Source organism: Centruroides vittatus, unplaced genomic scaffold (assembly GCF_030686945.1).
Source record: "Centruroides vittatus isolate TY-2023 unplaced genomic scaffold, ASM3068694v2 contig_717, whole genome shotgun sequence".
NCBI classification, from domain to species: domain Eukaryota; kingdom Metazoa; phylum Arthropoda; class Arachnida; order Scorpiones; family Buthidae; genus Centruroides; species Centruroides vittatus.
Window position 1 is genome coordinate 4,848,147 of NW_027122456.1, and position 245,397 is coordinate 5,093,543.

A 245,397-nucleotide genomic window follows, 5' to 3' on the forward strand; every position below is an offset into this window, starting at 1 on the left:
CAACAATGTGGGCCCACAGTTTTGGTACTTGAACTGGGCTGTAATCTTTATCAATTGTAATATAATTATGATAAATAAAGGAAAATATAAACAATAAGGTATTAATTTAGTGTAATAAAAGTTAAAATGTATTTAAAAACTTCAAATTTGAAAGATTAATGGAAGTCCAAATATCATTTTGAAATATCAAATAATAAGGTGATACAGGTTAACTATTAATAAACTGGGATTCAGTTATCCAGTTCTGCGTAAAAAACTCACTGCGTTACAAATTGGAATAACAAAATGATGTAAATGTAAATCGGAACATTTTACGCGCCAAAAGTCACGTGGCTTGCACTTTGGCACTTAAAACGTTATGGCTTGCACATAAATTCATCTTCAAAATATAGCCACTTAGAGCGCCACAATCGCCACAATATTTTCTTGTAGGAAAAAACATTGCATTTAAAATTAATTTCTTCAATAAAACATATTTTGAGATAAATGGCATTTACAACCTTATGGCATTGCACGCTTCATATTAACCTGTCCGATGTTCAAATTTTTCTCCGTTGCGTGTCGCTTCGTGTTGAATTTTCGTCGATTTTAAGCCTAACGAAAATTTTTATAATAATAATCGAGGCTATCGTATCGTTAAAAATTATTTCTGCATTTTGTACAAACAAAATAAATATATTGAAGAATATAAAAACATGAAAATTATACTTTAGAAGTAAATTTAGTATCAAAAACGTTCCATTCAGCACGACACAGTCCGACTGAAAATCGTGCCGATTTACGATTCTCTACTGTATATATTATTGTGAAATCTCGGGTAATTAAAAAAATTGTTGAGTCGGCTACTTTTGGGCTACTTTTTAGAAAATTTTTGGCTACAAAAGCTAAAAACATCTGGCCCACTGTCATACTAGATACAAAAAATTGGCACTTAAGCAGTTTGAGTTTGACACCCCTGCTCTAGACCAATGTTTCTCAACCACAAGCCAAAAATCAACATGTTTTGTGGTTGGCTTGTGACCTAGTTGGACTGCAATTTGAAAAATTGTAGATCTATAAATTCCCACTGTCATTCGTCTGCCTTTCTTTAATCACGAGAACGTTGTTAAATAAATCCGAGACCAGATATGGAAAGCTTAGGGGCAGGATGCTCCAATTAACTATATATGAACTTCCGATGCAAACTGGAAGTTGCATTATTTCAATTCAAAAATATCCCCTGAAAGGAGTTAGACGACCGGCACGACTCCGTTGCTAACGGAAAAGAATGATGTACAGACGCAAGACACTACAGTACTAATTCGAAAATGCAGAGCATATATTTTAAATGAAATAAATTAAAAATTACAGCCCGGCATTGTGACGAAGTCACAAATTGCTTGTTTTCATATTAAAATTATATGAAAATGATTAAACTTCAATAAGTAAATTATGAAAACATTACGTTTAAATAAAATATAAAAGAAATTGTGAATCTAAAATGTTTTATTTGTTATCACACAATATACATATATCTAAGTTAAAAAAAAAGAAACATGGCCGACGTTATTTACATTTAATAAATACAAATATTTGCGGAGGCAGTAGCCTAAAAAGGAAGGTCGTCTCCGTAACTTTGTGAATTTTAAGGATTGCCGATGGTGAAACGGTGAAAAAGAAGGACTAAAGCAAGGTGTGTAAAAAAAGGTCTTATTTTTATTTAATACATATATCTGTTTTTTTTTTTTTTTTGTAAGCAAGCACATGTCAAATCTTGCACGTGTACACAAAGCATGTCATTTTCATTTTTTTCCGGAAGGATGTTTACTATTAAAATATAGGCCTATTGCATATAGTGCATATAATGTGAAACTTCAGTTTATCATCACCTTTTGGAAAATAATATTGGATGTCATGAATTAATACGCAATTGCCATCATCGGCCTCTTCCCACCACAGTACACTATGATACTTTTGTGTGTAGTGAGCATCTGAAAAAGCTTAAGGATATGCAAGTTCGATTCAGTGATATAATTAGCCCAGATTGAGTGATAAATCCATTTGGTGTAAACGCAGTTGATGCTGAATTTGAATCACAGAAAATCTCAGAGCTACAAAATGATACAAGCGCTCAAATTAGATATAAACAAAATAAAATTTCTAGATAAGAAGTGAAATGGCAAGAAAATTTCTACAGCTTTGGAAGAAGGCCAATTTATTTTATTGCATTTCCCTTATCTTGACGAATCTGCATTTAGTCGAGTTAAACTTGTAATTAATTAATATAAACAGTTTTTATTTATTTTTTACTATTGAAATTGTTTAAATAAACTTCATTATTATTCTAAATTTTATTAAAATTATTAGATAATACTATAAAATAATTATAATAATTAAAAGAATTTATAAAATAATTACATTTATGCATGACATTTATCAAGTGAACGTCAGTCTCATGATACTTCACCCCTGCTGTTACACTTCGTACACTTATTATTTCGTATTGTTTTGGTTTTCTGGAGAGCGAGTGATAGATGTGCGAAGGAAAGTGCAACACCATTGCAATACGCGGTAATTAACGTCTTGTCAGGGCCAGTTTGTCTAAGAAAATTTATCTTTATACTTCCACCAGTCCGCGAAATATTCCTACTTCTGCCGGTCTACAGAACGCTGATCTAAAGCAGTGATTCTTAAAGGGGGGTCCGTAAGAAGTTTGCCGGGGGCCGCCAAATTAGACAAAATTTCCTTCAGAATATAATAAAAAGAAAATTGATGTATAACCGAATATCGTATTGAAAAATGAAATAAGAAAGATAAAGTTTTCCTATTTAGTTTTTTTTATTTTTTATTTCTTCCTACATTCAACTCTTAGTACAGAAGAAATAAATGCAAATATGCTACTTACACCGCAGTATTTACTTCTTTTATTCCGAAGCAATTCTAAGAAACTATCAATGCTTGGAATTTTAAAAATAATTAGGAAAAATAGTAGGCTTAGTAATAGGCTTTGAAAATTTAAATATTTTTGCAAAAGATACACAAAATCTTTACGACAAGTTGTGGGTGTTTTAGTTTTAGTTTTAGCATCGACTTTGGATCGATTTATCCATATGTTTCTTATTTTATTTTTTGTTAAAAATTAATGAGTTTTCGTGCTTAATTGTGAAGTTTGAATGTTATTTAAATAGATAATGAAATAATAGTTATGATTTACATTTATTATATAAAAAATAAAGCAATAATAAAACAATCAATTTATTATAGATAATTTAACAAATATAAATTATTATTAAAAATATGGGGGTCACAAAAAAATTATGAACTATTTGGTAGGCCGGGAATATAAGAAGGTTAAGAACTAGTGATGTAACGAATAGTATATTCGACCTGAGCCGAATACCGAATATTCGGCTAGGAGAGTGGCCGAATACCGAATATTCGGCCAGGAGCGTGGCCGAATGGCCGAATATTCGGCCAAACTATTCGGCTTGATTAACGCACGTACAAACAAATTATGGCAAAGATCGCGCACCCTGCTCTCTATTGGCCCGCTGTCACTACGATTTTTTCTCTCAGTAGGTCTAAATTATTTAAATTAATTAAATTATAATTATTAAAGTTAATATGAGATAGAGCCTAATGTCTACCTCTAGTGCCAAATTGGTTTATAATTTATGTAATAGCCGTAAATAGCCCGATACGATTCGGCAGTTGTTGGTATTTAGATGTAAGTTATAACTTATAAGTTATTTTATTTGCAATCGATCTTTTTAACTCTTTAATTAAGCACTAAAATTTTGTTTTTACTACGTATTTGTAGACTGAATAGTACCCTAAGGATATACTTTAATAGGGAGATTTATAGTCTAGTTTCTCCCCAGTTGTGGAACAGTTCAAATATATTATTGGGATGTTTCTATTTGTGAAGCTTTGTGATATTTTGTTATTGTTTTTGTCAATATTTTTAAAATTAACATGATTTCAAATGTTATCTTTTGCATATAATGAAAAATGCTCATTCTTTGCTTTATATATAAAATAAATTATAAATTAGTTACTCATCTTCTGGAAATAGATAAATAATTCTTTCTTTAAATACGATAAGTTTCAATAAAACGTTTCGTAAATCATTTTAAAATATCGTAAAAAATATTAAAATATACGCGAATACGAATATAACATAATTAACAAAACAATAACATTGATGCCCGATACATTCTAACCTACACGCCATCAATGCCATAAGATATCGGGCTAGATAAACGCTATAATATTATTTAATTACGAAATAATTTAATACTAGAGTTAGATGCTATTTCTTATTAACTTTAATAATTATAGTTTAATTTTCAGCATTAATAAAAGTTACCAAAATGATTAATTTACTGTGTTTTTATTTCTTACTCCTGTTTTTAGGTATTCGGTATTCGGCCGAATAGTGAAAAATAGGCCGAATACCGGGTAGTAACCGAATATTCGTTACATCACTATTAAGAACCACTGATCTAAAGCATGTTGAACTGAAAATGACTGATACGAGAACTGTTATTTGAAGTTACGAACAATGACAACATAGAAGTTGCACGGCGATGATGAATGATTTATCTTCAGAGTATGTAAGGATTTAATTATAATTCATATAAATTAAAAATTACGTGAAAAATATAATTCCACGTTATGATTTTTATGATTTCAAAGTTCATTTTCAGATCTATTTTCGATTTTGCAGTTCTACAGAAACGTTGATTTGCTTATTTCCGTCTAAATATTTTAACACGACTATTTCATTACTGGGCACAGTCATCTTGGAAGTACTTTGGATCGTCTTTTCTGACCGATTTAAAGCTTGCGGAACCGGTCTGCCACCAATCGCTTGCCTCGTGTAGTTCAGTGAAGAAGATCCAGAAACTTTATGGATCAGATCGTACACTGAACGCAACCAATATTACATGGAGACAGCATGACAGCCGTCCACCATGGAACAAGGTCAACATCATAGATGGCCGGCCATTCACTAATGTAACTGCTCTTATATTATAATACAATTATAAGCAAATTACGAAGTAATTTACAAGATATTTATTTCTGCAGTTTCTTTGTACGTCTTCATTACGAGTTTTCTAGCATTTGAGTACAAGGTGTATTTCGCATATTTAATATTAATCTATATTATATTGCTTTCTAGAAAACTTACGTCTACAAGTCGGCTTATTTGGTTGACAGTGGGCCGTGCGAATAGAAATTGTTTTTCATTGCTTACAATTTGCTTAATGTTGCTTATTTTACAGGTTTGTGTTAATCTTTCAATAATAAATTTTGTTCCTATATTTTGCATTATTTTGACATTTGAGGTTCGTTTCTTGCATGGCCTATAAGTTTTGTAATATAGGTAAACTTTATTTAACTTTTAGGCGTGTTGTCTAATATATTGAAGGCCGAACGCCTTATTCTTAAATTCAATACTGTATTTATCTATAAAATGTTCTTTTAATTAAAAATAGATACAGTTCTGTACCTATATTATTAAATAATTTTTAGTTTTCTAAAATCATAATTCAACTCGAAATTTATCTTTCCTATTGTTACCTACTTTTCGTTTTTCTTTGTCCTCTAGATCAGGGGTGGGCTACCTGCGGCCCGCATCGCACAAAATATTAATTAATCTATAAATTTCCCAACTGAAGGAAGTATGTGGCAAAAATTCTATCGTTATTTTCTACGAAGAAAAAGGTGGTTCATCCCTGCTCTAGACGATCGCGGTTTTTTTCCCCTTAATCGTAGTGTGTACTGTACATTTATGCGTAAAATCTCTTTTGTATTATGGTTTATATCTTACAAATCTAAGCGTGAAAACTTGATACAGTTCGTTTTCTGTTAGCTTTATTTGGTTCTGTATACTTTTTGTGAGGGACGGTGAGCTTATGCTGTACGACACTACCAGTTGAATGTATAAATAAATGAATTATCCGAAAGTACTTTATTGAAATCGACATCTTGCTTGTTCGTGATAGGCCATAAAACTATTTAATATAATCAGTGGTGGATTAATCATTAGGACTTACAGACCTGGGATTGTTGAGAGCGTTGCTAAAGTCGTTTCTTGAAGCGCTGCGCGCAGCGGGCTCACTGGTTCCAGGTTAAATCTGCAGCGCTTGTTTCAGTTGCTTTTCTCGCTGCAACAAGATGGTTGCCTCTACGGGAAAATGTGCGAAGTTGCTTTCTTATGTGATGTGATAATAAGAGTGTAAGATTTTGATCACCTTGATTCGATATTCTGTTTATATTAATTTTCTTTTAAAATACTCATTAGTAAAATAAAATATTTGATAAAATTTTTATATTTAAAATGTTTTACTATTTACTTTACGCAGCAGAAAGAAGCTGCTTGCATTAAATTTAAATCGTTAATTTTACCTCTCAAAGTCTTGTGTCGCAAAAATGAATTACTTTTAAAATGTTTCGAATTAAATAATTCGCAAAACAATTTAAAAGCTGCATCGAGATCCGCCATTTTAAAAATTGCATGGCTGCTCCGTGCGCGTTGTTAAAATACCTTCAGCAGTGATTGCAGCGAAAGCAGCATCGCTGAATTTAACAGCACGTCGATTATGATTAATCTGAGTGAGGCCCAACAGCAAGAAAAATAAATTCGCTTGAAAAAATATTAAAATAGTTAAAATTCAATTAAACCATGTTTTGTACATTCGTACACTTTAGTACGTATATATTGTTTTCACATATGGAATATTACAAGCATTTTGTTTTCTAAATTTTAATGGAATTTCAAGTATTTTTCAGTCATCAATTTACTTCATAATACAATAGTTTTCATGGTAATTCTATATTCAACTGACAGTCACGTGATAGCCTGTAGATTTTCCTGTGTCTCGGAGAATAAATATGATAAATTTGGTGCAGATTAACCAAAAAGCTAAGAACAGAGACAAACGTTCTATCATATATCTATACAATGGTAGACAAAAGGTCTTAAAAGGCGGATGGTCAAAGTTGACAAGATTCCGGTATTTTCCCTTATTATATATGCATAACAGCCAGAAAGGTAAAATGGGACATTATTTTATAAATATTCTATTTTTAAATCATTAGGATTGTATTAATTAAGAGATTAAAAGTAATCGCAAAACGCCATGTGACATGATAGATAATTGACCAATGATAGTCCATTTTTAAAATTTTAACATAGGTAATATTATAAATACGTAATATTTTTAATTAAAACATTCAAAAGGGCCAGAAAGGTGGTCAGCTCTTGAAAGAGCTATTAATTAAGCATATGTAAACTCATTCTAGATTCTTCAGTAGCTTGGTGTCAGATTGTCTCGTAAATCCACTCCAAAAAAGCGACAAAATTCCTATTGCGTAAGTCAAAACTATCCAATGAATTTATTCAAAATTTAAGATGTCCACAGTACTTGTTGTAGACACTAAAGATTTTAAATTTCATCCAAATCGGTTTATCGGTCTTGGAGATATTAACGATTAAAGTTAGCGCTTTAATTAACGTATGTTCTGAGCTCTACTATATACGATAAACAATAATGTAATCAGTAATCATTATTGTTTGTTAGCTGGTATGTAGAATCTTACCTGATATAGATTTAATTGACTAACTTTCGGAGGAAAGACTCGAGAAATTCAAAAAGCTCTCATCTTGTGGATAATAAAAGACAATCGCAGGGTCGGATTTACATAAGGGTATTTGGGGCCTGTGCCCAGGGCCCCCACAAAACTAAAAAAAATTATGTTTAAACATAATTTTTTTTCTATTACCGCGACAGCCTAGTGTGGTCTAATCATGAGGGCAACAGGCAGAGAAAACCAAACTCGGGAAAAAACCAATGAAACATCGGGAAATTTCGGGAAAAAATTTCACATAGGTATTTTTCAGTTAAATTAAAATACATATATTTTATTGTGTAAACTAATTATGTCTACAATAACCTTATTTTTAAATGAAATTTACAACTTCCTAGTTCAAATCTAATTGAAAGTACAGTATTTTGTGTAAATTTTCTAAATCATCAAATTTGCCTACTCTTAAAGGGGTGGCCCCCACCGAATTTGAGCCCAGGGCCCCTGGATTGGTAAATCCGGCCCTGGACAATCGACCAACAGATACAGGAAATGGAGAAAGCTTCAGAAAATTTATGGAAACAGTTTTGCCTGTATTTCGAATTCCTCGCCGCAAAGATAAGTTGAAAAATGTTCCCAAATAGCAGTTGAATAGTGTCAATTGCTACGCTCTTACGTGTGATAAATGGATTGACACACCATGAACTACCGCACATATGAAGGAACTGTTCATTTTATAAAAGAATTTGAACACCGTTTATATGTATTGGTTATGTTACAAATTTCTGAAGCACAAGTGATGAGTACTGTACTTGGAGGGAAGACAAGTATTCCACACGAAGTGTTCCTAAACATTACAAATGAAGCTTATTTCCGTCTATTGCGTTTTAAACAATATTGAGTTTGGGAACGCGCACATACAATATTCTGGTTACCGCAAAAAAGAACATTTCTGCCAATAGATATATTTTCTTTAAGTTCAGATTAATCAATATTTAATTATTCGTTAATGGCTGAGAAGATAAGTGGCGCATTTTTTAATTTATTCTTTTATTTTATTATATTTTCATATTCAGCTTTTACAGCAGCCACTTTTGACGCAAAGCTTTTAATATTCTGTAGGGTTGAAACATGGTTTGGATTCCATCTAAAAATGCGTATGCTCATCCTGATATATATGCCAATGTTCAAAATCGTATAAATTAATTAAGAAACAAAATTACATTAGAATGATTTTTACAGGTACATGTGCTAATCCGTATGCTATCTTGTATGCGTACTGTTGTGTGTGTACCATTGTACAGAGATGTGTCTGTATCTTTTGATCTTTGCGTGATAGAAAAGTTTCAAAGTGATTAATATAAAGCTAAAATTAGTAATATTTGTCGGATATAATTACCTAATTTGGTTATCACTAAAAAGAGGTTTAAAGACGAATAAACAAATTTGTTATGTCCTTCTAATCCGACATTTACCAGAGGTTAAGAACCATCCAAATTCCCAAATTGTCTTCAGAGTAGTTCTTGACCTCTGATGAATGTCGAATTAGCGGGACATAACAAATTTGTTTATTCGTCTTTAAACCCCTTTTAGTGGTTACCAAAATAATTTAAAGTAATTTTTGAAATGAGAAGGATTTTTCCACGAGAATAATCCACTTTAATGCCACAGGTAATTTTCTGAGTAGGCTACCGTTATTTTTAAGAGCATCATGCAAAATTCATGATATGTAATAACCAAGCTGCCTTTATGTTTAAAATATAATAGTTATACAGTAGTACCTCGTGCTTTGAACACTAAATTCTCTTTAGAGCACGCGAAGTGAAAAATGCGCTCAAAGCATAAACGTTATCTATTGTACACCCAAATCGTCTTTCGCTCTCGTCGAAATTTCTATATTAAGAAAAGATGCAAAAAGCTATTATCATTCTCCAATTTGATGTCTAACGATTACGTGCATTTGTACACTTTTAAACGTGTAAAGATAATGGCATTGAAATACCAGATAAATTTCAGTTTGAAGTGTTAATAATGGAACTGTTCGAAGTATTTAATTGCAATTCTAACAGTTTCATAGATAGTTCCCGTAATAAAATTAAAACGAATTCTTTCATTATTTATTCTTTATTTTATAACTCGAAGATGAGAATCGATCTTTTCGGTTATCGATATTTTTGAGAAATAACTCTGCTTCCTCCGGGCATATTCGTACTGTTTTATATTTTGTTATTCTATGGCTGTAGTCAATGACACTCCAATTGCTTCCGTATCAATATATCATGGAAGTTACATCATTCGTTTCGTAGATATGCCTTGTATTTTGCTGCTGTAAGCTAGAAGTAATATTGCTTCTTCACTCATAAAAAAAATAATAAAAGTTGAGAAAAGAGCTTTTGTATTTCATATTTTTCCACGTGTATTTGTATATGTAACGTATAAACATGTTAACAAGACAGAATTCAACGAAATTTTTGTTAAAGAATTTCATAAAATGTTTTTTTTCTTTCATATATTAATAACTGATAACTATTTTTAAAATTGATACAACACGTATTTTTAGAGTAAAATATCTATCACAAAAAACATCATATCAACCCAAAACATATTGTCCACAATATTAACATCTCGAATTTATACAAATACTTCAAGTAAATGATTTAATTGATTTTAATTTGACATATTTATAGAAAAAATCACGAAGAAAAATCGTCTAGAGAAGTTTTCGTAATGATGGATCGCGAACTGATATTGGTCTTCCAGTATAAAAGATAGTCTTCCAGTACGCCGTAAGAACCAATTAAAAAACGATTACACAGTTTACAGCTTTTAAAAGATAAATATGGCGGATGCTCCCTCCATCTTGGTACAGATGGATGGGTTTGATGGCAAGTGGAAAGAGAAAGACTTCTGCCTGAAAAAACATAGGTAAGTATTGTCTTTCTTTCAAAAAACAATGGTCATCTTTTAACGAAATGTTACCTAATTTTGTTTTCTTTCAGAACTTTTTTACGGTCACGTTTATAGTTTTCATTGAAAGAATTTGAGGGTGTAATATTTTAAAATTATTACTTAAATTTAGCAAAAACGATGTATTTATAATATATAAATTCCAGTTTTAAAAAGGCATGATTATTAGCACCCTTAATGGATTATTGACGCGTTTTCTGTTCGGTTAGTCATGGTTTTAGTTCATTTTCTTCATCGTTAAAATCGACCGCATGTACTGACGTAATATCTGATAATAGTGAATGGGAGAATAAACTGAAATTTCGTTAAGTGGAGTTAAGGAACTTATCTTGTGAAAATCACAAATATGTTAACGAGTATCAGTCAACAATAGAATACATAAAAGAAACATTAGTAACATAATATATCTACAAAGCTATTTTATCCCTTTGTCGGTCCATTATATTCTGAGTTATGTTGTTAAGAGCCCACTGGAGAACGTACAAAGAAGTTAAAGATGAGGGAATAATAGGAAGGAAACAGAAGCGAGTATAAGAAATTCCATTTGGCGTTTTTTACGAGTTGACATTTAGTCGACGACGAAGGTGTTGGAATTCTTTCGAATAATGATAGAATTTTTATAGGCTATAACAGTACTTGCAATTGGAAGATTTAATCGTGAAATTTCTTCGTTATTTCGGATTGTAAGACATTATGCGTCGAGAGAGTGATCGATTACACAGCTACGAATGAATCGCCATTAATTCTTCTAATCTCAATTGCGGATCTATTTTCGGATATGGCGAGATTACCGGATAACCGTTCTACGCTCTCTCGGTTAAGCGTATCTCTTTCCTCTCACCGATTTAAAAAGCTGCAGTCTAGATTTTTCTCATTCGAATCGACCGGAGTCTGCTATTTACTTTATCGATGATGATCCATACGTCAAGTATTGACGTCAGCGGAATGCCTGCGGCCATTACTGCACCATATCTTCGTTCTTCCGTACGTTTATTGTCATTACTTAACTTTTCAGTTTGTTTGATTTTGCCGGAACTTATCAAACGCCAAGATAACTCCGAGGAGAAGAATCATAAAAAATCTTTAAAATATCGATTTTTATAATGAAACGATCCAATAGTTTAATTAAAATAGGCAATGATTACCGAAACCGTTCGATTAAACTGAGAAGCATTGGGCCGATGCCTATGTGGTTGGCATCGTCGATGGTTTTTTTTTTTTTTTTTTTTTTTTTTGTCTTATCCGAGTTCGCGTAATTATTGATGTTAGAAATGAAACTAAAGACATCGGAAGACGATGGAGCGGTTGAAAATGAGGTAAAAAAAATCGCCAAAAATGTGAAAATCGGAACGTCTGCAGGGAAATTGGGAAACGCACACACGTGCCTAACGCGTTAGATTAATTGATTAATCGACGTAGCATGGACGCGATTTCGAGAAGAAACGGTCTTTCTGATCTGTAAGGTGTAGAAGAGTAAAGAGAGCGAGAGTAATCACGGTTCGGCACTGTTTAATAAACACGCACGAGACGACACAGACGAAACGCCGGTGCACGGAACGTCGAAGAGAGGATCGAGGCGGAGCGGCGGCGGTAGAAAACCGGGAGGGCTTTTGGCACGAGACTAGAGAGACGGTCAGAGAGAGGGCCTGTGTCAAGAGTGCGAGACGTCGGAGTCTCCCGACGAGGGCAGAGAGTAGTTGGCGGAGTCCCTACGACGGTGGCCCTGGTCCGACGTGGGGTTGACGACCGGGCCCGCCCGAGCCTTGTTTGTTTCCTTGGTTCTGTCGGGCGAGGGCGGCGAAGCTTTGGGACCGTCGGACCGGTCGGTGAACGACGTCATTTTCATGTTGGTGGCTCTACCGAAGGGTTCGTCGCCTGCCGCCGCCCGATCGGCTTTGGCACCGTGGAACTTGCGGTGGATGACCAGGGTGGTCCGCGGATCGCCGTAGTAGACTTCTCCGTGTCCGGCAGAGGGCGCGTTGCGTTGCAGAGACATGCTCTTCCACACGGGTTTGGCCGACTCGCACGTTGCCAGATTCTCCATGCTGGAAGCCCTTTTGCCCGCTGCGCTGCTCGGCGAGTGGATGCCGCTGGACGAATCGCTCCCCGAGTGCGGCGAAGGGGGCGCGGGACCCGCCTCGTCGCCTCCCCTCCCGTGCACCGTCACGGACGCTCTTTCGGTCCCGACGGAACCCTCTTCCGTCGGACTCTTCTCCTTCTCTTCCCGGTTCTCCTGAAAAAATCAAAAGACTGCAATCAGCATCCCGGTCTCCGCTTCACGCCTGCCAATGCCTCGTTCACACTTAAATTTCGAGCTCTGCTGTAATTTTCTTATGGCTAAGAAACCGTCACAGTGTTCGAATTTCCTTTCGCTACGCGAGAACACGAGAAATCGTCTCTCCTCCGGCTTCGGATAGAATTTATCGGCTGTGAAGAAAGACGTTCGTTTATTCTACCGAGACATCTTTAAAGATTCTAATTCATTAAAGTATACGATCTTGCCGTTTACAAACGTCTTTCTCCCAGGACTGCGACATTTGTTTTTCCAGAGTCGAAATAAAAATCGTATTTGTACTTCTCGCGTGTGAAACAGTTTTATATTAGCTTTTTCGGTCGAAGATTTTTTCTCGCTTGGAACCGTCAGAATTCGAAATTTTCCGACGGCAAAGCTTTTCGCTATTAGAAATTTTTCGTTCGCATTGATTTCGCTTTTCGGCCACAGTCGAATTTGTATTCTCTGGTGAATAACCGGTTGTTACGCTTCTTATCGAATAAAATATTTCGATTTATTTAAGCAATTCTAAGTTTTTTCAATCGATGGAGGACTAATTTATTTTTAATGACGTTTTTGTTTCGGAGATTCGCTCCATTGGCAACAGTTTTTCGAACGGTGGGCGGAACGTCCGAAAGTCAACCTAATCTAACGCATGTGCCGGCCGTTTTGCCGCTTTCCCCGCAGTCATCTGTTGCTATGGTGACCAAGGTTGGAGAAAGACGTGCCGCGAATGTAAATTCGCCTTCTTCCACCGCGCCAGTTGTCATAGCAACAAACAGATTGCCGAATCGGTAGCGAAACAATCCGTTCTACACTTTGGTTCCATAGTCTAGGCGGGCATTCCCCCATTGTAGGCCGTAAAAAAACCACTCGATTAGCTTGAATACTGTAATTAATTTATTTTTAATCGAGTTACCTCGGATGATTTTTGCCAAATCTTACTCCGAGTTTCATCGAGTGTAAAATTTAATGCGCCGACAGCAAATAAAGTGGGCCTAATGCCATCTTCGGAACGATTTAGAATGACGAGGAACGTCCGTCGGTTCTTCCGTCTTAAAGAAAAATCGAATGAGGTGTCACCGACTGGAACATACGTTGCTAATGGACGATTGGAAACGGGAGGAGTTGTTCGCAAACTTCTTCTGCTTCCCCCTTCTGTTAATTAACAAAAATCATCTGAAATTCCAATTTAAATTTCTCTTCCATGCTCATTTTTGGTTATACCCTATTTAATAATTAGATATATTAAGAAAGCGTGGAGCCGAACGATCGTACCTACGTCATCCTTTTTCGTTAATATACTAACTTAAATTTTTGTTATAAAATGAAAAGGCGAACAAAACACATATATACGTATATATTTTAAGGTTCGGCTATCGCTATCCCGACAAAGTAAAGCCTACAGTTAGTATCTATTCCCTCGACCGAGAAAAATGCATCTGTTCTCGCTTTCGTTATTCCCGATATCCCTTACGTCATTTAACTTTTTTAAAATAAATTAACTTAGGATGCGTGGATAAAAGTAGAGGAGATAAAAGCCATTGGCATTTCTCGGAAACAAAAGAGATCGGCAACGCTTCCTGAAAGATGCTGGCGAATCTGGTAAAAAGAAAAAGGAGAGCGAAGCCTTCGCTTTCCAGTTGGACGAATTTTTCTCCTTAAAAGGTATTTCGCGTGCAGAGTGCGCTTTCTTTTTTTAAAATAGAGACTCGATAGTAATTTTTTTTCTGCGCTTACCCAATTACTTAATGTTAAAGGAACCGATTTCTGAAGTTCTCTTACCTGTTCTTCGTTTTCGGTCACGAGATCTCTCAAAATGGCGTAGTCTCCGTCGTCGCTGGTGTCCGACAGACTCTCGAATTTAACATTCTGCTTTTTGAATTTAGCGCTCAATTTCGGGGAAGGACCAGAAGCGTTAGCATTATCGAATCGCAACTTGTTCTTGTTGGCCGAATGTTTTCGGAACAGTGCCCCTCCCTCTCTGATATCTTCCGTGGACAAGGTCTTGGGTCGAAGCCAATAAACGTCGTCGTTATCCGGAGAAGTGCACCGTTCCCTCTCGTGAGATTTTTGGATGATGTGCAGGATGGCTTTTTTTGAGGCCCTTTCTCTCACCTGATACGTTTGCCCTCCCTTGATGACGAAGAGCGGAGTCTCTTTTCCCGGTTTGTAGCCGCAGGGTTGAGTTTCGTTGGGAGAATAGCCCATTGGAATTTCTCTCCCGTTACGTTTCCCGCAGGTAATCTTCAAGGTGAGGAAAATCCACAGTAGAATCCACAGCGTTAAATGTATTGCGGTGCCTAAGACGGCAGTCAACATCAGGCCGTCCAGGCTGCCACAATAAACCGACATATAATCGTACATCAAGGGCACGACGGGCAGGGCAATCAGAGCCACGAACAACAAAGAGTACAGGAGTAATAGACCGGCCGAGTGTTTACCCTGCCAGCCATGGTGTTTTTGAATGCCATAACTATAAACCACCGAACCAGACGTGACCAGGAGACAGGTGTAAGCCAAGAATAGCACCACAGAGAAAGGAATGTTCAACAGCAGTTGAGTGCAATCCACTAAGACGGTTTGAGCACCGAAAACTTGAACTTTGTATAGAATGCAGAACCCCGCGTAGACTACCAGCAAGTGGAAGGTGTTAATAACCATCTGGAACGAGAAGAGTAGACCGAACCATCGACTGGTTCTCCAGAAGACAGAAGGATAACGAACAGCATAGACCAAAAGAGAGAACGTGTAATTAAGGAATTCTACCGTCAAAGTAGAGTCTTCTTGTATTTGATGAGTGGTACCCACCTGTACCACAGTATGGTTGTCTTGGTGACGGTGCAATATATCGGTAACATTTAAACGAGAAAGAAAACTAATAGCCACCATCCTTTCTTGCGGAGGAAGAAGAAAATCCAAATCCGTTCTCCATAAGAAAGCTGGAGGAAAACGTGTTAAGATTTAGTTCGAAAGATTGATGAAGGTAAAGGATTTTTTTAAGTTTCAACTTACCTCTGTTAAGAAATCCTTGCTTGATCAGTTGCGCCTGGATGAAGAGACGAGGAAAGAGCAACGAAAAAGCGATAGTCATATGCAGAAAAGCAGCAGTGGGTCCACTGTGTCTCCATACTACCTTTAAGCCGTGATAAAATCTTCTTTTGCGTAGATTTTGATAAACGACGGTGTCGGCTTCCGCCTCTCCCAGCTTGGTGCCGTCGTTAGGATAGTTACCAACTTTCAATAGGGCAGCCAACACGAAACAGGGCAACAGAACTACGGCCAGGCCCATAGACGCTACGTACATACTTAATTCTCGATAGGGCTGAGTGCCAACCGGCCAGGGCAGGACGGTATACGAGGAGAAGAGGCGGATATTACTGATGACCAGATAGATTTGCAGAGAGAAGGTGACTGTGCAATACCAGACGGACCACAAACTGTTCAGCTGCGGTAATCGACAGGCCATGTTCATTCCGTACGTGCGTTTGGCAACGGCCGGTCCCACTGCGGGAACGGCAGGATTGGCCATTTTAGCTTCTCCCTGGAGCTGGAAGGGAGACGGCGCTCCTGTAATCCATCCGAAATACCTGAAAAATCTCAAAAAATTCAGATGTCGACTGGCATTCTGCACGAGAAAAGAAAGAATGCACTTGTTTCGGGGTTAGACACGCCACTGGAATTCGGTCATCGATCGATGCTCCGAAGATTTCGGAGATTTCCGGGTCAGAATCGCGTTCCGGCTTCTGCTAAATTGTCTCGTCTTTATATGTCATCGTTCACCTACTCGGATTTTGCACTATTGTTATTCTGCATAGATCCTTCGCGGAAGTTTTCGAAAGAGGAAAATGGCTGCAGTTGCTTTTTCAGCCCTTTTTATCTCTCGGTTTTTTCCCGGGAAGCAAGGATCCTTTCAATAAGTAATTATACTTTGCTTTTATTCTGCAATGTCGGGAATGATGAAATAATCGATTTAAGGAAAGAAGAGCGTGGACGTTCTTCACGAATCGTTACTACACATCTGTTTAGCAATTAGTCGAGTGTCCGGATGAATACAGTTTTTCGATCCCTAATAAGAAAATCCCTACATGCATATCGAGAAAAAAGATAAGGAAGATTAAAGAAAAGATTTAGGAAAGAAATTTTCTCGATTTTTATAATTACGTAACACGAAATTTACTTCTATTTTCGAGGCTTCTTGCGTCTTATTAACCGAAGGTTTTAGTCTTCCAAGCATTCTTTTATAAGTTTTTCCTAGCAACAGTTAGAAAAACTCGCTTTAATATTCACCTTCATTGATTAGATCCCTGCCTTTTGTAACGGAAAGAAGAAAAGAGCAGCAACAGCAAAGGGCGGCTGTCCTTTGAGGAAATGGAAGATGCATCAAAAAGGGAAGGTAGAAAGGTACAGTTCATCGAACATAAACAATTATATCGAAAAATAAGATACGATTTGCACGTCTTTAAAGCGATCGTCCTTTGTCTAAATATAGTTTAACTGTGTCTTAATCATCGCAAGTAACGAAAGGCATGCATCGCATTTGTATTGTTAACGTTAATTTCCGTGACTTCTTGTAATAAACGCTCTCCGAATTTAACTTTCTCTCAAATTTTCGAACGTCTAAGACGATTTCCCGCGTGATTAGAAGCGTCTAATACTTAGAAAATACGAATCTCGCGCTTCTGTTGGTTACTGTCCAAGCGATGGCGTGGCGAATTTTGCGGTTGACCTTTGCGATGATCGCTTGACCGCCGTTAACTCGCGATCGTCGGATGATATTCACCTAGCGAGATGCGGTTAGCGACCGTCGACCAGCGGATGTGCAGTGCCCTCTACATCTTCATCCGCGAATTCGATAAAGCGACGTCCTCACTGACGTCATCGGACGTACGGAAGCCATTTTACCCGAGGCGCTAGCCGGGCCGCGGGCCCGATGGTAAAGAGAAGATGGCGAGGGAACCCGCTCGTTGCTTAATCGTTACCGCGTGTAAAAGTCAAAAGGCGCGCGGATTCGACCGGCGGCGGGCCCAAACCGAACCAAAACGGAAGAAAATCTTTACCTCGATCGGGAGACGTGAAGGAGGCAGACGGCTTGTCGCCGCTTCTCCGGGATGGAGCGAAACCACTCTGAGATGGGGAGGAGCGCCTCGGATCGATGAGCACCTTCGATCGAATGGTTGTTTACCTCGGATCCGTCTCCCTTACGGTCTTTGCATCCCGCTTGCTTGGTCCGATCGCGCCGAATTCGAGAGAAAAAAAAATGAGACATACGACTATACGGTAAAGTTTTTATTGACTAAGGAGCGTAGGGGGGGTCGCGATGATAGCAGCGACCGTACAGACTGACACTCAGGATCGGTCGGTCGATCGAACCTTTTGATTGTACGATATTTGTCTGTCCTTTAATGTCGAATTTCCATTCGTCGACGGGTAACAGTTCCGAATAAGAAACCAAGACATTGGGGTAGACGTATTGGCTACTGAAGTTGCCTTCTAGGTGGAAGGAGTGGAAGACTGTTTGGGTGAGAATGGGGAAGGTTGAACAATTTCTGTTGTTTTTGTCGTTGCATCTGATTAAGATGCAACTCTCCTCGCACCAGAAGTATCTCTTACGTCCTCCGCTTCTGATTTCGTTAACCGCCGCCAAATAGTAACCTTCGAGAGGGGAGGAAGTTTGATAAGTGAGTTTGCAGCACAGACCACCTAAGCAAGTTTCCACCTGACCAGATGGTTCTTCTAATTTAATCAAAGAGGAGTTTTCTAAGTTGAATTCATAAAATCGGTATTTGAGAGGTTCTTCCTCGGAGTGAGTGACTATTTGGAGAGGTTGCGAAGAGGAACTTCCGACTCTCGCAATCAGTAATCTTGACTTGTTATCGTCTACGTGAGTGTAAGTGGAGGCACCCTTTTCTCCTAAATAAATTCCGCTACCCATTGAGCCAGAGAAGGGAAAGTGAACGTTAGAGGCCAATAAAGTGATATTGTGTCGAATAGCCCACGATTCTTGCACCTGGATAGATGATAGAAAGGGGCGTTCGTCGAACCACCAAACGGGATAGATGATGCCGGTCAAGTTAAAATCGCGTACGAATTCTACTGCCTCGTAATATATGATGTCGAAGCAAGTAAAAGTACCGAAGGTTCCAAACTCGGTAGTGAAAGCAATCAGTTTAGGATGCGGAGGAACGTTATACGCGTCCTCTAAGTACAAGTGATGCTTGTCGTAACGCGCTATAAGAGTGCCTTCCCTATCGAACACCACGTTGGTATTGAAGTGATAATATCCATCGTGAGGGCATCCTGCATCCCCTTCGCATTTCTCTTTTCGGCCCAAGTTACCCACCACGTACATGTTGTTTTTCCGGGCCGAGCAACTTAAGTTACGAGTTATTACGTTTTCTTTCTCGTCACCTTCTAGACAAGGATTCCACGCGACCTTTTCCGGATCCGGAACCTCTTCTAACAACGGAAAGATCTGTTGTCTGCTCTGACTGGGTGGTAGAATGGCCATTTCCGGAAATACGAGAATGTCGACATCCTGTAAAGAACGACCAAAACCATTATCGATCTTCCGTAATTATAGTTCTTCGTAATTATGCTATGCCAGTAATGAATCGAAAGACCGATTAAAGTGTAAAGCGCTCTTTTGTAGTTATGGTGCAATGTAAAGTTTTCATTTCGTCTCGACTCTCGTGTCAGTTCAACAGTTCGTACATTCGACAATAATACCGGAATGTTCCGTCAGCTAGTGATTTTCTCGCTATTATTGGGCTACAATTTGAAAAAAAATTTAGACCTATAAAGTCCTACTGTCTGTCTGTCTTTCCTTAATCTCGAGAACGGTGTTAGATAAATGAAATCCAAGACCAGACATGGAAAGCTTAGGGGCAGGAGGCCCTAAGCTTCTAATATATGAATTTCTGATGCAAACCGGAAGTTACGCTATTTCAATTCAAAAATTCTCCCCTGAAAGGAGTTAGATAAATGGCCGGCACGACTTCATTGCTAACAGGAAAAGTGTGATGTACAGGGACAAGACACTACAGTACTAATTTGAGATGGAAAGCATATATTTTAAATTAAATATATTAAAAATTGCAGAGATATCATAATAAATAATTGGTCGTTATTGTCATTTTTTAAAACTCTCCACCTTGGACTACTTCGTAGTGTCCTAGGAAATACAGTGTAAATGGTCGGGTACTAAGGAAGGGGCTCAATATATTCGGATGTACCCACCCACGGATTATCTGAGATGACTCGGACTCGAAACTTAGGGCTCCCTTATCGTAAACGACCGTATAAATGTCAGATGGAGCGCTTTTGACGTTTTCTTTGTTCGATCGGAGAGGCTAATCCCGATAAATTAATGCTCCTACGAATACAGTTGTATAGAAATTAATTAGATGACATCGCAATTATTTATATACTAAATTTCTAAGGAATTATACGGCTCGTCACGACGATGTCGACATTAAATTTCTCTCCTTCCGAAATTAATGTGGTGTGTCCGAAGATTTAGAACGTAAATATTAATGTGGATTTACGCCACCGACAAGCAAGCTTCAATCGTTTCGGCACAATTTACATTTCTTCTATTTATAATTCGGGATTATTTTTCTTTATAAATGTAAATGAGAGTTACGCGTTACTTAACACAGATATGTTGGTGTGCATCTTAAGTGGAGATGTGGCAAATAACGACCAAATAGCTCCAGAAAAAACGGAAAAAGTTTAAAAATTTGGATGAAAAAACACAAAAAAATCATAATTATTTTTTAGAAACATATTTAATCAATTTTTAAAGTAATAAACTGATTAAAAAGTCGTGACTTCGTGACGATTGTTACGCTTTAACTCTTATAAACCGAATAGGTCTTTCCATATATTTTACTTATAGATTCCTTTCGGTCAGAAAAGATATCTTACAGATTCAATATTAGATCTATCTAGACTAAAGGTCGTATTGTAGAATAATCCATTTATTGTATCTACAGGGGAAAGCCCATCTATCCAGCTACTTCATTGAAAAGTTTTTTTTTCATTTCAAAATCCGGGATTGGAATAAAAAGTAACCAATTTTGTGTTTACGATTGATTGATTGCTTATAACTCTAGCCGATGTTATCGAATATACAGAGGTAGAAGAAGAATCTCCTCTTTATATTCATCGCTATATAGACGTTGCGCCTAGGGTAATGTCGACGAACTTTATCGATTTTGAAGGAGTGAGCGATGGAGAAACCAAAGGATTGCAGAACTTACACGGGGGACAGGTAGTAACGTACTGTACAGGAGCGAAAAAATGATGAAAAACAACTCGAAACAGAACACATGTAGCACGGAAGTAGGGCTACTTCGCTTTCTTTTTTTTTTTTTTCAATTTTCTACTAAATTAATTATTTTAGAACTTTTATTTTTCGAATTTAGTAAAATATTTCTATCGGATTACCGAAATAAATCGTCGAAATTAATGTATTTTAAATGTTCTAATCCCGTTTAATTCGTTCCAAATGCGGGCTGCTTAGTATCGAGGTAACGTTAATATATCGATTTTCTCCATAAACGTTTATCGATTTACTTTGTAAGATCATACAATATATAATTTTCCTCGAGATTAAAGTAGTCAGATGTTACAAAGGCGTAGTTAAGTGCCGAGATAGAATGTTTTTGCAATACTTCTTTATCTTCTAATGGAAAAACTTTACGTGTTCAACTAGCAGACAGATTAGATACGCCTGGTTATTAAATTTATATTGGTAGATATTGCTATCGGTTAGCGTAATAGATGTGATGATCGCAGTGTGATAAGCGATAATGAGTAAATATATATATATATATTTGTTATATACTCTATCACAATACTGTCTGTAACGCACAGTTAAATTTACGTAAATCGCATTATTACGGTTTTTAAAGCTTATGCATAAAGTGGTTCTCTAAGGTAAACTTGTTAAGGAAAAAAAAACCATGTCGCTAATTAACTTTTAAATTAACCTTCGAAAAAGTAACTTTCGCTTTTTACCCTATCTCGACGATGTTAATTATGATAAACAACATTCTTTTCATAACTTCGCCTTACAAATATTAAAATTATATAAAAATAAAGCTGTCAAGGTTCACTTTTTTAATGTTGGCTTTCACTTAGAAGGTCATATAACTTGAAATAGAATTTGTAATTCTGATAACGAATTGACAAAAGGTCAATTATGCCCACTACTCCGACTAGCCAGGCAATTAGACGTGTTTAGGACGAGTGTTTTCCCCGTAAAAAATATTTTTTTCTCGATATAAAATCCCCCCAATGGGTGGAGTAAATAAAAAAAAAACTATTAAATTCCACTCGAAAGTGATATATTTTAATAAACACGAAACTTTTACGAAGAAAAGAGTGAGTTTTTCTTGTGGAATGTGGCTAAAACACGTCGAGACTACTCGTAAACTAGAGGTCTAGATAACAGAGGGGTCATTTGGGATTGCTGGATTTTTTATTATTTAACCTTCGGGATTAAAACTAACGCACAAACAACAAAAAGTAGCGGTACACGGCGGAACTTTTCTTGAAAGTCTCATAAAAAAATCACTACTTAATAAAATTATCGAATGAAATTGCATCTTATAAATTCAGTTTCAACAATAATACAGTTATACTGTGCATACCTGTCCGTGCCAAAAAATCGTTTATGATGATGACAAAAAAGTAAAATACAATCAAGTAGGGGAAGGTTGCTGACGTTCGTATTATTACGAATACAAAGGAAATGTGAGGTTAGGAACGTGGGTTATTAAGCAACATTTATTACGACCAATTTTGTTATTCGGGCCTAATAGAAAAATAGACTTTTGTCGTCGTAAATAAGTCTAATTGCCGTACGTGCGACGTGTCAAAGTAAAATAAATCGAACGAGAGGAGGAAACAAAATGAGAAGAAAAACGAAGTACTTACGTGTTGTGCCGCTACGTCAGCTGCCTGGCTAAAGGCTCCTAGATTGTCGAGAACTGCGGACACGTTGAAAGGACCGACCATGCTCCGATGAATATGTTCGAAAACGGCAGCAACGTACCAATTCCTCTTCGGAATTTCTGCATCGATAGACGAAGAAAGCACTAAAAACTATTAAATATAAAATAAATTCAATTAGTATAGATTACTTTCCGTTACGGTCGATGGCGAGATAGGAAACTAATAAATTTACTTGACAGAGAAGATAGATAAAGCCACCGGACAACATGGCTCTCGGAGATTGTTAATGGGAGTTAACGTTAAGCTAAAAATCTGGTTAATGGCAACTTTCGTTTAAGCTCTGTTCGAAGTTAAAAGAATTCGACTCGATTCGCCAGAAATCACCGTCAATTGGTCGCTTTATCCAAGAAAATTGTGCAAGGTCGTAATTCCAAGCAAGAGAAATTCAAACCGGATTTTGTATTCTAAGCGAAAATGTGGCATAGAAATTTTCCGATCCGTAATCGAATTGAAACGTTTAAATACGTCACTTGTCAATAAATGATATTACGGAGCGATAATAGTTTGTTTAATGTAGTAGAAGTCACGAATACAAACAAATCCGCAATATGTTTACAAGAATAAACGATAAATCCCAGATCTGGTGTCGGTTTCGACCGACTCCTGCAGATTACTATTTTACCAAACGTAGGCCTACAGAGACGATTTAAAAAACGGGAAATCCCCAAAATGCAAAGATAAATTCGATTTCTCACTATTCAATTTTCATTTTTCCTAGGGAGTCAATTTAGGATACATGTACGTCCTTCCTGCGATGTAACGTTCTACGTCCTTCCGGCATCGATATAGTAGATTTGCCGATTCATCCTCTATAGTTACGATTTAAAAAAAATTGTAGACCTATAGATCCCACTGTCGTCCGTCCGGATGTCTGTTGCCTTTCTTTGATCTCCAGAACGATGTTAGATAGATGAAATTCAAGACCAGATATGTAAAGCTTAGGGCAGGAGGCTCAAATTAACATTATTTCAATTCAAAAATTCTCCCCCGAAAGGGGTTGCACGACTCCATTGCTAACAGAAAAGTATGATGTACAGGGGCAAGACACTACTAATTTGAGGTGGAGAGCATGTATTTTAAATGAAATAAATTAAAAATTGCAACTCGGCATTGTGATGATGTCAATAATTGCTCCGTTTTCAAATTTTGTCGAATTTTAGAGCATATTAATGTTCATAAAGTGAGAAAAATCTGTTCTAATCACGAATTGATCAAAGTGTGTAGTGAATTGTATTACGAGTCGAGAATCGAATAGAAGTTTTCACAAGTGTTCAACGTTTGGCTTTCGAAGAATATTATTAAACAGATTAATACGATATGTTTTCATCAATGTATATACAAATACTGAACATGTTAAAATATTCCAGTTGACGATTCCGCAATATATTTTTAATGCAAATCACTCCAATTAAGTGATGAAGTAAATGTATAGAGATAGGCGTCGACGTTAAAAGAACGTTGCATAATCTTGTATTTCTTGAAATAAATCTATTTATTTAACAATAAAATAAAATAAATATGTCCCGTATATCAAGACCATAGAAATTCTCTCTTAAGCAATAAAATGTAAAACACGAAAATGTTCTATCGAGCACAAAAGCATTTTCCTGTATATATAAAAATGTATATTAAAAATATTATAGTTATCGATCATTTCACATTCATTAGCTAACTGCAAATTGGACTAAACTCGTCGAATTTGCAATTTCGACAAGCTTATCCAATCCAATTCTTCGTTATTTATTTATTATAATAATTCTTTCCGAACATGAACGAGAAATTGGGGAATTGTATATTTGTATAAATGTCGAAACATTGAAATTTCTCATTATGCTTCTCACTTTATGATGTTCGATCCAATTACACTCGAAATAATAAAAACTCTACAGCAAATTTCGAAGCATTTTGTATTCTTAAAACACAAACTACATCAAAAATTAAAAAGTCAATAAAAATTTCATAAACAATTCTTTACATTTTAATATAATTCCAAGACTGTATGAAATTATTCTATAAATTCTTTTTCTTTTTTTCTAACTGAAGGCTTATTGAATATTAATACAAAGATAAATAGTGAATATTCATAGTTTATATTCAGAAATAAAATAATATATGGCAGGCTTAGCTAACCTTAAGTGAGTTGTAATCGACTTTTAACGAGTCAAAAGTACTCGTATCATTACATTATTATTATTATTATTATTTTAACATAAAGTTTATTAACCTGCTCTTTATAAAATTATATTACAAAACGTAATTATATTTATTTATTACACGGTAATTGAAGTTTCGGATTACCTCTTTCTGGCAAAGACACTGAGACATAAATTAAACAGCAGCATTTATCATTCATCGTAACAAAAATGAGTTTTATTTCCATTATTACACAAATCATAAGCTTCTCTTTGATACAGCCATTTTGCACGAAACTGAAATTGTTTAGATCTAAAACAAAGCAATTTCTATAACCTGGAAAGGCTACGATCAAAGTGCACTTCTATTTCCTCGTGTTTCTCGTTTATTGTCTGCACGTGTTCTTTTCACTGTGTCTCAATTAGAAACAAAGACGACCACACGTTATCTCACACAGAACATCAACAACCCACAGCGGTTGTTAAAAGATTTTATGGTGAAAAGTGTGGAATTTTTATTCTCGTTGTTTATATATACCGCGACCGATTTATTATCCATGCCCGATATTAAAAAATCTATTCCATTTTCAAAATATATTTAATGAAAGGAATTAAGAGAATCTAGCAAAATGTCAATTTTTCCAAATTCTAATAAACTGTTAGGAATTTAAAAATGTATCTAGGCCGGTATGGCTTTCAGCATCCTTTATTCCGATTTATATTGAAATCTCTATGAGTAGTGATTACTACGGATGAACGGATGGATGATTTAACCTCATCCTAATAACTCTTTTCTATATCGATGCTAGAACGTCTTTAAAAATAGGATATTGTATCTAGAACACTCGACAGAATTAAAATACCGAAATGTTTTAAAATATAAATTCTCTATATTAATTTCTATGATAAAAATGATGAAACTATTTTTACAAATCTTTAAATTAATTTATCTTACTAAATAAACTCTCTGATATTTTAATATTGAAGTTATCCAAAATAAACAACTTAATTGATAATTATAGCTTAATAATACGGTCGAATTTTAAATTATGGAAATTAAACGACTGGAATTAATATTATACTCGCTCGTTATTCAATTTTGTTGCGCGAAAATCAATAAAACCTGTCTTTATTGGGTTATTACCCTTTAACTTTTAATATAAGCTATAATTATAAAATTGTTTGTTATAAGACGTTCCGAATATATACACTTAAAGATTACATTCTCGTATCACATCAGGAAACATAATTTTACCTGTTTTAAGGGGAGGGAGGGATCGATTTTCATGACTGGAAGCTAAAAAACCAAATAGTAAATACTTAATTTAGTGGCATAAAGCCATTTAATAAATATATCTGTCAGTATAAACGTTTGTAAATGATTTAAAACTATAAAATGCGCGTTAAAAATTAAATCGTTTTGCTTTATTTTAAGGGGGTAATTGTCCTTTCCGCTCCTAGATCCGTCCTTGAATCACGCAAGGACGTACGAATGTAAATACGTGTAAAATTTAAAAATAGAAGTTTATATCGCGTGTAAAATTGACGATAAAAACTTCTATATTAAAAAAAAAAAAAAAAAAGGCATCAGTTCGGTGATTGAGAACGTCAAAGTCCAAATGTACTGAGACTGAAAAAGAAATGGTAACTATTAATCGAAATTTGTTTGATAAGCTTGTATAAAACTAAATTAACGTAGTGTTACATACGTTTATCAAATCGTTAACGTAATTTTATACACACTTATGGTTCGTCTGGTAAAATGAATCGTGTATACAACGAATCTTCGATTAACGGACAAAAATTCCTGTCCTAAAAGAAAAAACTCCAGCAACGAGTTTCTTAACTTTCCCGGCAACATTTAAAACTGCGTGTGTGGCACCATCTGTTATGATATTTAATTAAAAAAATCCTTTTTACATTTTTAATTATTTTAAAATGGCAAAGAGCTTAATTTTGACGGTCGAGATGAGTTTTATAAAAAAAAAAAAAAATTATAAATGCTAATAACGAGTAAAATCATTAAGTTCGACTCCACTGGAGATGTGACACATATCCCCTTCTATCTCCCCATCCCGTCGACCTTTAATCACCAAAATTTAATAATATCAATTCCCCTAATACACAAATTTCTCTGTAAAATCTATTAAGCTTCAAAGAAGGTGAACAAAATTGTGTCCCTCACACACACACATACTACACACATACTAACATTCATACATACAGAACCCCTACTTTTTTAAATTTCTCGACGTTTCAAGGTCCCCTAAGCCCAAAAATGTAAAAATCTTGGTAGGGGTCCTTTTTTGACCGATTGTCATATTTTCCCTCTGTTATATATAACAGCTGGGAAGGTAAAATTTATAACTTTTTGCGACTTATTCGCGAATAGAGCAGGCTAAAAGACGGGTCGATGAGTCTATAAGTATAAAAAATATATTATTTATACTTATACGAATAAAATATTAGCATAAATATAATATTAATATAAATGTTATTTTATCCTATAATAACACCGTTACGTTGTAAATTATTTATTGAGATATGTTTTTAAAACATAGACTATTCGATTTTCGACAATAAGCGAGTATTCCTTCCCCAATTAGTCCGTTAAATCGAGGGCCTAGTGTACTCTCATCTTATTTATTCATATAGAATAGGCTACTGATTACACGATAAACTAATTTCATATAAATCGATATTAAATTATTTTATAATAATTTTATTAGCGACTTCCTATTTCTTTTCGTGGATATTTTATGTAGATACTTTGTTACGTATTTTTTACTCTTCTTGCCTTCCCAATTGTATATACGAGATACGCTTATGGCCCATAGGCGTAGCCAGGGTTTTGTTATGGGGGGCCTAGCAGAGGCTGTAATTTTTTGCGGAGGGGCACCAGGTTAACTGGGGGGAGGCCGTGTCCACCCATGCCCCTTCCTGGCTACGCCCATGCCTGTGGGCAAAATTGATACGTAGCGTATATTTGTGAATGATTCACGTTATAGATCCTTCGAAATATCAATAGAAAGTATTGACACACATACACATAACATTTATATTTTATTAGATTATCATTTATATAATTCTGTAATTTGACAATATTAAAATTTATCTTGTCATTTTGTATTGAAAGAAAGGAAAGTGGAAAATATTCCCAGACTCCATTCAATATATTTACATTAATAAATATATTTTTTATATTTATTAATATTTTATGTATTGCATGTTAAAATACTTTGAACGTATATGATATAAAGGATCTGTGTATGCAGTAGCTGTCAACTTAGGTGTAGATGGTACGGTCTGAATCTATATGTATGTATGTATTATGTGGTGGGTGTGTGTGTGTGTGTGTGTGTGCATAAGTTAACGAAAGCATAAAAAGCATAAACTTATAAGTCCTATAAATAATTTTGCACCGAAGCCTTTGACATTTTGCACTGTTACGGTGAAAGTGCGTATACGATTCAATGCAAATTTCAAATTGGGAAATTAAGTATTGGGCACACGCACACATACAGATATTAAATCTCCTCTCTATTTTAATCTCTGTTTTCTATTTTATTGTAATCCAAATAAATATATATATTATTTGTTTTATAATCTACATGTTTAATTTTTATTCAATTAATTGAAGGTGTCACTTTACGCCAAAAATGATTTGCCTTTCTGATATGAAAAAATAATTATAACTGATATTTTTATAAATAAACTGATTTCAAAAATGATATCTTTTTTTTATAATTTATATTTAAAGAAATTAAATTGTTCAATTAACATTAATTTATTATTTTTAATTTAAAATTTAACAGTTTCCTCTTTAACATTCAGTTACTAGTAGAGAGGAAATTGTATCAGTTTATTTCAATTTTTGCAATTAATACTTTTTCCTATTTTTTTCAATTAAATTTACATGTCTTTATCTCATCATTTTTGTGTAATATATTTATTCAAAATATTACAAATAACCTGTAAATTTTCTGCATTACGTATAAAATAAAGGTATGCTCAGCATCCGTTCATCTGGAATAAAAGTACTAACTAATGATCAAGTAATAAATAATCTTACGTATGAAATTTATTAAAAATTCTAACAACGAGAGGTCAGTAGTTCTCAACTTTTTAAGTTAGTGTACTCAAGTTTCGGTGGCACATTTCGAGCCAAGATCGCATAAAAAATGCTGTATAAATGAAAGTTTACATTTTTAATATAAAAATATACAAGCAAATAATAATAATAAGTAGAGAAACGATTAGAATTTTGTAGCAAGCACTCCTTTGAGAGTTCGCGGCACAACAGTTTAGAACTGATATACAGGACACTCAAGTCGTTGCATTTATCAATTATCATCAGAATCGCTCCCAGAAAAAAACCTTTCAGCAATTATGAAAGACTTTTTTTTATGAGTAAACGATAAACACTTCTTCCTATTTCTATAAACAATAGAAAAAAAAATACTGTTGTGAGAAGAAATAAACAAGTGTGTTTGATCTCGATACAAACCGAATTCATTAAAGCTAAAATTAAAATCAAAATAGCTGTTGGTAGGTTTTTTTTAAATCTTTGAATCTTTTTATATTAAAAGACGAGATTCTATGTTATCAATGCTATCAGTTAAATCAAGCACTAGAGCTGGTAAATATAGGCTACTGTAGATATATCTATCGTATTTTTCTAGAAAATTTATAAAATATCTATTGCTATAACTAACTTTTTCTAACAATAAATATTCTTTTTTGCCAATAAATAAAAAAATAAAAGGATGAAAGAATGCCTAGTGGTCGATTAATTGCACTTTATAGTGCTTAAACAACAATAAATATTCTGTATATAAATAAATACTAAATATAAGTACAGTCTGTTTGAAAGTTTATTTTATTTTTTTAATATAAAATTAAAGAAAAATGTTCGACTTCTCAGCAATATTCATAAATTCAGAACATTAAACGTGTCGCGAGATTGCTAAAAGCATTAACTTATATTAGTAAATAGAAAATTTATACGGTAGTGCTTAATTTAACGTGCAGCTTTGATTTATTGGCGCAGTTCTAACATCCAAACGTGCAGCTGTAATATTAGATTTGTATAGTAAAATTTTATTACAATTAATAATATCATAAACAATAAAAAACCATTATACGTACACAAAAGAAAGACTGTTAGCAACGTCACAATATTTTAAAATTTATTTACAGTGTAAATTATTTTAAAAACAGTCACAAAAATAATTGAAAAAGCTTAAAAGAAAAATGAAGAACTTTTGAGTTTCTTTAATTATTTTTGTGAATTTTTTAAAAGCATAACTGTTGCCTTGTCGCTTGGTTATTTTTTTAATATTAAAAAATTTTATTAAAATTATTTCATCAATTTATTAATAAAATTACATTATATTTCTTTTGGAAAACATGTCTTGTAGATACCAGAGACGAAGAAGAAACTTTTGTAATAGTAAAACCATATCTTATTTTTTACAGGAATTTTATAAGGCCTCATGTTGTACAGCGGATTTGCCTAAGTGTAATTTATAAGCCTTACACCATGGATTTCTAGATAATACAATTCGAATATTTCAGGCAGCATATCTCTGCGTATGGAAGACAGATATGCATTTTTAAATATATGTATGAAGACGTCGTTTGTCGAATTCTAAATTTTCCGTGTCTACCAGTGACCGAGTGGATAAAACCACTGTACACTGGTAGTAAGTTCGCGCCTGGCCAACGGTCTGGCCACGTGTAGTTTTCCAGGTTTTCTTCACTTTAGTAACACCTAAATAGGGGCCAGTTTCCCTATTTGGTGCCTAACTGCTTCCTTGAAAATCGATAAGCAGAAAATTAACCCAGTATAAAAATTTATAGTAGATTAAATGTTATATATTCCCCATTAGTTATTATTATTTTTGACTCTTTCCACCCCATGGGCACTAAGAGAACCTTTTTAGCAACACCATTATGGATTCGGCCAGGAACACAGTGTGGAGAACGAGTGGTGAAAGACAAGGCACGACACATCTGGCCTGATCACCTCCAGAAAATCCCTGGAATTTTTAGATTCCATTCCGGGTCCTCCACAGCGGCAGGTTAGTGCTTTATTTACTCGACCACCGGACGTCAATTATTATTATAAATATGTTATTTAATTAGAATTATTTGGACTTTTGACACGAGATATCAATTCATTACTTGGCCTCGATTTTTGATGCGAGGTTCTATTTGGAAATCGAATCGGCATTTGTATCAACAATTGGAAAGTATCTTACCCAGGGGCGGACTAAGGCCTAGGCAACCTAGGCACGTGCCTAGGGCCCGTAATTTTTGGGGCCCGAAAATTAGGTTTTTAATTTTTTAATTTTTATAATTAATTTTTTTTTATTTAACAGAAAAACGTGATATTCATAATTATTGCTGAAACGTATCCAAATTATGCCGAATCGTTGATTGATAAAGTCGACAAGTGTGGACGAGCGTTCCCGTGCTTATGCATCCACGCCCGCGAGTGTCGATGTGTGTAAATACGATCGAGCCTCGCGCCTATCGAGCCTTTACTATGCACGTGTTTAAAAAGCCAAACGTAGCTATTTAAAATCAGTGTTTCCTGAACGTATTGCATCTTATGTGAGTTGTGATTGAAAATTGTGCAATTAAGACTTAAGTACCTAGACTTGATTGCAAATAGATTGTTTTAGATTTACAGTTAATACTTTCTGGAATTCCTAAAATAAAAATGTAAGTTTTTATAAAAGTATTACATTATTTAATTAAAATAATATATAATATAAAATACCACAAATTGTGATTTTGTTTGTGATTGTGATATTGAGTAAAAATAAATTTAATTGAAGATCATTTTCTTCTTTCTTTTAGTACGTGGTCTTTAAAATGAGTTCCTATAAACATTTAAGTGGAAGTGAAAAAAGAAAACGAAAAGCAGATCGAGATAAAGTGGCAAAACAAATGAAAAGATCGTTGGACAAATTTTTAACTGTAGATGGAGAACAATTACAACAATCGTCATCATTTTCACAAATTTCACCTGCTCAAACTCCAGAAACATCATTTGTGTCCGAAACTATTCTGCAAAAAGACCAGCAGGAAAAACCAAGCAATTCCGTTTGTGAAGATGAAACAAAAGGAGAAAATATAACTTTAAAATCATCTCAAAGTAATGATGAAACTAAGAGTTTTGTAAACGATATTGCATTATGGCCAGAATACTTAACAGACGCCATGCGTGAGTATTATATAAAAAAATCCATCAAAATCAATAAATGGATCTTCGGAATCATCTTCTATTCGATGCAACGAAGGGTCAAAACAAATCACAAGAAAATTAACTATTGCCTCCTTCTTCAGAACTATTAATAGCGGGAAAAAAGTTAAAAGAGATTGGTTGGCTTATACTGAAACCAACAACTTATTGTACTGTTATGTCTGTAAATTATTTTCCAAGCAAACAACGCTAATGACAAAAGGGACGAATGATTGGAAAAATGTACATAAAAAATTGTCAGAGCATGAAAACTCCAGTGACCACATTAACTCCATTTTAATTTTTATAACAAGATCTAAAATTACCGGACGCATTGACACTGAACTGGAAAAACAAATTATAAATGAAAAAAATAATTCGAGGGAAGTACTTAAACGTGTGGTAGCGACAATCAAATTTCTTTCTTCATACTCTGTAGCGTTTCGTGGTAAAAATGAAGTGTTTTTTAGTGAAAATAATGGTAATTATATAGGTGCTTTGGAATATTTATCCGAATTCGATCCATTTTTGCGGGAACACATGAAAAAAGTGCAAACTGCGGCACCGGTACTATAAACTATTTGTCGTCTACAATATGTGATGAATTTATTTCTATTATATCGAAAGATTTACAACTCACAATAGTGAACGAAATAAAGGAAGCCAAATTTTACTCTCTAATTATTGATTCAACACCTGATATATCTCACGTAGATCAGCTGACCGTCATTATTCGCTATGTTCTTCCAAGTGGTATAAAAGAAAGATTTTTGGGATTTCTACCTATATTTTCTCATACGGGTGAAAAGTTGGAGAAAGTTATTTTAGAATTTTTAAATAATATAGATTTAGACATCATTAACTGTCGGGGACAAAGTTATGATAATGCGTTTAATATGTCAGGTAAACATAAGGGACTCCAATCCAGAATAAAACAACATATTTTTTCTGCCCATTTTATACCATGCGGAAATCATTCATTAAATTTAATTGGAAACGCTGTTGCCGAAAGTTGCATGGAAATGACCACTTTTTTCAATATCGTTCAGGAATTGTACGTATTTTTTTCAAGTTCTACACATAGGTGGAATGCATTACAAAAATTTTGTAAGAGCAAACACTTGAGTATTAAACCTATTTGTGACACCAGGTGGTCTGCTCGTTCCGATGCTGTGAAATCCTTAAAGGAAAATAATTAAAGTTAATATTTTTTTTGTTGTATGCGATTCTTTAATTAGCAACATTAAAAAAAGATCTGAGGGATATAAAACTATTAACAATAAATTCAAAACAATTTTTCATGATAGTGATGTTATTGACTCTTCAATAGAGGAATTAAAATGTTCTGAACAAGATTTAAACCTAGCAGAACTGAAAAATGAAGTATTACAATTTAAGACTTTTATAAGTAAAGAAAATATTATTTCGCCTGTATCCATGTGGTCATTTATTCAGGAAAATATTATTATTTCAACATTCCCTAATTTAAACATAATTCTGAGAATTTATTTAACCCTTCCAATATGCAATGCAAGCGGTGAAAGATCATTCTCAGTAATGGCCAGAATAAAAAATTTTTTAACATCCACATTAGGCCAACAAAAATTAAATAGTTTATCATTACTTTACATAGAAAAAGAGTTATTAAATAACTCTATTAATTATGATAAACTAATTGACGAGTTTGCAGAATTAAAAGTGAGAAAAAAGGCAATATAACTAATCAATCCGGGTATATTTGTTTAAGTATTATTGTTTGTTTTAATAAATTATGTATATGTTTGTTTGTTTTAATAAATTATGTTTATTTAATTTTTGTACATGTATATTATTTTTTTCCTTTTTTTTCTTGGAATCCGATAATTAAACAGAACTACATACTATATGCTTTAAAACCAAACTACCAAACGCAAAGTACGTGTCATGACTGAAAAATAGGCCCGGAATTACAATGTTGCCTAGGGCCCACTTTAGCCTTAGTCCGCCACTGATCTTACCCCGCGGATATCCTGCCAATTTTAAAAGAGAATGGATTCATTTCACTTGAAACATGAATAAATACTGTTATCTATAAAAAATTAACTAATTTACAATAGATAAAATAGAGTGGCAATGAGAATACTTTTACCATGAATAATAGAACAATTTATAAGATTTTCACATATTTTCACACTGAAAGATGAATTAACAAAACACATGCAGCTTAGAAGTGGAAATGAATCATCAAATTGACTGCCTCTCTCGCTCTTTCCCCCTCTCCCGAAGAAGCATTTAATTGCATTACTTGTATATACTACATATCCGACATAAAAACTGATTTATGCATATTTATTATGATCTCAAATATGTGTAGGCCATCATTAATTTAAGATTGTTAATCGTCATATTGTGATCCAGTCTCAGAAAAACATTCTACTAGCTTCGCCCGGCCATTTGTATATCGACTTTATATAATACAATCACGTGCTTCTTCTAGGGGAAAAGGAAGGAGTGTCGTCAAAATCACGTGACAGCTGCAGCCAATTACAGTGATGATTCATTTCCTACTTCTAAGCGCAAGTAATGATTGACTTGTTCTACTTGTTATGGTCTAGAGCTGTGTCAATCATTCATTTGTTCCAATTCCAAATCGAAATTTTGATTTTAAGTAGTAATTGAAATGTCTTTTACTCCTGCCAAAGCTGAAAAATGATCTACAAAACACAAGTATTATGCAGTTCAAATTTTTGTGTCATCTTGTCATATTTATGTTTAAATTATATTTTGTGTTACAATATGTAATAAATTGTTGTACCGGACAATCGAAATTTTGATATTGTTTGGATGCTGATAAATTATATTGCATAAAATGCATCGAAATAAAAGTTTGTTATAAATTAGAAAATTTTAATCAATTGGCATTTCATAATATGCAGTCATTTTCTAATTGACACATTTTAAATAATTTATGAATATTATACTATGTGTTGATCCGACTCAATTATGATATTCAATGTAGGTAATACACGATTCTTCATATTTTCCTCGATTAAACCCCGGGAATAAATATGCTGTAGTTTAAACCCCTAGTTGAAAAGCATACTTTCCTTGCTGAAGTACTGCAAACTATAGGTTAATTTAGTTTATAGTGACAGGTAAGAAATTTAACAAATTCTATCTCTTCAAATTGTCTAGAGTCCAGCAGTGAAGTTCACTGGAACATTTTTGGAAATAAAATTATAAATATTGTTAAATGTTAATTAATTAATTTATGGATAACTATTGACTACTTTGGATAAGTTAAATAAATAAGCCGTGTTTAATAAGCCTGTTCGTTAGTCATAAGTAACTAAACTATTTTGTAATTAAATAATACAGGCAGGAAGCTTTTCAACATTTTTTTTTGTAATGTTTAGATTACTTTTGCTGTTGACTATAGTCACTACTTACTAATAATTTAGATAGAGGATGATGATGTACAGTACCTTAAAAAAAGGAAAAATCAGAACAAATTCTAATAAATCACAAACAATACTTTTTATCATTGTTTTTACTAGAATATCCTTACATAATACACCTAATAACTTATATTTACTGTATTTTTTAATATATATGCGGATATTTTTGTTTTTATTTTAAAAATATGTTCCGAGAACAACTTGGTCGTGTATCTTGAAACACTATAGTTTATACAACAAACGTAGTAGAGAATAATGCATAAATTCCAAACATAATAAATGATACCATTTGCCATTTGCAACAGCATTGTCGTGAAACGCCCGGATGGCCGAGCGGTCAAGGTGGCAACTTACCGCTCTGGGGGACCCGGGCTCGAATCCCAATGGATCGAAAAATCCCCAGGAATTTTTCGGGGGTAATGCGTCCGGACATGTTGGGCCCACCCCTCACCACCCAGCCACCCTATTGTGGGCCTGGCTGAACCTATAATGGGCTTGCTTAAAAAGGTCCTTTTAGTGCCGACAGGCTGAAAATAGTTTTTTAAAAAAGCATTGTAATGAGGGAATAAGGAAAAAAGTAAATTTCTTTCTCTAATTAACGTTGGAAACTTGAGAATACCATTGTATCTTACTAACCTCATCTAATATCGCCAAAGGAAAATACTATCTGTTATTCTGAAGAAACTTACAAATATTGACATCAGAATTTTACTAACAGGCAACAAAAATCTTTTGACCACAATGGCGACTACAAAATTTTGGCTAAAAATTTGATTACACAATCGCCTATGACTATGTTACTAGATACTTTTGATTGTTTTCCGATAGATGCCACAAAAAACATTAATCCTAAAAATGTTCCAAAGTTCACTAGCTTAAGGTGCAATAAGTTTTCCCTATTTACAAAGGAGTAAGCATCGAAATAAAAGCAAATCTCAGATCCATATACCCAATCAGAATCGAACTTCATCTTTTGATCTATAATCTGTCAATCATACGAGTACGATACATCGAACACCAGAGAACTGCCTCCATTATAACGTTATCAAGATTTAAAATACAGCACATTTTTGAGCTTAAAGTCCGTCGTAATCTGCGTATGTTTTGGGAGTGGTTCATATTTATTACATAATTACTTTCACATTTATAGTTGATTCATAAGAAAATGGTTTCTATTCGGGATGATAATAATGGCGACATATTTGGTTTCGTTACAGTACAGTTCCCTTTTGTTTTTCAAAATTTACTTTAATTTTTGAAATTTTGACATTCCATATTTTTTTTAATCACAAATGTCCATCTCGCGCATAGCCAATCAACGCAATTAATTTTAAATTGTTTTATAAACATAAGAGATGTCCATAAATGACGTAATGCGGGATGCTGTTGAGCAGCCATCGATGTTGGTGACTTTTTGTTTGAGGTATTACTAATACTATTCTATTGTTAACTATAAATTTTTTTTTTACTTAATTTGTCACGTTTTGCTGCTCTTTTGTGTCGTTTTGTGTTACTACAAGCTTTATCTTCTTGGATATGTTTTCACGTATCCCCGCTGAAGGGCTAAAGCGCAGCCAAGATGAAGGGAAGGGAATTAAGCATTATCGCTCACCAAGCGACCCGGGAACTAAATATCCAAAGTTTGAACATTATTTTAAGAGACAATCTCCTTCAGATACTGATATAGAAGAAATGTCATCCTTACGGCAGTATTTGGAAACAACTTTGAGCCCAGTAGTGATGCAGTTGAAGTGTATCGAAGAAAAGCTCGCTAATTTGGAATTGGCGGTTAATGTTACCTAGGTATACAAAATGGCGGGTCGTCTCCGATCCCAGCAATCAGAAGACAGGGAACAGTGGGGACGCACGTTCTAATCTAACCTAACCTATTTTAATAAATTACCATAATTATTAGCAACCAAATTATTAGAATAGTTTAGGTTAGGTTAGAACGTGCGTCCCACTGTTCCCTGTCTTCTGATTGCTGGGATAGACGACCCGCCATTTTGTATACCTAGGGTAACATTCAGGGCCGGATTTACCAATCCAGGGGCTCTGGGCACAAATTCGGTGGGGCCCCCTTTAAGAGTAGGCAAATTTGATGATTTAGAAAATTTACACAAAATACTGCACTTTCAACTAGATTTCAACTAGGAAGTTGTAAATTTCGGATAGACGGAGATTTTTTTGCTAAGTCTCTACCAGATAACTAGAAGTATTTTATGATCCCAGCTAAAAAGCCATTGGGGCCGGGTGGGCCTCATGGCGGAGTTTTGTTCTTTTTTGACGAATCTAGAGGGTACTTCGAGTTATTGGAAACTTACCCTGATTTAATGGTGATTGGTTTAACAGATTTCTCGGCTTCTGATCCTAGGAGTATCTTGGTGCTGGTGATATAAGCCTATGCTAGTCGTTAAGACAGCAAGGCTTACGATTTGTTCTCTTCTATTTTCAGTTCTCGGTCCTCGTATTATGATGGAGTTGTGATAATCGGTGATTTTAATGTTCATATTGGCGAAGAAATTAATTCATATTTGAATGTAGCTTCACCCAACATTTTTGATGTCAGACAGTCAAAGGACTTGAAGGTTGATACGGCCGGTTAACAGTTTTTGCGTGGTTGGTTGAATATGATTTTATTCTCCTTAATGGTCGTACTTTGGGAGATTTTCCCAGTGAACTAACTTTTTTTTTGTCGAAAATGGGCAGTTCAGTCATAGATTTTATGGTCATTTTTCAAAATTTGGTTCACATAGTTGAATCCTTTCGTGTTGGATCTCTTCCATTTTCTGACCATTTTCCAGTGGAATTACATTTTTCTACCGGAAATATATTTTCTTTGGTTTTCTCGTTTTATCAAGACCCGTTTTGTTTGGAGAAGCAGTAACTCGGAGTGTTCAGAATAAAAATTTTGATTTCGAGCTCGTTGACGATTTTTATAACTCAGTTATATCCGAATTATGTTTTATAGCTGGAAGGTTAAATGTGTTCATTGAAAGCGCTGAACTTCATAGGAGGACGCGTTCCCCTTGGTTTGATAGGTCTTGTTACATATTGAAGAGAGCGAGGAATACCGCCCTCAGTCAATTTCGTAGATCTAATAACCAGGTCGATTTAGTTTCTTCTTAAAATTTGGAAAAAGAATATAATTCACTTATTAGGGCGAAAAAGAGAAAGTACTTTTGTAATTTTGCCTTACAGTTGGCAGGGGTTAGAGATTCTAGGACCTTTTGGTATCGGGTTGGCCGATTTCTTGAGGTTAAAGGCATATCAGACCACGAGATTTCTTTGACCCGGTGGTGTAGCTACGGTTCTCCGGGCCCGGAGCGGAACCAGATTTGTGGGCTCCCGAAAAAAATTTTTCGGCAGAGGTGTCCTTTTTCCGTAATGGTAATCGGGAACTTCCAAACGAAAACAAGTAATTTTTCTATAAATTTTGGCTTTTTGAATTTATTTATTCCGTTAAAAACATTGCGTTTAGACGTTCAATTTCTTTCGTTTGATGAATGATGCGTTAGGTATTTTTTTGTTTTGTTTACGTAAACGGACTAAAATATTTTTTGTGTAGTGGTTTATATAGTGTATAACTAGATTACAGTTGAGTTGCTAGTTTTCCTGTGTAATAGGGGCCCCAGCTCGAGCATCCAAATGCCAAATTTTGCTTTGTTCTGATTGCCGTGAAAAATTTTTTGGGTCTTTTTTCTTGTGATTTTGGGACCCCCATGGGCCTATGCGCTTTCCAGGGGCCCGGTGCGGACCGCACTTACCCCACCCCCTAGCTACGCCACTGCTTTGACCGACTGGTTTAATTATTATCAACAGTTATTTTGTTTAAATACATTGAATTTATCTCCGATTCCGTCACTACCGACGGCTAGTGGTTGATCCCTTTTTTGATCTTCCTATCTCAGATTTAGAGGTGAACATTGCAATTCAAAAGATGCGAATTCGTTCTGATCCTGGGGTAGACAATGTTTCACTGTCTTTAATCACTTATCTTAGGATTACATTAATTCCTTACTTGGTCAAACTATTTAATCGAGTTTATAATACTGCTAAAATTCCGAAATCGTGGTTAAAGTTATTCATAAAAATGGTCCTATTGACGAGCCCGCTAACTTCGTTGTTACCTGTAGAACGGAAAATCTTTACATCTATTTTAGCGAAAAGGTTGGGTATATGGCTTAGGGAGAGGAATCTTATTCAACCAGTGCAATTTGCTTCCGAACCTCGGAAGAGCACTTTCAGCAATATTTTAATTAGCGGCCGGATGGCCGAGCGGTCAAGGTTAGCAGCCTGTCGCCCTGGGGACCCGGGATCGAATCCGGACGGGTCGAAAAATCCCCAGGAATTTTTCGGGGAGTGGTCCGTTCGGATATGTCGGTCCCCGTCCCTCACCACTCGGCCGCCCCATTGTGGGCTTGGCCGAACCCATAATGGGCTTGCTATAAGAGGCCCTCTTAGTGCCCACAAGGCGGAAAGAGTTACAAAAAAAAAAAAAAAAAAAAAAAAATTAATTTTCACTACTTGATTTGTAGACAACTTTCAAAGAAAAGACAACGTTTACTGTCTGCCTTTATAGATTCCGAAAAAGCCTTCGACAGTGTTGTTTTGGAGGTTTTGCTATTTAAATTAAGAATGCTTGGAATTCCTGACAAATTTGTAAATATTATTCAATGTCTATTTTCAGGACTGAAAACAAGGATTTCTAGTGCTAGATTTACTGATGCTTTTTCGTTAGATAAGGGAATCACCTTGTGGTAAACCCTAAGTCCGGCATTGTTTATCTGTTACTTGACTATTGGGTGTAAGTACAATTTATTAATTAAAATAAATATTACCCCTCCTCCTAAAAATTAATTTATGTGTGGAGTTTTAAAATAATAAATAAATAAATTACGCAATGCAGCTATGAATGGGTATGCAGAGCCAAGCTGAACAGTTTTAGCACCCGAGGCAAACCTCATACCTGGCACTTCTGGTTCAACATTAATTACATAAAAACATTATACGGGTCCATTTTACCGTTCTTAAGATTGGCACCCAAAACGTATGCCCATTTTCGACCACCTTAGTTATGCCCCTATGGATGCGTTGCAGATAATCGTTATGGTGCGTTACAAGGTCGTTTATAAAAACGTTACGTAATGCTAAGATCTCAAACCTTGGGTAACAGAATGATTCATTTTTGTTTCTGAAGAGTTGCATAGTGAACCCTACTGATTACGCTACTTTGTACGATATTAATAAAATAATGCATCGTTCAATACCCCATGGTGTGTATAATTCCGTAGTACAATTAAAGGGGTACACGATTCGAAGATGAGTTACCAACCCCAACATTACATGTGTAACGGCGTTACGTTAATTTATGAATGATTCCACATAGGCTACTAAACGCGTTTCCCAGTAAAACCGCTTTGTTAAAAGACAGTTGAGCTATTTCTGCTTAAAGTTAGCCGATGTAGCGCTAGTGCAGAGGTTCACAAGCGCTGAAGACAGAAGTCAAGATGGCTGCCACCATAAATTATACACACATTATGACTTATTGTACCTCAAATAAAATTATGACATACGAAAATCTACTTTTTCCGAGTAACCAATTACCAGTTTAAATTAGAAACGCAATTTTCCCCATAATATATTCCGACAAATATTTTCAGATTAGTAATAGCAGATGCACACGTTGTATTGTTGTTTACCATATATAGGTAATTGCATTTTTACACAATATCGAATTTTCTTGATCGGCTGAATCCAATATTTTATATTCTCGGTGACAATTCTGCGTCGTTTCTGATTATTTTTACACATACAAAACAACGTACAGTACATGTAGAATAGCTTAGGTGTAGATGTGTTTCCTACGAAAGCGCCCTCCAGCAGCTTTATTAGGAAATGCTGCCACTGATTCTTAAGATCTTTATACGTATTTAACCATAGCGAAAACAAATACAGTAGAGCGTCGATAAGTGGAACGTCGGTAAGTGGAACGACCGGAAAGTGGAACGATTTTCAGTCGGACTGTGTCGTGCTGAATAGAATGTTTTGATACCAAATTTACTTCTAAAGTATAATTTTCATGTTTTTTATATTCTTTAATATATTTATTTTGTTTGTACAAAATGCAGAAATAATTTTTAACGATACGATAGCCTTGATGATTATTAAAAAAATTTTCGTTAGGCTTAAAATCGACGAAAATTCAACACGAAGCGACACGCAACGGAGAAAAATTCAACAGGAAGCGATACGCAACGGAGAAAAATTTGAACATCAGACAGGTTAATGTATTTTTTCGTACAAAGTCGGAAACTGGAACAAATCATTAACTGGAAGGACCCCAGTCCCCAATTGGTTCCACTTTTCGACGCTCTACTGTACAATCAACTTGAAACATAAAGGAATTTAATACAGAATACATCACGTATATATTAGCAGCATGATCATGCTATACGCCTGCTAGTATTTATATATAGCATTGTTAATTTATACTGTATATAAAAACAGTCCAATAATGAGTGTAACATATGGCACAGATTTAAATCAGTTTTTAATCTTTTCAGCAAAGGATGAATTCTATCCATAGGAACTGTGGTTTCACATTATCGGCAAAATATTCCTATAATTAGTGAATATCAACACAAATTTGGAATAATACAATTTATCTTCTGTCATTTAAGTTTATAACCAACTCTAAACATCGAAAAAAACATAACCAATGATCGCCTGAAAGATCGGGATATTATTCTATTCCGATCTTTCAGGCGATCATTGGTTATTTCATTATATACTCATCCGGCTTTAAGATGTTTATTATATATGAATACAATACTTCTAAATTCTTTTAAACTTAAGTTTCTTTCCATAAATATCCATATCAATATGCAGTATTTTAACAAAGCTTTCAGAAAACTGATTTTCGTATTCTATATAGTTTTTGTAAATACTTTTGATTCTTGCACCATTTGGGTTCATACCATGTCAATATAGCAGTTCCTTATGAATCCTTCAGTATATGACATCCAGCAGGTATATGACACATGGGTATCCTGGCAAGAGACTCACTCCACCAAGATTTGTTATCAATTGAAAATAAATACAAATTTTCTGTTTATAAACATTGTTTCTTCCAAGTCCATTTAATAAAACAGTTGTATAGCAAAATACTTGGTCATTTTGTTAAGATCAATTCATGTGACAGGAAGATTTTCATTCTTTTCATGATTCTGAACAATTTTAATTATAATAGCTTCTAATAAAGGTTATTAGACTAAACACATGATTTAATTATGATTCCTTCTAATAAAATAAATATATTTTAGATATATAACATTGTAAAATTAGTAGTATTTTTCCTTATTTCCTAGTAGGTGTCTATTTTATATTATTGTTTAAATATTTTTGCTCTTTATATTATAAATTAAAAATATTGCAGTACATTATTTTGTATTACTTTGATTTCGTTAAGTGGCATCTTGTATAATTCATTTTAATTTATTACTTAATTGATGAATGATTTTGCACAAATCGGGAAACGAGTCTCTGGATTTGGCTGAATCTGATATTTTGTTCTAGTGATCCTGATCAAAGTCTCCGTAGGCACAAAGACAAAAAATGAATAGTTTTTGAGCATCAAAGATGCATAAACAGCATAATTCATAAATGTGTTTGAAGCCCTAAATCTTTTTTATTTAAAAATATAAAATGTTTTGTTTTGAAATGTTACTGATGTACAAATTCCATTAAATTTGATACCATAAATATTGCAACACTTATGAATACACTTATGAGCAACTGCTGAAAATCTAGGGGATAAAGCTTGGAGAAAAACAATATATAAATAAAAATTTATTGATGTAATTTAGTTTTTTTTGGAGGAATTTTTTTTACAAGTAGATTATAATATAAACGATTGAGATATGTAACCTTAGACCCTCAATTTTGGGATGCTTTGTCTCTCATTTTATATGATGCAATATTGTATTTTATAATCTGTGGAATTTTTATTTGATCCTGTAAGGGGCAAATGGGCATGCTGAATGATTTTTCCAAAAGGAAATCTAGCTATTATGTAATACACACAAGTTTGATTTTCACTGGGTTCATACTATGTCAGTAGTGTGTTCTGATGTGAAGTTTCTTCTGGTAAGAGACTCTGCTGCCAAGGCTTGATAACAATTGAAATAGAACTCTATTGGGTCGTTTTCAGGCAATATACTTATTATTGAATAAATAAATACTGTATTTGTTTTCTGAAATTTTATTCATGTTGGCAATGTCCATTTTTTTGTTTTTTATATCAACACAAAATACTTATAAAAAATTCTTTACATTGTCTAATATTATCTCATCTATTTGAGATAAATTAAAGGAGAAAAGAACTGATATTTCTTCCTTATTAACATTAAAGTATTAATTTCATTAGCCTGAAGTAGTTTGATATAACTTTTAGAAATCATTTGCACTGTTATGTTTGTGATAAAGCATTTCTTCTAATGATGTGTTCATCCATCTATTTAAGCCATTTGCCATAGAGGCAAATGGCTTAAATAGATGGATGAACACATCATTATTCAAAAAGATGCAAGGGATTTTTTTTAGATCACCTCTTGTGATAACAAATCTAATAAGAATTTGTATAACTGCAATCTTTCTATTGTCAAACATCAATAATGTTTAGAAAACATTTTTTTATTTTTAAACAAAAAATATTTAGGGCTTCGAACACATTTGCGAACTATGCTGTTTTTGAATCTTGGGTACCTGCTAATTCAAAAATTATCCATTTTTTGATTTTATGTCTGAGACTTTTGATTAGGACCACCAGAACTACAAAATATCAAAGATTCAGTCAAATCCATCAAGACACATTTCCCATAAGATCTGTGCAGTCCTTTCTACTAAATAAAAAAAAATAGAATTAAGCATTTTAACCATAATATAAATGCATTCAACAGATTTTGTTTTAATATATATAAATAAGTAATTCACACAAAAATTCTGCATAAAAAACTTCCAGTCATACTACTTTTTACATACTCCTGATTTACTTTTTTACATAACTATTTTTTCTACTTGATAAAATAAATATTATACATTAAATTGATTACAGTTGAGCTAGTATTGCTCTGGTAAAATCTGTAGTGCTGGCATATCCTCCAAGATCTCGTGTTCTGACCTGAAATTTTAGCAGAACAAATTAGTATGAAATTGCATGTTATGATCAGTTCATATACTAGTTTCATTTAAATAAAAATATTTCTATAATTAATTGTTTTTAGAATAAAATAATTAACACAATAGAAAAGAACTTATAAATGACATAGCTAGAAGGCAAAAACAAAAAAAAAAAACTGAAAAATAATTCCTTAATGATTTTATATAACCTTTTTTCCTCCAACAGTGATAAAAATTCAGACTTTTATGAAAATCATATAGGTGATGCAATTTCCATAACTTATATGTCTTGTGGTATATACCAAAAAGCATTCAATATTCTATTTTGCACATCTTTTGAAACTCTGATTATTACACATTATCATTACAAATGGCATAGAGATAAAATTGATCAAAAGAAAATCAATTTCTAACATGAAATGTTATATTGAACTTATTATTAATAGTATTGGTGAGGCTGTGGCATAAAATGAGTATTGTTGCAATAACTTTGTCTTTTACAGTTATGGAAGTAAACAAAGATTCACAGCATAAGTAGGTTTGAAAAATATAACAAACAATTATTTCTTGTTGAATGAAATTCTAATACTTTGTACAACCATCTTGAGTGTTAGTAACTTTACAGTGCTCTGACACAGAATGGATGAGATTCTTGTATCATGCTTATGATACCAAATTTTTATAATACATTTGCAGTTATTTTCAGACTCTTCTTTGTGTTCATTACATGCCAACAATTCTCAATATGGTTGAGATCACACAACTGTTACTTGACCAGTCTAGGCATCTGGTCTGGGATACTTGTAGGAACATATTTTACCTAAACTACAATGTGTGTCAATAAGTGACAATAATGCTAATGAACTATAGAAATCATCACACTTAACTCACCATCTTGGTGCAGTAACATGACACAGAATTTTCCTAGAAGATAAAGTACTTTGTAATGAAACTGTTCCTTGATTGATGGAATTAGCTTGACAAAGAAAATAATTTTTTTAGCATTCTGCATTTGTAGATCTGTTTATAAACAATAGTCTGTGAACACACTAGATATGTAGCTTCACACAATTTGACTCACCAGAAACTTTACTATCTGCATCAAGTAATCCCTGTTATGGGCCTTGCTTTTTGACGAGATTATGTCTTGTCTCTAAAATTACACTGCTGTCAATGGCTGCACACCTTAGAGCAGGGGTCCCCAACCCTATGCCTGTGGACACCATAGCGCTCGCCGATCGTTTTACGTGTGTCCGCTGCTGTGCGACCACGATAATAATAAAAATATTTCAGTTTTCAATAAAATGCTATGTAAAAGTTTTCTCATTTTAAATGATTAACCACACGAAAAGTAGTAATTGCATCCAACACAGATAAAAGCACAATGCAAAATGCGATCGATCTCTTTTTCCTCTCGCGCCAAATCTTCGCCAACCAAATTTCCCATAGCTAAAATGAAATGAATCGGTCCGTTTCTATGGTTACCGTGACAATGCAGACATTTGTCTGGAATTCATCCAGCGTTGCCATATTTGGCCACTTTTTTTTTAGTTTTGCATAAAAAATATCATTTGGCACATTGGCTACTTTTTGGGCAACATAAATTTGACGTGGCTACATTTTTGACTACATATTATTTGAATAAAAATGCACTTTAAAATGGTGTTTCGTCGTTTTTAATTAATTACAGACCCAAATCTAGACATGTTAATCTTTAAATAATAAAAGTAGAACAAAAATAATAATAATTTTCCTATTCCAAAGAACTTCTCAAACCACAGTTGTTTAATTTGAAAGTTGACTGACATTTCTTTATTAAACTAATATGTGCATTTTGCATATATCATGACCCTTCGTCAATTTGGTTTTAGGTTTTTCTGTTTTAAAAGATATTTTAAGCAATTTTAACTTTTCCTTTTTTAAACTTTTTCCGTCCTGTGTGGCACTAAGGCCTTTTTAAGCAAGCCCATTATGGGTTCGGCCACCATACAATTGGGCGGCCAGGTGATGAGGGATGGGGCCCAACATATCCGCTTGGACCATCCCGAAAAATTCCTGGGGAGTTATCGACTCGATCGGATTCGATCCAAGGTCTCTTCAGAGGGGTAGGCTGGAGGGGTAGAGATAGAAATTTTGGATCTTCAGAACGACATTATCCTAAAATCCATTGTATCAGATGAGAATTTCTGGAATATAGTTGTAGAAACAAATTTCCATTCTTGAAAAAAGCAGCATATAATATAAAATCGTTTTTCGGTACCACATACTTGTGTGAATCATTGTTTTCAACAATGAACATCATAAAATCAAAGTACAGATCACGACTTACAGATGAACACCTTGACGATTGCTTACGAGCAGGAATAACATCACTCTCTTCTAATTACGAAGCAATGGCCAATGAAATGCAATGCCAAAAATCACATTTACTTTCAAATTTATATTTTTTTATAAAGAATTTTTATACTTTGTAGATTTTGTATGCATTGTTTAGTAATTACTTGTTTTATAAAAATTGTTACTATTCTAGTGTATGTTAAATTACATTTTTGGAATTAAATGTTTTTTGTACATTATGTGTATGTATTATTAACTATGTCCAACTCTAAATTCACCTTGAAAAAACAAATGGTGCCCGCCGTCCGACTGGTAATCTAGAATGTGCTCTTAGGTACAAAAAAGTTGGGGACCCCTGCCTTAGAGGTATGAAGGAGTACATGTTAGGAGTTGCAATTTGACACAGAATATTTGGTGCTGAAATCTTGCACACAAAAAATAAACCTGACTTATAGTAGTCAGAGGACCAAAAACTAGGTAAAAATAAAATACAAAATGTGGAGACTGTTTCTACAAACAGGCGTGAGTGCAAGATTTTCATATGCATTGCTCACACTCTCCGATACAGTCTCATTCTGAGAATGGCTTCACTGTTTTACTTGTTCTATATCTAACATAACCTGTGCAGATCTGATGGAAAGCATTAAGTTTGGATTCATAGTAGAAGTCAATGTGTCAAATCTTCAGTCTGCATGTAGTCTGTCCAGCTAAGTCTCTGCTCAATTCTCTCAACAGTAATGGCTTCTTATGCAGATGACAGGCTTTTAACCCATGTTGCACAGTTTATGCACCTGTTTCCTCTTCCCACTTTACAGTTCAGAACTAGCAGTATGTTTTGCAAACTGTAATGCTTCTAGATCCATCCTAGCATGGTATACTGATGTGTTTACCTCCTGATCCAGCTTTCTTTTCAATATTATCTTGTTCATATCATTATAACAAATGCACAATTTTTGTTGATTGATGATAACACACCCTGAGCTATTTCATAAAAGGATAAACCTTCAGCATTCAAACTGTGACAGATGTATTATATGTTTGAACTATATATTAGGCTTTTTACATGGTGTTAACTGTTGAAAACTTTCTATTTGACTATAGAAGTGGACATTTGTATTCTCCACTAGTATAAAAATTTATGTAATCAATTGAGAACATTGCTACAGTAACTATAAGTCTGCTGCAGCATGTTTTCAGCCAATGAAAGTGTTGTCATGGATGATATCATATTTAGTTTTTTGCAAGTCTGCAGAAAAACAATAATGTTAATTTTTTAAAATTGAGTTACGTCACTCTCAAGTTACGTCGTTCCCGATTATACATCGTTTGTCAAAAAAGTATTTGGAAAAATAAAAATCAAGTTTAAGTCAGTTTATTCGACTTTAAATCCGTCCGTCACAAACATTGAAGTCGTAATATCACTAGAAAAGCGTTGAAAGCACATAAAATCATATTAAAATATGTATATTTACAGTAAATGTTAATATAATTATCATAAATCCTAGAGAATGAAACATGAAAACATCTGTGTTTCTGTGTTGTCGTCTTATTTAGTGGTCTTTCCGTGCTCATTATTGGAGTTTTCCACCGAAGTTTCGACTTGCGTCGTAACTACACAAGTAAATTCGACTTAAGTCATTTTTTGACTTCTGTTGCCTCTTCTGGAACCAATTACCGGCGTAAGACGAGGTATACCTGTACTTAATAAAAATACTAAAAATAAAGATTATTCTCAGTTTTAAAACAAGTAAAAATTACTTTGACTTAATCGAAGTTGGATTAAGTCAAAGTAGTTTTTACTTGTTTTAAAACTGAGAATAATCTTTATTTTTAGTATTTTATTTTGTTTAGTAATTTGTAAAAAACAACTGTTTTCTGAAAAGTAAATTCTGTTCCACATTCTCTTACAATGAATACTAGAGCATTAAAGTGATTTTACCATATGCTGAGTGAGCCAATTACACTATCCCACTTACAATAGACTTCACTCAGGATTTAAGCTTTCAGAAATTTACATAAATTTAAAAACTCTTGTGTACATATTAAATCAAGTGCTATAAATAATTTCTTTTGTAAATAACAAGTTCATTTCAATAAATTACTACCTTTGATTTCATTAGTTAGGAATACATAGCTATGCAAATCTTGCAACCAGCTAGTATTTATACATATATATATATATAGCAAAATATGTGACTGTTAATTTACTAATTAACAATGTATTGGATGATCAAATGAAAGTAGAATTTGCAGGAAATAGTGTGGCAATCCTATTAGAGTTGGTAATATTGTGAGCTGGCCATGCTTTTTCACAACCAGATCATGGTATTTCAAGTCTTCAAATTCCTTGCAAGTTCTATTTTTGTTTGATCACCCTGTATAATTGTTTGAGAAAAATAGTATTAATACATAGTTATTTTAAATGAAATAACTATGTATTAGTATTATTAAATAACATTCATTTCTTCTAAAAAGTTATTTGTAAAGAAAATCAAATCTGTATATTACTTTATTTTTATATAAATTGATTATACTTACTTTGCCATCTTTCAAAACTTTATTAACTGCATTTCTTATAGCAGTAGAATATGAATGCAAGTTTATGTGTTTCAATAAATTAACAGCAGATAGTATCATAGCTGTTGGATTAGCAATGTCTTTTCCTCCTGCTTCAGCAAATGTATGTCTTGCTCCCTAAATCATAAATTTTATTATTAGTAATTTAAAATGATTTTATTCAGTTTTTAAAATTTCTTACTGGTTCATAGACGACGCAGTTGGCGCTATAACTAGCTCCAGGTACCACACCAGCTCCACCAACTAGACCAGCAGCCAGATTGTCAACGATATTGCCATACAGATTAGGCATAACCATGACATCAAATCGATGAGGATGGGCAACTAATTGCATGCAACAATTGTCAATGATCATTGATTCAAATTCTATTTGTGGATATAATTCAGAGATCTCTTCACAACTTCGGAGAAACAATCCATCTCCCAGTTTCATGATATTGGCTTTATGTACTGCTGTCACCTTTTTACGTCCATATTTTGTGGCATAATCAAAAGCAAATTTGGCAATTCTTTTAGATTTTGTTCGAGTGACAATTTTCATACATTCTATTACACCTGTCACACTCTTAAAAAATAAATAAATATGAAAGTGAATCTAACATTGTAACTTAAATTTCAATATTAAAAATATTAATTAAAGACAAAAAATTATAACATTTAATTATGCATTCTATTTTAATTACAATAAACTTAATATATTTGACTTTTTGTAATGTAATTATTATTTTTATGTCAAGCTGAAATTTTTTAAAGTTTGATAATAAAACTAAATCTGCTTATCAATTAAAATAAAAGTGATAGTTAAATTAAAAAACTTATTTTATAAAGTAATTAAAAATACATTAAATGATTATAAAAGTATGTACTAATTTAGTACAATGATTTAAAATAATTTTTTTTAAATTTAAATTTTTACAATTATTTCTCAAGTTTAATTAATATTAACAAATTATGTAAATTTATTTACATGCCTAATTTGTTTTAAAGCATTGTGTGAAAATAATAATTACTGTTTGATATATTGCAACTCAATTTTCTCTAGCAGTAATAGTGAACACGTTAACATCATTTGTTCTTTTAATTATAAAATACAGTCAAACCTGTTTTTATGCGCTCTTTTTATGTGCGATTTTTATTTGTGCGATTTTTTTAATGCGAATTTTTAATTTGTGCGGTATAGTTGGCGACTAGTCTCGTGCGATTCGTCATGTCTTACGTTGACTTATTATAGCTAAATAAACTTATTATAGCATAAATGCACTTATTATAGTAATATTATTGCATGAATATGCGAAAAATGAAATAATTTACTTTTTAAGTCAACAAAACACCAACTGGACAAAAATATGTAAAACAGACGATAGACCAGACGATGCAGTCAAGTGCTGACATCTGTTGTCAATAAATTCTATTTCGTACGGTTTTGAGTTATTTTCTATGTGAGACTTCTTTTATGCGGTCCCTGTTGACCGCATTAAAAAAAAATATTTTTTAATTGTGTTGCGAAAACTATTATTTACAGCCATTCGTGAAGTTTCGTGAGATTTTTTTTTATGCGTTTTTTTTAATGCGGTCCCTATCCCCCGCATAAAAACAGGTTTGACTGTATAGTTTTACATTTCATTTTAGTTTTTAATAATTAATTTCATTATAATATTTTTTATTTAATAAAAGGTTGCTGCTATTATTTAACAAACCAATACTTTTAAGAAATGAGTAGACATCAGCACTCAAATGTTGAGTATTATTATTCAATTACTTGTTAAGAGGTAAGAGACTGAGTAGACAGTAATAATTTCTATTAAAACTAAGTTACTGAGTGATTACTATTCAAATCACGTATCACATATGACATTTCTACAAAATATAATTTTATTAGGTTCGTACTAATTTAAACAAAAATAAAACTTTCATTTTTTTTATTTTTATTTTGTTCAAATAGATTTTATTCCAGGACAGATTAATCAGGCTGTTTTATATATATATAAATAGTTTTCTAATTTGTATTATAGAGTTTTAAAATTTGTGAAACTAACCACGGTATCATGCCTATTATAATTGTATGTATTTCTGTTGAGATTTTTAAAAGTTAGTTGCAAACTTTTTATTAATATTATTTGAAGCATGAAGGATGAAGCATTGGTTTTTTAACCATTGTATAATTTGTGACTATGAAGGGTGATTCAGATAAGCTTTCTTTTGTTGAGCTGGGATGTGGATGTTTTGCTATTTTCATTTATTGAGTTTTTTTTCTTCAATTTTAGAATTGAGTTATTGGAAAAGATTTTCTGGTTTTGGAAATAACAATTTATTATTTTTATATTCTTTAATAACTAATGAAATTTTTGGGGTTGTATTGTTGATCTAGACAGAATATTTCTTTCCCTGTGGAAAACCATTTTCAAGACTAGTTTTAATCCTCAGGAATTTTTCAAATGTTCATCCTCATCATTTGATCATCATCTTGTGGACTTAAGTGAACCCATGAGTGTGTGCAAAATGTGCAAAAAATATACAACTATTACTTAGTGCAATAAAGGCTTTAAAAAAATCATCTCCTGTAATTCCTTAAATCAAATAAACACTGTTTTTATATAAAAAATAAATAAATCAGATAACAATTCAAAAAAGCAAAAAGCCATAAAACAACTTATTTTATGTTATATTTAAACATTTTTATAAAATATATGAAACAGAAAATAGTAATGAAACATTTATTCATTATTCTCCATTGGTGTATTAATACCAACATTAATTAGTAGTGAATACTTTTGTAATTACTACTAACAAAGGTCAAGATAATTAGTTCATTACATTGTATTTTTCAATAGTAGTTAGAAAGAAAAAAAAAGATAGATATAGATTAAACTCTCACCTGATGTTCTAGAGCACTATATTCGCCTTCAGTCTGTTCTCTAATAATGACAAAATCTAGATTATCATGACGAGTTTGAATACCAGGAACGCTATTTATGGGAACTACATTGGCAAACATATCTAATTCTTTTCTGGAAAATATATTGGAATAAATATATTATTTATTTAAACTGATTTCTAAAAAAAATATTCACCTAAGTTTCATATTAAGTGACATCAATTCTCCAGATACAGTACTGAATGGTGTTTGAAGACTTCCCTTGAGGGCAATGCCATTTCTCTCTATGGAAGCCATAACATCTTCTAAAGGAGTACTTATATTATGATGAACTTCACTGAAATAAAAAGAGAAACCTTTTGTATGCAAAATTTAAATTATTATAATTCTTATACATTACATGACAATTTGGCAACAGTCAACTGGGTGACAAACTTAAATTTTTGCAGGCTTAGCAAGTATATACTTTATCAGATTTTTTAAAATGATAAACCAGATACAATACATTTTACCAAGGAAAACATTCAATAATCAAACATTTTTGGTTTGTTCTACAAGCTATCCTCACGCATTATACAGTGGAACCTCGCTTAACGAACATCTCACATAACAAGTAAAATAAACTGAAAAAATGACTTGCTTAACAAGTGAATTTTCGGATAACAAGTGGCTAGGAGAGGAGAAGTCTCGAATTGTGCGCATGCTCCATCTAGCACTCATTCAGCTAGCATCTTAGTGTTGCTTGTGATCACAGATTTTTCCAAACTTGTGTTCACACATATTACTTATAAACATCAACAACCATAGCCCATTATATAATAAACATGCCAAATTATATGCCAAATTCTTGGGTCATTAAATTTAATGACAGATTCCAAATTAAATTTTAGAAATGTCTGAATTAAAAGTTAACTATTTATAATTATTAAATTTAATACAAGATGGAAACATAACTGCCTACCTCTAGTAAAATTAATTAATTTCTAATATTTAATTATAGCCTTTACATAACCCAAGAATTTGGCATATCATTTGGAGTGTTTATCAAACATATTAGCTGTGATTTTTTTTTTTTTTTTTTGTTTCTGCAAATTGAATTTGCATTTCAGGTTGGCTCATTCTGCGCTAGAAGAAAAGATGATGATTCACGCTCCTTAACAATGATTATTGTATGATTTTCTTTGAATAAATATTTTACATAAAATATTCGAGTATATTTTTTGGCGTGGAATGCATTATTGTATTTTACATTAATTTCTATGGGAAAAATTGTTTCAGTTAACAAGTGTTTCGCATTACGAGCAAGACTCTGGAACGAATTATGCTTGTTAAGTGAGGTTCCACTGTATTACATTCTAACACAGCGGTCGGGAACTGGGGTAAATTACCCCAAATGGGGTAAAAATGAAATTATTGGGGATAATAAGGAATTTCTCCAAAACCTAAAGTAAAAGTTTTCAATGAAATTATTGTGTTCCTAAATGATAATTTTATTTGGTTTGTCTATTATTTATTATTTTCATGAAACTTTTTTCATTTTAAGTGTAAAATGATTCAATAAATAGTGTTTAATTTAAATTTGTATCAATTTTCTCCTTTTCAAAATGAGTAATATCAAAGGGGGTAATATCGACTTACACAAATATATTTTGAGGTAATGGCTAAAAAAGTTCCCCACCCCATTCTAACAGAATTTCAAATATAACACATTTAATATTGCCATCTTTTATTCATATTTAATTAAATATGAATAAAAGAACACAAAACAATTTTAAAAAAGATGAAAATTACACAAAAATCAAATCAAATTGATAATAAAAGTTGAAACATAAAATATAATTAAAATAAATGTGTTAATATATAATGTGAAACAAAAGATGAAAATGTAATATTGCTTCCTTTGTCTGAAGGGCAATCTATAAATTAGTGTTTTAGTTTTTTTCCCCTATGACATATTTCCATGCTGATGATCATCTTTCAGTGTCTCTAGCATTCAGACACTTGTTCATTATCCTGCTTCCGTATATTTCTAAGTTTTCTGTACTCACCATTAACGATGATGAATGCACTGGTTTTATGATGTTGGCATCCTCCCATTTTACAATTGAGTTTTCCACTTGCACCATGGTGAACAACACTGCAACCTTGCAGAACTGTCCTTTTTTGATGATGTATTTATGTTCTTTATGGTGTACTGCAAGATTTCTTTTTTGACCCCAACAAAGTTTCACCTAAGTTTCTATTAAGTGACATCAATTCTCCAGATACATTAATGAATAGTGTTTAAAGACTTCCCTTGAGTGCAATGCCATTTCTCTCGTTTTTGTTTTCATACAGAATTCTATAGCTGTTTACTTGTGCTTTTTTGTTTTTTCTTTGTCATTTCTAAGAAGTCTGTAAATGGTGGGCACTCTTTTGAATACCAGTTCTGTTTCTTTATGATTTGCAATCTCATTAGTGACACTCTTTAAAGTTTTGTTATATGTGAACATAAATATTTTATTGCTTCATGTTTTTGTTCCTTCATTGACTTCCTTAATCTTTTGATAAGATCTTAAACCAATATCTTTTTGTATCCCAAAGATTGTAATATTTTTAATTCTGTTCAGCTGTGTAATATTATATGTATATACACATACATAGATACATAAAGGTTTTATTCTAGACTTGAATTTTAATAGCATAAGGTTTTTGTGAGAGTCAAAAAATCAAAGGAACACAATAATAAAAAATTTGAGAACTTATCAATTAATTTAATTTGCATTTAATATATATTTTCAAAATTTCAACATTTTAACTCTATTTCTAACCTGTACCATTAGCTAGTGATATTACAGAAATAAATTATTATTCATTCATTCTATATAGAATTTAAATCAAAATTTGTTCTATGTATTTTAGCATCTAGTTACCTCACAAACAGTTCTTCAAATTCTACAGGAACACCAAGATGTTTAAATATTTCTTTTACTGAATTACATATTTCTGGACCAACTCCATCACCAGGAATAAGAGTACATCTCAGTTTTTCTTCAGATTTGGAAGCAAGCTGTATCAAAAAGGTATTATATTTAAAGTTTTTATTAAAAATAATACTATATTTATTGTTATTTATTTTCAAATAAAATTATAATTTTAATTATATTATTATAATTATGGAATATCAGAGAGAAAACTATTGTTTAAAAAAATATATAGGTATCCCCATTTAACATCAGTAATCTGTTCCTGAAAATGAGATGTTCTACAAGTATATGAAGACATTAATCAAGAGACCATTTCTCATTTTAAAATGGGAAAAATTATATAATTTGTTACAATGTCAATCCATAAACTTTAACAGTTTTGTTAACATGTAACTGAAACACAATAAATATGCTTATATATGCAACAAATCCAAAAAAGACAAAGGAAGAGTAACAAATTATAATATTAGGATGTAAAATGCTTAAATATCATTTCTGATCAGCAAACAGTAAGATCCTTAATATATAGTTGTTTTGTAAGCAGTAACTTATACAGTCCATAAAGATCACATTTACAATACAGTATAACAAATGTGGGTGCCGGGAGGTGGCCGATTTCTCGTTCCTCCTTTTTGTCGGCTAACAGGTCCGTGAGACCTGCCCACGTCAAGATGGCGGTTCGGAGGAGTTACGCGTTACGCGAGTGGATGCGAGTGGAGGAAGTGAGTGGGTTCGACGGTAGAGCGGCGGATGATGACATTCGAATAAAGGACATTACAACGGATAAAACAATAACAAAGATTTATTAAAGCTAACTTGTCGATTACAGATACGGCGAGCGTCGGTCGCCTGAGTTCGTATTCGCGGAGGGAGAGTTTACAAAACTTCGGGTCATACCTCGTGATCCGGGTCGCTCTTCACAGTCGATACGATTTCGTAGGTTTCCGGCGGTTCCCCTCGACTTTTTGGCCGCACGCGCACAGGCTAAGAGATAGACGTAACCGACCCCCCTTTTCTCCGTCGTCGCCCTTTTATTCTCTCGGTCACGAGTTTCAGGTTCGCCAACCCGCGTTTTTCGACTCTTGTTCCTCCTGATTCAATTTTTCTATCTTTTGACTCATATCCCTTTTCCTTCTACTTGCGCGGAAAGGGATGTATCATTACCGGCTAACTTCCGGTGGGTTCGAATTTTCACACAAATAACACACAATAAGAATTTTTGTTTGAAAAAAAATGCAGGACAAAAATTTGCAGTAAGACACACAGAAATTTCAATACATTTTAAAAAATGTCTGTAGCATTTCTGTAAATTATAGAATTGTTGATTACTATTAACGACATCATAAAAGTGTGTTTGGGCTTTTCGTTACAAGAGATATCAATATATTGGTGTGATGCTTCTTGCAACACCAACAACATCCAAAATGTATATCTCCTTTGTTGACACTTGGGGAGTTTAAAACATTACATATAATTCTGATGCTCTGTCAATTGTATTTAGATTGTAACTCAAGATTTTTTCCATACATTTGTTTTGTTAAAAATACAAGTAAAATGGCAAAGCCATTTTTGGGATGATAGTATGCTTCAGAGAGCACGAGCAATGCATGTGCAAATCTCGCAATCATACCTGTTTATAGAAACAGCCTCAGCATTTTGTATTTTCTTTTGACCCAATTCTCAGTCTCCTGACTATCTACAAGTCTGGTTTATTTTATGTGCACATGATTTGGACACCAAATACTCTGTGCCAAATTGCAACTCTTGACATGTACTTCTTCATACCTCTAAGGCGTGCAACCATTAATGGCAGTGCGGTTTTAGAGACGAGACATAATCTCATAAAAAATATCAACTAAAAAACAAATGTCAAACTAAAATACATTATATAAATCCTAAATGGTGTAAAAATACAGCTTTAAAACGGTAACATTTCCATAACAATAATAATAATGTTTAAACACAGAATTATGAAAATAATATCTGGCAAAATATATGTATTGATATTGTAACTTTATTTTATTACATATATAATGTTATATTACAGATATATAATTTAAAAAAATATTATTTAATTATATTCTGTAATGTGTGATAAAGTAAATAAGTAAAAAATAAAAACAATATCATCTTACCTTGTACAGTAAAACATTGATTATCTAAAAATCAATTATCTGGAAAAATCACTTAACTGAAACTGACTTCAGAGAATACTAATTCCAAAAATTACAAAATTTTTATGTAATAGCAACTAGTGACTGTCAGTGATCTTCCAGAAGCCTGCTACTGAAGTTCATTATCAACACTAGCATTAGATTTTATTTATTATAATACAGATAAAAAAAAATGATTAATGAGTCACAGGCTTCTAATGCATTAAGTGCTTCACTGTGCATAGGCACAATGAAGTACTGTATTTGAAACATTAGAAACAGCCCAACGAATGATGGTTAGAAATGCAATCTAAACAGATTTTTCTCATGATGATCAAGCAAGCCAAGAATTTAGCAGAGTTACTAGTTACTACAGAGTTAGAGAAAAAAAACTACATAAAGCAAAATAAGTGACCAAAAAAAAGTATAGTACTCACATAAAAATTAATATTAAATTTTACTGTTATGTATTTTTTTTACTATAAGTTCAAAGTTTCATCACTACATTGTAAATTGCAATGAAAGACTAATGCTTGCTTTAATAAATCTATATATATATAATCGAGACGAGTTGATAATAATAATAATAATCAGTGCAGAGCCCAAACGGTTAGAAGTTGAAAGTTGAAATTTGGTACACAGTTAGGGTATGTCACAAGAATGCACACCAAGAAGGGATTTTTCGAAATTCCTTCCCACGGGGGAGAGGGACTGGATTAAGGCTTAACACTTCCATCAACAATGGAAATGTTATGTAACAATGGAATTGTTAAGAGAAAGCAACATGCAAGACGCAGGTGCAGTTTTTTTCGTTTTTGTGGGAAATTGAACATATTTTTAGACCCATCTAAAAATTCTCTAATTAGTCTGGAAACAAAGGGACCCAATTCTTGCATTCTGTGAAAACAGGTAAGGTAATATTCTTAATCTTTGGTATCGTTACTTTTGCCCGAGCAATGCTGGGCCCACCCGCTAGTTAAGAAATAATAAAGAAAATTGTATGCCATTCATATTTAGCAAATTTGTATGACTTTACATTCTATTATTATTGTATTAGAATTAAAAAATTAATACTTTTATTTTATTTAAAATTTTATCTTTTCTTTCCTTGCCAAATGTGATTGGTTATCTGAAACTGTCTCATTCTAATTATTTTGAGTATTTGATGCTCTACTGAAATTCATGCTATTGTATTGCTTTATTAAATATTAAAATTAATTAAAAACAAAAATACTCTATTTATTAATTAAATTTATAGAATAAAGGAATATGATTAAAATAACTTACATCTTGATTATTCTGTTGTAAAGGATGACTTGCTTGGGAAATAGTTCTCAAATCACAAGCAGCTATTCTCTAAAAATATTTACATGTTTATCAGTATAGAAGAATATATTCTAAGTAAAAAAGAAAGAAAGAAATAAAAGAAAGATTTTTTTATTTAGTAGTATGACTTATATTTAAATGTTGTTACTTGTTTTATTAATAAAACATTAAACATAGTAGTAAAAGTTTTTAATGTTAAATAAAATAAAAATAAAATAGTTTACTTTATAACCATCGATGGTTATAACCTAAGTTTATATATACTGGAAGAGGAGATCAGACCGGAGGTCCGGGTAGCATAATATTTTATTTTTAATTTATTATTTTTTACAACAAGCAAATAACAATACAAATATCTAATTTGTTATAAAATGTTTGACAGAGGGTCAAATAATTTATAAAATTAGATATTTTCAAATAAGAGGCAATTTACATCTGACAACTTTACTTACAGTTCATACATAAATTTTTTACTGAAACAATATAGGATATTTCCTTTTAAACATACAGTAAATAAAATAATTTTAGAAGTTTGTACTTGAAGAAGAAAATGTTATGTGAAAATTATAAAAATAATATTTTTGGAATTTCAAAGTACTTTGTGTTAACTTGTAACTTGTGTTAACATTAACAATAATGTAAAAAAATATAGCTTAACACAATTTTTTATAATTAAAAATTTACATATAATCAAGTTCTTTACTGTAATGAATAATATGAGAAACATACATTATTGATAATTGATTCTGACATACACTAATACTTTTCCAATATTTCATTTTTAATGTAAACCAAATGTATTAAGTTAGAACCTAAAAGCAAATTCCTTACTGAATAGCAATGTTCATTAGTTGCAAGGTACTCTTACTGGTAACTTACATAATTAAAATCTTTTAAACTTTTTAGGAGTCATAAGTGCAACATGGAAAAAAATGTATGTTAATTTTTAATTGATTTAATTTTTAATGATTGATTTAATGAAATTTGTATTAATGATTATTATAATAAGATGTTTCTATATAATTCAGTATCTATTCAGTAACTTTAAAAATTCTGAAAGCAAAATTAAATCTTTATGAATGCAGTAAATCAATGATGATTCAAGTCATATGCTTTTAATTATCTTGGCATTGTCTCTGGTCAGTTATAAATAATAGTTATTTTGAAAAGAAACTTTTTCCCAGAACTAAATAATTAACAACTATAAAAAAACCAAATTTGTTTTTGACTAATTTAACTTTATACACAGCATTTATAAAATATACACAATCCTCCAAATGCAGTAAAAATTCCAACAGTGTCCTTTCAGAATTATATAAATAATTCAATATTTACAATTATTAGCATAATACAAGGGTAAAAACTATGATATGCATAAATGCACCACATGACATGCATAAAATACAGAAATTTATAAAATTCAAAATAACAAAAATTAAAAATAATAATTTAAAGTTAAACTCCAAATTTTTTTCTTAAAAGTTATCTATTTTAATATCTGATAGATACCTCAACAAAGTTCATAAATAAATCTTAAAACATATTAAAATATAACTTTTAATTAATGTGTGTTTAAATTTTAACTTTTGTAAAAGCACATATCTGTTTCAAAGAATATAATACATAATTTTTTACAAAGCAGATTATTGAAGTAATTGAAGATATTAAAGCCTTCTTTTTAATTTAAAAGTTTCTTATAAATTCATAGATTTTAATTGTATCTGTTATTTAAATGAATGCATGGAACATTTTGATTACTGTATACAGGTATCCCTTGATTAACACAGTTAATTAATCCCTGGATGCTACTGCATATATCAAAGTTGTGTTAATCAAATATGGTCTCAATGTTAAGTAAAGACGGTAAAATCATGTTAATTAAAACTTCTGTCACATACTTAAGATAAGAGATAAATAATAAAACTCACGCCAAAATTGTATAGACTTCTGCTAATTATCACTGAGTTCAGCGTTAACACAAAACTTTCCTTTATATCGCAAGTACTTTCGACAAAATTCAGCTCGTCGTCTTCAGGCAAAAAAAGAACAACAAATTTGAAGAAATGGCACGTAAAGTGTGTTCCAAATGGAAAATGGAAGAATTTCTTTGGCAATTTTTAAAAAGAAGTTTTTAACGTTCGGTAACTCCACCGGTTCGGAAGCTCTTAAATCTGTGCGACTGGCGGTGCATGCGTTGAGGAGCGAACGTGCTAACTGTGCAACTCTCAGCCAATTGCTACCCAGGTCAACTGCCATTTTCCTACCTGTCCTTCAAGGATCTTATATCAAATATCAAAATGTCTAACATCCAGACATATCTAGGGGCTGTCAACATAATCAAGGAACAAGAAACCAGCTTATCAAGTCTATAACGACTACAGGCATTTATCCTTGCACACACAAGTGTAAACCCTCTCTCTTGCACTCTTAAGCTTATATGTGCAAATAGTTATATAAATAAACAGGTATTATTCTTTTGTAATTGAGTTGTAGTGTGCACTTCTTTTGGGTGCACTGTCTCTCAGACCATCTCCACCCCGAATCTGAGTGCCTACATATGTGACCACTCGCATAAAACAAACTTAATGGCCATCAAGGTTTCTGTGTCTGTCCTAAAGGACACAGTGATGTCAGTCCTGACGAATTAGTCATTACCAACGCGATGCCAATCCTTTGGTCCCATGGTGCAGAAGCATAAGGGTGCTTTGCGCATTGTCACAAAAAAAAAATCAAAGAACCAAGTTTGATAACTGTGATGATTATGCTGTTGGAAAAGACCAGCTAATCACTCTTTCATGCATGAAGTGTTGATGCAATCACTTTTGCATATTGATGTTGATATGAAGGAGTTGCTCCATCTTGTATAAAGATTGGTATCCAGTTTTATTGCGAAATGTAAGAATAACAAAATGTGTCAGTGGCCTAGACACAATGTTTTCTTCAAAAAATATGGTCCTATGATAAAGGATACTTGAACTTTCCCCCACAGATTTTTGTGAATGCAAGGGAATTTTGTTGATAAATGTATGGGTTTTCTCCAAACTAAACATAGCAGTCAAGTGCTCACCATACCTTTCAAGTAAAAGGGGCTTTACTAGTCCACAGAAATTGCCAGGCTCATGAATCATCTGAGCTGTGAATGACATGGCAAATGATTTCCATTGAATAATAATCACCAGGAAGCAATTCATGATTGCTATATTCTGTAGAGGTGAAACTGCAATTAAATTGCAGTTTCACCTCTGCAGAATATCAATCTAAAATTTTCCATGCTAGAATAGAGCACATCAAATTGTTGTGATATTTCACTTGCTCTAGAGCTACCTCAAAAATTCTCCATTTAATACTCCACCAAAGCAAACAACTTCCTTCATTTTCATTAGCTTCTCTAATTTGTAGCCCTTTCTTGGGTTCACAACAAAGTCTTCCATTTCTTCAAAATGCAAATCATCTTCCAGAGATTAGTAATGGTCAGAGGATCTTTTCTGCAAGGACTTAAAATTTAGAATTTCTTGTGTGCAGCATTAGCATGGTCACTTCTCCTTCAATAGTATAGTTTAACAAGTACTATCAGATATTATTCATTAAACTTTACTATCTGATACATTTTTCTCATATACCCAGTATGCAAATTGCAACGACATTAGCGCCAAGTTTCTCCCTATCGGAAAATTTTAGAACTAAACCTTTTATGATCAGGGAAGTGTGCACACCAAATTTGGTTGCATTTGATCCAATAGTTCTTTCTATAGTGCTCTAAACACGTCCTGTTTAATTATAATCACTATTTTTTAATACTACGAAGTGTTTATCGATTGTAATTATAATTTTAAGCATAAGAAACTAAAAACTGCATAGATAGATTAATGTTAACATAGATGGTGAGAAGAAACTGTATTCACTTTAATATCAGAATACCTAATTATTATATAATCAAAATAACTCTGAAAAATTTATAAAGAAAGTTTACAGTACGTACCATGCGCGACTTTACACTATCTATCGCACACCTCCGGAAGGACGAGAAGAAAGCCATTTTACATATAACGCGATATATCACTACAGATACCAACAAACGATCGTCATCATTTAATACTGAAGTGCCCTCTGTGAGTGAGTTCATGAAAATTGATAGGATACCGAAATTCTATATCTTAGGTAATACGCAATGCTGTAAATATTAATACCAAATTTATTATTTCGCTCAAAAGAAAACTATTTAATAAAATATTAAAAAATAAAAAATTCCAAGCTATGAAAATTTACTGTATTTATGGATTACATACAATTTATTTTATTATGTTTTCGTTCATGTATGCCAATTAAAAATATTCCTGAAACGTTTTCCAACCAATTATTAATGTCGAATTTATCAGATAAATTGTATTAAGAGAGTATTAACATTTTAATAAATAATCAACGCATTTCTTTTTTTCAACAAAATTCCTTCTCGTTATAATTTCATGCACTCTGCGATATAGATGCCAATCAAAAATCAAATTTATTTAAATACATTTCAGTTATTTTCAAAAATAAAACAGAAGCATAACATAATCACTCGAGAATGAAAGCATAAAAATCTTGACGGCCGGATGGCCGAGTGGTCAAGGTGGTAGCCTACCGTTCGGAATCGAATCCAGACGGGTCAAAAAATCCCTAGGAATTTTTCGGGGGGGGGTCTATCTGGATATGTCGGGCCTTGTCCTTCACCAACCAGCCACTACATTGTGGCCTGGCCAAACCCATAAATGGCTTGCTGAAAGAGGCTTTCAGTGCCCACAGGGCGAAAAGAGTTAAAAAAAAGCATAAAAACCACACGTTTTTATTTAAAAAAATATTTAACAAATCTCTAATTACTTGCTTCACTTATATTATTTTATTTAATTTCACCTAAAAATAGTATAATTTTCAGAAAGTTTGAAACTTTTGTATAATTTTTAATAAATAAATAAACTTTAGAAAATTTAGCTTTTTAAACTTATAGAGCGACATCTGTCGGCCATCCGTGTAATAATCAAGAAACCAAAACATTCGTATAAAAATGGAGTAAAGAGATACGTGTGACGCTCGAACCATGTTAAATACATAGGATTCGGTGGAAAAATTAAACTGTTGACCAATCATGGCTACAATGGAGAGACTGATAAAAGCGTTCGACGCCTTAAAGGTTATTCAGTCGCCTAGTTCCAGCGATGATTCCTCAAAGTAAGGACCGCTTAATAAACTTCCGCAATTATTCAAATTCGGGTACAGGAAAATCCTAAGCATACTTCACTTTATTCGTGTATTTTCTCACATTCTTTACTTATCACTATTCACTTGCACTTCACTTTACAATTTGTGCATCTTGTTAAGCTATAATTAACTTATTCAATAAAATATTCCATAAATAACAGCTCAGGTGTTGTTTCAAGAATTGATACTGTGTTTTTTTCTTTGATCATTGAAGCATTAAACATTAAATTGAATAAATTCCTACAAAATTAGTCTATTTTCTATTGAAAACTTTTAAAACTGTGTTTACACTTATTCAAAATGTATATCAAAATTCATATTTGAAAAACTCAAAATGAGATGTTTGCATTACATGATGATTCTTATGTAGTCCAAAATATATATATTTTGGACTACATAAGTTAAATATGGTGTGGAATTGATAAATATTTGATTTATTAAGATTGTTATTTTTAGGTATTAAAAAATAGAATTGGAATCTTAAAACTAAATTGGAATGATAATTTATCCGTTAGATGTCGTGCTATTCTGGTATAGAATATAGATTAGTTTGTTTATTTTTATATTAGAATAGTTTAGAAATAGTGATTCTGGTCAGATTTTTACTATGTAAAGGTATTCTCTTTATTTTTATATTTTAAATTCTTTCTTATAAGAATTCATTATGATTGATTAATATATTTAAAGATTGTTCTTCTAAGATTTTGATGCATATATTTATTTGAAATACTGGTATACTCTACAAATGTTTTCGATGTTAGTACTGGAATAACAAAAATCCAAAAATTTTAAAATTAAAACTAAGACTGTGAGGTTGGTACCTATGCAAAATGGTAGTTATTCTGCAATTTATTTAAGATATTCTTGCAATGAAAGCTATTTTAAAAACTATTTTCATTTGAAATACTTTAAAAAAATTGCATCATTTAGAGCACTGCAATATTTTCTTATTATTATTTAAGAAATTATTTGAAATAAATATTATTTTTAAGTACAGTAGACCCCCCCTATAACACGGTAGATACATTCCATGTAATATGAATCCGTGTCGTACGAGTCACTTAAATACATGAGCCAATCACAGCCCAGCACATGTGCAGTTTAGGGGCTACGGCTGTTTGAAAGGTTTTCTTCCATAAAATTAATCGATTCTAGACTAATTTGACTCAACATTTCCAAATCGCATATAATTTTTTGAGAATAATCCATATAAACTATGCTATAAACAAAAAATTGTAGGATTACTTACTGAGTGTGCACCGTTCGATGATGCCATTGCTTAAGCTTGTTTTTGTTGCGGAGCGGCTCATCGAACGGCGGGCGCATGTTTCCTGATCAGCGAATTTTTTGCAGAAAAATAACTTAACTTTGGTGACATCATTAATAAAAATATAATTTTTATGGCCATTGAATAATAAATGCTTTTTAGTAGGTCTGCTGCTCGTTTAAACTTAACGGTTTGTGCAATGTCTGCTATTGGTCCAGATTCAACCAATCCTGTCGCGACACGAGTCAGCGATGACGTTTTACTGTGTTATACGAGTCTCTTTTAGCATGTTATGTGAACAAGATCGCAATTTTTCATTGTGTTATATGAACCCGTGTTATAGGGGGGTTTACTGTATTCATAAAACTGAAAAAAAGAAAAATAAAAAGATTTATGCCAAAAGCATGTTCGTCTGTAGTTTGATCAATTTTTTTAATTACCTCTTCAATGAATTAACATTTGTAATAAAATAAAAAATACTAAAAATTATTTTAACACATTGGCACTTAATATGTAAAATATATATATAGTATTTACCTGCATGTGAGATAATGTTTTTATTCATTTATTACAGCTTCAAATTCCTAGGTTGACCTATATGCGTGAGTGAAGGATTCTTTGCATTTTTGCAAATAATTTTTGTGAACTGCGTATTCGCATTTTTTTCCAGATGCTTACCCTCTTATATTTAAAAACATAAGTATTTTATCTGGGTTGTTTGAATCGTTCTTGTATATTGTCAGGAGTAAAGGTGAAATGCAATAGGGAAAGCAAAGCTGTTGAATGGAATTTCAGATTGAAATTCCAAAATCACACGGGAGCACGATATAAGTTTTAATCTATTCCCAGATGAAAACAGATGATTAATTGGAAATCAGAATTCGAGAAACTCATAGGTGTAATTGACGGAGAGTGGATTTGACTATTAAGAATTGGCAAAAAAAGGTTCCTGATTGTCCGGGGGCCATATTCTGGTCACCGTCTCTCGTCTCTGACAAGCCGGTTGCTGATTGGCTAATTCAAATCATTAGCCAATCAGTGACTGGCTTGTGAGAGACGAGAGACTAGAGACGGTGACCAGAATATGCCCCCAGCTTTACATGAACAAATTATGTTGTTGAGTTTACAAGATTCTTCAATAAAGTTTAAAATGCTAGTAATTTTTGTGGGACAATGTTAATTTGTTTATTTGATTTTTACTTGTGATTAAATGAAATAAAATTAGAATTGTAGTAATAAATCTAATTTTTTTTATTTTGATCTTTAAAGTTACATCTCATCCTAAATGCAAGGTCATCTCATATTCGAGTAAATACAGTATATATATAAAGTATGAATAATGTTTCCGAAAAATTTCCAATTTACTTCTCAGAATATTTAGCAAAAGAATAAAGAAGAAAATTTATAAAACAGTAATATACTGCTTCTGAAAAAAAATTGGAATTACTGTTTGTTTTTTGCTGTTAGCAATTCTCTTGTCAATATTGCAGTTTCATGTATTGCTTTATTACAGAAATCAACTGATTACAAAACTATGCTGTAATATGCAAATTCTAAACAATTAAACAGCAATTAAATGCAAAACAAAACTTAGGAAAACAAATGCATCTTGGAAAAAGTCTGGAATCATACAAGGCTGTGAAAATGAGTATGGAATCACAAATATAAAATATAAAATCAGTATTTAATAATTTGTATGGTTTTTTTTTTGGCTTTAATTACAGGTGTAATTCTTTTAGACAAAGATTTCTACTTGTTTCTGCACTGATGTTACTCCTGTGGCAATATGCCATCTTAATGTATATATTAATTTTAAGTTTTCTTTTTCTTTGTTCTTCCTTTTGTTTTCTCAAATTTTCTATTAACATTCCTTTATGTGGGTGGGGTAACCCTTTCCATGAACCACGTTAACAATGGGAAGTGAAGGCCCTGAGGCTACTAGAATGATGATAAGGTTCTTTTTTGGGTTGGACTCTTGGTGAAGGTAGACATGTGAAAGTTATGCTTCTGCTCGTTGTCTAGAAGGACGAAGGGAGACAAAGATGGCTTACAGAAAGAGAAAGGACCTCACTAACGTAAAGAGAGGGAGACAATGTCCCTTGTATAAGGAGAATCTTCAAAGAGATCTGAAAAAGATCATCGCGAAACAATTTAAGAGTGGTTACCCACCAGAAGATTGTCAATACCAAACAGAGAACCCAGGTATTCTTTATAACCTCCTCTATCATACTAAAACTTCTTGCTATTCTTCCTTTCCTTTTTAGTTTATAATTTAGTGTAAGTTAGTTGTAAGATTACAAGTCCGTCTTTTCTTATTTGTCACGAGCGCATTTTTTTGTTCTGTATTCACTTGATTCCTTGCCCCAGTTTTGGATATTGTATAACATTAAGAGTTGGAATCTGAAAGAATCCTGTATATTGCTAATCACGTGAAAAAAATAAATTATTGTTGTTATTTTTTTGTGTATTGCCTCTCGTGGACTATTGTACAGTCGCATATCTATCACACTCCAGGCATGATTAAATAGAATTATTTAGCTCTTTTTTGTTTGATGATGGATGTTGAAAATGCATAAAGTGCTTTTATAAATACCATGTATTTTAAATTAGATTTAAATCTGGACTATTCAGTGGCCAGTTCATCTTTTTTAAATTTATTTGAATGAATAATTCTATATTGATGTTTTGTGGTATGATGCATTGCCATCTTGGAAGATATCCAAACTATCCCCTGGTGCAAGGGTGCTTTTACTCTGCTTTGTATATAAACTGATACTGCTGTTATTTGCTTTGCAACTGTCAATTTGTACATATTCATTGTTAACGCTTTACATTGCGATCGGGATAAGCTCTCCCGACTACCATATATTGTAAACTGTATCCTGCTTCCAACCATTAATTTTCATGTGTTTATTGAATACTGGTATTAATCAGAAAAGCTTTATGAACAGGATAAGTCCTCCTGTACACTGATATTCACTTTATCTCATTGTATTCGCACTTACTAATTGTATTCATTAAGAGTTAAGACTGCAAAACCGATATGTGGACGGGGAAGTGCCCCGTAGCATGCTCGGCAACACTGTACATAATGTTCTCATTTGTCTCGTGGGGGACCCCCGGTAGCTTCTTTTCACACTTTCCTATCTCCCTGTGTTTCCTCTTCTACCTAACTTCTTACTTTCCTAATTTCTTTTTTCTGTTTCCTACAGGGTTAAGTCTGTGTTATAACGGATAGCCCTTCTTATCTTTAACATCAAATCAAATCAAACTATCTCCAAACTAGTCATCAATTGTTGGAATAAGGAATCCTTCCAGCATCTTCATGTAGACTTATGCATTCATATTGATATTAAGAATGCAGTGTTTTTCAGGTCTTCGTGCTAAAATACATGGCCTTATCATGAAGGATTAAGAAAATTTGACTTTGTTTTACATTCTGTCTTGATACTTCTCACCTTTCTTCACCATACAAATGAACTGCAATGAACCATACAAATCAGCATAGTTGATGTTGAACTTTGACTTATGCCTAAAGATGCTCGACTCTACTTTTCCAGTTTTTTCGCCTACAACAGTCATTTTTGTTGGTGAATTTTAGCTAACCTTGTCTTCATCTTAATTTTCCTATAGGAATAATCTGTGGAGTGGATAAGATTTCTTACTGTTTTGTAGGAGACTCGTGTTCTGCTGATCTCAGACCAAGCCGCATTTAGTTGCTTCAAAATTGCTTGTAGCATTTTGCTGCAAATTTGGTGCAACATTCTGTTTTGTATTCGAAGATTAGCTGTGGATGCCCACTTTTGGATTGAGTTTTTACCTGAAAATTTCTATACTATCTTTGCATTTTCAGCAAACACATTTATTAAGAACACTTATGTTTTGGTATATTTTATAAGTGTATGTCAGGTTTCAATTTGATAATGTTTGAAATTGGAATGTTACTTCATTATCATTCCAATTTCAAATGTTATCATAGTTCCAGTTTTGTTTATCGCTTTGAGTTTTTACAGTTTTTGTTGTATATTTCTTCCATATCTTACAGCAGATAATGAATATCCTATCCTCTGGGCCACACAATATTGATAGCATTCATTCTTTAGCAATGCAATTATACAATATTTTGTCATCAGACAGTTTAACTGCTGGAACCATTACAAGTGCCAATATCAGGAACCACTGATGGAAATTAAGGCATACAAAGCAACTTTGGGTGTTTAAGTAGTTTTGCATTAGATTAGGTATTTGCCTAGGTTTTGCTTATTTTAAATAGGAAGCAGAAGATTTTAAACTTATTTGTACAGTCTTGTATCATTTCAAACTTTTTAGTGTGCTCCACTGTAGTGGTGAATAAATAAACAAACATCATCATCAAACCCAATATATTTTAAAGCTATCCTCCAACTAATGCCAAATATTATCGGGCTAGAAATGGCTAAAATAATTCTTTCATTCCATTATTTAAATTATTTAATTAAAATTATAATTATTAAATTTATCAAGAGATGGTGCCTAATGCCTAACTATAGTGGTGAAGTGCTTATGTTAGGACTTTTGTGTGTCTGTCAAATGTGCAAGCACATGCTTTGTTAAATCTGTTTATTGTGCATGTAGATGCCAATAAATGGATGTTTAAAATAAATTTAGTATTTGATTTGTTTTTGTGGAGCATGCTATCAGATAGGCTTGACCAAGCTTGTTTCCAAGATGAGTTTGTTACGTTTGTCAGAATTAAATTTTGTTTTGCATTTTAATGGTGTTTGTTTGTTTAGAATTTGCATATTAGAACATTATTTATGTTATTAATTGATTTCTGTAATAAAGAATATAAGAAATTGCAATAATGGCATGAAAGAATTGTTAACACCAAAAAACATGAGTGGTGATTTCAAACGTTTTTCCATTAGTAGTATTTTCTAATTACAGTAAAATTTCATTACAGTAGATGCTGATATAAATTTATTTTTTATACTCCTGCCAATTTTAATGTAAGAATGTTTAAATTTAATGAATACCACTATAATGAGAATTCCAATTTAACATAATAAGAGTTTAACCTGTTTACAAAAGTAAGTGATCATTATAATGAAACTTGTAAATGTAAAAATTGTTATTGTTAGTGGATACCGTTTCAGATGCAGTCAACATGACATGCCATTTTCTAATAAAATGAAAATATGTTCCAGATAATGTATTTAAATGCTGTGTCATAATTCAGGAATTTATAGTGGAGATTTGGATTACACATATAGTTAAAACTTACATATGATTTTCAGCAATAAACGAGCTATTTAGAGCTACCAGTGCTGCTGCTATTTAGTGTGTTAGCTGCTTGTTCAATAACATGGACATCCACAGAGGGGCACAGAGGGCACTTGTTCTTCCCTGGAATTGAGTAAAAATTTTAACAAATTATAATTGCAAAACTGATTGAGATATTTAACCTTACACCCTCAACCATGGGATGCTGTATCTGTCTTAAAAAACCCCAAAAAATTAAATAAAATTTATTGATGTAATTATGTCTCCAAGCTTTGCCCTTTTTGAAAAATTTTCTGTAGATGCCTATGCCCCTGGCAATATACTTTTATTTACAAATATAGGTGGCCAGATTGTTGAGGCAATAAAAGCACTAGCCTGCTATTTTTGATTTTATTCCTACTAATTATCTTCCAATGAAAATCATTTAAATGTTGAATGGGAATGAAAGCAATAATATCCATCTGTTGCTGGAACTATAATTTAAACTGTACAGCTAACATTATACATATATTAATAAATAAATGTATAATAAATTAAAATTTGGCACTTGACTACACAGAATAAAATTTAATTTTGATTTAAAGAACTATCAAAAATTATTTATTGTAAGTAAGGAAGAAAGAAATTTGGAAAATAAACAGAAATGATGCATTCTTAAAAGAAGTTTTCATTTAAAAGAGTACTTTAAGTTTTTCTCTTTAAAATGTTTAAATTAAGAAATTTTGTTCGTCCACTAAATTTTTTTACATATACTTTTTCAATAAAGTAAATACACCTATAGGTCAAGCTTGAGAGATTATATTATTATTTCATCTTCATTATGGTAGTATACAGATGAATACATTCACTTGTAACACTGATCAGCATTTTTTGTATTTGTTATATGGATTTAAGAGATACAAAATGACTAAAAAAACACAGAAATAAAATAACTTATCTACAAATTGTAAACGAGAAACAATAAATATGTTTTTATTTAACATAATTTTCTTTTTCAGTAGTCTGACTGTTTAAAAATAATAAAAAATGCTGTAAAATGTAAATTTCTTACTTATACTTTTGAATTTGTATATTTTAGTTTTGAAAAATTACTTATGAAATGCATTTCCAAAAGTTTGAATATCCCTTATTTTTTCAATTGTGAAATGCATTTTTTTTAAATCCATTTTTACTTATTATAAAGAGAGATGTATCTTAAAATTAATGGCATCTTATATTAATAGTCCAAAACAACAATCAGCAATTATAATAAGTAGACCACATGGTATGCATCAATCATGTTTTTGGATATACTATTCAATGGTCATATTAGCTCAAATGAGCTTTTCTGATAACAGGCATTTCATTTGAAGTTTTAATGTTTTAAAATGTCTTCAAAGTATTTTGATTGTATTCTAATAGACTTTTTTCCTTCTTATTATAGTACTTTTCTCCACATGTGCCAATTAGAATTACTAGGAATATAGTAGAACCTTGCCAAACTAAACTAATTGGGGTCTGAATGTGTTTGGATTAGCAAGTGTTTCACATTATTGTAATTCTTTTTTTACACTATTTTTATGTTGATATGGGTTTTTCAATAAAGTATAGTTTGGTGAGTTCATCATTGTCAGTCATCCTCTGACTTAATACAATGAACTCATCATTGTATTAAGTCAGGATGACTGACACTAGTCAGTTTTCTTGAAAACTGGCAAACATGGTTTTTCAAACTTTTTTCTTGAGTAAGTGTTTGATCACATAGAAAGGATATGACAGAAGACTAGCTTTATTTTTCTATTCTGATAACAAATTTTTAATTTTTTTGAGTGTTTATACACTATATATTCTGGACAATGCTATTAACATGTATTTTGTTGAGAGAGAGAGATTTTTTTTTTCTTGATTAACCAGAATTTCACACTATTGAGATTTAGATTAGCTGGATCCTACTGCAATTTGTACATTGTTACTTTAATTTATATTATAATTTGTACGTTATAATTATTATTATTATTATTATTTTAATTTTTACAGAATATTAGTAACCTTTATCTTTGTTTATTATACTTTATTTATTTTGATGTTTTTAAGTTTATTTTTTGTAATTTTATTGAGACATTTTCTATATGGAAAAAGTTATATCTTGCCTATTGACATTATTTATTTATATATGTAAAAATACTATAAGTAAAAATAAATGTTTTCAAGAGGACATTATGATGCAGCATTAAAAGAAAATAATAAGATTGGCAAAATGTAAAAATCAATAATAAAGGTAAAAATCTTGTTGGTACGGCTTGGAAGTGCCAAGCTTATCTTACCAAAGAAAAACTCGTAAGTAAAAAATCTGATCTCTATAAATTGTCACAATGTTTTACTTGATGCAGTTTTTTACATCTCAGTTGTTTTTGTGTGGATATCAATTTTTTTTTTTTTTTTGTTAATGATTGTGTTATTACATCAAGACCTAAGACAATGTATAGTTTGATTGACACCTCGTGACAGCCACCAACCGAATGCTTTCAATAAGCTGTCTAGTAAAATTCTTATAAAAAGTTTTAATTTGCATAAATTTGAGCTTTTGGGAGTTGATTTCTCCATATGATAATATTCTGAAGAAAAATAATTTATTTCAATGTTATTTTATCCTTACAAGCATAAAATTAAACCATACAGTTAATGGTTAATCCCTGTGAACTTTGACCTTTTGACCTGGAAGATTTGTGAGCTGATACTGAGAATGGCTGCAGTTTAAAATTTCAGCTTTCTAGAGCCAGTAGTTTTTCTCTAGGAGTGTCTGCAGTGCCAGATGAAGAAAAAGAAGAAACTATAGCTTTTTTTTGTGATCTTGGCATTTTTCAATTGCTTATATTTTGGCAATCCTTTTATAGAAAAATTTGAAATTTTGCACACCTACTTAAGAAAACAATCATCTTTCGAATGATATATTCAGAATTACATACTTTAGGTGTTTGGGGATAGAGAAATTGACCCCCAAAATTGATAATTCTGATTTTTTTTTATTTATAGTTAGTGACTTTTTACTTGGCTCAATATTTAGTCATATTTTGAAATGAAACTATAAAAATCATCAAATAATATTATTGATATTCAGTTGAAAGTTGTTTTTTTGTATTAAAATTCATACTAATATACTATAATTTCAGTGGATTAGTAAATTTATTGATATTTTATGCTAAAATCATGTTTAATGAATGTTAATTATCATCATCATTAATAATGTTTTTAAATTTAAAAAAAATATAAAAATTTAAGGGAAAACTCTCGGTCTGTTCTGACTTTAGAGGTGATACACACATTCAAACAACACTTTAAAATAAACCTTCTTTGTTTTAAGTGTTGTTTGAATGTCTGAATCACCTTTAAAGTCGGAACAGGCTGAGAGTTTTTCCCTTAAATTTTTATATATTTTTTAAATTAAAATGTTTGTTTAACAAATTATTTAATTTCATACATACAGACTCTTCCAATGCTATTGATGTTACACTAACTTTCCTTGATATTTTGATCACCTTTTAGAAACTTTTAAAGGAATCTTGTCACCATATAAGATGAATCTTTGACTTCTGCTAGAATCATATATCATTGTCCTCAGTATCAATTTCTGTATTTTATATCAATCTTATTTTACTCATACAGTTTCTTTCTTAAATGTACCTGAGATTCATTTCATACAAACTTTTCATAACTTTTTATACAAAAGGAATATCTAATTAAAAAAAGATTAGACATTACTTTTAGACATAGACATATATACATATTTTTGAATTTATAATGTGTATATATATATACATTATAAATTCAAAAATATAAAGTCTCTTGCTGTTGTAATTAATTTTAATGTGGATTATTTTTTTGTAGAGATTATTTCCTATTTGGATATCACAAATTAATTTTATGTAATAAATAAAAATAAATTTTATTGAATGAATCTTTTCTTAGTATTTGTAATTTCACACTAAAAAAGTTTTTCTTGTAAGAATTAATAACAATATTTAAATTGATGTCCAGTGAATTTATTAATTATTCGAATAATTGATCTAAAAGATTTCATATTAACTAATTTTTGATTTAACTGGTTTATTTTCTATTGATTACTTTTTAGATTACTTTTTCCCATACATATAGTTTTTGAAAAAAATTTTAGCAGTAATTTAATCTTTCTTGTAGGATTTTCTCCTGCTCTGAGATCATTAAGAGGCTAACTGTTAGGAGTTAATGAGTTAAAAATTACTTTTTAAAATATGCTCATTTATAATACAAGTAATTGCATTATTCACTGATTATATTACATATAAATTTTTTATTTCAGAAGAAAAGATATTCCACCAACTAAGAAAGAGAAAATAGCTCATTGCAACACTATTGTTGACACTATATGTTCTCCAAATTTAAGGTAAAAACTTTTTCATAAATTATTAATAAAAATTTTATAAATTTATAATTGTGTGTATTTAAAATTTAATATACCTTTTAAAATACAAGTATATATTTAAAATATATATTGGTATTTTATTTTAAAGTCATATTCATTGTTGTTTTACAGAATGCTTGTTACAATGCACTTGCTTTTAACAAAAAGGTATTATAATAAATGAAAGGGGATTATTTATTTATGATTATCATAAACAGATAATATTTTATATTTTTTAAATTATTTAAATAAAAATATGTATGTTTAAACATCTTATTAAGATATAAAAAATATCAAATGATACCATTTTTTAGATAGTAGAAGTAATTTCTAGATAATGGATGAAACTGACTATTATTTTACTAGAATTTCTATATATTAATAAATTGTAAACTGGGTATTTTTCAAAATTTATGTAAATGTGTAAACTTTAATTTTAGTTTTACAATTTACTATACAATTTTTATATAAATTTTAATGAAGTTTACAATTTTATAATTATATTTTCAATAATTCATTTATTCAAATTTTACTCTTCTTATGAGAGAGTTTTCAAATTCAATTTTAAAGCCATGATTCATTTTAGAATATCAATGTCGTCTTTTTAAAATCAAGAAAATATATCATATAAGTATATCAGAATTACTACACATTGTGACTTTACTGTTTACAATGAAAAAATTTTTCTAATTACACAAATTTATAGAATTTAAAATGTTCTGTTTGACTATTACTAAGCAACAAATATGTCTTTCTATAAACCCTGTTTACACAATGAACATGGACTGTGAGCGTTGTTCTTGTGACAATTATTACTGTTAAACTCTCATCATGTACACTATGAGAGAACTAATCTCAACTATAAGACTGAGCTAGATAATTAAAAATATTCTTGCAAGAGTACTCTTGGAAGTTGTATAGATTACTCCCTATGGAATTTCAGGACTTTGAGTATATATATCTGAACTCGGGACTGAGACGAGTTCAACAATACCCTACTTTTGGACGAAAAATAAGAAAGTTATCATATTTATGATTTCTTGCCTTTCACAATGCATTCTATGCCATTTTAGTTTTCCACTAGGTGCTGCTGCTTGTAGTTTAGTATATGTTTTCTTTTTTTTTCTTTTGTTCAAGAACTACCATGAATCAATAACTAGTGATGTTAAACACTGGGCGGGGAGTCTGTTGGGAGCATGAACAGTCAAACGCCACCTAGTGGAAAACTCTAAAATGGCATAGAATGCATTGTGAAAGGCAAGAAATTGTAAATTCAATAACTTTCTTATTTTTTGTCTCTAGTCCAAAAGTAGGATATTGTTGAACTTGTCTCGGTCCCGAGTTCAGATATATACTCAGTCCAGAAATTCCATAGGGAGTAATCTATACAACAGCCATACTCTCAAACTCTGGTCGTATAAACAGAGTTTAATCTGTTCTTGTGAGAGTATGTACAATTTTAGTGTGATGTTGCTCCTGTGAGATGAATGAAACTTAGACTTTAAAACCATCAAAGGAACGATGCTGCAGAAGCTCTACTTCCAGTTAGTGAATGCTCTTCAATTAAAAAATTGAGTGTGAAATTAGGTATATTTGAAGTACATATATTTTTCTATCAAACTATTGCATTGCTTTCTGCATGCATGTAAACACTTTACTATCAGAAGAGTTCACTATTGAATATTTTTGTGATAGATACTCTCACAAGAGAAGTATCATTGTGTTGATGCAGCTTAAGTTTTTACTGTATTATTAACAATGTAAGTATCTCTTGACTTAAGATGAGATTTTATTACAGTTTTGATTGTAAGTTGAATTTTATGCAAAAATATTGAGGACATACAAATACAAATTGAAAAAAATATAAAAAAAAAATATATATATATATATATATATATATATATATATATAATAATAATAATTAATATTCAATAATGATCGGTTCCTGATCGGAATAAAGGATGTTAATTAGAAAAAAGGACTCAAACTTTGTTTGTATTGCCTTAAAATTCATTATTGAATATTAACTAAAATAATCCTGGGCTATTATGTACAATTATGCAATAATAATAATAATAATAACTCTCCCATGGTCACCACCTGGTTGTGGTGGGAGAGCCCAGTAATTTTACTGATTTATAGGGCAATGTAGGCTGAAGCACAAGCTCCTGGTAGGGACACCCATGCCAGTAAGGTCTATGGGAAGAAATGAAGCTAAGAGTGACCACACCCACATTCTGTGGAGATACTTATCATGGTAGTAACCAGATCAAAGTGTGATACCGACTCGGATGTCGCCTGGGTTAATAAGATCCACGTTTGTGGGCAGAGGCTCATGTTTGAAAAATAGACTACAGTCTCCCTTGGTTACTGGTGGTGAAAGCAGCACCGACCCAAGCATGGCTACCTCAATGCCCTGAACAGATGTGAGGAACCAACCTAGCCTTGGTGTTTCTGTGGCAATGCATCGAGTTTATCATCTGTACTTACTACACCATAGATTCACAGAAAAATATCCTCATCTCACTGTCACCGAACAAAGGGTTTTTGATCAAAAAAGAACAACTATACACAACAACCTTATCCCACAAACAACAGTCAAACTTATCAAACAGCAGGTTGCTGATCAAATACACCAACAGACAGAAACATTTAATATTAATGAAGATCACGTAACCTGTCAGGATAATCCAGCGACAAGCACTAATTACAGTACACACACAACTATCACTAATGATATTACAGACACTTCCTCATCCACCACTGATAACATAAATATAGATTTAGTTAATATGCTCTCACTTATATTTCAGGAAACACTCATTAAATATACAGGCACAGATCCCATACAAAGACCACGAATACCAAAAATCAACATGTCAAAGGAAGTCGGAAAAACACTAAATTATGTAAACACTCACTTACTACCACACTACATTCATTGAATTTCTACACTCTCAGACATTTATGCATCAGTTTAAGCTGGGGCAGTGATACACCATGGACTGAAAATACAATCACAGACAGATACACAGAAAACACAATTCTATCACAAGCCTGCCAGGCAGAGAAGAATAGAAACACAAATGAATGACATTAGACAACAATTAGGCAGGCTGACATAATACACTAAAAACAACATAACCCCCAAATTAAAGAAACAACTCAAACATTTTCAAGAAAATCAAAATACACACAAAAGATGAACATCACAACACACACATTACAGAATACATCGATACACTAAAACAAAAACTTGTAGCCAAAGCACATAGACTCAAACGATACAAAACATGTACACTACAAAAACAACAAAATAAATTATTTACAAACAAGGAAATGTTTTGGTACTAATTTGTCTGTGAAAAAAACTTGCACAGACAAATTAGTACCAAAACAAACACTGATACACAGCATAGTGGCACAAGAACTCACAACTTATTGGTCTTCTCTTTGGTCCAGTGCTGTCACATACAATGCTGATGCAGGCTGGATCGAGGAGGAGAACAAAAACTTGCACAACATACCAACTATGTCCTGTGCTGAAATAAACATACATGACATTCGCTATGCTGTGAACAGAACACACAACTGGAAGACACCTGGTGTAGACAACATTCACAATTTCTGGTACAAAGAATTTACATCACTGCACCAGGAACTAGCTAAATATCTAACACACATCATCATCAATCCACAAGACATGCCAAAATTTCTTACTCAGGGCATCACCTACATGAAATCTAAAAACAATAATACCACAGACCCCACACAATACAGACCAATTACATGTCTCCCAACACTCTACAAATTACTGACATCCTGTATTGCAAACAAAATATACAAACGTTAGATATATACAAACATGGAGAAACTACTTAAACTATTCACAATAGAAAATTAAATTTTAAATGTTAATTTCATAAATAGATTAATTTGTTCCTTCTGAAAATAGATTTATACTTTTTTACAAATATTTTACAAAATTTTGTTTTTTATATTTTATGTTTCAAACTATATTTATTATTTAATTTTTAATTTCACTAATAAGACATTTTTGTTTTATCTAGATCAGTATCAGATTTTCCAAAGTTTCTTGGTGTAGCTGTAGAAACTTTTCTTCTCTTCTGTGATGATAATGATTCTGATGTGCGATTGATGGCTGGAGAATGTCTTAATAAAACTATAAAGGTATGTAAAATTATAACTAACTGTAAAACGAATACAAAAACACAAATATTTAACATAACATTAATCAATTTAAAAAGAAAAAATATATATTTAAAAAATTTTCTTTTCTAAAAAAAATGACTTGTGAATAAATCCAAAAACAGAAAATGCTAATAAACTTTTAATCAGTTAATGCACTTTGTTCTTTAAACTTCGTTGAATCTGAAGATAAAATCTGAGTCATTTTGAAAAATGTATTATTGTAATAATAAAGTGACTTCTTAAAAATTTATTAGCATTTTCTGTTTTTAGATATTATATATTTATTAATAAATTTATTTTTGAAATCAAATGCTTAACATAAATTAAAAAGGTATAAAATACAGGAGAAATTAAAATGTGTTTGCTTCTATCCTGCCCAATCACCAGAACTAAAATAGTTTTCTTTCACAGAGACAACCTTTTATTAGACAGTACTACTGATTTAGGAATTTTTGACAAATTTTATATTTTGGGAATGTACCATCTGCCTTTTTTAATTGAAATTATAAATTAAAAAAGAATAATTTTAGCATGTTTTAATAAATAATTTTGGTGAATGTAGATTGATTTTTATAACTCTTTTCAGACGTTGTTAGAATCGCATCTAGGAAGATTGCAAGTAGAACTTTACAAAGAAATCAAAAAAGATGGTCCTTCCCGAAGTCTTAGGGCTGCACTCAGTAGATTTGCTGATTTGTGCCATCTCATTCGTCCACAAAAATGCAGGTAAAATGCAGAATAAAAACAGATGTTTAAAATTTATCTTGATATAAAAATTAGTTTGAAATTCAATATTTTATTTTTATGAATAATTAATTTTAAAAACATTTTGATATCTTCTTATCATTTACTTTCATAATAAAGTTCATTAAAATTTCTTTTGTCATTTTAAAATTACTTACAAAAATAAATGAATACTTTATATTTTTATGTCTGATTACAAATCAAAAGTATATATATTGAAAATTTAAATTGTTTTCATACAATTCTATGGAGAACAACCATATAGCAATTCAGTGCATTACTTTGTCAATTGCTTGCTGATTTAAAAGGATACTATTTTTCTTTTATTTAGAAACAGCAAATTTGAAGTTATTTCTCAACATAATATTAACTTATTTTAGATAGTTAATATGCAAGTTTCAAGTTGTTTGAAATTTTAAATTAAAATTTTAATTTAAAAACTTTTGTTTAAATTTTAAATTAAAATTTTAATTTAAAATTTGAAGAGAATCTAAACAAAAGTTTTTGAAATTTAGTTTTTATGTTTCACAAAAGTACAAAAATTATTATTGCTGTTGATCTCTCATTACTGCTATAGACAGTTAATTGGTTTTTCAGAAAAATCTAATTGAATATTTTCAAATATGTTAGAAAATGTTAGATACATTAAATCAATATTTAATCAATGCTAATAGCTATTAATGTTATCATTGCTAACAAGCAAAATATTTCCAATTTTAAAATTAAGATTAATTTAAAATTTTAGTTTTTTTAAACGAAATCAACTATATTAAAATTTTTGACAAATGTTAATCAAGATTATGTAATAGTTACATTATATAATTTAATAGAACTGTACAAAGTAAAGAAAATATTTAACTTAAAAATAAGAACAATTGACTAAAATGTTTAAGTTCAATTATATGTAGTCTTTTTGAACTTTGGAAAAATTATTGTTATTTATTGAGTTTTGATAAGTGAAATTTTGACATTTTGTTTCATATTAAAAATTTTTAAAATAGAATTTTTTCAGGTCTTTTGTATTTATATAAATTATCTATTCTAAAAATACTCAAATAACATGTTTCCTTATTTTAAGTATTCAAACTTGTTATAATTTTAAAATATTTTATAGGCCGTATACGATGAATTTACTTCCATGCTTAATAAAGATTTCCCAACGTATAGAGGAAGAGGCTGTGCAAGAGACCTTAGCTGTGGCGATAGGAAAGATTATGCCAGTTTTAGGGAAGTTTACAAATGATTTAGAGATTAAGGTACTGAAATATAATGATTATGAAACCAAATTTTAAGAGGTATTACTAATAATTTTAAAATGAAATTTGATTCAATCAAATTCAAGCAATTTAAAATGTAGAAAATTAATTAAATTTTGCAATAAGAACCGTGATTAGGCTGTTCCTATTATGTATGATATTAATCAAAGAGAATCTGTCCATGAAGGAAAATGAAACCATCCCAAAATGCTAGTTCTTTAAAGTTCATTTTTATTCAAAAAAGAACAAAATATATTTCTTAATGTTATCTTACTGTATAAAGTCAGTAATGTGTATCACATTACTGACTTTATACAGTAAGATACACTTTATTCTCTTTCATTCTTTTATAGAAAATTCTATTAATTGAAAAATTATCACAGAAATTATTTTTTTCTTTAGTGATACAGTTTAAGATTTTCAACAAACAATTCATAAATTGCAGATGGAGATGTGAGGTTATTTTTTGAGTAGTAAAATCAATGTAGGCTATACTTTTAAATTAGACTAAGGGTTGATTTACACACAACCATGATGTGCCAGCACAGTGCAGTAAGCATCGATAAATATCACACATAGCCAATTAGAATTTCATGTACGACACTTGTGTGATTGACAGAATGCAGATCACGTGTCTTAGATGAAACTCTGATTGGCTATGTGTGATATTTATTGATGTTTATGCACCAAACGGTCACTGTGCCAGCACGTCACTGTTGTGTGTAAATCAACCCTAAGTGTATTTTATTCAAACTAAAAGATTTTAAATTGTCTCTCAAATGTCTATATTTTATTGATAAGTTTGATAGAGTTAGATTGGAAGTTGGGAGGATTCAATATGGAATTTAAGAGAACTGTTGATACAGTTTTAATAATAATAAGAGAATTTATTTAAATTAAAAATCTGAATTGCATTTAGTGTGTGTTTTCCAATGAAAATGGGATGTCTCAGTTTTGATATAGGATAGTGTTATGTTTATAAGTAGAGAAATTCAAATTAAAGAGCCAGAATTTTTAAAAATACTCTTTAATTATAAAAATTTTCAGTTTAACATAAAATGGAATTAATGTAATAAATATTTATATTCCAATACGTTTCAATTCTAGTGTTCAATTAGTTTGATTGTCTGTATATATGGAAATTGTCTTATTAATAAATTAATAATTACAATTATGAAATTAAGTTCATATTCTGTAAGATTTCATTTTATAAACAATCAATGTTTTAGTGTTAGTGTCTAGATTGCATTTCTACGAATAGTTGAATAATCAATTGTTAGAGTAGAAATACATTATAATAACAGTGACTACATTTTTATCTATACAGACAGATGAAAATATAAGAATTATATTAGATTTGCCATGATCTGTAGTGAAATTACAGCAGATCAACATCAGCTTTCATTTTTATTACTCCACACTTTATTGTTCTATGTGAGCTCCACACTATTTAGCTTCACAATCCTTTATGAAAAAAATTCGTTGTCATTGTATAATTTCACTAATTAATTTATGACTTTATCATTAGATTTTTGATTATCAGCCATTTATTAGTAAGCAAATCTGAAAAATTCAATGAAAATGAACTCTGTGGTTATACAGTGAACTTCTGTATAATGCACCATCCTGTAATGCAAATTTGTATATCATGATGAAAAATTGCAACTAGTACTCATACAAAATTCTGATTTTGTCTTTCAGAGGTATCAAATTCTAGGGTTATATTTAAACTTGCACAAAATTGTCTGATAATGCATGTCTCAATAACCTGAATTTCTATAATGCAGAACGTATTACCTGCATTATACAGGACTCCACTTTATTTGCATTAGGCTTTCTCATCCTCAATTAATATACAGTAAAATCTGTGTAAACCAAACTATATTATACTCTTAAAGTATACTCTATAAATATTATACAATTATTTTCATTGTTATAATAAAATTACTTTTATTACATACAATATGTAAGAAATAGCTCATTACTAGGTTTAATTTAAACTAATCCGATGTGATTCCAACAAAAGATGGAAGTATTTGAATGCAACAATTGAGAGCCAGATATTTGAATACTTGTATGTAATCCTTATGAGCTTGAATAGAGAGAGACCATAGGTCATCATTCTTTAATTGGTCACAACAGCGATCAATTCAAGAATGAAGACCTAGTGTCTCTCTTTCTCTGCTATCAGAAATTCTAATCACATTATAGTAAAATAGAGATAAACTTATTCTGTGATCTGACTTCTCAAGGAATTTGAATATTCTAATTAATTGTTCAATCTCTGTAATTACTAATGACTTTAATCAACTTGTTTTTGAAGTCCAAAGAAATCACTTGTATAGCCCAATTGATTTCTTTGTTTTTGTTTCTATAGAAAGTTTTAAAAGATAAATGCTTTGTATATGATCAGAAGACATACAGAACCACAACTTGAACTTTTCAACATCTATCTAAAAATGGATTCCAAAAAACATGATACATGGTAGATGTATGTATAGATCAAAGGTTTTGAGTATGGCAAATCTGAAGATGTAGATGATGACAATAGGGACAAATCTAGCATTATTCCATGAATCAAATGATCAGCTTTTGTAATGGAATAAATCAAATACAACAACAATGAATATACAAATAATAAATCTATTTAATTACTTATATTAATTATAAATAATGAAAGTTAGTTTGGTTTTAAGTAGTTCTAGTTTATTTTTGTGCTTTTTCTCTGTATGTATGTTCAACTTCATATATTTAAATATTTGAAAACTATGAAATAAATTACTTAGTTTGTATTGGATTAGTTTTTATATTTTATTATGACATTGTTTTTCTGAGCTTTATTTAATTTGCAAATGTTTATTTTAATATTATTAAAGGCTTTGATGATGATTGTGATGATAATTATGATTTTTAAGTAAATTATGTTTAAGCAATAATTAATTTTTAATTATTTATTATAACAGCTATTGTTAAAAGCTTTTCTTCCCAATTTGGTTTCTGAATCTGCTGCAATAAGAAGAACAGCAGCATCCATTTTAATTCATATATGCCAACATTCACGTAAACCAACTACATTTTTTGTATGGTTATTGTCTTCATTACTAGGTAAATACTGTTATATAATTTCAATTTATTTTTTACAATAAGTAAGATTTTAAGTTTACTTAATGAAGTAAATTAAAATAAAATTTTAATGAAACAATTCAAAATGGCAATGAAGTCACCACCTGGTCGTGGTGGGACAGCCCAGTAATCTTACTGAATCATAGAGCAATGCAGGCTGGAGCACAAGCTCCTGGTAGGGACACCCATGCCAGTAAGGTCTATGGGGAGAAATGAAGCTAAGAGTGATCCACATTCTATGGAGATATTTATCATGGTAGTAACCAGATCTAAATATGATACCAGCTTGGACGTCTCCTGGGTTAACAAGGTCCGTGTTTATGGGTTAGGCAGAGGCTCACATTCAAAAAATAGGCCAGTCTCCTTTGGTTACCAGTGGGGAAAGCAGCACTAGCCCAAGCATGGCTACTGCAATGCCCTCAACAGATGTGAGGAACCAACCTAGCCTTGGTGTTTCTGTGGCAATGCATCCACAGACCACAAAGGCTGGAAAACCATACCAACGGATGAAATGGACAATAGAAATGAACGAAATTATCATCTGTACTTACTGCACCATCACAAAACTCGAAACAAACATGACAGCATACAGACAACAACTACACCATAGATTCACACAACAATATCCTCACCTCACTGTCACCGAACAAAGGGTTGTTGATCAAAAAAGAACAATATTGGAAAACAACATGCACAAAATGTACTATGACAGAGCCATAATCGCAGATAAATTATTTACACAGACATAATCAAATAGCAAATATAATACACCAAGAGCTTTCAAACAAACACAAATTATTAGACATCCACAAATCCTATTACAAATACATTCCACAGACTGTAATGGAAAACAACACACACAAAATGTACTATGACAAAGCCATAATCACAGCTAAAACAATTAATCACAACAGACCAGACATCACATTCATTGACAAACACAATAAAATCACATACATTATAGACATATCCATTCCAAACACTCACAATATACAAAATACATGCACTGAAAAAGTCAGCAAGTACACAGAACTTGCCCAGAAAATAAGGCATCTGTGGAGGATGGATAGGGTGCTAATTGTACCTGTTGTTCTCTAAACAAAAGCATGGAACATTACAATTGAATAGAAATACATATATCACACTACAGAAATGCCACTGTATTGAATACATGCCACATTGTTAGAAAATTCCTGAATACAGAGACTGACACTGACACACTTATTTTATTTTAGTTTTGTTTTGGTTGCTATGCCTTGACTCTGGTCTGGCATAGTACACAGCCACTGGTGTCAATCGAGTATAACCCACTAAGCCCAACATGATGATAATAATAATAATAATATTAATGTATTGGTAATAATAATAATAATTAAATTTTGTCATCATTCTCAAAATTGTAATGCTAAAAATTAAAACAGTTCTTTAAAGAACTTTCCTACTGGCATAATCAAAACGACTTTGATAATTTTTTTACAGAAACACGACATACCTGGAGTATAAATTTACATATTTAAAGAGTTCACTGAAGGTTACAGGAATTGACAAATTCATTTGTTTAAACAAAAATATATCAATTAAGACTGACTAGATTTATGAAATCAAATTTAAAAAAAATAAAGTTAAAGAAAAAAAATACTTTGTTAATATAATAGAATAGTGAATGTAATAATATTTGGATAATGAAAGACGGCATGATCTAAAAAAATTCATATATAAAAGTTACACTAACTCCATTCACTGTAATCTATCAATCTGTTTAACTCAAAGTTTTATCAGATGAAATTTGCAAAGTTTGTATTAATTTTCTTTAAACTAATTATTGATTTTGCTTGCTTAATGTATATGTTTTCATTTTTGAAATAGAATATGTAATTCCTGTTCAAGAAGAGAAACCTGTACATATTATTCTTGGTGTACTTCTGTGCCTACGTCATCTAATACCTCATTTAAGTGATCAAGAAAGACAAATTGTTTTGAAAGGAAGTATTGGTGTGAGACAAAAAGAGGAAAATATTGGAATAAGTGTTGATCAACTGCTTCAAGTTTGTACATTATTAAATAAAAATTTTTAAATCTATTTTAACTCACACTTATGAATATTATGTTTTTGTTGATTAGGTTTATGAATTATTATTATTTTATACTCATCATAATGACCACAATGTGATTACAGCAACATTAGAAGCACTCCATCAGCTTTTACATTCACCACCAAAACAATTAATTCCTTTATTGCTAGACCCTGTAGGAATATCAAAGTCGCAAATTTATACCATTGATCCTGACTTAAAATCACGATGTGCAAGTAAGAATTCAAATTTATTAGGTAAAATATTTTACTTGTAAAATGCTTAATGTATATATATAAAATTTTATTAATATAAAGGTCAAGGAGGTATGATTCCAGAAAGTACAGTTGAGGATGAAGCTGCTTTAGAAGATGAAACTGAATTAACAAATTTACAAATAGAAAAAGGTAGTATTAAAATTTAAATCTGTAATATATGAATTAAGATGCCTTAACATTCCTGTATTATCTATCTATATATATAGAGATGAGAGAGAGAGAGACTTTATAGTAATAGTTAATTTTAATAGTAATTTTTAATTTCAATTAACTGTAAATATATTACTCAGTGCCATTTAAAGGGAGGGAAATAGTTGGAAATTTTTCCCTGGGTCCAGAGAAAAGGAAGCTCTTAGTGATTCTTATCCCTATCAAATTAATATTATTTTTATGAATAGAAAATAAAATCTTTGTAAGACTGATTTTTATTAATAAAGAAACATTCTATGTATTTCATTTTTTCAAATATAAAAAGGCTAAGAGGTCCACTCTACTCCCAGGTTCTACAAGCTCTTGATGGCCCTGATATTAATCAATATGATTAAAATTATTTATTTCTTAATTCTTAGGAACATGCAATTTAGAAGATCAAGTATTTGCTGATAATCCTTCACAAAATTACATAAATGAAGAAAGTTGCCTTTCACCTGAAGATGAAGCCGAAGATGGATCAGAATATTCTAATGTAATCGTTGAAAGTTACAGTGAAGGATCTTCACCAGGAACTTTACATAGTAAGATATAAAATGCTCAGTTGTGTTTATATTATTAGTATTATATCTTTCTATTTAAATAACAAGTTTCTAAATAATAGTAAATAAAGAATTATAGTTTGATAATCAACAAATAAACAATAAATAAATAAAATAAGGATTTCTCATTTAAGTTTAAAAAAAGTTAAGTAATAAAAATGATGAAATTTTTTAATTACAGCAAGAAAAGTATATTTCTTGTTTTATAGGTTAATACTCATTAATCAAATTCTAATTTTAAAAAAATTTTAAAATTAGTTAATTTAGATATGTAAAATTTTTAACCATTTTATTTTACTGGTTGTAAATAAAAAGATAACATTTATATTACAGAAATTTAATTATTTTATTTAGAAGTAAATCATTTACAGAAAATTAATAAACTTTTTTAAAATCTAACTGCTGAAATGTATAATAATATAACTCTTTTTGTATTTTAGAACAGAGCATTAGTGTCAAAAGCACATTTAAACTGAGAAAAGGTTTAAGTGATGAGAAATTATTAGATGAAGATTTTGAAAAAAATGGTCAATGGGATCCTCAGGATACCTCAATATCTTCATCTCCTGGAACAAAGGAAGATTTTAAAGTTAGTTCTGTTTTATCATGGCATTTTTCTGTAAACATAAATATTAAAAGTGGTATTATAAATTTTTGATTATTTTTTGTTTTTTATTTAATGAACAGAATAATTTGATTTTTTTACTATATTAATACAGAAGACTCACCACAATACAATGACTAATAGATAAGCTGATCAATAGCTGATGCTAATTTTTTTTATTAATATTACAAGTCTGTATATGGTCAGAATCTTGTTACAGCAGCCTTTTGAATGTTGAATCAACAAATGTGGAAGTAAAAACAAACCACCTTCTTAGGTGAAAAAAATGCATTAACATTTGAAAACTTTTTAATGTTAAAATTACATTTAAATACAAATTTGATACAATTTTGATAATGAATTAAATGTAAAAGTTACAATATATGAATATGAAAAGGTTACAGTTGAAGAAACTGTAACCTTTTCATATTCATATATTGTAACTTTGTTGCAATTCTAAGGCACAATGATAATTCCTATAGTAATAAAAAACAAGTATATTCATAGAATCTAGTAAAGCTGCACATGAACACTTTTGCTGCACCAAGCTAGCATATAGTTATGTAATTTTTGCACAATTTTCACAGTTGATCCACTATATGATTCACAACAGGTGGGAAGGAAAGTAAATCAAAGATGGATGACAATGACATGATTATCTTAGAACATATTTATTTTTTATAGAGAAAAAGAAAAACAGAACAAAATGTCTATTTATTATTCTTTTATCATTTTTCATCTTTATACTTTCCAAATTCGTCTGTTAATTTCTGAGTGATGTATTTATTCACCAAGCAATTTTGTAGAAAATGTCAAACCACTGATTCGTTGCTAATTAGCTGTGTCTTACCCCTTGTTTAAGCTGAATATGGATGTTAATTATCTATCCAGAACCAGTATATCTAGCTTGAGCACCTAATTCGTGCCTAACTGTACAATTTAGGTGCTCAGTTTTCTAGCCACACATGCATAGGGTACTGACAAAAGCATTCAAATTGTATGCTAAAATCACATATATGGACATTCAGCTTAACTGTTCCTTGTTTGTTTGCTTTTATCTTTTTCCAATTTAACTGTCATTTGATTATTAAAAACAAATTTAGATAATGATATTTTTCTTTGCTTTTTCTGATTAATTTTTTTGAATTACTTCAAACAAAGGATAGCTGTACAAAATGTAATTATTAATAATCTCATTATATTTAAAATTTTCTTTATCTTTGAAAATTCTTATATCTAATCAACAAATAATAAAATTGATGTTTTTATATGATATATACATTTTAAAATAACAATGTTATATTGGCTCAAATATTAGTCAATGTTATTTCCAATTTTAAAGCAGCAAAAAATTGTTTTCAATCTTTATTCAAATCCTATTAGAGTTTTCTTCAATTTTGATAACTGTGTGTGATACACATTGTACAGAGTTAAACTAATGCTAAAATTAGTTTAACTCTGTACAAAACATTGCTAAACATTAATTGTTTAGCAATGTGTAATACCAGCCAAGTTGTGACTTGTCATGCCCATAGCCTGTAAACTATGTGTAGGAATTTTTTGGCATGATTGTAAATAATCAGCTATTTTTATTGTTTTCAAAAGAATCAGTCATTCTATGGAAATTTTACTTTGGAAAATTTTTTATTTTATTCCTAGGAGAGTCTAATAATTGAGTGACTATCAAAACTTGGTTGGAGGTTGCTGAAAATTTACAGCAAAATTTATTTTCTTGTAAAGTGTAATTTCTATTGTAATCATAAAATTATGTATTCAATATGATTATATGTTTCAGACTTTATAAAAAATGTTTTAGACATTAAAAAAAAAAGACAAGCAAAAATGAAACATACAGTTTTGGTTTCATTTCTGATAGGCATAAAACTATAAGTACAGTTTCCTGAATACTTGTGAAATTTGCAAGTACGCCTACATCCTCTGGTGTGATGTATTATGTTGGGCAACTTACTGCCTAAAATGTCTCAATTTTGCTCTATAACTTTTATTAATTTCATTTTTATTGATATTGTCAAAAAAGAAGTAATAAGTTACAATTTTTCTCTTATAGGCATCTGATGCTTATATTTCTTTCTATAAAACAAATCCTTTGAGTGCAATTTTCTGACCAACAAGATATGATTTAAATGCAATCTATACAAATTGTGATGAAAGCAATAAAAAAATCATTTATGCTGATTAATTTCTAGATATTTGTAAATGTAAATTTGAAAAAAGTTTTATTTCTAACTGAAGTAATTTTGAAAAGAAAATTAATTGAATGTGACTAATTTTAGTAATCAATTGCCTAGATAAAAAGTAATAAAAATTTCATTTATTTTTGTGAGAACAATAGTAGAATTATGAAAGATTGTTGGCGAAGACACAAGTATAAGGGGCTTTATTTAATGTTGTGTTAGCAACAACTTGAACAGAACAGTGGATGATGTATTGTTCAAAGTAGCTAAAGACCACAGGTTCAATGAAATAGGAAATAGGAATGATGACAATTAAAATTCTGATGGAAGTGAAAGTGATGAAGTTTTGTTTTAATGTCATTCCAAACTTTTTTAATGCAAATTGATAATTTTTTGTATGTAAATAAAATTAATAATAAAAGATAGACTTATATTTGGGCCAATGTGGTAATTATAGTGTAAAAAGAAATAAGTTTTTAAATACTATTAATATAATTATTAAAGATATTTAAAAAAATATTTTTTAATATATTAATATTATGAAAATTTAGGTAGAAAATATAGGAAACTTTACAGATAATGAAGTTCCATTAAAATATTGCAGCAGATTATTATGTTCCACATTTTTATTAACTGGATCACCTGATGGATTAATTCCAGATCAGAAAGTTAGAGTCAGTATTAAAGCATTAGCACTAAGTTGTATGAGTAGCATTTTAGCACTCTATCCAGAATCATTTTTCCTTCCACTTCATACTTTTGAAGATATTCCTAGTATGAGTAAGTAAAAGTTTCTGTTTATTATTACTAATTATTATTATATTGAATTTGTGTTAGTTATTTAAAACTGATTTCTGTAATTTTTGTAATAAGAATATAATTTACTTTTATGAATTTTCTAAATGTGTTTTCATTCTAATAATAATTTTATTTTGTAGTTTATAATACCAACATTAATTCAAAAACTATAAAACAGTATAAACTATTAATGAATAGTAGTTATCTTAAAAACTCCATAAAACTGTAAAGTTAGTTTATCGTTTTACATATATATAATATATAAAGGGATTGTGTGCATTCATGTGTGTAATGAATTGAAAAAATAATCCAAAATATATTTTTTAGGTGCAAAAAGTTTTTAAGTAAATCAAAAGATTATCTTCATTTAATGTATCTAGTTATTAGACATCTTGTTTTTTCTTTAATATAATTGAACTGTATAACTTAAAACAGCTTTTAGTTCAGTGGTGTATACACATGTATAGGTATGATGTTTTAGAAAACATTTTTAGAGCTTTTATTCTTCTCTCCAATTCCTTGTATTTCTTTTAACATTTTTCTATATACTAACACAATTATTGTTTATTATTATTATTAGTATAATCATCTTCATTTTTATCTTGATCTTCATTTTCATCTCTGTCAATTGAAAACTTTTGAAAATATTTTTATTTACTTTTATTTGAAAAAAAGATCTTTGTTATACATTGGGTGATCGGCTAACGAACAGTTTGGACAATGAACAAATCGGATAACAAACACTTTCACGAAAGATTTTAATGTTCGGATAACAAACACTTCAGAAAAAGATGTGACATAAAATAGTGAATACCAATTGGTCATCTCTTGTCTCCAAATGACAATTTGAAACCTTTTGGAGTTCTGAAGATGTCGACATCGACGCTCAACCTGATATCAGTCGGATAGATTCCTTTGAATTTTGAAACTCTCCCTTGTAATTCCAGCTTTTTGTTTACCTTTCTGACAAATTTTTTATAGTCTTTGTGAGACTGTTGGGCGGTACTTGTTAAGTTTTGCATTGGTTTATATTTATGAAAGGCAAGAGTTTAACTGTCCCATTGGATATTTGTTAATGTTTTAATACCAAATTTTGAATTTCATCTGGGCCTTGCATTTAAATAATTTTTTTGTGTGCTAGTTGATTTCTGTTCTCCAAATTTTTGTAAGTGCTTTTCTGAACATTTTATTTAAAAAAGAAACTGATAATATTATGGAATCTAAAAAGAGTGGAGTGTCAAGAACTGTGCTCACTGTAGAAACCAAGTAAGAGATAATAGCCAAAGTAGAGAGTGGACAGATGATGTCTGATGTTGCTAGGCAGTATGGCTTGAACAGGTCTACAGTATACACAATCTTAGCTATGAAAGATATATTAAGAAGTCTCAAGCAGCTAAAGGAGTAATGAAAATCACATCTGAGAAATAAAGAGCATTTGAAGAGCTCGTAATGGAACCTTAAGCTGATGTGCCGACAGAACACCAAGAAACTCGGCAAGATGCTGTTATTTTTTTTTTTTTTTTTTTTTTTTTTTTTTTTTTTTTTTTTTTTTTTTTTTTTTTTTTTTTTTTTTTTGAAAAGAGGACCAATGCCAACATCTGCTATTTAAAGATCTTTTGAAGAAGTGGGAGGATGTCAGAACAACGGTCATCCAAATTGGCATCCAAACTAGAATGAGGTTAATAGGCTTGGAGATCTCTACAATTACAATGCTATTAATTACTTCTGAAAAATCCTGAAGAAGAGAGAAAGGCAATCGACATTCGACAGATTCTTTAACCCCCACAAACAGAAAAAACATGACTAATAAAAATGCAAGACTGTGTGTGTAATGTATTTTTATTATTACATATAAATAAACATAGTAAGAAAGTATATATTTTCTATTTTTGTGGTTCCCGGAATGAATTAATCAAATTCCCATAAAAACCTATGGTAAATCGATAATCGGTTAACGAACAAAGTCTTGGAACGAATTATGTTCGTTAACCGATCACCCACTGTAATTCTTTTTTTTGTTTTTTTGAAGTCTTTCCAAAAAATGTTTTACTTCAATAAGATTTTTATAATTTTTTTAAATAGAAATTATTTAATTAACATTTTATATTTAAATGCTAAAACAATTTTGATGCAATATTGTTAATGTAGAAAGTTTATAATAATGTCTATCAAATTATAAATTCCAGTAGACCAATACATCATCATTTGTGTAATCTGATAATTTATATAGTTACTCTTACTGTAGTTTAATACCAGCAATATTGCAAAAATATTGAATGTGATGACTGTAAATGATTGAATGCAATGACTAAATGATTGAATGCATTTCATTAATCAAAAATATTTGTTTTTATAAGATTATAAGACAAGTAATTTTTTATAAAAAAAACTGTTTCAGTCACTATATGATTTGATATATAGTACTTCTTCGTAAGTTGTTTGGTTTATTTATAATTAATTAATGAAATGCACTTAACAAACACCCTGTATATTTAAATGGAAGAAATGCCATGAGTGTTAAAAGGATATGATAATCTAATGGATGATTGGAATGTAATTGTTTATGAAGAACTATAAGGTGAGATGATAGTGATTAAGAATATCATGATTTAGTTATTGCTAACAGAATTTTCATAGAATGCACGAGGATAAAATATTTATGGAAAATGCTGGGAGATATAAGAATATATCAGACTATATTGTGATGGAAAAAAGTTTTAAAGTCAAATTAAATGATTCAAGAAGTATTCTAGTAATTGTTAGTGACTATATTAGAATGTTGTATTTTGCAACAAAGAGCACTTCAAAATATAAAAAGATAATTAGGAAACAGTTAAATGAAGGCCAGAAAAATTATACAATATTGTGAGGAGCGGGTTAAGCTTGGCCCCAAAACTTTTTATTAACCCTCTCGTGGGAAATTTTACAAAAATTCGAAATTAAAAGGATTTTCAGACTTCTGCCGTCGGAAAACACTTCCTTTTTCCCCGGATCCAAACTCTTAGTCACAGAGATCGAATCACCAGCGATTCACCAACTATAGCGATTGGTGATCAGAGATAACGTGACCTGTAGTATATAAGGGGGAAAAGGCTGATAATGGGATTGCTGAAGGTCCGAATAAGACGCCCGTCTTGCCTGATCCCGATCGAGAATCCAGGGCCGATACCCTAGGACACCGAAGCCCGCCAACGAGCCACCACGACCGATCCTCCTGCCGACCTCAACGGCCGGAGAAAGACCTATCTCAAGATGATTACTCCAGCCTATCCATTCTAGGAAGAGTAATGACCCCAAAAATTGTAAACTCTCTCTCTTAGTTCCGCGGTTAGGAACCGGACACATTAGAGTAGAGCTATTCTCTGTATTTTGTTTGTTTGTTTAAATAAATCGTGGTTTGTTTTCACAATGGTTTTGTTTATTCGAATATTGCCTTGATCTTATCACGAACCCACACGACCTGACTCGACCACACTTCCTCCACTCGACCTGACAATTAATTACTTAATCCCAACAATTCGGGATATCAGACAAAATCAGCCATCCAACAGTGGAGTGGATCTTGCTGATTTGTGAGCCAGAAAAAAGGAGGTACGACTCCATCCTACCTCCTGGTGTTCCCACAATATAAATGAAAAACAGAACTATTCTAAAATAAAAAGCATATATAAGACTTAGTTTATTTAATATTTAGATTTAAAAATTAAAAATTACACAAACATGGATATATAAAATAGATATAATCACATGAAAATCTTGTTTAAAGAAATAGCAAGTGAAATATATAGAAAAAATATATTAAAAACTATCAAGAAAACTATGAATGTAATATGAAATTAATACAACAAAGAACAACATTTAGTGCCATAAATAAAGAAGGAAAATAAAATTAATAAAGAAATAAAAATATGAAATGGGAAAAGTGAAAGTGGTTTACACACACACACACACACACACACACAGTGGGTGATCGGTTAACAAACATAATCCGTTCCAAGACTTTGTTTGCTATCCAAATTGTTCATTAACTGATTATCGATTTACCATAGGTTTTTATGGAAATTTGATTAATTCGTTCTGGAGACCCCAAAAAATAAAAAATATATACTTTCTTACAATGTTTATTTATATGTAATAATAAAAATACATATATATGCAGTCTTGCATTTTTATTAGTCATGTTTTTTCTGTTTGAGGGGGTTAAAGAATCTATTGAATGTCGATTGCTTTTCTCTCTTCTTCAGGATTTTCAGAAGTAATTAATAGCATTGTAATTATAGAGATCCACAAGCCTATTAACCTCAATCTGGTTTGTATGCCATTTTAAGACCGTTGATCTGATATTCCCCACTTCTTCAAAAGATTTTTAATTAATAGCAGATATCAGCATTAATTTTCTTTTTCAGAAAAATATGTATCTCGCCGAGTTTCTTAGTGTTCTTTCTTCAAGAGTTCTTGGCATTCTTTTGTTGTCAGATCTGTTTAAGGTTCCATTATGAGCTCTTCAATGTTCTTTATTTCTCAGATGTGATTTTTGTTACTCCTTTGCCTGCTTGAGTTTTCTTGATTATACTGTATCTTTCTTAGATAAGATTGAACTGTGCAATCTCCAATATCACTTCTTAAGCCTTTTAAATTTCCGGTACTCCATACGAAAATTAACAACTAATTAACTAACGTTTTCGATCGCCTCCACGATCTTTGTCAGGTTTTATCGACGGTAAAACCTGACGAAGATCGCGGAGGCGATCGAAAATGTTAGTTAATTAGTTGTTAATTTTCGTATGGAGTACGGGAAATTTAAAAGGCTTAAGAAGTGATATTGGATATTGGAGTACCGGTATGAGGATTGTTTTCTATTAAACTGTGCCCTATTGTAGATTTGTTCAAGCCATACTGCCCAGCAGTATCAGACATCTTCTGCCCACTCTCTACCTTTGCTATTATACTCTCACCTTTCGAAAATAAAAACCGACGCAAAACTTAACGAGTGCCCGCCCGACAGTCTCGTGAATACTATAAAAAAAATTGTTTGTCAGAAAAATAAAAGGCTGGAATTACAAGGGAGTATTTCAAAGTTTGAGGAATATTATCTGATCAGTATATATCGGATTGAGCATTGATGTCGATGTCTCCCATGCTCCAAAAAGTTTCGAATTGTTACCTGAAGACAAGGGAAAATCGATCGGTATTTGCTATTTCTGTTGCTTCTTTTTATGTTTCTTCAGTGAAGTGTTCGTTATCCGAACATGTGTTCATTGTCCGATCATAAAAATCTGCGAAAGTGTTTGTTAACTGATTACCCACTGTATACACGTGCATGCGCGCACACACACACACACACACACACACACACACACACACACACACACACACACACACAGTATCTCCTTCTTATATTGTTCATTAAAATATATAAATATATCACACATTTTTGTCTTCCAAATATAAAGAGCTTTAGTCAATAATTTAAAAAAAAATCAGTTGCCATTAAATTTCTACTGTCAAAGAAATATTATCTTGAAACTATCATTGTATTAAATACAATCACTTAAAGCAAGCGTACGTGGAGAAAAAAAGTGGATGGATAAATACATCAGTTATTTCACACCATCTGATACATTGTCATCTAAATGAGATGACAGTATACCAGATATAACTGATGTATTTATCCATCATTTAGTTTGTCTTGCAATATGTGAGATATTACAAGGAGCTACTGTATTTATGACAGTTATGCAAAGCATTTTACTTGAAACAATCTGAAAAATAGTATAGAAAAATTGGATTATGACATCATCAGGCCACATAGTCATTACCATCATTATTTATCTGGTGAAACATAGAATTACTATTCTTCCTCAACCAATTTAACTATATTTCAAAATAATTATAAAAACGATGGAGTCAGATTTTATTCTTTGTTTTACTTCTTAAAAGTATACGGAAAATTATATTTTTTCCTTCCTTTTTCTGACTTATGGATAACTAATATAACTAAAAAATCCCTCAAAACATTTGTTAAAAAATGAATTCAAAAATTTTAAGTTAAAAAAAGGTAAAACGAAATCAATTTGCAGAAAAAAAACTATTTATTTACTTTGACAACACTCCTATATGCATTTCGCCTTCTTCACAAGGCCTCCTCAGTAGGTTTAAATTACGTTCAGTTGTACAAAGTTCATTCTCCGACAGTAACTCACTAGAGAAAACCACTTAAATGGTTTACAAAGACTTCCCAGCATTCCGCTGTTAACACTCCCGTATTCAAATTTACATTATTACTTTGCATAATGATAGCAAAATGTTCTTTTACTTTTCGTTTTACATTATTTTTTTCCCAAAAATTAACTATATTTCTTGATTTAGTTCCTAATGATTTTCTTTACTCAAAACTGAAAAAAAACTTTAGAAAGAAAAACACTGAGTCAATAAAACTCATACAAGATGAATCAAAGAGAATTTTACTATCCCTGAAATTTCTGAATTGAGAAAGCATTGGAGAAATGTATTGAAGCTTGTAATGACTGCACTAAAAATATTAAATAAATTTATCCTAACACATTATTAATATCAATATTACAGATCAGTGATTCTCAAAGTATGGTTTATGGCCCACTGGTGGTCTGTGTGTGGGTGTGCAAACCATAAATGTGACATGTGTGCAAACCAGGTGGTTTGCAGACTGACCAAATTTTTCTAAACTGCAGTTCTATTCCAGAGAAAAGAATATATCCATGTTCTATCTATCTATTATGTTAGTATACTGAATAGATAACAACATTTTTGGCATGTATTTAAAGTTAGCTTTACAAGATTGTGGAGGACGTAGATGTCTATCACACATTGACTCAGTTTATGTGGTTCATGTAATTTTGAAAAATGAATAAAGTGAAATCTAATAAATAGTTAAGAACTATTTGGTTCTGCTGTCAGAGAAATATACTTATTAATCATTTAATCATTAAATTTATTATTTAAAAATTAACTTAATTGAATAATTTTTTTCATTTAATGACTATTTTATTCAAATTTTAACAAAAAAATTTTTAATTTTAGCAGATTGCCAGAAAATATGGGAAATATTAAAATATAGTAGTCATTCTGACCCTCATCTGAAAGGACACACTGCTTTACTTCTTGGAATTTTTATAAAATTTTCCCTGAAAAAAGTTGGTGGTTCTTGGGACAAATGGATAAGTGAATTTAGTGATTTAACAGGTAAAGTAAATTGATTTTCTTATTTTTATAAAGATGAAAATAAATATTTATGACTTTGATTACAGCAATTCCAAGTTTAGAAGAATTAATAGAGAAATTACTAGATGTTATTGAAGACGAGTCTGCTGTTGCTAGCAAATTGGGGCTCACAGCTGTCAAACATTGCCTACCCATAATTCTTGAATCAGTTTATGGATATTTAGGACTTAAAATTCTCGATTCTTTATTATTATTAAAAAATAATCCCTATTGGCTTGTTAAGGTGAATATTTTACTTTATATTTAACAAAATAATAAATTTATTAGTTTTTTTTATCAACTCTCTCAGATTATTTTATAACATTAAAAATATTTTATTTTTTACTTAAAATTTAATTCAATTTATAAATAAGTGTGAGAACCGAGGGGGTAGAGAAGGATCTCTATGCCCTGCTTACCGGCATGGTCTGGTGAGGATCGTCACCGTGTCAATGGATGGCTTTAGGAGGGCAAGTAATTGAGTGTGGGAGGGAGATGAGTAAGTTGATAGGTGCTGGCCATTTCTCAGGAATAGACAGATTTAGCATAAACACAACAACAATTTAATATCTCTAAACTAAGATACATGAGATTACAAAGTTATGGCTAAATATGGATATACGTGATAAACGATACACAGATATAACTCACACAACAAACATTTCGTATGGCCACCTGATATGCAGGTCTGCTAAATCTAGGTGCAGAGAGAGAGAGTCACATAGATGTATTTAATTACCTCAGAGATCCCATTCATACGATGTCAGCTGGGGAGTCGGGAGGGGTGACGGACAGAGCCTGGGTCCTTGCTTATTCTGAATGGTCTGTACTGAGGAGTGGGTATTACTCCTTTTTATATCGTCATCTGCTTAATGCAAGCTTGATGTAATGTGTTCTAAGTTCGAACTGAGTCCAGGTGTTGTTTATACAAGCTGTCTGAAATCAGATGTTTTGAAGAATTATTGACACTTTCTATCTGGCATTGTTACTCTTTTTACTTCATAATTGCAATAACAACTGTCAAACATACTAAATTAATTGCTGGTAGTGACTAAGGTCAGGATTTGTATTACAACCTTAGTAATAATTGTTTAAATCGGAGAGACATTTAATCAGTCTTATCTGCTAAGAAATCGGGAGAAATAGGATGTGTGTGGGTTTTTTTCCGTTGATCTTTTCCTCTCCAATCCATTTTTTAGGTTAATTGTAAGTTATTACTAATTAATTAAATTAACTTATTCCCTCAGAATGTCACAAGAAACAAATGAAACATTACATTCATCACTTCCTAACTTTTTATTCCAAGGTATCTAATAAGAAAATTAAATTATTGCATAAAAATAAACTAATTTCTAGCTGTATGATTGATCATTATAATATATTATTATACTTATAAACAGAATTTTTAAAATTTGAATCTTAAAACATTTATTCTCTAATTTTAACATACTAACTTGGGAGTTGTTGTTGATTATTTTAATTTCATTTTAGATTATAACTGTCATAAAATGTAAAAAATCTTGTCAAAGTTACGTTATTTTACATACAGTTTTTGCTTATTATATTTTGCTTTTGTGTTTATTGTAATCATGGATATTGTCAACAGTTGGCTAATGCTAACAGAATTAGCAAGCATCAAAACATATAAAATTTATATTTATATATATAATACAAATTACACTTATAAAACTTTACTTAAGTAATCAGAGTTTTGACTTTAGTTATCATCATCAGATAAATAGGCTCTCTTTGCACTTTGAACTTCTGCATATGGTTGATATTGCATTATCATTATCGGTTAATATTATCAGCATTAATTAGTTCTTTAAACATTAAATGTTAATTATTTGCTTGCAATACAATAGTTTAAATTGCCAACATGTATTACCTCTTTCTTTCTTTCAAAGGATAGAAGGCCTAACCCTAAGGCATAGCCTTTGAAAAATAAAAATGAAAAGTTTAGCTGAAGTGAGAAGGATAAAGAAAAGAAAAGAATGATAGGAAAGTGTGAAAACATGAGATACAGAGTAGCCACCAGGTCCCGTTTATTGAAACAACCAGAGTTACAATAGAATTACAATTAAATACAATACACTTGAGATCAGTAAACAAGCCTCAGCACTTTGAGGTGGGGGAAGTCTTAAAACAGCCTTTAGTTTTGAGATCCCCTTCAAGGCCACATAGGTATAGCCCCTCCTACATGCTGAGAAGATGGAAAAACCAAGAGAATGCCCCCTTGGCTTCCGGGGTAACAATTAGGAACCAACATATAGTACACCATATGGCTGGAAACTGTGCAATGGATACAATGCTCCTTCCAGACACAGAGGATGCGAGTGACAAAATACTTTCCCACATACCAAGTGGGGAGAATGGGATACCAGAATTATAAAAAAAGTACAATACATACAATGAGGTTACAGAAAACACGCCTCAGCACTTTGAGGCAAGGGAAAACCCTAAGACAGCCGTTGGCTTTGAGTTTTCCCAATGAAATCACGAAAGTAGAGCCTCCAACATGGTGGGGAGGATGGGGCAACAAAGAAAATGTTCTCTTGGCTCCATGCAGAGCCGATGCAAAAACATAACACCAGATTGTTGAAAACAGAACAAGCGATATCAGGCCTGGCCAACCTGCGGCCCTTCACATTAAATTGTGTGGCCCTATCTATAAGCATTACTTTCCTCAATGATTATGGATGGTTTCAAATAGACACAGAAGAGGTTGCCAGATCCTGCAGTTTCTTGCCAATTGGACTACATTGGAAGAAAATTTGTGGCTGTTTTCATGTCAATATTGCAATTTTTTTGTGTATTAAGAACAATATTCCCATTTTTTTTAATGCTCTTTCTACAGATTTATTACATTAAAAGCCAATGCCTGTTAATTAAAAGCTGAATTTAGGCTTAACATTTCTTTGCAGCAAAACAGCAGTTTTTTTTGCCAGTTTTTGATACTCATTTGCATGAGCTTTGATTGATTTCTGGCAACGCTATCATGTCCTTATAAACAGTTTACAATGGAAGTGTGAAGAAATTAAACAAGTATCATACATTTTTAGTTTTTTTCCACACTAAATTAGTTTATTTCTAAATGCATTTTATACTTTTATACTACAAGTATAACTGATGATTTGTACAGTCATTGTCTGTATATATCACTCACTCAAAATATTGGTCCTCACAAATCAGAAAATTTCCTAAATATAATATCACTTTAACTTAGATGTATGTGTTTATATTAGTTTATTTAATCTTAACATTCAATCTTAAGTATGGGCTGTGCAAATTATTCTCTGTATTTTCCAATTCTATATTAATATTCAAATATAAATTGTATTAATCTTTTAACAATGTTAAATGTTATGGAATATTATATATTTAATAATATATTTTTTGTTTTATAAGGTGGAGATGGTAAACATAATTTCAGTTATTCCCTTCAAAGTAGTCCATTTTTTAGAATCAAGAAAAGAAAACAATAACAATGATGGATTAACAAGAAGAATTGATTATCAAGATAGATTTTTAAGATACATTTTTTTGCCTCTTCTAGAAGATGAAGATTTCAGAATCAGACAGGCAGTTGCACATGCATTTGTTAAGTGAGTTAATTTTAATAATGGTTTAAAAATAATTAACTCTTAACAAAGAATAACATATTAATATATATAAATAACATATATAATGTAACATATATAACTCTTAACATATATAAATATAATTTTTGACTTGCACTATAAATGAATAAAATACATATTTTTAATTAGAAAAATATGCAGAAATAAACCATAATTGTTTACTGGCCAGCATTATATCTCAACAGAATTAAAAAAAGCCAAAACCAGGATAATTTCATTCATTAGTATAAGGCACATTGTTTACTAAAATGTTGTTAAATAATCAATTATAAGCATAGAATTTTTACTAATTATATAATATTTTAAAACAATATCTCTAATTTATAATTAAACTGTCATTAAAATAGTTAAATTATGTTAATAAATAAAATGAAACACAAACTAATAGTACAATTTCAGTATAATTATAATAATTTAATTTATTAAGGTATTTTTTTGCTTTACTGATTTTTATTAAAAGTGCAAAATAAAAAAATCAACAAATTTATGAAATAGTAGTGCAAACTTTTATTAAGAAAAAAATAAACCAGCATCCTGTTGCTGAACTTTTCTAGCAACATTTAAAATTTTGGTGGCACCATCTGTTATCATATTTTATTAAAAAACCTTTTTATATTTTTAACTATTATAAAATGGCAAAAGCTTAATTTTGAGGGTAGAGATGGGTTTTATAAAAAAATTGTAAATGCTAATAACGAATAAAATCGTCATTAAGTCTGACTCTACTTGAAATACACACAACCCCTATTATCTTCTCACCCCTCTACCAAAATTTAATAGCATCAATCCCCCTAATAAACAAACCTTCTTGCAAAATTTCAGAAATTTTTGACAAAAAGCACATTTGTTATTAAAATTCAAGAGAGGGTGAACAAAATTGTGCCCCCCACACACTAACATCCATACATACAGAAAAATCGCCTGAATTTTTTTTGCATTTTAAAGTGTCTCAAGTCCAAAAATGTAAAAATCTGGAGGGATCATTTTTTGACCAATTGTTGTACTATCCTTCTGTTATATATAACAGCAGGGAAAATAAAAATAGCTTACATAAAATAATAATGTAATTATTGCTATAATAATAAATTTCAAAATAAAATTTGAAATATTTTTTTACTGTTTTGGAAAAAACAGGGTCATGTTATATCAAACATTTTTTCATACAACATATATATGTTATAAATTTAATTTGAACATTTTTTTTTTTGTTTTGGAGAAGAAACATTCTAAATACATCAATGTATTGGTCCATTGGATGCAATTCACATTCTTCATTCTAATTTTTAATTCTAAAAAATGTTCTAATTATTTTGTAAAAAAATATAAACTTATACATTTTCACAATTATTAAAGTATTTCTCTAAAATAAGTTTGTGCTTAGAAATAAACATAAGTTCCTGATTTTGTCTTCATAAAATGAAAAAAATATTATAAAATTGATCTGATAAGCATTTCTAGAATTTTCTATCAACTAAAATCTTTAAAATTGGAGAAGTTAAAAATGGCAAAGAATTTATTAATATACAATATCAGATTGTTGCATGTTATAAATGATGAGCAATACTTTAACTTATAATTTTATTAATTTAGACAGAATATTCAAGTTTTGAATTTTGTGCAAAAAGGAATTTATTTAATTTTTTCTTTTAATTTATGAATTAATAAAGATGTGGAAAAACTTAAATTTATATAAACTGTAAAACTTTGAAATGCACAATTATAAAATTTATTGAATTTTTATGTTATTAAAATTTGAATCAAAGATGTATCAAACACAGCTCAAAATTTTAAAGAAACAACACTTGTACCAGAGTTTGTAAAAGTACAAAAACCTTTTTAAACCATAAATTCCAATACTGGACTTTGATTATAAAACAAAATATATTATAACAACAATAATTAATATAAAACTGAAATAATATAGATTTCAATTCATTATTTGCAACAATAAAATTGACTATTAGTACAATGTACATAATTACAATATTCAAAAACTGAAACAATCTGATTTAGGGAAGAGAATCTAGCAAAAGGGAAACCCTCAATCAGCAGCAGCAGCAGTCAATTAATCAATCAAATTAACTATTAACAATTCAACAGCTATATACTGACCAGCAGAAGTGAGGACTAACTTGCTGTGTCTGGCAATAGTCTTTTATATGTTGCTTATTTGCATACCAAACATGCTGTTAAAAAATAAAATTTTTGCTTAACTATTTCTGGTTACAAAAATACAAGTAAAATATTTATATCCTAAATTAGTGGGAGGCAATTCCATTCATTATTTAAGTCTGATTATGTGATTACACAAATGAAACTGTAGCTGGGAAGTGTTGAGATAGCAGTTGAGGTTTAACATAACTCAACTCAAAATATCTGAAACAAAATAAAAAATAAATGTAAGAAACTAAATATGACTATAAATAAAAATTTCTCTTGCTACCTCACAATCTGTTTACATTTTGCATTGTTTTTATTGCAATATGATAAAATGCTAATCATATCATTGGTATATTAGAAAAGAAATATATGACTTGGCTGTCAAAAAATATAATAAATGTGTTAAACAAAAATTCAAAACATGATATGATTGACTTCTGCATTTATGATGAGGTTAATGTTTGATCTTTTGGTCATGCTTTAGTAATAAGGATAATGATGGAAATGAAACATGTGTTAATAAGTAATGAAGATAATATAAGAATAAATTATGAAAAAATTTTTACTTAAATAAAAATGGCTAAATAAATATAATGTGATAATGTGGTAAAATAACACAACTGAAAGCAAGAAAGATAATCATGGTATGTATTTCTTTATCTGTAAGTAAAGTAAAATTATTAATATCTAATTTTTTTTAAACATAGGATGATCCCAAATATGTTTTTTGAAATTGATCATGATTATCAAGACCCAATTATTGCATTAACTAAAGAGAAGACTATGAAGTATCTTAATTCTGTATTCCAAACTGCATTTAATCCTGGTATATTACCATTAGTACATGCTTTAGTTATGCCATTCGATCAAGAAAAATCTGTCTCTTACTCTGTTAGCACAGAGTCTGCCTTGTCAAGGATTATTAATTTACTTTGTTGCACTCTTCTTACTTCTGTAGATAAATATCTTACAGTAAGTTATAAAACTATTTTGCTGTAAATTCTGACATTTTAACATTTAATTAAATTGATATTTTAAAACAAATTTGTTATTTCAGTTTGGTTGTTGTCAGACTTTATATTACTTAACAGAAGAGTATATTATAACAACATATATAGAAGCATGGAATATTACATTCGGTGAAGATGCCTGCATAGCAAATCATTTTTCTCAAGTATCAAAACAGCAAACACCTAAGTAAGTAAAAGAAATGAATTTTTAAAGTGTAACAGGTTTTTTCTAGCAACTATTTCTAATTAATTCTTACAATTATTTTTATATTATTTACATAGTTCTCCAGCAGAAAAATTGAAGTGCCATCTTGAATCAAATATATTAAGTCATATATTATCACTTGTCACAGATACTCATTTAGCATTGGATCTTGTAGCTCATAAATATATATTAAGATTATTGGGAAATCTAATGTCAGGTATGTAAAAACTTTATGTGAAATTAACTTGGTATTAGAATAATTGTATATTAAAATAATTTTTGTGAAAGGTTTTAGGATTTTCAAAAAACTTAAAATATTTTAATTTGTTCTGAACATTAAAATATGATTGATTATCATCTTTTATAGGCAAATAAATTATTAAATTTCTTATTTTATTACTTGCTTAATATTATTCATCTAAACATTTTTTAATTGCTTATTATTTATCTAAACAATATTGTTGATTTATATAAAACTTTAAAACAAGAATGTTGTTAGTAAATAATATTTTTTAAAAATTTATATGGAGAATGATTGACTTTTAAAATTAGAAAGAACATTTAAAAAAATTCTGATTATAATTTTGAAGAAAAACTATAAGATGGATGGATATATTTATACAGTAAAAAAAACAAAAAAACATAGTTTTTAAAAATTTATGTAGTAACATCATATGTAAACTATAATTTTAATATTTAGAATGATATTGAAAAGTTACTTTTTTCATGAAATTATTATAGTAATTTCTATTTTTATCTGGGATATTCTGAGATTTTTATTTGGAAAACTTGGAAATATCGGGGAGTTTAAATCATGAAAATGATAGGAACCCTATTATTGGTCAGCTATGTCTATTCTTTTGTTGTTTATTGTTTTTGTCTTCTATTTGTCTTAGTGTGAGTCTTATTTGTTCTCTTTTCAAACATCTTAGTAATTAAAATTTGTTTTGTCAAAATTATTACCTATTCCATTTCTGTGTATGTTTGCTTAAATTTGCTATTTTAGTACTTTGGTACTATCAATGACCAGATTTTCCTTAATGATTATTTTAAATATTCTTTTTTCAATTTTTTCCATCTGTTAATTTCAGCTAATCTTAGAACTTTAATTTTTATATCTTTGTTTCTATTGATTTTTTTTCTTCTACATTTTCTTTTGGGCAAGAGAAATTGGAAAAGTTTTGCAGAATTATTTATGCTTTAATATTTCAGTTACAATAGAAATAATTTCAGATAATTTTAGAATAAATGGATATTGTTATTTTAACATTTTCCCCTCAGCAACAAATAGTGCAGTAGATGTATAAAATTGAAAATGTACTTTTATATAGAAAATTTGGCATGTTTAATATGGTCATTTTATTTTTAAAATAATGAAAATGAAATACAGTAAATTTTTTAATATTGAAATTTCAGGAGCTTGCTATCAAAGTCTCTTACAGAAGGGAAATTCTTCTAAGAATTCAGATGAAATGTATAATGAAAAGTGGACTTTATTAAAAGATCGTCATTTAATTCCAACTTTTGAACAATTGTTTTCTCATTTATTAAGGTAAATTCATTAAATTTTTTAAACTTTTATTAATTATCATATTTACTGTAATTTAAAATATTACTTAATAAAACATGATGTATTTAATGTAGTTTTTATGTATAAAGTTAATATTTCATTTAAACTACATAAAAGAATAAACTTTTTATTCAAATTAGACTACATAGTTCATAAGAATATCTTACGAATTATGTTGTCTTATTTGAATAAAAAGTTTGTACTTTTATGTAGTTTAAATGAAGTATAACTAAGAAATTAGGACACTTAAACTTAATACATAACAATGCAAAAATATCTGATCTTATCTTTCTTGCTCCCTTGCTTAATATTAAATGTTTTGAAAATTTTATATAAATTTCTTTCAGATGGATATGGCAAATTTTTTCTTTTTATTTATTGCAAAATTTTTTAATGATATAATCAAAAATTAGACACCCATTTTTAACCTGTTGAAATACATAAAAAAAATTTATTTATTTATTTATTTACATAAAGAAAAAAGTTACATGAGTAGAGGTGACTAAATAACAAATGTAATCCATCAGAGTTTGGTTTTTGACTTACTGAATGCTAAAGCTAAAACAAAGTTTAAAACAGGACAAACAATTAAATCTGAAAATGAAATATATGAATAACTTTTAAATTCTATTGTATCTATGCATCTGTAGCTTTTCTTAATTAAAGAGAATTCATGAAAAAGTTGTTTTGGATTACTTACCATATGTACTCCAAGATCCTTTTTGAGGATTACTATTAGAACTAATTGGTTTAAAATTAATAAAAGTTTCAAATTTATATAAATATTTTTTCCTCCCAACATCAATTATTATAAATTATAAATTTTTCAATTTAATTTTTTTTAGGATTTATTGTATGTGTTATTTTATTTCTATAATTAACATAATTTATTCATAATGATAATTTTATGATAAATATTATTTGCTTTTAAACAATAATTAAGTAAAATTAATAATCACAATAATGAATTAATTTTTTTTCATAGATTATTAAATATATTTTCTCATATTATTGATGAGCAATCTCCCACATCAAATATTAAATCTGGTCTTCCATCTTTACCAAGTGCACCATCTCTCAGTCCTATTAAAAGAAAAGGAAAAACAAAAGATGACATGCAACTGACATCAACTTCAAAAGGTTCTCCAAATAAGGTGTTACCAGGTGTGATATTAGTTAATTTTGATCAGCAATGAAAATTTTGTATTATAACAAAAAGTTGTATATTTTCAATATCAACTTATAAATTATTAGATTTGATTTCTTTCTCCGTTAACTTTTATTTAGTTTTGTTTATATTTTTTTTACAAAGTTCTAATGTAAAATAAAATATATATAATTAAACTATTATAAATTTTGTTTAACATGGTTAATTCAAGTTAAGAATGTTGAATAGTTTCTATTTTAAATAAAATTCATTTGCTGAAAGTTTTGTTTTTCAATATTTAGATTATATTAAGTTTATGTAAAATTTTTTTATAAAATAGTTAACAGTAGCAGCAATGGAAATTACATTATTTGGGATATATATATTAAAAACATTCACTAGATTTACAGTGTAGCATATTTAACTTATTGTAATTTGTAATTATTTCAATGATAACATATAATAGTTCAGAGAAGAAATCATGAACAATAATTTATTCATTTTTTATTCTTACAAATACAGGCAGTCTTTATCGCATGAAGTAGCCTTTTCCATTGATGACAAAAATATCAAATCAAAATAAAATTAATACAAATAAAACAAATAAACACATTAATTGAACAAAACATTTAAAATTGTTATAAATACATTCACATGCTAAAAGTTATGGGATAGCTAACTACAGGGTGACAATAATTAACCCGTACAAGTTTTTTGTATCGTAAATTTATTAAAGAAATGAAAATGAGCAAAACAACAGCATATAACAGTGACAATACTTTACATATTAATCAGATATTCAACCAATTTCAAAGTGGCCTTCTTTTGCTTTGATGCAGAGCCCCAAATGCGTTTTGAAATTCTCAGCGATGGGCCGCGCTCTTCTGGAGACAGTTTGTCTCACTCCCAGTGCAAGGATTGCTTCAGCGACTCCAAACTTTCATGGCGCTTAGAACAGGCCCTGGCCTCCAAAATGGACCACACACTGTAGTCCATTGGGTTCAGATTCGGCAAGTACAGTGGCCATTCCGCAGACGAGATGAAATCGGGAAAATGAGCCTTGCACACTCCTGAGTCTTCTTCTCCCTGTGTGTCGGCGCAGAGTCCTGCTGAAACGTCCATTTCGCACTGCCAAAATGCTGCTGAGCCCACAGAAGTACCACAGCCTCGAAAATGTCACGGTGGTACACATCTTGATTAATTTTGGCCCCTTGATCGACGAAAACAAGGGGTGTCTTGCCGCTTGCACAAATTTCGCCCCAAACCGTGACTGACATTGGATTTTGTGATGTTCGATGACGGCTGAGCATCCGGGAGCCCCCACGGACCAGTTCCTGTCGTTTTGATGGTTGTACGGAGAAAAGTTTTTTGTCTGTGAAGAGAATGCACTCCCATTGTCGACCTGCGGCCCGACGCTTGAGTTAACGGGATCTTTGGAGTCTCATGCACTTGTTTTCATTGGTGAGGAGCTGAACCTTTTGGAACTTGTAGGGCTTGAGTATGAGTTCCTTTTTTGCCATTAACCGCATCGATTCACGATTGATTCTGATCTCACGAGCAATTTTTCTCATGGAGACCTTCGCATGTCAGTCAACTCGCTTTGAGATGATCTTGCAGTTCCTAGACGTGTTGACAGTGCGCTTTCTTCCACGTCCGGGACGGTCACCATTGTGGCCAAGCTCTTTGAATCGCCGAACTGCATCTGAGACTGTCATTTTTGGAACATCGAGCAGACGAACAATTTCACATTGATGCTTTCCTTGCCGGAATAGCTCCAAAATTGCACAACATTTGTTTGACACCATTAAAAAAATAAAGAACTAACTCTTATTACATCGAAAGTACATCTACACGGGCAGGAAATCATGGAGAATTAAACAATAGTATGTAAATTGGTGACAGTAAAAAAGTTCAGGTGCAGCATTGCTACAAACTTTATACGGGTTAATTATTGTCATCCTGTAATATTCTGTAGATATAGTTGCCTTACAGTCCTTAATTCTAATTTATCATTGTCTACTTGGACACAACTTAAGGTCCTAATGATAAGTTGTGTCTGATAATGATAAATAATATTGTGTAAGTTCTCTCTAGTCAAATGAACTGTCGCAACCCAATGTGGCATTAATTCCACAAGTGAACAGACTTCTGGAGAAATATTGAGTCATGCTGTTTGAATAAAAATTTTCTGGTACTTGTAAGTGCAGGATCTTAGGTGCAAATAGATCTCTCCACCATGTCCCATAAGTACTCAATTGGGTGAATGTGGTAACCACATCATTCATAGGAACTGTTCAGAATGCTGTTTGAACCAGTTATGAACAACTTTGTTGTGGTGACATGGTGCAATATTCTGCTGAAAGATTCCATCATTGTGGAGGTACAAGAACTCTATGAAGAACTGTAAATGGTCACCAAGCAACTCAGTTTAGCAGTCAATGGTGTGTTCAGCAAGACCAGTGGACTTAATTCATGCTATGTAAACACATCCCACACCAGCTTATACAGTGCCTTGTTAACAACATGGTTCCATGGCTTTATGGGATATGTGCCATACCCAAACCATACCATCAGCCTGAAACAACTGAGAGCATGATTCATCAGATTGTCACATTTTTCAGTCCTCTAGGGTCCAATTACTATGTTCATGAGTCCAAGTGAGGCACTATGTTCTGAGTCATGGTATCAACAGAGTCACTTTGGTAGGTCTTCACTTAAATCCCATGGATGCTAAACTATGCTGCATTGATCTCCTCCATGTGTCTCTGGTACCTCCTGCATTGAATTTGTATGTGGTTTGAGCTAGTGTTGCTTGCCTGTTACTATGGACAATTCTAGACAGATGCTACTGGTTCTGGTTATTAAGCAGCAGCAGCCTTAATGATTGCGAGGCCCCGGGTGGCAGATTTTTGCGAGGCCTTGTCCTTTGTGCAAAGTATGTGAATTGAAAATAGATATTTCTGATGATTGACGAGAAATGCAAAAGTTATAAATAAATAAATTTAGAGTTTTATAAATCTTCTAATATAATATTTTAAAAGTTAACAATCATAAAGATGACAAATTAGTAATGATGATAAACTAAGGTACATAAATGCCTTAAAAGATATTCCTCAGGGATTTAAAAATGATGTTTGCGGCTTATAACTAATAGTTAAGGATAAAATAAAAAGTTTTAAATATCAACTTTTTTCTACTCTAGTTGTTGCGCGAGGCCCCTGCAAGAGTGAGGTCTCAGGCGATGCCCTGCTCGCACCCCCTAAGGCCGCCGCTGTTATTAAGCACCAATAGTTGGCCACTGTGAAGTCCACAGTGGGTGATAATGCCTTCCATCAGATATTCCTGGTACTGTACATATATGATATCAGGGATCAAGGAATATGGAATGTTTACACAACTTCAAAACTGGAATATCCCATCTTTCTGGTGCCCAGTTGTCCAATGTTCAAACTCCAATAATTCACATTGTCTTGCTGTAATCAGCCTGGCAGCTATTAAACCTTACATATTTAAGAGACAGCACTTTACAACTGACAAGTCTTGCATATGTCCAAGCAATCATGTGGTATGCAATGTCAAAATTTAAATATTAAGATCCTATGACTTTTGGCATGTGAGTGTATATAATACATAGTTGAAAATAACAATCAAAATAAGTAATACAAAATAAAAAATGTAGTTTCAAGAAAAATATGTATTTTATTTACAAAGATTTTTAAATTTACAAAAAAAAAAAAATCTTAATATTTGTCAATTTAGTAAATATTTATAGAAGCACAATATTTAAAAATCTACACGAAATAGTTAATCTAAAATTTGGAATAAAAAAATGAGGTATTGTGTGTTTGCTTTGTAGGAACACAGATAATAAAATTATAGAGATAAATCCATTAAAATATATATTAAAAGATTCTCAAAGTAGATGATTATATTGTGGAAGGAAAGCAAAACTAAATCAAACCCTAGTAACATTAGCAGTTGTAACAAGCAGATGATATTTTATTCAATAAAATATATACTTTGTTTATTTCCTTTATTAGTGTATTAAGTAAAGAATTTGGTGTTGATGAACAGACAGGAAGTGCATAATCTATTATAGTCTGAACATTTGTAAAAACTAAAAAAAGTGCAATTTATTATGTATAATGCTATATAGAATTTAAGTGTTATTTCACACCATAGCCTTACCAATATTGTTAATGAGCAGTTGCAAGAACTACTTCACATTTATGGAAGAAAATAGGTTTACAGCATAAGTAGGCCTGAATGACATAACATGAACCGTTATTTCTTGTTGAATGAGATTTTAATTCTTTGTAAAACCACCTTGAGTCTTAATAACAGATTTGCAGTTCTCTAGTATAGAATGGATGAGGTTCTTCAAGTATTTATACCAAGTTTGTAATACCAAATTTTTCTTACAATCCTGCAGTTATTTATTTTCAGGCCTTTTCACTATAATTTTTGTTCTCATAATACAATTATCATACTTCTCAATAAGGTTGAGATCAGGACTATTACCTACCCAGTTTAGGCATCTGATCTGAGCCTCTTGAAGGAATTATATGAAGAAATGGTAGAGAAAATATATGTTAAATATTGCTCTACATCTTAGCATGATGACATGGCAAAGAGTTATCCTGGAAGATGCAGGATTTTGTGTTATGAAATTGTTCCTTGATTGATGGAATTAACTTGACAGATAAGATATTTTGTAACACTACATTTGCAGACCTATTTATGAAATGTAGTATGCAGATAAGTCCTGATGGTTGTGTGAGTAGTCGGGGGCAGGGCCGAAGTCTTACCCCTTTATCGGCAACAGTTTGGTCAAAACTGCTCACTGGGTCAGTGGATGGCGCGTTAAGTTTCTTGGTTCCTTGGCTTTAGGATCCGCTTGTCAGGTCAAGTGGAGGTAGGTGAGAGGGGTCGTCAGCAAGGCATATGCAATATACAAGTAATAGACACCATTAACAAGAAAAAATCAAAAATTTAACGAATACAAAATAATAAGATTACAGAATGACAAGAATACATAAAATCGAATACGACATCAGTTGAGCTATTCACATACCTTTTTGATGAGAGGGTATTTGAACTTAATTAAGCTCTCGTGTACAAATTTAGGAACTGAGAGAGAGTTTACAAAGAATTTGGATAATATCATACCTCTTTCACAAATTTCTGAAGGTTTATTGGTTATCCACTTTTTCCGTTCATATCACTGATTAATATCTTAGTTGTGACTCTATGAATGTGCACCAGTTAAGATTTCGAAGAGACTGCCCTCCTGAGGGGAGGGTGGATCAGTCTTATATTCGAATCAGCCTGGGAAAATGGTCATGTGATTAAGTGTTGTTGAAGACTAAGGTTACATTTGGCAGGTGTAGGGTCATAGGTATTTCTGGGACAATGAGATAATGATGAAATCGGACATCAACTGTACTCTTTGATACCTGCAACGTTAGATCAACCATGTTTGTATGGGTGAAGGTTGACGTTCTCGAATCTAATCCCTTTTTCCGGCGATTGTTATTTTAATGATTGTGCTGAAAAATTAAGTTAAAATTTCATAAAAATTAGGCAAAACATCCTTTAAAAATTCCGAATCTCACAGTTGTTTTGGACTACAAATGTAAGATGTTATTGATTGTAAGGCTTACCTCTATTTTGGATAATTAAAAATTGATTAAAAAAGTGCATCTTAGAATTTAGGAAATATGGTGATATCAAAATCTTGATAAATCATTGTAATCAAAATAATAGAAAGTGAAAATTAGTTTGTCTTCAAAATAATTTCAGTCAATGAAATTAACATCATTACTAAATTCTGTTTGATAACTGAAATCACACTCTCTTTATTTTACTGTCTTTTAAAATTGAAACTTCTAAAAATTTTAAAATGAACTAATTTTACCTGTACATTTTTCTTTTAATGTGCACTGTTGAGGTTGTATATTAAATCTTTTAATGTTCAGGTGTTTTAAATTTATTCACTCTGATTTAACTTTATTATGTTCTGTATTGAGTTATTTTAGTCATCTTTCTGACAATGGAATACATTTTGAAAAGTTATAAATTGATTTCTTGATTATAAGACTGTTATCTATAACATAAATGATAATGTATAGCATTAAAGTAATGAATTCTTATAACAGCTTACAGAATGTAAATCCATTGATTTTAATAATGAATCTTTAATATTAAAAGAAGATTTTCTTTAAACAATTACTATATAAAATTTATTTACTAAATTTTGAGAAATATAAATTAGATTTTCAGATTTAAAAGTAAGTTTACTTCATTTAATTTTATCTACATTTTTTTTTTCTTTAATTCTAGATAAATCGGACACTGAAAAAGAAAAATCTAGTAGCAAGGTGTTATCAAACATTGGATTATTTTTTAGTCATCCATTGTATATGAAAATATATGATATGTTGAAAGGAGCATATTCTAGTTATAAGGTAAACATTTAAGTTATTAATGTAATAGCAAAAGTGGAAAGAAATATAAGTTTTTATAATATAATATTTTCATATGGTTTTTAGTAACGTTCTACTAATTAAATAAAAGTTATTAATATTTTATCTTGTCATCCATATTTGTTTGATTTATTGACAATTTTTCATATCTAATACTTTCAAATTATAATAGGCCACCAGTGGATGAATGGATAAAACCACGAACATTGGTAGTTGGTCTTGGGTTTGCACCTTGCCAACAGGCTGGTCATATGGAGTTTTCTGGGTTTTCTTTGTTTGTAACAGCTAAATAGGGATCTGTTTTCCATAGAAAGTCATTCTGGAAATTCCCCCAGGATGACTTTCTATATTATTAAGCAACTTCTGCTTAACTCGCATGAACAAACCCATTTTTATGAAGAGAATATTGGAGTTATAGCAATCTAAATGTATTGTACAGTAAACTCTTGATATTTCAAAAGTACTGATTTCTCTGATCATTCAATAAGGGTATTTTATTTTCAATTATTAATATATAAAGAGTTTATATTTCTGGAGCACTGGAATTCAGAGAGATGGGAAATGGCTTAGAAACTAGTTTGGAAAATATTAACTTGAAAAAAGATTGCAGAAAAATCATAAAATATAAATTAATAAAGTTTTTTCAGCATTTTGTTGTTGATTCAGTTGAATTATTCTAATGGCATTCAATTTTCTTAATTTCTGATATATTTCAAACTCTTCCCTATTATCAAAATAATAAATGAGGATCTTAATATTGGATAGTTAGTCTTCCTATTGCTTTGATTAAAATTTTGAAAAAGTTTGAAACTATGATAACTATCAGAGTTTCAATAAATTAATTATGAAATTTTTATTAATTAAGATAGTATCAGTTTCAATAACTTTTTAGAAAGTTATTTTTCTTGGGAATGAATTTCTCACTGATTTCTCTTTTCTTCTCTATGTTCCTCATTATTTTATTTATTTATTTATCAGTCCAGTTATTTTGAACAAACACTCTAAGTCAATTCAAATTTTATATGATTTTGCAGTTGATATATATTAATCTTTGTCTGATTTTACAACATTATCATCTGACATTTTGTTCCTTGATTAAATAATAAATTTTATATCTATAAATGATGCAATGTTGGAATTTCCAAACCACTTATTGACAATATAAATGTTTGGCATTCTAAACAACACCTTGATCCATTGGTTGCACAATGAAAGTCATATTAGATGGAAAATATGCAATTTTAAAAATATGCACTTCAGCTGAAGAATGTTATGATTGACAATGCAATTATCGATGAACATTAAAACTTTTTATCCACTGTAAAATTTTTTATCCAATGCTATAAGCCATTTTTGAAACAGTTCACTAGTCATCCAAGCCTTTTTGTTGGATTTGTACTGTACAGGTAAACTTTTCAGATATAAAACTTCTCAGTTTTGAAGATTATCCAATCGTTAAGATTAGTAGTTTTTCAGTGCCTTCCATGTTTGTTTCTACTAAAACCATTATTATTTCTTTGTTGTTTGTTCCACCACTGCATTGTCTATCTTTAAAGACAAACATTTTGTCTGGCATACACTTGAAACAAAGACCTGTTTCATCCACTTTAAAATGTATTTTTGCATTTTTAAGCATCAAGTTCAGGCAATCCACTAAACCATTCATCAGTCTTTTCTTTATCTACTGATGCACTTTTGCCAAAAGTATTTCTAAATATTAAGTTATTTCTAGCTTTAAAACTATCATACCAACCTGAGCTTACTTTAAAATCAGTAATTTTTATTTTCTTGGCAAACTCTTCTGCTTTGGATAACTCAAAAGGAATTTGTAAAATTCAAATAACCAAGTTTGACTGTATTTATTTATTTTTGAGCTAATTCCAATAAAATATCAAAATTCTTCATTATAAGGTTTTCATAACTTTTAATTTTTATATAATTATTGCTGTAAATGTAAATGTGGCAAATTTAACTGAAAAGTAGTAAAGAATTTCAATACATAATAAAAAATTTTATTACCATTCATCTGGAAATATTTACAAATATGTTATAATCAATGACAAATGCTATTATTTTGAATATATTGTTTTTAGAGTATCATTTTTTCAAGATTTATACTATTATTACTGCCATTACACTATTTTTTCCATGAAAAATTTTGAATAATAATAAATTTTGAAAAAGTGATACCCTGAAAAAGGTATATACTGAGAAAAATTTAACTTTACTACTTACAACAACTTGCATATCTGTTACAATTTCAATAAATATATGAAGCATGCCATTAAAACTCCTCGATCACATTAACCTGTCCTGCGTTGTTCCCAAAAATTTTCGTGTTGACCTGTATGGGCCCTGAATATTTTCATGTCTGCATCAGAATGTTTTTGATACTAGATGTTGCTATGCGTCATAATTTTTATATTAAAATGAACTTTTGAAATATAATTTTTTTTGTTTTTATATTTTTTTGTTTTTAATATATTTATTTTGTTTGTGCAACATAAAAAAATAATTTTTAATGGCACAGTAAACATGATTATTATTTAAAAAATAAAATTTGTTAGGCTTAACATTGATGAAAATTCAACATGGCATCACAGGCAACAGAGAAGAATTTCAACATTGGATAGGTTAATGATGCATATTAACTAGTGAACATCAAACAGTAAAAATAAGTGTATTGCTAATAAATAGGCAATTGTTAAGAAATGGTTAAAAATTCAGATCTGTTTTTGCATTTATGTAATTTTAACTTTAATAAATTTTTGAGTTTAAATGATTAATAATTTAAAATATTTCATAATAAAATATTTCAGATATCATTAGACCTTCAAAGTGGAGAAAAATTCACTGGCTTATTGCAAGCATGTTTAGATACATTGTCACAATTATTAGAAGTTGCTAATTCAAAAGAAATGGGAAAATATGCAGAAGAAATTCTAAGTTACCTAAAGTCTGTCTTATCTATTGAAGCTTGTGCTACTGTTCAGTGTATCAGACAGGTAATTTTATATTTTAAATGAATGAATGTATTGTTTATATTAAAATACTTTAAATTTTTAAAAACTAAATTAGACACTGTTATTTCTGTGCATTGAATTTATTGCCAAGAATGAAATAAAACAAATGTATAAAAAATATAAGTGTAAAAATATTCATTATAGAAGCTATTAGGATAGGAAAATTTTAAAATAAATTAAATGAAAATTCAGTTACAATCAAGTTAATGAGTTAAAAATTAGTTTTTGTTTTAAATAGATGTGTTATAAATACAATATTAAAAATAAATCAACTTTTATTTTCAGTTATTTATATATTAATATTTAAAAGGTTGCAAATGAAATGGTGGTTTTTTAAAATTTAAACTCTCTGGCTTTGTAGTTCAAATTTTTTCCATGTGAATAGTGCTGTATATTTGCAATTGGAAGAGCGCACATATAATGTGTGAATTATGAAAATGTATTCTCATTTAAATTGCAAGTTCCACATGTGTTTAAGAGTACTTTTTCTGATGGTATTGAAAAAAAGGAAATTGAATAAATTCCTGTTGAGTATAAGCAAGGATTTAATGCAGCTGAAGCAACCCAAAATACCAATAAAACTTTTGGTGAAGGATCTGTGAATGAGCAGACCACCAGACATCAGTTCAAAAAATTTCATTCTGGGAATACAAATCTCAAAACTCAGAATTGAAGAACATCATCGAATCAGGATATCACCTGACTGGGAAATTATGGAAAGTTTGAACATACTGGACATTATTCAACCATTTCTTGACATCTAAATATGTTAGGGAAAGTCAAGAAGCTCAACAAATGGGTACAACACGAACTCAGAGAGATAAGGAGCATCATTTGGAGATCTGCAGTTTTTTAATTGTCATAAAAATGAAAGTATTCAAATGAAATTTTCCCCATATACCTCATTCTCCAGACTTTTTGCCGACAGACTATCACTTTTTTTTTACACATTTGGACAATTTTTTTTATAAGGAAAGTCTTTAAGGAAGAGGATACAATAAAAATACCTTTAATGACTTTTTGGCTTTTCACTCTCATGATTTCTATCAAATTGACATTAATGCATTTCTATTGCATTGGAAAAAAGTGTATTAATTTAATGTTGGTGGAGATAATTTTGATTGAATATGTAAGTTTTAAATTAAATTAATAAACATTCAAAGTCGGAAGTAAAGCCATTTCATTTGCAACAACCTAATACATAGGCTTGTATTTTTAGTAAAATTTTGTTTTTAAAATTGGATTGTTCTAAGTAGCACAATTTATAAAATAATGTATTTTTTAATATTTGATAATAATTTTTAATTATTATAAAAGTTTAAATTTTGTTGTGTTCTATTTTCTTTTAAATTAAACATTAAAAATTTTCTGAAAGTTGTTCTAAATATTTTGAAAACTGAAGATGATCCGATGAAAGATGGAACAATATTTTAACTTTCTTAATATTGATAAATCAAGTACAGTAAGACCCTACTTAATGTGGGGGATGTGTTCCAAGACGACAAAAGCACTAAACGAAACAATGTTAAATGAGGTCATTTTAACATAGAGTAAAGGGGAACATGCAACCATAAACAAATTTTAATTTAATTGTAAAGTACTATTTTAATTTACAACGATTTTCGACTCTACCGTGTGCCGGAAACAACCGTTAACCTACCGGGTACTTTACTCGGATTCGCGTTAGCGTGCCAGGCCTGGACTTTAAGCATGCACCGAATTAAATAATGACAAGATTTGTCAACAACAAAAGTAAAGATTTAATTAGTCGTTTAGCAATAACTATGTACAATCTTTAGTAAAAATCAAACAATAATTTATTTAATGAAGTGCAACAAAATCAACCCAACAATACTCGATTCAATTCTATGTCTAACTTAACTCTATTCCCCTTGGGAATCCGACAAAACCAAAAGTTTAACTTATAACAATAATTCTTATAAACTAGAGATCCTAATCGTCACCTCAATATACTCGGAACCTATTTCCTCAAACTCTCAAGACTTTCTCTGACTGTTGATCCACAATTCGAATCACTTCAAAATCACCTTGGAACTATTCAAGATTCTATCGGACACCTCTCTCTCTTACTGCTACGAAGCTCACCAAGCTCGTTGCTATCCGGAATTCACCTCTCCATCTTCACTTGAGATTCGTGATTTATAGTGTGAGGTGACGTCACAATTCTGAATGCGATCACTCCCCTCATTTACATACTTAATGCTAACAAGAACTTTTTTCGTTGTCTGGCAGCCTATTTTCCGACAATTACTCACTAACCTTTTACATTATTTGTTTTTACAATTTTTCCGGGACGTTTTTATTACTTAAGGTCTAGCGAGTTTATCTCGTGCTTGTGGGGTCTCCCCCCTCTTTCTCGGTGCGGACTTATACTTTTTGCCGCTCGGGAAGCGCAAATGTGCGCGAGTCCTATGGCGCTTTTCTTTCGTTGGTGAGTTGGGTTTTATTTCTTCTCTTTTTAAATACTTAAGGTGATTGGTGAGGAAACCTTCGTCCTAACAAAACATAAGCCCCAAACAAAAATAAAATAATAAGCAAAATAAAAGTAAAATAAAAATAACGCTCGGACTTGGTTCCTTACATAATTTTAAGTATTTTTATATTAATTTGCATAATAATACATGTTAAATAACACAAACGTAGGCACTCAGAAATGTAAAGTTCATTTTTTGTGACAAAGGTCCTGGCTCTTCTGAAATTCTTGTTTTTTGTGATAAAGTTGTGTAGTTTCATTTATTGCTATTTTTTTCTTTCCTTAAGCAAATGTTGGTAGCAGAAGATCGCATCCAAAATGACTCATTTTGTTTTTGTTCTCTTTTCAAAATCTGAATCATTCAGTTATCATTACCAAACTTTTACTAAGGAAAACTGTACAGATTCTATCAAGAACCTTCCCTAGGACTGGTAATAGGTTTATGGGCCTATACGATTTCGGTTCGTTCTTCGGGCGCCTTCCCTTGCGAATGAACACAAGACGCGCCCGCTTCCACTGCACTGGGAAATGACCCAGGAGCAGACACTTCTGATACAGAGCACGGAGCAGGTTAGGACATTCATGTTGCAGAACTTGTACCATTTCGGCCGTGATTTTGTCATCGCCAGGTGCCTTTCTCTTCCTTAGGTTGCTGATGGTGTGGGCTACCTCAGAGTCAGTTACTGGCTCTGTCGACACGACCTCAAGAACGGGCAACTCCGCATCGCTGCGAAGCCGCCGCTGTTCTCCAGTGTCCTCAGACTGCTCATCGCACGGGAAGTGCGAGCGGAGCAGTACCTCTATCGACTCCTCCTGTGAGGAGGTTAGGGTCCCATCGGGCTTTTTGATGGGCCCCAAGACCGTACTACGTTTGAACTTGCCCACCACTAGCTTGTAGGGTAGACAGAATGGGTTTTTGTCACTTATTTCCTGACAGAAACTGAGCCATGAGGTCTTCTTAACATCGTTTAACTTGTACTTGTACTCAGCATTGGCCCTCTGGAACTCCAGTTTCCTGGTCGCCCGAAGGTCATTGTCTCTACAGCGTTGGAAACGTCGGCGGAGCGCCCTCGTGCGCTTCCGTAGGACACTCAGCTCCTGGGTCCACCAGGGGACTGACCGGTGGTTGTTGGGCCTACCCTGCACGAGTGTGCGGTCTCCTGCTCCTCTGACTGCATTGGTGAGAGCGGCCACAACTTCCTCCAGATTCTCAATGCTCTCTACTGCTGAGATTTGCGAAACGATGTCGGCCGTCTTTTCGACGAGGCATTTGCTAAATCGATGGCAGTTTCCTTCAGTCAGCTTGTAGTACCTGCTCGGCCACTGGGGCGAGCCGCACCCCACCTCGAAAGAGATGAAGCGGTGGTCACTACAGCTTTCTGCATCGATCGTTTCCCATTGCAAAGTTAGTCTCAGCATTGCCCCACTAACGATGGTAAGGTCGATCCAGCTCTCGCCCGAAGGAGAGGAGAAGGTAGCGATACCGAACGGGTCGTTCAGCACATGCATGCCCCACCCCTCCACCGTATCCTTCATCATGTTCCCGTCAGGATCATCCACTGGGGAGCCCCACAGCGAGTGCTTGGCGTTGAAATCACCAGCCAAAACTATTCTGCTGCAGAGCGGGACGACCCCTTCGAGTTCAGTCAGAAGGGCTCCCAGATTTAATGACGGCGGGCGGTAGCCGGAGACCGCAACCCAAGTGCAGGTGGGTGACCGTATTTCTACGGCCACCACGAGTCGCGAGACATGGATAGCAAAAGCTTCGACGTTCCTCCGTGTGAGAATAACTGCGGCTCGACAGTTGTCACCCTCATGGGCAAAGACGCTCCATTGTAGCGAGAGGCCACTGACCTTTCCTTGTACCAAGTATGGCTCTTGGAGCAGGAGGATGTCAATCTCCTGCTCGACCACTTCTACTCTTAATTGGGCAGTCGCGGCACGGCACTTTTCAGCGTTAAACTGCATTATTTTGCAGCCACGCTTGTAATCCCTCTGGTTTGAGAAAGAAGAGGTATCGAATGCAGATTATTTATAGTTATCCCTTTACTGACCGAAGTCAGTTTGGGCCTGAACTCTTGCGAGCTCCCGTGTATAACACTGGCAGCTGGCACTCATTGCTGAGTGGCCAGTATCCAGCTGCTGGCCGAACTTTTGGTTTGCCTTTGTGCAATTTGAGCACTTAGGCGCTGTGGCCTTACACTCCCGGTAGGAGTGGCCCTCAGCACACTTGCTACAAATTTGAGCCGCCGCCGAACAGCTCTTTGCCACGTGATTGAACCCGTAGCATTTGTAGCACTGGGTGATGGCCGTGTATTCCTTCACCCGGTTTCGAGTCCACCCAACATGAAGCCGCCCCATCTTCAAGAGGGTGTGGTAAGCCTTTGGGGAGGCCTCTAGAACCCAATTGATGAGGCCCCCCTTTCCTTTCATTGGAAACCTAGGCTGCAGGTCACCAGTCTGCAGCTCTAGATTATTCTAGTCTTTTAAGGTCTCTACCAATGACTCTAGCTTGATGTCCGGGTTGACATCAAAAAGTACGACCCTCGGTCTGTGTTTTTGGGGCAGTCTGCAGTTGACCGCCTCTCGTAACACAGCTGGGCCTTCCGTCACTTCCTTTAAGATCTTTAAGATCTTGGTCCTGTTGCTTCGCTACCTCGAGCAGGACGCCCCCATTGCGGATTCTGCGAACGTTCTTTATACCGACCCCCAGTTTGGTCGGATTGATGTTCGTCTTTAAGATCGATCTTGTTTGATCGCTGTTCATCGTTTTATCCATCGGGTAGACCAAGAGCGTATGCTCAGTGGCTGGAACCCGACGGGGCTTAGCAGTTGCCCGCGCCCCCTCTTGGTTGCTATCGGGGGCTGGCCGGGCTGTGACAGTCGCGTAGGACGCGCGACCGCCGGAAGCTGCCTTGTTGTCTTTTTTAGGCTCTGAAAGCGTTTGTTTGGGTGTTTGGCGGGCACCCACAAGCTCACGAAGAGTTTTGTTTTCAGCGCGGAGAGAGGCAATCTCGTTCTCCTGCGCCGAGACGATTGCGGCTATCTTACTGAAAAGATGGTAAATAGTGGCGCACGTGGCTTTTTGATAGCGGTTGTCAGTGCGTGCCAAGAGCTTTGTTAAGTCATTGTGCACTCCATCGAGCGCCACACGTCGCTTTTCAACCGTTTCAAGTTCTTCCTGTGTTTCCACAGGCACTGTCAACGGTGTTTTGGCATCGGCTCCCGAACTTATTTTCTCGGGAGCCGCCACGGTAGGGTCTTGTTTTTTCTTCTTTGACCCGCCTTTGTTTTCGGCAGCCGGTTTCCTTGCTACCACGGTCACCGTAGGTTGAGCAGTTTCCTCCTTTGGCTTGTCGCCTCCAGATTTCACTGCTTTACCCTTGGCCGCCAGTGCCCGCTTTTTCTTACGCCTTGTTCTGGCGTTGTCAGGCGCGGGCTGCCACTCGCCGTCCTCGCTAGAGGAGGCGGTTTCGAGAATTTCCCCACTGTCGGGCACAGATGAGTCCGAATCGGTCTCACTGGCCACAATGGGGATCGACACCTTCAGGGTGTCTTTCGGCCTGTCCCGCTCAGGCTCCCGCTGGTCATTAGCAGGCTTGCGTTTCCGCAAGGCCCGCTTTTCTTGTGGGGGGTCCGTGCTCCTACCTTCAGCAACTTTAACTTTAATCTCTCCCTCCGAAAGGTTTACAGTCAACAAAGGAATGTTAGCACCAACAACAACGTCGTTAGATACTACACTAGCGGCACACAGAGAATCGGCACAACACAGATTCTTTTCCATTGTCCACATTAAATAAGTAAAATAAAGAGAGAGACTTCAGGGTGGTCCCGACCTTTCATGGGCGCCCCGACTCCGTTCAGACTTCAGGAAATGCGTTTAAGAGCCTGCTCTGGCTTCGGACTTACTGATGGTTCCGTTTTGGCCATCTTATTGCCGGGCCGTCACTGCGTTGGCCCGCTGCCGGGACAGCTACCCATTTGAACGGCCGCCTACCCAAGGTTACCCCAGCCCGGCTGGTTGCTTGGCTTGGGCCGCCCCATCTGCCATACTAGGAGACCTTCTTCCCACTTCCAGTCCTCCGAGACCATATACGGCCATCCAACGCATCGTCAGGCCTCTAAGCACCGCTCCCCCCAGGACATAGGGAAGTTGGCCCTATGCGCCTGAAGAGCGGCTCTGCCAACTGCCCATCAGGATAGACATCAGCTAGTGGGACCCTACCAACCTCTGTAGGTGCATACATCCCTCTGCCATACGCACACGAGACTTCGGCTTGGGAGCTCAGCTCCTCGCCTCGCGGCTTGGTTATCAATGCAGTTCTAGGCCCTGGGTCAGCGCCCGGGGTGTGTGTGCTGCACACCGGGGCCTTCCCCCCAGGAAGCTGATTCTTCTTTTACCGGGCAGAAGGGATTTACGTGGTTTGCGTTACCACGGGCGGGACGTTATCGACTGCATTTCAGTCGCCCCTTTACTACAACGGCCCGCGCCACCAGGTCCGATGAGGGAGTTCGTTTCGTGTGTCTCAGTTTCTGGGTTATTTCCAGATACCTCGCCGATGCGGGAATTGAATCCAAGAAGACCAGCAACCTCTGTGTCGTGTCAGAGGTAAACTCGTCAGTTAAGTTCGACGATCATCTCGCTACAAGCAGACGATTTGACCGTCGCGAGTAGGGGGACTCAGGACCGTTCCACCAAAGTGTAGGGTCCCTACCACGTTTCAGCAGCGCCCCTATCGAGTGATGCCGACCGGCGAGCGCCAGAACTTCCATCGGCAGGACTACCAACTTTCGTCGGACAAGTCCAAACGACCACACTCCACATATCTCATCCGAAGACAAGGCCTCCGGGACTCCTGTTCGTAGCGGTTACGGCGCTCATCCCCCAGCTTCTGGACTTACTGAGGGCTCATTTTGGCCCTCTTATTGCCAATACTATTAGGAATGAGCCCGCGCCACGATCGCGCCAGTCTCCCTTCTGTCTCGATGTGAGTCTTTGTGTTACAGGCCAATTCACAGCTTTATCCGCCATCTGCCCCAATTAGAGATAGGTTCCAGATAGAGAGAAAAATACGGAAACTCGTTTGGGGGCCGCGGGCGAACCCACTGCACTCTGGACGGCTTGCTGCCATGAGGCACATCACGCAGACCCAAAGCCTCTGATACTCTGACACCTCTGGAACCTTCGGCCCGAGTTTAAAACTCCATCGGCCTTTCTCCCTTTCCCCGTCTGGCTGTTGAACCATACTGTGTGGTTCGGTACCTTCTGTGGTTTTTTTTTTTTTTTTGCGCGCCATCCTTGCACACTCTTTCACCATTTATGTGCTTTCCCCATGCACGGGACCCTTTGTATATATTGTCCTTATGTTTTGCAATTATTGTCCAGAAATGGCACACTTGTAATCTTCATCCTTCCTCTTTTTCCTTCCGTCTTCTCCCTCCTCCCTGTCTTCTATTCTCCCCCTACTTTCCTTCCTTCCTTCTCTGGCTATGCCTTTCGGTGCGGTCTGGATCTATCAACTATCTACTTTGTGCAGACTGGCAGTCTTGTATTGTGTAATTTTCCTATTCGAATGCCATCATATCACTAGTCCAATAGGAAGAAGAGACTGTTGCAGAATGGGATTGAAGTAATTTGATTAAAAAGTAGTTGTTGACTTTTTCTTGGAAGAGAGGATGCTCAATGACTGCTAATTAATACTGGTCTGCTATTAATATTGAGAAATGATCTGCGTTGGATTAGTTGTGATGGTCCTGCATGTGATTGAAGTTGCTAACTTTAATGTCCAAAAGACCTCCTATGACTTGCTGAAATAAAAAAACTTGTAAAAACCAGAATAATTACTTTTATGTGGTGATAATGTTTATGTTTTGGCAACAGATTGTATAAACTACATGGGAAATATGTTCTCATAAATATTGCATTTATGGAAAAATTATTGGACTGCAATTTGAAAAAAATATAGATTTATAAATTCTGACTGTTATCCCCTGTCTGTCTGTTCTTCCTTAATCTCAAGAAAGGGATTAGATGAAAGTTGAGACCAGATGTGGAAAGTTTAGGGCAGAAGGCCCAGATTAACTATATACAAACTTTGGTTTGGAATGGAAGTCATGTTACTTCAATTCAAAATTTTCTCCTGAACAGATATTAGTTTTCTTTTATAAAAAGGAAACATTTTGTATTTATAAGTATTTAAATTACTTATTTTAATAATAAATTATAATAAACTAATTTTAGAAATTAGATGAACAAAAAATTTCACAATTTTCTTGTTTTCTGTTTCTTTTTAGACATTTATACAATTATAGGACAGTTTACTTAATAAGAACAAAACTTTTTAAATATTGTAAAGGATAAAGTTATTAAGAATATTAAATAAAATTACGAAAAATAATTATTTTTTTTTCTTTAAATTAATTGCAGTTACTGAAATCCCTCTTTGGAACAAACCTAGCTAGCTTATGGGAAGAACCACAACAGTTATCATCATCATCAAAGAAACCTGGTTATGCAACCAGATTAACATCAACAATTGCTCCTGGTTTATATCATAACTGTGTCACATACCCATACACTCAATTTACTCATTCTATTGCAAACAGTTCTACTCGGCCAACAAGTGCTGAAGGAGAAGAAATAGGAAGGTATTTCAGTTAACTACTTTTATTCAATGTAGTATAATTTTCAACAACTTACTTATATTTTATTTCAGTTGGTTAAGTTGGATGAGAAGAAGAAGTGAAAAAAAATTAAATATTCTTTTGAGATCTGGAAATAAAGGTGACAAGGCATCTTTAGCTGCACACATAAGATTATTTGAAACTGTTGTCATTAAGGTATTTTTTTTTCATATTTTTGAATAAACTTTTATATAAAAGTTTTCCTAATATAGTAGAATCTCATTTTAACAGATTGCTCAGGCCACCGAAAATCATTCATTGTTCCAAGAATCAAATGTTATATTGCAAACAATGGATTTTCCACATACTTAAGAAAATATCCATTATTCAAAAAAATTTCCATTTTTTACCCCTACATATAAGAAATGCTCATTCTTGAAATTATTCAGTCTCTTGAGATCTCTATCCTTTATTTTATAGAAACACATATGTTACAAGATCATGCATTATGCCATACTGCCATGATGAAAACTGTATAGCAGAAGAGGCAAAGTACAGTACATATGCTCATTTAGCATTTCATTTGACTTTACAATTTCTTAAAAACTGGTCCATTTTGGTTTGGTTTGATTCCACTTTTCTGCTCATTGAGTACAATAACTGGAAGTGGCTTCCTGCCACTAATAAATGTGCTACAAGAAGACATTGATGTGTGCACTTGCAAAGTTAGCAGTATGAACCATGACAGTCACTTCTGACGTGATTATAATTGACATGATGTTCGTATTTTGCTCCATATGCAATTATTTATTTAATGTGTATTTTGCTCCATATGCAACATGATGTTCGTATATTGCTCAATATGTATTTTTTTAATTTTAATACAGTACCTAGAAACACTGAATATTAATTAAATGTTGAAAAAATGCAATGTTTATAGTAGATGGAGTTAGAAAAAATGCCATTATTCTGAGTTACAGATTTACTAAAGGAGATAAAATTACATTGGTTTGGCAGGACCTGAGGAAAAATCTTGTTCTGTAATCTGTTAAAACAAGATTCTAGTGTATTTTCCTGGTTCCAAAACTGGTTTTGAACAGGTAATGAAATTGGTATCATGTTGTTTACTTGCTCTTTTTGATTTGTAGTTGATAGTAAAGTAGACTTGGATTTAAGATAATTCATCTAACTGATACACTTTCCAGTAGTATAACATAAAAATTTGTACACAGTACCAATTTGCTATTCTTGACTATTTTAAAATAATGTCATGCGTTACTTGTGTTTAAATTTTAAAATTAAAATTAACCTAAAAATTAGCATCAATTAACTTAAAAACAATAAGTTTTCAATTACTATTTCATAGATTTTGGTATTTGCCAACATCTAAGAAAAACTGACCTGTTTTTGCGGGTGACTAATGTGTGACACAGGCATATTCATGAATACTGACTAATATTTACTGTAGAACTTTATTAATATTAATAAAATGCAGTACTAAAATACTGATTCTACTGAATTCAAACCAGTTTTGAAACAAGTTTGGCATCTGATATTTAAAAACCATTTTTGTTGAAAAACAGTTAACTGATTTCTGGTTTCTTCCAGCACTACTATAATACACAGATTCAGCTCCATAAAATATATTAATTAGATAAAAATGCTTTAATGGTGTATGGTTTTCAAGCTTATCACTGGAAGTGCTTGAAATTTTCATGTTCTATTGGAGTATTATTTATTACTCTATTAAAAATACATTGTTGAGAATGTTTTTAAAACTGTTTTTTTTCTTTTTTTTTTGAAAAAAATGTATTGATCCAAGAGAAGAAAAATGATTTAAAGGCAATTTTATTTTTTATGAACAAAGTATTATGGTAAATATCTTATTTGATATGGTTGGTATGAATATAAGCACAATAATTAACACACATTATTCACAGAAATAATTTTAATTAAGATTATTTATTTGTATTTTATAAATACAAAATAAATCTTGACTTTTGCATTTTAGCCCATTCTATTTTATGCACAACACAGAAACATAGTAAAGGTTTTGTAAACTATTGGGTTGTTCGGAAAGTAATTTTGTTTTTTTCCATAGAAAAATAAACGCAATATTCTTATAATAAATAAATATTTTATTGAATTATATATTGACCATTTTGGTCAAATACCTGTTGTCATTGTTTCTGGTAGTAGCATGATTTCACATTCATAAAAATTTTGATCGTTATTTACAAAAAACTGATTCAAGTGATTTTTGACATTGTCATTTCAAGTAAATGTCTTACAGTTTAAAAAAATTTGTATAGACCGGAACAAGTAGTAATCTGAGTGTGCCTGATCTGGTGAATATGGTTGGTGTGATAACACATCCATCTAAGCTATAACAGTTTCTGACGAGTTACCAAACTTGTGTGAAATTTGGCATTATCATGGTAAAACACTACACTTTGTTTGTTGATCAATTCTGGCCTTTTCTGTTTGATGATATTACCCAATTTGTTTACTCAATGGCAGTACACTTTCGAATCAATTGTTAAATTGTCTGGTAAAAGCTCAAAAAAAAATTTCTTTAAAATCCAACCAGAGAGCATCTCTTGTTAATAACATGTGGAACCCATATATCGAGCTTTGAAATGAAACCAATTCGTTTTAAGTAATAATAAGTGGTTCAATTTAACAGATTTAATTTCTTAGTGATTTCACGTGTTGTTATACAGCAGATTGCTTCAATCAGTACCTCTATTTTGTTTTCATTGGCTTCAAATGGCCATCCAGAATGTGGTGTATCTTCGATATTAAAATTGCCAGAATGCAATTTTGTAAACCAGTTTTGGCACTGTCTTTCTCTCATCACATCTCCAAACATGTACCACAATTTTTTTCTTGTTTGAACAGCATTTTGATTTTTTAGTTATAAAAAATCAAAATATGTCAAAATGATGCTTTCAATTTTCCATATTTGATGGGTCACCGAAAAAAAAACAATTGTACAGAATCAAACAAAATTTTTTACAAATAAGCCTTAAAATGTCAGCTGTCAAAGTATATAATGAAAATGTGGTTTAAAATAAAATTGGCTGGTAAAAATACATCTAATTCCTCCAGTAATAAAAAAATGAAATTATTTTCTGAACAACCCAATAAATACTGTAAATTGGTCAATTAAGAAAAATTATGGAAAACCACATATTTAATAATTTTTAAGTTAATTTTATTTGTTATATTATATAGATTATAATAGAATAAAAAAAATTATTTGCAGGCATTAAAACAATATACTGTGACAAGTAATATCAACTTACAGTGTCAGGTACTTGATCTACTAGCACAATTAGTGCAGCTTCGTGTCAATTATTGTCTGTTGGATTCAGATCAGATTTTTATAGGATTTGTTATCAAGCAATTTGAATATGTCGAGGAAGGCCAAATACCGTAAGTAACTTTATAATTAATAATAAGATATAACTACATATACAGTAAGAGCCCGCTTATTGCTACCTCGATTAACTCTGATTTGATATAACACGGTCTGTTCAAAACCTAAAAAAAAGCTCAAAATTTACATTGTTTCAAATTATCACAGCATTTCGTTAATTTGTATAGAATATGATTATTCCTGAACATGAACCAAACAGCAGAAAGTGGCAATTCATCGTAGCACTGCACTTCCCCTAAATCTACATTTGTTTGGTGCAATTTTGGAAAAAATATAACATCATGGATGCCATAGGCAATATCTACTTTGCTTGGCAAGAATTAACTGATAACTGCATGAACAAAGTGTGGAAGAAGGTATGGCCGGAGGTATTCAAGGATTCTCACAAGAAGAGCGTATCATTGACCAAATTGTCAACTTAATTGATACAGCAGGACTAGGAGATGTAGACGAACAGGATATTGAGGAGTTACTGCAGGTTTCTGGTGAGAGCCTTACCAATGACGACAACCTTCAAGAACTGGCAGCACAGGGAATTCATGTAGAACTGGAAAATAGTGATTCTGAAAATGAAGAATTCAAAGAATTTCTCTACAGAGTTCCTTAGTAAAAGTTTTGTAACAATAACTGAAATCATTGATCAAATTGTAGCGAATGATCCTGATTTTGAAAGAAGTGCAAAAGCAAGACAAGGCATTTTGGATGCAATTTCTTGCTACCAACATTTGCTTAAGGAAAGAAAAAGAAAGCGACAAATGAAACTACATGACTTTATTACAAAAAACAAGAATTTCAGAAGAGCTAGGTCCTTCATCACATAAAATGAACTTTACATTTTTGTGTGCGTATATTTACATTTTATTTAATATATATTATTATGCAAATTAATATAAAAATAACTTAAAAGTAAAATCTGTTTATTTTTTGATCATGTGTTCCCTTTTACCTATTTACTCTGTGTTAAAATGACCTCGTTTAACACTGTTTCATTTAGCACTTTGTCATCTAGAATGTATCCCCTTCATTAAGCGGGGTCTTACTGTATTCGGAAAATTGTAATGATTTATTACATAGATTATGAATTAATCAAAATTGTTTCTGTTAGAACAAACAAACAATAAAATTTCAAAGAAAAATTGAAATAATTGTAATTTTTAAGAAATTTTAATTTATTATTATTATTATGAGTAATTAAGTCAGTAAAACTTCCAAACATAAAATCTTTCTAGATATAAAATGGCAAAATAATTTCTATTCAGATTTCTTATTATAAAACACAAATTAGATTAAAAAATTTTACAAACTAAATATGTTGACGTAACTACTCTGTTAGATATGCACATCACTTGTCTAATACTTTTTAAAAATTAGGAGAGTTTGCTTTACTTTTGTTAAAGTTGTCACATCTATGCGACTTTTTGATATAGTTTCATATCATAGCTGGGGCCCTATTCTGGTCATCGTCTCTCGTCTTTCCCAAGCCGGTCGCTGATTGGCTAATCATTTGTTTACGTCTCGAGAGATCGTCGCGTCTCTCTAAACGCGATTCTGGACAACTTTTTCTCTCTTCGCTTCTCTCTTTTATCAGAGACGAGCGGATAGCTGTCTTTCAGCCGGTCTTTCGTCTTTCGCCTCGATTTCGTTATATCCAATATGGACGATTCCATGCTACTCGTGCTATACGATCGTATCACAAAACGTTCCCTATCTCGAGAAAGAGTATTTCGCGATAGAGATAACGCTTTTGATTTAGATGATGATGAATTTCGTTCAAGATTTCGTCTAATGAAAGAAGCTACCGCGTGGCTGTGCAACGAATTGCGGGATGATTTAGTCCGGAGAAAGTCACGGATCGTAATTCCACCAGAAGTTTAGTTATTGATAACCTTACAATTTTTTGCTTCTGGTGGATTTCAAAGAAATGTCGGTGATCACTGCCAACTTAAAGTTGCCCAGTCGACAGTGTCCCGAATTATGCCATCTGTAGTCAACAGTATCATCCGCCGATTGGGACACAAAATTTCTTTTCCTAGGAGTAGAGAACAACAATTGGATGTGTCCTCTGGATTTTTTATCATCAGTCAAATGCCAGGAGTTGTGGGTGAGTAAATTGTTTTTATTTGTTCATTAGAATATAATATAGTATGTAATTACTTTTATTTTTTTAAATAGCTGTTACAATTTATAATTTTAAAATTAGTGTATAAAATGATAAAGTTTCTTATTTAATAATATGATGATTTTTACTATTTCTTTACTTATTGCAGGAGCTATTGACTGCACTCATATTGCAATCAAGGCACCTCCAGCCTCCAAATATAATGAAGAATCATTTATCAATAGAAAAGGATTTCATTCTATTAATGTTCAAGTTGTAAGTATTTATACAAATTAACCATCTAACTATAAATAAAATTAATGTCTTTAATAAAGTGGTATCTTTAAATTTCTATGTCAAATCACTCATTTCACTATCAATATCACTTGAATACAAGATATAAACAACTATTATTCAATTGTAATAAGACTAAAATTATGCTTTTAGGTGTGTGATTCTCAGTTGAGAATTTTGAATATTAACTCATTGTATCCGGGGCGCATGCATGATGCTTTTATCTGGCGAAATTCTACTCTGCGGGAAAACTCTGAAGATGGAGTAATAGGAAGAGGATTATGGTTGCTTGGTAAGCATATATTTCACAGACATATTGTCTTTTGAAATATTTCGGTGTCATGTAATTCCAAACTAAAACAAAAATGTAAAGACATTATTTTCTTATTAATTTGGTATGAAAAAGTAAATACCATTCTCTAAATTATGTTTACAGGAGACAGTGCTTATCCTTTAGAAACATGGCTGCTTACACCTGTAGGTAATCCATCAGCAGCTGCAGAATTAAATTACAATGCAGCTCACAGAAAAGCCAGAAACACCATTGAAAGATGTTTTGGTGTTTTAAAGCAGAGGTATGAGAAATTCTCACATTTTTCTTACTAACAATTTACTAATTTTACAAAATTAAATATTAAAATTATTATTTTTAATTATTAGATTCAGATGCCTTGACTTGAAGTCAGCTGGAGGATTACAATATGTTCCAGAAAAATCAGCAAAAATAGTGATGGCTTGTGCTATTTTACATAACATTTGTGTAGCATTTAACATTCCTACAGAAGAAATCTGTGGAAATGATGATGATGATGATAGCATAAATGAAATGGAACATTCTGCAAATCAGAATGCTGTAAATGTCAGGCAACAGTTAATATTACAGAGATTCTGTTAAAATAAACATGAATGAAAAAAGTGAATTAATTTTGTTTCCAGTCTTTATTCTTTAGAGACTAAATAAATAAGTAAACACACTAAGTTATTATTTAGAAATATTTATTTATTATTTATTTCATTTCTCTAAGTACATTATAAAATAAAAAAAGAGACAGACAAAATTGTTTAAATTGGCTAGCAGTATGAACACATCACGCAAACTGAAAAAAAAGACACGCATGTAAATATAAAAATATTGTTTACTCAATAAATTTTTTAAAAAGTATTAAAATGTTAAACAATTATGTAAAATAAATACCCTTTGCAGAGTTTGCAAGATTTCTTTGAGAATCATATTTTTCTCTTCCATTATATTATTTTGTTGTCTTATTAGTTCATTATTTTCTGCTAAGTTTTCATCTATAGATAAAAGCCTACATAAAGAAAATGTTATATATATATATACACATAAATGTGACTAGATACTTTTAATGAAACTAGACAAAGCATTTAATCAAAGAGAAATGTTTTAATATTTTTATCTAACTATATTAATATTTTAATCAATGAAGTCAACCTCAAAGTAAAATAAGTTCCAAAAAGATTATAAGGTTTACCTTGTTAATAATGAATTTTGATTAGATACAGATTGCTCTATAAATGAAGTTACAGTATCTTCATTTGAAGATCGGTGACGACGACGACATCCAGAATCTGGCATTACAACGGGAAGATTAAAACATTTAATTTTAAAACTAAATAAACTTGAAGTCAAGAAGTATAATTACTTGACATAATAAATAACTTACTTGCAGATTCAAGATCTTCCCTCTCAACTATTTCACGATGTGGTTCCACATCATTTCCTTCGGAAACTATATTCTGTATCTACGATATATAAATATAAATATATATATATATAGACTATATTTAATATATAAAAAATGAATTTATAAATAAAAAGGTATTACTTACATTATGTAAAGGTTCAACGGAACTTGTAGTGCAAACTCCAAGCTCGTATAAATTTTCTTCTTCCAATCCAAATTCTTCGTTCCCAATTAATGACAACACCTTTTCTTCAAGATCTGTTAATGGTGGAGTACTTCTTTTCCCTCCACCTGTTCTAAGTATAACTTTCCTTAAAGCAGCCGCTTTACTTTTCGTTCGGGAACGCCACTGACTCCATCTTTTTTTTAATTGTTCCACTTCGATCAGTGGACCATCAGCTAGACAGTTCACTTTATCCCTAATTTCTTGCCATCCATCTCGTAAAGTATTTTTGGAAATATTTCCGTCCAATTTTCCTTTAGCTAAATATGGACGCTTTTGCAACTCGGTTACCAAAATTTCCATTTGTTCCGATGATAATATAAGTCGAGACATCTTGATTACCTCGTGCCATACCACGTGCTCTATATCTTCGTATTCTGCACTTTCGAAAATTGTACAATTTCATTGGTTAAAATTCTATACCGCGTTGCGTGCGCAGATAACCCGAACATGTATAATCAACCGAATAGAATCGTGACGTCAACGACAAAGACGAGATCGTTACAAACGACCAGAATCACCACTTTGTATGAGAGACGAATTTCGTCTCTCGCTTTGACGTCATTCGTCGGTGAAAGAAGAGACGAGAGATAAGTGACCAGAATACGGCCCCTGGTTACTTTATATAAAATTTTTAAAATTTTAATTGTATAGTTGATAATTTTTTTTATATAAAAAAATATTTTTATTTTTATAATAATGAAATGTCTTTCTGAAAATTATATAATGTTTAACAATCATCAAGATAATTTAACAATCTTTAATAATTTGTCTTTTTTATACTTTATTTTTATTTAATTTGAAAAAATGTCTGTTTAAATGTATGTAAATTAAAGATAAAATTATGGTGTTTAAATATAAATATGATGTTTAAATACATATGTAATAATTGCAAAAAGTAGACTAAATATATGCTTGATTCAGGTGAATAAAATTTGAATTATTTTAGCTATTTTTAATTAAATTTTGAAATTTTGATTAATGATAGATTATTTATTTAGTTTTTGATATATCTGTATTTGTATTTGTATTTAAAAATAAATATTTATAAATTGAAATGATGAAGAGAAAACTCAGCTAATCAATTTAATTCAGTTTATTGATTGAAAATTAATTTAACTCAGCTAACTCGTCGTAGACTGCATATCATATTAAAACACTACACATATGCCACCTTATAAAATGCAGCCGTGTTTATTCGGTACGAACGTTTTCGGTGTTAAACGACCTTCTTCAGGAAAATATCCAAAAAAGAAAAAGAAAAAAATCGAACACATCGAAAATTTGCAAAAGCGAACAAACTTTGGAACGTTTTTAAAAATATTCTAAAGAGAATTGCATGCGCCATCTCTACATCGATGCGTATTAAATTTCAATTGTAGAACATTACTATTAATGCGAAGCATATAAATGAATCTGCTAATACATTTAACCAAATAAGCACAGTTTATTAGGGTAGATGAAGAAAATAAGAAAATTTACTATTTGGATGTAAGGATTATAAAGTTGCATTTCAATTCAGTTGGTATAAAAAAAAAATCTTGTAATGTAAATAAAAGAAATAACTGAGATTTTTTTGTACCATATATATTAAAAAATGGCGATATTTTGTAAAAATAAAACTCTTTCGTTTAACAACACTAGGGCGTTTACTTTAATTAAGGCTTTAATTAAGGCAGAGTGATAGCGAAGTTTTTTGTATGTGGCTTACACAATTGTGTTCGTTCTAACAATCTGTTCTATCGATTTTGATTAAACTATGCCATTTTTTTATTACATTCATTCATACGCGGTTTTATTACATTTATTCATATAAATTAAATTTTAAGACAGTCTGATTTAAAAAAAGCATGAAAATAGAATAAATAGTGTGATTTTTTGACACAGCAATTTAATTCCTAAAGGTAAACAATATCATCTGTGCCTATTTTAAAGTTACAAAGGCATCCCTCAATGTTTAACACGACCGAAAACGTTCGTACCGAATAAACACGGCTGCATTTTATAAGGTGGCATATGTGTAGTGTTTTAACTCAGCTAATCATAAAATATATTTCATGAATTTTCTAATAATTTGTTAAAAACAAAACATAGAGATTTCATACTTAGTATAACAGTTATATAATAGTGAAGTTGTGTTAACTTTTATTGTTAATATTTCTTTTTAAAATGAATTAAAAATTAGTTGCTAATATACTACCACATAATAATTTTACATATTAAATATATTGTGCATTAATAGAAAAATGTTTAATACAAATAATAATTATAAACATAATACAGGTATACCTCGAGTTACGTCGTTTTGAGTTACATCGTTCTCGATTATAGGTCGTTTGTCAAAAAAGTGTATGGAAAAATAAAAATTAAGTTTAAGTTATTTTATTCAACTTTACATTCGTCCGCCACAAATATTGAAGTCGTAATATCACTAGAAAAGTGTTAAAAGCACATAAAATCATATTAAAATATGTACATTTACAGTAAATGTTAATATAGTTATCATAAATCCTACAGAACAAAACGTGAAAACATCTGTGTTTCTGTGTTGTCATCTTATTTAGCGGTCTTTAATTGCTCATTATTTGCATTTTCCACCATAGTTTCGACTTACACAAGTAAATTTGACTTATGTCGCCTCTCCTGGAACCAATTACCGTCGTAAGGCAAGGTATACCTGTATAAACATTTAAAAAATAGTAATATCTTTAATGATTCCTAGCTATTGTTGCATATTTAAAATGATAATTACTTTTTTGAATTATAGTATTGAAGAAAAATTTATAGTTGTTCTATGTATTTTCTATAGAATTAAATAATTCTTATGAATGTTTAAGATAAAAATCTCCTGAAGTTTGACTAAATCACAAATTAATTTTTTTATGTTACTTACAAAAATAGGTGTGCTGAACTGCTTATTCCAAAAATATTCTACTTCTTGGTTCTGTTATCATATGAACGTTACCATTCTAAAGTCATCATTGGAGTTCCTAAAATTATTCAGCTGTGTGATGGATTAATGGCAAGTGGACAACCACCTGATAAGTATGGTAAGCATATTGATTACACAAATTTTTAAAAAAAACAAAAAGATAGAAAAACACAAAAAATTTTAAGCATAAAATTTTCAAAATGAAAGTTTTATGACAGGTTCTGATTTTGATATACAGAGTGTTTGTAATTAAAGTTTATATTTAAAAAAGATATAAGTTGGAAACTAATTGGCAAAAAGACATTTTATTTCACATGAAGACCTCTGTAGAGATGGAATTGTACTATAAACCAAAAAAAAATGTCTGCTAGGGTACTTGTACACTTGTAGCTGTCAGGGGCAGAAGATCAGGTGCACTCAGTGGTATTGCCTGGCTTGAAAATAAAGAAAAGAAGGCAGAAAGCAAAGGCGAAAATACAGAAAATAGGATAGGGGTGGAAAAAGGGAGACAGGGCGTCTTTGCCAGATTTATTAAATCAAAGTAAAAATACAAAGAATACAGAAGTAAAATAATGAACAATACAATAGTAATATTGAAAATATACCAAATGCACACCCACTACACTTTGTGGGAACGACATAGGTAATATTTACATTATATACATTTGTGATCAATTGTTGAAGTAAAGTATACACTACACAAATGCACTCACTGTTGTGATGATTGATAGTCAGATTCCAACACTCTAGTTGAAGCAAGGAAGTCCATGAGACTTTTAAAAAGTTTTTGATTCATGACAAAGTTGTCCATTTCGCATGGCCAGTTGAGTCCTTGAGAGAGTACAGTCCTTAGAAGTGTTTCTTGTTCATGTGTGAAGTTATCACAATCAAATATATAATGATGAACGTCTTGTATTGAAGTGTTGTTACAGCTGCATAAGGGACTGTCTCTGTGATCAAACCGGTGAAGATAGGCCTCAAGGTTGCCATGACCAGTAAAAATTTGTGTATTTACATATGTGATGGAAAGATGTTTCAGATTAAGTCTTGTCTCTATGTTGGGGATGAAGGAAAATGTTATCCTTCATATCCATTCTCCCATTCCCTCTGCCAAAGGCTGATAGCAGTAGCATGAACAGTGTTCTTGATACTGGTGTAGGGAATGTCGCTGAACTCAGGAGGGGAGGAGAAATTTGTACTTAACTTTGCTTGTTTATCAGCTGCCTCATTGCAAGCTAAGCCTGCATGCTCTTTAACCCAGGTTAAAGGGCATGCACAATTGAATTACTGTTGTTTTGGATTTCATGAAACACCATTTGAGAAAAGTAACATGTTGGATTTTGAGCTTTTGGATGGCAGTTTGGCTATCATTGCAAATCTTTACTATTTGGTTCTCAATCCCCATGTTGCTAAGATGATTAACAGCTTTAAAAATGGCATACAGTTCTGCTTGAGGGACTGTACAGAAGCTTACTAGCCTGTATTCATCAGTATAGATCAGAGTTGTTGACTTATTTTTCATTATAAAATATGCTGCTCCTACCTTATCATTTTGTTTTGAGCCATTTTCATGAAAATTGTGTAAGTAGCTGAGACTTTATCTTCCAGAGATTTAATAGCAATAGATGAGCATTTTGCTGGATGAATGTTAAAGATTTTGTGAGACAATGAGCATTTTGTCACTAGCCTGTTAAGGAGGGATATGCTCATGTTAGGAAGAAGACCAATGCAAATATAATTAACAATTTCATCATCATTCTGATATGTGATTCTATTTTTTCCTAGGTATCATTTCCACATCACTTCTTTGGTCCTAATATGTAGGGGAAGCACACTTGCAATTACCTATAAAACCGCAGTAGGAGCCGTTCAATATGCTTTACAAAGCTGAAGGATAGTCATGTGTTGAATTTTATTCAGTTTCTTTTGAGTCCTAATTGTATCTGTGCAGGTTGTCCAGAAAGGTGTTCCATAAAGAATCATTGTTTCTATACAGGCTCTGTAAATAATCTTGATATTCCTGCCATTCAATCCCCATTCTTTGTTAGATAAATGAAGAAGGGCATTGGAGAATTTAATTGCCCTGTCAGGAGTTTGATTTAAGTGTGTGGTCTACATGAGCCCTTGATCAAATATAATTCCCAAGTATTTGAAATTCTTTATATTTTTAATTCTATTGTTGTTAATAACTATCCTGAATGCCTTTTTTAACTGGTGTCTTTTTGACATAACCATATTTTGGCATTTTCTGTAATTAATGTTTATTTTATTTAATTCACACCAGTTGTTGATTTTTTCCAACAGTAAGTTTGCCTCTACTTGGAGAACATCATTATATTTGAGAAATCATGGCAAGAGTGTTGTCTACAGAACCTCGTATTTTCTAATCACAATTTTTTCTTGTATTGTTGATGTGAGAAGACTGTCATAAACAATATTCCACAAACTGGGTCCTGAGCGTGAACCCTGTGGGCATCCTCTTGAAATTGATCTTATAATATATTCTTCATCGGCCATTGTGCCAACAGTTTTGTCTTTCAGATAGTCATTGAGAATTTGGAATACATTTTTTGGGCATCTAAATTGTTTAGTTGTTTTGTTTGTTAAGTTGTTTCATAACTGCTGGCCACTGAAGTGTGTTAAATGCATTTCTAAAGCCAATTGAGATCAAAAGACAGTGCTCCATTTTCTTCAAAGCTTCTTTAATAAAGTTTACAACCTCATGATAAGTTGATTTTCTTTTGACAAAACTGAACTGGGCAGTATGAAGTAGATTTATTTTGTTTAGAAAGTAATTAATACAATTAATGACCAGACTATTGAGGACCTTCCCTGGAACTGTTAAAAGACTGATTGTTGAAGTTGATCTGCTTTTGTAATATTTGTGTTACTTCCTTTTGGCATGAATCTGACCTCAACATGTTTCCATGGGTCCGGGAATCTCTTCATTTCAAGACATTTGTTGAATATATACACGAACGCAATGGGTACTGCCTTAAACGCATCCTTGGTCATTTTGGGAGTGATACCATCATGTCCTGGAGCTCGACCATTTATCAGTGTCATAACTGCCTTTTGTACTTCTTGAAATGTAAACAGAATATCATCGTCAGAATCAGGAGGAATCCTGCAATTCAGTCAAGTCTGTGTCTGGTCCTGGTTGTCTTCATTTTCATTGTTATTTGGGAAGTAACTGTTGAAGATATATTTTATTGTGTCGATGCAGTTATCAGTAAATTGCCCATCTTCTATCTGGATATGTGATGGGATGGTTATCTTTTTACGTGGTTTACAAACTATATAGCAGGGGTGGGTAAGCAAGAGTTCAGTGGGAGCCTCAATGTAGGTTTTGCAAAATGCATGGGAGCCACAGTTCTGTACTGTCATGGTGGATAGTATGGTAAGGTGTGCGATTTTATTATATAATATAAATATAATATAAAACAAATATTGAATTTTTTTAATAAACATATTTTCATAAATTTATAAAAATAAAATTGTAAAAATATTAATAAAAAACAGAAATTAACACTTTCAGCAAGAGCTGCACGTAACTCAAAAAGAGCCACATTTGCCCATGCCTGCTATATAGTATGGATTGCTCCACACATTCTTTTTCCCCATTTTTGTGCAAAAGTTCCTCCATGCTTGAGTTCTTGTTTTATTGATCTTCGTCTTGTAATTATTAAAGTAAAACCTATATTGGGCTCTCTTTCTTTCCTTTTCAGTAGGATCCTGTTCCTGTTGAAAGTTCTTTAGAAGTCTTCTCACTTTTCTTTGTGAGAAGCCAATTCTTCATTTCACAATGGAGTATTCTTACATTTATGCTGTTTTGTTATAGTTGAATAATCAAATGCAGTTATCATTGAAGTGGTGAGATGGTTGGCTAAGAGATTTATGTCGTTAATGTTATGTATTTCAGTTCGTGCCCAAATGTCTTAAAAAGATCTTCAAATAGCGTCCAATCGGTTCTTTTTGTCATTATCAGATTATTAGGATCAGTTTGTATACTTTGCAGCATCCACTGAATATATCTGTGATCACTTCCACTTATTTCATCAAGAGTATAACATTCAATGTCTAGATGTCTTGCTTGGTGATTTGTTAAGCACAAGTCTATCCAGCTTTCACCATGATCTGTGTAATATATAACAAGTTTGCTTAGATTATTAGATGTAATAGCATGTCTTGTCATAAATTCTACCACTTGATGCCCACCTGGATCCCATTCTGGGCTATGCCAGATTGGTCTGCTAGGACAGTAATTTATGCTGCAACACTATAGAAGGTAACTCAAAATGCCTCAAAACTTATATATGTTACAGTAAAAACCTGTTTTTAGTTAAAACGCGTTTTAACTAGTTGAAACTAGTTTTTATTGGATATCATTGTTAAAACCCGTTTTGTCTAGTTAAAACTAGAATTTAGTGCTGTACATGTTTTGATTTTAGATAAAACTAGTTTTAACTTTTAACATTAGTTAAAACTAATTTTAGCTACATAAATATGTTTGGGGGAAATAAATAAAGTGATGATTGGGATTAAAACATTTGTATTATTTAATACGATATTTATTGAAAATATTGGTCACACATCTGTGTTATTAACAGTAATTAACCCTTTGTCCCTGAAGGCACCGATCGATTGGTACCCTGGCTTTTTAAGCAAAACTTCCAGGGTATTGATTTATCGTTACTTTGGTAAATATCGATTTTTGTAAAATTTATTAACAACAGATATAATCTCGTTCAATATGAAGTGAATAAAGTATAATAATTCATTATATTAGTTGATAGCAGTATAAAATTTTGATTTCAAACAAATGTTTGATATAATGTGCGATAATTTAATAACGAATAAACATACATGCATAAGTGTTATATCGAATTGTACAAAACAATATTCTACATCTTTCTGGCTCAGTGCCAGCAAACAACTATGTAACTAGACAATGTTAATTTTCACAAAATGTTACAAATCATCAAGTTTGTGTGTCAGTTCTGATATATATATATTTTTTTTCTTATAAATTTTTCTAATAAAATGCATTGAAAAATATCGTATTTAAAACTAAAGTTATTAATAAATGTAAGTGATTTTTTTCATATAGATATAATGATAATTTGATTTTTGGTGAATTTTTAAAATAATATCGCCTGACTGACCTATATTGCCTTAGGAGGGATCACAAAATAAATGTAAACAAGATGTCGGGGGAAAAGCGTTAAAGCGATAGGAAATTCATCATACACTATAGGAACGTGTTAACTGAATGACCTTGGTCGAAACAGTTTTCTACTAAGCCATTTTGTTAAAACCCGTTTTGTCTAGATAAAACTAGTTTTAACTCAAATTCATTTTTGACTAGCAGTAAATTCTAGTTATAACAATAACATCCAGTAAAAACTAGTTTCAACTAGTTAAAACACGTTTTAACTAAAAACAGGTTTTTACTGTAACATATATACACTGTACAGTTATGTAAGAGCATACTTTATATGCTTGCCTCTATTGTCTCAACGTGTTGAAATTGCCAAATCACATGTTCAATGACAGAACACACAGTTTTGAAGGCCAGCACGTTGACCATGCTGTTACATAATATGTCCAGCTTTGAGGATTAATTTTACTTCCAATGAATGTTTTAAAAAAGTGCTTGTAGTTTTTGATGCTCTACAAAACATAAGAATCATCAAAATTGGATGGATAGATAGACACACATAGGGACCTTCTTTATTTATATACAATTAAAATTGTTATATTAGTGACGTTGTTTGAAAACATTTACAAAATTATGACATTGTCACGATGCCAGGCTGCAGTTTGTAATCATTTTAATTAAAATAATGATTAACTAAATACAAACATATATAGCTTTTTGTAATTTCAATATAGTTAATTTGTCTCTCTGGCCTTTAATCCTTTTATATATCTGGTCTCAGTTTTCATCTATCCAACTCGTTCTTGAGATTAACAAAGGACAGACAGAGGGATGACAGTGGGAATGTATAGGTCTGCAATTTGAAAATTTTTCTATTCGGTGGACTAATTCAGGAGAAGGTTGTTCGTTAAAGCTAAAAGTTCATTATATAATAAAGTATAAATTTTTTAACACATGCATTTTTCCAAATTAGTTCATCTGTTTTTACTTATGTAGATATGTTTGTGTAATTAAAATTAAGTTTGTATTAAAAGTTTAATTTTACAGAAAAGTTTTCTATATGTATTATTGCTTTTGTACTCACTATAGTTTTGAAACTGTAATAAATAACTATATGATCTAAATCAAAATAAACAAATAAATATTTTTTGGAAAATACATTTTATGAGCATTGACTTTTAGATTTAAAAAAATAAATTGTTAATTTAATTACACATAAAACATATTTTAAAATGAACATTGTGTTAATTTTCACATATGATATGTAGACTGGAAATTTTGTCTGTTAAATCTGAAGTCCAAATCAAACTTATCTTGTATTTGTAAATTCAATATTTGTTAAATGAAATTTAAATTTTGATATATTTTTGCTTTATTAATAAATTAAATTTATGAATAATTTAATTTATTAATAAAGAAAATATTAATAAATTTTTAGATGTTTATCAATTAATGATGATAATTCTGCTTCTTTGATACTAGTGATATTACCAGAATATGTACTTAATTTTGAAAATTTCAGTTATTTATATTCAGATATATTATTAGTATAAAGTTTTATATAGTATTATTAATATAATTTAGAAATTTGTTTATAATTTTCTAGATTAATCTATAAAATTTGAATTATTGTTAATTTATAAATTGTAAATAAAAACTTTTTTTAATAAAGCAATTCCTGCACTGCAACCTATTGTAGAAGACCTCTTTTTGTTGAGAGGATCAAATAAGCTAGATTCAGGAAAGGAATTGGATACACAAAAAGAAGTTGTGGTTTCCATGCTGCTACGTCTTGTTCATTATCCACAGGTCTGCTGTCTGTTAAGTTTTTTCAGTGAGTAATAATGTAATTTTATAATGTGAAAATTTAGCAACATAGTTTTTTGATCTCATTGCTTGATTTATAATTGTAGCTAAATTCAACAGAACGTTGCTTTTTTCACATTTTTTTTAATGTTAAATATTAAGTTTATATAAAAAATATACTTGATGATTTTAGGTGTATTAATTACATTTATAATATCATTATTATTTTTAGGTGAATATTTTGAAATTAAAAAATTGTACTATGATTTATACAGTAATATGTTTTAAAGAAAAGTAGTATAAAATGATTAAACATAATGAAAATAAAATTTTAACAGAAAAAGTCAAACAAAGGAATCAGGAGAAATTATTTTTTCTATAATAAATAAAGATTATTTTGTTGTATTTAATAAATCAAATGTAAGACTGCAATATAAAATATAGACATAATTTGAATAACAGATATATAATTCTTATACCATTCATATATCTTTAATAATAAAGAAATAAATCTAGGAAACAATACTTCTGAAATTAATGTATAAAACTGCTAGATCTCAATGAAAGTCATACCAAAAAATGAAAAATTGGCCTTAGCATCTTTTGCTTATGCTTAGTTTAAATGAACCATTCCCAATATTTTTTGATCACAGTAGTAGGCCAAATGAGTAGCATTGTATTTAACTACAGTGGTGAACTTCTGGGTAAACATGACAACTAACATGAAAGATGCAAATGCACCATCACTAGTATACATAATTGAAAATAAGTTTAAATTAATTAATTAAATTAGAAATGATTGAAAGAAAAGGTTAATCAGAGGGCATTCAAACTCAAAATTTTTAAGCTGGGATGGTTTGTTATCACTTATGCTATTTAGATCTTCAGTTTTTATTTCCACACACACACACACACACACAGTGTGTCATTTAACTATGTAACTGGTAGTACAAGTGGGAAGGTAGTGATTCTACATGAAATACTCCATTGAAAATACAGAATAAAGCTTTTTTTATGAGATGCTTTGTTTCCAAGAAAAATGGCTATTAAAGTTTATAAAGTATTTCTGCTGATCAGGATTCAGCACAATGGATTTCAAGTAGATTATCTCTACTAACATTCAAGATAACAGTCAGATTTAAATTAATAGTTGGTCACTTTTTGTTGTATTTGAGATTGTTGTAATTGAGCATAAAATTGCTTTATACAACTTATCACAGAGGAACTAGGTAATTGATTAAACAGACTTTTATTAACCAAATGAATGCAAGTGCATTTCTATTATTATGGGTTCTGTGTGATAAATTCCCTAAAACAATTTCATGCTTAGTTTCTACAAGATTTAAATTAGTTCAGTATTAAGTATCCAGTTTTTTTTTTATTACATGTTATATTTTACTAGCCAGATACATTTATTACAGTCTCAAATCTTTCAGATATGTCTGAATAATTTTAAATTAACCATTACAGTTAATTTAAAATTATTCTCATCATTAAATTCTTTGCGAGATGGTAACACAATCTACCTTTAGTATTCAAATTTTTTTATAATGTAATCAAATTTAGCTATTGGATAGTTTTTAAAATAATATAGATTTCTGATTTAAAGACTTACTTCTTTCATTTACTTAAATGTCTTCATATTAAAAACAGAAAATACAAATTTAACAACAAAATCAGAATTAAAACAAATTTTGAATTGCTTTTTAACTGGATTAGTTTTGCAATAAATAATCACAAATAGTCTCTAGGTGTAGTGTTGATTGTTTATAAAATCTTTAAACTATAGCTATTCCAGCTAAAAATATTTTCTTTACGTCTTTGAGAAAGTTAATTATCTTTGATTGGAGGTAATATTGTTCTGTAATTGTTTTGCAAACTACTTTTATTCAGTTAATAGTTAAATATAATAACATTGATAGTTTATTTATTTCTCATAAAATATATTTAAATATAACTTTAATGATAAATAAAATTTATTTATAATAAAGCAGTTTAATTCTAATTATTCAAACTTACGTAACTTTTTTGTAGTAATTAGCAATAGTAGCTTGATTTTATTATTAGTTTAGAAGGTAATTCTTTATTGGGTGATTTATATTAATGAAACTGCTAACTATGTTATAAGTATTTCATTTTTGCTTCTTTTAGTCTTTGCTTGTAGTCTTTTTTGCTATTTTAAAAATTTCTAAATTGAATAATGAGAAAAGTTATGTTTATTTTTAACATAAAATGTCATTTTTTTCAATCATATAATTAATTCATAGTTATTCATGTATTAGTTGAGCACAGAATATTATTTTGCTTTAAAATTTTATGTATACAGTCAGCTTTAAATTTTTATCAGGAGAGAGAAAATAAAATTATCATTATAATCCCTAACGTAATATGTTAAATTAAATTTTTATAATAAAAATTTAATTATGAATTAAGTATTATGCATATAATGAATTTATTACCAGTGTAGAAGTTGTCATAATTAATCTTTCTGAACAAAAACAAAAAAAAACAGTTACTTTAAGAAATTATTTTAAAAAAATTATGTCTATAGAAGAAAATTATCTTTGTAAATTTTAAGTAATTAAAATGACAATAAATATTATAAAAAAAAAATTTCAATATTAGGTTCTAGATTTGTTTCTTGCAATTTTACATCAAAGTTATAAAGAAGGAGAAGATCGTTGGAAAAAACTATCCAGACAAATAGTTGATATCATATTACCACTTCTATCTAAACAACAGGTTTGAATTTATATTTTAGAAAAATAGTTGTGAAACTGATATTAATAGATCAGTCAATGAAACATGTATTTTTGATTTTTGAATTAGCTTCATCTAGATGAACAACTTCATTTAGACACTTTACACCATTTATTTGAAGCTGTTGCTCCTAGTGTCTTTAGACCAACAGATATCCTACTTAAAGCATTATTTACTACTCCCCAAAAATTGGTAAGATGTCTTTATATATGTTTGTTTCATTTAAATTTTCTATAGATTTTTCTATACTTTGTAAAATATTTTTGTACTGTGTAAATTAATATATAATTAAATTTTTAGAAAGATCAATAAATTTTACATTAACTTATTTGTTAAAATAATTTAGATAAAATATAATAGAAAATACTTAGTTCATTTTAACATTAATTGCTTTGCATTAAAAAAGTTTTTCTAACAATTATTTTTAAGCAATTCAAGGAAAGTTAAAAAAATATTATTAGAGAACAAAAATTTCACTCAGAATGAGGAAAACTATACAATATAACATAATTCATATAAGCATTTTTATTGATTAAAATGTTTGAAATATTAATTGCTATTATACTCTAAATGAATTTGCAAGAGAAATTATTTATTTGAATTATTTTAATATTAAATTCAGTTTTGATATTTTTATTAGAATTGCTTTAAAAAGACATTAAACAGTCTGTGTATGACAAAATTCTGTAATAGACTCTCTGCTTTTATAGAAAAATATGATCTTTAAAAGTGGAACCATCTTGGGCTTCTAGTTCTAAGTTTTTTGTATTGTACTTCATCTCAAATTATTGAACTTCTAGTTTGCAGAATAAGTATTTAAACTAAATTGCAGTTTCATGTAGTTAAATACACATAGTAAAAAAAAAAACTTCTTTATTGATATATATGTTTATACAAATAATAAAAAATTTAAATTCTAACAATTATATTTATCAGCACAAGTTAAAATCAGAGAAAGATTTAAGTTATGAATTCAGTTAAAATCAATATTCACCATGCATTAAGACTAGATTTAGCTCAAATCTTAACTTAGTTGTTATTCAACAGTGTGGTGTCTAGAACTAAATAAAATGTCAAATTAGTCATAATAACCAAAAAGTAAGATGATGATAAAGGTAGAATTCAATTTATTATAAATTTTTAATACTGATTTGAAAATTATTAAAGGAATCAATAACTTAGTAAATCTAAAATAAATATATAATTTCAATTAAAATGGCTGATGGTATTTTTACAGTTAAAAATATACAAGAAACTAAGATGTCTTTACACCTTCATTATGTCCAATTACCAGGAACAAAACAGTGTACCTTCTCAGAAATGGCCTTTTATTAGAGACTACACCTCTGCAAAATTATGTAATAGAGGTGTATCCTCTAATAAAAGGTGGTCTCTGTGAAAGGCTGTTTTGTTCTTGGTGATTGAACATGATGGAAGTGTGAAGATGACTTAGTTTCTTGTATATTTTTAAATATATTTATGTATCTGTGCAGTGAAATCTCTCTCTTATTGGACACTTTCTAAAGCAAATACCTCTCCACAATGGACAGTTTTTGTGATCTGGTATAAAAATATGTAATTTCACTACAATTGATCTCTCTTAAACAGAAACTCTTCATTACATTAAATTTCAGAGAGGTAAGACATGTAGTAAATTTCACATGGATGGTCACCAAATGGGCTATTTTAATTAATTCCAATTAGAGCCATTACTGTTATATGGTGGCCTGTCTTCTTGCTTATGATATATTCAATAAATAAATTCATCTGTCTCTATTGCTGATTGACTATTTAGAAAAATTTTACAATAGAAAATACCAGATATAAGAAGTTGACAATTGTCCATGCCTATACCCTTGAATATTTTTATCTGACTCGAAGACACACCACATTTTTCCCATGTTGAAAAGAGAATCTGAACATGTGGCTACATGTAAATTAAACATGTAAATCGCTTTAGAAGAGAAGATGAAAATTATTGAATATTGCAAACAAACGAGTTTGTGAAAACGTGCAGAAAGAGAAAATTAGCTGAAGTATTCAAGATTGAGGAAAACACAAGCTGCAGAAATTGTCAAGAAACAAAAAGCCATTGGTATTTGTAATGACAATGAGCAGCAAATCCAATAGTTGCAGGATGGGCATAGTGCACTCGTCGACAAAATGGTCATAGAATGGTTCTGCAGAGTCAGAATGTTTCTGTCAGGCCAATAATACAAGCCAAAGTTTTTTTTACAGTTTGCAACCATATTAGATGACATGGACTTAAAAGCTTCAAATGAATGGCTTAAAAAATTTCAAAACAGACAATGTCAAATTTAAATGATGTTTGTAAGAAATTGCAATATAGCAGCAAGTCTGCAGTTGATTGTAATATAGTACAAGATTTAATATGCTTAATGAGAAACAAATTATTGAAATTAATTGTAAAAAAAAACAACAAAAATAATTGAATTAAAAAAATTACTGACCCTCTTATTGTAATTCATCATTTATCGTAATGTGTTATATTTCTGTTGCATGATGTTTGTCTATATGCATATTATATAATGTGTGCATATAGACACACATTATATAATATTTTAACATTATATTTAATATTTAATATTAAACATTCATAAATAAAACTAATGCTGGCTACATTTAAAAAATGTTTCATTTAATGGGTAATTTTTACAAAACCTTTCTTGAATAGACACTTCTCTATAACAGGCAGGTTTTTTGTCTTACAAGTGTTCATTATTATATACTGTTCACTGTGTATATATTTATTTTTTTAGATTCACTAAGTAATTAATAAAAGATCATACTCATACATACATACATGCAATCTTTTTAAAGATCAAAAGCACCAGTTTTTGAGTGAAAAATTATTACTTTATAAATATTTTTCTAGTTGCTGTTTTAAATTTTTGATTGATTGTCATGAATGTAAAACATTTATCTACTACTATAATCAGAGAAACTATACCGTGTATACAGTCTGTATGTATATAATGTGTTGTCATTATAAGCACTTTTGGAAATGATTCTCTGTTGCATCTGTGCATGTATTAATCTGCTTAATTTTATCTCTGATTTTGTTTATGATATATCATATCTTTGTTATTAACTATTATCTATTACTTCTATTTTTATTAATTTTCATTACATAATATTATGGACAGTTTTCATTTCTATTTCACTATGTTACTATTTACCTTACTGAACAAATAATGGAATTACAGAACAATTTTTTTTACATTAGATAATTTGCTTTTCTTTAGAATTATAATTAATTTTATCAGAGGTTAAGAATAAAATTATATTCATTTAATAATAAAAATTATTTTATTTTACATATATATTTCAAAAATTCGAATATTTCATAGTTTGAACAAGTATACAGTTAAGTTAAAAATTTTTTTAATGATACTTTCAGTAAAGATCAGAAAATAAGTATTAATACTCTAAGAAAAGTCATTATAAAGGATTGAAAATATTTTTCATTTAATAATAATGGTTTTAACAAATTTGATTGATCATTTGTGATTGTGGCTGTCTGCCATTTTGTTGTTTGTAAATACTGTGTATAGAATTAGAACCCTTTCTTTTTCCTTAATTCTTCTCCCTTCCGTTCTTAACCCTTCCCGTCACCTGACAGGAACGGCTTTTCTCGTGGGTCCTGATTGGTGGTTTTCACAAAAGGGACAGAAGGGGGTCCTGCCCGAATGAACCGCAAGTCAGAGGGATAAGAATAACAGACACTTTTGGACTGGACACCGAGAAGGAAGGTCGTGAGAGACTCCTTGGGTACGTGCGTGAAATGAAGACCAACAGATAGAGCCCAGATAGAAAGGGTGGGACAGAATCGAGAACTAATTGAGAGATCCGTTCCTGTGAAGTCTCAAGAAACACCTCGGTGCATATCGAGTATCCACCGCATAGTATAAAACCCGATGCTAACGGATTGGACATCTACCGTAATTGACCTCCCAGATCAGGACCCCTTATGCCTAACTACCTTCATCTTTCTATTTCTATTAGTTATAGTGGTAGGTTAAGTTTAGTTGTAAGTATAGTTATAAATAGTTAATTACAATCGTATCGAGTATAACATAAATTGTAAAATTCTGAACGAGAGTGGAGACTATATATATCCACGAGAATTCGTCTCTGTGACGGGCATCAGTAACCTGTTAATAAAATAATTCTGTAAATAAATATTTTTGTTCCTTGTGGTTTGTTCATATCATTTGTCTTTTACATTCCACAACTCACATGATGATAAAAGTGAATAAGCTTGAACTGAATGCTGTATAATGATTTTAATATTACATTCTTGTATATAAAGCAAAATTGTTAAAAGTGTAAGTAAATGGGAATTTTGTAATTTTTAGTCTCTGAAAGTTTTAATACTTGTAAACTACAAACTTGTTATTATTTGATGTTAATTGTAAAGTTAATTATTTTCATGTAATGTATTTAAGCAATGTCTCAGATTATTTGACATTATGTTGAATTTATTTTATAATTTATTATTTTAAGTTATCATATTAAAAAGTGTATGTGTGTTCATGTTCAGAAATTCAGAACAATTTTATACATAACAATGCTTTTTACAGACTGATGCACCCAATTTAAATCGTTGGATGTGCCTAATATTGGTTGTATTAAGAGTTTTGATATCTCAAGGAAAAGAAGAGGTCGTTTTATCAAGATTGGGTGATTTAGGATTTGTAATAGCTGTTCCAAAATATGGAACTGATTTACCTGTTCAGTTTAATCATCCATTATGTGCAGAAGATATTATGATTAATTTTTCTCCCAGTGAAAATCCTTCTAGTCCTGAAGAAACATTTGCAAGGTATTCATTTAATAAAAAATTGATAGATTATTTTTATATTATATTTTAGCTTTTAATTTGTAAAATTAATAGTGAATTCTAAAAAATAATCTATGGATATTTTTAAACAGATTTTTGTTTCAAGTGGCAGGAATTTTAGTTAAAGCAATTCATGAACAAACATATACAATTACATCTGAAACCAATGATTTAAATTTTCTTTGCCAACAGATGGCTGAATTGCTTCTGTATTTTATGCATATGTTTCAATCAGGTAACTTTTACTTTTGTATTAAGATATTTTCATATTATCTTTTATTAATTATTTATATTAACTTAAATAAATAATAAGTATATTGTTTTTATGAAATGAAAAAGCATATTATTAAGCAAAAAAATTTCATTACCATATAATTTTATAAAAATGTTTTTGATTAATATGTATGATAATGAAGCATTTATATGTTTGTGTTCCATTTTGTTTGTCTTTTCAATCAAAACTTCATTATAGTCATCATATTGAAATTATAAGAACACTTTAGATTAATCATATAAAATTTATTAAGTTATGATTCTGTGGAATATATGTCACAGCATAAGTTCTATTGATGCATAGTAATAGTCAAGGAACAGATTAATTAGCAAATTGGAACAAAGTAAATAAAATATAAATATAGTGGATTTTTGATATCACAAATATCAAAAATTTTGTAGCATTCATTTTACAATTAAAACTCAATACTAAATTTTATTTAATTTTATCTGAAACATTATTTCAATCACTTATATAATGATTTTGTTCATTGTTCTTACCTTGTTTTGTTCCTACCTTAAAACAAATTTATGGATTTCTCCCTTCCAGAAACTAGTCTATCAAGAAATGAATCATTCTTTGTTGAATAAATAATGATGCAGATGCAGAAACTCAATCCAACAAATTTTTTCTGACAGTGAGTGCAGGATCCATATTGATTTTAATATGATCAAATGTGGTTGATATTAGAATTTTAAGTATAAAGTGCAATCTTTTTGGTAGAATAAATAAAAATTCATGATAAATGTATTTCTATTTATTGCTATATGAATATTCTCATCATTTTAAAATCATCTAAATATCATCCCTCTTCTAAACTAAAATTTCAACATTTAAACTTAGCAAACTACTTTTGACAAAGATACTATTAGTCAGAACATTCTCCTCATTCACTTACAAATATTTTTTTATGATATTGCTACATTACTAAATTTTATATAAATCCATATATTATGATATGTCATATCTGTAATTTCTTTTTGTACATTTTCAGAGATAAATAAATCATTTTAAAAACTAAATATTTTCTAGAATACATTCTGACATATTTAATGTCTGATCAATGAATAACTCAGAGATACAATTATCATAACATGAAAATAGTTGAAAGATACAGAACTTGTGTGAATTTAAATAATAATGATATAAACTTTTTAGATGATTCAAAAAAAAAATAATAATAGTGATAATATAAAAGTTTATTTTTTACAGGAATGTTTCGTCATGTAGCTAATTCTGCTATGACACTGATAAAGCAAGAGACAAAAGGGATTGAAGACAAAAATGTTCATTTATATTCTATTAAAGAAATAAGTCAGTTATTTTTAGACTTAGCACCAGTTCATCCTACTGTGGTTTTACAATGGTGTAATGTACTTACTTTATTGAACTGTGATAATCAAAATTTCTGGACACAGATTTTAAGGCCTGTATTTAATAAAACTGTTAACTCTGCAAATACTCTGCATCCAAAGTAAGTATTCATATTGATTTTGGTTATAACTAAACATTAATATAATTAAAACAAAACATGGACTAGTTTATATGAAAAAATCTATAAGTACTTAGAAAAATAAGTTCTAGTTAAATATCTATCAATAAATAAAAAGTCTGTGATAAAAGGAAACACTTAAAAAATTTATTAATGATAATTTTACATTTCTGCTATTTTATAAACACTATAATATTTATGAACAATATAGCATGTTTTAAACAGTTACTATAATACAATGTTAATACTTTATTTTCAATAAAGAAATTTTATAAATTAATTTAAATATATGCAGAGATGACAGATTTTGATATCAAAATAATAAATTTAATATTTGTTTAAATACCATTTATTTTTAATATTCTGATATTTTTGATTATTCAGAAACATTAAAAGTTATTGTAAATTTAATATTAAGAATAATCCAATTGAATAGACATTCAGAAATAACTAAATATTGACAATTGTTTTTATACATTCTTGTTGTATTTTTACTATATTTACATTTAAATATACACCCAATTCTGTTTTTACACAGATTTATTTTTACATTATTTTGATTTAACACTGTCTGAAAAAATTTACTTCTCTTTTTACATGATTTGTTTTGATTTAAAATGTTTCAGTAAATTTGCTTTTTTAAAAAATCTCCATTTGATTTTAATTCTAAGAAAAAAAGATATTCACATTTCTTTTTTTAAAAAAATTGCTGTTTTAAAAAATTCTTAAATTTGCATTCACACACTCAAGTAAATTTTAAAATTTGGCTGTTTTTTACAACTTATATGAATGTATCTAGTAACAATTAAATTAGTCTTTTATTCCAAATCTATTCTATGATTGAAGCAGTCAGAAAAAATTTAATTCAAAGTTTGATCATTTGTTTGTATTATTGCATTTTTCCAATTTCTTTCAGTATGGAATAGTTTTTGTATTCCATTTGGTGTTAAAAGTTAGAGGTATTTAGATGTGTAATTAAAAAAGTGAAATAAAAAATAAAATTAAAAGAAAATTTGTGTGAATAATATAAATTCACTAAATTTTGCTGATGAGTAAGTTACTGTCCTTAATCTGATTTATTAAAATTGAAATACTTTGTTTAAACACACCTTATTATACTAATTAACTCTTTGGAGGTTGCAACTGATTTCACATATACCTTCAGAATAATCATTTTGTTTTGAAATGGCATAGAATCTGGCAACTTTGAGTAGCTACTTTCAATTGACTGACAACAAAAAATAACTGGAAAGTAATGCTAGTTAATCAATGTTGATTGACTAGCATTACTTTCCAGTTATTTTTTGTTAGCTGAAACTACATGTTTTTCTCAACATTACCTTAATTTGTTTCTGAACGATAACATGACCTACTTGCATTTTTCCAGTATTTTGTTTGAAAATGGAAAATATTTCATATTGAATTGATAATGAGAAGGATGTTGAAGAATTACAACAGATGTTACTTGAGTCAGATGATAAAAATTTGATTATTGAATCTGAAAATGAAACAAAAATGACATTGTGGGAGAACACGCAGAAAATTCTGTATTGAACAATAAATTTCATATTATTAAGAAATAATAAAATAGTAGCATATTAATGCATATATAGTCAATAAGAAATTCATACATTAGCACATATAAACAATTATCGCAGGTTTCACTTCAATTCATTTTTGTACTTTTTTTTATATTAAACTTTGTTAAAAATTAATATTCTCATAAAAAAAGTTTTTAACTTTGATAATAAATATTAAAAACTATATTTAAAGTTAAATGAACTAATTTGTAAATTATACTACTTTAGCACCACAAATGATACATTAACAATGACTTCTTGCAATCTTGAAATGGTTAGAAAAGGTGGAATTATATTACTTTGTGATTATGTGGTAAGTTAATTTTATATCAATAATTTACATCAAAAACTTCATTATACTTTTTAAATACAAATTTATTTTATTGATTTTAAATAATAAAATGTGGGACAGATATTTTAATTGATTGAATAATGGATTATAAACTAATTTTATAAATAAATAAAAATTTAATACATATTTTTAATAACATTTTATTGTTTATTGCTCTATATTTTGTAAATCTTTATAATCTTTGTAATTGTCCATTCATATTATTAAAACTGTTTGCTGGAATTTGTTTTTTAATGTTTCCTCATACCATTGTTTTAACAAACAAAAAAAATTCACAGTATTTTTCTTCAAGAAAAAAATATTGTTTGAAGATTGGCATTATGAACAAACTATAAAAGGAAGGAAATTTTTGCAAACTAATATATAGTCAACATTAATAAATAAATAAATTTTAAGAACAAACTGTTTATCATTGGCATACAGAGTTAATTGTGAAACAGGAAATCAGTTTAAAATTTACATATGTTTATAGAAGACTTTTTCATTTTAAATTCTGTGGAAAATGTCCACGAATGTCCTTTTAATATTTAAAATTAATTATTTCATATTTCTCTAAAATAAAATTAATATGTGCCTCAAATATTTTAGAAATGAATGGTTCCAAATATCAAAGATTATAAATGATTAAAGCTGTTTTGCATCTCTAACATGTAAAAACAGAAAATATATTGAAAATGATAGTCTGTAATTTTATTTAGTTCTGATATTTATTATTTAGTTTTTTACCATTATATTAACTAAATAAAGATTAACTAAAAATAATCATTTATTTCATTGTGTTATTAAATTTTGCTGTATAAATTTTATTAAAAAGTAGTAATTTTGTTCTATCTCATTACTAGCAGACACTAATTCATTAAATTTTTTTAGTGTGAAAATTTGAATGATGCTGAACAAATGACATGGTTGATTGTTAATTATGTCAATGACTTAATTCAATTATCAACAGAAACACCTGTTCAAGATTTTATAAGGTAGATCAATTCACAATACAAATAATATAATTTAAATAAGAAATTAATATTAATAATAATTGCAAAAAAATTTTGATGATAAAAATATTAGAATATTCATATAACAAAATAAAATTATTATTTGATTTCTTACATTGAATTCCTTTGAAAATTTAATCATATTTATATTTTGTTCTCTTAATAAAATTTTCTTCTTTTATAGTGCCATTCATAGAAATCCTGCAGCTAGTGGTCTTTTCATTCAAGCCATTCATGCTCGATGTGAAAACTTGACAAAGGTACACAACATTTACTTTTCAGTTAATAAGATAAAACTAAATTGGATTGACTGATTAATTCATTTACTCATTCACTCACATGAAATCTTTGAGTAGAAACAGACTTTTTATAGAAAAACAAGTAATGTTTCAAAATAGAATTTTGAAAAATCATTACAGAAGAATTAACACTAAAAAATGTTTTTGGCACTGTTATAGAGCACAACAGAGCTATTCAACCTGAGACACACACATAGGAGTTTGTAGCCTAAGAGTACAAAGTACTTCAGAGAAATGTAAAGAAAAAACAAATGCAATGACTGTTAAATGTAATTTCAAATCAGGAGTTTTTTAAATATAAAGAAAGTTTATATCTAAAGTGATTCAAAATGATTCTAGACTTTAAAAGCTGCTAACTTTAGTTGTTTTTATGGGCTTTGTATTATTATATAGTTCAGAAGATCTGAATTCAGTTACTTTAATATTTTATTTTATCAACTAATTTTCACATGTGTTTTGCTAAATTAAATTCCAAAGTACTTTAAATTGCAAATTAATAATTAAAAATCAAACAATTCTTTAAGAAGTGAATATTCATTATTGCTAGATAAAGTAATTACAGTCCTGTGCTAAAACCAAACATAAAAATATGTAAATAGACTTAATGCTAATGTGAGAATCTGGAGACAAAAAAAAAGCACCTTTCGTTAGATTTGAAAGATTTCTTTAGACTTTATTTAATTACTTGTGTGATTAAATAATAATTTTTTGCGAAACAAAACATAAATTTTACACTTTCGTGGAAAATTGATAGAAAAAGGAAATAGTTTCCTTCCAGTTTATCAGCTTTCCATGGTGAGATCTTATCTCACACATGTTGATGAACGTCTGCTAGTTTGAGCCACCCCTAAATCCTGTCACATGTGTAATTAATTAACACTAAATTGGATTAGATTCAGGATAAAAAGCGTAAACAACCTGATCTTGAGGCTCTCTCTTCAAAGTTCTCTGTCTATCAGCCCTCATCAGCTCTTCTCAGCTCCAGTCTCTGCTATCTCTCCACTGAGCCAACTGATCAGTGAAGATTCTCTTTCCTCACCCCAATGATAGAATTTAGTCTGTGCCCAAAGACATCTCTCTGTTATCAAGAGGTATTATGCACTAAATATTGTAAACTCTCTCTGTCTATTAGAGGTATACTTAGTTATTGACATAGATATATTTTAATCTCTCTTGTATTTAACCTCTAATTTTTTTTATTCATTAAATTTTTGTTATTTGTTAACCTGGCTTCAATTTGGATTTATTTGGATGTCGGTCACCCTATTGTTGAACTTACAATACCCCGCTTGAACATTAGGTAGACCTTCCCACTCAAAATACAAAATCTTCACACTCAAATGTGAATTTAAATATAGTTATTATCGTGAGGCAAGACACAATCGAACATTCTTGTCTGGTGTCAAGAGCCTGATATCAAAAAGAGCTTATGATCACAAAGACAAATAAGATAAATAGCTGTCCACTGACAAAGTGAGCAGGCCCAAGGTTCTGACTTTGCAAATAGGTGAATCAAGTATTAGACTCATCACTGTGGATTCTCACACTAAATTTAGGCTTTTATGTCTTCAGTGGTGCCAAATTTTGAGAAACTGTACAAATTAAAACAAGTATTATCATCACATTAATTAATACCAATAATGAATTAAAGCTAACCAATTAACAAGATTATTTTTGTTGTTTATGTAAGTAAACTTTTTTACATACATTCAAATAAAAAAATGTCTCAGTATTTTCAGCATGTAACAGAATCTATGTTATTTTGATTTGATTTTACTAAAATTTTTATTTTGTTTTTAAAATGTATTGAGTTATTTAGAATGTGGTGCTAATACTAATCTCTGTAAATGATATTTAAAGAATAGGAACTTAAAAATGAATTTAACATTAACAGAAAAATAAATTGTTTTTTAAAAATAAGTTACAGCACCAGTGAGTAGAGTATTTACTCTGTTCCTTGGTGCCATAACTTATTTTTTTAGTTTTTCAGGTGCCCACTACCTATTACTTGCATCTATTTTCTATGAATATTTTTGTTTCTGACACTACAGGCAAGACTGCATCTTACAAGGTAACTCATAAATGGCATCCAGCAACAGATCATCAACTATGAGTTGATTCATATTTGGCAGTCAATGTGTGAAATTTGCTGTTAAGGTTTAAAATGAACTGTTTAGCTCTTGTCTAGAAAATATTGTTAACAAAAATTAATCTTTATATTGTAAAAAACTTGGCATCATGATTATTGCTTAAACTTTATAACAACCACTTTTTAAGGAAATGAAATCTTTATTTTACTGAAAAATATTTTCAGCTCCAATTGAGCCATCTTCAAATATTTTAGTTGAAACAAGAAGTTTATAAAATATTTGTAGCTGAAACTGAAGATAGCTCAATTGGAGCTATAAACTAAAGCAACAAAAATTAAATCATTACCAAAAGCAGTTTAGACTTCAAAAAAAAAAAAAAATGAATTTTTTCATTACAAATCAGTAACAAAGTAATTGAAACATTTGCTGAAGAAATTAGAAAATATTATTCATGGTTGAAATATTATAGGACGTTATGAAATTATTTTGAAAAATATTTAAAAAAGAATCAAAGTTTTACATAAACTAAACAATATTAATAATGTAAATAATTTTATTTTTAGCCTAATTTTGTAAAGAAAACATTAAGATGCCTTGAAGCCATTCATCCATCTCAGTCTGGCAGTCTTTTGAATTTACTTATTAATAAATTTTTACCTACCTATCATCTCGCCACTGCTCGTTATTGTGATAGTCTTGCTTGCTGTAGACTTGAATTATTATTGGCAGAGACAACAGAAACAATTTCTTCACAACTTTCAGTTGAAGATATTGAAAAATTGCTAAGCATAATACAATCATCTCAAATTTATAATAGGTAAATTTTAATTTTTTAATTACATTAATAAATAAATTAGAATATTGTTTCTTGTTTATATTGATTATAAATGAAAATATATTTTTCTATTAAAGATTATTATAAGAAATAATAAGAATTATTGTGATTTAAATAAGTATGTATATATGATTCAATTGATGGCCAAATGATAAGTTTTTTAAGCTTTCCTGGGAAAATATCAATTAAATCCATGTGATAAACATAGAAAATTCTATCCCTTTTTCAATTGTTGATTATTTGTTTACACGTTATTGAATCTTAATATAATATGAAACTGCTTTAACAAGAAGTCTGTTGAAATTTTTGCAAATAACACTTTAAATGCTTGCCTTGGAATATTTGATGTGTATTCAAAAATAATAAAAAATTTAAAAAGTTAAGTTTTACAGAAAATAATTGAAATAAATATATTTGATAAAAGAAAAGTAATTTTATTGAAATGTTTTAAAATAATATATAACAATCACAATGATTTTTTATTAAATATTTTTAAGAAAATAATATAAGTGCATTTGTTTTATTTTTCTGATTTATTGATTTTAATTGTTTGATAGAAGAGTATGTAATATTAAGTTATTCACACTAAAAATACAGAATTAAATTGTATAAAAGTTACAATGATAAAATGCATTGTATAATCTGATTTAAAGCAGGTTTCAAATTCTACAATATTAGGCATTCATTTTTAATCTAATCTTATTGTACTACAAGTAAAATATGTATTATTACTGGCATATAACTGCATATTTACATTAAAATAAATTTTCTGTATTAAGTGAATTCTCAAAAATACTGCTGATGCTTAAATATATAAACAAATTGCATGAGATTTCTATTAAAAACTAAAAAAAAAAAATCAGAAAACAGAAATAACAAGCAGATATATTTTTATGATGATAATTGATTATTAAGTGAATAATAATAATTGTATTAGATATAAATTATTAATACATAACTTTTAATATTAAAATTGACAGACATAAAAAATATTATTGCTGACAATTATAAACATAAGCATTATAATGAATAAACTATAAAGCAAAAATTTTTTTATATCTTAAAATGCAGGAAAAAACTATGAATCACACATATATTACTCAATTAGTTTTTTTATGTTTTTGATTGAAAATTAAACTAGTCTAATGATTTAAATAATTGAAAATTGATATAAAATGATTAAACTATAAAATAATGATTTCAGACATCGTCGATTAGTATCATTATTGGAAAGAATAAAAATTTTACTGAAACCCGAATCTGTTCCAGTAGAAACACCTCTGGGAATACAGACCACTAAATTAAAAGATGTTGTTGTAAATAAGGTAGGTAATATACATTATAAAATTAAACTAAAATTCTGTATAATGTAACAAAGAATTTAATGTTTTTGGTAAAATGTATGCAATATGTTTTTACTGTTATGTTATAAAGAAATATAAAGAGAAATGGAAAACATTACACTCAAAAATATGATCATAGCAAATAAACATTTTTTTTTATAACAAATTAAATATGGGTTTCAGTTATTAACACACAATAATTTTTCTGGAAATTTAAGTAAACTGTTTTAAAAAAATAGTATCTAAGTAATTATAAAAGATACCATTAAAACTTGTAATAAAATTGTTAAAATTTATTACATTTATATCATATTGGCATTTGCATTGTTTTTTTTCAGTGTCATTTAGTTTCACAAAAATATTTCAGAAAGTTAAATATAAGATATATTAATCTACGATAAATTTTTCAAATCACAATATTTCTGATAATAAGTTTATTTCTGATAACTAATACATTTTTCAAGTATTATATTGAAATTAATAAAACAAATTATTTCAATTTTTTTAAATGGATTATCACATTTTTATTTATGAATTCTTCTGAAAGATAAATTTCAAGATGCATAAATTCTTTTTATTTTATATAAATAATTGGAAAATATAGCATAATTTTAATAACAAAAATGTGTAGTTACAAGATTGATACAAACTTTTACGGGTTAATTATTGACCTGTAGCAAAATCATTTGCATAATATAAAATGAAAAAAGTCATGTTAATAAAACAAAATTTATGAAACATATTAAGAAACAATAAGTACAAGACTGATGATAATAGGTTTAAGACTGAGGTTAAAGTCAGATTAAAACTAAATATATTAGATGAATAGAATTTTAAAATTATCTCTTGTGCTTGATTTGAATCACAGGCAACAGATATTTTATAAACAATTTAAATTTAATGGAGAATTGCAGTGAGGGAAGATAATTTCAATGTCTTTCTGACAAATGAAAATCTAGAATTAATCATGTTAATTGAATAAGTAACTGACTAAATACAGTTATATTAAATTCATGGATAATGGAATGGATTAGAATAGAAATATGTTATTTAGAAGGTGGATCTATATAAAATAATGTGTAAATAATGTATGATTTGAATTTTACAAATTGTATATTTATATAATAAAAATGTTTAGATAAAAAGAAATTTGAAGCATTTAAAACTATTTTTAATTTATTATTTATTAATAATAATTCCCTATAATTTTATCAAATAAGAATTCTAACAAAATGTGTAAAACTCAATAGACATTCACTTACTATTTAGATCAAATGATTAAAATTTTTATTTGAAATTATTATATACCAATGCCTATTACATTAGGAACTTAAAAAATAATTTTAAAATAAAAAATATTTTTGATATTATTTTGTTAGTTACTAATTAGGACTCCAAATATAGTTGTCTGTTCTACATATGATTATTACATTCAAAAAAATGAATTGCCTGCCTGGAATGTAACATTGTTTTGACTGTTTTAACAGAGCTTCATCCAGAACTTGAGATATTTTTGTTAATTAAGGACATAACTTATAGTTTATATATCTTTATGCATTAAACTTGTCTAAAAGAGATTGAAATTAATTGTACTTACAACATGCATACATAACTTTCATTACATATAAAATTTATAAACAAATTTTTTCAAAATATCGTTGTTAAAATGATATCTTTTATTATATTATTTTTCTGTAGGAATGGTATTTGAATTGGGTAAGAGAACAATGTTTTTCTGTTAGTCCATCACTTCAAGAATGTGCTCAACTTTTATCTAAACTTAGTTATGAGGATGCATTGTCTGTCATGACAGCAAAGGTAGAATTTAACATTTTGATATTTCAAAGTGGTTTGTTTAATTTTTAGTTTTAAATTAAATATATGTTATTAGATGTAATATTATTTATTTAAAAAATATATAAATTAATAACTTAATTTAAAATAAATTTTTCTTTGATTCTTTTAAATATTTTTAGGAATTTCATATTCCAGTTTTGGAGTATTGCTTAGAATTAGCAATTCAAATAACTGTTTCTTCTCATACTAAAGGATCACCAGTTATTAATTCAAGAACAGTTATAGCTGAAAGCACAGAATGTCCTATGTATATTGCTGCGAAAACTACATTGTTACAACACATTACTCATTTAACAGGACTCCTTCCACAACCTCATCAAGCATTTTTATTTCATTATAATGGAAACAAGCAAAAATTAACTAAACATCATAGCCAGTTAATTGGCATATTCAGTGACAATGCATTTTTGGATATTCTCTTCCAACTAATTCCAGTTGTAACATATTATTTAGAGACTCTCTCTCAGTTGCCAGAACATCAAGAAGTTCCTGTCGATTCTTTAGAAGATATTGCTAGATTTAGTATTTTAAGCACAGAAGTAAGTTTCATTATATTATTTAATGTGAAATATAATATATTTATAAGATATTATTAAAATTACAATATATAATAATCTCAAGGTACCAAATAATTTATAATAATCAGTTTTGTGTGTCTAGCAAAAACACACACACATCAGATTGCTGTTATTTAATACTAGATGTAAATAACTAGAGATGAACAAGCTAAACTCTTGATTAAAATTAGTCTGTCTGGTAGAAATCACTTTTCCGACAAATTATAAAAAATGTTAAAAATTCACTTTTTTACACATGAATAATTTTTTCAAATGTGACTTTTTTCAGAAAGCCATATATGAAGTATTTTAGTTCTGTTAACTATAAATAACTAGAAATCTTGTTTAAAAAGAGCTTTACAATAAAAATATTTATTTAACCATAAATGTGTAGATCTCTAACTTTTTTATTATTTAATATTTTTTCCAAAATAGTTTAATTTAATAAAATATAGGTGAAATAAAAACATGTATTTATACTTTATGAATATTTATCATGTAGCTAATACAGTTAATACACACTAAATTTTATACAAATTTTCTGTAAATTAAAGATAAAATATCTGTATTATAAAACAAAAATAAATGTGATAAATTAGTTTTTTTAAAGTTAACTAGTTCAAGAAAAATAAAGTAAAATAAAGAAATTTGATTTTTAAGTAGTAATTAGTTTTCATTTAATAACAGAATATTATTTAAATAAAATCACATCATATGATATAAATGACATCATATATGGTGTTATTTTTTATTGTTAATTATGTTTACTACTTTAATTTTAACAAAACACACTTATTATTTAAATTTTAATGAAATTATTTTTATAATGATTGTTGAAATAATTTAAGAAATTATACATTGTAAAATTTTAAATAAACTTTTCTCTGATTAAATTTGTTGTTGTTACAAGAGAAATCAGAGAATGTCTATACTGAAAGAAACCAATTAGAGAAACAATAATAGTAATTATTATTAATATTTTCCTTTTTGTATAAAAATTTTTCAGGTTTTTTTTTTATTATATAAAACAGGTTAATGTTTGAAGTTTGAATTCTTTCCATGTGATTATGATTCTGATATGTTAATACAGTTGTAATGTTGATATATAAATTATAATCAGTAACAAATCTCTATTATTTAGTTTCTTATAATATAATGATTTATTTTATGATTGATTATGATCATAAAAGCACACGTAACATAGTCATAATACAGTATAATAGTCATAATAGTCATCATAACACGTAGTCATAATTCAGTTTCTGATTATGATCATGTTAATGATTATTAACATAATCAAATCAATAATGATCAGTAATAATTATATATATCCAAAGTAATATGTAACCAGAAACATTCATAAAACTGAATTTCATCTTAGGATGCTTGGATAATAACATAATTAGTTCATTTAAATAAGAAATTCAAATCTTTGAATCTTACTTAAATTATTCATTTGATAGATAAATTTATTTAATCATTTAAAATTTTAACAAATTGCAATAAGAAACCTAAACAAATTCTAACTATCAATCAGTTTTAGCAAATTTTTTATTTATACATAGATACAGTACTAATAGCTATAACATATTTATATATTTGTTTAAGATTTTTAAATTCTTTGAAAATTTTATTGCAAATTTGTTAGATTTACCTGTGATTTCATTTGGTGGCTCCACACATTCAGTATTCAACAAACATTTGGTCAATACAGAGTACTGTGGATTTACTTGTGACTTCTCAAATATTCAGTATTTACTGTTTCCCATTCCTTATTTTCACAATGAACCAAAGCTTGCCAAATAATTGTGTGTGTACATAAGTGCTTGCCAAATGAAAAACACTTCAGCAAATATTGGGCAATATGCAGTTATTTGGTAATCAGTAACTATTGAATGTGTGGAGTTATCTTTAAATTTAATTTTAAAAATTTAGTTAAAGTGTTGTATAGAATATTGAAAATACCTGAAATTACAGTCTTAGTATTTATTAAATTTTTATTAGGCAATTAGATGGATGCTAGAATCAAATCAAAGGATATCCCCTGAATATCAGTATTTATCAATGAAAATAATGGAAGCAGCTTTAAAAGATACTAATGTATCATTTGTGATTGGTCTTTCTAGTCATATTACTTGGATATCTTCTGCAGTTTCTTCAGTTTATCATCTTGTAAAACATTGTAAGTGTATTGTTTGATCTATTTTTCATTCAAATCATTATTTAAAATCTTTATAGTTATGCATATCTTTTGTTTGCTTTTTAATAGTTTTTTTTATACATAAAAATTGCAGAGAAGTTTTTGTTAGATAAATTTTATATTTTTAAAAGACATATACAGTAGAGCATTGATTATCCGACTCAATTGGGGACTGAGGTTGGTTGGATAACTGAAAAAAACGGATAACCGAAAAGTATGAAAAAATACATTATTAGTATAGTGTATTAGTACATTAGTATATACCATGTAATAAGCGTATTAGTATATCGCTATTAACTTACTTCACATTGAATTTTCATCAATGTTAAGCCTAACAAAATTTTTTTAAAAAATAATAATCATTGTTAAATTATTTCTTTATTTTGCACAAAATAAATACAGAAATAAAGAAAAAATAGAAAATTAAGCCTGGTTTAAATGCTGGCCTCCCTTTCATGGTCTAGCCAGTGTTCATAGTCTAGCTAGAAAAAGCAAAAATTTAACAAAAATAATATTAAAGTAGCCAAGACATAGCCAAATTTTGTAGCTCCACATCACTAGTGGACATTTGAATTTTCCGACTAGAATGTGGTCGGTTAATTGATGTGACGGTTGATCGGGGGTCAGATAATCGATGCTCTACTGTATTTGAAAAAATAAAACTAAATATAATGTTTGAAATTGAAATAATCATGCAAATTTATACCTTATGCTTTATTTTTAATAATACAACAAAATTTGTGATGATGACTGTGTTGATAATTTGTGGCAAATGAAAATAAAAGTTGTCATTGTTCAACTTCATGCTAAATATCTTAAATATAACAAAAAAACAAAAAAAAAAACTATTATAGAAACTGCATTGTCATTATTCTACTTTTTACCAAAATATTTATTATTTTAATTCTGTTGCCACATTAATATAATTTTTTTACGTAGCAAACGATCATCTGGTTATGTATCTATATATATATATAGGGCTTCAGGTTGTTTAATATACTTATATAATTTTTTAAGGATGTAGTTGATTAAAAATGCATGAATCATATGAAGTTTGTAAACCAGGACCTCACACTTTATCTATAAACATGCTTTATAGATAAAATGTGAGGTCCCAGTTAAAGTCCAAATCCCTCATTAAGTGTACAAAAATTCACTTCATTTGAAAAAAATATTTTGTTAATAAAAATGTATAAAATAGATCTGTCACAAAGGTATGAAATAAACAAAGTACAATTGGTCTCTGTGATCACAGGTTGATGCAAACTAACAGGTTGGAATGTTTAGAATGTCAATTGGAAAAATTGAGCTTTGACTCTGACACTTGTAGAGATGACAAAATTTGGAAAAACTGAAGAAATGAAACATTTCTTTCAAAGGAAAACCATTGCATTTTATTTAATAAAGATATAAAAAAATTCTTAGATGTCAGAAAAGAAAATATCACTGTGTAAGATACAAGCAAAAGTTTCAAAGTTTAGTTAACACTTTTGGACAAAGTCAGATGAAGATATCAAATTGATTAATGGAGAGCGATCTTTCCTAACCCCTTTCTGGTCATCTAATTTTGGCTGGAATCAGAAAAGTGACCAATTGGAGGTGGTGAGAGAAATTTGGGATTAATCAAATAAAGAATTTTGAGGATAAAATACTTTAAAAATTTCAATTTAAGGACAAGGAGCACTGGTTCTCCTGTGCTCCTCCCATTTGTCCTCTGTGTCAGTACTCCTCTTGCCTATGACTTCATCATCATTCTGCTGACCACTATAGCTGACTTCCGACTAGTCTGCTCTGGGATCATCCAATCACTATCAAAACTCCATCAGATTGCTATTGGATAACCAACAATATGAATCATAGACTGAACTTTCCACATTTTGTTTTTCACCTGAGAAGTTCTTGACTAGAATTGTGTAAGTATCATGTACTTTTCAAATAAACGGCTTGTTTTGTAAAAGTGACCTGTCTTGGTGTCACCACCCACACACACTATGCACACATCCCTCATTCTCTTGGTATCACCACCCACACACATTATGCACACATCCCTCATTCACGTTGACAAAATTGTGGAGTTAATATCCCCTTTCTCTCCCCTATCAGCAATCTCATAAAAGTAGTTTTGTATTCAGATATAATTTAAGTATAAAAACATTTTGTATTTACATTTAAACTGTTTAGTGTTTTGGTATAAACAGAAATTTAAGAATTATTAATATATTAATGAAAATAACAATTCATTAAGTCATTATAAATAACAATAAAAAATTTTTAACATTAGTTTTTTAATCTTTGTAATTAACAAAAATAATTGAGTTATAAAATATATTGGGTTGTTTAGAAAGTTTGTAGCGATTTTTGATAGCTGACAGTTGAGACACTGATTGACGCGAAAATTATTAGAATTATACAAACCAATGAATATTACGATAAATGATTTTGAGACGTGTTATAAAAAAAACTGTTAAGATTATTCAAATATTGTTTAATTTGTCTTGTTGCAAAAATGGATGTGAATAATGTGCATTATCGACACTTGTTTCTTTTTTTTATTGTAAAGGCAAAAATGCAAAAAAAAATATTTGATGTTTATGGTGGGAGCACTGTAGCAGAATCAACTGTTCGAAAGTGGTTTGCAAAATTTGAAGTGGATAATTTCAGCCTTAAAGATGCTCCCCATTCAGGAAGACTTCCCGTTATTTAAGAGGACCAGATCAAAGCATTATTGGATGAAAACCCTCATTACACAACTCGAGAGATTGCAAACATGGTGAAGTCATCAAACAGTACTGTATTTCAACATCTAAAGGAGCTCGGATACGTGAAACATTACAACATTTGGATACCTCATGACTTAACGGAAAAGAACTTACTGGATCATATCTCCATTTATGATTCTCATGAAAGACGAAATGAAAATGACCCTTTTCTGAAGTGTTTAGTGACAGGTGATGAAAAGTGGATTGTTTATAACAACATCAGCTGAAAACGATCATGGGGTAAGAAAAATGAACCACCATTAAAAATTCCAAAGGTCAGTCTTCATTCAAAGAAGGTCATGCTCACCATCTGGTGGGATTGGAAAGGAATCCTGTACTACGAGCTGCTTCTACAGAATCAAACAATTGATTCTGTTAAGTATTGTTCCCAATTAGATAAACTGAACATGGCAATTAAAGAAAATCATCTGGAACTGGCCAATATAAAAGGCATTGTGTTTCATCAAGATAATGCCAGACTGCACATGTCTTTATGAACACGCCAAAAATTATTGGAACTAGGCTGGGATGTTTTACTCCACCTCCCTTACTCACTCGATCTTGCCCCGTCGGACTACCATTTGTTCCGTTCTTTGCAAAATTCCTTTCGTGATAAAAACTTTGATACTTTGGAAGCTTGCAAAAACCATGTGGATCAGTTTTTCTTGGGAAACACTGGAAAGTTTTATGAAAAGGGTATTGTGAAGCTCCCCCCCATAGATGGCAACACATCATTAAAAACAATGGCACATACATAATGGAATAAAAGTATATTTTTAGTCTTAAAACAGTTTCTTTTATTTCTCTTAAAAATCTCTATGAACTTTCTAAATAAACCAATAAAAACTATTTAGCTTATGTCAGCTAAATAACCATACTATAAGGTGTCAACACCTTACAGCATGGCATATGCTAAGTGAGTGTTCAAAAATGTTCAAAAGAAAAAATAAATAAATAATAAAAACAATAAGCTGAATATACCGTATTTTACGGACTATAAGACGCTATGGACTATAAGACGCACCTTAATTTTTAAACAATTTTAAAAAAAAAATACCTGTAAGACGCTACGGACTATAAGACGCACCTGAATTTTGGAGGCAATTTTTCGAAGAAAAAAGTGCATCTTATAGTCCATAAAATACGGTAATAAAGTTCAGTAAATGTACTTAAAGTTATTTACAAATAGTTCATACAAGAATTCCAGAGCTAGAAGTGCTCTCTGTTGGCAACTGTTCTGGAAACGTAGGTGGCAAAAATTGGTTTCACCTCAGGTGCAAGCCACCATCAAGCTAGTACTTGTTAATACTATGGATAATCAAACTCAAACACAGTCCAGAGTCATTATTTATCATGTGTAGTATGGTTAGGACAGTTTCTCATTCATCATGCTGACCAACTTCATTACAGATCAGGTCAACAACCCATTACAGGCATAATTGTGGTTGGCCATGTAGTTCAACATCATACTGATGCCTCACATTCACTAATCAATTAATCTAATAATTTTGTTTAAGTACTTCATTGCTAAATCAATATATGTATAGTTTTTAATAGAAATTGAATCCTTAGCTTGTGTCAGAATTGATACACATGAAGAATGTGCCTAGCACACAGTTTTATTTAGTTATTATTATTTTTATTTATTGAAATAGCATAATACTGATAATTATAATAATTGTATTCTATTGTAACTTTTTACTGAAAGAGCATTTTCATAATAGTAAAAAAATTTTAATTTGCTAAATATTATTTATTATTCATTTTTTATCATAAGTTTTTAAAATTTATATTAACTAATATAAAGTTACTTCATTTCTTTAAACATTTCTTTTGGATTTCTCTAGTTTAGGCAAAAGTAAAATTTTTAAAATTAAATGTGTGTGTGTGTGTGTGTGTGTATTACTATCACAAAACATTCCACTCTTCTTATTTATGATGCATTTTAGTTTATTGTAAAAGAAATTTAGCAAAAAGAAAAATAGATTATTATATTTATTAATCAGCTTTTTGAGATATTTATTTTATTTTTTTCTTTAGCAGAAATATAAATAAAATGTGCTATTTTCAACTTTTTAGTTTAGTTATATTCTACAATTAATTTTTTTGTTGAACTAACTGGTTTGCATAATTAAAAATTGACAGATTCTTTATAGAATTTTGTGCTATCTTGCAGTACAAAGAAAAGAAGATCTTCCTTCTGTGCCATTCCAAAAATTTTCTCAGAGTGATAACAATGATGATATAGGTAATATAAATTGCTTTTACTGTGAACTATTTTTTTTAAAACTAAATTTTTATTTTTATTTTATTAAAGTAGCTCAACAAGCTTGCATCCAAATGTCTGAATTAGTTAAATGGTTAGAAGATAATGATGGCAATATTAAAGGTGTTTCAGAGTTTATAGCTGAACCTCTAAAAAGTGTTATAATTGGTAATATACATATACTTTATTTATTTGTAGTTTTGCGAATTTGACTGTAAAATTTAAATAATTTATAAATTTTTTGTAACTTTATGCATGTTGAGAATTATTTATTTACATCTGAACAATATTTAAAATGTTTCATTTTAAAAATTAGATACAGTATTACACCTGATAATGGCCTACAGAATTTTGGTTGAAAACATTTGTGATGATATAAATAAATATTTCCCAGCAAGTGTAAAGTTGTTACAGAAATTTGTTAATTATTTCTGATTTTTGATTGTAATTTATAAATTTAAATAAGGAAAAGTTGTCAATATTGCATCAACATCTAAATAGCGATTTAGTTATTTCTTTGATTATATATTCTATGATATGTCAGCTAATGAATTAAGTATAAATTAAAATAAATATTTATAAGTTTTTGTTAATTAAATTTTTATCATCATATAAAAATCATTTAATTAATTTTTAATGAAAATATTGGAAAATTTATAACTTCTATTTTACAGAAATTCTGGACCAAAAAATAATAATAATTTCCTTATTTATTCAAGCTGATTTTTAGCATATAAATTGTTTCTGTTAATCTTGTAATTTCTTTATAATTTTTATTTTTTTTAAGACACACTGAAAGTAAAATATTTTCTAATTTACACTATTAATAAGTTACTTATGTTGCATGTGTATAATTTAAATAATTTTAAGCTTTCAATATATTGTTTCCAATTTTACAATTACTATTATCATTATACAAACAAACAAATTTTTCAGAAACCCATTTAAGAAAATTTGATCAAGGTCTATCTTATCCTGTTATTCTGAATGAATTCCCGAAATTAATTCAGATATCATAAAATTTTTTTTTTCGTTTTTCTTATGAGAAAAATTCTAACTCATTCTCAGTCCATCTAAATAATTTCAAACAAATTTACTTAAATAAAACTAAAACACTACAAAACATTTGTTTATACATCAATCTGTGATTTTAGCATGATGTTACATATTACCAATTCCACTTACCTTACTAAAAAACATTTAATGAGGTCATTGAAGAATATGTTTATAAGCAGTAATGCAGCAAATAAGTTTGTAGAGTAACATTTATTAAATTGTATATCAGTTACATTTGTTTTTGTATGGAGTAGATATCAATGAACATTTGTAATGATTCTGTACATTTTATATTAAAATATTACGTCAGAAACAGAACATTAAAAATGAACAAAGATGGTAATGAACCTAATTTAACAAACTATTCAGAATAAGCTGATAAGATTGCACTGAAATTCTGTAATAAAAATCACTAAACTGCATAATATCACATTAGAACACTTTACAACATATAACTAGATACAGACTTCACAAACAAACAAACAGATGTTGGTAATGAGTTACTGTTTACTTATCACTTATATTAGTGCAATTTATTTTATTAGCTAAATTCTAAACCTTAATTAAAATGTATTGTAAAGGTATTGAGTTTTTACACAGATTTTTTTTCCTCTTTGCACCATGTATGTTTTGGTGTTTTCAATACATCTTTGAAACATTAAACATTTATGTTGGAGTAAAAACAATTCTAAATATGAATTATAACATTTTTTCAACTTTTTCTGTATTAATAAAAACATTACTCTATAAAACAAAAACTTGCAATAGTACTGGCCAAAATTTTGTTTTCTTATGTCATTTTAGACAGATTTTATCACATTAAAAAATGTATAAAAAAATAATTATTTTACATTTTGCTATTAAAAAAAGCATCAAATTATAAAGTGAATATTTAAAAGGATTGTATTATTTTCTAGGACTTGTGTAAAAATTGTGGACTTGTCTTAAAAATAGTGGTTATATAACTATATTTGTAAAAAAAATATTTTAATTATTTATTTGATTTTAGTATACTTTAGTCAAAAGTTCATAAAAATTATTTATTTTAAATTTTAAATGTTCTAAATAAATTAATTTTTTATAAGATTTACTTAAATAACACAAGTATTATATACAAAACACTACATTTTAATAAACATTTAGATTAAAAAATATTTTGTCCATTTATTTTTTTAATTAAACTGTGATTTAGAAAACTTCAGATACAATTTTCAGTCAGAAGCAATAAGATTTTGTTAATTATTTGCTCTCTGCTTAATTAAATATACACTATCTCAATTATTAATATGATTATCACCAAAAATTATTAGTTATTTTTTTTTAATTTCTAAAACTTTTTTAAAAATGACTGTCTTCTCTCATATTTGATTTATTGTAAATATATACATTTTAGTTCTATATTTAACTCTACTAAGTTCAGTAATATTCTTCCAAAGTTTTCTAATAGATAAATAAACAGGGCTTAAAGTGACTCTCTTTTACTTTTTTAGCTTTTTTTCATAGCTCCTCTCTTTTTTAGCTTTTTCTGAGAAAAACTCACTTTTTTAGCTTTTTTCACTTCCCATGTGAAATTTTTTTTTCGTAAATGCGCTCAGGAGCGAAATAGCGACCAGCACGTCCCCATATGCCTTATGGACCGTGCGCGACATGATAAGGCACTGTCGTATACACATGTAGTGTACTACATTTATATAAACTAACAAAACGAGGAGCTTCCCAAAGCTTGATACTCTGCACATGCTGTAGGAATTTGCACGTGGGTTCTCCTTGCTTGTATCCTTGTGAAATACCGATCTCCGCGGCACTTTGATATAATCACGCTGCATTAAGACATAAGTACACTTCTAGTTCAGCGTTAAGAGTGATTTTTATACAGCATTATTTTTAGCATTTGTATTTATTTAAGCGCAGTGGACAAAAGAAAGAAATAGATTTTATTTAATACTAACAGTAGAAACTCATGTTTTAGCAACAGAAAATCGTATAGAATCCATTACTTTCTGAAGTAAGTTGCTAAGCAAACTTCTTCCCAACCGCCTGCTATTCTTTAGCTTAAATGATGACATTACTCGTTTTTGACTACCGTAGAAAAACCAAAAATAATAATTGTTGAGCGATAATAAATTTGATTTCTACTGTTATTATTAAATAAAACGTTGTAGGACACTCGTTTCAAAGCTTGTATCTTTCTAGCACTCTGTAAAATTAAAGATCGAGCGAATCTCGTGCCAGGAAATACAAGATTTTAAACTAATATCCTAAATATTAATAACTTCTGTAGAGACAATCTTTAGACAAAGACAAAAGTTTGGTTTTAAGTGGGTGCTTATATATTTGGCATGCACCATGGTTTTCTGCATTCTAACGGTGTCCTTCATTTTCCATTTCGACAGAAACTATAAAACTCGTCACGCACGTGCGCATTCGAACAGCTGCGGTCAATCCGGCACCAAATTAAAAAATTAATTTGTAAATATTTAGCATCGAAAAACTGCTATTTTCACTTTAATCTAGCTTTTCGATATGCTTCTAGTCGAACTCAGTCAAAAAATTAATTTAATTATAATTTATTGAAGATTTTAATTTTTTAATATTAGAAAGTAATTAGCATAAATTACATGGTGTCATGTCTCATCTTCGCTCCCGTTCAAGTTTATTGTCCTATACATGCGCCGATGTTCGTTTTTACTTCTGCTGGGGTTTTATTTCAACTTCGACCGTTTGGTTACGCAAAGTGGGGAGATGGGCGTCACGTGATCGCATACCTGACTTTTTACAAGTTTCCTTACCTCGAAAGAAACTTATATTTTTTCTCGATTTTAATTATTATTAACTAACTTTTTTGATGGATTCTTATATCCTTGTATTATCTAAAGTTGCAGATATCAATGCGTAAAACTTTATTTAAAAAATTGTTTTTCTTATATTTTAAAATTCAAAAATAAATTAAATATCGGAAATGCTAAACTATAAGTACAGTGTGTTTTACATTATCATTGCGAACAGATACAGCCAATTATTTTATAAACGTATTTATTATTTTAATTTTTATAAATTATTTAATTTGATGCAACGTGATCAATTAATTACTGTGGCGCGTTAACATGGGCGTAACCAGGAAGGGGCATGGGTGGGCACGCCCCCCCAGTTAACCTGGTGCCCCTCCCCAGAAAATTCTTCTTCTTCTTATTCAATTTAATATGGAGATTATAGCCTTTGCGGCTCTTTCTCCGACCGACGTTGCCAGTTGCTAAGCGAAACGGCTAGTGAGGCTAATGTAGCGCTCCAGCGCCGCCACGTGTTGACTAGGAGTGATGGAGGCCGGCGGCCAGTAGATAGGTGTCAGCGTGCGCACCAGAGACATGTTTAGGGTCATCGTGTTGCCTAGGTCCTTGTGGGCTATAGTGTATTTGGGGCAATGTAGCCAGTAATGAAGTGTAGTTTCCGCTGCGCCACAATGGGGGCACCCCGGGGAGTCGTGTAGATGCCGTGAGTAAAGGAAAGCATGTAACGGGGCCGTCTCGGTCCGGAGCCGGGCCAAAAGCGTCTCCGCGTGGCGAGATGACGCGCAACTGTACCTCCAGGGGGCGAAAGGGCGTAGGTGGTCCTGGCCTTTGTTGCGGAGCACCGCTGACCAGGAATCCATCAGGGTGCCGATGGTGGTGTCCTGCAAAGCCCGGGTGAGGTCGCGTGGCGTGAGGGGTTTCCAGATGGAGCCACAGAGCGGGTCCCCAGAAAATTACAGCCTCTAGGCCCCCCATAACAAACTCTGGCTACACCAATGCGCGTTAATTAATATGGAGGCGAGACTCGATTCAATTACTTTTTCATTTCAGACGTTAATTACAGTGTTATTTTAATGTAATTTTATACATAATGTATGTTTATTATAATTAATAAATCTATATAAGAATAATATCTGTGTCTAATAAAACAAAGCGATTATAAAAATAAAAAGCGTGCGTTCCATCTCGATCTTTTGTAAGCGAAATTTTATGATTTTAATTTTTAAAAAATGAGATTTTTATTTATAATTTCTGTAATTTGTTCTATAAGAGCAAAAAACTAAACTTATCAAATATCAACTCTCTGTAAATAATTTCATCATTTACTTATTAACGTCAGATTTGTTAAATTTCATGGGATTGTATTATTTTTCAACTTCAGGGTAGTAGAAAGCTTTGTATATTTTCTCCCATAAAAGTAATAGACTCTGCCGGTTCCCCACTGTGAAGGACAACAAACTGCTAAATGTTTAATTACATTGTTTTCATAAACTCTCTTCTCTGTCAGTTGTGGGTCGAATGACTAACAAATTGTTTTATTGTATTCAGGGGAATAGATTTGTGAGACTAGTATTACCAGTAATGAATTCTGTAATTTTATTTTTAATCATTTAAAAAATATTGATAAAATTACCAAATAAATGATTGGGTCACAATTACTAGTGGTATTGCTATATAACAGACATGGGCAAATGCGACTCCGAGAGCCGCATGCGGTCTCGGAGTCGCATTTTTGAGTTTTATGTGGCTCTTGCTGAAAGTGTTAATTTCTGCCTTTTATTATTATTTTTACAGTTTTATTTCCACAATTTTGTGAAAATATGTTTATTAAAAAAATTCAATACTTGTTTTATATTATATAATAAAATCAAGGTACAGAACTGCAGTACAGAGTAAAAAAGTACAGAACTGCGGCTCCCATGCATTTTGCAAAACCTACATTTCGGCTCCCACTGAACTTTTGCTTGCCCACCCCTGCTATATAATGAACATGCAACCCACTGATTCTGCCAGAAGTTGTTTTTTTTCTTCTTTAATTACATTTTTTTTATGAAGAAATCAAAAAATGTACCTTGAAATAAATGGCATTTGAAATTTGGCATGTTATATGGAAACACATTCTGGTAGTTATGTTACTATTCCATTTGCTTTGCTGTGTAACGGTGGGAATTCTGTATGGGGCACATGAAAACTTAATGCGGGCCTGTTCTGGCTTAATGCAGTCTTACTGGTCACTTTTCTGGAGTATAAACTCAGCCTAACTATTTTCATATTTAATCTTATCAGTCCACTTAATAATCAATCTAATATCATATGCAATGTTATTGATACAAAATATGTGTGCGTTTGTGTGTTTTTTTAATAACGCCTGTTTTCGTTCATTTTAACACTATTAGCTTTTTTAGCTTTTTTTCAGTGTGAACTCTCTTTTCTCACTTTTTTTTATTGCCATGACTGCTTTAAGCCCTGAATAAATAAAAATATTTTTAAAACTTTCTAATCCCAAACTTTTATTACTTTATAATAATGTATTTATTAAACTTATTCCATAATTAATAATTTTAAACTATACTTCTATGGAAAAGACATATTTGTTTTTTGGACTCTTAAAACATAAAAAGGATTTATGAAAATTTTTAAAAGTAAAAACATCCATGAAGTGAACACTTCAGAACTTAATACATTTCAGTATAGACTGTTGCATTATTATCAGATATAAACCAGATATAAGTTGTGGAATTATTTTAACAATTAATGAATAATTTACATGTGTAATTATATAATTAGATTAATTATATAAATAGCTATCTTAATTGAAATTAAAAAAAAATTCTGCAAATGTTTTCAGTTATCACTTAATTTCAATAACAAGTTTTAAGTGGGAAAAATTTAACTAAATTGCATTGTTTTGAAAACAAAATCAACAAAGAAACATACATACAGTGATAAATAACTGATCAAATATCTCATAATAAGAAGCATTTTCAAAAAATTAAAACAAATAAATTAATGATAATTAAATAAAATTTAATTTACATAATTTGTTTCTTGGATATGTGGTATTTACAAGCATTTGGAAACGTTTTTACTATTATTGGCTATGTAGCCTTTTATATGTTTAGCATCATAATGTTTAGGATCCTAAAAATCCAGTTTTTTGGCAATATGAATGTTCTCCTTGATATGAATTTTTCTTAAGTACTCTACAGTTTGTTTCAAAGTATTCTCATATTCTTGTTTGTTGCCATTTTTGATAGAAAATTCCATGTATTTTCTATCAAAAGTGCCATATAAATATATGTGTGATAAATATAATTTTATCAAATATATCCAATGTAAACATATTGGATATTATGTTTGTGTTCTGATATGCTTTCTCTTGAAGATCTAAACTTTCCTCTAACCCAGGGGTGTCCAACCCGCAGACCGCACTGCGACCCACTTAATATTTTTATGAGGCCCACTGCACCCTAAATTTTTTAAGAACATTTTCATTGATTTTGGTAAAGTACATTGTAAAAATTATTCTTGTTTCACTGGATACACTTTGATGATGTAATTGGTGCAAGAAAACAGTACTACTCCACATGCATAACATACTGTTGTGAACAATTCTTTTTGTGCATGAAAAACATTAAAACTGCTGAAAGAAATAGATTGAGTGATTCCCATTTAACTAACATTTTTAGAATTAAGACTAATACTATAAAAGCAGACATTGGCAATATTATAAAAGAAGGCAATGTCAAAAAGCTCAGTGAATTTATTTTTATTTTGTGTGAGTATACTTTTTTTACTGTCAATAATACGGTATGTAATGTAATTATATATATTTGTTATTAAAATTTAATGTTCACATTTTGAATTTTTTAAAAGCATATATTTATATAAAGTATCTTTTTGGCCCATGGAATATATCTAAATTTCTAATTTGGCCCATTATGAAAGAAGGTTGGACATCCCTGCTCTAAGCAATCATTAATGTATTTCAGTCAGTTACTCTTGCTAGTGTCTTCTACTGGAATTCTCTATCCGTCTCCACTTTCTTCTACAAGTTCCTTAAGTTTATAACTTCTAAATGATATTCTTAAGAAATTATAAGATTATTATTAAGAGAAAGATATAATAGTAAAGCATAAACATTACTGATACAGTGGTATGTTGTACTTCCTACCTGAAATGGCAATAAAGAAGATTATGAGGATAATTTGATACAAAATAGAACTATTTGAGAAAATTCATAATAGATGGGGAACATTAATATAATCAAAAACTCTGGATTTATAGGAGGAATCTAAAGAGTGATGTGATAAATGTCGATAACATGCCGTTTACAACATGAAAGTAATGTAACACTTCCAAGAAAACTTTAAAAAAATTACTACAGGCTTATAAATTGAATTGTTATTTAACATATTTTTAAGTTTCTGAAATATGTTTATATCATTCAATGTGTGATCAGTAATTAATTTGTCACTTTGAATGTGTTCCACTGTTGACTTTGCCTCCATAGCAAAGCCGTTTGATCAAATTATTCCTTTTGTTAAGTTTGAAGAGGGAATAATAGTAAAAAACATTTGTAAAACAATAGTATATCATACGAAAAAATTAAAATTAGCTTTAATATACATTAATTTAAAAAAACCATATAATAATAAATCATACTCTAATATAATAAAAATATATGTATATAAAATAATCAAACAAAATTAACCAGAAATTAAGAAATTATAAACTATTTTTATTTTATAATTCAGTTTTGCATTTACAATAGTGCCAAAAAATTAAATAAATCAATGAGTCCTGGCTTTTTAGTTGTCATTAAAGATAACATTTAACAATAATTTTTATGTAATTTATTAACATAAGTTTTTAATTTTATTTTTATTTTATATTAATAAGGTCTAGCAAGGTTGCCTTTGGTGAATAGTTTCACTCGAACTCCTCCCATTTTATGGCAGTTAGGTTGGACTCCAGAATTAGATGGTGACTATAAAACAATAGTTCCACCTCCTCCTGGAGAATATTTGCAAGAGAGAGATGTTCTAAAACAATATATCTACCGTGTGAATCTTCTAGGTAATTATTTTAAATAAGAGGTTTAATTTTAATTAAGAACTTGTATAATTACAACAGTTTAAATATGAAAATAAAATGCTTTTAAAAGTATAATAAGCTTTTAAAATGCTTATTATATTTCCTATATGTTGTTGTTTTAATCTATTTGGAAAAAATTCTTTGTTTTGACTAATTAATTTTTGCAATTTAGTACATTTTATGCAATGCATTAATAAAATCTATATACAGCAATCCCTGACATTTTGGATTGAATTCCTAACAATGTGTACAAAAGTCAAATGTTCTAAAGTTGAACAATAGAGCTAAAAGAAAAATGCTAAAATATCTTATTAGGGTAGGAAAACTTCCATTTAAATTAAACTCAGTTAAATTTGATAGAAGTGCAAATTTTTAATTTGAATTTTTTTTTCAAAAAATTTTTCTATATACATAATACATATAAATAAATAAACTATGAATGAGTACATCTAATACCATGTTTTACTGATTCCAATGCACCATCAAATTTAATGCATGCCTAAGTTTTGTAATGTCAAAACTCAAAAATAAAACAATAATAAACACATAATAATAATAATAATGAAATAAATTTTTGAAAAGTATTTTATTTTCATATTTAGTGCTTCATCATGTCCACATTTCCAAATGTATTCATTTATGACTTAATTATCAGATATAGAGGATCTGCAAACTAATACAAAATTACAGTCAAAATTACTGTATGATTAATGTTTCAACAGTAAGCTTTCACTTTGATATCACTGACTAGATCTATATACATATTCTTCATCATAGTGAATAAGTCTCTACTTAAACATAGCTTATAAGAGACTCATCTGCTGTACATCATTCACTGGCTTGCTGTAATCTAAAAAGAAAAACTGTTCCAAAACCAATATTAAAATTCAAATAGTGGGAGTAATGTGTACTATGTCCACACTGACAACATCATATATACAAATTGCCAAGCAGAGTGCAGAACAAATGAAGCTGCATTAAGTTTACTTTATGCCTGATTCTAATGTGCACTCCAATTTTTGAGATCAGAAAAGTCCAAAAAAGGTGTTGAAAAAATTGAGAAAATATGTTTTATATTTATGAATTGAACTCTGTGTGGCTTTGAGATAATCCATTTCCTAAAAAATTCAAGAAATAAGAATAGTCCATTGTTACCAACAATTTTAATCATTTCAGAAATATAACAAAATCATAGGTTATTTTATTTTTATAAAAATGAAGCAAAAAAATCATAGTATGAAAATTTATTTTATACTATCTCAGAATTAAAGTATCAGTTAATTCATTCTGATTTTCCAGTCCCTCTTCTGATCACAAGAAATCATTTACCCTAATGAGTTCACTGTTTGTTTATTGTCTTGAAATTTTTATGGAAAATTGTGCATGTATAGTTTATAACCATCTGCCAAAATTTTTTGTAATATACTCATAAAGTCACAAAAGCTAAACTTTTAGATAATATTTTAAGAACAGTTTATATAATTACTGTATTTCCATGCATATAAGAGCAAGCTCTTATATGCAAGAATATGCTCTTGTAAGCAAAGCAGGATGTGTATTCTAAAAACACAAAATCAAGTAGTTTTCACAAATAAGAACAAGCTCATTTGTGCACAAATACAGTAATTATATGAAGTTTTTTTTTTATAATTTTATTTATCAAAAATGATTTTTCTGAATGAAGTTATTTCTTTATTTAATTTATATATCAGAAATGAAATAAAATTGACAATTTTAGATTTTTATAAACTAATAACTTATTATGCAGAATTCATTAATATTGCATATTTTTTTAAAATTAGGATGGACTTCCAGACAGCAGTTTGAAGAGACTTGGATGGCATTATTAGGTGTTTTGAGTGCTACACCTCTCAGTACTATAGAAGCTAGAGAAGTTAGTATATTAACATATGGTAGGCCCTCAATTATACGAGGTAAACGGGACCAATACTACCTCAGTTAATAGAGACAATCCTGTTTATCTATATAATGAAAATAAATAACAAAGTTTGTCTGATTTTTTTTTTTTTTTTTTTTTTTTAAATACTAAAACTGTAGTGTGTAAGTTGTCATGGCAAATAAGTTAATTTCAAAATTTTCAACTCAAATTTTTGTTTAGACATACATTCACCATATTAATCAACTCCAAACATATTGTGGATACAACTGGAGTGTGGATTTGGTATATGGTATTTCTCTCAGTTGTACATTGGATATTTTATAAGCTTAAAAAGTCAGCTTATATGCTACAGTTTCCTGTATTAGGTTTAATTTATCTTCCTTAGTTTTAACAGTTTGAATAATATTCAGACACAGCATTCTAAGTCATTTTATTTGTACAAGCTTTGTTATTTTCTACTATTGATGAAAGTTATCAATGTGATTTTCTTTAATATTTATTGATTTAGATATTTTTTACTTTGTACATTAATTAATGGAAAAACTAATAGCAATAAAAACTGTTGTTTTAATTCTTTGAATAAAATATACAATTTTAAGTTATTAAAATTGTACTTGATATACAAAAAGTCATGTTCATAAAAATCATTGTTAATTTTATGAAGAAAAATTTTTCTGAAATCAGTTTTTCTTCATACTTACAAGGAATGACAGTCAGTATTCTATGAATTTGGTTTGAATATGTTTACCAGTTCATGAATCCTAATGACATTATTCTATGCATTATTTCTCAAATTATTTTTGGGAATTTGTGGTCACAATTCATTAATCTGGTTTTCTTATATTTTTTATGATTGCACTAATAGTTTTTGTCAAGGAAGACTACTGTATCTTTGTTTTTCTTGTAGAAAAATTTAATACTTTAATTGTCAGGTGTTATGATTGCATCAACTTTTCAAAATTTCCATAGGTTACTTTTCATGCATTTCAAATACTAAAATGAACCTTTTAATTAATTTTTCAGCCCTTGTTAAATTTGTTTCTTGTTTGAAGAGCATTAGAAAGATTTAGTGCAAAAAACTTCTTTACTATCAGTACTGTTAAATTTATTGCAAATGTGAGAAAGCCATTCTTGAATATAGAATCAGTGTACTTGGTGAAAAATAATTATTACCGGTAAGCATGTCGAACAGTAAATGTTAATCTTAAACTCTACCAATCTTCATAATCTCTAGTCCAAATTCTTTTGAAATTTTAAAAAACTAATTAGACTTTTATTTGATTGATGAAAAAATTGAGTAGGTTTTATTCATGAATGTCATGAAATAGTTCATTTGTTTATTTCTATGATAGTATTATCTAAAACAAGCTGCAGGCAATGATTTACTAATTGCTAAATTATGATAGGAAAATCTTTGAAAAAACTAGTTCTCATTGCAGATTTATGACCACGTGTGGCACTTGTTCCATCAGAACAAAATGCAACTAAATTTTTTTTTAAATATTCAATACTAAATCTGACATCAATCTCTTGTATATAGTCTCTAAATCTTGTGCATCTAACTTGACTAAATTGAGAAAAATCATTGCCAATAGATTGGAATCTTCAATTTAAAAAAAAATTACAATTACTGGATTTTTAGATATTGCTGATACCTCATTGATGTTGCACAAATTATAAAAAAAATTTTTTTATTGCTTTAGTAAATATTTCATTTCTGATTTTTTTTCCTACAATGTGGTCAACTATTTTAACAGCAGTTTTTCAAGAATGGAGTTCTGCCCCCATATTCCTTTTTAATTTGCATTTCAATCTCAACAGAAAATGCCTTACACTTTTTTCCTTTACAGTAAATTGTATTGAAGATTTTTACATGTTAAAGGTGATATATTTTTAGTTTGTTTTCTATACAATTTGTAATTACATCCTTAATATGTTCGTTTAGTTGTTTCATAAATATATTTATAATGTTTATTTTTTTTTTAAAGTAATATAAATAAAACATTTAAATTATTTGGGAAATTGAAATATTGATGTCTATTTATTTATACAGTGGAACCTCGCTTAACGAGCATTTTGCATAACGAGCAAAACAAATTGTAAAAATTTGCCTTGCTTAATGAGCAATGCTTTGCATAATGAGTGACAAGGAGAGGGAAAGTCTTGAATTGTGCATATGTGGCATCGCCATCAGTCTGTGTTTAGCACTCGTTCCTCTAGCATCTTAGTGTTGCTTGTGATCACATATTTTTCCAGACTTGTGTTTACACATATTACTTATAAACATCAACAACCATAGCCTGTTATATAATAAACACACCAAACGATATGCCAAATTCTTGGGTCACTAAATTTAATGACCAATTCCAAATTAAATTTTAGAAATGTCTGAATTAAAAATTAACTATTAATAATTATTAAATTTAATACAAGATGGAAACATAACTGCCTACCTTTAGTCAAATTAATTTCTAATATTTAATTATAGCCTTTACATAACCCAAGAATTTGGCATATTGTTTGGAGTGTTTATCAAACATATTAGCTGTGATTTTTTTTTTTGTTTTGTTTTTGTTCTGTTTCTGCAAATCGAATTCTCATTCCTGGATGGTTCATTCCACACTAGAAGAAAAGATTATGATGATTCACGCTCCTTAACAGTGTATGTTGTACAATTTTTTTTGAATAAACGTTATACGTAAAACATTTGAACCTTTTTTGGTATGGAATGCATTATTATATTGTACATTAATTTCTGTAGGAAAAATTGTTTTGCTTAATGAGTGTTTTGCATTACAAGTAAGACTCTGGAACAAATTATGCTTATTAAGAGAGGTTCCACTGTATTTATTCAAACATTTGGCTAAACGTGATAAATTTTCTATTTATATGTCTATTGTCTATTTCTATTTCAATTATACAAAACAATTTGATGTATTAAAATTACTGCACAATGCAATGCCATTATTTATGAAGAAAAGAATTTTTCTAAATACAAAATTCCTTAAATGCAAAAGAAACGCTCACTCTTAATCATTGCTAAGCAACAAATGCATTTGTAGATGTGCCTAGCAAATAGTCTGACTCCTGCAAATTTGCAATATTTGACTGACTCCAGCCTTACCTTTTTTTTAAAATGTCATACTATGATTCCTTTTATAAGAAAGATATCACTGAATATCTGAATATTTTTATGCAAAATTTCTCTGTAAAAGTCATACTAAAATAGATGTTGAGAATCAAAAAATGGATATAATGAATTTACCTCTGAAAAAATTTCAAGTACAGTACATAAAGAGATGCACTACATCTTAATAGCCAATAGAATTCCACTTTTATTAGTTAATTATGAAAAATTGATTAAATTTAATTACTTTCAAGAAAAAAAATTTAAATATAATAAAATGCAAAAATTAATGTTTTGTTGAAAGGCATAATAAATATGTCCATAAAAAAGTTTCTCCCAGTCTAGTTACAAAGAGAATAGTTAATTTTCACCTGATTATTGACTAAACTGAAGTATATAATAGAACGGGTGGGCAAGCAAGAGTTCAGTGGGAGCCGAAATGTAGGTTTTGCAAAATGCATTGTGTTCACGCATATTACTTATAAACAGTTCCGCAGTTCTGTACTTTCGTGGCGGATAGTATGGTAAGGCACGCAATTTTATTATATAATATAAATATAATATAAAACAAATATTGAATTTTTTTAATAAACATATTTTCACAAAATTATAAAAATAAAATTGTAAAAAAAATAATAAAAAGCAGAAATTAACACTTTCAGCAAGAGCCGCATGTAACTCAAAAAGAGCCACATTTGCTCACGTCTGTAATAGAATTTTAGAATATAAAATTTTGAATAAAAATTAATCATCTTGAAGTAATGGGGTGCAATTGTTTCCAAGAACTTAAACCAATGAATAATAAGCTGGAACAATCATATTAATTACATTTTGCAGTTTACTCTTCCACTTTTAGTTTGTTACAGTTTGATTCTGTTCTCTGTTTTATTTTTTTCACTGGTGTTTTATTGATTATTATAGCTTTGATAACAATTTGATAAAACAGTCATAAATAACTTGAAATAGAAGGGCAGTGAAAAAATTAATTAGTCAAATTATGCAAAAAAAAAATTGATGTCCAAAGTAAAACATCTGAGATGTAAAAACATATTACGCCAAGTAAAAATTATGGTACCTGAAATGAAAGTCAAATTTTTTGTTGGGAGCTTCTCTTTGGTAAAGATAAGTTTGGCACTTTGAAGCCATACCATAAGCATTTACTTTCCAGGCATGATCCCATGACTAACTACAGTGTTCAGTGTTTTTATTCATTCAGCCATCGGTAAATCTTAAGTTAACAACTATTTTCTGAAAGTATAGAACATGTCATATGATATATGCATAAAATTTTGCTATGAAATGCCTTTATGAGTTAATATCATTTTGATATGTAAATTTATTGAAGTGTCCATTTCCTAAGAAATTACTTTAGATACTAATTAATTAAAAAGTATTTTTCTTACTTCACATCTTACCAATAGTAAACTTTGAGGCTGGAGTCAAAAGAATTTTACCGACTTTGTCCAAAAATGTCTGACTCTGGCAACTCCAACTCCATAACACTGATGGTAAAGACATATTTAATGCTTGTTTCCTTCATGTCAAACAATGTTTCCTTTACTTGAATGTTGTCTACAAATGTATTTTAAAAAATAAGTGCTAATATTACTAGTGATGATAAATCTCACTAATATATCAGAATGATTATATCTTATTGTGATTTTTTTTTAATGATTAAGTCAAATACACTGACTTTATTATTACAAGAGATTCACTGGATGTCATCTGAATTCATTGTTATGCTTGCAAGATGTTCTTCATCTATTTAGTCAGTCAAGAATCCCACATGATATTATTTTTGGAGAAAATATATTTAACTGGTTAAAGTATTAATGTATGGCTAGCCATAATATCAAAATTTCATTCAGATAACCCTGCAAAAAATACTATAACAGAAATAAAATTTCTCATAATTTGTACCAATGTACAGTACAGTACCTTTCAGCTCTGAAGTGCCCATTAAAAACAGTAGGCAGTGTAAAAGTTATCATCTCAAACATTTCATATTTACCTATTTTTTTTATTTCATTTCAATTAATTATTCTTTGTATGTAATATACAATGAAAAATGAACTTTTCAATGTTTTTCCAATGAGTTGTTAATCAAGCTAGTTAATGGTTAAGATACGTGACATACAAATTATCACTCTGTAAATTTATTTCTTTTTTTCATATTGAATAAAAAACAATAAAATAGTTTTATTGATTGATTGATGTAATTGTAACAGTTGATTACATTCATAAATTAAACTTATACTTCATTCCACTTAATAACAAAAATCAGAACTTATGATGACATCACTACCATTTTATTTTCTTAAAATTTAATTAATGTAAAATAGGTTTATACACTGTAAAGTAACATTAATATAAATTTTAGATTATTATTAAATTGATTTCAAATTAGAAAAGTAGTCAAATAAATTTTTTATGTAAATATTTTTAAACAGTAATTGTATGAACCAAACAATTTCAAAATCTTATTAGAAAGCCTGACCATTATATTTGATCAGATCTTATTAATTACAGATGTGTGTTTTTATGGATGTTTTCATTTTAATAATAATTTCTGGTTAAATCAATATAATATTTATATTTAATAATTTTATGCATTTTGTGATTCAGTTTAAGTAAGATAATTAGATAAACCCAAACATTGAAATGGTTAATGAAAATTTCTGATTTCTGATGGTGGTAATAAAAATTCTTAATTCTTTTTATAAGAAGATTTTTGCAATTTTTAAATAGTTTTCAGTATAAAAGCTTATTCTTTTAATTTGTTTTTTCTTTTTAGGAGGATATGGAAAGAGTGCGAACAAGTTGCTTAGCTGTAAAAAGTATTACATCACTTTTGTTAAGAACTCTACTACTTCCACAACCAGGAAATCCACAGAACAGTACGTTTTTGATGCAACCCAGAGATAAACCTTTAGCATTTCTTCACACAAGGTTATTTCTAACTTTACAATAAAATTATACATTACTTTAAAATGTGTGTGATTATGAATAAATTGAGCAATAATGTATTTTGCAGATGTGGAAAGAAGTTAACAGCTGTAAGAAATTCAATCCATAAGAAACTTCAGGAAATGCTTAAATTGAGGTAAAAAAAAATCTCATTTACTGAGGTTAAATTTCATATTTACTGGTCATCTCATTATTATTTTAAAGAAATTATAATTTACACATTAGCCACTCATCAAAAATTCAAAGATGATTTTAATTCATTGAAATATTAAAATAATGATGTTTATCTTTTTTTAAAATTTACACAAAAATAATTTTAAAATTTGACTAATTAATGTGTTAATAATGGAAAAATTATCATTAAAAATAAATATTAAATATAAAAGTCGATAACATAATTTAATAAATTAATATATATTATAAAATTCATTATACTAATTTTATAACTGGTTCAGTTATTTAAAATAATAAAAGAATTTAATTTTATGTTGTTATTATTTGTTTTACTGTTTTAAAAGATTGCCTGTTTAAATAGTTTGTATTTGAAGGTTGTCTGAAAACAGATGTGTACTTAGCAGAAAATTTGTGTTTTGATTACATTATTGAAATATCTCTTAGTTAAAGATAAATAAAAATAAAATAAAATTTACTTTTTTAAGAAATTGGAATTTTACGTATATTTATTTAATTTCTTTTTGTATTTAATTGAACCTTTGATACAATGAAGATTAAATTTCTAGAAGTTTTTAAAATCATTTTACTGATGTAAATATAATTCAACTTTTACAATCTGTTTTAGGAAAAAATTGTCTGTCTGTAACTTTAATATTAAATGAATATTATGTAGTATTATGCAAATTTGAATAATACATCAGTTAATTACAATATTCTAATTAACTGATACTTCTAAAATATATTGATATATTGTAATTACTATCTATCATTACTCAAGATCTATGGAAAAATGAATTTGAGAAACTATCAAAAATTTCTTAAATTTATTTTTTAAAATATAATCTTAATCCTTTCAAAATGTAATATAGAAATTTTGGCATTTTTAAAACATTCTTATATTTGACTTTTGGTATTCAACTATTTGGTTAATTCTATCTCAGACACATTGATAAAAAGTGAAAATTTTTTATATATAAAGTAATTTTACAATGTATGAGTATGTAAAATGAAACTCTGCATGTGGAGTAATTGTAAATAAATCTACTCTAAAAATTAAATATAAAATATTTTCAAGAAATTTGTCTTTAATTTAAAACGTTATTAGATGAAGAATGGGATACTCAAATTGTCTGTACAATTGTACAGTATATAAAACAAATAACATTACAAATGTTTTCTATACAATTTTTTATTATATACAATGAAAATATGGCATTGCCTTCATTATATAACCATACAATAGAAGTTATTTTAATCAAATTAAGAAAATTGTTCAATAAACCAATAATAAATTTATCAGAAATATGGAATTACAACAGATAAGCACAGCCTGGGCAAAAAATAACATCAAACATTAAGATTATTAGATTATTTCATACTTCTAATTCTTATATTATATTATATTATAGTATTTGATTTATATAACGACAAAGATTATATTATGTAAAGGCTTATCACACCAAGTAACCAATCAAACACATTTTAAAAATTCTTTAAATTATTTACAGTAGAGGAATAAAAAATTTTTAAATGTGTTAGATTGATTACTTGGTGTGATAAACCATTATGTAAGATAACCTTTGTAGTTATATAAATCAAATAATGTAACATAACAAACATTAAAATGAAAACCATATAAAATTTGCTTATTTTAGCTTATTATTGTCATGTTTATTACAATACTTGGAAGGTACAAAATAGCACAGTTTCAATGGTCAAGTAGACAGGAATTGAAAATATATCTTAAATTTTTTCAGACTCAGCTATTGGGGAGGCACTTATTAAAATTAAGAAAGTATCATTCATAAATGAAAAACCTGAGTTTTTAGATGTAGAAAATTAATTTAAATACTTTAGAGACTTTTCACAGAGTAATACTTTGTAATACTTTCAATTCCACACAGACAAGTGCCATATGCTACCTGTTTCAGTAATGATGTAGTGTGTCTATTTCATGCTATATCATTGTCGCAGTAATTAAGTGAATATAATATATTTTTAAAATTATATCCATTTTAAGAATTATATTTAGTTTATTATTTTCTTAAATTTTTTGTTAATAGATGGCACTACATGTAAAGCAAGTAAATTGAATGTAGACATTTAGACAATGTAGAATTTATATACAGAAATCCAATCAATAATTTGGGTTGACATTTATGAAATTCTATAAGTTAGAACTATGTTAAAACCTAACTATTGAGTTTTGTAGCGATTGGTTGAATTACCTAGGTGTGCATAGCAAACAAACATCCATCCATCCTTATTTATATATATGGATATTGATATAAAAATATTTATATAATTTTTGTAGTTTAAATTTTAATTTTTTTCAGTTATTTTCTTCTGTATATGAATTTTTGTATTGATCCAATTTAAAGACAATTTAAATAATAAAATATTCATTAATTTTTGGTTTATTTAAGTAATTAAGAAAGAATAAATTTTTAAATATGAAGTACTGCTTTAATGATTTATATATAAATTTTTTTAATGGGTCGATTTTTTTATATTACTTTTTATTGATTATTTCTTTATATATTTTTGTGATTTATATATTAGCATGTGATTAGTTTTCACATGCTAATAATCAAAACTGTCTCAAACAAAATAAAACTTTCCAAATGCCTACCATTGACATTTAATGAGTATTTTTTTGTTCTTTTACCAAAGTACAATTAATTTATTTTTATAAATTACTGATCAGTAATCATATCTATATTTTAAAATATCTATAAATTAAATTTATAACATTGAATTTCTGTTAGGAAATGCTAAACTTTGTTAATTATCTATTATTATTTTATATATTTGTTCATTACAATGATGTAAACATTCAGTTTATGAGTTAAATAATTTTTACATTAGTACCTTAATTTTTCAGTGTGTACTATATTGCTAATATTAATTTTTTAGGAATTATATTTTTGTTAATTTTTCTTTAGAAATGGAGAACCAAATCTTTCTGCAAATATTGAAAGAATAGCAAGTCCTTCATCTTATTTCTTTTCTCAGGTATGAATTTTCATCAAGTTTAATGAATGTTACAATTCAGTAAAAGCATAATAATCTATTAGTGAAGTATCTTAGCTATTCTTATCAGTTTGTTAAAACTGTGCATTTTCTGAACAGAGTCATAGCTATTAGGTAATTTTATCAATCTGTTTGAAATAATAAAGTTTTTGAAACTTATTTCATTTGTATATTCTTTATTGTTATTAGATAGCTACTGTTAGATTCATTTCTACTTTATAAATGATAGAAATTTGTAAATTACAAGAAAAAGATTCATTTACACCATGATAATGTTTACAATGAAGAAATTTTCAGTAGAACAAAATTACTACAGTAGTTCAGTAAAATTGCAACAATTTTAGGCCAAATATTTACAATATTTATGTAACAAAATAGACAAACATAACGTAAGTAACATAGATAAAATATTTACGTAATGTAATATAAATTGAAGGTACATGAATAGAAAATTTTTATCTGATAATGATTTTTATTATCATAATTTGAGCAATACATCATTAAACAGAGATCTTTTTAATTCTTGTGTATCATTCAATTATAATACAAGAACATCACAACAATAAACTTGATTCTGAACAGGAACATTCTGATTCTTAATTCTGAACAGGAATTCATAAATGATTAGAATAATCTTCCATCATGTGTAATTGGTCATTCAAAAAAAAATGGTATAACCATTTTTTCAATTGGCAAAAATTAAAATTGATCTGATGAATTAGCCATTAAAACAAACTGAGAAACAATCCAACTTATAAAACATGATGTATCATGCAAATTTCTGTTATTTATGATAACCAGACAAATTTGATAAAATAATTGTAGTTTTAGTTGATATTGAATCAAAAGAGAATTACCACTAATATGATATCTTGAAAAAGATGATTTGAATCATATCAATGAACCATTGCCTAAAAATGTTTCGAAGCAATTCAAAAGTTTTATCTAAAAGAAAATTAAACATCAGTTCTGATATCTTTTTAATATTATTGAAACTAGCAGAAGAAACATTAACATACAAGCATAATTGTAACAGTTAATAATTTGTTTAGAATTCTTGAAGCACTTAAGACATCAATATTCCCAAGTTTGCAAAGCATTGTAAACTACAAGTGGTACTATGTTAGTAGTCTGAGAAAAATATACAATTGGGTTTTACAATATAATTATCTTAAATACTTTGCATTATAAAACCTAAATATCATAGTCAAAAATTGCTATTAAATATTCATATTATGATTTTATAAAATTTGAAATATAAATAATTAACCAATGACAAAAATATTCAGTTAGAACATTGTAAAACAGATAGCAAACTGTATACATACATTTTATGATGTATTAAATTTTACAGTAATCAATATATGGATTATTTATAGAAAAAACTCAAAATAGTCTCCTGACATAAATTTATTTTCATCTGAAACAAGAACTGATGCAAGGAAATAAATGTAGAAATACAAGATGATTTCTATGAATAAGCGGAAAAACAGAATTAATTTTAAATGACATTAATATCAAATAATGGATAAATGTATAAAAAAATAAAGTGTTTGATTCATATCTAATTCAAGAAATTTGTTTGTGAATAATATTCATTTATGTTGTATGATTTACAATCAATTTTCACAAAGTATATTCCATTTGATAAAACAAAGGTTCTCTAAATTTTTATTAATTTATCTTAGTCTCCTTCTTATCTGATTATTCAATAATAAAATTGGTCTTAACAGATTTCAATAAAAATAGACTTGAACTTTAAAAAGTAATGTAAATTTAATTTTAATAGCAAATATATAATATATATGTATTTATCGTTAAACTCAACTATTGAAAAGGTTAATATTAATTTCAGTTATTTTTGTATACTTTAGTAAAGAATTTAAAAGTAATCAAAATTGCTTACTTTCAGGTTTCTGTAGAATATTTGTGTGTTGCAATTGGAATTATTGATGATTGGGAAGAACCAGAAAGCTCTGTATCTTCAAGTTCCAGTCATTTCTCTGGTTTTGTTAATGGTGCTCTCACATATCACCAAAGGGAACAGTGTCTGTCAGCAGTTGGATTAGACATTCATTCTTGTCTTCATTTTTTATTAGATTTATATAGTCAATGGTTATCTCCAGAAGCTTGCCCTTGCACCCCTTTAACATTACTCACTGAAGTGACCAGATCTGTAAGTAATTGCATTTCTTTTATGAAATTTATAGGACACTTATTTAAAGTTATTTTTTTGATAAAGGTTGTGATATTATCAGACATATTTATGGAACGAGCTCAATATGAATGGATGCTGGATACTTTATTGGAAGTTCAAAGAGTTCATCCAGCAGAAGATGAAATTATTACTCAATACTTAATTTTTGGGATATGTAAAGCTGCTGCAGTGTTGAGTATGGTAGTTATGAATTAAATAATTTAAAATATAAATTAGTATATAAATATTTCAAATGTAAATCTGATAAAATTACTATATATTATTGTAGGAACAAGATATGCTAGAGAAATTAAAGAAATTAATTGAACTCAGTTTGAAAAGTACATTTCTACCAACACGCCTTGCGACACTTTATGGTTTACTTCATTTGCTAGAGCAAGGAAGTGGGGAAGAAAATTCTCCACTTCTCTCGACTGCATCCGAATATATTCTAAAACATCTTGGCAATACGTCACTGTAAGTGTGTGCATATTTTAGTGTACTGTTTATATTCATTTGCAAAACAAATCTTAAAATTAATTTTATTTCTAGACCAAGTAGTCAAAATGAAGATCATATTCTAGTCATGTGGGCTGTTGCAGTTTATATTATTGAAAATTACCAAGAGGATGTTGGAGATAATGAATTTGGCCAAAAAGTATTTCAGGTATAGTAAATAAAACTGTGATTTAACAACATATTAAATTTTGAAAATTTTTATATTAAATAATATCAAGACAGTGAATACTAATCTGATATTTGACAAATCTAGAATTTGATATAAGATTAATGAAATTTAATATTTTTTTAGTCAAGCTACATCTAGAATTTTAATATATTCATTAAAAAAGCAGTCTCTTAAATTTAAAAAATAATGAATATATATATTTAAAAGAAAATTTTTGATTTAAATTTAATTAGGAATTTATTCTGATTTCTCTAAATGTTTCTAATTTCTTATTGTATATAGATTGGTATCAATATTTGTAACAGTTCAGAAGATGTAACATCTAATAGCTTGTATTTGGCAGTTCTTCTTGGTTTAGAGAGATTACTGCTGACAGAAGCTGTAGGAATAAAAGAAATAGAAATAATAATGAAACTTTCTGTTGATAGGTTAATTTTCTGTTTTCTTAGAATAATTATAACAGACAAAAATTTGTGTCTAAAAAATAAAAATATATTTATAGGTTAAAATATGGTTCACCTTTGAGGGCTTTAGCAGGTTTAGGTTTACTTCTTTCTTGTATGTATGTAGGTATGTATACATTTAAATTGCTAATTAATAAAAATGATGATGTTATGAATCAAATTCATTTTTTTTAAATTGTAGGTAAAGGAACTGATTTGTGGCCTTCTGAATTGCCTCCTAGTGTAAATAATTCAGCAACATTAGATGACTGTGGTAATGTAGCCACACAGACTGATCCAGAGCAACTTATTGCTGCCATGGAGAGGGTTACAACATTATTTGATAGGTTAGATATTCTAATAAATGTTACATAATAATTATTATTATTATTTTTTTTTTTAATGAAAATACAGTAGTTTTAATTAGGTCTGCAATTTGTTTAACATAATATAAATACAATTATATATTTAGCATTAAGTCTGTTTTATTTTAAATTTTTACCGTATTCTTTATTTGATTTTCATTCTTCTTTATTGGAAGTCAACTCAGAACTTTGTTATATCAACTTATTTATTAGAAAAAAATTTCAAATACTATAATTTTGTCAAAAATTAATAGAATAGGAATAAAAACTTTTGCATCACCCATGTCACTGTATATTCTATACCTCTGAACATCTGTCAATATTTAGTTTATAAGATACTATCTCAAACATTGTTTTTCCTCTTCTATTTCTTTTGTTTCATTCACATTTATTAACAATTCACTATAAATGTAATTATATGTGATATAGAAGAATAGAATATTTTTAAAAGATACTGCCTAAACTGCATTAAGTAACAAAAGAATAAAATAGTTTTCAAACGTTTTTATTATTTCACTTTGTATATGTTTTGTTTATTTAATAATAATAAATAATAGTAAATGCTAAAATAATGAAAAATATTATATAGAAAAAGATATTGATAATATCTGTAATATGAGGTGAGTAATGTAAGTCTAGGTGAGTAATGCAGTTGCTCTTAAAGGGAATGATTATTCTACCAAATGTAGAGTAAATAAGTAGTAAATAAAGTAATTGCCATTAAAGTCATTACTATTGACGTGTTTCTTAAAGTTGCACATAGACTTTATGGTATTTAATGAGTTGAGTTTGAGAGTTGATCACTTAGCACTTATATTCACTGTAAATAATTAACTTATGATGAAATTAATTGTTAGGTCTAAATATTGGTTGAACTGGAAAGTTTTTAATATTTTTAACAGCTGTCATTAGTTACTACAGATGTGTGATTTAATATTAAATTGTGATTTTGGTTGTGAAATATGCAGATTGCTGCTAATGTGAAATTGTATTATTTATTTAGAAGCTTATTTTGAACTTTTCTTTCAAATTTTGTATGAATAAAATCAAATTGAAATAGTTGCAGATAAAATGTGTATCCAGCACATTATGCTTAATGAGTTTCAGAAAAGATATCACCATACAAACATCAAACAATATTCATAGTGTGTGTATGGAAATGATGTTCTTAAACTTTGCACATGTCAAATATAGTTTAAAAAGTTTTACAGTAGAGCATCAATTATCTGAATATCGATCAACTGAAACATCAGTTAACTGAAAGCATTTCAGTCGGCAAATTTAAATTTCCGCTAGTGCTGTGGCACTGCAATATTTGGCTTTGTCTTGGGCTACTCCAATATTAATTTTGTTGGTGTGTGTGTTTTAGCTGACAGCACTAGCATGACCATGAGAGGGTACTTAAGGACGCACCAGGATTTGAATGAATTTCAACATGGGATAGGTTAATATATTATTTCATACATAATTGGTTGTCCGAACAACCCCAGTACCGAATTGTTTCGTATAATTGATGCTCTACTGTATTTGCGAAATTTTGAAGTAAAAGTTACACAACTCAAGGGGTGTCCAAAAGCTGTAGACAAAAAAAAATTGCAAGAAGAAATTGTTAAAAATGGTTAATGTTACCTTAGGTAGCCAAGATGGTGGAGCTTCCGGTAATCTCGATCCAGGTTACTTAGTGATGTCAAGATGGAGGGAGCTGCAAACTATCGCGTTATGTTATGCAAATTAATAGTAATGACGCATTTCGTTTCGAGTTATCGACAGAAAGTAGTAACAGGTGTGATAATTGTGTTGATTTGAGTGATTTTTGACTGTAGATGTAATTTTTTTTTTTTTCGGAGTTTTTCATTTAATATTAATTGGTTAGTTATGAGTTCTTTCGATATTTCTTCCCAAGAGTTTTGGGTAGCGTGCACCACCCATAATTTCTATCAAGTGCTCGAATTGGAATTTTTCGAATTAGGTATGGACCCCAGAATCAATAAAAGTTTTAAATTTGCGGTGAGTCTAGGATTACAGCATATTGAGGAAGTGTGTAAGAATTGTTCGAATTTGTGCAAAATTTTTTATCGACATGACCGAGATTTGTGTGTGATGAGATGCAAAAAAATGTCGAAGAAATAGTTCTGCATTCGAACGAACCTTTAAAGGTAAATGTGGAAAAATATCATGGAGTAGAATCTTTTCTTTTATATGGCATTACATTGCATTGGAATGCTCTTCAACCACCTCGGGTATTGCTGTAGGCATTTCGAATAAGGCTGCTGTCGACTGGTCCAACCATATACGTTTTATTATGCTAGTTGCTCTGCACAATATGACGTCGTTTAAAATTGGAGGTCCGAAGAAAATTGTCGAAATCGACGAGACTGTCATATGTAAACGAAAATATGAAAAAGGCCGCAAACTAAAAAGTACGAAATGGGTTGTAGGGGGAATATGTCGAGAAGACAAGAGCTGTTTTATCTGTCAAGTAAACGATCGTTCTGAAATCATGCTAAATTGGATTATATCAAAATTTGTCAATTCAGGAAGCTTGGTCTTAACTGACGAATGGAAAGGTTACAGCAACATAGACGATTTAGAAGGCGTCGAAATTGAGCACAGGACAGTCAATCACTCCGAGAATTTCGTTAACCCCAGAACAGGAGACCATATGCAAAATATAGAAAGGCTATGGGGGTATTTAAAAAACAAAAAACATCTACCAAAGCATTACACCGAGGATCTGTCAGACTTGTACATGTATTCCTTTATGTATAAAAAGTTTTGTGGTTGGCCTTCAAAACAACCCGGGGAAAAGTTCTACACATTTGTGAACTATTTAAGTAAGATATATCCCGGTTCAGGATGAATTCCTTTGTGGAAAGAACTCGAAGACAGTCCCTGCAACCCCAGTTTCTATTACTAAGAAAAAAGTAAAAAAGGTGGTCAAAGAAAAGGTGAAGAAAAGAGAGGAATGCAATATTACTGATGATGATAACGATAAAAGTAGAAATGAGGGTGGAAAAAAGAACAGAAAGACAAGTAGTCAAACGGTATCAATTCCTGTTCAAACCAAGCATCGGGAAAAAAAAGAACAGCAGCATGCACAATGACGTAAGTAATAACATTATATAATTATCGTTTATTTTTTTATTTTTTATTTTTTAATATTTCGAAATAGTAATTATTTTAACAAAATCCTTAAATTCTAAAATCGAGATTTAGTATTTAATAAATCGCGGAGCATATCACGTGATCACATCTACTCTATCGTAAATCACAGTCAAGATGGCCGCCATCTTGATGTCACTAAGTAACCTGGATCGAGATTACCGGAAGGTTTGCCATCTTGGCTACCTAGGATAACATTAACTTTAAAAATTAAAGAATAACAAATCATGAATTTGCAACAAGTCTTAATGTATTATAGACATGTATTGTTGAAATGCTTTGTCAATTTGGAATGGTTGCAAAACATTATGTTTGGATTCCAAAATGCATTAGGTGAGAAAACAAACTGGATTGAGTAACAAAACAAAAACTATTTTTAAAGCAATTAGTAATTTGTGATGAAAAATGGGAATTTTACAATTATATTGTTAAAAATGTGTTCAGTTTTAATTCCATAAAGTATGGTGGAATATGAATGGTATAATTTATTATCTTATAAAAGCTAACAAAATTATAAATTCCAACACCTATTGACAGCAATTGGATCAAGTAAATGAAAATCTTAAAAATAAATGCCTGCTTCTGGTCAACTAGAAGAGGATTGTCTTTCACCAAGATAATGCAAACCCACATGTCAGTTTGATAATGCGACAAAAATAAAAGAATCAAATTAGAAAATTTTAGACATTCTCCACACTCCCTGATCTAGGGCAATTGGACCTTCGTGTATTCTGATCATTACAAAATTATTTAAATGGAAAAAATTTTAATGTTTAGAAGAAGTTAAATCTGATACAGTCATTTTTTTTGAATTAAAACCAAAAACTTTTTATGCAGATGGAATTAATAAACTTGTAAATCATTGGGAGAAGGTGATTGAAAGTGATGGAGATATTTTTTTATATTATTAAATGATGGAGATATTGTTGATTGAATAAAAATACAGTAGAGCATCGATTATTTGAATCAATTGAGGACTGGTGGTGTTCGGAAAATTGATTTTTCGGATAACTGATTATGTACGAAAAAATACATTATTAATATAGTATATTAGTAAATCCTGTGTAATTAGTATATTAATATATCCCATGTTGAAATTTTTCTCCATTGCGTATCGCTTCACATTGAATTTTCGTCGATGTTAAGCCTAATGAAAATTTTCATAATAATAATCATGGCTATTGTATTGTTAAAAATTATTTCTTTATTTTGTACAAACAAAATAAATATATTGAAAAATATAAAAACAAAAAGAAATATACTTTAGAAGTTAATCTAGTATGAAAAACATTCAGTTCAGCACAACATTGTCGTGCTGAATTGAATGTTTTTCATACTAGATTCAGTTAACCAGTTGTTGTAAATCAATGTAAATCAGTTGATCGGCATTCGGATAATCGATGATCTACTGTGTTTTATTTTTCAAAAATGGTCTTGATGTTCTTTCGAAACCACACAAACTTTTTGTAAGCCCAATAGTTCTCTGAGAGTTATTAAATAGAGATGGAGGAATTACTAGAAATTTATCAGCTTATAATATATAGTTTAAGTATGAATGTCTAATAATATCAAACTGTACAGATCAATGTACAGAAAATGAATGGGAAAAAACTAAAGGCAAAAGGTATGTATATAGGCCATTGGTGGTTTCAGAAAAATCATGATGGCAAATGAATGTCTGTAGCGTGCAACAGATTTTTCATTTTTTTAAAGGAGCTCTTGGTAAGTTTAGACCAGTGGTATTCAAATTATATTTTGCAGAATGCTATAGTTTTACAAAATTTCTTCAAAGATATGAGATATTACTTTTATTGTTTTTAATGAAAATAATGGAAAATAGACATTTCTAAATATACAAAGGTGGTTCAACTTCTATCTGGAATTTCGTTAATGGCAACAGAACTGTATGTGTAACATAGTTCCAATTTATGTTTTTTTCTATATATACTCCCCACCAAATACTGATGCCTTTCCCATCATTTTGGCAACATTGCTATGCCTGCAGAATAGTCTTTTGGTTGGTGTCAGAGCATGGCCCTGGGCACAATGGAAGTGCTCATTGTTGGGAAATTCCAGCTCATTTGGCCTACAGTTCAGATCTGTCACATGCAATTATCTCCTGTTTGACTTTTGAAGAATGCTTTGAGAGATAGGAGATTCATCCAAAATGCTAAAGTTTCTCTCACTTCAGAGAGTTCCATGGTTCTGACACTAGCCAAAAGATTGTATAATGACATTATACAATCTTTTAGCTAGTGTCATTTACATGATACATATAAAGATATTTAATTGGAGAAATGTTAAAACGTACATGGGGGACAAGAAAGATCATAATGAGTCTTGAAACCACAACCTCCAACATATTGAAATGCAGAATCTGCAGCCTAGATAACACAGCCATTGCCACTTCTTATTAGTGTTTACATTAATCATGACATTCAATTAAGGTAAAATCTTTTTAGTTTTGCTTTTTTATGGAAATGATTTTGTAGAAAAAAAAAATCTTTGGTATATTTATCAGAGAGGCAATCTCTATAAAATGATATTCTTCTTTGTATGCCATATCAGATTCCCGACGTCTGCAAACACTTGGCATAGGTTAGTAAGTGGTTAGTAATGCACCAAGGTGTATCCTAGGGGAAGTTACATTCAGAGTGGTTTCCTCTTGCCTTTTCTGGGGCATGATGTTATGCGAGGGAAAATGCCTTCCGGGAGGTCTTGTAAAGGAAACTGGCCCCTATTCAGGTGTTACAAACATGGAGAAAACCCGGAAAACTCCAGTGGCCAGCCCGTCTGAGCACAGTGTGAACTCGTGACCAAACTCCCAGTGTTTAGCGACAGAACTGCTCGGCCACTGGTGGGCCATAAAATGATATATATTTCATTAAAAAGTGGAATTGGTAATTCCCTTGTAACCATCCCTTGTGAGATATTTTATGTATTTCATCTTTAAGTTCATATTGACACTTTAAAATTATAGAAATATATAATATAAAGATTTGTATAATAAATAAATGTTTTAAAAAGTTGTAATTTGTTTTTAATTTTAAAACATATTTAACTAATGATTTGTTTTATTGAAAATTAAAACAGAATCAAACGTGGATTTCCTTTTGAAGTGGAAGCAATTTGCAATGTTTTGCCATTATTTTTGATGGAGTTCTTTCCAGCACAAGATGTTATGAATAAAGTAATTGGGGAATTTTTATCTAGTCAACAACCACATCCTCAATTATTAGCCAGTGTTGTCTTTCAGGTAAGTACTTGTTTTAATTTAATGTGCGTATATATAATTTGAATGGTCTTGTTAAGACATTTGTTAATTTCATGAACAAATTTTTGGATTAATTTGATGTTTTTTTGAAATACAGTTTAAAAAATAGTTGTATTTAATCTCATTACACAAGTTCTGGAAGAAAGAAATTTTAATTTAGAATAAAATTATAAATTATTCGCACATTAAAAATTATTAATACATACATGTATTAAAACAGAAATATTTCAGATTTCATGTGGAATAGCAGGAAAAAATAAGACTAAGAACTTAGGAATTATTAAATTAGAAATCACATAATTAATTAATTTTATGATAGTAATAATTAATATAATAAAAATATCTTCTCTGTGTTGAAACCATGTCTTTTTTTAAAATTATATTTTGAGACACCATGAAGTGTTGATACTAGACACTGGACTTTTATGCTGTTTGGACTAGTGCCCCTCATCTGTTGACTGATATAAGTTTTCTACAGTGATTTTAAAACTATTGTTGATGTACATAAAACCAAAAACCACTGTATATTTAAACCAGTTAAAAATTCCTAAAACTTGGTGCAATTTTTATGTAAATAATGCAAGTAATTTTTTACATAAAAATTGCATCAAGTTTACATAAAATTCAAACACCACTGTGTATTGTAATACACGATGGTGTTTGAGTTTTATGTACAGTACATCAACAATAGTTTTAAAATACTGTAGAAAACTTACATCAGCCAACAGATGAGGTTCACTAGCCAAAACAGTATATTGGCATTTGGAACAATTAGTTTATTTTCTCATATACTTTACAGTTTTTAAAAGTGGATATGAAAAAGTCCAGTATCAACACTTCATGGTGTCTCAAAATAAAATAAAAATAGATCATTTGAAATTGCAATGTGAATTAGTATGTTTTTTGTTTTTATTTATTGATACAATATATATATATATATATTTATATTGTATCAATAAATAAAAATATATATATTATATATATTTTATTTATAAATATTTTAAAAATTATTTATAAATTATTTTTATAAATATATATATATATATACAGTCAAACCTGTTTTTTATGTGCGATTTTTTTTTATGCGAATTTTTAATTTGTGCGGTATAGTTGGCGATTAGTCTCGTGCGATTCGTCATGTCTCACGTTGACTTATTATAGCTAAATAAACTTATTATAGCATAAATGCACTTATTATAGTAATATTATTGCATGAATATGCGAAAAATGAAATAATTTACTTTTTAAGTCAACAAAACACCACCTGGACAAAAATATGTAAAACAGACGATAGACCAGACGATGCAGTCAAGTGCTGACATCTGTTGTCAATAAATTCTATTTCGTACGGTTTTGAGTTATTTTCTATGTGAGACTTTTTTTATGCGGTCCCTAGTTGACCGCATAAAAAAATTATTTTTTTAATTGTGTTGCGAAAACTATTATTTACAGCCATTCGTGAAGTTTCGTGAGATTTTTTTAATGCGTTTTTTTTTATGCGGTCCCTATCCCCCGCATAAAAACAGGTTTGACTGTATATTATATATATATATATATTATATTATATATATATTTATATATTATAATATTATATTATTATTATAATTTTATATTTATATTATATTATATATTTATATTATATTATTTATATATATATATATATTATATTATATTATATATATTATATATTATAATATATATCAAGTCCTTAAGAGAGCACGCTTCCATGTTTCCAATTATTTTCTCTGTCTTGCATTAGTAGGACTCCCTATTAACAGAGCACTGGTTAGTAGAGCAGTCTGTTTAAATGAGTGCCTTGTTAGTGGCATTTCAAGTCTGCATATGAGAGCACTATTCCAAGGAAGATCTGTTTTTAATATTGCAGAGGCACAAAGCAACAGGGTTCTCTATATTATTTGTTGAGATTTTAAATGAAATCTTCCATTGGTCAGTTTTCTAGTAAACATTCAGTCAAAAGATTTCTTAGAGGATCGTAATGAATGGGTTTTATTGGACACGCATGAGAAGCAATTACATATCTTGAAAAAGTATCAAAATATATGAACAAACAGCAGGGATCATATATATTAATACATATCCTTATTTCAAGATGACAAGATAATAAGTGATTAGCAACCAGGTTTTAGAGGTCAGATAAATTCAAGGTAGTACTGCATTTACTTTTTATATTGTACAGTACATTCCATTAGATGTGTACTACATCCTACTGGAATTTCTGCCAAGAACTGTAAGTAAAGTGACTGGTAAAGATACTGTGTTTACTGATTAATCAATAGAACAATGAAACTGATAATATAAGAATGGATTGTGATAATGAATTTTAATGTTTCCAAGTCTATTGTAAATTACATGGTGCTCCTAAGACACAAAAAAGTGGAAAAAATTGAATACCATTAAGAACCCCATCTTCTTACTTCAGATAAAGGAGCAGTCTGGATATGAGTATATGAAATGGCAATCCTAATACTACGTTCACGTGCAATCCACGACTCACTTTGATCTTGATTTACCTACAAGCTGGATTGTGACTGTCGCCAGTCGAACGTCATGCTGTTCGCACAGGCAGTCTGCTTGAGAAGAACCCGGCTATTACACGCAATGATAAAACTGGCATAACTACTCGTCCCTCCTCAGCAGGCCTTTAAACGACACTTTCTACAATTAACAATAAAATATTTCTTGGTACAATTATAACTAAAATCAATTAAAACACAATCATTTCCCGACAATACATTAAAAATGCTTACAAATTTTGTATTTCCGAACTTCTTTACATTTCCAATTAAAACTAGGATCCACAACACCCATACAATTCGACGCATTCCTAATTTTTATACATTAAAATCAGTTAAAAATTATAAATTTAATTTATATCTAAAATATTTTTACTTCAATTGACTTACTTCTTTTTGTTTATTCTTTTCTACTTAATTTCTATTCTAATTCTTTTCCATCTCTTCTTTTATACTTCTTCCTCCCCCCTTTTATAATGCTTACCCATGATTGGTGGATCTCTCTACCGTTGTTGTTATTCATTTTATTATTTTGCCTAATTATATTTAAATGCTCATACAGTTGTCTTTTATAATTGTTTTTTCCTTTTTTCTGATTTTTACCGTATTTAGATCAATTTTGCAACCTTCTGTATTACAATGTTCAGCCACTGCCGAATTTGCATATTTTCCTTTGATTGCTCTGATATGTTCACTTAATCTTATTTCTAATTTTCTTTTTGTTTCTCCTATATATGTTTTCTTTGGATTACAATTACAATCAAATGAATACACTATTCCTTTTTCCTCTGTTATATCATATTTTTCTTCTTTTCTATAACATAAATGTTTTTTAGTTGAATTTATTTTTTCTGGTATTAAATTGATTCTATTTTTTATCACATTTTTAACTCTCTCAAATAATTTTGGAACATAATTTAATAAATTTTTTCTCTTTATCTATTGATTTTGATTGATTGTCATTATCTAGTTGTTCAAGCCATTTTTTTAATATACATTTTGGGTAATCATTTAAAATAAACATTTTAATTATTTCTTCTTCTTCTTGTTTTTGTGTTTCTATTTCACTTGTTCTTTGCTTTATTTTATTCACATACATTTTAAATATAATATATTTCATACTGACTGGGATAACAGATTTATAATTAATTATTTTCGGTATTTGTATTGGTTTAACATATTTCTTAGATTAATTAATCTAAGAAATATGTTAAACCAATACAAATACCGAAAATAATTAATTATAAATCTGTTATCCCAGTCAGTATGAAATATATTATATTTAAAATGTATGTGAATAAAATAAAGCAAAGAACAAGTGAAATAGAAACACAAAAACAAGAAGAAGAAGAAATAATTAAAATGTTTATTTTAAATGATTACCCAAAATGTATATTAAAAAAATGGCTTGAACAACTAGATAATGACAATCAATCAAAATCAATAGATAAAGAGAAAAAATTTATTAAATTATGTTCCAAAATTATTTGAGAGAGTTAAAAATGTGATAAAAAATAGAATCAATTTAATACCAGAAAAAATAAATTCAACTAAAAAACATTTATGTTATAGAAAAGAAGAAAAATATGATATAACAGAGGAAAAAGGAATAGTGTATTCATTTGATTGTAATTGTAATCCAAAGAAAACATATATAGGAGAAACAAAAAGAAAATTAGAAATAAGATTAAGTGAACATATCAGAGCAATCAAAGGAAAATATGCAAATTCGGCAGTGGCTGAACATTGTAATACAGAAGGTTGCAAAATTGATCTAAATACGGTAAAAATCAGAAAAAAGGAAAAAACAATTATAAAAGACAACTGTATGAGCATTTAAATATAATTAGGCAAAATAATAAAATGAATAACAACAACGGTAGAGAGATCCACCAATCATGGGTAAGCATTATAAAAGGGGGGAGGAAGAAGTATAAAAGAAGAGATGGAAAAGAATTAGAATAGAAATTAAGTAGAAAAGAATAAACAAAAAGAAGTAAGTCAATTGAAGTAAAAATATTTTAGATATAAATTAAATTTATAATTTTTAACTGATTTTAATGTATAAAAATTAGGAATGCGTCGAATTGTATGGGTGTTGTGGATCCTAGTTTTAATTGGAAATGTAAAGAAGTTCGGAAATACAAAATTTGTAAGCATTTTTAATGTATTGTCGGGAAATGATTGTGTTTTAATTGATTTTAGTTATAATTGTACCAAGAAATATTTTATTGTTAATTGTAGAAAGTGTCGTTTAAAGGCCTGCTGAGGAGGGTCGAACAAGTCGAAACACAAGTTTAAAGTATATGTGTTCAGGTGAACTAAATAAAAAACATTATTTTTGATCTGTAAGACTAAATATCTGCATCCATATTTTCCAGTATAATAAGTCCTGTTAATATATAAAAAGTACTAGTATACAAATTAAATTTAAATTAAGATAGAAAGGACACAAAGGCATAATAATTAAACTCTCTTGAGTTGATTGCAATTGAACCTCATTTCAGTCGAGATTGAAACAGTTGAGAGAGGTCGTACCAAGGCATAGTCGCTGACCTTGGTCACAATCTAGATTGAAATGCTCAGTGCGAATGGGATATAAGGATGCTGTAAGCAGGGACCTGACTGCATATAAAGATATTGTACAGTAAAATGTTTTAAAAATTAACATTTTATATAAACTTTGATATACAGTATTTTGATTTTTAAGAAATAATATACTTTATAATATTTTCAAATCTATTCTTACAATTCTGAATTTACTTTTTACTACTGAGTGTATAAACATAACTTTTTTAACATATCTAGGGAATCATAATTTATTACAAATTTATACAAAAATAAGTGAAAGAATTTTTAAAATTTTGATGTAATTTCACTTTTTGTCTTCAAATTTTTATGTAATAATGTGAGAAACTAATATTAGAGTAACTTTATTGATTAAAAAAATTTTTTTTGTAAAATTTAAATTAAACCCAAAAAATTGATCTGTTGATATTTCATGAAATTCATCGCCAGGATTAGATTTAATTACCAACAAATTCATTAAACTCCTACCTCCGTCAGGAAAACAAATGCTACTTGAACTATTTAACTATTTTTACAATTCAACTTACCCGTCATCATGGAACTCAGTTAAGCTACTCATGATTTACAAAAGAAAAGGAAATAGATTAGCACCAGAGAACTATCGCCCCATCGCACACAAATGTTCTCTATAAGAAAATGTTTCACATCCATATTAGCAACACGTTTTCAAAAATGGACTATAAATCAAAAATTGAACTCGAAATTCCAATATGCTTTTATCAAATCTAAAGGAACTGAAACAGCTATATTCTTGTTAACTTCCTTAATCCAAATATACTTAAGAAAAAAACAAAGGAAAATTTTTGCCGCATTCATTGATATTTCTAAGGCCTTTGATTCTATACACGTACCTCTCTTTGGTTAAAAAATTAACAATATTTGGAACTGGTAATAAATTTGCAGCTACTATTATGAATCTTTTTTCCGCATACAAAATCAATATTATTTATGGAAATCAGCGATATCCTGAATTTACTATAAATCAAGGTATTCTTCAAGGTGAACCATTGTCTCCTTATTTGTTTAATTTTTATATTAATGATATTGATAATCTGTTTCTAAATGATTCAGAAGGCATTTATATATACGGAAGAACATTTCATTACATTTTATATGCCGACGACCTGGTTTTATTGGCCCCAACCAAAGTTACTCTACAACATAAGCTTAATAAAATTAATGACTACTTGAACTCTATATACTTATCGATTAACATCTCCAAATCAAAAATAGTTATTTTTAGAAACAATATCAAACTTGCGAACCAAGAGAAATCCTTCTACATAAATGATCAACGTTTAGAACTTGTCAATAATATAAAATACTTAGGTACGTTTTTCAATTGGAACGGTAAATTTCAGATGCATTTGAAATATCTTAATGTTAAAATCAATCAACTAATCAATAACATTCTCTATTTGGATGCTAGTTTAAAAATTACGAATCTAAAACTTCATATGAGAATGTTTAATTCAATGATAATGCCAGCTATTCTGTATGCCAGTCCAATTTGGGCCATATTTCATGAAATTTACAGCAGAAAAATGGAGAGGAAAAATATGTGTTATGTTATTGCTTCAGGTCTTTATCTAGCATAAAAAATTTTAATTTATTAAGTTATTCTGTCTAATAATGAATTTTTTAATTTAAAAAAGATAGCATTAATTATTGAATATGTTTAATTTAAACTAAATTTTGTAATAGAGCTGATTTTATTTTTAAGAAATTTACTAGTCTAATTAATTAATTTCAAAATATAGGCTTACAGTATCTATTTCTATATGATTATTATTTATATTTCTTTTTTAATTAAAATGATTTTTATTAAATAGATTAATTTTCAAAATAATGCTTCTAATACTTTACAAATTATATCAGGTTTTTCAGCATCTCCATCAACAATCTCAAGAGGATATCATTTATGATTGGGTTATGTTGTCATTATCAAATTTTACTCAGAGATCTCCAATTGCCATGGCAGTTTGGAGTCTAACATGTTTTTTTGTAAGTGCAAGCACATTACCTTGGTTACAAGCACTGTATCCTTTTTATATGATTTTATTGTATTTAGTAATAATTTAAAATTAAAACAATTCTGTTATTTTTATTATTATTATGATAAATTTCCTTCACAAACAATTTAGATTTCCCCATCTGCAAAATAGAATGGGAAAAATGGAAAAACAAGACAGGAAATTGTTTTGTATAGCGGGAATTCAATTTAAAAATCAAGTGAGTGTATTTTGAACATATAAAATGCTTGTTATAGTTGATAGAACTTAAAATTATATAAATTTTTGCTTTCAGTTAAAGGATGATGAGCACAGAAAAAGTTTTTATTCTACAATAAAGGTGGTTGCTCATCCAGACTCTCCCTATGCAGATCTCCTCAGTCACCTTTAATGTTTTTCCATGATTTTGAATTGTTTATTTCAGTGTTCTTATGTGCATTGCATTCCATTATAATTAATATTAATTTTTCATTTTTTAAACAGTAAATTGTGATTTACATTCCGATTATTTGAAATAAATCAATAAGTTAATTAACTATATATGCTTAGATCAGTGGTCCATACAACAGAAAAATCATTAAACTGTTGTATCCATTTATCTGTTCTTTAATCTAGATTTGTTGATTTGTTGAAAAATTGAGTCACAACATTTGATTATAACTGTAAATACATTGTAAGAATGTAATTCCAAGAAAAAAAATATATATGTGTATATGATAATTAACTTTAAAATAAAATCTGTATAAAATATTTATTTCTTTCATTTTTGTTAATTTTGTATTTGTATAAGTTGCCGACGTTTAGGGGCAATAAGTTAATTGTGTGTCAGGAAAAGCCTAGGGACTGATCCTATGTGGGTGGTGGCAGCAGAGGCAAAGATGACAAGTGTCTTACAATAACCGTTTGTTTTAACATTATAGCAAACTTACAAAAGTATAATACAAGTTGTGATCTAAATCGTCTGTTGGGCGAGGAGCTCCGAATGACGACAATCGGGTGCGGGATGATGCCAGAAGTTGATGAAGCCTCGGGGCAGTGGAGAAGAAGAGTCCATAGAACCTCACACGTACTGAGTTCTTCTCACACATACTGTCCTCATCCCATTTTTAACTGCTAGAAGCAGTTAAAAATGGAATAAGGACAGTATGTGTGAGAAGAATTTTTTGTGGCTTTAATAGAAAGGTATCAGATCCTCCAATAGAAGGCTGACACTGGATCATTTTTAACTTTGTGAATTTTTACCTACTTTTACCTTGTTTTAAGAAATTTATTCTTCTAAACCATTATTCTGTTACTTCTGTGGTTGGATTAAAGGATTTAAAGATAGACTCAAAAATATTTTATTTTTTGTGAATAGTCTAAACTTCAAAATTATGAAGAAAATATCCTGAGTCAACATGAGAATTGTAACCATAGTGAATTATAGTAGATAAGAGAAAATTAATTCCTATAATGCTATAAATTACAGATTATACAGTATGTTGTTAAACAAGCAATAATAGACATTTTTTTATATTGAAATTTAGCAATATATTTTATTTCTCTGATGCTTTGCAGTCAATATATCATACTGCAAATGTTTTGAAATGTTCATATGCATCTTTACAAACATGAGAGTATGCTGTGGATTACTGGTAATTGCTTTAGTTTTTTTTTTCCTTACTGATTTTTCAGAAGTATAAATGTTGAGGGGAACAGCAGCATTTTATAAATTACTTTATAGCGATTTAAAACGACTATTTTAGTAATGATTATAATCAATCAATCAATCAATCAATCAATCTTTATTGTAATAAGGAATATCCTTGTTACAGGGGGGTAAATTAAACATGAAAGAAACACGTAATATCTAGTTGTACAACATATAGTAGTTTTGTTATTACATGTAAATTGAGTAAAAGGTAAATATAATTATACATATAAGAAGTTATTATTAAATGACGTTCTCTGAGACTTGATTATTAACATCATTGTTAAGTATGTTGGTAATTTGGGTAAAAAAATTATTTAGTTTGTACATTTCATTCTTTGATAGATTACCAATTCTTGTTTTGTAATTTAAGTTTTGATTCATGCCAAGTATTTCTTTTATTTGATATTTTTGACGATAATTATTAATAGCTGTACAGTCTTTCAGGAGATGAGTAATAGAAAAGTCGATTGTTTTGCACCAGTAACAGTTTTGATTGGAAAAGTTTATATATGTATTATTAACCAGTAAGGAATATTTATTAAGCCGGAGTTGTAAGCATAATCGTTTAATATTCATATTTATATCAGCTGTAATAAATCTGGAATCAGAAGGAATTTTTAAAATCTCAGAATACCAGGGATGATAGGTTGATTTTAGTATTGAATCTTGATCCTGAATTATTGAATGCGATATGGCCGAATCCATCAGTAGAGTATAACTGTTTTTCCAATTTAAGTCTGATTCGTCTAGCAATGCACTTGAAATTCCATACTGTTGAAGAGTGTTATTGAATTTGAATTGCCAGGTATCTTTAATAGGGTTTAAGACATTTGCTTGGTACATTTGTTGGTGTAAAAATTTTATATTTTCGTCATCTGTATATATAAGTCGATGATAAAATCTTATTAGTCTCTTTAGAAACCAAGGAAATATTTGGATTCTATTAGTTTCTGCTCGGATTGAATAACCTGGTACCGTTCTCTCAAGTTTAAATATTTTACGTAAGTAGTTAATGTGGAATTTTTCTAATTTATAAAAATAATCAAGAGCCCACACCGGGCTGGCGTAAAAAAGAGAAGGGAGAATAGTAGCATTGAAAATTTTAATTTGAAGTTTTAAATCAGAAATTTTTAACGTTGAACATAAATATATAGTATTATCAATTAATGTATTAATTTTTGCAGTAAGTACTTTCAGGTGCTGTTGATATAATCCGTTCCAATTAAAAGTTATTCCCAAGTATTTTATACTGCTGACAATTTCGAGAGGTCTGCCGTCTAAGTAGAAACCTGTTTCTTGATTAGATAATTTAGTATTTTTTCTGAATATGATTATTTTTGTTTTGGAAGCATTGATCGATAAATATAACGACAATAGGTATTTATTTACTTTATCGATTTTATGTTGCAATGTTATACGAGTAGGTGCTAATAATACCAGATCATCTGCATACATGATATGGTGGAAGGTACGGCCGTTGATATATATTCCTTCATTGTCCTTGTCAAATAGATTATTTATGTCATTTATGTAAAAATTAAAAAGATACGGAGATAGAGGTTCACCTTGAAGCAGTCCGCGATTTGTAATTATTTCTGGATTATTTACTTTGTCATTCACGATATATAGTTTATAGAAAGAAAAAAGATTCATAATCGAGCCTGAGAAGCAGCTACCTGCACCACATTGTTTTAATTTGTTGACTAGAGTCGGTACATGGACAGAGTCAAAAGCTTTAGAGATATCAATAAAGGCAGCGTAAATTTTTCTTCGTTTTTTTGTAAATATATTTGAATAATCGAAGATAAAAGAAAAATAGCAAATTCCGTTCCTCTGGATTTAGTGAAAGCGTATTGAAATTTTGAATTAAGGTTTATTTCTTGAGTCCATCGCTGAAACCGGATTACAAGAATAGATGTAAAACATTTCCTTAGTACTGGGAGAAGAGCTATTGGTCTGTAGTTCTCAGGTTCTAAACGGTTTCCTTTTTTGTAGATCATAATTAGTTTAGCTGTATTCCAATTTTCTGGATATTTAGACGTTTTGTAAAAGAAGTTAAATGAGTCTAGTAATATTTGTTTGCCCGATGGTGGTAATGCTTTAATGAATCTGGAAGTTATTAGGTCCATACCAGGAGCAGACTTTAATTTCAGCTTTCGAATTGAATCTTCAAGTTCATCAGAGGTAAACGGCAGATCGAATAAATCATTATTCGGAATGAAGGAATTTGGAGATGGTGGTCTAATAATGTTTGGAAATCTATTAAAAAATTTATTCCAAGTTGAAGTTTCTATATTTATTCGATAATCTAGTTTTTTCCTCCTTAGTCTCTGAATAGTTGTCCAGAAAAAATCAGTATTTTTTGTAGAAATCAACTTATGTTGTAAATTCTTGAAGTAGTTGATCTTTTTTGACTTTAATAAATTAAAATATATTGTTTTTAATTTTTTATAATTCGTAAATGATTCATTTGAGAAGTTTAGTCTAAATTGTTGTAAGGCTTTATTTTTCTTTCTTTTCGCCACATAGCAATGGAAGTCATACCAAGGTTTTTTGAATGTAGAAATTTGTCGTCGTTTGAGAGATCTAATTTTTATAAACTGTTTGATTAAATTTACCAGTTGTAAGTATTTTTCGTTGCCATTATTTTCTTCACTAATCATAGTGTTCTTGATATATTCGCTAATCTGTGATAAATATGCTTGGTAATCATAATAAATTGTTTGATGGAATAAAGGTTCTTTCTTAGTAGTAGTTTTATTTGATATCTCAAAGGAGGTACAGGTCGGGAAATGGTCAGACATATCACAGTTCAACACTTGAATAGATGCGCACAGGTCCGACATAAGTTCTGAACAAATTGTTAAATCTATAACAGAGCATCCATTATAATTTATACATGTAAATTCCGAAGGGTAATCAAATCGCAATCTTCCATTCATAATGTATAGTTGTAAACGGTGAGTATGGTCAAGCAGTTGCAGACCAACTTTATTGTATTTTTTATCCTTGGATTCTCGAGTATTATTAATTAAGGTATTGGGGCCGTAGTATATGGTATCCATTAGCTGAGCTATTCTAGCATTCATATCACCTATAATGATAGTGTATGGTGAAATGTGCTTCCATTTTTCGTATTGGTCAAATATTTTTTTCATAGTTTCTGGTTGTTCTGGAGGGACGTATATCAATAAAATTATTAAATGTTTTTTAAATAACAATGTTATAGTTGAATTCGTAACCTGTAGTAAAACCATTATATAATTATCAGTTTCTTGTTTAAATTTAATTTCACCAATATTTTTTTTAATCAGTAAACATAAACCTCCATACGGACGGCCAGGTCCATCAGGTTTTCGAGCAGTAGTTAAAAAGATATTCAATTGATCATTATTATTGTCCCATTTAATATTCGGATTAGTAATCCAAGTTTCGGTGATACCTATTATATGATTGTTATTAAGAAGGTAAGCAAGGTTATTACTTTTAATTTTTTTTCCTAGACCTTGGCAGTTCCAATTAATTATACGTAACAGATTATCTTGTTGAGCTTTTTCATTATTTAGTTCTACTTTTGCGTTATTTAGGGTGGTCGAGTTAATAAATCTGTTGAAGGGATATACTCTAAAAAATCTTTTACGTAAACCAACTGTTGTTGTACTAAGCTGTAAGTAATTTTATGCTGATTTAATAAGAAATAGTCATCTCTTAGTTTAATTTGAAATCCACGTTTTTTTAGGTCGATATAATGTGGTAAAAGCATTTTTCTTCGCAGGCGTGAATCTTTGACTAAATCCGCCGCCACATTTACATTTTGCCATTCTCCCAATAATTTATTTTGTCTCAGATTATTAAAATTCATCAATATAGTATTACGTATTTGTTCAGATTTTAGTGTTATACACTTAATGTTGATTCTAGAATTGGGAATGTCATGAATAAGTTTTATATCCTCTTTTTCGTTAAATGGCATTTTTGAGACGAATGTAAGAAAGGCTAGAATTTCTTTATGGTTTTTGTCTTTCATAATGTTTGTAAAATCATAAATTATTAGCTTATTATTATTAATAGAGTTAGTCATGGCATCCATTCTAAATTGCGTTTGTTCTGTATAAGTATGCAGTTTAGTCAAATCTTGTTCAATTTTATCATATTTTTTATTCACCAGTTGAAGTTGTTTTTTAAATTCCAATATTTCACTGTGAATATTATTAATTTCTTCTCGAATAGACGTAAATTGGTTATCAATCTTTTGGTTACTAGCCGTAATGAGTTCGACAATCTTTAACCATAGCTCTGTAGTTGAGATGTCTGGAGACTTTGGATTAGTTGTCTCGATTAATTTAGTAGATTTAGAATTCTCACCTGAAGTATTTGGGGAAACTGCTCTTCTTGTTTCTGTGTATTCAGTTATAAGATTTACCTCGGATCCAGATGATTTTGCACTGCTAAGTGGTAGATTCGAACGGTTAGTAGGTGGTCTTCCTCTTTTAGTAGGAGTTTTCTGCAGAGGTCCAGGGTTAGGTTCAATGCCAGAAATCAGCAATAGTAGCAATATTAGTTTGTAGCAAGTCATTATAATGCCAGGCAAGTATATTTTACGATATTTGTCAAAAAAGAATTCTTGGGTGAAGCAGCATAAAAAAGTCACCAACAGCCTTGACGATCAGAGCGCCCCCCGTAATGATTATAATTAGAAACTAAGTTAAAAATAACTGCAATTGATCAATATGAATTATTTCATATATTTTTTCATTTTGCATTACCATAAACAATAATCCATTAAGATTTTGATGTGACCTTTAAGATTTATAAATACCAAATGTATAAGTAATTTTTTAATTATATCATTATGTATAATTTATTATCAATACAATATTAAAATATTAATGAAAATGAACAATATAAAAAATATAAAATGTTGATCAAATGGACTGATGGTGGATATTTTTGAGACTAGAAACTAATTTCTTGCCAAGAGATAGGAGGAGTTGGTCTTTCACAGTTCATAAATATAAAATCTCAGAGAATTAAAAATAGAATCGTACTAACTACTGTTAGTAATGTTTGTTTTTTACTCTCTATCCTGTGAATTGTAAGAGATCATTTTTCTAAACCCATTGTAGACTTTGTGAGACAAAAGTGGAGGCAATCACATGGTGTAGAAAAGAGCTTGATATATGCAGGTTAATCCATCCATGAAAATTTCTTACCCAACTCAACATGAATTCAGATCCCTACAGCAGATTTTCCTCTTTTTTTGAACAAATGAAATACAGAATGTTTCTTTATTAATAAAGAGCAGCTTTAACGATTTCATTTTTGCCAATTAAAGTAACATTAATTTATAATGGTGGCCCGTAGTGGTTCCTACTAAGTTTGATCTGGGCCTGAGATCCTAGCTCTCTTCTCATTGGCCCTGCTAACACACAAACCCCATGTAAAACATAACTGTTAGCGCCTATTTTTCTGATTCATTACCGGGAAATTGGGACTTAAACTTGAGTTCCTGGAAACAAAGACAAGTAAACCGGCCCTAGAAGCCATCCATTAATTACTGGTTTTGTTCTTTTGGCAAACCACCTCCCTTTTAAGTGTATAATAGTTCATGGATCCTTGGCATTAAAAAATGAATTTAAAAAATTTTACAATTAGTTTATAACTGATAGTTTATTCCCACAACAAGGAAGTTGACTTGTAAGTATAAATATGTATGCCCCAATACTACTAAAGAAAGTCCATTTACACAATACCTTGAACCCTCTTTCACTTAAACTGTATCCACAATTAATGGACGCCCCTACCACGGGGGCATCCATTAATTGTGTATACAGTTGCATGTTATGTGTCCATTAATTATGTGTGTATGTTGCAGAAGCATTTCTGATTTTTGTCTTGTGCATAGACTGTATAGAAGTCTTGTATTACATTTCAACCCTTCCAGTCATGCAAATGTATTCTTTGGAAAATATATGATCATAAGTAATATTTTTCATTTTAACTTTTCTGCCCTGTTAGTTCCTTATGGGGACTAACAGACAGGAGGGCTTTATTCCTTGCATATTGTAAATCTTGCCAGGCCCATAATAGAAGCAATAGGATAAGACAGATGAAGCCCAACATAGAGCCTCCATCATCTGGCCTTGGAAGAGTTAAGGACAGCACTATATAAATTACAAAATGCAAACCATGATCTCATTCTCATTTGTAATAATGTAAGTATTAAAACAATCCAAGACGAAATGAATTTACAATGTTGAAGACTAAATACAAAAACCTTATTAAAGGTATGTCCATTTTCGGCACAATCATCCAACAAAAATTTTTGAAACCTTTTGTATTTAGTTTTCAACAGTAAATAATCTCAACTTCAAAATATTTCTACATAATGGATTTCCTGGTTATTTTAGTTTTTGACATCGTAAAAAAAGAATAAGAATCATAAAATAGATAAATTTAGCAATATTAGCTGGTATTGCAGTTATTTATCTAACCACCTAAAAGGGGTTTTTGGACTAATAAACAAATTTATTAAGTTTTATTAAGTGGTTAAATAAATAACAATCATAAAATAATTAAATTTTATTATAATAGCACGCAAAACATATCCAAAGCTGCTTTGCTGGTCCAACAACTTGAAGTTTTAACTTGTAATGTGAACTTGCAGTGTGACGTATCGAGATGCAGTGATCTTAGATTTATTTGATATATTTTAGTTATTTTGTAATTTATCTTATTTCATTTAATTATATATTATGGCAATTCCGGAAATTTGTTTCATTTTCTGAAAAATCTTTGATTAACTTTAAGTTTGTTATCTTGAGCATTCTAACACAAGAATCCCGGAAATCAAGCTTAAAGACCATCTTGGTACACAAATTAAAAATATAAAAATCCATCAACTAGTTGTTTAACTTTCCCAGCAACCATCTGTTATATTTTATTAAAAACTGTACATTTTTAACTATTATAAAATGGCATTATGCTTAGTTTTAAGGGCAAGGATGAGTTTTATAAGAAAATTGTAAATGCTAATAACGAGTAAAATCGTCATTAACTCCGACCCTAATGGACATACACACGACCTCCTTTATCACCTCATCCCGTCGACGTTTAATCAACAAAATTTATTAGTATCAATCCACCTAATACACAAACTTCTTTGCAAAATTTCAAAAATTTTCGACAAAAAACACAGGAGTTATTATGTTTCAAACAGGGTGAACAAAATCGTGACCGGCATACACTAACATCCATACATACCGAAAAAACTTTAGTTTTTTTTTTTTTTTTTTCATTTCTCGACGTTTCAAGGTCTCCTAAGTCCAAAAATGTAAAAATCTCGGGGGGGGTTCAATTTTTTACAGATCGTCATACTTTCCCCTCTGTTATATATAATAGAGCTGGAAAAGTAAAAATCACTGAATTGTAACAATTTGACGTAGGGGAAGGTCGGGTAGTATGGGACACCTATATTATAAAAAAATTTTATAGCTCAATTCGTCCAGATTACATTCCTTACAAAATTTCATTGTCTTATAAAAGCACCTGTTAAAATCATTTTTCTACGATAAAAATATTATTCATTTCTTTTACACTTTTTACAGTCATTAGATATTTTAAGTTTAATTTTAGAGGGTTGTTTGGGACATGAGAAAAATCTGCAAGAAGAGAATTACTTTTGGTTTCACAAAGAACTTTTTATTATTAGGCAAAGCTATTATTGAGAAATTTATAAAAGTACAAATTACAGATCGTAAAACTAAGTTAACACATGGTAAGAAACAGTGGCGTGCCGTCATTGGAAGCGGTGGAAGCGCCGCATCCACCTTCCAATGACCTTCCCTTGTATTTTCTAAAGTATAAATTTTCATATTTTAACGTTCAAAGTACGTTAGAATATGAAAATTTAGAATTACAGTAGAGCGTCGATAAGTGGAATGGCCGGAAAGTGGAACGATTTTCAGTCGGACTGTGTCGTGCTGAATCGAATGTTTTTGATACTAAATTTACTTCTAAAGTATAATTTTCATGTTTTTTATATTTTTCAATATATTTATTTTGTTTGTACAAAATAAAGAAATAATTTTTAACGATACGATAGCCTCGATGATTATTATAAAAATTTCGTTAGGCTTAAAATCGACGAAAATTCAACGCGAAGCGACACGCGACGGAGAAAAATTCAACAGGAAGCGATACGCAACGGAGAAAAATTTGGACATCAGACAGGTTAATATATTTTTCGTACAAAGTCGGAAATTGGAACAAATGACTAATTGGAACAACCCCAGTCCCCAATTGACGCCAATTTTCGACGCTCTACTGTATAATACTTTGAATTAATTATGTATTAAATATACAATACTTTGAATTAATTAAAATTAATATTTTATTATAACTGCATTATGTAACTAATTAAAAAATTCTATACTACATGTGAAAAAAACGATAAGATTGCTATTGTATATTCGAATGTCAGTGGCGGAATGGAAGCGCTTCCGAGACAGCTTTCACCGCGAGAATAACTGAATGGTGTAAAGCAGCCAGAGGGCATTGGCGCATGCGCTTTATAGAGCACCAACCTCAGCCGGTTTATCTGGTGGAAGCTACATACGTGTAACACTTCCAACGATTCTATCCCTTAGCTACTGGCAGGGAGTTATCTGATTAAGTGAATTGTTTAAGATTTAAAAAGTAAAGAGTATTCAATGTTATTTTTATGTACGTTTTTTTTTGCAAAATTATATTTAATTACAGTATAATTAAAAGAAAATTATAATTATATTGACAGATTTTCAGACATAAAATCTTTAGAATTTTTATCACTGTTAGATGTTTTTCATAATATTAAAATTATTAACAATTTTTCCAAGCGTGTTTTAATTCTTTAAATTAAGTAAATTTTATGGGAAATTTTTTTATTTATCTAAATTACGTAGTGAATCGCAATATTTATAATCGTGTCCGGACTATATTGACAAGTAACTCTTAGACATAAAATATTACAATTAATGTCGATCCGAACAAAGACGTACTAAAAGAATTATATGATTTAATATCGTTAATTTTTACGGTACCATCTACGGTCTGTTGAGCGCAGTTTTTTGACCACGGAGCGAATTCATACATTGGCCAGGAACATGCGGTCGGAGGAAAAATTGTGGTCGCTAGCGTTGCTTTCGATAGAAAAAGTGCTTTTAAATACGTTGACGGAGTCGACGACCGGCGACTTTTATGATAAAGTAATTAACGACTTTGCGGAAAAAATCGCCGAATAGAATTAGTTTATAAAAAATTTTTAAAAAAGTTTTTCTATCATTGTTCGTATCATATCAATTTGTATTATGTATGTATTATTTGTATTTTAGAACTAAAATACATAAATTGTTTATTTTTGTCATTTCCAGTATTTGTTTAAAACTTTTATGGAAATGTGAGGTTCCGGACAGGTCCAAACCGTCACGAAAGACGCGAAAAAACGGTTAATTTAGAGAAAAATGTATTAGTTTAAAAAAACATAGGTAAAAGTCGTTTGTAGTCGGACACCCATTATTTATATCAAACTGCCAGGCAGAAACCAAAAATCGTGGATGGAAGTCGTTCTATGATCGGTGGAAGATTGAATTCATCTTCGATTTTGACTTTTCTCACTCTCCAGGTAAGAGTCTCGTTACGTTTAGTAACGAGGGACCAACCACTCGGAAAGCGTGATTGACGGAGAACGACCAATCAAAACGGATGAAAGAAAGAACGGAGATTGATATAATCTCCGACAATCGAGGACACTTCGCACTCGGTTAACGTTCCGAATAACCAAAACGCCGTGTGTCAACGCGGAAAAAAAAAAAAAAAAAACAATTTCTCGTCTATTGTGCCAACCTGTAACCCGTGCCACTTCGGACTTAGACCGTGTCCCGACGCCAACGGACGAAGTCTCCCCGTGCCTTACAGACTTGTCAAAGCCACTGTCCCGGGGCCACCTTTTGATAGACCATCGAAGAATCACATCGACGTCCAGGATGTCCGTACGACTGATTGTCCTAAAGCAAACTATTTTGTACATAGTATATATTTATTTTATGTTAAAATAAACAGTTTTTGTCAGCTACTTGTCGTCTTTGTCTGTACAGCCACCACCCATGTACGAATGGACCCTAGACCATTACTGACGCGCAATTAACTGATTACCCCTGGAAGTCGGCTTCTCACAGGAACACAGCTTCCCTATCATCAAATGTCACGGCACGCCACTGGTAAAAAAGTGAAATAAATGAGAAAAATTTAAAAATTATCAATCTGAAAATTTAACATATCGTTTTAATGACAAATGCATTTTGTGTTTATTATTACAGTATTATTATTTGGTAATACAAACATCACATTCATAAAAATATTTATTTCCTTCAAGATCAGCGCAATTTTTGTGAGCCCAACTTTCAGAAATCCTACACTGAATCCAGTCTTCTTCAAAAGTTTCACCACAGATTATGCAGTGATTCTCTTGGTCGTCTTTCTTTCTTAAACTAATTTAGGCCTATTTACTGTTTTCTTTCTCTCTCTCTGTTTAGACGATTTCTTCCCAGCAGTTTTCTCTTAGCTGCATAGATTCTTTCTTTTTCTTCTTTCTTTCCTTTTTTCTGCCGTATTTTACTCATATTGTCTGGTAAAACAAAAACATTCCGTCAGAATATAATTCTTGTCAACTTTAATTTAACCTTTTTGGTTAATATTTAAATAAAATAATATTTTACCCATGAAATGTAAATTGAATAATGAAAAAGATAATTTGAAAAAAGTAAGTATATAAATATGAATAAAATTTAGTTTACTTTTCTGAATTTTTAAATAATCTTATTTATAAATCTTTTCAAAATAGACAGTTTGACCGGGCACTTCAAAAAAACCGGGCCCTAGACATTTGTCTCATTTGTCTATGCGATGACCCGGCCCTGGTCCCGTAGTAGCCACTGTCCCATACTACCTGACCTTCCCCTAATAGACATATTACAGAGGTGGGTAAGCAAGAGTTCAGTGGGAACCGAAATGTAGGTTTTGCAAAATGCATGGGAGCCGCACTTCTGTACTGTCTTGGCGCGCGATTTTATTATATAATATAAATATAATATAAAATAAATATTGAATTTTTTAATAAACATATTTTCACAAATTTATAAAAATAAAATGGTAAAAATAATAATAATAAGCAGAAATTAACACTTTCATCAAGAGCCGCTTGTAACTCAAAAAGAGCCGCATTTGCCCATGCCTGATATATTACATCATAAATACCTGACGTCATAAGCAAAGCGTGAGAATGTTTTAAAGTTCATATTCCCACGACTAGTTTAAACTTGTTAATTAATAAATTTGCATAATGAAATGATGACATTTAACAGTAAAAAAAAAAAAAGCTTTCATCCACCAACAAAAATATATTGTTAACTTGAAAATTAATTTTTCAAAATATTTTTAAAAATATCAAAAATATCATATTTGTAAAATTTAAGTGTTGTAAAACGTCATAATGCAATTCTATCCAATGGGATATCTTAAAACGTCCTATGCTACCTTCGACGTATTTTAAAACAATTAACAGATTGTTTCTTTTATTTTATGTAAAATCGATAGAAGTACGGTGTCTTAGGAAAAGTAGTTTTATTATTTTTCATTCTAATATGACAAATTGGACAAATTCAATCAACGCAACTTCTCTTTATCCATTCAATTCGTCTTTAGCAGATGAAATTGTCAGACTCTTTTCAACACCTAATCTTTTAGCTGATACTGCGAACAATATACCCGGTAAGACAATAATTACACAATTTATATTATTGTTGAAACAGTATAAAAATCATGTTTTAAGTAAAGACCTTTCTTCAAAAATTTTATTTTTTAGCATAAAAATTGAATTTATGATGGAAATAATTCAGAAAAAGTTAGTAATTTTGTAAAATCTCTAATTTTGATATGATTGAGTCAATTATAATTTTATAGAATTTGTTTATTTTTCATTTTTTTAATTTTTCTCTGTGTACTAAGGGTTTTTCCATCTTCGGCCATGCCCACAATGGGGGTGGCCGGGTGGGAGGGACGAGACCTATCTGGGACTGACACCCCTATAAAATTCCTGATTTTGATATGCGACCGCGGACAGCGTCATCTAGGACACAGAAATACTATCCACGAAAGTAAACCCACGCGCAATGCTCACCAGAAAATACACAATATATTCCATATGAAAAAGCGTGCATTATTTTTTAAAAATTTATAAAATGAAATTAATAATTTAAATTTATGATTTATTGGCTGGTCGATTGTAGATCTGTATTTATAAAGAGTGAAAGTAGAAGAATGGTTTTACGAAATAATCAAGTGTCAAATTAGTTATGCCTAATCGCATTGCATAGATAATAGCTTCGGAAATTAAGTCATGTAAAATTCCTCAAAAGACGTGTGATTTGTTATATATTCCTTAAAAGACATATTTATTATATGTTCAATATTTATTTTTTAAATTTTTAATTACTGTATTTATAATTTTTATTGAAGATATAAATTACACAAATTTTTAATAAGCCATTTGTGAAATATAGTAAATATAGTACTATATAATAAAATCGCAACCGATATTTTGTTTTTATATCACAGTATTTGTCTTTTAAATATCATTGTTAAAGAAACAACAGTACTAAATGGGCGTTCGTGGTATCGATGTTTATGTAAACGTCAATTAATACGATATAACCACGAATAAAATTCGTATTGCAAAACTAAGCTTATTTTATATCAGAAACGCTGGCTGATGAAAGAATAGAGGATAGAGATTTCATAGCGCGTATTATCCGTATATAGTATGTTTTAGTATAAGGCCAAAATTTTTAGTACTCTGTTGTTATATCGCGCTTTTTCTGTCTCACGACAAGCGCTATATAACGAGGGGCGACTGTATTTTGATGAAAGTATTGGTTGGACTTCCAAGTTTTTTCTATTATAGCTTGGAAAGAGAAGACAAAATTAAGGCATCTGTCTATCTGTTTTCAATGAACAATTGAAACTAGTCTTATACATTGAAACTTGTAAAATATATAAAATAGGTTAGAAATGGATCAGTGGCATAGCGTGGGTATCAGCCGCCCGGGGCGGAGGAAAATTTCGCCGCTCCTTTATTTAGGTATTATTGTTATCTATTGTGAAATTTGCCGCCTTCTTAAAGTGCCGCCCCTGCCGCCCCCACTACACTACGCCACTGAAATGGATAAACATTCTGTTAATTTATTTTTTAAAAAATGGCTGATGATTTTTATACATTAAAAAATATGTAGATACTCAAACATTTTCTTCTTCTTCGTTTTTCTGGTTTTGGTTTCAAAAATGTTACGCTTAAGACTGCAATAGTGCTCGTACCGTATTAATAAGTTCATTTTTGAGGATAAAAAAGTTATTATTTTAACAACTGTTGCAATCATAATTTTAACTTCGTCCACTATTTTTCCTAGCTGGCTGACAAAGAATAATAATTTAACGATGCTCAGAATATTCTTAGCTCCGTCCACTAAGCCGCGCAGAATTCTGACTTCATGTTCTGAGTTACCGAACACGGCCCTGATTTTAATAATTTAATTAAAATATTTAGGCTATTTTAGGCCTTTTTCAGGCCTATTTATAGCGTGATTATATGACTAAAATTATACAACTCAAAACGTAAAACTCAGTAAGATTTAAGCTCTGAATTACTTTTTAAATTTAATATTAAGTTTATTTTTAATTGTCTGCATGGACATTGCTCGTTACTAGGACTCTACATTAGACGGCCGGATGGCCGAGCGGTAAAGGTGGCAGCCTACCGCTCTGGGGGACCCGGGATCGAATCCGAACGGGTCGAGAAATCCCCAGGAATTTTTCGGGGGATGGTCCGTTCGGATATGTCGGGCCCCGTCCCTCACCACCCGGTCGCCCCATTGTGGGCCTGGCCGAACCCATAATGGGCCTACTAAAAGAGGCCCTCTTAGTGCCCACAGGGCGGAAAGAGAAAAAAAAAAAAAAAAAAAAAAAAAAAACTCTACATTGGTGTTTAAATATTGACACAAGGATGAGAATAAATTCAGAAAAAACAAAATTTCTTTATTATATCGCCTGTAGTAACCATGTAGACCAGGGGTGGCCAACTTTTGTGCACATAAGATCTACTTTTTATCGTAAAAATGTGTCGCGATCGACTTGTTGTCATAGGCATAGTCTAAGTGGGGAGGGGAAAGTGTGAAATACATACTATGTTTATACAGTGTTTCAGTACGAAGTGCACTCACTGCTTATGAGTCGAGTCATAACTGCATGCATACAGTTGCGTTCGGTTACAAATATAATACATTAAGTCAAGACCGCTAGCGATCGACCAAAATTGGCTTGGCGATCGACCCGGTCGATCGCGATCGACTTGTTGGCCACCCCTGATGTAGACAATTAAAAATTAATTAGAAGGACTGTAAGGCAATTATAACAATAGTTACTTTTAAATTTTAAATCTTTATTATATATATAATTATACAAATAATTAAATAATTTTAATAATATTTTAAATATGAAATACTTTTAAATTTTACTCCAATTTTGAGGGCTTTTAAAATTCCAAATGGGCTGATTTCGATAGGCTATATCTCGCGAAGGGTCACATGTAGCCATCGGTTCCTTTGACTTGTTTTACTCCTATGGGCATCAGGTCCGGTTCTAGGGTTTTGAGCGCCCCGAGCAAAACAAAATTTGGCGCCCTTTCATACAAGAATATACAAATTTACTGCAAATTAAAAAAAAAGTAAAAAAAGGCAAAAAATCAAAATTACACAATAAAGAACTGTGTAAAAAATTTATTTATTTAAAGCACGGCAAGTATTGTTAATGCAAAGTTTACAGAAAGACAAAGTTATTTAACCATTAAGGCGTATGACAGGCGCCAGTATCACTTTGATTATTCATAATTTTGTTGATATTTGTAATTTATAAATTTGATCTCGTCCATTTTTTGAGTAGATTGTTGTGATACGTGATACTGATTACAAATTATCTTTTCAAAATAAATAAAAATAAACTTTTTAGAGATTAAAAAGCATTTGTCTGCATCAATGTTGTGTGATAAAAGCCATAAAAATTCTTAGGTTTCATTATTTTAATTAGTAAATTTTTGTTTTTGTCTATTAATCTTTTTTTTTTTTTTGAGTTATTATGAATTCTGACTATACAAATAGTTTTCTTTGAATAATTTGTAATATTATTTATATCTGTTGACAATAATAAAATAATTAGCGTTGTGACCTTTATTTGGTATTATTAAAGAAAAAACAATTTATTGCTTGCTAATAAACTCGATGTCTCATGAAAAATGATCAATTTTAATTTATAAAATCTAAAAAAATAATAAATGTAAAAAAATATTTTATTTTTATATCGGCGCCCCTCAAAATTTGGCGCCCCGGGCATTCGCCCGGCTTGCCCGCCCCTTTATCCGGCGCTGATGGGCATGGTCTTACAGCTCTGATTAATGTCCCAATCGACTCATTCGATAGCTGCATTTTTACACGAAACTGGCAATAAGAAAAACGCGATTGGTGGAACTGTTTGAATCGCCAATGAAAATAGCTATTAAATTTAATTTTATTATTTAATGATTAAAATTTTTAAATCTTAATATCTATTTATTATGGTTATTATTTTAAATTTCAGATAATGGAGATTTTTCTTCCAATGGCAAAGATAGGAAATATTGTCCCGAAAGAAATAAGGAGAAGAAAAAAGATGCTTCTGAATGCAGATTTTGCAAAAACAACGGAGAACTTCCTCGTTTTTATAAAAGTCATACTCTAAAGAATGAACGTGGCAAAGTAAACTGTCCAGTTTTAAGAGCTTATACTTGCCCTATTTGTAACAATGAAGGTGGGGATGACGCTCACACCATAAGATACTGTCCCAAGAATAAATTACAAAGTCAAATACCTTTTGTTTTATCCCTGAAGACTTTGAGATCTTCTACTGGCAATATGAAGAAAACAAAATAATTTTTAAAAAATCAGATATTAAAAAATAATCTAACATGTTACTTATAGTCGTTTATTGTGATTATTATGATTTTATTTATTTCTCAAATAAAATATTATGTAAAATACATTAAAAATTCAATAAATGTTTTAAAATTTTAAATTTAGAGCTTTGTCGGTATTGTACAATCGTAGTCTTACACTGAAATCGAAGAGTTTGTTCTAAATATTTTTGGTTCTGTATTTTATAACATAAAACAGATATAATTGCAAATATGATGAATTTAAAATTATAAATTCTTTGACAGAAGCACGTCAAATTTTCAGCATCCGTAAACTCAGCGCATAAAGTGCAGAATATGTATAAAGACAGAATATGTGTAATAGGAATTTTGAATTGTGCAGTAATTAATTATCTATTCCAGGATTTTATAAGTTATATTTTTTCTGGTTACGTTAAAGTTAAAATGTTTTTCTAAATTACTTAGTTCACTCAGGTTCCGATTTGGACAGGTTTCACCTGCCCAAATCGGCCAGAAAAAACATTCGTTACCGTGCGATTCCGATTACACAGGTTTTAATGTTTATTTTATTTGGACTACGGAAAAAAGCCATGGAAGGAATGATTTACTATTTATATTGAATACATACAACAGAACGTTACGAACAAAATTTTAACGCCCTATTTACTCCGGTTGTCGTACGATAACTCTTTACTTGGCAGGGCCGGCCACTGATGATCAACTTCCTTCCTGTGTTAAAGAAAGTCGATGGCCAACCAATCAACGACAGGACTACCGATTCAATTGTGGCGGCGAGATTCGCACGCGTCATTAGACGTCACCACATCGATGACGTTGTTATTCAAATTAGATTTTAATGTATATGCGGGAAAGATGCTATTTCCATTTTTCCTACATATCCATTTTAGGCATGAAATACAGCAGTAGCGTGCCGTGACATTTGATGATAGGGAAGCTGTGTTCCTGTGAGAAGCCGACTTCCAGGGGTAATCAGTTAATTGCGCGTCAGTAATGGTCTAGGGTCCATTCGTACATGGGTGGTGGCTGTACAGACAAAGACGACAAGTAGCTGACAAAAACTGTTTATTTTAACATAAAATAAATATATACTATGTACAAAATAGTTTGCTTTAGGACAATCAGTCGTACGGACATCCTGGACGTCGATGTGATTCTTCGATGGTCTATCAAAAGGTGGCCCCGGGACAGTGGCTTTGACAAGTCTGTAAGGCACAGGGAGACTTCGTCCGTTGGCGTCGGGACACGGTCTAAGTCCGAAGTGGCACGGGTTACAGGTTGGCACAATAGACGAGAAATTGTTTTTTTTTTTTTTTTTCCGCGTTGACACACGGCGTTTTGGTTATTGGGAACGTTAACCGAGTGCGAAGTGTCCTCGATTGTCGGAGATTATATCAATCTCCGTTCTTTCTTTCATCCGTTTTGATTGGTCGTTCTCCGTCAATCACGCTTTCCGAGTGGTTGGTCCCTCGTTACTAAACGTAACGAGACTCTTACCTGGAGAGTGAGAAAAGTCAAAATCGAAGATGAATTCAATCTTCCACCGATCATAGAACGACTTCCTTCCACGATTTTTGGTTTCTGCCTGGCAGTTTGATATAAATAATGGGTGTCCGACTACAAACGACTTTTACCTATGTTTTTTTAAACTAATACATTTTTCTCTAAATTAACCGTTTTTTCGCGTCTTTCGTGACGGTTTGGACCTGTCCGGAACCTCACATTTCCGTAAAAGTTTTAAACAAATGCTGGAAATGACAAAAATAAACAATTTATGTATTTTAGTTTTAAAATACAAATAATACATACATAATACAAATTGATATGATACGAACAATGATAGAAAAACTTGTTCTGGGTGTACTATAGATTACTCCCTATGGAATTTCAGGACTTTGATTATATATTTGAACTCAAGGGATCGAAACGAGTTCAACGGTACCCTATTTTTGGACCGGAGACGAAAAATAAAAAAGTTATACTTTTTCCCGGCGATCGCGCGATGATAGGGAGTCGCGTCGCTCTCCGCTAAGTGGCCTCGCTATCGCGATCGGGAGTCGCGTGCTTGCCGTTAAAATTGCCTTTAGTAGACGTTTTCCCCCTTTTTTTACTTTGTTCAAGAACTACCGTGAATCGATCACTAGTTTAGCACATGGCGGCGTGTGGTGGCTCCCATACGAGAGGTCAGTCGGGAGCACGAACAGTGGGAACGGCCGCCATGTTCGCGATCACGCAATGATCGGAAGTCGCGTCGCTCTCTCCGCTCTCGTATCGCGTGTTTACCCTCCGGAAGATGACCGTAGTCCGACGTCATGGTTTGCAGACTTTACCGCAAGATGGCAATACTAGCAACTACGGTGCCGTCTGCATGAGAGCATTAAAAAAGTATGGTAAGTGAAAAAGTATGATAACTTTTTTATTTTTCGTCTCCGGTCCAAAAATAGGGTACCGTTGAACTCGTTTCGGTCCCCTGAGTTCAAATATATAATCAAAGTCCTGAAATTCTATAGGGAGTAATCTATAGTACACCCCTTGTTCTGTATTTAATTTTTGTTTTTTTAGTTTTTTTTATAAACTAATTCTATTCGGCTTTTTTCCGCAAAGTCGTTAATTACTTTATCATAAAAGTCGCCGGTCGTCGATTCCGTCAACGTATTTAAAAGCACTTTTTCTATCGAAAGCAACGCTAGCGACCACAATTTTTTCTCCGACCGCATGTTCCTGGCCAATGTATGAATTCGCTCCGTGGTCAAAAAACTGCGCTCAGCAGACCCACCGGTAGATGGTACCGTAAAAATTCATGATATTAAATCGTATAATTCTTTTAGTACGTCTTTGTTCGGATCGTCATTAATTATAATATGTTTTATGTCTAAGAGTTACTTGTCAATATAGTCCGGATACGAATATAAATATTGCGATTCACTACGTAATTTAGATAAATCAAAAAATTTCCCATAAAATTTAATTTATGGGAATTTAATTCTTTAAATTTACTTAATTTAAAGAATTAAAACATGCTTGGATAAATTGTTTTTCATAATATTAAAATTATTAACATCTAAAAGTGATAAAAATTCTAAAGATTTTATGTCTGAAAATCTGTCAATATAATTACAGTAAAATTAAAAGAAAATTATAATCAAATACAACTTTGCAAAAAAAAACGTACATAAAAATAACATTGAATATTCTTTACTTTTTAAATCTTAAACAATTCACTTAGTCAGATAGCTCCCTGCCCAGTGGCTAAGGGATAGAATCGTTGGAAGCGTTACACGTATGTAGCTTCCACCGGCTAAACCGACTGAGGTTGGTACTCTGTAAAGCGCATGGGCAAGTGCCCTCTGGCTGCATTACACCATTCAGTTATTTTCGCCGTGGAAATTGTCTCGTAAGCGCTTCCATTCCGCCACTGATATTCGAATATACAATAGCAATCTTAAACATTTATCTATTTTTCTACATTATCGCCATTTTGGTCGATGCATTTTTGTATGCGCTGTGGCAATTTTTGTATGCGCATGTCGTACCGGCTTGCCGCCGTGTCGTGTTAAACCGATTGAAATTCATTGCCTATTGACGGAAGTGTATGGCGAGTCATGCATAGATGTCAAAAACGTCCTCGAGTGGTGTAGGGAGTTTGCAGCTGATCGTACTGAAATTCACAACGAAGAAAGAAGCGGGAGACCGTCAATTTCCGACAAGACAGTCGAGAAGGTCGAGCAAACCATGCGTGAAGATCGGCGAATCACACTGGATGATCTCTGTATTTTGGTTCTTGAAGTTTCCCCGAAGCATAATTCATAGGATTTTAAAAGAAAAGTTGCAATATCGGAAGGTGTGCGCAAGATGAGTCCCGTGACATGGCGGCGAGCTGGTATGACATGGGCAGTGTCGTAACTAGGATTTTGGACGCCTATGGCCAAGAATAAAAATGGCGCCTTTTTAATTTTTGTTATTAAATAAAAATAAAAATGGCGGTTTATTTTTGAAATATATGTTCGTAGAAATTACAGATCATAAATACTATATAAATATAAATATAGAAGTTTTTTTGTGTTATTAATTTCGAATCCATATTATTCCGAAACCTTCTCGTTGGCGCCTTTATTAAATCGGCGCCTATGGCGGGGGCCACCTTGGCCATACCCTAGTTACGGCTCTGGACATGGGAATACAAAAATTGCCACACAGCCTACAAAAATGCATTGGCCGAAATGGCGATTATGTAGAAAAATAGATAAATGTTCAAGCTTTAAAATGATATAAACATTATTGAAAATAAACATTTCTTTGTATTATTTTAAAAAATAGGAGATCTTACTTTTGGGATTACCCTCGTATGTTGTGTATATTTTTCCATATTTGATTAATTTCTTGTGGGCATTAAAAAAGTTGAATTTCACTTTTTGGAAATTTAAATGTACACATTTTATTCGGCGAGAAAAAAATTCAGGACAAAATATATTTACTATATTGAAGACAAAACATATTTTGCATTTGTGAGATAAGCCAGCAGCTATAAAGTGTACCCTATTAACCACTTACCGGCACGGGCTGGTGGGAAGTCTCAGTACTACCAGATCGAGTTGTCGCTACAAAAACTGCCAAGCAGTACTGACAAATTATGAGGCAATTAAATTGACTGGAAAAAGAAATCACTGAGAATCGTGACAAGCACACAGTGATAATATTTAGCGCCTGAATTCCTAAATATTATTACGAAACCAGAGTTCGTCGTTTCCTTACACACATTTCACTCAGTTCTCGCTATAGTGAATGTAGTGAGTAAATTTTTCCAGACTCAAAATGGCACTCTTGGTCAGGCTAGTGACCTCATAACAAGTACTATAGATACTTTTGAAGCATGTAGAAATCAGTTCAAAATTTGGACAGACATCGAGCAGTTTTCTGAAAAGCACGAGATTTCACTAGTACCTGTTAGAGTCTCAAAAAGGAGGCGTCAACAAAAAGAATTTTATACAGAGTCGACTGTGGGCAAAAGCAATACATTCGATTTTTCAGCTGATTCACAACCAGAAGATACTGGAAGATCAACATTTACTATCAAGTGGTAGATAATATCATAGAAAATCTGAAACGCCGATTTGAAAATTTACTGTTAGCTCGAGCGGTGGACGCATTTCTTAAATTGGACATGAAGAACGGAGAGGATTTCATCAGCAATTATAAAAAAAAAAATCTTAAAAATTAATACATCAGCCTTGGAAGCTGAAACGATGGTCATGAAGAACATGATTCAATTTAAAAATGTTGAGATGAATGCTGAAAGTTTGAGAGACCACATTTAAAAAAGTGCTACTTTAATTTATATAAACTTTTTCAACCAGCAATAGTACTCCCAGTAAGCTCCATCGAGTGTGAACGAAGTTTTTCTGCTATGAGGCGGATAAAAACGTGGCTTAGAAGCACAATGCTACAAGAACGATTCTCTCACATGTCACTGCTCAACATAGAGAATGCCATTGTCAAGGAAAAAATTACAGCTGAAAAAGTGTTGAGCCGATTTGCAAAAAGAAACAGAAAGCTGAAGCTAATTTAATTGGGTATAGTGTACCCACTGAAAGTCTAGATCTAGATTAAAGACGGTGAACTATATTAAAGAATGGTAAAAAAATAATAATAATTGATTGGTTAATTTTTGTTTAAAGCATTGCTATAGTTTGATATTAATGTACGAAAACGTATGATTAAAGGAAGTTGCATATTATATGTGTGTTAATTAAGTTATTGTCGATTCCTATGGAAATTCCATTTTAATTAATGAACAATAATTTGAAATAATTCAATTTTGTGTCAGGCTGGCCTCTACTAGGACCCTATAACGAAACCCTGGCTATGCCATTGGTTAAGTTATAAATCTACTCGCGATTCATATAATGTGGCGAGGGCGGCCAAATATCTAGCGGCTAACAGCTCAGAACCGGTCCTGGGTCAAATCATTGGAAGCGTTATACGATATTTTGGCGTGTAGCATTCACCAGCTAAACCGAGTGAGGTTGATGCTCAGTAAAGCGCATTCGCAAATGCGTATAATATGGCCGCTTTACACGATTCAGATATTTTCTCCGTGGAAGCTGTCTTGTATTCGCCAATACAGCACTTCCATTCTGCCACTGATATTCGAATATAAAATAGCAATCTTATCGTTTTTTTTCACATGTAGTTTAGAAATTTGTAATAAGATACATAATGTAGTTATAATAAAATATTAATTTTAATTAACTCAAAGTATATTAAAATATGAAAATAATCGCGCAATATGTATTTTCTAAAGGACAGAACGCCACTGATTTAAGACGATCTTAAAATTATGTAAATAGATGTGTAACACGTACAGCTAGAGGTACACAAAGAATACCCTTAAGTATTGAATGAAACAAAATTTTTAAAAAGACAATATGAAGTTGAAGAGCATGAAAATTATGAATGTGCTCTTTAGCTCGAGCGTAATGCTCAATGCACGCGCTGTTCTGAGCATAACTATGAACTTTTTTATTATCGCATTAACAATAAATGTTAATAATATAATTTTGACCATTGTCAAAAACTATTCAATTATTTTCAAAGCGATTATTCGAAGCTTTTATTATTCGAAAGAGATTTTATTAAAAAATGAATTCTTTAAGTAAGTTCAATCAATTATTTTTATATATATTTATAATTAAAGGATTATTTATCGGTATGTGAATGATGTATATTAAAAAACTGTATTAATCGTAATTTTTTAACGAAAGGTTTAAAATAATCAATGAAAATATTATAGGCCTATAGCACATTATGATATGAATTGCAACTACATTTTTTCTTGATTTCTTTCAATTAAAAAGGGAGAACAACTTGCGGGTATTTACAATTAATTCTCAAAAATTAGCGTAGAAATTTAGTTTCGATTGTCTTCAAGATAAACTTTTTAATTGCAACGAATAAGAAACTATACGTATAGGCCACAGTAAATATAAAAAGAAGAATAAATCAATATTTCTGACTGTCATTAATGATATTTAAATCTGCTTTAATTTTCTGTATACAACATTTTGAACATAGAATAGATTTGTGCAAATATAAATTAATTTTATGATTTTATTTCTCAATGTAATCCTACATATATGAATATTGTTTCCATCTAAGACGTATAAGCGACAGCACACGCTTCTACAATTTTTATTCTATAGATTTTGTAAAACGAATTGAAAATTTGTTATTTTATATTTTGTTAATACATTAGAATAAATTAGTATTTGTAATTCCGTTTACAATAATAATTATGAAATGATTATTTCTAGGCGATGAACAACCATTTGACGGAAGTTGTTTTCCGTATAGAAATAAGATTGAGGTAAGTTTATCAGAAAATTTTATGATGTATGTTTTACTTAAAATAGAGCAAATAATATTCAGACAGGAATAGAAGTCAAATACATAGAGAAATATGTAACGATATTTTGAGATTTCTGTTTATTTAAATATAATTTGAAAGCTGGTAATTTCTTTAAAAACATTCAGACATTTTGTTAACATAACATCATATAAATTTAACTGCCTTTCAGTTTTCCTACGAATATTTTAAAGAAGTAGACGTATCGAGCAGACTGTATTTCTCCAATCCCCTTAACATTCAATTCTCAGTTTCTGGCTTTTTGATCTCGAAGATTGCAATAATATATTCAATATTAGATGGAATTTGTTTCTCATTTAGGCTAAGATACTTAGGTTTTTATTTTTCTTCTCCAGGAAAATTTAATACTCAATCAAGTAAATTGTTGAAATTACATAAAAATGAAACTGAATTTAATAAAAACTTTATTTATATTATTTGACGCCTTCTTAAAATCAAAATTAACGTGTTTAATCACTGTTTGGAGTCTTGGTCTCCTGGTATAACTTGAACAAATACAGTTAAGGTATTTTAAACGCCTATATAAATTAGAACGATCGATCTCTGGACCGATTTTAAGGCTTGAATTGGGAAATTAATATTACACCAAATATTTTAATATTTTGGTCTAAAACAATAGCTTTACCTTCTGAAGATCTTCGTTGTAGTGTTTACAATTCATTATTAAAGATTGAAAAATTTTCTTAGAAAAACAGGGTTATCTCTTTTCATAAAATATTGAATGAATTGCTTTACATTATTTATTTATGATTATACAAATGTTCTCGGAGTTGATAGAAAAAGAAAAACATTTTAAGATTCTTTATATTAATCAATCTACAATAAACTCTTGAATTTAGATTTTCTTATTGTTTTATGTTAAATTAAGGATAAAAACAAATTTCGATATTGTATTTTACAGAAAAATCAAAATTTGGAATATTCACGAGAACATATTGCAGTAACGGATCGTGAAGATTATTTTGACAGGCCCTTGAAAAGGGCGTTCATATATTTAGAAAAATATAGTTTGGTAAAAGAAGTAATTGAGGAAGAAGATGAATGTGACGTCGAGAATAATTTATTGGAAAACGATACAAACGTCGTATTTAGTGAAAATCCATTTTCTAACAATGACGCAAATGCAATCGAAGAAATTGATGAAATTAATGTCGACGTCAATTTATCAACATCAACACCAAATACGATTGATAATAGAAATGAAAAATACGATTGCATGAATGATATCTCCGAAACATTACCATTCCAGCAAATATCAACAAGTGATAAGGATGGTGATGCAGCACACGATGATGATGACTTGGAAAAATCATTTGGAGTCAAAGAATTTCAAGAAGGTAAGATTACAAATAGATGACATCTTACGTTATTTTATTTCTTTCACGCAACGTTGGTTAAAATTATTATTTAATTTCAGAATTGTTAACAAATTGCTATTACACGTAAAACACATCGTTAATAATTCTAACATATTTTTCTAAATTATAAAGCTTAACATTTATATTTTTACATTTACTTTTTATGTATTTGTTTAATATTATTACCATAAATATTCAAAATAAAAAATAAATCGGGATTTTACTATGACAGGGGTAACATCTATTCAATGCAAAAAAATCTTTTGTTTTTTATAATTGTCACTGTTAAAGCACAGTTTAATTTACATCATATACAGTATGAATTTATTAAACATTGAATAATTACTCCTTGGCAAGAATATTTACATTATTTCAGCAACCAAATTGAATAGTTACAAGAAGTGGTATTATCTTAACGTTTAGATTGTAATTCATTATTTTGTCAAATATTTATTTTCGTATATAATATAAATTTTCATTTGATACGATGATGATAATGTGCACACTATTGATCGTCTATTATAGAATTTTTACACATTTACTATAGACTTAACAGACAGCCATCAAAACAAATGTTGAAAAATTTCATGTGTTCTATACTCTGAATAAAAGTGCGAAATTGCAGTTAACACATAAATATACAATAAACGCTTGTATGATTTTGACATCGACAGTAATATTCGAATTCTTCAGTCAGAAAATTTGCCATTGTCTCAGAAAAATGATTTCGATCTCTGGCATTGACGTCACATATTTGGGGACAGAAGTTATTGTTATAGTTCCGGGAATTATTTGATTAGATGCTTGTTCAATATTTTCGAAACAGAATTCATTTTTAAATGTGTTTGTACACAAACAAAAATTACTTTAATTTTCTGTGTAATGAGTAGTTATAACTTACCAAATTTTGTAAAATTAATAGTATACAAATTGACTTTCAAACACATCTCGTGGATTATATGCTGAAAATTAGAGTTAATTTTTTATATTTGTGTTTAAATTATTATATTTTTTCATTACTCTGATTCTTTCAGTATCGGAAAGATCTTCAGTTTGTATCTATTTTCACATTGTTTAGTCAAATATACTCACTATTATTATGTAGTGCATTTCATCGTTTTCTACAACTCCGTGTTTTTACATTATATTTATTTATTAATATCTGAAATTCAATAAATCCTGTATGACTCTGCACAATTCTAGTCTTTATTGGATTATTATTTTTCAAGATATTTCTGAAACTCAATGTTATCGGAAATTAAAGAAAAATATTAATATCCTGCTGTATTATATGTTTTTAATCATTTCGTTTCTATTTAATAACAGCATTGTAAATTTAAATTAAGAAGAAAATAAGATTTAAAATATAAAATTTATTTTTAGATGAAAAATGTAAACAGAACATCAACGAAAAAGTAATAAAGACGATGAAAAGCGTTAATTTCGGAGAAACTGAAAGTCATAGCAATGAAAATTCACTCAGTGATGACGAATATGAAGAGGTTAGTAATTATTTTAAATTTATTCCTTAATTTATATTCATATAAACTGATTTTAAATGTTGTTGTTGTTGGTAATTGAAACATTAATTTCATTTACATTTGGAAATGTTTAATAATTAAAGTAATTGTTGACATTTAGTTGTTATTGATAAATATTGGAATAAACAGCAGCTTTTCAAGTCATTAATATTATTAAAACATTTCACTCTTGATTATTCTATATTTGAATTATTTCATTATTGTTTAATTATTTATATTTTGTAAATTTGAATAATTTGAAATTCTACATAGACTCTAAACAGTATAATTTGATGATATATTTACATGATATTTGAAATTGCTTTTATTATTTTTGATTTATGAAAACATTTACTGTTTCTAGAAAACAACAACTTGCATGGATGTTTTCATCCAGTTTTTTAGAAAACTTCCATCTTACATATTATCCTGTTGCAAGTCATCAACTAAGTAAAACTATTATAATTATAAAGGTATGTCAAGGATTTTCATGTTTTATACTACATTCACGTGAGAAAAGTTAATTAAGGTTACATTTATCCTGTCGAATAGAATCATTTATAACGAAAAATTAAAAATAATTCTTAAATCGCTTTTAAAAAGCAATAAACTTTTAAACTTTTGAAATTTAAATAATAAATTTCTGCAAATAAATACTTATAAAATTTTATCATTACTTTTTCAGACAAAACTGAACTAATTGATTAAAATTAGTTAATTTATCGTATTTCGAAACCTTGCCGTTAATTTTTGTTGATTCATAAACTCCATAAGGTTTAGGTACACAGACACTTGGCAATGTCAATCAAAAATTTATTTCAGTCGGTACATACACCTGTTTTTGTGTACGTTTAGGGCCACGTAGGCCCCTCTTCCGCCGACTAAAAAATATAATACACACATAAAACATTTTTACATGTGCAAGAGCTTATTTACAACTGTAAACATTAAACAATATGTAAACATTCTTCTTTGATCTCTATCTTACAAGAGATAAAAAATATTTTGAACAAACCAGTAGGGTTTCACGAACTTTATATTCGAATGTTTTAGAGACGTTCCTCTTGACATTTAAAACATTCGAAGAGGAACGTCTCTAAAACATTCGAATGCCCTCTCTCCCTCCCCCATTCTCTCTAATGCCCTTTCTCCCTCCCTCCCTCCCTCCTTTCCTCCCTCATTCCCTCTAATGCCCTTTCTCCCTCCCTCCCTCCTTCTTTTCCTCCCCCATTTCCCTCCAATGCCCTCTCTCCCTCTCTCCCCCCTTTCTCCCTCCCTCCCCATTCCCTCTAATGCCCTCTGTCCCTCCTCCCTTCCCCCATTTCCTCTAATGCCCTTTCTCCCCCTCCCCTCCCCCTCCCCCATTCCCTCTAAAACATCCGATTGCCCAGTAGAGTTCGCGAAACCCTACTGGTTTGTTCAAAATATTTTTTACGTCTTGTAAGACAGTGCTGGAAGAAGAATGTGTACATATAGTGTCCATAGAGGTATGTATCGACTGTTTAACAGTACGGACTTACCACAAGAACCGGCAGAGACCGCAGTTATGTGATAATGTAAACTGCATAGATTTCCGAGGAAAATTCTTAAAGATCTGAAGTCTTTTCTGATATTTTTAGTCGGCTGAAGAGGGGCCTATGCTGCCCGAAACCTCCACAAACACAGGTGTACGTACCGACTGAAATAAATTTTTTGATAAACATTATCAAGTATCCGTGTACTTAACCTTATGGAGTTTATGAATCAACAGTTAATTAACAGGAAATTTTAAATGATAAATTATGAAAATCAACACGATAATTATTCTGGAATTTTATTTACTAAATTAAGAAAGCTTCTTTCTTCATTCTTTGGAACTTTTCGAAATTTAATTGAATTTATTCTGAAAGAAAATAAATCAATATTCGTATAATACGATTAATCACTTCAGCATTAATATCTGAAAAATTGCAAGAATTTATAAAAAACAAAGAAATTTAATGGATTGCTTCCAAATAACAGATTAAAAGATATTTTAAAGAACTTCAATCACAGACAACTATCAAAGTGAACTCCGTAGATTCTGGCTCTCAACTGACCAACGTCTGACAAACGTCACTTCTCCTGAAAGACAGACAATGCCACCCGGTGTCAAAAACTTATTGTAGGGACTCGAGCCAAAGCCTTTTGGTGCCGTGTGCAAAAGTGTGCCCCGGATAATTCTTACGTTTTAGTTAGTTAAACGAACTAAAGACTCCTTACTAAGGAAAACACCTGGAGCTGAAAATACGCACAAGTAGAAATGTGTTTAATTAAGCGTAGCCGTAAACTACGAGATGTAAATGGCCTTTTCTTTTCCACTAAATAATAATATCCTTAAAAGCACGAGGCCTTAATTGATCTATAACCTTCGTAGGGTGAGGCGATATACATGAATATCTTTCGCTTTGAATCAAGCTGTATACAGAGGAAAGTTAGAAATTAACTAATGAGTATCGAATCAAATTTTGTCGAAAATGAGTTTTATTCTCCAAATTTAACATAATTAATGTGTTAAAAGCCCGATTGAAATTATTATTAAACTCAAAAGCCTTAAAATATCATGGAGATATTTTGTATATATAAGAACATTACATAGAATATATTATGAATTTTAAAAAATGTTATTAAAGTATCCGAAAAGTTTTTGTTCATAGATATTGATCTGTATTTATGACGTGAACATAAATTTTTAAAATTGTTTATTCGATTTCGAAAGTAATTTGCTTCTTTTACAGACACCCATGAATTGAGACTATTTTTATTCATTTAAAATGCATTCTTTTCTTCGATATTCTTTCTTGTATTGATAAGCCCCTTGCGGCTGAATACACTTATCTCACTTGTCAGCAGGTGGGATACGGTTGTCTTCCACCTGCCATTAATGCGCAGCCATGAAATACAAGTTACAAATGAAAATGAAATTTGTCTTATTTAATGTATAAATATAATACATACGTATGTGTATATAAAAATTTATTTAAATATGAATAGTTAAATTAATAACGTCAGTGCGCATCTCTTCGTTTATTTAAATTAAGCAGCAATTTAAAAAATTGTAAACCTAAAATTTCGTACTGTTGTCCGTCCGTTAGTCTGTCCTTCTATAAAACGATTATTGATGCTAATGTGTGAAATTCCATTTGATCGATGCAAGATGTGTGATTACCAGAGCCCCTTCGGCCGCCAATTTAAAGTCTTTTAATCTTTAAAATTGGCGTTTCCACTTCCCGGGACGAGGACCCAGGGGTTGGATTTGTGGGAAGCGAGTGTTCGGATTGTTTCGTTGTGTGGAATTACACAGAACGAGGCGCTTGACGTATAAGTGCGTGAGTGCGAGAATTCGAGTAAAGGTTAAACGGTGTATATCTTCGTGTACAGTGATATTATGTCTGTGCATGCGTGTGTGTGTGTGTAATCGAAGAACATCTTCGGCATGTCTATAAACAGAAAAACAGTAAATTACAATACGAAAATAAGATGTGTTTAAAAAATTAAACGAAAGAGTTCTTACCATCGGAGATTTCGGAAAATATTCACTTGTCCACTTGGTCCTCTCGGTTATAAAGTTGGGGAGGGAGATTCTGCTCCCTCCCAAATGTTCCTAGAAAACACAAAGGCAGTGAGAAAACGAGAAGTTCATTCATTTATTACCTAAGGTTAATATTATCGCCTTTACCAGACAGTCTTTCTTCCCGAACAGTGTTATGAGAAGAGCGAAAGACCTGACCTAGCCTAGCCTAATCTAACCTACCCTAACCGGAAGCTGAATCCTCATAACAGCTGTTTGGGAAGAAAAAAGTCGACCGAATGTCGCGTCCGGTGAGTAAAAGTGTCACGTCCGGGTGGTCACAATCGGGAGTCAAAGAAGTCACGTCCGGGAAAAGGTGTGGAGTCCGGGTGAAAAGTGTCGAATCCGGCAAGAAAGTCGCATCCGGGTGAAGAAGAGGAAATCGAAGGGGATCACCGCCTAGGTCAAGGGAACCACAGCCGTCCGCAGCAACGAAACCACGGACAACACGGTCCCTCAACTTCGGCGGCTCTCTCTTCCGATTCCTCCCCGTTCCGACTTCGGCAAGGCGGTGGCGTCGCCGTCGCGGACGAACGGGCAGAACGCGACCAACCAGGAAATGTCAACTCGGACGAGCTGTCATTTTCTACATCCGCCACAGCAAGGTCTGTGGCCGGATGACCCCCGAAGACCTTGGCCAAGTGCATATATACATACATTCTTTATTTAGTTACAAAAGTACATGTCTCGGCCCCGCGTATGCATTACCGAGAGGTTTGTGAAATATTAAATAGAATAACAATGGGTACATTGAGTAAATATATATATACATTAATACAATTAAAGTAAGTAGAAGAATAAGTAGGATAAGTACATAAGTATATGTAATAACAATATAGTATTTGTAATAATATAATTTATAGTGTTTAAATGAATAAATTAAACGAACAAAAAAAAAAAAAAAAGGCAGCTGAATTGCCACACGTGTGGGCTCTTGGAAGCAGCATAACGTATGTGTGAAGGTTTCAAATAGCTGTATAACTTAGCCCAGGTAATTATAGTTGCTGAAAACTGTAGGAACATTCGTGGCAGTCATAGTGTTATTCAGCAATTAAAATGTCAAAATGTTTGTCTGCAGGAAAAAAGCAGCGATCCAAAATGGAGAATGCCTGATGAGTGGTCTACAGGTGATCCAGTATGTCTGTGGTTTAAGACACTTTGCCTTTGACAAGGCACAACTCTCAGACGATGTAGAGTTCACGCACTAAGGGACGACCTAAAAGCAGCACCTCTCAATGCACAACTGAAGCATACATAAACACATTGGTTTCCACGAAAAACTGAAATTTCAAACTACAATTAGAAACACGTCGAATACATCAGGGCACGTTGATTACTTGAAACACGCTGAACACTAAAATATCGAGGCACACAGAGAAAACCCATTGCACAAATTTAGGAGCTTGCCGAAACATATTTGAAGCACACTTGACCCATTGAAAACACCACAATGATATGTTGAGACACACTCAAGCACATTGAACTGATTTAAACACTGAAACACACTAAGCACTAAGCCTATTAGGCACACTAATGCACACGAAGCACATTAAAACACTTACGAACATACTGAAGACACATTGGAGGACGTTGAGGCACTTAAGTGGTAAATTAAGAAAACTAAAACTCTAGAATTCGTTGAAAGATATTATAGACATGTTGATCACACTAAACACGCCAAGCGCGTTGAAGGACATTGATGAACACTGTGAGGCACCACTGTAAAAAAAAAAAGGTCGGTTTGCTCCCGACGAGACCGTCGAAGATTACAGGCACGTAGATCACTACACCTATAAGTCCAATATCAAAGGAGCACTTCTCCATCGAAACGTTTTATTAATAACGTAGATTGCTCGTTAAGCATCTCACCCGTAAGGGTTGACACTGACATAGTAATTTCTCTGTTCCGTCATAAGCTGTTAAAAGTACATTTCTAGCTGGGAGTATTACACTTCTTAAAGTGTGCTTTATCAGTACACAGATTGCCGTTCTTAGTGTGTGCTCTGTTAGTACACAAATTAATAAAACAGGCTGCGGTGCAAGCTGGTAATTAGAACTCGCCAGTGCAAATGTATTCTGTCAGTACATATAATTAATACAGTACTTCTTTTCGTAGGGCAATCACTAAGATAGTTAATGTTCAGTTGATTGGGAGAAAGCACCGGGTCATCGCTTCACTCAAAATGTAGACACTTTTCATTAGAGCGAAATTGAGCATAGAATATCAGTAATGAATGTAGTACAATATGTAAATGGAATTGAATATAAGCAATGATACACCAAGTTATTTTATACTATAGATATACTAATTATATATGAGTTGATTTGCAATTTTAACAGTTTGTTTGGCAAGTTTTATAAAAGCATTGTAAACATTTTTGTTTATCCAAATATCTGATAAGTTGCATGGCCATCTCACACCAAGCTCCTCCATCAGTACCCTTAGTTCTTGTCTTTCTCTCTCAGTCATAACACAATCATAGAAGTAGTGTTTCGAGCCATCTATGATATGGCAAGTAGGGCATTCATTCGATGTCCTATTAGTGAATCTGGCCAGATAGCTGGCGAACTTCCCATGGCCAGTAAAGAATTGAGTGGTATAATAATCCGGGGTAAACCATTTTAATTTATAAAATTGTTGTATATCCGGTATGTAATCATAAGTTATATGACTTCTGTTTTCGTTCCATCTACCTTGCCAATTGTACAGTACATTGTGTCTTCCCATAACATTCGTCGTAAGGTACGCTGACTGAGTTTATTATAGTTTATTATCAAAGAGGTATTCTCTGCAGCCTGCTTGGCCAAGGTGTCAGCTCTTTCATTTCCAGTTGTTCCCTGGTGGGCTCTAACCCAGGAAACAGCATAATTACAGTTAGATAAGCGTATTAATTGTCTAATCTCCTCAGCAATTGGGTGCAATTTAGTACTGTTTATAATATTAAGTGCTGACAGGGAATCCGTATATATATGTATATAAGCATTGTCATATGAATCCTTAGTCCAGTTTATTGCCAATTTAATAGCAAGCATTTCTGCTTGAAAAACCGTGCAGCAAGTGTCTAATCTAATTGTCTGATTATAAATTTCATCATTATTAATATACGCAACAAAGCTGCATCCAACCATATCATTTATTCTTGAACCATCGGTAAAAATTTGAATGTCGGTTTTTTGAACATTATTATCGTCACAATATACTAAGATATCTGGGTTGGTTGTATCGTAAAATGGAAATGCCCATTCGACTTCATCATATCTTATATTTCGGAAGATTGTTTGAATCGTATTTCCCCATTTAACTTGCTGTAATTTACATCGCTGAATAACAAACATATCGATTGGTGGCCTTCTAGCTATCACTTGGAGGCTTTGATTATTCGCAGTGCGGTAGGCTTTAGTGAGTAGGAGTAGGGCACGTCTCTGTGACGATATTAACTTTCGTTTTGTATGAACTTTACTAGTAGCCCATCCCCAAGTCCCACATGCATATGTGACGATGGGGATGTAAATAGCATCATAGATAATGGCCATTGCGTCGGTGGAAAGGCCCCAATTTTTCCTCGCTACCCGTGCGAAAGCTTGAAAAATAAGACCGGTGCGGTTTGTAATAAATTCGATGTGTTTGTCCCAGCTTAGTCGAAAATCCATAAATACTCCCAGATATTTCAATGTTTTTTCCACTTTGATGACATTTCCGTTCATTACGAGATGAGGTGGTCGCCGGTATAGATTACTGCCTCTTGGTTTGTTAAAAACTATTCCCTTTGTTTTGGTGGGATTGAAATGGAGTTTATGCTCTATCCCCCAGTTGTATACATTTTGAATCAAAAGATTGCCTTTGTTCTCTAAATCCGCTCTTGAGCGACCACCAATCAACATCATAACATCGTCCGCATAAGCAGTAGAGTGGTCCTGTCCAAAGTCTTCTCTAAGGAAGCAGTCAAAGGTTATGTTCCAAAGTAAGGGTCTGCATACTGACCCCTGAGGACATCCTTTGGAAACTGATTTTCTTACATAATGCTGTCCATATTGTAGAACAGCCGCTCTATTTCGTAGGTAATCTTGAATAAGTTGGAAGATATTGCGTGGACATTTAATCTTTCGCAGTTGGAGTTTGATGAGCGGCCACCATGCGCTATCAAAAGCTTTGGTTATGTCTAAACTAATTCCAAGGACATATTTATTATTTTCAAGTAAACATTTCAATTTTTTAACCATATCCTCTACTGCGTCCTTTGCCGATCTTTGCGGTCGAAAACCAAATTGTATGTTACTGAGGCATTTATTTCTTTCAACAAACCAGGAAAGTCTATTTGTGATTAACCTTTCAAGTATTTTGCCAAGCATTGACAGCAATGAAATAGGCCTTGCTTCATCAGGGGACCCCGACTTTGGTACCGGTACAACTCTCGCAATCTTCCAGGCAGATGGAAAGATTGCGTGTTGGATGCATGTATTATAGAGTCGAACAAAGTGCCGTGGTATAAGAAACCATAATTTTTTCGCAATATCAGCTGTGATGTTATCTAGGTCAGGGGCCTTACCTTTTTTAAATTGCAAAAAGCTTGGCTTATTTCTTCCTATAGAAAACGGCGGCATATTTTCTGTGCCATCTATTAGATCCGCTTCTGTACGGATATGCCTTTGCAGGTTCGTATCGTTCTCTGGATCATCCCCCGGGCAATACGTCTCCAACTGGGAGGTCAAGGTTTGAATTAATGTCTTTGGTTCATTTTCAGAGCCCGTGGGAGCTTTAATGATTTTAGTTTGCCTTAGTTTGTTTGTACACATTTTGGTTATGTAGCCCCACGGCTTTTTAGAAGTTTCTGTACAAAAATCTTTCCAGCTATTTATCTTTTCATTCTTAATGGCCTGTTTGTACATCCATCTTAATGGCTGGTTTGTGAGATAATTATTTTTATGTATTCTGCGCATTTGATCGTCTCTGCACCTTTGGTACATTTTTCTGAGTCGTCGTGTTGTTTTTCGAAGGTTTTCGAGTTCTGCAGTCCACCATGAAACTTGTCTTTTTTGGGGTATCTTTTTCGGGATATATAGGTCACAAGCATTTGTTATTGTATTAATGTTATTATCTATTTGTTGACAGGTTTCATTGCGATTTTCTGAATATTGACTTATCAGGTGTGTCTCCAAATAATCTTTCATCTTTCATCTTCCAACCAATTCGCACGGTTAAGAGCGTATTTTAATGGCGGAACATACGCAGGATCTTGAGCATCATCTGAGTTTGAGAAATCAAAAGTAATTAAAGCA

At 30.5% G+C, this 245,397-nt stretch overlaps 6 protein-coding genes and 2 long non-coding RNA genes across 11 annotated transcripts; 3 read left to right on the forward strand and 5 right to left on the reverse strand.

Annotated features, from left to right (window-relative positions):
• Positions 1 to 12,031: 12,031 nt before the first annotated feature.
• On the reverse strand, positions 12,032 to 18,080 carry LOC136980724 (uncharacterized). Its single transcript, XM_067276919.1, has 4 exons — positions 17,872 to 18,080; positions 15,827 to 16,401; positions 14,597 to 15,753; positions 12,032 to 12,772 (listed from the first exon to the last, which is right to left on the reverse strand). The coding sequence occupies exons 1-4, from the start codon at positions 18,078 to 18,080 to the stop codon at positions 12,191 to 12,193; spliced, it is 2,523 nt and encodes an 840-aa protein (XP_067133020.1). The 3' UTR covers positions 12,032 to 12,190.
• A 5-nt stretch (positions 18,081 to 18,085) lies between these two features.
• LOC136980725 (pantetheinase-like) lies at positions 18,086 to 23,553 on the reverse strand. The gene is made up of 3 exons (XM_067276920.1): positions 23,007 to 23,553; positions 22,757 to 22,924; positions 18,086 to 19,349 (listed from the first exon to the last, which is right to left on the reverse strand). The coding sequence occupies exons 1-3, from the start codon at positions 23,040 to 23,042 to the stop codon at positions 18,108 to 18,110; spliced, it is 1,446 nt and encodes a 481-aa protein (XP_067133021.1). The 5' UTR covers positions 23,043 to 23,553; the 3' UTR covers positions 18,086 to 18,107.
• A 21,130-nt stretch (positions 23,554 to 44,683) lies between these two features.
• Positions 44,684 to 63,163, reverse strand: LOC136980726 (isocitrate dehydrogenase [NAD] subunit beta, mitochondrial-like). Its single transcript, XM_067276921.1, has 8 exons — positions 63,049 to 63,163; positions 59,031 to 59,099; positions 55,537 to 55,673; positions 52,821 to 52,961; positions 52,625 to 52,757; positions 49,931 to 50,314; positions 49,711 to 49,866; positions 44,684 to 44,836 (listed from the first exon to the last, which is right to left on the reverse strand). Exons 1-8 carry the CDS (start codon positions 63,103 to 63,105, stop codon positions 44,765 to 44,767), a joined length of 1,149 nt encoding a protein of 382 aa, XP_067133022.1. The 5' UTR covers positions 63,106 to 63,163; the 3' UTR covers positions 44,684 to 44,764.
• A 912-nt stretch (positions 63,164 to 64,075) lies between these two features.
• Positions 64,076 to 209,218, forward strand: htt (huntingtin). Of its 4 annotated transcripts, none has more exons than XM_067276925.1 (58): positions 64,076 to 64,274; positions 75,149 to 75,232; positions 79,321 to 79,441; positions 80,049 to 80,188; positions 81,321 to 81,462; positions 84,426 to 84,567; positions 86,452 to 86,630; positions 86,707 to 86,893; positions 86,975 to 87,064; positions 87,505 to 87,669; positions 88,128 to 88,276; positions 91,038 to 91,266; positions 98,344 to 98,505; positions 98,571 to 98,767; positions 101,932 to 102,128; positions 105,032 to 105,296; positions 105,382 to 105,521; positions 105,617 to 105,756; positions 106,956 to 107,091; positions 108,095 to 108,273; positions 114,599 to 114,723; positions 117,561 to 117,746; positions 126,686 to 126,906; positions 126,975 to 127,098; positions 130,151 to 130,320; positions 137,547 to 137,695; positions 144,411 to 144,547; positions 147,170 to 147,286; positions 147,374 to 147,496; positions 151,909 to 152,150; positions 152,261 to 152,403; positions 153,655 to 153,916; positions 155,743 to 155,827; positions 156,737 to 156,840; positions 157,043 to 157,118; positions 159,811 to 160,064; positions 161,287 to 161,407; positions 163,124 to 163,243; positions 163,402 to 163,821; positions 165,844 to 166,021; positions 170,975 to 171,046; positions 171,116 to 171,232; positions 179,809 to 179,985; positions 181,806 to 181,897; positions 187,825 to 187,979; positions 188,065 to 188,133; positions 191,117 to 191,186; positions 193,117 to 193,380; positions 193,447 to 193,602; positions 193,691 to 193,878; positions 193,954 to 194,068; positions 194,372 to 194,517; positions 194,592 to 194,659; positions 194,735 to 194,879; positions 201,153 to 201,315; positions 208,335 to 208,495; positions 208,601 to 208,688; positions 208,764 to 209,218. In XM_067276925.1, the coding sequence occupies exons 1-58, from the start codon at positions 64,192 to 64,194 to the stop codon at positions 208,857 to 208,859; spliced, it is 8,826 nt and encodes a 2,941-aa protein (XP_067133026.1). In that variant the 5' UTR covers positions 64,076 to 64,191; the 3' UTR covers positions 208,860 to 209,218. The 4 variants fall into 4 exon arrangements, 3 of the variants coding, with proteins under 3 accessions (XP_067133026.1, XP_067133029.1, XP_067133027.1); XM_067276928.1 differs by having other exon boundaries at positions 171,119 to 171,232; XM_067276926.1 differs by having other exon boundaries at positions 98,347 to 98,505.
• Positions 95,233 to 95,654, reverse strand: LOC136980740 (uncharacterized). Its single transcript, XR_010881592.1, has 2 exons — positions 95,432 to 95,654; positions 95,233 to 95,391 (listed from the first exon to the last, which is right to left on the reverse strand). It is a non-coding gene; the product is annotated as an uncharacterized lncRNA (long non-coding RNA).
• LOC136980620 (putative nuclease HARBI1) lies at positions 131,790 to 133,611 on the forward strand. Its single transcript, XM_067276759.1, has 5 exons — positions 131,790 to 132,425; positions 132,592 to 132,698; positions 132,870 to 133,008; positions 133,153 to 133,291; positions 133,377 to 133,611. Exons 1-5 carry the CDS (start codon positions 132,299 to 132,301, stop codon positions 133,609 to 133,611), a joined length of 747 nt encoding a protein of 248 aa, XP_067132860.1. The 5' UTR covers positions 131,790 to 132,298.
• Positions 133,696 to 134,000, reverse strand: LOC136980614 (uncharacterized). Its single transcript, XR_010881582.1, has 2 exons — positions 133,912 to 134,000; positions 133,696 to 133,813 (listed from the first exon to the last, which is right to left on the reverse strand). It is a non-coding gene; the product is annotated as an uncharacterized lncRNA (long non-coding RNA).
• A 12,516-nt stretch (positions 209,219 to 221,734) lies between the features above and the next one.
• LOC136980615 (nanos homolog 3-like) lies at positions 221,735 to 226,214 on the forward strand. The gene is made up of 2 exons (XM_067276754.1): positions 221,735 to 221,966; positions 225,879 to 226,214. The coding sequence occupies exons 1-2, from the start codon at positions 221,840 to 221,842 to the stop codon at positions 226,208 to 226,210; spliced, it is 459 nt and encodes a 152-aa protein (XP_067132855.1). The 5' UTR covers positions 221,735 to 221,839; the 3' UTR covers positions 226,211 to 226,214.
• Positions 226,215 to 245,397: the final 19,183 nt, after the last annotated feature.

Coding starts and splice junctions, on each gene's coding strand:
- LOC136980724 (XM_067276919.1), bottom strand. CDS start 18,080: ATGTCTCATTTTTTTTTCTCTCGAATTCGGCGCGATCGGACCAAGCAA. Junction 16,402..17,871: donor CTTCACGTCTCCCGATCGAG/GTAAAGATTTTC, acceptor GAGATTTTTCAG/GTATTTCGGATGGATTACAG. Junction 15,754..15,826: donor GCAAGGATTTCTTAACAGAG/GTAAGTTGAAAC, acceptor GTTTTCCTCCAG/CTTTCTTATGGAGAACGGAT.
- LOC136980725 (XM_067276920.1), bottom strand. CDS start 23,042: ATGTTGTCCGGTGGCTTTATCTATCTTCTCTGTCAA. Junction 22,925..23,006: donor TTATCTATCTTCTCTGTCAA/GTAAATTTATTA, acceptor TATATTTAATAG/TTTTTAGTGCTTTCTTCGTC. Junction 19,350..22,756: donor CTGACGTAGCGGCACAACAC/GTAAGTACTTCG, acceptor CGTTCTTTACAG/GATGTCGACATTCTCGTATT.
- LOC136980726 (XM_067276921.1), bottom strand. CDS start 63,105: ATGGCTTTCTTCTCGTCCTTCCGGAGGTGTGCGATAGATAGTGTAAAG. Junction 52,962..55,536: donor TTTGAAGAACTGTTTGTGAG/GTAACTAGATGC, acceptor TTTTTATTTCAG/TGAAGTTCATCATAATATAA. Junction 44,837..49,710: donor AAGTTTTGAAAGATGGCAAA/GTAAGTATAATC, acceptor CTAAAATTTCAG/GTCAGAACACGAGATCTTGG.
- htt (XM_067276925.1), top strand. CDS start 64,192: ATGGCTACAATGGAGAGACTGATAAAAGCGTTCGACGCCTTAAAGGTT. Junction 88,277..91,037: donor GAACAAAGGAAGATTTTAAA/GTTAGTTCTGTT, acceptor ATGAAAATTTAG/GTAGAAAATATAGGAAACTT. Junction 163,244..163,401: donor TGTCTGTCATGACAGCAAAG/GTAGAATTTAAC, acceptor AAATATTTTTAG/GAATTTCATATTCCAGTTTT.
- LOC136980620 (XM_067276759.1), top strand. CDS start 132,299: ATGCCATCTGTAGTCAACAGTATCATCCGCCGATTGGGACACAAAATT. Junction 132,426..132,591: donor TCAAATGCCAGGAGTTGTGG/GTGAGTAAATTG, acceptor TACTTATTGCAG/GAGCTATTGACTGCACTCAT. Junction 132,699..132,869: donor ATTCTATTAATGTTCAAGTT/GTAAGTATTTAT, acceptor TTATGCTTTTAG/GTGTGTGATTCTCAGTTGAG.
- LOC136980615 (XM_067276754.1), top strand. CDS start 221,840: ATGACAAATTGGACAAATTCAATCAACGCAACTTCTCTTTATCCATTC. Junction 221,967..225,878: donor TACTGCGAACAATATACCCG/GTAAGACAATAA, acceptor TTTAAATTTCAG/ATAATGGAGATTTTTCTTCC.